General features: G+C 37.2%; 12 protein-coding genes and 1 non-coding gene across 27 annotated transcripts; 7 read left to right on the forward strand and 6 right to left on the reverse strand.

Annotated features, from left to right (window-relative positions):
* The first annotated feature begins 14958 nt into the window (after positions 1 to 14958).
* On the forward strand, positions 14959 to 30545 carry LOC121296311 (cadherin-5-like). 5 transcript variants are annotated; one of them, XM_041221713.1, is made up of 14 exons: positions 14959 to 15137; positions 15276 to 15324; positions 19943 to 20008; positions 20547 to 20777; positions 21007 to 21292; positions 22131 to 22250; positions 22751 to 22915; positions 23760 to 23947; positions 24118 to 24371; positions 25208 to 25341; positions 26382 to 26494; positions 26621 to 26729; positions 27212 to 27451; positions 28027 to 30545. In XM_041221713.1, the coding sequence occupies exons 4-14, from the start codon at positions 20580 to 20582 to the stop codon at positions 28521 to 28523; spliced, it is 2304 nt and encodes a 767-aa protein (XP_041077647.1). In that variant the 5' UTR covers positions 14959 to 15137; positions 15276 to 15324; positions 19943 to 20008; positions 20547 to 20579; the 3' UTR covers positions 28524 to 30545. The 5 variants fall into 5 exon arrangements, with proteins under 5 accessions (XP_041077647.1, XP_041077648.1, XP_041077649.1 ...); XM_041221714.1 differs by lacking the exon at positions 19943 to 20008; XM_041221715.1 differs by lacking the exon at positions 19943 to 20008 and having other exon boundaries at positions 20550 to 20777.
* Positions 30546 to 43578: 13033 nt separating this feature from the next.
* LOC121296323 (protein BEAN1-like) lies at positions 43579 to 83351 on the forward strand. Of its 2 annotated transcripts, none has more exons than XM_041221743.1 (6): positions 43579 to 44174; positions 44988 to 45062; positions 46164 to 46298; positions 65661 to 65870; positions 67693 to 67834; positions 80419 to 83351. In XM_041221743.1, exons 1-6 carry the CDS (start codon positions 44147 to 44149, stop codon positions 80783 to 80785), a joined length of 957 nt encoding a protein of 318 aa, XP_041077677.1. In that variant the 5' UTR covers positions 43579 to 44146; the 3' UTR covers positions 80786 to 83351. The 2 variants fall into 2 exon arrangements, with proteins under 2 accessions (XP_041077677.1, XP_041077678.1); XM_041221744.1 differs by having other exon boundaries at positions 43580 to 44174; positions 65664 to 65870.
* A 7994-nt stretch (positions 83352 to 91345) lies between these two features.
* Positions 91346 to 95421, forward strand: LOC121296313. 3 transcript variants are annotated; one of them, XM_041221726.1, is made up of 3 exons: positions 91346 to 92179; positions 93230 to 94605; positions 94910 to 95421. In XM_041221726.1, exons 1-3 carry the CDS (start codon positions 91850 to 91852, stop codon positions 95088 to 95090), a joined length of 1887 nt encoding a protein of 628 aa, XP_041077660.1. In that variant the 5' UTR covers positions 91346 to 91849; the 3' UTR covers positions 95091 to 95421. The 3 variants fall into 3 exon arrangements, with proteins under 3 accessions (XP_041077660.1, XP_041077661.1, XP_041077662.1); XM_041221727.1 differs by having other exon boundaries at positions 91348 to 92179; positions 94887 to 94925; XM_041221728.1 differs by having other exon boundaries at positions 91490 to 92179; positions 93230 to 94648; positions 94910 to 94925.
* A 248-nt stretch (positions 95422 to 95669) lies between these two features.
* On the reverse strand, positions 95670 to 102385 carry tk2 (thymidine kinase 2). Of its 2 annotated transcripts, XM_041221747.1 has the most exons (10): positions 102112 to 102385; positions 101621 to 101658; positions 101189 to 101263; positions 100714 to 100767; positions 100026 to 100115; positions 99428 to 99501; positions 98935 to 99023; positions 98458 to 98537; positions 98272 to 98352; positions 95670 to 97865 (listed from the first exon to the last, which is right to left on the reverse strand). In XM_041221747.1, the coding sequence occupies exons 1-10, from the start codon at positions 102281 to 102283 to the stop codon at positions 97755 to 97757; spliced, it is 864 nt and encodes a 287-aa protein (XP_041077681.1). In that variant the 5' UTR covers positions 102284 to 102385; the 3' UTR covers positions 95670 to 97754. The 2 variants fall into 2 exon arrangements, with proteins under 2 accessions (XP_041077681.1, XP_041077682.1); XM_041221748.1 differs by lacking the exon at positions 101189 to 101263.
* A 2337-nt stretch (positions 102386 to 104722) lies between these two features.
* On the forward strand, positions 104723 to 112413 carry LOC121296330 (CKLF-like MARVEL transmembrane domain-containing protein 3). Of its 2 annotated transcripts, none has more exons than XM_041221755.1 (5): positions 104723 to 104957; positions 109707 to 109862; positions 110032 to 110127; positions 110423 to 110531; positions 110909 to 112413. In XM_041221755.1, exons 1-5 carry the CDS (start codon positions 104841 to 104843, stop codon positions 110932 to 110934), a joined length of 504 nt encoding a protein of 167 aa, XP_041077689.1. In that variant the 5' UTR covers positions 104723 to 104840; the 3' UTR covers positions 110935 to 112413. The 2 variants fall into 2 exon arrangements, with proteins under 2 accessions (XP_041077689.1, XP_041077690.1); XM_041221756.1 differs by having other exon boundaries at positions 110912 to 112413.
* Positions 112414 to 113122: 709 nt separating this feature from the next.
* LOC121296328 (CKLF-like MARVEL transmembrane domain-containing protein 4) lies at positions 113123 to 139288 on the reverse strand. Its single transcript, XM_041221752.1, has 4 exons — positions 138248 to 139288; positions 122846 to 123022; positions 117449 to 117547; positions 113123 to 115973 (listed from the first exon to the last, which is right to left on the reverse strand). The coding sequence occupies exons 1-4, from the start codon at positions 138431 to 138433 to the stop codon at positions 115797 to 115799; spliced, it is 639 nt and encodes a 212-aa protein (XP_041077686.1). The 5' UTR covers positions 138434 to 139288; the 3' UTR covers positions 113123 to 115796.
* Positions 139289 to 140889: 1601 nt separating this feature from the next.
* Positions 140890 to 160825, reverse strand: LOC121296319 (cytoplasmic dynein 1 light intermediate chain 2-like). Of its 2 annotated transcripts, none has more exons than XM_041221736.1 (13): positions 160695 to 160825; positions 159902 to 159975; positions 159222 to 159338; positions 156165 to 156395; positions 150122 to 150291; positions 148653 to 148746; positions 148395 to 148530; positions 148149 to 148260; positions 147987 to 148046; positions 147473 to 147514; positions 146384 to 146501; positions 145226 to 145342; positions 140890 to 144409 (listed from the first exon to the last, which is right to left on the reverse strand). In XM_041221736.1, exons 1-13 carry the CDS (start codon positions 160787 to 160789, stop codon positions 144393 to 144395), a joined length of 1383 nt encoding a protein of 460 aa, XP_041077670.1. In that variant the 5' UTR covers positions 160790 to 160825; the 3' UTR covers positions 140890 to 144392. The 2 variants fall into 2 exon arrangements, with proteins under 2 accessions (XP_041077670.1, XP_041077669.1); XM_041221735.1 differs by having other exon boundaries at positions 140890 to 144414; positions 160695 to 160822.
* LOC121296751 lies at positions 149598 to 149730 on the reverse strand. The gene has a single exon (XR_005947094.1). It is a non-coding gene; the product is annotated as a small nucleolar RNA SNORA84 (small nucleolar RNA).
* Positions 160826 to 163942: 3117 nt separating the features above from the next.
* LOC121296305 (mucin-2-like) lies at positions 163943 to 176745 on the forward strand. 4 transcript variants are annotated; one of them, XM_041221698.1, is made up of 4 exons: positions 163943 to 164037; positions 166376 to 166382; positions 167633 to 174225; positions 174316 to 176745. In XM_041221698.1, exons 3-4 carry the CDS (start codon positions 167644 to 167646, stop codon positions 176140 to 176142), a joined length of 8409 nt encoding a protein of 2802 aa, XP_041077632.1. In that variant the 5' UTR covers positions 163943 to 164037; positions 166376 to 166382; positions 167633 to 167643; the 3' UTR covers positions 176143 to 176745. The 4 variants fall into 4 exon arrangements, with proteins under 4 accessions (XP_041077632.1, XP_041077633.1, XP_041077634.1 ...); XM_041221699.1 differs by having other exon boundaries at positions 167633 to 173085; positions 173476 to 176745; XM_041221700.1 differs by having other exon boundaries at positions 167633 to 173085; positions 174346 to 176745.
* An 889-nt stretch (positions 176746 to 177634) lies between these two features.
* Positions 177635 to 194197, reverse strand: terb1 (telomere repeat binding bouquet formation protein 1). Its single transcript, XM_041222457.1, has 19 exons — positions 194089 to 194197; positions 192770 to 192898; positions 192338 to 192466; positions 192096 to 192156; positions 191573 to 191688; positions 191015 to 191137; positions 190362 to 190514; positions 189885 to 190016; positions 188851 to 188976; positions 188380 to 188534; positions 187561 to 187911; positions 186236 to 186552; positions 184430 to 184506; positions 183274 to 183372; positions 182459 to 182641; positions 180999 to 181082; positions 180608 to 180724; positions 178592 to 178686; positions 177635 to 178322 (listed from the first exon to the last, which is right to left on the reverse strand). The coding sequence occupies exons 1-19, from the start codon at positions 194195 to 194197 to the stop codon at positions 178068 to 178070; spliced, it is 2811 nt and encodes a 936-aa protein (XP_041078391.1). The 3' UTR covers positions 177635 to 178067.
* A 2379-nt stretch (positions 194198 to 196576) lies between these two features.
* LOC121296320 (NEDD8-activating enzyme E1 regulatory subunit-like) lies at positions 196577 to 206221 on the reverse strand. Of its 2 annotated transcripts, XM_041221737.1 has the most exons (15): positions 206079 to 206221; positions 205520 to 205623; positions 205082 to 205133; positions 204246 to 204276; positions 204076 to 204147; positions 203804 to 203883; positions 203484 to 203593; positions 203111 to 203220; positions 202575 to 202637; positions 202291 to 202353; positions 201811 to 201885; positions 201616 to 201675; positions 200246 to 200358; positions 199944 to 199993; positions 196577 to 199421 (listed from the first exon to the last, which is right to left on the reverse strand). In XM_041221737.1, the coding sequence occupies exons 1-14, from the start codon at positions 206204 to 206206 to the stop codon at positions 199984 to 199986; spliced, it is 1071 nt and encodes a 356-aa protein (XP_041077671.1). In that variant the 5' UTR covers positions 206207 to 206221; the 3' UTR covers positions 196577 to 199421; positions 199944 to 199983. The 2 variants fall into 2 exon arrangements, with proteins under 2 accessions (XP_041077671.1, XP_041077672.1); XM_041221738.1 differs by lacking the exon at positions 201811 to 201885 and having other exon boundaries at positions 196578 to 199421.
* Positions 206222 to 209278: 3057 nt separating this feature from the next.
* Positions 209279 to 216787, forward strand: LOC121296326 (carbonic anhydrase 7-like). The gene is made up of 7 exons (XM_041221749.1): positions 209279 to 209382; positions 210578 to 210775; positions 212469 to 212587; positions 212974 to 213069; positions 213579 to 213641; positions 213937 to 214092; positions 215220 to 216787. The coding sequence occupies exons 1-7, from the start codon at positions 209346 to 209348 to the stop codon at positions 215337 to 215339; spliced, it is 789 nt and encodes a 262-aa protein (XP_041077683.1). The 5' UTR covers positions 209279 to 209345; the 3' UTR covers positions 215340 to 216787.
* Positions 216788 to 224405: 7618 nt separating this feature from the next.
* LOC121296317 (pyruvate dehydrogenase [acetyl-transferring]-phosphatase 2, mitochondrial-like) lies at positions 224406 to 227944 on the forward strand. Its single transcript, XM_041221733.1, has 2 exons — positions 224406 to 224447; positions 225763 to 227944. The coding sequence occupies exon 2, from the start codon at positions 225835 to 225837 to the stop codon at positions 227461 to 227463; it is 1629 nt and encodes a 542-aa protein (XP_041077667.1). The 5' UTR covers positions 224406 to 224447; positions 225763 to 225834; the 3' UTR covers positions 227464 to 227944.
* Positions 227945 to 244569: the final 16625 nt, after the last annotated feature.

Raw genomic sequence — 244569 nt, forward strand, 5'->3', positions numbered from 1 at the left:
TTGAGTAACTATTTCCAGTGTTTGTCCAGTGTTTATTGGACATACACTAATTAAATATATTTTATATCGGTTGTGTTTTATCAGATAAAACCAAAAATCAGAAGTCCGACCTATATTACAACTTTGGTTTGTCCAGAGACAAATTTGTAAGAAACAGTAAAGCCCATGGAGGAACCACACTATGGTTGGCTAGGCTTTGTACTTCTCTCAAAAGTGTTTTATAGATGGGAGCTGAGGGATGCTGCCTAAATTAGCCCTTGTTTTACTGTTTCATCCATCACGCTGTATTTCTCATTGATTCTTGATAACAGAAAGGGAACTAACATGCTGCAAGCATTCGTCTCTCCATCTTGTCACCAGGACACTAGACCCAAAGAGCAGCAGCTTCTTTAATGAGGTTAGAAGCAGGCTGGTTTGATTTCTATTGCTCTGCAGGTGTTTGCCCTGAGGATTGTGCATTCTGTAATGATCTACTTGTTTCACCCCCCGTCTGTAGGAATGCTTTGAATCAGATGTATTGGCTCACAGCAGCCACTGAGCTATGGTTTAGCGCTTCAATCCCCAGCACATTGCCTGTCCTGGAAGGAAAATGCCTCAATGTTCATAACACAAATAATAAGGACCCTGGTTGATTCATTATCAACGGCTCAAAAACGACTCATGCTCTTTGATGTTAAGGTCATTGTTTATTACATTTCTAGATATGATGTAGCTGTGATGGAGGAGTGCAAGAACACATAAACACTTTGTAGAAGTTTAAAGGTACTGTTTTAACTCCATAGTAAACAGATCATACCTAGCTGGTCTCGGCTTCACACCCACTATCTGACTCTTTGTTTATGGGTAAGTTGCATGTGAAACATGAACTGAAATTAACTGCAAACACTACACTAGATGTTGTTTACATTCTCTTGAGTGCTAAAAAATACATTTTTATTATGGTATTGCTTACGTTACTACACAATCTGCTGGTTTCACAAACTGAGGTTTTCACGTTTTAAAAAAGGGCTGAATAACACATTTTTAAAAAAAGTGGTAATCTAGCAATTTTGTTCAGAACATATTAGCAAGTATACAACAAGTGCTGAGAGAAATATTTTTATATTTGATGCGGCTACACAAGTTTTTTTTTTTTTGTATTTGTAGAGAGGAGCCCTCATAAATGAGTAAATTCATATATGCTGTGCCTCAGCTAGGCTTAGTTACATTACTTTCTCTCTAACAGGATATATATATATATATATATATGTAAGCAATAACACTCGACCGTGCCTCGTGCTTCACAATGCACTAGGGGCATGTTGCATCAGTACAACCCATGCCTTCAAGTGGGTTATTGCACTTATAAAATGGCTTAATTATTATTTTACAAAAATAAAACAAAAAAAGGCTAGATTTTAAACTTCAAATTATGTTTTAGTATTGTAAATGATGCTATAATTGTTCATGTTGTTACTTATATTATAAAAACACCACTAAATAAGTTTTATTACATAAGATGTGAGCAACTTCCTAAAACTGAAATTACATGCTGTGTAGTTGCACAGTTGTTAACAGTCATATGTGTAATTACTGTGTTGTTACAGTTATCTCTCTTAGCCTTTGAAAACCCCCTGCCAAATTCTGCAGGTCATCTACATTTTGTCATATGCTTACCTATAGTCACAAAGGCTATGTGCCATCACTTTATTCACTCAATCAAAAAGAGTCAGGGAACATTACAGGGTGATACTAGAAAGCAATTTCTACATGGAAGTAAGCATAATCCCTGGTCAACTTGGTGCTGAGTGGAAACCCAGTGCCATTAAGCACACATTTTCCTCAGTATGATGCCATTTCATTTTATGTGTTCAGTTTTTAAGTGTCTAGGATATATTATCTCAAAGTGCTTTTCCAATAACAATAATGAAAACTAGGGCACTTTAAAAGCACCCTTCCCGTAAGCATTAGCTGAAGTTAATAACAGTAACCTAGAAAAATATATACACATATCTCATTCATAAATTACATTAAAAAATAATACTTTAGGTTTCAGGGGAGTAAGGGCACTTTACGACCGTACAGAAACATCAGATAAACAAAGAGGAGTAAACTGTGAATGTCTGTATTGTTTAAACCTTAAATTGAATAATGTTGCGATAGAGAATGTGCTAAAATGGATATTGAGAACTCTTGAGATTTGTAAGAAACCTTTGACAGAGGCACAAGTTTTTTAATCAGCACCTTTCATCATCTAGGTTGAAGCTAGAGAAGGGAATGCCTGCATATTTACATTTTGTACAGATTTGTACATTTCAATTTCATACTAGCGTACAAATGCATTCTAAATCTACGTATCCAAGTTTTGAAAATCTGTTCCTTATTTTTAGCAATTGCTGACTACTTTCATCAGGACTGATCTCAGTGTCTCTTCTTTAGCTTTTCAACAGTCTTTGTCTTCTAACCAGTGTGGTCAAATAATGCTATATGCCACATGGTACATCTATAGTCTATGTGAGGCCTATCTGTATTGTATTATCCATTGAAGGATTATTATAGACCATACGGGCACAACTGACACAACACATGTCAACAATTGAGTCTGCGTTATTTTCCTACATTTTGTTCAACTTGACACTTAGATGGCAAAAGATGTAATAAAAAACTGGGCCACCTAAAATGTCTTTAGTCGTCATTTTTCATTTTGACACATACACAGTCCACAAACACAGACCCTCTTGAGGATTCTGTGTTTTTACCTTTGAAACGAGACAATGATCTTGAGCTTTTCAAAAGGAATTGATATGTTGTAGCTGAGCACTTATTGGTTTTGTGTTTTATAGTTGTATTAATATGTGACTGGACTAAGCAGCTTTTCCTTACTTTTCCAGCAATGAAGGATTTGTTATCAGTTGCCACTTGCTAAGCTTACTTATTTTTTATTTTTTACAGACACTATAAGTAGTGCTCCTGGACTACTTAGGGCTAGGGTTAGGGTTAGGGTTATATTGTGCAAAAAGATTAACGTTGTAACTATGCATAACAACATTGTGATTATGTGTAAGTACACATGTATTTACTAAGTAACTACTACATAAATACAGATAAATTACAGGCATAATGTATAGTGTTACCTAGACCCCGTGGTGTTCTCTTCTATACAACTATAAGACTTTGGTCTTCCTCGTATTGATTTTGGAGGATATCATTAAGGCCTGGTTTTTATAACAGTTTACAAAAAAAATGACTACAATTTTTATTTTAGAATAAAAAATGTCATAAGGTTTGTTTTTTGTGCAAGTTTAAAAATGAATGATACAATAATATTTCTTCACGTCTCATAACTCAGGGCCGAACACAAAACGTTCTTTTTTTCTACTCTCCTCCTCTTCCTCATCTAACATTGCTGTTCAAGCAGCAGCAGCAGCCTTCTTTCTCAGCATGTTTACGTCTTGTGACAAAAGCATGCATTGTTACTGTTTTGCATTACATTGCTGTCTGTGAGCTGCCAGCTTTATCGACCAGCTTGTCTCTCGTGTGACCACCGCAAAATGCAAGGCAACACAACAAATGTGTTCCTCTTGTTGCCGTCAACAAATGTCGCCCAGGTGGCCATGCCTTTAGGGAGCATTGGTTGTTCATTAATGAACGTCATGGTTTGCTAGAAGCTAAAAGGAAGCGTAAGAATAGGTCGGGCGACATGGTTGATGAATGTGGTTTAGCTGTGCTATAGTCAAGTTAGGAAAGAGTAGGTAGGACTGGTATTTACAACAAGTACATACAATATGAAAGGTTTGCTTAGTAACTATTACCTTAGTAATCAGACATGTTATTTAATATTAGATTATTTAATATTGTTTGGGGAGATTAGCATCAGTTGTAATTAAGATAGGATTAATGAATTACTGGTTTAAATTTTAGACCTATTCCCAGACACCTTTCCAGCTTTTATTAGGCTTATTAGACAGCAGCAGGAGCTAAATGTATTGCTCTAAATTAAGCATACCCAAAGGGAAGAGAGATCAAAACCTGTTAACATGCAATTATATTATTCTATATTCAATTGTGTCTCCTCTTATGTGGAGGTATGTGTGGGTGGAGATGAGGGGTCCCACGAGAATGTCCAGGTAGTTAATTGGGATAAGTTTGCTTTGATGCCATTAAGACATTCACTCATCCAGTTTCTAAGTTAATATTTTTGTGGTAATGTTTATTACAAACCACCATTACTGTACGCATAGAATCTTTTCATTTGCAACCAAGTAGATTTTTTCTTAAACTGTTTTGCTTTATTGAAATAAACAAAGGAGTTTTGTGATAAATCAAACATGTTTTGGGGTGATTATGTTCAAATATATTGCTGTTTAGATGAATAGATGCCACTGAGTTTCCAGTTCCCCTCAATTAATTTTGTTCTGCTACATTAGAGACAACAAAATGAATCTTCAACAGGAACATTTATTAAAATGGATATATGTAATTGACAGCCACTTGCACTAAATTGCCTTCAAGTAGAATAAATGCATGTTGATCGCAGTTTTTTAATGAAAACTCCTGGTTTGTCTATCATTGCCCAAAATTTTAGGGAACATTTTCAGACTAAAAGCCTCAAGTTATGTATTTAGGAAGATAAAATTGCAAAGCAATATAAAGAATTTGGTGGAGTTTGATTCATCGTAATGTGTGTCTCCTAAGCAGGTGCATTCAATTCAATACACTCAACTGTGCACTCGAGTGGTCTGTTATAAGAGAATCGTAACATTTTTAAAAGGTTCAAGTCTTGTAGAAGACTGTAAAATTGTATTTGCCAGTAAATTAAAACGTCTAAGGATATATTCAATGTGATTTGTCTGACATTTAAATGGTAGATTTAAAGGTTAACGGGAGGCACAAACTGAACAGGATACAACTGTTGATCAAACTATTTGATTATACCTGAATGACTAAAATGGGCTTCATAGATAAAAGAGAAGTAATCATGTAAATATTTTTGTTGTACAAAAGTCCCCATTAAGTGTTACTGAAGAATATAGACAATAACAAGAGAAAGAAAAAGCAACTACAATTTTAACAATATAACTCAAAACAACACAGGTAATCCAGTCAGCTGCCAAACACTATTCACTATTCACTTTCACTATTCACTATTTTTGGCAGGTTGTTTTTCTGAGGTTGATTTTGTAAAACATAATTATTCCATGAAACTATGCATGTTTTATTATCACAATAACCTGAATAACAATAAACATTCCCCAAAGATAAAGAGATACAGTAAAAACAAAAATAAATAAATAACTGGGCGCCCTATTCAGGGAGCCCTGAAGACAATGTTTTGTACCTTTACCCTTGGCAACGGGCCTGTGAAGAAGGAGGTGATGGGCAACACTTTGGAAATGCACTCAGCACTTTTTTAAAATTGTGATTCTTTGTTTAGAAAAGGCCCTGGACTGAAAAGCACAAGGGGTGTCCTGTAATGGCCACCATATACAACGATTCCTTTAGAACGGATAAATCTGCTTCGATTTTCTAAGCAGGATTTTATGAGTTGGGTATAAAATGCTACACTCGGTTTAAACCCAAAGAAAAGCAGAAAAATTTTATATCAATATTTTTAAATTAAAAAAAATGCTCTTAATTTTATTTATCACTTTAACAGTGCATTCACGTCACATTCCGTAGTCTTAAATATTTTTATAGTAAAAAACAAACAAAAAACAAAAGCATTTTATTGAAAGTATGTGTCTAAACAATTAAGCAAAAGTGAACTATTTTAGCCTTGCAGTAAAGTTGATCAAATGTGACCACATTTGAAAATAAGTACCATTTGAGTACTGCTGTTATGCATATTGTAATGACTAAAATATGACACAAGATGGCACTGATGTCCTCTTAAAATAGTGTGTTTCTACTTTGCAAAATCTCATTATTATTGTAACACCAGGTGGCTGTAAAAACCAACTGTTGCAGGACACTAATAACATGACCAAATACAGTACACATTGCTGAAACTGCTTAGAATTGCTTACAACTGAGGAAACTACACCAAATCCATTCAGAAACTAAAAGTGAAATGTGCAAACCTACCTTTAGTTACTTAAAAACACATTAGATACCCAATAAAATGTAACACATGTTTATATTAATGCAAATGAACTTACTTCTATCAAAGTCAAAAGTCCTTTTATTTTTTAAAGTGACCATTCCAGAAAATAGGCTAACCTTTTCAGTTCCTGCTTGTGAAATGCACATTGAGATTGTCATTGCAAATCATACAGTGCATACTGTTGGTGATGGTTTGGCAGGTATATGGTTAAAACTCCTTTTACCCCGAATAAAAGTTGCGTCCTTAGTTCCCACTGCCAATCAATGTAGTCAACTGAGGTCCACCTACATGGACAGGAGGTATTGAAAAGCTGCAGAAAGCTCCTGGGCATGCAGGTGAAAGTGCTGTGTGTTAAAATAACAGACAGACTGTTCAATTAACTCTGGTTCTTATTTAGCCCCAATTGACCATCAGCTTTTCTGTCACAACCATACAAAACTTGACCATAATAGCAACATAATTGCACAGCAAAGAAATCTGGTACATTGCATAATAGAAAACTTCTAAAAGGGATGTAACGGTAAATAGCATTTATACTCCATGGAGACTTTTAAACAAAGGAATATTGGGAGTTTTATTTGGTACATCTATTTGGTACCCAGTTCCAAAATGAGTAAAGTAAGCGTTGTAGCCCCCCACATGAAGCTTTAGTGCCCATGTCTTGAAGCTAATTTAAATTACCGTGGATGCTTCTGTGAGCAGGACAATTTATTTGTATTACTGAAGGCAGTTTTATTTGCTGTGCATGCATTGAAATGAGTTTTGTTTTTTCTGATTGCTTATCCATGCATTGATTGAATTCAAGTGTAAAAGCTTTATTCATAGTCATGTGTATTATTATTATAGTAACTGCCTATAGTTAACCAGCATACTAAATGAGAATTGTACATATGTTTTCTGGGGGGCTGAAAGCAGGCCTCCTACTCTGTTGCAACTGATATTCAATTTACTGTTACTGGGTTACTGAAAGAGACCTGACACCGTTCTGTATTACTCGCCTCCTGTCACCAACAAGTTTCCTTTGGAGTACAAACGCCAGACAAACTAACATATTTTCTTGCTTCAATGACACTAAAATAATGAATGCTGCATTCCTCCATATAACACTGATGCTATAAAAGATTGAAACTCCCACACCTAACACTACGCATGCCTTGTATTGAGTCAATCGCACCTCTACATCACCTGCCTTTTAATTACTTCACAGTGAAGAAGCAACCAATTTATTGACAATTACGAAATGTACTTAAAATAGTGGGAAAAAAAAAAAAAAACATTTACTCAATAGAAATGGCATAACATAAAAAACAAATAAAATTAAAAATGTGTTTGGGGCCTGAATTTGTAAAAACCCTTAACCTTGGAGAATGCTTTAGTTAGACGTCCTCAAAACAGAGGGGTTTTACCTACAGTATCTGTAAGTGGTTTGTGGTTTGTGGTTGTAATTCCATAGAGCGAATCTGATGAAACAGAAAAAGCACTTAAACTTCACACTCATGATTTATACAGTCGTTTAATCTGATCACTTCGATTGGATCAGAAGCACCACTCAATCTAAAAAAAAAAAACACTGAGGCAGATACAGTAAATTTGGTTAAAAGTGTTAAGCAGGAGTCGATCCTAAAGCAATCAGTTGATAGAAAAAGATAAAGAGATAAACCAAAATGTAATCTCCCAATTCACATTCACTCATTTTTAATATTATTTCCATAAAAGAAAATGAAGGAGAAATAATCCTTCCTAAGTGGGTATTAAAATGAAGTCAAGCCAGGCAGACCTGTTTCAATCTCCATATAAAAATATATTGTATATTAGGTATCTTGGACAACAGCTTTTTTAATTTGATTTAATATCAGGGCACATTTCAAGTTGTAACATTCATGGATTATTGGTGTTATTGAAGTATTTATAGTTTACATACTGGTGTTTTACAGTTATAAAGCTGAAAATCCTGGCCATGCCATTGATACATTAACATAAATAAATACATTAATATGATAGATAGATAGATAGATAGATAGATAGATAGATAGATAGATAGATAGATAGATAGATAGATGAGCCCTTTTCATGGGTGAATGAACTGCAGTGTACACTGTAAGGCTTTGCTCGGCATTTTTCATTTCCTTCTTCTGAATAATACTCAGTTACCCCCAGGTTTTGATTTGTTTTGGTATTGCTATTTATGTTTTGGGTTTTTTTGCTGTTTTTTTTTTTTTGTTTGTTTGTTTTGTTTTTGTTTTTTTAAGTTTCAAGGGAGATCTCAAAAACATATCAAGTTACTAGATGTGTTCTTCATATCACAGATTTGTGTACCAAATGCCAAAATGAATATAATACCCCTCCTGTTGTGAAATGTGTGAATTTTAAGGGAGTGCCATGGAGCTTGTATTTACAGCTGACATGATTCAAAATAATGTGTCTATTTTCAAAGAAAGCTATTTTTCTTCTTTGCATAGTGTGAACAATGTCTATGAGTTTTAAACAGAAGCATCAGTGTGTCAATATCTATTTCTTTGGAAGCTGAGAGAAACACAAGGGAAACACCCAATGGAACCACTATAAAAGTGTACGCTGCAGAATCAAACCATGCTTAGTGTATATTTTGAGGAGAAGCTTCTATTTTATGCAAAGAAAACACCAGCAATTTTCAGCGAAAAACTTTTTTGTCAAGATTGAATTTGGAGATTTTGCTGGAAAGCTTTTATTTTTCCTTCTCGCAAGCTAAATCTTCACTTTCACCCTAACCCTTGCAAGCCCTAACCAAGACTGGGTTACAGAACACTTACTCTACACCTTTAAAGACCAAAAGAAACATATAGGGACCATTGAGAGTAAGTATATTTATTTTATTTTGGAACACGCCTCCTGACCTTCCTTTCTTCTGAGCTGTAGTGGGGTATTGCTGTGGTGAGGGAACATCACTTCACATTCTAAAGTGGGGAGAAATACAACCGAAAACTAAATGTTATTCATGAACATTGCCCTCCAGCAAATTATATTGTAATATTGTGAATATTAGCGCATGACCATGTGCAAAAGATACTTTCTTCCAGTATTTTTTTTTCTTTTTTGTCCACAGATCAACATGCATGCTTCCATTAGTGCAAAGGCCCTGTATTATATAAGTTAATACGCTCTGTGTAGGGTGTCTGTTATTGTAAAAGTGATGTCATCTTAAGCATTTCATGGCCAGCTATTGTCCTCCTACTTTTAATAGAATGTGTCAATAGAACTCTTTTTATAAGCTCCAGTGGTATGCTTTTCTGTTAAGATTTTATTTTCACATCACAATCATCTACTTTAGCCATGGCTTATGCACAGAAATCCTTGGAAAATTAAAATCTTTTAATGATATCAGAGTTCAGCACAGTGCACTCACATACACGTTTACAGCGGATAAGACAAGAACCCTCCTTATGTTATACTTTACAGTGCAATCATTTTCCAGATATTCATCTTTGTGTTTCTCTGCTAATAACAGGCTTAGTTAGAAAGAAAGTATTTTTTCCAATGGAAAATGCATTTGGCCCCAACTGTTCTACCTCCCTTTTAAAACATCAGCTGCTGTCAAGTACAAGTGTTTCCTTTCTATTGAAATGAATTGCATTTGTCAAATGAATTGGGTGACCAGCTGAATTGGGTGACAAGAAAGAATTTTAAAATCAGGACTGTCTGCCTGCAGTATTAATGAGCACAGTCCTTCTGAAAGTGAAAGAAGTCTATTTCACACCCAAGAGTTTTGCACATGTAAGTTATGTTGTTCAAATAATTAAGCACATAATGTAGTTTTTGGTTTTAGTTCCAGAACTTTAATTGAAATTCAAACAACATTCAAGTTACTGAGCTTTTAAAAAGATAATTTTATAGGGACCATTTCATAAATATCCCATAAAACCAAATCTAATATATAATAAACGTAAGCCAAAATGTGTGTCTAAAAGTATTATGTTAGAATGTAGGAATGTTTAAAATTATGGATGCTATAACCAAAATGTAACGCATCACTGTAATTTATATAGTGAATTGAGTTGGCTGAGCCTGGATAATTGTAGGATTTTGCATTTTGTGCATATGGGTGACAGCAAAACCAGTCCTCAATAAATTATACATTTAGGTCCTATGATTCTGTTTTTAAGACTATTAAATAATGACTATTAATCAAATTCAGATGAAATAAACTTCTATTAATGACTCATTTATTTAAATTTAATTACTCAGTATGGATTCATCATAGGCAATGCGTCATTTTAAAACATTACACTTGCATCAGCATTTGAAGTGGTGTTTTACACCTTCCTTAGATTGAAGTAGCACACTCCTTCCCTGGGATCCTTAGCTGCCATGTGTTTCCTGCCAAGGAAATCCCCTAGATTCAGAAACAGCTGCTTTTTATGACAGGGGGGCTGAAGAAAGGAAGCTGATGAAAAATGGCAGGGAGGTTGTAATGTGTTATGTGGGAGCTAAAGATCCAATGCCACCTAAAAAGACACAAAACATTTGGGGTCTGTTTTGATGAAAACAACTTGAAACCCTAACATAGTGCAGGCCAATTTCAACCAAATGTGTCCTGTATTTAGTGATGTTAAGAAGGAGAAAAGAGGGAAAACACCAGTGGATTTATTAGAGTTAAAGGAAGCTACTCCACATTTCTATAGTAGTAGGTTGTAGCAATTGTACAAAATAATCCTAAAATCGTGTCTTTTACCAACTCCTTTCCTCTCCACTAGCCGTCTCATCTTTTGCTGTTTCAGCCTTCATCATATCTTTCCAGAGATTTTTTTCACATTTGTAAATACTGTTGTTTATTCATCACAAGCTCTTGACAGTCCCTTATAAAACAACTCTCTATACCCTTATAGCTGAAAAAAATCTAACCTCCCAAAATGAGGTGTAAACAAATTTGTGAAAGGCAGTTTTGGTTCAGCTTTCGTTTAGAAAGGGCATGTATTAAGCTCTGCTTCTGCAGATTTTTCAGGGTGTGTCTGTTGGAGTGGAAAGCCAGTTTCAAGGAAGGTAGGCTTGTGTGCTTGTATGTACTTGTAACTGCACAGTCAACAAAAAACAGCTTTCTGATGATGTTGAGTAAAGAGGTTTCATTATGTATAGTATGACAGCTATATTTATTTTTTTCAGCCCATTCCCTCATTTATATTCCAGACACAGGATGTGAACATCAGATTAGTTGTAGTTGATTATAGTTGTAGCTACTACACAATCTCAGTTTGTGTTAAGGAAGGAAGAGACTGCGTAAAGGAAATGACTGATAGGGCTGGAAGTGTTTGATTAAGAATCCTTAGATAACACTGGTCAACCAGCTTGTTCTGTAAATATTAGCTTATAGTGACTATACTGATTCAGGATCTGGGCAGCAATGACTCTAAGAATACTGTTTATTGTCATGTTGTGACACAGCAAGACCTATTGTTAATGTTAAATATAACAAAGGTGCATTATATATATATATATATATATATATATATATATATATATATATATATATATATATATATATATATATATATATATATATATATATATCTATATTTGTTATAAAAATAGAAGCCCTTTCCTACCTAATTCGAAATTCCCAATTTCAATGTATTCCACCACTGCATTCTGCTTACTATTAGGCAAAGTAAAGATCAAAGGATAACTGTTCCCATTGTCAGGCCTCTCTTTTCACTTGTCAAACCTAAGTAATGGACGCTACCAAGTGACTGAGCCCTAGAAGCAAGAGGCCAGGCTGGACAGTGTCATACTTGAATTGTTGGGCACCTGATCAGCCGTGGATTCTCGAGTGCAAGGAGGCAACTATCCGGACTTTTGTTCCTCTATGGCAACATAAAGCCCAATGTTCCCTGTGGGTACCCAGCCAAGACTGCGGACTTGCCCAGAGTGGGATTTGAACCAAGCTCATATGGCTTGCCCTCCACTCCTAACAGCAGTGCTTTTACTGGTGCAGATCCTATGCCACCTAATGCCACCTAATGCCACACGTATCTTAATAATAATAATGAACCCTAGACAATGTATAAAATATACATAACAAATTGAATAAATTGTACTTTGAGTCAATTTAATTAATCTAACCCTAAATTGTATTCATCTTAACGTAAATGTTTATTTAATTGCTCTAAAAGCGATTGGCCAAGCTCTTAAACCTGCTCACACACTGGACACCTTTTACTGTACTGATGTCAATAAAGAGGTACTATGATCTGTCAGCTGACTTAAAGTTTACATCATTTTATTAACAGTAAACTGTTGTTGTAATATTAGTTTGCAAGAAGTGAAACAATGATTTATTTATTTATTTATTAAGTGTGTTAACGAGATAAGATGGAGCAGAGAAGCAAGTCTGTTGTCTTTTTTTTTTTTTTTTTTTTTATTATTTTTTCTTAAAATAAATACATTGCTGCATTCAGCCTCTCTGTGGATTGCATCCTAACAGGATACCATCAGGAGAGTGAAAAAAAAAAAAAACCTCCAATCAACTTCCTCTCTGTTATTTTCTGTTCCAGGGAGAACAATGTTTACAAAAAATGGACGTGTTTACTGATTTAGGTTACCATAGGCCTGAAAGATTAGACTACTCTTTAGCATGAGTTTGTAGCTTGTGTCCTGGAGATAATTTATTTTAATAGTTGGATTAGAAATATGAAAAAAATAAAATACAGTGTTTGTTTGATTATTTATTAATAAATAATCTGATCTGTTCATCAGAAAGTGGCTCATTCAATCAAACATCCATAAAATATATTCATAATAATGAACAGTATATTAAAAAAAAAAAAAAAAACCCTTACCCTTTTTACAATAAATTGCAATTTCATGTAAACCCATATAAAAGTACAATACGCTTCAATCTCTAATGTATAATATTCATGATGTACAAAAATAAAACGTGTCTATAGTTTTGCATTATTCAGTATTAGGAAGCAACAGCTGAGAGTGTAAAAGTACTGATATGTATCAGGTTTGTTTCTTCAGCACACAGCCTTGACATTTATTTCTTAGACTGTAATTACAGTGACAGTAGGACGGTACTTTTATACAATTTGAAAAATGTTCTTTGTCTTTTTCTGTAGAAGACTGACCTGGGTATAACTTAATCATGTTTGGTTCCAATTATGCATGGTGTGACTTGACAGGTATTTTGACATTCTTACATTTTATTTATTTAGTTTTCATGAACAGGCAACCACACAGCTTACAGGAAACCTTTAATGGATACCACAAGGGAAAGAACACCATTGTTTTAAAAACATTTTCAACTTTAAGGGGCACATCTTTAATTACTGTTAACAACTAGATTCCAAACATGTTGTTGTTTTTGTTTTTTTATTGTTTAGTTATTTATACACTAATAAAACAGGTCAGCTAAAGATATTTGGCAAACATCAGATCCTGAACCCTGCTTTATCAATATCAAGTAGATTGTGTTATTGATATAGTGGTAATTTAGTCGAAAGACTCTTTTAAATATGTTACTATGGACATTGTTTGCTAAAAAGATCAGGTTTTATTTTATTACACATTTTTATTTAGTGGCACATATATATATATATATATATATATATATATATATATATATATTATATATATATATATATATATATATATATATATATGAATATGACTATTGTGTTTTACTGACTGTTGACTGACAAACATTGGTTAACCAGCTGTTTGTTTGTACAAATTTCAAATAAATTAGTTAACATAAAAAATTATTATTTATACCAATCTAGACTAAGTACTACAATTTGGAGTTGGTAAAGTTATTTACTACTCAAATTCTTACGAATCCAATAATCCAGAATGCTTAGGGTCTCCATCATAATGGGGACTATTAGGCGTTTCAATTTGCGATTGTCAGTTCCATTCCAACCAAAGCCAAAACACTGCCATCCATCCTGTAATTGGAGGTTCATGTGTTTAAATTACAGTGGTGCTTGCCCAGTTGCTGGTAGACATCTAATATAAAGTGTTCAAATTGCACTTGCATTGCTGAGAAGAACTATGATGGGGTTTGCAATATTTTTACTCTGTGGAGTGGTTCTGATTCTTTAAAAATGAATTGAACAATTCAAACAGTGGCTCTGACCTATTTTTTAAAGTTCAACGTTTGACAGACTAAAGAGCTTTGCTTTACTATAGCTGTAGCCAGCATCCTTGTCTCTCGCTTTTCTGAAGTAGCCTACTTGTTATAATGTAATATAAAAACCTCAGTGACTACTTACTGGTCAGTGGTGAAAAACCATAGTTGTGAATTGTAACACACATATACTGTTTTCTAAATTTTACTATAAATGTTTTTTTTTTTTTTTTTTTGAGTCAGTAAAACCAATTCGTGAACTAACAGTCATGAGGGGGAATTTAGTCCCAGTGATATTAAAAGCAACAAGCTATAGAGTATTCTCAGTGGACTAATCTGTATAACTGCCTTCAGATAAATATGATGAGCTTGTGAAGGAGCTTGACTGGGACTATATACTCTTAGAGGCAGAGAAGACCAAGTCTCCAAATTACAGTTCATACTTGGGAATCAACAGCTAGATTGAGAAAATGCATTCATCTCACTTACCAGCGTATACAAGATTTATTTGTCAAATTCCTGAAAATTATAATACCCCTATGGAGAAATGCCAAGGGATTAACTTCTGTAAGATGTATATCATAATCTCTATCTCATAGGTATTAATAATGAATCTCTGGTTTTCTTTCTTTTTTTCAACATGAAAGCTGAAATGTAATGATGCCAACGACACTCAGCATGTGAATGAACCTGGAATGCCTCTTAGTATTGAACTGCAGATTCAACAGCCAACCACAAGGTTCTTTAGCTCCTGTGGATTTTTTACATCGTAACAATACAGGTTCATCGATGTAGTCCCAGATGGAGAAGTCAGTTTACTAACAAATCGGCTGAATCTATCTGGTTTCCTCCACTCTCGTCAGCAGCTACTGACTCTACCAAAGACTGGAACAATAGCAGGAAGGCTGCCAGTGGGAAACAGGCTGATCTCTAACAAGGACAAGCAGTAGATTGGTAGGGAAGTCCAAAACTCCAGTGTTATCAGCTAAGCCAGAGAGTTTACATTTGTGTGGTGGTGCTGCTGCATTGTCTTTCTGTTTCTGAATACAGTATTGACTATTTATTTATTTTATTTTGTTTATATTATTTTAGTGTGACTGTGATGGCACTAGAATAAAAACAACCTGCATTTCAGCCTCAGGTAAGAAAATGATTTGTGTTTAATATTATTACATATAATAATAATTTCTTGGTTAGAAACCTAAACTTTTTTTCTAGTACCTGTCAACCTGTCTGTCTGCTCATCTGTTTATTGCTGTGATGTAGTATTCTCTACAACTCTCTCATTTTCAAGGTTCTCTACTTTCTAGAGTAATGTGCTGTGTGTAAGAGATTGGCATCTAAGGGAAAAAATGCTATCTTAGCCTTGTGGTAATCTTTTATTCTTAGTCTGTCCATCTGTCATACTTCAGTGTGGACAACAAAGACAGCTTTACAGGACTTTACACAAAGAAACATCTAATAATAAACTAAAAAGAAAGAGAAAGAATGAACACGTTTAGTTTGTCATAAATTATCAAATATTGTGGCAGGTGGTCTACCACAAGTCTTGAGCATAACCACAATGGACTATGCACAGCTAGACAGTCATTTAAAATTGAAATCAAGTAAGTGCTAGATAAAAGTCCCTAGATAAATACAATATTTCTTAAATAAATATTTGTTTGTGTGTATACACCTGTATTGCCAAGAAGATAGAACTAAAAAATCTATTTCTTTCAATTTACTCAACTAAAACCAAGGTGTGGACTTGAAGGAATCTAAGTCACTATTTAGAAGCAGCACTGGAATACCCATTTGTCATTACTAAATTCCATTATAAGTTCATAAAAGGAGCTATGTTGCTTTTGTCCAAAAAACTCATAGGTTTTGGAGGTGTATGTTACCGGATATCATTTTTATTAAGTATTGTATGAAAGTTGTATTATGATTGTGTGAGATTTCTGTTGTACAGGATGCCCCTGTAAATTAGATAAAGCATTTCAAGGATTTTAACTTGGAAATTGAATAAATAAATACATGCATAGAATATAATACTACATATCTGTATGTTTGATCATATGAATAAAGGAATGCATCCTAAATAAGGGAGTAAAATATAATAACACTCACCTGTGCTGTTCTTCACCTCACACTGTGTTCCCTGAAGAAATTGCTTTAAGTGGATTTTATCTTTTGTATCAGCAAAGCATAGCAATGTTACATCAGAGCTGCTTTGAAAGACTGGATGAGGATTTCTGTGAGGAAAGTAAAATTATTAAGTATTTTTTAAATCTTTAAACCACACAGAAATTAATTTGCAGGGTGTGATTTGATTAATAGAATAAAAGTTTGTTTCATGCTTTAAATGCATATTGCCGGAACTGGTCTACTTTAAAAACGTGTCATGGAGATTGAAAGGGAAGTTTTGCCAATGGCTAAATAAAAGTGAAATGGCTAGTTGCATTTAATTCAAGCACATCTGGATACACTTGACTAACCAGCTCTGAAAAGCCCAGCCGGTATAAATAAGTCAAATTGTATCACTCAGCTGCATTTGCCATCAACTCACTGACAAAGTAAAAGAATTCCCCGTGAAAATTGATCAAAATACTGATTTACACCAAGAAACAATTAATCCCCAATGCTTTACATTCAGCAAATACATGTGTCTAAATAATGACTTTGTTTTGGCACAATTCAAGGCTGTGTGCTTATTCCATTGTACCGTAGTTAACTTCACCAGCTTTACACAGTTGCTCGCATTCACAGTGAGTGACTGAGTTTTCACATGGATTTTATTTTAGATAAGCTTTATTTGTGTAAATAAACACCTATATATAAAATGAACAGTGCAAATAAATAGCCATATTCATAGCTCTTACCCTAACATGCATTAAAATTATTGCTATTAACCATTATTTGTTATTGTCCATCAATTTAAAGCATGACCCAAATAGTGTACTAGGGAACGCTGTTGGGTTCCATAGATTACTTAGAGGACATTTGGATACAGTAAATACATGTTGCGAATTAACATGACAGGTAATTTCTTTACTGCTATGAACATAATCTCTCATTGTCTTTAACTATTTTAAAACTGTTATTTTTGGCTGAGACATATGACTGGTCTACTTGAGAATTGATGCTGACACTTGAGTGGGCAGAGGTTTATAGATCAAAGAGAAACATGTTTTATGATTACAAAAATAATAGCTCCAACAAAAGACCATTGTATCTGTCCATATATAGAAATATTAATGTTATTTTAGATAATCACATCTGCTGAGGTTAGGGCAGCTCAGAAAACATCTCGTAGCTCTCAGTATGTTCTTTTCCCAGCATGACACGTGCTGACAGTTACAAGAAGTGATGCGGGCAGTTGCTTAATAACTCAAAAGAAACTAATGAAATTTAGTATCAAAACTGTGACATATACTGTAAATCTACAAACACAGTTTTTTTTTTTTTTTTTTTTTTTTTTTTTTTTTAAATGAACCACAAGAAAAAAAAAGATCAGAAAGGAAGTACTAGGGAATAACAGGATATGAAAGCAATTTGTTGCTGATTTGAAGTAATGGTAAGTGTTAAAATGCTTAAAAAGGTTTCCATCCTATTTTGTTGATTGCACGGGAAAAAAGAAACTCAAGTGCACTTTAAGTTTACTTCAGTTTGCCTTATTGAGATCCCTTCAGTTCAATTGTGGGTTCATGCTTGCTCCTAGTGTGAATGTTACTGTTAAATAGAACATTTTAAAGTGTTATCATCTTATTTGCATTGGCTGGCATATACTGTAGCTACCAACCTACTAGACAGAGTAAGAGAAGAGAAGAGAAAATTGAACGATCCCATATCAATGACAATGGCTGTCAAATAACTGGGGTAGACAAGATGCATTTTTCATGTTAGAAACAGATCTGACAAAATGGAAAACAACTGTGTTGATGGTCAGGGTCACGGGCTGCAGCAATTTCAAAGTGCAGTTTGCAAGTTAATCCAACGCTGGGCTGTACCTCCAAATGAGATCTCCAGATAAAACAGGTTAGGGAATTGAATGGCAGGAAGGGTGTGTTTAAATACCAGAATTAAAGCAATGATGACTTTTAAACACACAGATTATGAAAATAAACACCCCGTCTCACTATTTTGGATTTGGATTTCCTCTGCGTCTGATACAGTGTACAGAGGGAGATCTGCATAGTTTTTACATACAGATACAGACAGATATGTATCTCTTTCTCACGTGTCCCTTAGTTGCAGTAGTTCATTAATTTGCTTAGTTTTCTAGACTTTATTTTCACACTGACCCGTTTATCCCGCCATACTTCCTAAGGATACTTCCGAAGCATACCTATCCTGGAAAAAGACTTATGCTGTCGTATTATATCACATCAAAGGAACTGAGCAAAACAGTGACAACAAGCAGTTGACTTTAACATAATTCGCCATTAACATGGCAAAATAAGCAATACATGTTGTTGTATAAATCGAAAAATTACAATAATGTTTATTAACACAATGTATTCTAATCAGTGCAGAATACAATGCTGTATATATATATATATATATATATATATATATATATATATATATATATATATATATATCTGTACATATACATTGCAATAATGTAAACCAGAGGAGAGTTATAAACTTGCACATTACAGTCTTCTTTATGCTATTTTGTGCTATTCATCATACTTTATACCTGGAACATTTCAATACTGTATCTCAATATACTTACTTACCAAAGACGGATAAACGCAAGTGATCTTAACCAGAATGTGATAATAACCAAAGTCTGGAGCCTCTATTGATTCCAATTATTTTCTGCCTAGGACCATTCAGTTTGGTGGTGGTAAGTAGGAGATATTTATAGGGATGATCTTAAGTGTGTTTGACTGTACAGCTATAGCCAAATTCACCCTTTAGAATTAACACATTTTGCTTCATAAAGTCAAAAGAAACTGGACAATATGTTCTACGTAAAACTTTTTTTAAAGTCCTACATAAGAGATAGTGGGTTTTTTTGTTTTAATTATTTTTACTTGGCACTAGAACACTTCCATACAGTAGACTTTTGCAATAACATTATGTAATTTCTTTGATTAAATAAAAGCTCTAAATTATATTCATATAGTTTTTTAATTTTTTTTTTTATTATTTTGTCTCAATCCTAAAATTCTAGATGACACAAATATTATGTCTTCTTGTTGTTTGAAAATTCTATCATATTTTCATCTGGACTTATCATTAGAAAACAAATGCTTGAGCACAACAGGGTCAGGGGAGGAGAAATGGCTGATGCTCAGGAAAGGCCCCATTCAGTTGTGCACAGGTCCAGATTTTCTTCCTGTTGTTTCATTATTGTGGATTGGAAAGTTGCTGCTGGGAATAAAAATGACTATAAGCTTGGAAATTGGACCTGAAAACAATACTTCTGAGTAAAGCACTTCTTGAATGTCTGAAGCTCAGATTAAGCTATTAGGGAACATTTCATAGCTATAATCTACAGCGTCTTAATAACTAGTGGGCATAGTGAATCTAAAACACTCACCACAGATTTGGGATGGTACAATCCTGACAAAGCTTGTTATCAGAAAGGATATTTTGTATTAAAATGAATGTCTTGTTTATCTTTTTCTTAATAATGCACTGAAGCACTGGTGAAAGTGTTATGTGTAGTACTATTCTCATGTGTGTCATCATTTACATATTGGTCTTTGTAATTGAAACACACATAGGTATGTGCAATTAAGATTTACTTGTTCTTTTACAAGATGTACACATGATGGAGCAACTGATCAAGGTCTTCACACCAAAATGTATTTTGCAACATATTTTGGGTAAGAAAAATACGCTTGACTCCTTAAATGAACTTTGTTTTTTGTTACTGGTTTTGAAATATAAAGAGTTGGCATTTCCTTTCACAGTGGACGGTCCAAATTGCATTTGGTGTTACTACAGTACCTTAATAAATCAGGGCCATTGTACCATGCTGACTATTTACGAAGCTAGTCTGAGACAACTGATCGTCGTTGAAACACCAGTATGGGACAGAATCTGCATTAAAAGCACCTTATTTAAAAGTACCACCAAAGCAGCACCACTAACAAGAGAGTGGAACTCACCACAGTTGGAGTTTGAGTTCTAACTCCACTGGACCATCTACACCCCCTTCCCATAGCAATACCTCTGTTCCTTGGGATTCCAGTCCAAATACTGACCTGGTCCAAACCTACCCAGCTTCTGGCGTCCGTTAGGCTCCAAACGCATTGCTTTATGGCTGCAGAATTGTACACTAAAGAAAGGCTTCCCATAATGACCAACAGTATGTGTTTTTAAAATAAATACATGTTTTTTTTGTTTGTTTGTTTTTTTAAGCAGGATACAAGGCCCTCTTCATTACAGTCAAGGATGGATGTTTTACTGTGGATGTTTTGTTCTATCATTAGCCAAATTCTTGCGACCCATGGTATAGAGAATTCAAGGACAGTTTTGATGACATATGATAACAGCAGATCTGTTCTGCACAGACACAAAAGAGATTGGAGATGGAATACCTTTTATATGGATGAAGAAAAAAAACCAACTCTACCACATTTAATTGGAAAGGTAATGGATATTCTTCACACACTACAATAAATGCAAAGTCTAAGCTTTGGAGGATAGCTACCAAATGTTATTTTTGTTACATAAAACGTGTTTCTCATTAAAGAAAAATGAATCATTAGAATATTCTTCAATTATAGGTACTTGTTTTCCAAATAATATAAAGTGTTACTGATTATTTCTTTAACCGTTCAAAATAGATGGAAAAACTGAAAAATGTGTCTCTTTTTAGCTGTCGTCCACGAAGGTCAATGGAAGTGCAAGGTTTGTTATAGAGGGAGAAGGAGCTAATACCATTTTTAAAGTGGATGATGTTGGTGATATTTATGCCTGGAAGACACTGGATCGTGAAGAAAAGTCCATCTATCACCTCCGAGCTCAAATCTTTGACAAAATAACCAACAAACAGTTGGAACCAACATCAGAGTTTGAGATCAAGCTCAATGACGTCAACGACAATGCTCCTAGATTCACACACAGTATATATAATGGCTCTGTTAAAGAGATGTCTAAACCAGGTAGGAACGACTGAAACAGGCCACTGCTAGCACTGGGACAACTTTGCAACATATTTTATTGTCTAGTAGTAATTTGTCTTCTGAGCGTAGCTTTATTTCAGTAAGATCCACTCCTATTACTTGTTTCATAATAAAATATAGCTCCCCACGCAAACATTAAATCTGATTTGTGCAACCTACTGACGTCCTTCCTCTCCATGCTTTTGTAATTGCCAATTAAACATGGAGCCTTAAAAACCTGAACTGTACTAACTTAACCTGCGGAGAAGGGAAGTTTCATTTTGTTAATTATAAGTAAGTTATCATGTCCATTGTCTCTTTATTATTTCAAGTCAGAAATGAACAATACTTGGTAACACATTAAATAATAGCTACAAGTCAACTGTTTAAACAAAGATTACTTTAGAAGTTGAAGACCATTTTCAGTTGAGGTTGCCTAGGAAGTGGCATACAAACATTACTACTCTGTGACATTGAAAATCACATTGTGGGAAATTACAGAGACTGTACAATGCTCAACACTCTATGGGTTACACAATGGCTTCCCTGGGTCTCAGCTCACTGCATGGGCTGGCTGTCCTCTTGCTAGGTAGCAACAGCAGGCTGACTGGTTTTTGGTTAAATGTAGGCTCAGGCTCCTTTTACAAGCCAACCTTGGCTGTATGCAAAATGTCTTAGCACTGTACTATACCCAAACCCCAGGGGAACTAGAATGTGCTTGATGCTGTGGCTAAAAATCAGCTGTAATGGCCACTCTTAAATCAGCTTCAACAGCATTGCTAATGGAATCCCAATGGAGTGTAATCCACTGGAGTGTATGTACTTGCCTTTTCTACAGGAACCACCGTGTTACAAGTAATAGCTGTCGATCCAGATGACTCCTCGGTGTCAGGACATGCCAGGGTCACATACAGTATCATTAAAGGCGGAGAAAACTTCCATATTGATTTAGACACAGGTATGCAAGATCAACTGATTAAGAATTATAAATGAATTAGTTCCTGGCTTCCAATTGTGCATTCATGTATTTAATTCAAACAAAATGGAGGTAGCTGAATTGTCATTTTATGTACTGAATTGAACCTGTATTGTGTGTGCATTCTTTGATTATATGTGAGTCAAGACCCACAATGGTGAATTTTCATACGTATTTCTCAATGTTTTATATGCTTTCCTTTTGCTATACTTCTACCGTGTTATACTGTAGAAAACAAAATGATTTATAGTAAGGACATATTTAATTCCAGAATCCAAAACTGAAAAACCGATTGGCTTGCTAAAAAGCAGTAGGGTCAAGGCTAACTACACTTTTATTAATTAAAAACCTGTGGGGCACAGGACAATTGTATGTACTGTTAATGTTTTGTTTTGTTTTTTGCTGCACACCTAAAGGACAAAGGTTGTGGAAAAGCAATTGGGAGAATAATAATTCATTGTGGCTTTTCTTCACTGTTTTAGGAATAATTACATCATCCAATATATTGGACAGAGAACAACAGAAAACCTATGAATTGGTTGTGAAAGCTAAGGATATGCCAGGTTATGAAGGAGGCTTTTCAAGCACTGCATCTGTAATAATTACCCTGGAAGACATAAATGACAATGCGGCTACATTTACAAAGAGTAAGAGATGTTGCTTCAGTTACAAAATCCCCAGTTGCATTCCAGGACGCCCATTTTGACAGAAACTCTTTTGTGTTCACCTAGTGGATGCCAAAAAAAAAAAAAAAAATGAACACAGAATTTATCTCAACTTATATTAATATAGAATTACTTAATGAAAAAAAAATCACAGTACCCAGAATACCACAGAAAAGTTCCATAGCTTGGGATTTAATCATTGTGTTATTGCCAGCTCCTAACAAATTCAGAATACCGCAGTTCATATAAACAAATCATGCAATATTTGATTGATGTACAGAATAATGACAATAATGCACACTAGGCTTTGACACAGTAGCAGGAGCACACTGGAGCTATTTGCAGTTCATCTTTACACTAGATTAAAATCAGGGAGCCTCTTGGTTTCTGGTATTTGTACACATGTGTACACATGTGCAGAGTAAATGAAATTTTGCACTGTCCAATGATAAAGTACTCAAGGGTTTTTTTTTGTTTGTTTTTTTTTTGTTTTTTTTTGTAGTACTGTAATACAAAAAAAAAAAATACAATTCAATAACAAACATTTTGACTTTATCAATGTCATTCTCAATGTTTTAATTTTAAGAAAGACTTATAGTCGGAATGTTTGTCATTACATTTTGAAAGTTTCTATTAGTATTACTTCAATGTATTTTTTATTTTTCACTGCTTTGTTGTTTTGGACTAGATGCCCATTGTGAAGGCAACAAGAAATAGCAGCTGACGAACAGCATTGTGGAAATTATTACATTTTAAGCAAATCTAAGAAATGAATAATATTCAACCATCTGCCTAAATGGTTAATTAAATGTGTTTATGTTTGCAGAACACTACACAATTTCTGTGCTAGAAGATAAACCTATTAGATCTGAGGCTGGGATGCTCCAAATTGAAGATAAAGATGAGCCACAGAACACAAATCCAATGTTCAGTTTTGTGAAACGAGATTTTAGGGATCTCTTTGATGTTGTTTCAGACAACATCACAAAAAATGCGATCATTGTTTTAAAACAGGTAGGTAAACTCGTACTTTTTCTCCAATGAAAACATTCTCAAATCTAGGATCAAATTATGTGTCAGATAAATAGAACATGTGTAAGGCAATGAAAGCCATCATCTTTAGCAATGTTTGTCTGTGAAAGCTAATATACACATTCTTATATACATTTTTTTTTTTTTTTTAGCCCCTTGACTATGAGAAAGTTAAGATGTACACTATGGAAGTTGAAGTGACTGAAATCACTACAGTCCCCCCTGGTAAAAGGGAGGTACAGGGTAACACCAGGGCGATGGTGTTTCTCAATGTTTTAGATGTTGACGAGCCTCCTGTTTTCCAGCGTCCTTCTTACTTCTTCAGTATTTTTGAGAACGCCTCCCTTGGCACTCATGTTGGCACTGTTTCTGCGGAGGATCCAGATGAAGCCCAGAAAATTGTAAGGTACTGACAATATAAATATGAACACAATGATGACGTTAGTCTTTACTGGCTGGGTTTTTCTTTTCCATTAGGGTTATGTTGCCTTGAGGCTCCAAGCTACATTAGAATACCCATTATGGTATCCCAGCAATTTATTCACATAAAAAAGTCAAGCTGCCAAAAAAAGACATAGCAACTGAAAAATACTGGTAACTTACCTTAGATTGACATATTATAAAATGATGGTTCTGTACACCACAATGTTTTCATTTAGATTTTGGCAAATTAATAAATTCAGTGTGTATATGTACAACATCTGGGAGAAAGCATATCACTGTATAATTTGTTAATTTGCTCTAAAACTTCTCTCAGTTAAGTTTTGAGGATCCTATTTCTAAGGCTTGCTAACCAATGCTTTGAGTTGAATTTCATTCACTCTTTCTACCCTTGTTTGCCCCCCCCCCCTTCCACTTTTATAGTACTGAGAATTTTGTAGTACTTTTTTTTTGCTTTATTTTTTTTACATTAAATCAGGATTTTCAAATATTTCAAATACAAGCCTATAGATACACTGCTGCAACTGGTACAGAAGTAACCTTGAACTCATTAAGTGATGAGGAAACTGGCAGCAACAACAACTTTACATCTGGAGCATTGTCTTTAAAATATCAGCAGGTTGCAAACTGACATATAAAACACAAGTATAGAACCCAGCGAAGAACCAGTAATAATGCTGCTAGTGGTTTGCACTCCTTGTGTGTCTCTTGTATCAGCTGAACTGACTGTAATGTTTAAGCACCATAGAACTACAGTACTTAGTAAAGACCCACACCATTCTAAAACTTATTTGTTTTCAGATACTCCATCAATGGGGGAAATGTAGTCACAATTAACAAAGACTCTGGATCTATTAAAACAAGTAATAACCTGGACCGGGAGATGAATGCCTGGCACAACATCACTATCACTGCAGTAGAAGATGGTCCTGGAGGTAAGGATGACCTTCTTAAGTAAAGCCATTCTTGTTCTACAAGCTTATAGCTGTGTTCCCTAATGTAACTCATGAGTTTCTGAAAGTAAAACAAATATTTGATGAGTGTCTTGAATATTTGATAACCCTGCATAAGCTTCAGAGCGCAATGAATTAATACATTCCCGCAAGAACATTCTCAAATGGCAATTATTTAACAACATTTGCTAAAAATAGTACATTTTACTCAGGGTTTTGATAAAACTGCTCACAATTAAAAAGAATACTGTTGTCTATTGCTTGTACCGTTGTCTATTGCTTGTATTGGACCTGCTCTTTCCATATTGTTGACTAATGAGACAGGCAGCACAAAGCATATGTAGCTCAAAGCTTTGCTCCTGTGGTTTATAAGCTACACAGCTTGATTAAATAAGGGATTTGTGAAAACGAAACAGTGCAGCTTTATTACAGGACCATAGATAAGATGCCAGGTTTTTTTTTATTCTTGTTTAGGATGATCTGTCATCTATAGTAGATTAGGAAATTTGAAAGACAGTAACACAAAATAATAACAAAGGTATGCTGGCTACACCACCTGGAAACAGGGTAGCTGACTATAAAGAGAACATTAATATTACATTATCCTCCACACTGATATTAAATAGTAATGAAATGTCATGCCACAAATTACACATGTATGTAATTGTAAAACATCCAATTGTTGCTGGTGAATATATTTATTCATTGTTATGTGTGTAACTAGAGTTGGTTAAGATGAACCCATCCTAGCAGCTTTTGACAACATTAATACATTACAAAGTGCAAACACCATCAACTGGAAACTCAAAAGTATATACATTAGTTCCATCTTCTGGGCATTCTATGCATTACATATTTTTGTCACTACCACTGACTGAACTGATCTGAAGTAGATAATGTGGGACATCAAATTGTCTGCATTCTTGTCTGTATAACCCTTCAGGCATTACTAACTTCCAGTTACTGTTTTGTGTAATAGTACTTATGAACACTTTTAAATGTACTTTGTATCTCTTCGACAGGTAAAGAATCCACAGTTTCTATGTTCTTGAAGGTTCTTGATATAAATGACAATTCTCCAATATTGGATTATGAAAATGACCTCTTTGTATGTGCAAATGCCAGACCTGGAAAGGTAATTAGTTTATTTATTTTAGATGATCACACTTACAATTTGTATAATGTTTATTAAATGTAACCACCTACAGGTTGATTGTGGGCAATGTAATAATAACGTCTTTTATAAAAAAAATCTTTACAGGTAATAAAGACAATTGCCGCCAGTGACAAAGACGAAATGACTACTGGACAAAAAATAAGCTTCTATTTAGATCATGCCCACAGCAACTTCTCACTTGTGGACAATCATGGTAAATGCCTTTTTTTCTTTAATAAAACAAATATAATGACATTTAAAAATAAAGAAAAGGTAGCTATACCAGAACTTACAGTAGACCAGGCAGTTCTTTAGCACAAAAAGGCCCAAGGTTGACCAAGTTAAACCAAAAATGACACTCTGCAACAGTCTGTCATTTATGTTTGTTCTGAAAAACACATATATTGTAAGCTGACTGCACTGAGATTATTTCATTATATGCACATGTGCCTGAAGCCATGCTTCAAATCCCCAAAGGTAGGAGATAGTGTTTAACAATGCTGCTACATCTGTAGCCAGTCTTTGAAACCAGCCTAGGGCTGTTGTTCACAACAAAATATTGAAATATTTATTAAGTACAAGATAGCAAAATCCAAAAGAATTTGATTAAATGTACCTTAAAGGAATGTGTTGTTCTGTGGCTGGTACTAGGGTTGTTATTTTACTTTTTTATTTTTTTATTTTTTTCATTTTCAGACAATACAGCAAACATAACTTTAAAACAAGGGGGCTTCAACCCAGATGAAAAGAAAACATATTTCCTTCCTGTCGTTATCTCTGACAATGGTAGGCCTCAGCTCATAAGCACCTACACCCTGAATATCGTGGTCTGTGGATGTGACGCGAATGAGATCTATTCCTGTACGGGAGACTATGCAAAGACCGGAGTTAGCGGCCACGCCCTTGCAGTCATTCTACTCTGCATCGTCGTCTTAGGTGAGCTAATGCCTGCTGTTGACTCATATATCTATATTTGGTTTAGGTCCCGTTGAGATATCACATCCCTTCTTTTCCTATCACTGCTTGTCTTAGTTTTTTGATTGTTTGTTTGTTTATATATGATGGTATATCCTCCTCTCGAAGCGTAGGGTGGAAGTGTAAATTCCATGCTCATTTAATCCATGGGCTCTCTGTGTGATTCTCAAATCTCCCATCTTGTGTGGTGATGTGGACTCCAGTCCACTGAGGAGGTACAAGTTGATACCACTAAATTCATCTTATGAAGCCTACCTAATCTCTTGGTTGTTAATTCATTGCTATTTAGAGTAGAAAAAGGCAAGTTTATTTCCAGTAAAACATCTCAAAGCATTTCTTATTATACCTTATACTAAGCACAAAATATCAGCTGCAACTGGCAAAAACATTAGGGAAATATGCTGTTATAGTAGGTATTATTTATCATCAATAGCCTGGAATATGCACTTACTTGCTTTCTCCATTGTTACAGATTTGAATGTGTTTCTATAACAATTTTAATGTATTAAATATTTTATTTTATTGTTACCTTGCAGTCATTACATTGCTAATTGCCATGAGAAGAAATATCAAGAAAGACTCACTTGCCACTTTGGGAAAGAGCTCCGGAGAAATCCACGAGCAGCTTGTGTCGTATGATGAAGAAGGGGGCGGAGAAATGGACACTAACGGTTACGATGTCTCTGTGCTCAACTCAGCACGGCACAACAGCATGAGGCCTAGACCAGAGGCACAGCCTGGGCCTTGCCTTTACGCAACGGTCCAGAAGCCTGCAGCAAAGGGGGAAATGGCCGTCATGATTGAAGTGAAGAAGGACGAAGCTGACCACGACCGAGATGGGATCCCCTACGACACGCTGCACATCTACGGATATGAAGGCTCAGAGTCTCTGGCCGGGAGTCTGAGCTCCCTAGAATCTGCTTCATCCGACTCAGACCTGGACTACGACTTCTTAAATGACTGGGGGCCTCGCTTTAACACATTAGCCGAACTCTATGGTGTAGAAGGCGTTGAGAACGGCTATGAATATTAATTCTTCAACAATTATTATTATTTTAATTTCCTTTTATTTTTGAGGAGGGGTTATTTTACCAAAGTAGGTAAATAACAAGGGTGCTTAAACAGATCACATTAAGTTACCGAGCAATGCTTTTTTTTTTTATATTCAATGGAATGGCAAGAAGAAAAATATTGTTGGTTGCAAACTGACAGTAAACATTGGTGGCATTCAGCTGTTGGCATGTCAGGAAAAACTGACAATACAGTGCAGATTTTGGACAGGAAGCAATTCAAATAGCTTTTGCATGCCTTTGATGGCAATTACAATGTATTTGACAGCTTATTGACATAGATACTGTGGGAGGCTATAACAGATATACTGCCTACAAGGACAAGCATAAAAAAAAACATTGCAAGCAATTCCGGAAATATTGGACAGCTTCACATGGTCTATACAAGGCCATAGTTGACAGAAATACAGCCTTTACAAATTTAACCTTTAAACCTACATGGCAAAATGCTATAGACAATTTCTGCATACACCATCATAATATAAACTTGAAATAATCATGTTTTGGTTTTCAAATTATAACAAAAAGAAAATATTTACTTTGTATATGTTAATCATGTCTGTCCATATCTACCTACATCCATTAAACATTAATTTTCTACCATACACAGAGTTTTACGTAAAGTTTTCTGTCCAGAATTACATGTGTGCAAATGTATAGCGATGCTGGATTCACTTAATGGAAGTTTATTGTTTGTTTGCCTGTTTAACACCTTTGAATCTACTGCCTAAACTATGCAAAAGAAAAATAAAGCACTGGAATGAACTTCCTGCACTTCTGTTTCACCGGAAACACGATTCCTGTGCTGTCATTGTAAAGTTTTTATAGCACATCGTTAGGCTCTTCCTGTTTCCAAGGAAAGAAATAATAAATAACGGGAATAATAAATAATGTGCTTTTGATCATACTGCCTGTACCTAAAGGCCAGGATCTATTCCAACAGCAGCCTAGTCTAATTAAATAACAGGTTGTTCCACATACATTTTCAGTTGTTTTTCAAATTCAAATGTAATTCGACCCACCTGCTCATCCACTTCATAGCAGCAGGTTGTTCTCAAATTACACTCGAAGTCTGTCTCAACTTAATTTCCAGCTGTGTCCTGTGGCCCTGGTTTCTGTGCTGTGCTTCAAATGTTTTGTAGCATAAAGTTTTAAAAACTTAAATCAAGTCTCCCTGATTATTCTGTATGGTAAATAAATAATTCTAAATGTATTTCTTCACCTATCTTCATTGCCCCTGGATCAGTCTGTCTACACTGACCTCTCTAAGGCTATCAAACATTCACAAAAAATTAAGAAAAAAAAAATGCAAATATAATTGTGCGCTGCAAACTTGATTTAATTACTAAAATGGGCTTCAATGAAAAAGTCCTTCAAGTCTCATGGTTTTATTTGGGCTTTTAATGAGAACATATAACTGTGTTACTGTAAACAGCAAGTGTGAAACTATTTAACCACATTATTTAATGTGTTTTATATTATATATGGGTTTATGGTTGATCATTTTATAATACTTTTTTAAGTTCGGTTTTATAATGTTTTGTTTAATAAGCCATTGTATATGTAAACAATTTATATTATTTTCTACTAACATTAAAACGTGTAAGCACCTATTAATTGAACTACTGCTGTGACATGTCTACTGCCAATGTCAGGTCATGTACCTGTAACTGTTTTTTTTTTTTTTTTTTTTTTATTAAATCTGAGTCCCATCACTGTACATAGAAAAAGTGTATTTGGCTCAATATCCCTAATGCTGGTACTAGACATTTGTTCCACCAGATGTCGCTATTTGACAGAAATGGTCAACTACATTCCAAGGGTGTGTGCCTTATATGACGGAAGCTCCAATTTGTGGTGATTTTTTTAAAATGAAAGTGAGTGTAAAATTATTAACCTGGATTACCAATGTACTGTTTTGTTTTTTTGTTTTCTTTAATATGTATATGTATCTATTTTATCAATAAACAGAGAGTCAATCACAATTTAAATAAAATAGATAAGACAAAAATTGCCACAAGTTATTTAAAAAAAAAAAAGTTTTGTTTTCAAACTTCAAACCATATCATCATATCATATTTTCCTTAATAAAACCTGAAAATGAAAATACTCACAAGTAACATAAAAAAGTGGCATCGATATTCCTTCGTAAAATCAAGGTACAGATGCAACCCATGCTTCACAGTGAATGTACAGTACTACAGGGCTCATGTGCCAGTAAAGGGCTCGGTGGAAAGCAGCTGCCAGGTCCTTCAACACTGCCATTGCTCTGATACCATCTGCTCAGGTGACAGTTCCCTGGCTGACAAGCAAGGCACAGTTTCATTTTTGTAGGTCACCGAATAATCAAGAAGGGGTGCTGCTTCCAGCAACATAGGGAGAGATAGAATGAGTTATGTGTTTCTATTTTAAGATCCGATATTACACTAGACATTACAACTCTTTAGTACTTTAACGTAAGAGTGTTGGCTTCAAAACTGAAGATAAGTCCAATGAAACATATTGTTAAAGCTGGAGTTTGTGTTTTCTATTACATATCAAAGAGACCACGGTCACCAGAAGCTGGAACTAATATCCTTACAGACCACAAATTATTTTTAACAAACTTTAAAAACGCACACAAAATTACAAAACATAGAAATAAAATACAAATTCCATATCATGATCGACATATCACAATAAAACCTTCACATTGTTGTTATGCCTTTAAAAGGCACTTCTGCTTAAACATTGTCCTTATATACTGTAAGATTTTGCTAGCATTCCCACAACAGATAAACCAAAATATGGCCATTGTAAATAGTTTTTTTTTTTTTTACAAAATATAACTTTGGCAATTCCACTAACTTATTTAATCTATGCCTAGACCAGCAGCTAACAAACAAACATCAAAAGACCTTGACAACTTGAGTGTGCTTCGAATAATGTAAGGAGGGGCATGTTATCTCTAACTGGACAACTGAACTTAAAAGATAATAAAGGTGTGACTGATCTGCTGATTAAATAGCCTATATGTCATAGGGGGTGGGCAGCCATCACAGTATCCAGAACTTAAAAGAGTCTAATTTTATTTAAGTGATCTGAAACTATTTCCATCTGCTGATTTGACACTGTTGATTAGGAAACCCAAAGAAAAACAGATAACTGTGTGGTGATAACCACATTACTTCAACTCTCTGGAACTAAAAAAGAGGGAATCGTTAAGATCTAAATTGGTAAATATCCTGCAGCGATTTTCTGTTCTAATCACTCTGCATTGCCACTTTAAAAAAGAGACTAACAGCAACTAAATATCGTAAAACTTTTTTTAAAAATTGCCTTTGCCTTTGCACTTTATAATAATGAGCAACGGCATTGCTGTTTTCTTTTTGTTAGTAATAGAGTGCCATTATTACAGGAGTCTCTCTTTATCCTCTTCTTAATGATTGTCTCGAAGGTGAGAAATCAGTTCTCGGTTACAGAGATTTCTCTTTGGAGGAAGGTCTTCCGTATTTATTATTGGTTGATGGCTTGTGACAGAAATGACTCATGAAGTATTTCTGTCCTGAACTTTTTTATTTTTGTCAGGACAGATCAAATATATTAATTATTACATGAAAAAACTCTCCTTTGGTGTACAACAACCCAAACTCTGTTTAATGGTGAGCATTAATTTACAGCTGATGTTTGTGTTTACAGTAGTTCTCTGGAAGCTAAAAGATTAGCGCTTTTACATAGAGTTCTAGTGCCACTGTAACCTGCCATTACCACCCCCTGCCTCACAGACATTTAAATTTTTAATTTCTATATCAATAGTTCTTATAAATTACATCATACAAAGGGCCTGAGCCAATGAAAAAGCAGATTTGCATCACCAAAGTAATCAGTGACAGTAGGAGGACAGCTTTAGACAGAGGGAAAATGTCTTCCAGAGTACAAGCTGTCTTGTGGGTTTCATTATTGCAATTATATATATATATATATAATATATATATATATATATATATATATATATATATATATATATATATATATATATATATATATATATATATATATATATATATAATTCTGTAACTTCAACTGCCAGTACACAATCCTTTGCATATTATGTTTTGTTGATAACATTCTATGTGATGTATATAAAGCGACCGATTGGTACTCATAATGTGTTAATGGTTAAAACCAGCCATTTTATTAAAGGCAATGGACATACGTACCTGTCTTATGTGCATTTTATTTAGAAATAGCAATAGATTAATAGATCCTGTAAACTGGCTTAGTGTTGGCCCTTAGTGGCACAGTTTGGATTAAATGCACACTATTTCACTTCAAATGTACACAGTTGTGACACAAAGTAAAATGAAGCTTATTCTGGAACCCTGTTATAAATAACCAAAAGCAGGGTTTAATCAAGTAACATGGAAAAGAGCAAACTGTAATAAAAAGATTGCAATGTTGATTAAAAGGATATTGCTGATGGAGCTGAGGTGCAATGAGCCAGCATGAACACTGGGAGGCGCTCATTTCTAATGAAAAATCTGCACCTTCTCCCATAAGGCCTTTACATCTTGTACAAAGTGAACATATACTATATCCCTGCACGTAGACCACTGGCTTAACTGCATTTTACATAAAGATAAGATAACAAATTGGAGTAATATTACTTTCCAGTTTTTGAAAGCCTGTTATTTGCCAATCATTTCTGACTTCAGAGACATTGTTTTGTTTTAGGTATCCTAGTCATTTAAATGTTATCGCATTTATATTGCGTTTAACTTAATTTCCCACATGTTAGATTAAAAAAACTAAATCCCAAAACAGAACACATTATATCATAGCAAATAAACCACACAGAACAAAAGCTGGACACATTTTATTGTAAGTGTCTCCTTTTTTAGTTTATTAACTGTTAACAGCTAGCTTACCAACACATGTTGTTATTGTTTTGTTAAAGGTTCGTAACATTGTATCTAGTAACACATTTATACCAACTTATAAAAAATAAAATAAAAAACACCTGCTAAAACTGTTGAGCAAACATCAAGTCCCTACTTCAGGATTGCAAACTCCAAGTCAATCATATCTTTGAAATGGGGTAGAATCTGTAGGAACTTGTAAAGTGCAATGCAGCTCATCCTTTGAAAGTAATGGACCAAATCATATTAACCTTACAATTATTTTAAAGTGTCTGTATTGTTCTCCTCGAAGATTTATTACAGGTTTTTGATTAATATATATATATATATTATATATATATAATATATATATATATATATATATATGTATATATAATATATATATATATATTGGGAGTATCAAAAAACAGAAAACAACAATTTAGTATTTTAGTGTAGTAGAGGTTATGAACTAACCTGTATTGTAATTGGTGTATCCACAAGTGTACCTGGATATAAACAGAATAAATAATGTGAATAAGCTTAGTATGACAGTGGCATTTTAATTAGTGGGGCATACAGTGTAGTCTCTGATTAAATACAAAGGTCAGAATTGAGACTTTCTCAATAAAAATATTAATATGATTTTCACAGGGCATAGTAGTGATTAATCATCATGATCCTGGCAAAAATACAATAAAGAATGAAAGGAATCCTAGTATTAAAATGTTTTCCTGATGAGATTCAAATGGGAATCTGTTCAGATTCTGTATCAAAATGTCACTGAGGTTGTATAAAGTTTCAGTCCCGAAGGTTTTAAAAGCAGTTTACTTCCTTTTATTAGCTTGATTTGATTGATCTGCTCTCCTTGCTGTTCAGCGTCCCATTCTGATATATTTCTATCACAGTTCTTCATTTTGAAAAGCCTCTGAATTACCATCTCCTTCTTGTTAGTACCCCTTGCTGTGTAGTGATGCTTTACTTGAAACTGTGCAACAAGTGAATGATACAGATTTCAATATTTCCTTTGACACTGAAACTCTAGCACATAGCACATAGAGTACTGTATGACGGGACTATAATGCCTGTGAGCCAACATGAGAGAAAGGGTTGCTCCATAAACCTGCAGTTACAAAAAAAAAACTATGATCATTGAAAAGCTGAACATCATAATAGGGAGGAGGGAGTAAAAAGGCATATACACTTAGAATGTATCATTTAAAAACCTTAGCACAATTTTAAGTACAGTTGCAGTACTATAAATATAGCCCACAACTATGTAGATATTTTTTTCGGAAAGTTCCAGCAAACTGTACAGACATGTATTTATCAGAGCTGTATTTGATAGGTAAACCCTGCTCATAAAACATTGCACTATAAAATCAGTCCTTAGACTTTTTAACTACGAGAGGCCATTTATTTTCACAGATGTTATTCTGCCGCCCCCCCCACACTCTAACTCCCCCCACTAATGACCTTTCAGGATGCAAGGTATTAGAGAGTCTAGCACATCAAAATCACACCATAGATTGATCTTTCCCAGAAGGACACTTTCTTGCAATCCACATGCATATATCACTGCAGTGAACTTTCAGAGCCCTCTAATTGATCCTGACTGTAACAAAACCCACACAATGCTCTCCCTTCAGTTCTCTTTCACAAACTCCACGTTCCATTGGCTGGAAATGCCAACACTTGCCCTAGGACTTTATTACAAATTAGACTTTTATTGTGAGTAATATCCCAGTTTAACCTTGCGGAACAAATAAATGCTTCAATGTACATGGAACCATCTTCCTCCAGAATAGAATCTGAGAGTCTGTGCAACAGCACATTGCAGAAGCAGGCTTTATACTTATTATTATTATTATTATTACTATTATTATTATATTATTATTACTATTATTATTATTATTATTATTATTATTATTACTATTATTTGCAATGATTCCAATTACAGAGTTTGGACTTTGAAACACATTTGACAACTGAAGATTTCAACTCCATAACAATCGGGAGGGGAGTGAAAAATAGCTAATTAAAGGTAAGAAACGGATATTTAAAAGTATATGAGAGAGAAAATGACCTTTTATTGTAGGTATTCATATTGGACTCTGTTTTGACTAATTGCTTCATCAGTGTATGTGTGGCCCAACACTGCTGAAGGCATGATGCACAGTGTTTGTGTACTTAGTTTATTAAAATGTGTACTTCAGAGCTTATTAAATAGTATTAATACACAATAATATAGTCTCGATTATTAATTTTTTTCCATATCCTTAAAAATGAGTGAAAACCCAGGGTGTATTTTTAAACTGAACTATGACTTCATACAAGTACAGTTTGAAACATTTGAAATACATGGTGACAGGAATAACCCAAATCACCAGATCAATGAGACAAGCGTGTATAAAGTCTTTATTTCTAAGTCTGTTTAACATGTTAACTATGGCCTGCAGCATTTTATATTTCCATTTGTATGTAATCTCTCCTCGACTGTGCCCGGTTTAAGTTTGACACCTAACTCTTTAACAGGGCCAGTCCATGAGTTGAGCATGAATCACACAAACTCAAGGCAGCCTTACTTAAAACATCACACCTGCCGCAACTGCTGTGCCTGTGATTCAGCCTGACTCATTCCATTAACAACAGCAGAACCAGGTAACAAATAAGAGATGACAGGTGCTCTTTAGATTTTCAATTCCTCTTCGAACAAAGGTGGTGTGGGCTTATTTCAGAACTATTTGATCCTGAAATAGTTCTGCTGACACACCTTGCTGTGGAATAATTTACCTAGACCATTTTTAATATTTTATTTATTTATTGTACTGTTTTAATGTTGGTAATCATGTCAATATATTTAAATAGTTGATACTGTACATTAGATCTGAAAGGTCTAAACATTTTAGTTTCAGTCTTCTCTATGTTAATAAGTTGGCTGCATCATAATATACTGGTACTGCACAGGTAGTAAGCTTGAGATTCAACGCATTTCTATAACTGGGGTTTATGATTTAAAACTACAGATAGTTTAGTAGTTGTGGCTGTGTTTTAATGCTGTCATCTTTTGTTTTTGTTCTTAATATTGTAATTGCATATAATTAAAGCCGGGCTTCTGAATATAATGTTAAGGTAAAGTTGACATCATATTGAGCATCTGCATTTTTTTTTGGTCTGAGAAGTGCACCGTTCAAATCCAGAGCTTCTTTGCAATAGTAAAAACAGAATGGAAATCCTATTCTAATATTGTCATGGAACAGGGAAGAAATGCTGTATGTTTATACCAGCTTGTGTTCTATATGAGCATAATTTGGATCTTTCATTTAATATCAAAGAAACTACAAAATGATACCACAAAAGTTTACCGGAAGCGTCACATTTTTCAATTTGTGTCAGTTTTTTGTTAAGTATATGAAAAACTATAGAGTAGTATGTAATTAATGTTAACGTAACATTATATGGCAGGCTTCATTCGACTTTATGGAGCAAAATGTGTTAATTCTATAGGGTGATGCAAAACCTTTGGCCATAGCTGTAAGTAGCGAGCCCATATTCACACTTATCACTCAATCAAGGCTGTCACAGTGTCCCTGCACACTCACAAAGTGCTATCACAGCCAGGAGATGGCTGAGAAGATGATAAATAGGTCTTCCTATGAAACATAGGGCCTTGCTGGCTTTCTCCAGCCTGGGACGCAAAGTGTCTGCATAGAAATTGAAGAGATCTGCATTACTCCTCATCACTGCATACATCCACTTTCATCCACAAGCTTCCGGATGTGAGCCTCATTAAAAATGTAGTCGTTCTCTAAGGATTTTGGATCTGTAAGGAGTTTGAATCATGGGTCTGTGAATTAAATATGATTTCTTAAACTTCCTAGGCAAAGGTTCCTCATCTCATAGATTGGAGGTAGAGATTTGTTTTGGAGATGTTTTTTAAGGATGACGTTTTCTCATCTTCATCAGCCATGTTAACGCTCCCAGTAGTGTTATTGTGCACTTATTGAGCTCCAGTGTCATTTAGTCGCAATGAAAATAATCATTTGCACTGTCAAAGCATTACACACCTGCTTTAAAGTACTAACCTGGGCATAACATTGTACGTAGCTACTTAGTAATTAGAATTGAATTAAAACGCTATGTGGTATCTGCCTCTCACAATACCTCTCAATTGCCATGTTGTTGGTTCTGTGCCTGTGGGACTTCCGTTTCAAGGTCTTTTTTGTCTTTCCTGAAGCCCTGTGTGGATTGAACACTGCCTTGTGTATTACAGACAGCCAGAAGAGAAACTACACAATACACTGTAATGCTGGAAAATCTGGTGGTGTGTTGTTGCTAAAGGGAAATGTGTGGGAGAGGAAAGGAATGCATACAGGGTACTGAGAAAAGATTGATTTTCTAGAATAATGGAACAGAAACAATCTCATAGCGCAAATCTAAAAAAGAACTACACTGAAATGGATTGTGTGGTTACATAGCTTTTGCATTGTAATTACACAAACACATTTGTAGTGTACAGTAATTACAATTACAAATGGAGTTAGCGCATTTATTTTTGTAATTAAATATAGTATTGCATTGTTAACGCACAACCTTTTCATTAACTGGGCAACAACACCAGTGTCCCAGGTATGATGACATCATAAATGTTATATGGGTTCAGTTAACTATTAAGAACATTACATGCTATTGATGTATAATACTGAACTCTGGCTAATAGTGATGTTCTGATTAAAACTACAATACCCTTTTGAGTCTATCTGCTTTGTAGGAGGAGGAAATGGTATGATTTATTTCCTTGTCTGTCTGATTTGAGAACAAGTGACACATTTTATCTGGTAGGTCACTTCCTCCTTCCACAAACTAGACACATATAGCATTTCACAGCACACGCCAGACTTCTCACTGATCTTTAGGACTTTAAAATGGGTACGGCAGTGCTGAAAGAAACATTTATTTTGTCACTCCAGATTTGGGTCATAGTTCTATGCAGATGCCAGAGGGTGATAGCAATCCGCTATGCCACCCATTTTCATCCACCACCTGCCAGAGTTAAATTAAATTAAACAGAGTGGCTACAATTTAAGATTTAAAAAAAAAAAAGAAAAAAATTGCAAATCAATGTTCTGCTTGCTTGCTTTCTTAATGCCTCTAAGTGACTTTGCGTTCCACTTCAAAGTGGAAATCCAAAGGCCATCAGAGGCAAGTGCTTTGTTGCTTCACTGCTCCTGCCTTTCATACTTCCTGGGTAAGAAACCTTTGCCATGTCTGAGTGTCCTGTAACCAGTGACAGTTGGAGTGACACAACTGTCATTGTGATATTAGGGTCTCAGTCATGTGTTGGCTCAGGACACTGTCAGTGTGACACATTCACTGATTAGAAAATAGTGAACCGTCTTGGTTACAAAAGACACAGGGATCAGTGGAGAGACCTTATATATTTCCTATAGCTAAACTAAAATATATCAGTGTACAGGAAAAGTGTTTCACTTAAAGAGCAACAATGACATTATTATGGAACGCTGTTACAAGGATCTCTAGCGAAGCACTTTAAAATTACTAGCTGTCGGAATACGTACAAGTGTATTTTTCAGAATGCATTCTCATAGCACATGAAAAACGCTGAGAGTATTTAACAAATCACAAATATCCGATCATCTATTGAACAAGACAAACACCTCCAGGCATGCTTATAGCTGGGTATTTTGAAGCAGAAGAACTATAAAATACTCTTGGAAAAAAGGAATAAATAATCATGTAAAAAAAAAACATTATTTAACTGACACAATGCAGAGAGTAACTTTTACCCATACAGCGGATCTAATTGCATTACAATTTGATCCCAATCAATAAATAAGAATGTTGTAAGAGGGAGATATCATTCTGCTCACTACCAGAACAGGACAGAATTTCACTGGGCAAAACTGACCTTTATTATATTATTACCATTAGCATTTATGGTCAACATATACTATATCGCAAACAATATAAATAAATGCATTAAACTTAAGAGTCTTCCAGTCTAACAGCCACCTTCTCGTATACAGTTCATTTTGGAAAACAGAAGGACAGAGTGACAGCCATTAAAGTCGAGAACTTCAAATCCCCCTGGTAAAAAGAAGTGGTTGCTAAGTGATGATGAGCAATGGCCATTTCCTGTTACTCAGGGCTACCCTGCAATCAGGTCAATCTCTGCACATTACCTGTGCAGCAGATGTGATGTCAGTCACAAATCACCACAGTAGCAGCTACAGTATCAATCTCAGTTAAAAGAAAAATTATAGTTCAATTGGAGAACCACTTTAATGCCCCCACTATGGTTTCAAAGGGATCTTCTTAAATGTTAATATTGATTTCTTTCTCAGTATAGTTCAGCGGCTACAGAAGAATAATCTGTTATAGTTATACATTTTATGAGATCAATATATAAGTCTTATTTATGTTTATTAGTCAGTTTCAATACTGACAAATATAACTAAATGTATCTTTTGCTTTAGTTGCTTGATGACTTTTTTTGACTACACCAAATACAAAAAATAAAAGAAACATTTATTAACAAAGCCTTGTATTGTGGTTGATAACCTAATAATTTAGGGTTACCCAACGGTGTAAAATTAAAAATCCAGCTATGGTTTATGCCAGCAGGGTATGAACCCCTCAGTGTTTATAAATCACGTGGTCTTGCTGAACTTACAACAGGAGCTAATTATAAAGCCTTATCCACCTTAAAACCAAAGGCTTCTTTATTATTTAACCATCTTAAACAGTGTCATTTTAGAGGAATTGTGTCACTGTCTAGATCAACCTGATGCACCCCAGGAGCCTTAGTCTGAGCTACGGTTTTCCCAGACTGGCAGTGTCTTGCTTTATTTACCAGTGTTGTTTATTTTCTGAAAACAACTTTTTAAACAAAAAAGGAAAATGCACGCACCAATAATTGCCGGTACAGTTTTGATCGATGTGTCGCTCAGCGCCCTGCAGATCAACATGTACTGTCTTCCCTGGATGTCAAAACAGAGAGCACAGATCTGTTTACCAGTTGTGAGAGTTTAACACTGGGCTGGCAGCCTTGCATTTGAAAAAGGGCAATTAGACACACTTCACAGAAGTAGGAGAACCGGGAAAGGACTAGCCACTGTAACCCATGCTTAGTCCATTAATACAAAGTCCTCATTCACAGTTCAGGTTTGTAAATCGCGGTTGTGATCAGAAATGCGAATTACAACTGACTGACAGCAATGGAAAGCCCAGACAAAATGCCCCATGCTGCGTTTGAACAGCTATTTAACCATGATACAAGCCAAACGGTATTCACAAAATACTTGTAAACATTGCAATTGTGTAAACTTCTCCATGTTGTTTCAAAGATCCATAAATTATAAACTACCACTGAGCAGCTGACAGGTCTGTATCATTTATGTCTGGTTTGTTCTTGTATTGCATTCCCTCAATCAATGTCATTCCGGTCCATTAAACAACCTACCTTCATTTTGCACAAAAAAACCCCTACATGTTTTTTTTTTTTTTTTTTTTTTTTTTTCTTGGCATACTTGCCACGCCTGCATCGATATACAATTGCCTACAGCTGACCACACTCAGGTTTTAAATTGATATCCAGTATTTTTTTTTCTTCAGCAGGCCCAGTTGCCAAAGGTGGTTTTGTAAATGTAGTGGCCAGCTAGGGTATTAAGCTATCCATTAAAATCCCAGCCACAGTGTACAGTGTGTTTGCTCTTTGCCAGTAATACGTTACAGTCAGTGTTGTTTCATGATGTTGAGTAGCTGTGGAGGCATTTATAAATTAAACATGAAGTATGCATGCTGTTTACATGTATTTTTGATAAGCACTAATGTGTACCTGGAGAGAAGCACACTAATTCATATGAAATCCTATCCCCAGCCTTTTAAAAAAAATTTACCCACGATTGCACTGTAGACTCATTTAACTTCTCAAGTCGTCCAAATTACAGACAACATGCAATACAAGTATTCTGATCTTACATGTACCGGTACTGTAAATTACAAGTACAAGTTTGTTGTAGTAAAGATTGGAATTTGTTTTTAAAATCACTAACAGTCTTTGCATGTTTCACATCACTGGGAAATCTGTTACCATATAGGTGCCATTGTGAAACCATATCAGGATCATGCACTGTAAAATGTATTTACCAAATCCATTCTGCTGCCTTTAGAGTAATGTACTGATAATATAATAGTATTCCAATGGTATTTCCAAACGTTCTATAATTGTGGAGCCCTTTGTGTTGTTTTAGCCTGCGATTCTAGCCACTCTTATGAATGAAAGCAGTGACTTGGATGAGACAATGAAAACAGTTTCTAGCTGTGCTTTTGGGGTAAGAGGAAACACCTCAGATTTCAATACTTGTTCTTGCACATAAACTCAGCACTCAGAGGCTTCATCAATCAGGCATGAAAAACTCCCTTGACAAGAAGAGTTCAGCAGATATGCTCAAGGTCACACTCTCTTGGTCTCTGAGCAACACAAAGCAGTGTGAATAGACCGCTAAAGGAACAGCCAGATCGGAACATTGACCACTGGCGAGCTCCCTGTCTTCTGTGCTGTACAACCACTCAATTAAGCGCTTTAAACTAAATTATCGACCTTCATAGAACAGTGGCCTTGAGAAGTTGTTGAACATTATTGATTTTGCATGTTTCTAATTCTGCCCATGTCAAATGCAATGGATTAAATTAAAGATACAAGAATGTTTTTTATTAATTTAGGAAAGAGGTGGTTATATAAATGGATAGAAATAACAAAAACATATACAGTAAATGGCACACAATATGTAGTTTCTACATACAGGTTTTAACCCATAATACAACCCATAAAGCACTTGTCCTGCTTCTCAATCTTTCCCAATAATTAGGCTGTTCAATAATTAATGCTGGAATCATGATGGCTAAAGCTTTCTATTAATAAGTGCAGGCACAACTGTAAAGAAAAGGAAACCAGAACTATTTTCTAGAAATGTGTAGCTTTTTCATTCAGTGTTTTTGTACAAGAGCATTTAGGAGTCATTCCAATACAGATTTTAAACAACGGCGTGTATTAAACTGTTACAAACAATACTCGGTCACAAACACCAGTGACCTTTAAATCACAAAAAAAAAAAAAAAAAAAAAAAAAAAAACCTGCATTCATCTTCATAACCGTGATACAAAAAAATGTGCATTAACTCTATGACGGTATTACTTGAATAGACTCCGTTAACTCATATAATTGTTTTTTTAGTTTATAAAAAACGGAGCTAAAACTCAATACTGCAGCAGAAGTTTAGTACGTTTGGATTTTAACCTGCTGTTGGGTCTCTTGTAAGAGATGAATGATGAGTCCGGTTTGCTCAGACTAAAGGATCCCCACTGGCACTCAGAATTATACAGAATTGTCAACTCTGTGCAGGTACAGTAAGCTGTAACCCAAGGGTTGATGAAACCAGAGCTAGTGACTAAATGCTATTGCCAACCAGTTATTGAATATATTCTTATCCCAGGTGTCTTATGTGTTTTGTTTATTTATGGGATGGCATGCCTTTCAGCTCTGGAAGTCTGCAAAATCTATTTATAAAAGCGCCAACTCCGTTAACAAAAAAAAAAAAAAACATTCTGGAATACAGGACTTAAACAATACATAACCAGCTACATATCACAAACAGCTCAAAATAAAGAACACGCAACGTGGCTATTATATTGCTAGTTTATTTTGTTTGCTAGGGTATTACATAATAATATAAATGTTTGTACCTAATCCCGTACGTTTATCAGAGTGCATGAATCGAGAATAAAGAACAATACGGTTTTTTTTTGTTTTGTTTTGTTTTTTGTTGTTTGTTTTTTTTAGTTTCACTGGCAATTGTTAATGTAATCTATGCAAAATGGAACACTAGTTCGCATATGAAAGTTTTGAAACGCTCACCAAGAGCGCTCAAAACACGCAGAACTGATTTATTGACCTGTTTATATTTGTTGAGGCTAAGTAAAACTTAAAGGAACCCGATAAGATTATGTCAGAAGGAGGCGTTTACATGCATTTTCTACACACCTATTCCACCCGCGACGTGTATACTCGTTTTTTTTTTTTGTTGTTGTTGTTGTTGTTGTTGTTTTGTTGTGTTTTCTTCAAACAGATTTTAATCGTGTCCTTATCACTGCATCTGCAAAACAAATGGTAGTGATGACATACGACCAGATTTTGAGAGGCCCTACGTATATTATTTACAGAAGTGAATACGGTGCTTTGAGTCATTCTCCCAAACTGGCTGCAGATAAGGACAAACGGCAGGAAGCACTGTGCTCTGGCTGTGGCGCTTCTAAGATCAATGTTCTTTCCTAGCTCATGGAGGCAAGAAAATAGAACGTGCAAATGTACAGAAGAAAAGACTAGGACTCGTCATTTCGAGGATACGCTTTGCCTAAGTGGAAACAAAAAAAAAAATACAGTTTACGATTAAACTGATTTATTTGCAATTTGCAGATGGAATCTGAGCATGAATCTGAACAGGGTCAAGACGAGCATTTAGGTAGCAGCAGCAGCGGCAAGACACGGCGTTGGTGATGGTTTCAGTACACAATCATTACCAAAACGGGAATTCTTCAGAGAAAATTACATGGGCAAAAACACTTGGTTCTTTTTTTCTGTCAGTTGCCGCTTGTGAAACCTGATAGACCGAAGTTGTTTTCTGAAGTTTATGGAGATAATATTTTACCTGTGCTCAGGTATGTGGAAAGTAACTGATCTTAATTATATAACCTGCATCTTATAAAAATGTATTTTTTTATTTATTTATTTTTTTAAATCTTAGATTTACTGCGATGCTATTTTTATAGTTACAGATGTATTGTCACAACAATGTACATTCTATACTTATGGTAATTTTATCCAAAAGCTATTTCAGAATAGTACTGTAATTTACATATATGTTCCTTTCTTTGCATTTCTTGTTTCAATATGCTATACCAGTATGTTAGTTATATCTAAATTGTTGCAGAACGTAATATGATATGATTCTTATGCTGCTGAAGTACGGCAGGCTATATATTGTTTGTGACCTTCTATAAAATTGAGATAACAGTTCTATAGATTCGCTACTGGTAATACATGATCCAGAGATGTACTGTCGTCATATACTGTTCATAAACTACAAAAAAACAAAACAAAACAAAACCTACATGTTGGTAAGGGTGTGCATAGGCGTGTGTGTTTGTGTATGATTCCAACATTGGTAATTATTGTTGTGCTGTGTTGTTAATCTAGTACAAGTAACTGTAGATTTTACACCTTACCAATTACCACCACTGTACACACCTTCACAGGTGAATAACCTACAGACGTGCCTGTTAATGCCATGTAAATAAAAGGCACCACAAGTTGTACACAGTATATGTATTCTACAATTGTGCCTGGAATTAAATGTTGTCACATGAGCTCTAGTGCTGTCAGTGGGGGAAGAGGGAGAGCTCTGGTCAGAACAGAACAAAGTTGACAGCAACATAAAATGTGATTAATGGTCTTTTGCTCCTTTTTTCCAGCTCTCTTTCTCTCTATCCCTCCAGTCGCTGGCAACTCATTCCGAAACGGAGTTGGCAGCAACTACTCCAGCGCCTGTAAGTAATCCCTGTCATCTCCATAATGCTGAAACGTGAGTTAATGGGCCACTGCTTTGGAAATTTGTGGAGCATCAATGCATGGAAGGATGCTTGTCGCCTCTTGTCTGTCTTTTCCAGGAACAACGAAAGAAAACGGCTGCACATGCAGAATTAGCTAAAAAACAAGAGCACATAAATCCCAGAACTATGAGACTATCATTAGTGCTTCATCTTGATTGGAGCTTAGTTTCAAATGGGATATGAAAATCTATTAAGCAGTGTGCTTTGAGGTTAAAAATCAGTGGGTTGCTTCCAGATACTGCCAACAGAAAGCTGTGTTTGCTTGTACATGTACATATCCTTTGTTATTTCCTGGTTATGCGGGTATAGTGGAGGCAGTATGTCACAGTTTTGCCTTGAAAACTGCTTGTGTTGAAGCTTGCTAAGGACGTTCGTTTATCTTCTTGCAGTGGCTGTAGGGCATGGTTATCAACTTTTTTATGTTACTGATAGCTCTAATTTAGTATTTACAGTCAAGCACTTTTATATAGTTCTGGTATGTTAAAAAATATGTTAGATCCCATCAGTTGGTAATGCTTTAAGTTACAAGGCACGTAAACTACATCAGTGACAAGCAGTGCTTGTTTTAAATGTGATATACTGTGTATTGTACGTCCAATATCCACTTAAGTGTGGAATAACTTTTATAAATGTCATAATTCTCATTCAGCAGCGGTCCTTTTGAACCGATGCATATTAATTTGTTTTGCATTCACTGGTAGTTTGTTGAAATGTGGGTCTTTACACATAATGAACAGTATAGCCATCCGTTATTATGTTGCTTTTTTTTTCTTGCCTGTTATTCAAACACTAGTTTTTTCAATGTTTTTTGTTGTTACATTGATTGCATTTGTATATTGGCATAAAGATGCAGTAGCTTTGGGGAGTTCAGAACTTGTGATCATCACTCACATCATCTTCAGTACTGAAAACACATGGCCCCTGATATTGGAGAGTCCGGTTGACACAATAGTCTCAGCTGATGTGCTGTTAGCCCTCCCTGGCTTGTGTAACCAGAGTGGCTGTGTCTATCATGTTTTTTTTTTGTTGTGCCCCCAGATGAGAAGAACATCCTCCCATGCCGAAAGGAGGAGCTGCAGTGTGGTAAGGGGCTCTGCCTCGTTAACTGGCTGAAATGTCACAATAAGAAGGACTGTGGCAGGGAGTTGATGTCGATCAAATTGGTCTGCTCAGGTAAGCGCTGCTTCACTTCCTATGCAATAACCTGTGCTATAAATAAATTAATTTTGGTCACCTTGTATAGATATTTGAAATGGTTTAATAAAAATGTAATTATTTACACATTTTGTGGGGTTGTTACAATGCAACTACATTTGTAACAAGACGACAATCTTCCCAAATGAACACTTTAGCAGCTGCCTTTACACATTGTTGTCTAGTTACAATGTAATTACTCTATGTGCAATTAGAGTGTAATTACATGAAATGGAAATGTTATAATATTATCATTTGAATGTATTTTACTGTAACACTGTCGTCATTTGCTTATCTGGGTATAATCAACTTTTTAAATAAATGTCAGCTGTACGTTTGTGGGGGTGAATAACAAAAGTGCTGCTGCTTTCTTTCGCACTTCCTATTTTTAAGATGTTAGTTGGGGATGACAAGTGTTTTTACCTGACAACAATCACATGTTGTAAAAATGCTGACCTTTTCACCCTCTCTAAGCAAAAGCAAGACAATGACAGTGGCAGCAGAGGCACAATTAATTAATTTATTTTAAATATTTAGCCAGTTGGGTCTGGGGCTGTGAGCTTCACAGGGTATGAAATTACCGTTACTATGACTACTACCATATATACCCCAATGAATTGAATTGGAAACAGGATGTTACCCAAAGTAACAAGTGCTTTACTGTTTTCTGAATTAAAAGGCGCATCGTTTAAAACACTACTTATTAGTCTAGGCAAGCTTTTTTTTTTTTTTTTACTTGGTTTTAAGATTTTCTTTTCAAATTCATCTTGTATTTATGTAAAGTAAAAAGGATTTATTTTTGGTGCAGGCCTAATAAAACAAAGCTGTAGGCTGCAACCTTTTTAAAATAACTTAAGCTACCCAGGGCAATGTTTTGCTGCCATCTGCATCTGGGATTGAGTTGAAAGCTATCTCAATTGACAGCAGATATCAAAGTTACTTGAGCGTGTATTGTCATAGTGAGAGTTTGGAATAAGGACTAAGAGAGGAAACCTAATAAGCATCCGGTTCAAAGGACGGTGCAGACAGATTTTTAACCGTGGAATTCAGAAGAAAAAAAAAATTAATCAGGGGGCTGTGAATTGATTATATATCTTGCAGATGGAACTGACGGCTCTAGTATTATAGTTGAAAGGTAGAAACACACCATGGCATGCAAGTTATTTGCTATCAGAAACTATAAAACCAATTCTACACCTACTCTGTATCAATTTGATCTGTGTAGCATTGTCAACAGTAAAAGGTACATAAAGACACTCCATTGGAAGACTGGATACTAGCCTGAAGCTCAGTTCTATACACCGTGCATCTTTACCCATATCGGCACAAACTAACCCTTATGTTACAGTTTCACCATCAGAATCAGGTCAATTTGTTCAGTGATTGATGTGTTTCAAACACCTACCCAAGACTACCTTTTCCTCCAGTTACAATGTTGGTTTGCCCAGTGCTAATGCAATTTGACCTTTCAGTAAATTGATTACAGAAGGAGGCTAGCCGGCACAGTTGTGACAGCGTTGCAGACCACAAATGTCAGGTTGTACATCTCTCTATGCTGAACTAGCCTCAGTGTTAAACTAGCCCAGATAGTACGAGAAGTGTGAACACGTTAAATTTTACAGACAGCTTCTATACTGACAGAACTAAAGCACAAATTGATAATATACTATTGTCAGATCTTACGGTATAGTCCAAAACTATATTTATCTCTGAGATTCAATAAAAACAGATTTTTATGACATTTTGGTGATGTTTAATTACATTTTACAGAGTGACTGTTTATAGTACATGTGTTTATAATGAAGAGTTTGTGAAATGTTAACACAAGTTTTTCATTTCTGCTGCCACATGGATTTGTTCAGGGGATGTCCTCTTATGACAGGATGTTTGATTGAATTGCACTTTAGAAACAGGAAAATAATATGCCTAATAAATCATGACTGTTTTTTATTGCTATCTATTGATTTCTCACTTAGTGGCTTGTTTTACTGTACATGTTTGCATTAGCTTATATACACACACATTCCGATTTGTGAAGTAGCAACTGATTTCTGATCAAGGGAAACTGACAAATCCTCAGGTTCACGTTCATTTAGCTATTCAACTTTTTGATGGAACAGGAAGCAGACATGTGGTGCGGTTATGAAAGACTCTTGCCTCTTCCTCCTGTCGTCATGTTTGAATGGAACTGAGCTTTTTCTCAGCTTTCCGCATTAAGCTTCTAAAATGGGGGTGAGCTCGGATAGGATTAAATCTCCCTTTAATGACAAACGCAATTTAATAACAATAAAACAAACGGTCACTTCCAAAAACAAAATTTAAAAAACAAAAAAAAAAAAAAAAAAAAAAAAAAAAAAAAATAAAAAAAATAAAAAAAAAAAAAAAAAAAAAATAAAAAGAAAAAAAAAAAAAAAAAAAAAAAAAAAAAAAAAAAAAAAAATTAAAAAAATAATAAAAAAAAAAAATAAAAATAAAATTTTAAAAAAAAAAAAAAAAATAAAAAAAAAGAAAAATAAAAAAAAAAAAAAAAAAAAAAAAAAAAAAAAAAAAAAAAAAAAAAAAAAAAAAAAAAAAAAAAAAAACAATTTAAAAAACAAACAAACAAAAAAAAAAAACATTAGGTTGTTGAACTTGGTGTCCACTGGCACTGAGTCAGTGCTTGTCAGAGATATTTCACAAACATGTTTATCATGTCTCCATCGTAGTCACTGTCATTCTGTAGCAGCTCCAGACAGTGGCTGGTTTGGCTGGGCATTTGATGCCAGTTTCACTTGTTTAAAAGAGACTAGGAACTTTGTCAGTTCCATGTGTGTATTTTGTATATACAGTGAAAGTACTCCCACCACTGTTGCTGAATCAGAGAATATAGCAGTGTGCTTGAGAGAGACTGCTACTATCACAGTACAGCAATGTGTACAAATATGTGGGTTTGTGTATTAACCTACAATGCAGACGATCAATCAACAAGTGCATAACAAATATAAAAACATGGAGATTGTATTTAAGTATGTCACAGTATGTGTACCCAGAAGGCAGCCACAGTAAAGAAGTACAAGTGAAATACTATTTAAATAATATATTTATACTGTAAGTACCATAAAATGTTAATTTACTGTAATTATCTATAAATATCAATCATCTGCAGAACATGAAAAACATATTTGATGCTAGATAGCTTAAAACTTTTTGCATAATAAAATGTATGTAGGGTTCATTGTTTTTGATGTTTATTTTTGAGGATCAAGGACAAAACTCATAATGCTGATATAAGCAGGGAAAGTAAAGGAAAGTTTATTGTTCTTTTACCAAATCCAAGTTCCTGCACGCCACGCTAACCTTGTTGATGGTGACTTTTTCCCAGCTGTTTCAAGGTGTGCTGTGTCTAACCTGACAGAGGCACCAGCTAGCGAGACCTTTCCATTAGTCATAGTCTTCTGGTTCTCTCTACGGCCTCCAGTGTTAAACCCGCTGAGCCGATGCCAGTGTGAGGCTCATTTGTGACAGACACACTCCAGTGGTCCTGAGATTGAATCTCATCACAGCCTTTCTGCTAAATGCAACTGTTTGATCAAACTTTATCACTGCCTAGATGATGTGTACTTGCTTGTCTAAAGGTAACACTTTACATAGTGTTTGTAGTTACTTAGTAAATACATGTGTACCTACACATAATTACAATGTTACTATGTATAGTTTCAGTGTACTTGATGTGTAAATCTTTTTGCACGATATAACTCTAACCATAACCTTCACCCTTTTCTGATACAATTGTGTACTTACATGTTTTTTGTATTGAGTACGTTGTAATTATGCATAATAACATTGTAATTATGTGTTAGTATACATGTACATACAGAGACACAATCTAAAATGTTACCAAAACAAAATGTATGACTAACAACCCAGGCTATAGTTAACTATGCTGTAGGAGTCACCTGCATCTGTCCAATAACTCAGGGAGTTAGATGTGCAGTCCAATAGCCCACAGTGGAAAAGAGACAGTTGGCGTCCATAATTTTTGCTCATTGAAACAAATGAATTTTACTGACCCTTCAGCACTGGCGAAAATCGCAGAACCAGCCTGATAACACAATCACTGTAAACATCTGTTTCAGAAAAACTGACAAGAACCCTGTTGCTATGCAAACATTATGACCGTCCTTATTTCCTCACCACCCTCCAGGACACAGATTTTCACAGCATATTGATATGATCAGAAAAAAAACAAAACATGCAGGTAGGCGAGCATTATAGTTGATATTAACCACAGACTCAATTAAATAAGCAACAAGAGGCTTTCATTTAGCCTGGTTGTGTTTTAGAAGGCTGATTTGAGCGTTTAGATTAACTTATTTTTTAATATATCTGTCATATGAAATGAACACAATACTCCCTTTAATGACCTTGTATAGATTTGGCAGCAACAGAGATTCCAGAAATAACTGTCAACAGGTTTTTCATGCCAAAGACCCAGCACCAGCAGCATGGCTAGAATTCAGAATAAAACAAGGATTTTACGACTGAGCTTAAAATGCACCTTATATCCATCTTTTGTTTTAGAATCATGTTGCACATATTTGATTGCAGTCCTCACATCCTGGCTTTCAAACAAGTCTTCTGTCTAAATACCCACGTGGCCTCAAAAGGGTAGTTACTAGTCACCAAAGTTGGGAATGAGTCGAGTCGAATCATTGGTGAGTAAAGACTCGAGTCAAGTCGAGTCTTTGACATGCCAAGCTCAAGTCGAGTCGAGTCACTAAACTGCTCGAGTCGAGTCAAGTCGCCAATCTGGCTCGAGTCACTTTGAGTCATTAGTTCTGACAGTTTAAGACATATTCATTTAATCAGATTAGTTTACAGGGGATTAGCAATCTATACATAAAAAAAAGACTGTTAAAAATACAAAATTAGGATGCACAGTAATGTGGTTCTACTTGACCTACTTATGTTCACCATTAAAAGTCCATGGTTTCTGCATTGTTTTTTCATCTTTCCATTTTAGTGAATTTGATTCATTGATCTATTTGTAAGCACTGTTTGCCACTGTATAAAGATCCCTTCCTCTGTGCTCAACTGGGTTGGGTGTTTAGTAATGAATGATACCACAAAACAAAGAACATAAGAACAGAAACATTTTCCATACATTCGTTACCTTTATTTGTGTGCTAACAAAACCTGAAAAATAACTCCTAAAAAATCAGTGCTTTTTCTGCTGTGTTGTTTAATTTGCCCTGGCATTACTTATTTATTTTTTAAATATCAAATGTCAACTACCTACTCATTTTGGAAAAATATTGCTGTTGCATTTTGTTTTTAATTAATTCAGATTCTCATTTTAGCCGTTGAAAAAAACTAAAAACCTACCAGTATAAATTAGTGGCAGCTACCGATGCTATGTTTTGAATGCAGTTTATTCATATTGTCACTTTAGTGCTGGCAGGATGCAGCCTGCTTGTTTCTCTCCTGGTCGACTGTATATTTATTAAAAGTAAATTCCACCACCGCAGGTACTTTTAGTGTGCTCTCCATGTAGTTCTTTTGTTTTTTTCGTGTCTGTGACAAAACTCAAAAATCACTATTTTCCTCAGGATTTTCTGTGATCAGAAATCTGTCTTTTCTTCCCATCTACACATTTTCATTCCCGGGCTCCCTGCTGCTTGTGGAATTATGATCACAGAAACAGTGCTATAGGCTAGAAATATGATTTCTATTTCCTTAGCAATGGTCTTAACAACCATGGCAGGAACCTGTTTATGTGCAAAATGACAAGGTGATCTTGTGTGTTAGAGAGGGGTTGCATGTATTGAAAATGAAATAAGTTTATTATTGGTTTTATCATAAAGACTCCAGTCAGATGAAGACTTTTTTGCGTGGCTCGTCTTTTGAGCAGGAAGTCAAGTCGAGTCTTTGCTTGCAGGGTCTCGAGTCAAGTCGAGTCGTTTGTTGGTAATGACTCTAGTCGAGTTATGAAAAATTGCAACTTGATTCCAAGTCGAGTCGAGTCATTGACTCGAGTCATTACAACTCTGGTTTTAAGCATGTCTTCTGTCTAAATACAGTTAGTACAACAGAGTGTAACCATTCATCTGTCCCCTTGCAACACTCTGTCCCTAGTGGAGGTTATAAATACATTAGTAAGAAATATGGCACAGAACAAATGCAGTATTTCTTTCATCCTCAAGGGGCAGAATGGTGCACATGTACCATATGGAAATAAAAACGGGAAGTAATGGCCATAAGTTACAGGTTTTCCAAGAGTTTCTATCCCTCTCAACATTGCTTCATCCCACTCAAGGAAAACGTATGCAGGAGGTTCTTATTAAAATGTAGGACATAAAAATGTTTAACTCAAGTTCCTTGTCACTGAAAACAGTTAAAGACTTTACAGGTGGTAGAATTGAAATGGCAGATGTCAAGCGAATTCTCCCGGTGCCTCTTAGAAGAAAAGCTATTTTCTTTGTAATTACTACAGGGCTTCCCTAATAGGATCTATTAATTGCTACGGCAAGCAGCTGGGGGAATAGAGGGAAGGAGCTAGCAGGGAGGGGTAACTTTGTCCTTCACTGATATTATTGAGATACTGTATTAGGTGAAACTGGTTCTGCAAGGGTGGTTAATTGTGCACAGACTGGCCAGAGGTGTGTCTTGTTTAGTGTCGAAGGTTCCTGTAATTCGGGCTACTGCATCAATGTATTTTGTCACAATACTCATAACCCGCTCACAAAGGGGAGTTTTTCAAATGCTGCTATTCCAGGAATGCCTAGGAGTCTGTCTCGAAGCACGTGTTGAACAATGCAGCCACTGCACTGAGGGGCAGCCTCCTTGCACAGGAATCCATCTTTGTCTTATTATTGTTGTGTGAAGTTTCTCTCTTGCTTTTCTTGACTTGGATTAAAGGAGCTCTTGCTCCTTATTCCAAAAAATGCAACATTAGATAGTATAGAACTGCTGTAATGCTTATTGTTAGGCATGAAGGTTCTACATTTCCTTTCCACATTACGTTTGTTAAGAAAATTTACAAATAAACACACATTACCAGGATAAAAGGGGTTAATGGCTTCTATTCTACAAACAGTTTACCCCAAGGTGCCATTCCATGCTGGAGGAATTGTAAATCCCAACAGACCAGATAGTTATGACGCAAGGAGTTTTATCAGGATAGGCTTAAAGAGATTACCCCTCGAGTGCAAGCCCTCAATATTATACCTCTTAGTTCACTGTGCAAGAGGTGACACTTACGGTAGGATCAGAGCCAGCTAATCCAGTGGAAAAAGCCTCTTGTATTGCTTCTGTGAAACCTGCTAATACCAGAAGGTCTTGTTTATGTTAGCCCCAGCTTAATCCCATAATCAATGCATGGATTTATGTTTCATTTAATACCTTATACCCCATTAATCAACAAAAACAAAAGCATAACTTGAACCATAGCTGCAGAAGTTGTTGGTTCATTAAATGTACTTTTAAAAATTAATTTATAATCTTTTTTTTTTTGTCTAACTTTTCCAAATGCATATTGGTTAGGATCAGGGTCACTTTTCGAAGAGATAAATCCTTAGTTGATGATTTGAAGGCCATTTTAGTAATAAGGGCCCTAGGGACTTCATTTGTTAAGTACTTTGACATTGAAATGTTGTGTCCAAGTAGCTAGAACAGTGATCATTTTAACTACTGCATGGGCATAGGGATGGGCATGTTGTGTTTTCTTTGTTTGTAACATTGAAATCTGACCTTTTAAAATTCTAAATGTATGACTAATATTTTCTTGTAGTTCATCTGAAACTTTTTGCTGGGACCTTACAGGTCTGTATAGAAGATCCTCTCCACTTGTTTCTTTGTATTGAATGCGTTGAAAGAAGTTCTCAAGTGAATAGTAAGAGCTCCACCCATTTTTAAAGCCCTAATTACAGTCTGTCCTTGAAGCTTCCACTGAAGGTTACACCTGAGCAATTACTTGGTGTAATTTTCAATAAAGAAGAAGAATTTCAGACTGCACGCCTCAGCTAATTTTTGTGCTGGTGCAGGATATTCTTGGAGATTCGTGTCATTGCAAATGCCAGAAGCAGGCCCTTAAAAATTCTTATAAATCTTGCAAACCAGCAGCTAGATTTAGCTGGCCACTGTGAGGTTTAAATTTGTTCAATCTGGTGTCGTTAGAGGTTTAATTATTCATGCTGCAGCTAGGGGGGTTGCTAATTTGCCTCGCGATTGATCTTCTAAATTGGCTTCTTAAGTAATTTGCACCTTTTCCATGCCTTTGGGGAGCAGCGATAAGAGTGAAAGCTTTTTCTGTGGGCGACCTCGAAGTCACCACTAATTAGAGCTGAACAGGTATTATTTGACACTCTTCCTTCATTTTTTTGACAGTGCCCTCTATAGAAAATATTTTAGAGAAACAGAAGTGAAAAACACTTACAATGGAAAAACCATATGCAGCTAAAAAACTTTTTGAGAAAATGTGGCATATAAGGGTGGGGGGTACTCGAGGGGTAGCGCTGTATTTTTTCCATATATAGATTTTTTTTTTCTGGCTATGGTCAGAATGTCCCAGTAAAACCATAATAGAAGAATAAAAAACTCCTGTCATGATTTTATACAAAGATAGAATTTAAAGTTAGATTCACTATAAAAAATAGAGACCATTGACCATTAGACAGCTTGAGTGAAAAAGTAAATGTGACCAGACTGAGACTTTAGATGTAGGCATGTCTCACTGACGCGGGCTCAGTGGCAAAGGGCACGATTTGCTCTAAACTCTACAAAGAAAGCATGTTGACTGATCTCTGACCCAGTCAATAGCTGCCCTTTCGAGTTTAAATGTGAGTTTAAATGCAGCCATAAATAATGTATCACCTGTCAAAGTTAAAGGAAATCTGCTAGCACTTTCTTGCAATTCTCAGTACAAAAGGTGTATAAGATTTATGTCTTTAGTTAGTGCAAATATTGTTTATCTATTTTGACAGTACCTTACCATTGAGGTGCCTTGGCATGAAAAAGCACTCTAAAAATGTATTTTATAATGGTTGTTTTTGTAAACTGCAGCTAAATCTTTTAATAGCTATGCAAAAGTGGGTTGATATATATTTTTCTTAAAATAGACAAACGTAACCATCTAGTCCTTGCAGACGCTGCAAGAGCTGGTGAAAACCCCATTCATAGTTATGTGCATCTATTGCATGCAAAATCACAGAGCTTTAAATGTTAGCACAAAAAGGGTTTTTAAGGCAGATTCCAATAAGCTGTGACTGGTTTATCTGTAAACATTTTAATTCTTCGCGTCCCGAATGTTCTGGATTACCAGCAGCAGTTTTTATTAGTAGTATTTTTTTATTTTTTTTTTATTAGTGGAGCACTAATTAAAAGGTACTTCTGGGACTAGTGACAATTTGCTGTACTATATGCAGATTAAGTTTAAATGGATCATCTTGAAATGTGTATTTTGTTGAATTGTTTTTTACTTCAAATAATCAGTTTTATTTTTAAACATAACAGAAACATACAGAAATATGGGACATAGTTTTCCAAAGTTTTGTTTTCCTGTTGGTTTTATGTCTGTTGGTTCCCAGCAAGAACTGCCAATAAGAATTTATGGTTAAGGTTATGGTTGAGAGTTATGGTAATACATTGAAAGGAGAGGTGGTTAAGATGCTTTCCTGCAGTGTGCGTGGTCACCAGTTATTGGTTAATATCAATTGATTACCGAGTTGTTTACAAAGAAAACTTTAGAAAGAAAACATATTGCGTAGGTTTAAAAAAAAGGAAAGCGCAGTTAGCATGCTATATTGATCTGTGCCGTTTGAGTATGTTTTCTGTTTTTAGTCAGAGAGAGAAAGAGAGATTTTGAAAAAGGTCATTTGATGTTGTGTTCAGATGAGCAGTCCGCTATCTGTCCTGGTAGATCTCGTACCTGCCTGATAGCAGAGATCAGATGGTGCTTGGGGGTGACCTTGAGCTGCTGAATCGTCTTAATGTAAAATTGATTTCGGAGGGTAACTTGGGAGCTTGCATGCAGTGCCACCGGATTACTGAGTGCCAGTCGCATTTAAACCACATAAAAATGGGAATGTCTCTAAAAATGTGGATTATGCGGTTCTTAAAGCAGAAATAAGACAGCCATGGTGTCTTCAGTCCAAATCAAATGCAGCAGGTATGTTTTATACAGGCAAAGCAGAAATTAGAACACTGAATTAGCAGCAACACATTCACGTAACAGTGTTTGCTCACACAAAAATGTACACTGAAGCACATCATATATTATAGAGACGCATTATTCAATATTGCCTTTGCATAGACTGTAACCTAGTATAATGATAACCCCTGCAGTATAACTGGGCTAATCTGAATGTTTTAAAAACTGAGAAGAAAACACAATTGTCTGTTTTGTTTCCCAAACTGTATCAGAATTTGATGTAATTTCCAACTGTTACCAAGTAGTCGCAGTAGGTTATTTATTTTATTTTTTTATTTAAAATATTGTAGTGGTGGTAAAAATCCAAGCATACAATTTTTATCTTTTAAAACAAACAGCTCTTTTATTATCTGATGGAATAAACAGCACACTCCCAAGCTGGCACGCAAGCCACTTATGTAGCCCCAGACCCTTCAAAGGTACCACATTAGTGCAGGTAAGACAGTAGTCACGTTCGGATCTAGTCCCCGCAGTGCTTTGCCCACACGGCATGGACAGCACAGGGGCAGAGTGGAGAAGCACAGCAACAACAGATCCTGCTGCCAGCCTTCTCTACAATATTTAACCTGGAAAAGTAGTTCCCAATTACTTACCAAGCCATGTTAAAATGATACAAATTATTGATATACAGTGTATGTTTCCAAATGATTACTCAGTAACCTCTTAGCAATTTGCACCTTGTAACTGAAAGCATAAGGACCTCGAAGATCAGGTAAACTGCGATAAAAGTAGTTCTTAGCTGCAAGTAAAAATTGAGCAATGCATCTGCTGGTGTTTAACAGCTGTGCCAGCATTGTGTCAAGTTTGTAAATATTTCACATGAAGCTCTTCTCAGCTACAACAAGTTTATGACTCTGAATTTATGGGCTTTTACAACTGCTTGCCACTTAGGTGTCATTAAGTAGTGGATTCATCTGACCTATTAATGGATGAGATCGTAAATTACTCAGGTTAGCTGAAGGAGAACCTTTTTTTCGTTTTTTTTTTTCTCGTTTTGTTCATAAGCCATTGAATATAATGAAAGCCCTTTGTATTTTTGCGTGCATACCTGTTAATTGTGGGACACCTAATGCATGAAGCTTAGTCAAGATTCAAGACAAACATATATAGTATACCCTCTCACTGTCAAATTCTAGACTGACTAAACTCTCCATGTCCTGGTTTTTATCAGAATGTTGACAGTATCAGAATCTGTGTTTATAGTTGATTTGTCTGTCTCTCAGTCTGGCTGTATCTTTCTAGAGAACATATTGTTCTGATTGAGGACATTCTTCAGCACAAAGTAATGAGAGCATTCCGATCTAGAGGTACAGTATATTAAGAGTTCCGCCTGTCTATCTGTCATACTTACTTACATGGTATATGTTGGCTGTAGGTCAGACGATTTATTTTGTTATAATACTGACACTGTTTTGTATTTACAGCTGTCGCAGGAGATTTATGTTTGGTTTAAAATTTATATCACATAATTAGAAATAATTAAAAATAATGGGTCATGATTAAATACTTGGATAATGTTTTTTTTTTTTTTCTTTTATTGCATTAGCAAGTAAAGCTGGGATATAAAAGAGTGATTAATTGAAGTTTGTGTTCTGCACATTAGTGAGCACAGGAGTAAAAACAAGTGTTAAATATCCTTTGATATCCTTAGTTGATTACAATTCCCAACAAGAATGAGCAGCTGTTATAATTCCAGATCATGAATTTGCTGGTGTACAATCATTATTATGCGGCATTGTCAGAACAGAAACTATAAGCAGACCAGTAGCCCGGCATATGAAAGGGGTTCATAAAAAGAGAAATTATCTTGGCACAATAGGAGGGCATTGTTATTTTATTGCTACTTTTTCTATTATACTTGGACCTTGCAGTGCTCCCAAAACAAGCAGACATGACATCCCATAATGAGACACTGCTGACACATTCCACAATTTCCTAGCAACCACAGCACATATGCCATTTGCGTAATCATTTGTCTTCTTAAATGTCTTAGAGTGTAGGGAAAAGCAGTATTATTAAATTATTTATGTACAAAAGTATTTTAATAGACAATTACTGGAAAACTGTGATAGGGTTAGGGTTAGGGTTAGGGTTAGGGTTCAGAGGACTAGGTTTCCTTAGGCCTGTCAACTCTCCTGTATTCACCAGGAGTCTCCCGTATTTTGGACCCTTCTCCCGGACATCTCCCTTATTCTACTGTTAAACCCCCTTATGTCAGCAAACCTTTAATGTCTACAAAATACATGGCCGGTGTGTGATTACTGTAATCCCCTTCTGTACTTGGCAGGGTATAGGACCCAGGGGAGTCCTGTGGCAGGCATTCGTTCAGTGCGCGAGGCAAGTTCACGTACTTTTTGATTGTGTATTTTCAAACGTTGACAGGTATGAGATTTCAGTTTACTAAAGCTCCTGTATTTTGAAAACTCAATGTTGACAGGTATGCCTTATACCCCAGTACTGCAAGTTGTTTTTGTGCTTCAGAGCTAAGAGGCTTTGAGGACAGACTGGTCTTACTAGGTAGAAGAGAAGATAAAGAAAGCAATGGTGAAAATTCATGATGACACCTTGGGAACACACTCTGCTCTGTGACAGTGTTTATCCTGAGGCATGTTCTACTCTTGCATGCTGGAAGATTGTTTCAGAGGGTTGCTGGAAACAATTGGGTTTCAACACTGTATTTGAATGCGTATTAGTGCTAAATTGATCCAGTAATATTAAGATAATTGGTTTTGGTAATGTATGTGGGCAAAGCTTAGTTTAGGGATCTGTTATCATGTGCAATCTATAAACATGTATAGATTATTATTAAAAATATGAACAACGAGTTATAATGCACTTTGGCAAATGTGCTGCTGTAACATTTTGATTATATATATATATATATATATATATATATATATATATATATATATATATATATATATATATATAGATATATAGATCTATAGAGATATAGATATATATATAGATATATATAGATATGTCGCAATAGATCCCTAAACTAAAGTGTTATTGGTGCAATATTATGTAATGTACTAAAAACCTGGCCTGTCACATGATTAGATTAGAATGAGGTGGTCAGAAAATGGATGTTAATTGGCATTTTCTGTAGCACTATCACATTACTTTACAGATGTAAATCAGAAGTGAACAGTGATTCATACTGTGAAGGATTAGGTGTTGTTTTCTTTTGTTACCAGTGTTTTGTTTATACTGGTGGTACACAAGCAGGTGTTCAATGCTTCATGAGCTGGGTGTCAGGAGAAGCCAGCTGCGGATTCAGCACACGCACAATTAGCACGGCTAATTACATTTTTATTTTTTTATTTATTTATTTTTTTTATGAAAAAGCTCTAAAGAGGATAACTCCAGTGTTTAGAATGGATTCAGCACTGCAGATATTTGTACTTTATTCAATATTATGTGGCAAGGATAAATAATAAGTGTTTTTAATACCGATTTCGTAGCAAGGATAGTTTTGCTTTTAAATTTCAAAGCCGTGGACATAATAAGATTGTGTTCCAGAAGGAAATTTGATACCCACACTCAGGATAATGATGGCTTATAGAGCATCAATTTCCATTGATATATAAAGAAGAGTGTTTAGTGATGAATTAACAGCAGGGCTAATAGTGTTTCATGCCACTTCTTGTAGAGTAAATAGTAATAACCTGTCGGAGGAAACTGGCAGAAAGTTTAATGCTGAGACATTTTAGCAAAGACATGAATGACATATACTGGAGGAACAGCAAGGCTGGCTGTATTTAAAGCCAAGAGTGGAAAAACAAAAACAAAAAAATAGTGAACTGATATAAGAAGGAATTGGGTTTTTAACCCCAATCTGTAAACAATTGCATGAATGTACATTGTTTGTGTCAAAACCATAGACTGTAAAAGTGTAAGTCATTGTTTATATAGTTTAGATACTGTACTTTACATTGAAAATGTGAGACATGTAATATATGTGAGCTGCAGTGTACATTGAATAGAAATAAAAGTTTTACAAAATAAAAATATATATATTTTTACTTCAGCTCTGGGAATGGAATAGGAATTGCTTATAAAATGATTGTAAGCTATTTACTGTGATTATTTTGTTGGTTCTATGTACTCTATTGTATTATGAATCAGACTTGGCATTTATTTCAATGATCTAAACAGGGGCAGATTTTATTATTGATGCCCTTTAACTCAATATTAATCTTGTTGTTTTTTTTTTTCCTCCCTCAAAGGATATTACAATATCTAGCACCAGCACAAGTACCAGCCTAAAACCACTATTGGTCATTGCTCACTATAGTATAGACTATAATATATACTGGCACCTGGATTCCCTTATTAACAGACTTGTGTAATTTCCTTAAATATGATGTTACAAATCTATAATGTTAATCCCAAATTTATGAACATGTAAGAGGTGTTTCATAAAAGCAAAAATCTTCATAACTTCGGGACAAAACAGTGAAACTTTTGCAAAAGCCTGTTAATAATATGAATAATCTTATAATATTCTACATGCATTAGACATGTACAATGCAATGTATATAACATTTTCAAACGAAAGTGTTATCACAATCTAATAGGACTAGTTGTCATGTCATATGGAATGTGCCACAAATAGCCAATTTGTTTCCTTTATCGCTAACTTCATAAGAACGACGCCACAGAAAGGCACAGTGCAGGCATTACAAGATTACAAGTAAACAAAAGCCGCACTGCACACAGGTCTGCCCCTGTGAGGACTTGCAGCTGACTTGACCAGAGCAGAGCGTCTCAAGGTCACTGGCTGTCTTTAATAGCGTGCTCCTGAGTTCACTAAAAGACATCCGTATTGACTGTTTCTGATGCGGCAGAAGAGGAAGCACAATATTTAACTGCTCAGTGTGTCAGCTGACATTTCCTCATTCTAGGAATTCCTCCCTAAAGATGACTTCACAGCATACAATATGCTCAAATATATCTGACATCTAAATTGGCATACCTTAACATCAAACTTGCACGGCACTGCTCACGACAAATAAAGGTTAGTATATAAAGTGAGAAAATGAGGGTTGTTAAGGTTAACATACCCCAGTATTTGGGGCAAAGATGAATGGCTCCTGAATTTGTGTGATGTAGTTGCGAATGGTCAACCATGCCTTCTTTGAAGGCAGAAGCATATTGATGTCACAATTGAAAAAATTGCAAAAACCTCAATACAGTACAAAATTGCTAAGAGGACAAATTGAAAAGATCGGTTACTGGCCACCAGTTACCTTGGTATGCAGATCACAGGAATGAGCTGTCAAGAGCAGGAGGTTTAATGATGTGCCACTAGTAAACTCACTGAAACAATAACAAGTCCCCTACAACTGCAATTTGGAGAAACTTTATGCTAAAGATATCTTTCAGTGCAAGTACATATTATCTTAAGCTATCTTGTCTTGAAGTGGTTTTAATGGTAGTAATAGTTTTATGTGTGAAACCTATCAGCACAGTATTGATGGTTCTTTGTTAGAACAGGAATCTGTTGTCAGTGACAGCATCGTGACAGGGACATCAAACTTAAAAATGTGAGAAAGCAAAATATCAAGAAAGCGTGCCAGCAAAATACTTTACTAGAAACATGAATATAAAGAACTATGCAAGTGTCAACTGGTAAATAAAATAAACAGGTAACAATTATTTATTCTAGCAATATTATGCACTTTCAGTGTGTTGTGATGGGTGTCACAATGTATTTTTATAACTCAGTCACTGTACTACATCTGAGGGAAAAGAAAACAATACAAAATAGGCCATTGACTGCTGAGAAATAAACACATAAAGAAATAAAACAGCAGGGCCCATCAGTTTTCTCTCAGTTAACTCTGCCGGATGTTCAAGGCTGGAGAGACAGAGAAGAAACTGCCAGAAGGTTACAAAACTAAGAAGCAGCAGTCGCTTGTTGAAGATGAAATGCATTAAGCTGAGCACTCCCAATTTGAAAACATTAGCATAAACTTTACATAAAGTCTTAGTAAACCTTTAAACGGTGGTGCTTCGAGGCTGGAGGGTGGACATCCCTTCCTCGAGGATTACCATAATGTCATTACATAAGCACTGCTTACTGTAGCAAAAGACTTTATTTTGAATGCAATATGTGAAAAATCCCTCATAGGCAGCACAGACCGAATTCTATGAAATTTAAAATGTCATACTTTATGTGCAGATTTTTCTCCTGAGGCTCAGTGTGTTGTATCAATGTGTTACATTTTTTTGATTCTAACATGTTTGGAAACACCCAGATACTGTACGTGCACTCTGAATTTTTATGGGTGGATCTGGTTTTGCAACCTGATTTATGTTTGCTCAATTTCAAAGTATTTTTTTTTTTTAGGGGCTCACAAAATGCCTTCATTTTGCCAGGAGTTTGCCACTTAATGAGATTGTTTTCAGTGTGTGCATTGAATAATAAAACATTTCAGAAATGACGGAAAGTGGCGAATCTTGGTGTATAATTACCAGGTTTTATGGTGTTTTCCATGCTTTCGTCTCATAAACTGTTGTTAATGATTGTTTCACCCCAGGAAGAGTGGGGACACTGCACCATTAAAGCTGCACCTCTAGAGCTGGGTTTATTTATTTATTTCTGTTTTTGTAGTTTTTTTATTTGTTTGTTTAATTTCTCATCCAAAAACTAAAAGAACAAAGCCTGTTACCTTTTTTTCCATGCAAATCTCTGTAACAAGCAATAAAACGTCCCCAGTTGTGCATCTCATTATCTGCATTTTCATGGAAGTGTGAAAACTTGTTTACTAAAGAATATCATATCTTAATCAGGGTTTGGGGCCATGCAGATTCCATAGGGATTCCAGAAATTATGCACAGCATCTGAAAATCATCAATGTGGGGGAAAAACACACACATAACATACTGATGAATAAACACCTAGGATTGCATGGCCGTGACGAACTGCTGAGAGATGGGGAATATAGGACGTAGAAAAATACTTATAATTAAAAATAATAATTATAATATTATTAATTATTAATATTATTATATTATATTATATTATAAGATTATATTATTATTATTATTAGTAGTAGTAGTAGTATTTATTTTTTTGATAACATGTTCATTTTAAAATCAATAATTAATCTATAAATGTGTTATATGGGATGTTATAAGCAATATTTGATGGTTAATAATAGTAATAAAAGGTTAAATCAATATTGTAAGAAATGTGTGTACCTAAGGTACTTCCTAATGTGACGTGAAGCTTAGTTAATTATTAAAAACATTAATTACATTAAAATGGCATTTTAATAAAGGTAATCAGTGTAAATAATTATTAAAGTGTTTGAATTATGTGCTTTCAATACAGGCACTAAAACAGCCACAATTTAAATCGATTCCTCCTGGTTTTGTCATCCTACCGTGCACCTTCACACACACCCTCCAGCAAATGCTGCCTTTGTGGAAGCTCATTCCAACAGAGAAATGAATAATGGAGCTAAACAAGCCTGATCTCAGGAGGCCTGCAGTGTGTCAGCTGATCTTTTTGTTTGTACAAGGCAGCAGCAGCAAGGTGTCATATTCTAGATGCCAGCACGAGGCTGCATTCCACAAAGTGATGCCAATTTCAGGAAAGGGGGGGTCTTTTAGACTCGATTTAATGCTGAGCCATAGACACTCCTTTGCCGACTCATTAGTTAACTGTATTGGCAGTCTTCAGCTAATGCTTGACTGCTCAGTCATCTGAGCTGATAGAGATAATAGGTCTTCCTCAGGTAGGCTTTGTTCCTGTGCAAAAGAGATTATAAGAGAAATTTGCCCAGTGCAGGGGAGTGCTGTACATTCACTGTGCTTGACGATAGGGTATCTGATCTAAAAGGAATAAGAGGGATATTAGGCATCAGTGAGCGTGTGGGGATGAAATCCATTCCTACCAGGATTTTGTTATTATAATTTTTTTTTTACGTAATCTGAGCTTTATAGAGTGCTGTATTTTTCGATAAAGCTCAGGTAATATTATCCTTTTCTCCAGGTTAGAAGGTGGTGTCTGCTGTAGTATTTTGTTTGCAGATGTGTAGTAAAGACACTTATGATCATAAACCACTCAATTTACCCAGGATCTATAATATAAAAAAATACAGACAAAATACAAGCTAACAGATCTGGAATCCAAGTTTTAATTTTTCAAGTTTTTTAAACTTCTTGCAGGGGCACAATATCCCAGTGAAAAGTTTACTAGGAATATTAATAATAGAACACGTTACAGTAGACCAGTTTACGGCAGGAGTTTGCATTAGCGAGTCATGCCTTGGAGGACAGCAAAACTGTCATTTAGGATTAAAAGATTAACATCAATTATGGTCAGCCGGAATATTTGATTAGCTTTATTATGTCACTAATTCAAGAGCTGGTAAGGCATGAAAGCTGGAGAATCACATTTGCATTTTAACTCTGTTTTCATGTTAATGTTTTTGATGTAATTTGGGTCTTTTGTTTCCTGTCTTTTACACATGCCCCCCCCCCCCAGAATTAATCGTTGTATACAGTGCATTCAAATGCAATTCTAGGAGTATACTTTAGGTGAAGGGGATTTCTAAAAACATTAAACATTTGTAGTTTTGTTCTTATAAGAGCTACATATGTATTTCTTTGGCAGGTGACAGTGATACTATAATCTTAAGTATATTGCATTAGAATGTTAACAGCCAATCAGAAATTCCTTTTTAGCCGTTTTATTATATTTATTGTATGAAGTATAATGTACACTATGCACTATGATCGTAGATACTGTGCTGCTGGTGTTTTTTTAAGTATTTATCAAGTTAGATGTATTGAAAATGCTCTAAAATGTTTGAATCCAAGCAAGTCAACAAATAAACAAACATCTTTTGGAGAAATGTGTCTGGTAGCAAACGTAAATCCATACTACCTTTTACAAAAAATGCATACAGTTTTATTTTTCATTCAGATATTTGCATACTGACTGTAAACCTAATACAGTTATTTAGTAAGAACTAGCCAGTCTGTTTGTGATCTAAACTGTTTGTACACTGGAAGACCTATAATGAAAAGAGCTCATGTCATGAGAACTAAAAACATTCAATGGATAGATGAAAATATCTCTCTCTCTCTCTCTCTCTCTCTCTCTCTCTCTCTCTCTCACCATCACTATGGATAAGAAGTGAGCTCGAACCAGAGCGGTCCGGTCAATGAGTACCCCAACTACAGGGAGGGCGGCAGCGAGGCCAGCCTGCTGGTGTCGCCCCTGGTGGTTGCGGGCATCGTCATCGGCCTGGTGCTCTTCCTGTCTTGCGTCACCATCATCATTGGCAGCCTATGCAAAGACAGCCGGCTCCACAACCCCCACCTGCACACAGAGGCCAACTACGGTGAGCTTAACGTGCTAAACACTGCATGTGGCACCAGAATACAGAACATTTGCAGCACCATGACGTTATTTGTAGTGTATTATGGCTTCCCTTATTAAAGTTTACCACAATAATTTAGTATTTACCCATGTGTTCCTGTGGCTAATCATGGTTTGTTGTTACTGTATACTTATACCATCATACTACAGTAAACTGTTTAATGGGTAGTACTAATAGAGAATGCAAGGTGTCTGTTTAATGTAAGAATGTCCAAAATTCAGTACAGTTAACATATATTGTTACTAATAACCAGAAAATTAAATTGCACTTAAACCAACTTCCAGAGTAATCAGCTCCACAAAAAAAGCATTTTCTCAAAGAACACACATTTAAGATGCACAACAGTTTAGAAAATTCTTATATCTCTGAATCCAGTTCCCAGAAAACTTTTGCTTCCAAGCACTTAAGATATGGACAAAACAGCTACAAGGGTGTCTTAAACTAGAAGGGGGTGCCTTTATTTTCATCATAAAGTCAGGCAACAAATTCGGCATGTGTGTCTCTCATTGATCTGATAGCTGTTAAAGCTTTGCGCAGTGTGTGTGTGGCTGTAAACTTGAAGCGCAGTGTCATTAAACTGTTGTCAGGCTATTACATTTGATCTGGCACATTAAATTATAGCCATAAATTTAACAAGCTCTAGGGTACAGCAACAGAAGCTGGGAGAGGGGGGGAGTGGGGGAGAGACATGTCTGCAGAAACTGAAGAGCCTCCAAAGAAACCCCCTTCGCTCTAATCGCAGTGTAAGTAGCCAAACCCTTGAATTACAAATATTGTGATAGCTGTCACATCTCAGGCAGGGGATTTTGTCTCGCCAAGTTGGAATATTATACAAAATTTAAAGTAAACATCCGAAGCAGCCAAGATGTGCAGCCAAAAATGTGTTGCACAGAACTAAGACCATTAGCCAGAATGACTCTGTTTAATTCAATTTAAAGCCATACTGGAAATCCTTCCTCACCATGCATAATGAGGCCACCAATCAGCAACTCTGCTTCAACAGCACCACATCTCACTCAGTTCATCAGTCAGTGGCAGGTCATGTGCCGCAAGGTCACACAGATCGATGACAGCGGCTGGTAAACTGTAGTCAGTTGGTGCCAGCAACAACAAAGTCATGTGCAGCTGGGGCCAAAAGTTTTGCATCACTCTTTAGAATTTACAAATTTTGCATCATAATGTCGAACGAAACCTGGTGAATAATGTTGCGTTAACATATTGCTATACACATACCACTTTGTAATTTTCTGTATACTTTGTAATTTTCTGTAGACAAAAAATGGGAAAATGTGACATTTTGAAATCTAACATGAAATATTGTACTACTATTATAGTTTCCAGTAAACTTTATGTGATAGCATTGTGCACTTTCTTTGATTGTGTGATGTTAAATACAATCTCTAAATTATGTTTGTATAGTTTTTTTTTTTTTTTTATATGTCTTAATGGGCAATCAGAACAATTGATTGAACTTAACAAATCTACAGTGTGTTTAGAAGACATACAAGCTCTATGTGTTTGTGGGAAGTGATATATTGTTACAGGAGATGCAATGCAATGAAATCAAATTAGCTTTATACAGCCTGCTTTTAATCTAGTAAGCATCCGGAAATGGTGCCTAACACCCCTAAGGCTTTGTTCTATTTTAGCAGACAAGGGATTAGTCAGATATCATGCAGTTATTAAATGCAAACACTGTATCTTCTATAAAAGCTGTTGCAGCAGCAGTGGTTGTGTGTTCCACACCTCCCTTTATCCTGTTAAATGTCTGCTTGTTCTACAGCTCCTGATGGCTTTTCCTACGGAAGCTCTATCGGGGAGCTGAGGTCAGCCTGCATTGAGGAATTCCCACCAGCCTTTGATTTCGACTCCTACGTGGAGACGTTGTCCCAAGTCAACGTGATGTACCCTGACTCTCCACCCCTGTGAGTAACCCTACTCAGTGATCCTTACTGTGCAACTGTCTTCACCTTCTCCTCCCAGATAGGAAGTGCTAAAAAGAAATGTTCCTGTCATAAAGCCTTATACGCAGCTAATCCACTGATAATGAGGTTGTGCATTATTGGTTGTGGTCTGATATTTTGGGAATTATTACAATTACTAACAGTTTAGTTTTCTGTCCTGTTTAGAAATTACACCAAAAGTTGCATGCTTTTCATTAGATATATTAGGGGAAGGGGCCATGCAAGGAATGTACAGCTTTTAATTACTTGAATCAGGGAGAAAAGTGCCCCAAGAACTAGGAAACATCAACTACTTATGATAACTAGAAATCTCGTTATTGTGAACCCCTTCCTTGAGCTTACTGTTTTCTGTGAACAGTAGGCATGGACTCCAGAAGGTGCTAGAGAAGGTGTCTCGAGGGATGTAAATCCATTCAGCCATTAATATTCCCCATAATTGGTGCACAGAGGTTGGCATTTAAGTTCTTTCAACTGATGCACAGATGGATTGAGATCCGAAGATTGTGATGGCCACAGAAGAAACCTGAAGTCTCAGAAGAACGTGTCCCGCACCATGAAGAGCAATGCCAAATCCAATCAAGTAGACAGGTCCTAATAAAGTAGTTAGGCAGTGTACAGTACACGGTTGAAGCTCCACAGTGGGGGGGGGGGGGGGGGGGGGGGGGGGGGGACGACAAGAAGAATAAGAATGCTGACACAAACATGTTTCCTCCATTGATGGGGCTGACGAAATAATTGGGAGACCAGTGAAAATGGTACTAAAGCTAATTGAAGTCAGTAAGCTCTTTTTTTTTTTTTTTTAAGGCAGTAAAGCACACAATCCAGTCCTCTTTGCAGCAGAGTTGTGATATCCTTTCTCCTTTCTTCCATTATCAGCGATAATTTAGTGTGTTTCCTATGGCCTCACAGGCAGCTCTTGTGTATGAAGGACTGATGCCAATCTAAATAAGACTGTTTGCAATCACTTATTATCACTGAGATTGGAACGAGAAATGACCAGATTGGACAGGCTAATGCAATGATTCATAGTGACCTCTCCATGGCATTGTATGAATCCATCATCCACTGATAATGAAGTTGGTGCATTGTGGAATGGCTAGGGGATTGACAGTAGCGGGATGTAGAGATTATATTGCATTATTTTGATAAATATACCAAAAATTTGGTAGTCAGACTCACAAAGTGATGCATCTGCTGAAGCAAAGTACTGTAAAAAAAAAAATGAAGGAAGTTGATTATAATCTTTTAAGCAAGAGTACAAAGTTAAATGTGTTAGCCTGTACCATAAAATAGCCCCAACATAAACCTTGTTAAAAGTCAGTTCAATTCTCCTGTAAGGTCGTTAAACTTTGAATATAGATGGATACTCTGTTGACATTTGTTTGCTATGGAACACACTCCACCAAGAACCAAAAAACCTGTTGAAATTCAAGCTGGGTACTTGAACACTTTTGATTGAATATTCTACCATTTGCCTATGTCATTTCCAAGTTAGTGCAAGTGCAAGTTAGGCACGGCCTTACCATTAACTTGTCAAGTTATTTTTTTTCCTAAACGAATACAGTGAAACTGCTCTGAATTAATATCATCCTTCAAAATGCCCGACCTCCGCAGCTCCGCTAGCGCTATTCGCTGCCTTGGACTGGGGTCTATCAGTGACTAGGCTGAGAGCGTTGCAACTCCCTTGAGATTTCAAGCAAGCGCAGTGTATCTAGTAAGGCACCGGGAGGGGTCGGCCTTACCCACGCAAGCAACTATAATGGGCTCCAATGGGACGGTTTCCATGACAACTGTTGGCTTGGTAAGGCACTGACGGAGAAGTGACTTACGAGGAAGCTAGCTAGCTTCAGAACGAGCAGAGCAGAGGTCGTAAGGCAGTGTGTTGTTTTGTGCATGTGTTTTGTTGTTTGTATTTTGTTCATTGAGTAGCTAATAAATTTGAACTAATTCACTATTATGTGTGCAGTCTTCAGTTCATTTTGTTAGGTGACCGGCTGGCTTAGCTAGTTAAACAGAGTTAATCAGGGCTGCTGACAGCTAGCTAGTAGCTGGCTAGCTACACAATCGTGATTCGTTTTACTGTCACATTTCTGGAAGCGAGCAGCAGAGGAGTTATAGTGCTGACGATCGCCCGTGGACGGTTATTTCTTCAATTTGTTTGAGCCGTTATAGCCTTAGGCTATTTCTACACTAAAGTCTGTTTCATTAGGCTGAGCCCGCCAAATGAACTAAATCTGTCATTTGTAAGGATAACTGCTGATACAGATGTGTTTCATATCCTCATATTTTGAATGAAATATGAATGTGAATTTTGAATGAAAAATGCTCTGTCCATCTAAATATATTTGCTGGCATAACAAATGCACAAAAATGCGCATTCATTTCCAAAAATTCCAGATTGTTGTATCACATCAACATCAGAGTCTACTGTTTGTTTTATATATAATATATGGTGCTGAGGGTGTTGAAAGGGTGGTACTTCAAACAAAGTAGTACAGTCTGCTTTTGAACATGTCAAATAGCTGATTTTAATTTAAACACTCTCTATCCAACCGTGCACAAATTCAGACCTGTGCTTGTACAGCAATGTTTTTATTCTGTTCACTAAACAAGTGTCAGTAAGCAGTGTTGGGGAGATTAAGTGCTGAGTTTAATTAATTCTATCATAGGCACGTCAGATTAATTGTTCAAACACTCTATTTGTTTTTATAAGTCAGAGTTACGAGAAAATAATTAGTGGTTGAGAAATAGACTCTGGTTTAACTCTTTCAGCCCGCTAAATTAATATTTTGCAGTTACATGTCTAGATATTGATAAGCTTAGCCCTACAAGCCCTACACTGTCTTATATACAAAAAAAAGAAAGAAAATAGGGCTCACTGGGGAAGCTTATAAAATACTTTTCTTCTTCAAGTAGAAGTGATTAGCTGTAGATCTGGTGAACCACTTCATGAGAATATTCAGGATACTACAAGTGCCCACTGTTCACGTCACGTTTCCAAAGACATCTGGAAACATGACGTTACCCCAATCCTGTGTTGTTTTTGTTTTCATGAGACCTTAGGCCGCTGTAACAGCCTGCTACTTTCCTATTAAAGTGAGATCTTCAAGGGCTCAGAATCACACACACACAGTCAGATATAATTTGGTCAGCAACAGATTTAAACTAAATGACAAGACAGCCTTTTTGGAGAGTGAAGGTTGCATGTCATATTACGCACATTATACCCTGAATCACTTGATTAGCCACGGTTAAACTGCAGCTGTTCTGATTATCATTAGCAACAAATGACACCCCTGGATGGTATTGTTGATTTAGTTCGAAGTCGCCTGGCCTAATGTAAGCGTATCTACATAGGTTAAGGAGAGATTTAATTGATTCATCTACTCTGAAATTGGCACAACTGACTAGAGTCAGAACAATTTAAAGATAAAATTGTTCCCCCCATTTTACAGCCAACTAAATGTTCAGTTCCTTTGCATGATATTGCCTAACTTGACCAGTAGGTCAGGAAAAAAAAAAAACATTACAGTATATGCTGGGACATTGGTCACTGTTACTAGGTAATAACACATTTACCCCCAGCACACTAACCCTGTTCTCCTATTACTACTCTCAAGACCACAAACTCTCACGAACTCTTCTGTGAAGAGTGGCATTTCTCACTGTGCTTCGTTGCTACGGAGCCTGACCTCCCTTTGTAGGGTTTATTTTTTTTCCAGGAATCTCTTGCTGTGAGCTGCTAGAAGCAGTGATGGCCCTGAGTGGATTGCATGAGACCTTAGCTACCGGCTCGCTGTTTTTTAACCTTCAGCTCTGCTCCACAAACCTCAGCTCTGTCACTCTGCGAAACAAGCAGGCCCCACAGGAAACAAGATGAGAGATTGGATAATGGATTGTTGGTCAGTCTGGATAGACAAATAGAGTACAGTATGAAGCACCTTGACTAGCTTGATAAGTGGAGCGGATGGAGACTGTGATAGAACTGGGGTGAGTCACAGTTCATTCATATCTTTAATTCAGATCAAGTTAAACAACCAGCACGAATACAGTTGGTTCATTTTCTACCATGTGCCACAATTTGTCATATTTTTACATTAACAACAAATGTTGGTGTCTGTTATAGACATTGCTATACTAAGGTTTTGATTTCAGGAAGAATTCAGAGACCCCCCAATTTTAGATTGATTTGACCGGTGTTGCTGCATTACCAAGTACAGTCCCAATGTACAGTACATGGTGGGTTGCTGTACAGTTTTGGTCAGCTTGTCTCGAAGTTACCTCAAATGCATAACATTTGCTTTCATAAAATGGCCTTCCAGAAGAATTAATGGCAGCCTAATGAAGCTGTCACGTTGATTTTACGTGAGGGCTGGAGATTATTGACAAGTATGAACATAAATGAGACAGAACGGTGCCCGACCGCCCTTCATGGCTTGTTTCACTGAGTCACAATATTATTTACATTTATATGACAGTTCCATTACGATGCCGGACCCTTTCACACAGCCATGAAGAGAGCTTCTAAAGAGGGTGAAATTGCTTTCCTCAGCGCCCTGGCTGCACATCTGAAAAAAGCATTCCTTGTCATATTTATAAGAAAATTATGAAGAATATGCATTATTACTCCAAGTCCTAAAGGCTGTTAGTGCCACTGAAAACTCAGTTTTCGGAGACACCCAGCTGCTCTATTTAAATTTAGACAGACAGTAAAGCTATTTTGGGAACAGTGGGTCTGATCAGATTAAGTCGTATTTTGCTCTAGGAAGTGCATTCAAATCTTTTTTAAATCTACAAGTATTTTTAATGCAGACCAGACAGTGTCAGCACATGGTCAACTATTGTAATGACTGCAGGGATGTTGAAGACAATGTTACAATTCAAATATTGGGAAAACACTCAGGTTAATAACAAGGCTTTAAAAAAGAAATGCTTACTGTACCTCTCATCAGTATTAAGCTTTCTTGCAAGTTGCTTAACATTTTCAGTAGTTGGCCCTAGCTTGCAACCACACTGTAGACTCCCTGTGCAACAAGAAGTAATACCCCAGCTGAAACATGATACTCACTGCTGTACTTTTAGGTAGTCAGGAGAGATCCTAAACTTGCTGCAGTGGGATTGAATCTACAGTGTGGTGGCAGGAATGGGATCTAGCCAAATCAAAGTGAAAATAAAGCTTATCTGCAGAAGATGATCAGAGACACTGGGAATGCTGTTATGCTAAGGAGAGGTAGTAAGGTGTTTTCTTTAGTACCCCAAACTTTAAGTTATGATATGTCTTGATGCACTGAATCCAAAGAAACATATGTTAACTGTAACTGTAACTGTACTTTAGTTAAGAAAATATATTTGACCTAATTTCTTTAGCAGAGCTCAGCATTTACAAAATACAAAAATCCTAAATCACACAACCTAAATACGTAGAAAACAACTTTAATCCTGTGGCCAAATCAATGCTACAGATAACACCCTAGAGACATAGCAGTGGGTACACATCTGTATTCTATGATTCTCTCAATAAAGTACTCATTACAGGTGCCTTATACATAATAAGCCATTTCAATGCAATATTATATTTAATAGACTCTTAGCTATCATAAAAACCCTTAATAACACAATTATAGTTGTTGTAATACTCGATTTTTAAACTGGTGAAGACACGACCGCATTGTGTACAGAGTCATACTGTCAGGGGAAGCACCCTGGCTGTGCTAGTTTGCTGATCCACAGGGAGTGTTCCTCTGGCTCTTCAGCAGGTTAGGTAGGCAAAATGAATCACCTCACCACCCAACATTGACTTCTGCTGACCAGGTGACCTGTGAACTCATGCGAACACCTGCAGGGCTGGCCCTAGTTAGGTAGCATGCAGTCACCCACTGTCAAGTACTTGGGTGTAAAGAGGAGATTGGCTTGGCGGTGGGATTGGAGAACACCGCTAAGCCAATATTTATTGCATTTATTTAACAGTTAGTTCCTGTGGGCTGTGTGACAGTGATCTAATTGTTCACCGTTTACCTCTTGATCCCTCAGGGAATCCTTCTGGAATCATTAACAAAGTCCCTTTTGTCAAGAAACTAAACAAACAGAAAATTCAACAGAAAAGCAACGGATGCCAATTTTGGAGTTAACAGATGTTTAAAATTGCCTGACAGCAAAGAATACTTTTGAGATAGCATACCTGCAGGTTTTCACTGCAAGATACATTTCCTAGATCCTAAAACCTGTTTTTGATTTTCTAGTGTAGCTCCTGGCATACAGTACAGAATTAAGTAAACTGGGTTATTTTAAATGGTCAAAGTGAATCCTGCTTTTCTTGTAATTGTTTGCTAAAACCAGATGGGATTGCAAAATTAAAAGATTCACACAATTGGAATTTTGTCTGTCATATTTACAATGGAAGTTATTTCACCTTTAAGAAACTACCATTGGGTATATTTACAGAAATTCACTTCTCTATTAGCACATTCTTTCCATGTGTATTGAATCCTATTGTATGTAGGTCCACTTCTGCAATTTTGCTTATTTTAAGGTCATTATTCCAACTTTTAATCATTTTTTTTTAAAGTGAGCACCATTTCTAAATATTTTTCAGATTTTACTCAAAGCCTTCACTAGTGTTTTCTACTATTATAACAACCTTGAATTGCATAAAGAAGGAAAAACATTGAGTGAAATAGCTTGCATCACTCGATTTTCAAGGTGTGGTATCTGAAGCATAATCAACAAGTACAGAAAAACATCAACCGTAATTGACAAACCCAGGACTGGAAGACCCAAAAAGCTGTCGAACAAGAGTGAGCAATACTTGAAGATAATATCCTTAAGGAATAGAAAGAAGACAAGCGTTGAATTGACAAAGGACTGGCAGAAGGCACAGGGGTCGTTGTCTATCCATCAGCAGTCAAAAACACCTGTGATCTTTGTTCCATAGTTCAATTTCTGTGTTCTTGTACATATTTTAGCCATTTAGTCTAGTTCCCCTTTAGGTATTCTTACTGCAACACATCCTTTAAGTCCTGACTTCAAGAATGACCTTGGCCTGTTGATTTGATGGACAACGACAAATGTGTATCCTTGCTTGAGGGTCTTGGTCATCCTCTTCACTTGGGCTACTGGACATTTAAAAAAAAATTGCGCTTTTGTCTTCCTTCTTTTTTTCGGTTTCAAAATACCCTGCATTCACTATCGCAGACGCACTGCTGCTCTTAAAGGGAATGTTGAATCCTTATTGGTTGTAACCTCGCTCCCCCACTGTGCATGATTCGCTATTTGATGTGCGTTAGCCCACGCATGAGACCCGACTTCTAAATCACATTTTCGTGTGCTATCGCAGAGGTTCGCTAATGTTGTCATTTTTGCCTTAATGATAGCGGCTGTGCACATATTTGCTAAATAGGGCCCAGTGTCTTTACTTCAGTCACTTCACAGAGATTAATATATATATGGTTTTACAGTACTGCATGGTTTGAGTGTTCAGAGAGGTTAGCTTCATTTTAAGACATGTTGGTGGATCTACACTAAGTGCCACCGTCATTTACATTGCTAAATATTACCCTCTCTGGCATGTACTGTGCCAGACAGAAATACACCAAAGTCACGTGCACTGTTAGATGTTCACTGAGTTTCATAAGCTTGGTTCTGACAGTTTAGTTATCTTACTGTTGAGATCAAAAGAATGGAACCCTTTATGTGTTCCGCATTTTAGACTAAAACAGAAATGTGAGGATCCAGAACTCTGCCTATACTGCGCTATAAAGAGCTACATTGTATGCTATTATAACTGGTGTTTTAACACATGGGAAGCCCTAAACAGCTTGTACTGTAATGTGTTTGCTATGCTTCGATTTGGATGCATAGGGGTTTTTACAACAGTCCTCAGTTCTGCAGACCAGTTTGCTAAATGATTTGATTAAAGGCTAGATTCAAAGCGATGAATGAAAAAAGCATCAGTGTCCAACAAATGATTCTTAGGGATCAATGGCCTCTGGGAATATCGTAGGCTCCCTATTCTTTGAGACAGACAAGAAGGAGGCACTCATAGGGTAGAGTTCTTGTTTAAGACACTATGTATGGTGTTTGGTGTTCAGAAAATAGGTAGGTGCGCAGGGGCAGATGGATAGCAGTCACAAAGGAGATGTGAAAGTGCGAGGGCTGCCACAGCCACAGATGGTGCGGAAAGCCTGTCCCTTATTACATATAAATCAGTGGTCATCTGTGAAGTACATGTGAACGCCTCTTTCACAGAGCCCCTGCTCCCACCACCTCGGACACCTGCAGAATGAGCAATGAGCTGCACTCAGTATCTCACACTACTGCCAACCTGCCTGACATGCTGCTCCCTGTCCTTTCTAGCTTAGCACTGATGTATCTTCTATAGGAGAAGGCATTTAGGACATGCAGAGCCTATTATATTTACTGTATATTAACTGTAAAGACAGGTACAGAAATCTGTCAAAATTTGATCTAAAGACTCTGGGAGTTTTCTCTATATATTCTACATTTTCATAATATTCAATTTCTTAACTGTTTAAAATACTATTATCTGTATGTTATTCTGTGTAGTTGTTTCTGCTTAGATGGCTATTTGCCAGGTTTACTAACTATCCAGTAAAAAATGCTTCTGAAAAGACTCCTCAATGTTGATTTTTTTTTTTTTTTGTTTGTTTGTTTGTTTTTTTATGTCATATTGTGTGAAGCAGTATGCACTGTAGCCTTTGTTACAGTGACAAGAGAGATACCTCTAAAACGGGGACAATGTCACTCCCCTTGTTAAAACAGCCAAGGAAATGCAAAACTATTTGAAAGCAATTGCATCCTAGCATAGTTGTAGAGATCAGATATATTTTTTGTAAAATAAAAATGCATGTTTATTTGAGACTTTAATGTCACTGAAACTCTCTCGGTAGTTCAGCAAGTACTTTCTGTAATACAAAAAAAGGTGTATAGGCAGTTGCTTTGGGCTTGAAGTACAAATCCTCTCCAGCCACCACCCTCCTCCAGACACTAAGAGGGTCATCATTTATGAATAAGATGCTCCTTGAGGTTGCCACGACAACAAAGCTATCTTATTATTCATTCCAATGAGATCTGACAAAATCATACAGAGTCATTTGTTTTTTGTTGTAAGAGGCACACATTGAGACACACACAACATTAGCTTATATAACAGAAAAGAGACAGCTGGAGCTGCTTAATAAATGTGCAACTTGATTACGATAGAATATTACCGAAATCCAGATTGTAAAGAACTGTAAGGGTACAATAAATGTAAGATAAGGAGATAGGCATGTGCCTCTATAGTGGAACACCTGGTACAGAAGTTACACCTCATTGGTTATTTCTAAAATAAATACATTTACATAATTATTACAAAGAACCGCACTGTAGAGGAAACCTCACTTAGAGTAATATATATATATATATAATATATATATATATATATATATATACTAGCGGAAGAGAGAGAGAAGAGAGAGAGAGAGAGAGAGAGAGAGAGAGATAGATAGATAGACAGATAGATAGATAGATAGATCATTGCATTATTATTATACAACATACATTACTGTTGCTATAGTTCAATAGTTGAAGCAGTTTATATTCTGTATGTGTCTAGTGCTATTTATGCAGACATGTCAAGTCTCACTTATTTTAGGAACTCAATTTTAGTACTATTATTCCTGTATTGTTGAAGTATCTCCAAATCTCATTCATTTGGATGACCCTGGTATCTCTGATTCATATAAAAGTGCTTTTCACTACAGCACCATCTGCTGGATTCATAAGTATTTTTTTTTTTTTTTTTTTTACACATCTACAAATCCAATTAACCAAGGAAACATTCTACATTTTGACCTGTAACTTTAGCAAAATCATGCTTAACCTTCTGCATGTGCAAAATCATAAGCAGTCCGGGGACATTACAGATTTGTGCACTATATGTGCATCTGTATGATAGATGTGCATTGATCCTGATGCTAGATTATAGCACTGGGTTGACTGTTGGATGCACTGAGATCGCCTTAATTTATGAGCCGCTGTAGCATTTTCCCTGTCATTCAGCGTCTTTTTGAGGGGAACATTGACATGTGACCCAATATGACCATAAGTCAATTGTGGAAAAATTAACAAAGCCTTGTATCTCAGAAACAATCTGAGGTAGTGACGTGTAGATGACCATAACATGGACCTGTGGCTTTTGCAGTTTAAGTTTGATAGAGATAAAAGTACGCTTTTGAGTTACTGTCACAGCTTTATTCTTTGAATAACTCCCATTTTACTTCATTAAATGTATTGCAGTAAGTTGCATCCAACTAGTTTCACTGTACATGGATTTAAAGTTCCATGCAGTAACGTTACACTGCACTGCACAGTGCAACAATGTTGAGCTATGCTGTGTGTAGCTCACTTGATCCATGCAACTTGATGTATCTGGCTTGTCTAAGGGCCTAGATTAATTAGCCCATTGTTAACGATGCCTGAGTTTAATCATAGAAACACATTTCCTGGCAGCAGTAACTGGAGGAAAAGAGTTTGAGCACAATGTGTTGGATCATGCAGGGCTTTTTAAAGGAAAATAGTAGAGAAACCCTGCAGTGAAATGTCATTTTATAAAAGCTGGCCCTGTCATTGCTGCATCCATTTGAATGATACAAAGGATAGTGAAGTACCCTTTGAAGTGTTCTATATAAAAAGTACTGGCAATTAATCCAGAATCTCTTCATCTTGCAACACTGTGCAGATTTTGTGTGTTTCTGCTACAAATGGAACATATGAACCATTGCTATTTAATACTTTGATATGGATAACAGCCAAGAATTAGCCTGATCCCAACTATTTCACTTACAGAGATAAGAAAGATATACTTTAATTCAAACAGCAAGCTTTCTTACAGGGGTCAGCCATCAAGGTACCTCTAACAGAACTGCATGCATACAGTACTTTACCGAAATTAATTTGGCCTTTTTAAATTATTCAGTAATCAATTAGAGGTTGGGTTTTTTTGTGAAGGGCAATTGAAAATCACCGTTCATTTGGATTAGGTTATGTCATTTAAGTGAACAGTAAAATGAGAATACTTTTTCAGGTGGTTATTGGTCAGCTGGTTAAAGAAAAGGGCTTGTAACCAGGAGGTCCCCGGTTCAAATTCCAGCTCACTCTGTGACCACTGTGTGACCCTGAGCAAGTCACTGAAACTCCTTGTGCTCCGTCTTTCAGCTGAGACATTGTTGTTTGCAGCTGATGCATAGTTCACACGTCCTAGTCTCTGTAAGTTGCCTTGGATAAAAGCATTTGCTAAAATAAAAAAAATAATAATACTATGCAATACATTTCACTCTACAGGAGTTACTATTCCCTTACCAAAAAAAAAAAAAAAAAACTTGTAGGTCTTTACTGCAAATAAAAATGTTTATTTATTAATAATTAGATCACATTGTTTGAGCTGAAAAAGCACTAATTTAACCCAAAACATGAGCTAATTAGAGAATTAGATATTCTGGGTTGGACTGGATTTGGTTACTACTGGTTGGAGTGGAAAAGAAGAGCTATTCCAGGTTTTACTAGTTTGATACACCTGGCAAGCTTGTACCACATTTCCACCTCCACCATGAAACCAGTGTGTAAAACTCAATCTCATCTCATTCCAATATCAATCTGGGGCTGCCGGCTGTTCTGCAGTCTACAATCTGCAACTGGATGGAAAACAAAAGTCAATGATCACCTTTTTGTATTCCTGCTTTCAATATGACCTTAATGAAAATGAAGAATTTCCCAGACTTTATAATATACTTACAGCTCTCATTTTATGTCTTCGTATGTCGCAGTGCGACATTTCAAACCCGCCTCTGGCGTCTTTTATATTGGATGCTCATTTGGTAACTTCGACCATGAGTGCGAGTTGCAGAGATCGAGTTCTGCCATCCCACAATCCTAACTGTGGCTGACAGAGTCCACATTAAAATTGCTGCTGATGGAAATTAATGGGTCTAATTTAAAATCAGTGCCAGTGGTACACACATTCATGAATAGATTCAGCTAGACTATAATCTGCAATTGCTCTCCAAAACAGGGTCAGGGTTAGGGTTAGAGTTAGGGTTTCCTATTTGTCCCCATGCATACTGGAGATAGCCATGATAGTCTTCCTTCTAGAGATGGGATAATTGTATAGGATGTGCCCATTACTGCTCGGCATGCATTGCTACTGACCTGCTATCGCACTGCAAACAGAGAAACACAAGAATAGGTTGCTTAAGAGAGAGAGAGAGAGAGAGAGAGAGAGAGAGAGAGAGGCTGTATCATTAATAAAGATCTAATTCTGTACTGCTCAGCCCGACTTTTCTCCTCATTAAATCTCCTGGTGCTTCACCCTCAGGTGACACTAAATGAAACAGCACCTGCAAGTGCTCTTTTATTTTCCTAGCAGGACAATCTTATTAATTCCTGAATAGACTGTGACTTATGTGTAAAGTTCATCTTTTGTATATTTTGTGTTCCTGGAATTGAAAATGGCTTTGTTTTTTTGTTTGTTTTTTTTTATCTGCTTTCAGCTACGAGGAATGCGTGGGGCCCGGTGCGACGCAGATATACATCCCCACAGATGACCCTCCCCCTTACTCTCTGAATGACCCCTGTCAAGGGAGCGAGACCCAGCCACCGCATACCAGCTTGGAAATGGAGGAGCTGATGGAGGAGGCCTCATGGGTGACAGGAAGTGCCTCCAGGTATCCAGTCAGACTGCAGGAAATCAGGCAGCAGCCAATCTCCTCCATCTCACTCCCCCTGGAGGAAGCACCTCCTTACGAGGTTGTCGTCTCCAACCAGAACCTGCCCCTCCCTATGATCCCACTGGACCTGCTCAAGCAAACAGCCCCCAAGTACCATCAACAGCAACCCATTATCCACAGGATCCTGTAAATACTATACCGCAAGACACTCCTACAGCAAGGTTTGTTTTGTTTGCTTTAGCCTTATGTATCCCTGTATCAAGCCTATTTTCTGATACTGCACGACAATATGCTCTGCTACACTGCTCTCTCATGAATTGGTGCAGTCAACAATCAGGACGAGGAAGATAGATGCTGAGGGCTTTTCAGATTGCTGACATTTTATTATTGTTGGGTGGTTCTGTATACAGTTTTCTAAATGGTTACGAGATTGAAGTGACTCAGCATAATTTTCTCTGATCTGCTTTTGCTGCATCTGACCCGATCCAGAACCTTTGTTGTATTCAGCGGCCTGGCAATCTCTGACACTTTTAAGAGATTCCCGAAGGAGGCCGTGTGTTTTTCAACACAAAAGCGACTGTTTCAGAGTGGTGAGAAGCACAGTGAAGGAAGTCTGGACTGGTTCCAGCTAAATACAAGAAAACTTCAACTGGGTAAACTGCTCCCATATCGGCTATGCTTATTGCTGTATATATAGCATACGAAATTGTCTTGGAAATTATCCCCAAATCTGCAGTAGCAAAACAATTCGATAAGACCAAAGAATATTCGATTTATAAGATCAGACGGGCTGAGTTTTGATACCAATATTGAGACTACCATATAATAGTTATAGTCTATTGCTTACTGTATAATACCTCTAAAAGTCTGAACTCATTGCATGACAAGGTATTTTAGAGGTATTTTCCTCAGTGCCCAGTTTTTTGAAGGATTTAATGTTGCAAAGTTTCACAAAGTTGACAAGTATAACAGTTAAAAAAAACAATCTTAATTGATGTATGGCATTAGCACTAATGTACTTTAACATTCTTGGTAGATTGTTAGGACATTTTACTGTAAGATAGATTCATTTAAATAATAGAGAAAGTGTGTCAAAATCAATATGGAAGGTACAACAGTTAGGAAAAGATGATGCCCATATGCAAAAATAACTGTAAGAGTTTTGCAGTGTAATTGCAGGGCATGTTGTTTACTCTGTAGGTCAATATAGAATCTGTTTATTTCCTGAAATTCTTATACATCTTAAACTGCAGTTGAAGGAGTGGAGCTAAACCACATTCTAACTGCATCTCACAATTCTTAACTGCACTGCCTCTGCAGTGTAGCTAATAACCAGTAGAAAGATACTAAAGAGTAGCAAAGGATATTACCCTCAGTGAGGGTCCCTTAGCAATTCAGCAAACACCCGGGACTAGCGTTGTTCTAGACATTCGTAATAACAAAGTTCTGTTGTACAAATCTTGTGGATGTTGCGTGTTATTAAAGGTATTGTGATTATGACCTCCTCAACTCCCCATCACCCCTGTTATAAATCATTCCACTTCCTTCGACAGCTCCCCATAGAGGTTATATAAACCATGAATAGATATTTATTAGTCAGGCCAGAAATTAAACTGTTATCAAATCTACGTGGTGTAAACATTTCGTTTAGGTGGTACAAACTATGTGTTTGAAATGGTCTGCTACCAACAGCACACCTGCTTAGTATTGTATTTACCAGCATAACCGAATCTGGAGTCTTTGTCTTTTCTGCACGCCTGATGTACAGTGCTGTATCAATACAACCTGGTTTGTGTGTTTAGTATAGAGGGGAGTTATGCTGTATCATTTGAGTGCAGTGACACCCAGTGGCAGCAGCTGCATCACCACCTATTGAAAAGTAACTGCATTGTAGTGTACAGTGAATATGTATTAAATTGAGACTGATACCTGTACAGCACTGTAGCTGCATGTTTTCACTGTAACTACAATGATTCTGAAATGTAAGAGGTGCTGGGACAAATGTTGTTTTTGAATATTCTTTCTAGATCAATTCTACCCCCATTTTTTTTGTAATCTCCATGAAACTCACATTTAGACATCATAATGGCATAATAGCAATGGTATACCTGATAAGTGGTTTGCAGTTACTTGATTGAGAGTACATAGCTGGAATTTACTGGGCTTGACCTGTTAGCACAGACATTCATTGGTTAATGTTTGCTACACACAGACCGAGCATTGCAAATGTTCTCTTAACTAGACCATTAAAGGAGTTCACACCTTGTCACCTGGGAGTAGTATAATAATTCTAAGAACTTATTTCAAGATTTCAACATGTTTGTCCAAGATTTTTTGTTTCTTGTAGTATTACTACAGTAAAATGTACCGGTATATTTTTGCTACTGTCAGGTTAAATTAACATGGTCATGTCAAGCAACTTTTCAAAAGTTCAAATATTCAAATAGTTGTCCCAGCACCAAATTGTAACTGCTGTTTAACATCACTTGTTATAGTGCTGTCTGCAATTGAAACAAATGTAAGTTGCAGTCCAGTTATTGGAAGATTATACCAGCTTCACTGCAGTTTATTTTCTTGTGGGTTTACATTGTTACATATCCCAGCACATGCCAAGGACAAAAGGAAGGAATGTACACTCCATGTATTGTATGTCTCTATTTCTATGGTCAATTATTGTTATTAGTAATAATGATGCTTGTTTCCTATTACTGGAATCGTACGTGTATTTTCATGGTTTGTATTAGAGCTTTCTTATACTCTGGAAAATAAATATTTAAAACTTGGTGGGTTTGTTTCAATATGTTCTTGACAGTGGTGTAGTGGTAAATAAAAAAAATGGGTAAACTGCCCTGTTTGGTAGAGTTGAACAGATAGATTGACGAGATAAACATGAACAGACACACTGTCATTGGCCCTCAGCCAACCAGAGCCACACATAGTCCTTTACCCTTTCCGGTGCTTTTCACATGAACAGTCACAGAGCAAACAGTGCACTTCATGTGAACAGTATTGTAAGCGTCAATTTTGATTTAGTTCCATAGGCGGGAAGCATTGCACTTGCCCCAGTCAATTTTAACGAGCTTTTTTGAATCATCAAAAAATCAGCGATTTGTAATCTCAAGGAATGTCTGGGAAGATAGGGAATGAGAAAGTAAGGAAGGCCAGAGACCATGAAGGACCTCGTAGGTAGTAATTGTGTGCAGACACAGCACACTAATTCACTAGCTTTTCAGACAGTTTGAATCTGGTTACCTGTTTCAATTCACAATTTCTTCATTAATTGCACAACTTTCATTTGTGGGGGGGGGGGGGGGGTGTACTGTATTATGGAGTTGTGAGATGTTTTCAAGGAGATCACTCTCGGCGGCTAGCATGCGACTGTTAATCGTATGGAACAGATGGTTGCTGCTGGGACAGCTCCCTTAATTGCCCCCTTTGCCCAGTGTCTGACTTCTATTAGAGCGTGGCAGAAGGAGTCTAATTGCATCCAGCACCACAGCCTGCAGTAAATTAGGCATGCAGCGATCATTAGAATACAAATGTATTGGTTTACTAACGATAAATTGTCTTCCTTGAATTATATTGATTGCCCGCCACACTGCCCCACAGATTTGTGCTGTTCGGGTGCTTGTGATGCAGAATACCAACCATGATCAGTCAACCGCCGACGCTGCCTAATAAGTGCTTTTGACTGGAAAAGTATCTCTAACATGAAGTTCGTAATTACTTACACCCATATTGCTGGTCCCTGCAGAAATACATTCCATAACTATTACAATAGATCTGATGCTTTTTCCTTGTTTTTATTTGCTTTGTCAGTTTAATTGCCTGTCTTTTCCCTTTTTAATCTCCTCCCCTTGGTGTCTCCTGAATTGTATTGAGGATGTAGTTCTCTACATGTTCCTGTGGCTATGTTATTTCCAAAATATCATTAAAAAAAAAACAGAGCAATCAGCCCTTATGCAATCTTCTTACAATAGCAAAATAGGTGAAAGAACAAATTATGTAGTAAATGAGAAACTGTTTAAAGTGTATCCTATTGCTTTGACTCTGAATGCCTTGCTGCTGAAACAATTGTAAAGTCATCTCATCACATAGCACAGTGATTGCTTAATCATTTGATTACTCTAGAAGACCAAATAATTGCCATAGTTTACTTAAACATCATTGCCCATCACATCCACCCAACAATACTGCACTTGCACTCTGATGGCGAGGGCTAGTTTCAAGACTCTAATGCACCTGCCCACTGTGCCAGAATTGTGTGCAAACAGTTTGAGGAGAGTGATAGAGAGTTCAGGTGTCTTCCCTGGCCACCACAATCCTCAGATCTCAATGCAATTCAGCATATTTGAGACTGACGCATCACCCCTATCATCTGCCAACCTCTCTGCACCTATCTCCCGAAATGTTAATGGTTGCATTGATTTAAATCCCTCAAGACACCATCCAGAACCTTGTGGAGTCTCTGTCACTTGTATCAAGGCTTTGATGGAGGCCCAACATGTACAGGTCCTAATAAAGGCCTGGCAGTGTAGATTTCCCATTAAGTGAGATTCTTTCTTAGCCTAGAATTTAAAACAAGCATTGTGACAACCTCTGCATTCAAGGTAATTTTTACATATTTAAATGTACAGTTTGTAGTGATTTAAAGACCAGTGCACTGAAGTTAAACAAAGACAGTGTGGAACGCCATTATTTTCTCCAATCAATCTTTCCAAAGAACAAGGAATTGTCCCCCAGATTTTGTGTTTCAATCATGTTTTAAATCATTCTCAGGAGCCGCTGAAAAAAATGAACGCTTTGCTTAGACCGGACACTATATCTATCACTCTAACGGGGCAGGCGAAAAACAGAGCAGTTGCAATATATCAGAAAGATACCCGTCTCAGAGTGGGAGATAGAGATTAATTATCTGCTGTGTGAGACAGCTTGTATTGAGTGAGAGGGTGTGATAAGAACAGCACATGCACAGTTTAAATGAAGAGAAGAAGGAAGAGAGGACAACAGTTGTCTAATTAAACTGGCTGAAGTTTCTGTTGAAATTTGGAGGGGCAAATTTACTTTTTTTGTACTGTGTAAAGCTACAAATAAAGGATATTTGTATTCAAGTTGCTACCATATTCAAGTATACATTTATTAAAGCTCTATTCAATTAGCCCAGTGAAGGATCTAAATACTGATGTTGTTTGACTCTTTTGTGAAAACATCTTACACATCTTGCTTGGAAATACTATTTTCAAAAAGCCATTTTAAATTTGGAGCAGCCACTTGCTGCTCAGGCCCTTTTGCTCCTTTGACTCTCTTTGTACTTTTGCACCAGTTGCTAATGGACTATTTTCATTCTGAAAGAGGAGCAAATGAGTATGTTTAGCTCCACTGTTTTGCACCTATTATAAATGAAGAGCAAACTATAAAACAGGATTATCAATGTAAATCAGTTTGGACTGTCCACCATGGCTTTCTATTCAATTGATAAATAAAAAACTGCACTTTTTAAATGTATGAATTTAATACAGCTATTAGCTACTACAGAATTTTAAAGGGAAGCTGGGCTGTTTTGTTAAAACATGGAAACCTTGCCAGTACTTAACTTTTCATTTATACCTGTGTTTTTTTAATGATAATTAATAAAAGAAAGACAGCATTTTGCTTAAACCCCATGTATTGTCCCACAGGAATGAATACATGAATATTTGATTGTGTGCTCCAGAGCAAAACCAAGCAGGGATATATTGAAAACAGTCAATGTTTGCACAAGAGCAAGTGAGGAGAATGCATGCAAAAAATCTTTTTTGTCTTTATCGTAACATGTCTTGGTTTGTCCTATTTATAATATTTGAACAGTGGCTGTATTTACATACAACACCACTTGTAGAGCTACTGAATTTACCCGTGAGGGCCAAAACATTTACCTGATTTTACGTCCAGTGTACTAAGCCCCAGTCTTGCGGTTTCGTTGACTAATTTGCTTTTATTTTGGAATCCCTTACAAATCTACAGTATTCTGATTATAATGAATATTAAGTGAAACCACTATCCAACAGAGCCAGGCTTGTCTGTAAGTGGGGTTATTGAGCTTTTAACCATGTCTTACCAATAGGGGTCACAATCTGTAATGACAGGGCATCACAAAACACTGCCTGTTACATTTAGCAGCCTTTCAGTGTGATTATTTAATACTGCAGTATGAAAGCACTTGATAAATAAATGTTGGTGTGACAACCTTGGTGCCCAGGCTGGATTTTCTTAAGACACTTTTCTAAACTAGAATACAAGCAGCTGTGCCTACTTGAGAAGCAGTCTGGCTGTCTTATGGACTACACTTTGTTAAATGAATGATTGTTTAGCAATTACTTTGGGTGATTATGAATGAGATATATATGTTGTTCTAAAAAATACTGCAAATCACACTGTTTTTGGAATAGATTACCTACTAATAGTCTAGATTCTCCTTGTGGGCTTTGCTTCATGTTGAGTGTTACTTATTTTGGAAACCTAAATGATATGAGTGCAAAGCTTAACATTTTCAATTAATCCTCCGTGGTTTCCTGGGTTCTAAATAACTCTACTAAGATTGACAAATGCTCTCCCATTATCTATAGTTTAACATCATCCTGGGACGACAGTACAAGACAGAGAGAGAAAGTAGGCCAGGGCAGGTCCAGGAATGAGTTATTAGATTAATCAATTTGAGTTAACAAGGCACAGTAATGGAAGCCTTAGTTTAAAATAGAGCAAGCTGTTGATCGATGTTAAGTTCATTCTGCGCAGATAGCTGCTTCGGGATGAGTCATGGCAAAAATTAGAACATTTTAATTGGCAAGATCCTTTAAAATACTGCTCTTAGTCACATTCATGTGAGGTACAGCTTTTATAGCACCTGTCTGCACATTTAAACTATTCCACATGTTTCATGAGAATTGATTCACATTAGAGCTTCAATCCTTGTTCCATGATCTCCTTCTTATACAACTATAATTGCTGCTGAAACTTAAAAGTTATGACATTTTCTTCACAGCACAGTGACATGCATGGTGCATTAAAGTTTCAATATCTTCCAGTATACTACAGTAAACTGTAGTGTTTTGGATGGTACAGTATTCAGCCCCCATGCACAAAGCCAAGACTACTGAGAAAACTGAAGCACCAAATTAACAGTTTGGAAAAAGTGGGCTAGTCAACTCACTCTGAACCATGCATGAAGTGATACAAATTTAAATCATTATTGACTTTCCTATAGCTGCTAAACATGTATGGACACATTTTAATGAAGCATATTCATCACTGGTAATGTAATGACCAATGTCAGATAATATTTAATATTGACCCCCATATAAAAAGGTGCTGATCATTCCAAACAAGCTGCAGTCTAACAACTAAAAAGAAAAGTTTCAACAAAACTATATTTAAAAACAAAATCAGGAGTTAACTGAAATGCATTATTATTTTCAAATCACAATTTAAATATGCTGTACAAACTTTCCCTTGCAATACAGGAACCAGTTTTAATGTTTAAGAGTGAAACTACTACTGTGTTTAAAAACAAGAACAGTGCAGGAAAACAAAACTATGTAATAACGAATACAGCTAAGTGAGAAACACACTGCAACTTGGCTTCCCATATTGTTCATCCGCTGCATGAATTTTATTCATGTAGTGATTTGGGATACCAATTACAACAGTAATCAGAATTAGCTATTCAAATATGAAATAGAAGTCTCCAACAGTCATTGTTTCCTTACTCACTGTAATATGATTACTAACAAGTAATGTGACACAACTATTTCTTTGTTCAATTGCTGTGTGTGTTTTTTTTTTTTATCTTGAAGGTAATGCCCTCTGCACTGATACACTACACCTGTTAAGTTAACATTTTCTCTAAGTCTTCCTTTACCTTGCTATGTGCCTGTCCACAGTGACTGCACTGGTGAGACTTGCTCATTCCATTCAAGTCACGCAAGTATATGATAAGGTATCTGTTGTTTACGAATGTTAAGTTTTCTATACCAAGCTGTACAGTCGTGGGACAAAACACACTGATATGCATGCAGCAGAAAGATATTTTTAACAGTAATGCCAACGTTGTAGCATCTGCTGTTTGCGGTGTTTGCATTTGAAGTGTTCAGGTACAGGCTGTTGCACTGGAGATAAGGCTCTGGGAAATATGAAGAATAAACAGGCTTCTAAATGAATGGAAACACTATTGACACAGGAAAGCAATAGATCTGAGTATTATACAAAATGCCAAGCAGCTCGTCAGCCAAGAACAAGATAATTGATGTTACTCCAGCACATTAGTGCCGGTTACTACAAACTTTTTTTTTCTATGTATTTCTCATTTCCCTATACTACACTGCACAGAGCCATCTGTTGTCTATACAAGTTTAACGCTTGAGAACCACATTCTCTTTCTTACCAGCCCTGAATGGTTTATTTTGCATCTAAGAACATCAGCAACACAGTGTTGTATTCAGTACCCACCTCTATATAAGGGTGTCGCTCACAGGCAGGGGCTGCATTGAAAAGATTTTTTGGCGGGTGGAACTAATTTTCATCCAAAGAAAGATGCCCCTCCCACAGTGCACTGCCAAACTGGTCGCCAAAAGAAATGCTGTGACAACCAGAACAACACAAAGGCATTGAAACTAGTGTTCTCTGCTTAAGAGATTAAAAAAAAAAAAAAAACAAAGAGACTCTGATTCTCAGGTTAGTGGGTTCAAGCATTTTCAAAGACTTTGCCCTTTTTGATGCTCAGTTTTACAAAACGGGACAAGGCGTGTGGTCTTTAGCATAAAAATAATAACAGCAAAAGGTTGATGTTAGATCTTACTTGCAATGCGAGTCTGTCGCATGGAGTAATGGTGCTGTGTGATAATGTGCTAGTATGCTATGTTGTTTCTCCTTGGGGGATTCTGTTCAAATCCAGCTGATCCATGTCTTTATTTTCAAAGAATTGGTTAACTTCCTATGTAATCTATGAAAAAGCAAGCTTCCCCACAAATGTGAGATGACACAGTGGGCTTATTTGCTAACATGCTGTGTTATTCCTCCTTGGAGCACTGGATTCAAATCCAGATTAATTCCTTCCTTTATTTGCAAAGACTTGGTTCATTTACCTTATATTTAATGAAAATGCAAACTCTTCCATGGACGTGAGATTACACAGTGAGCTGATTCACAAATATGCTGTGCTGTTCTCTTTGGGGAATATGGTTTAAATGCAGCTATTTCCTTTTATTTTGAAATAATTTTATAATTTTTTATAAAGCCAATGAAAAAGAAGACGGTTCCATGAAAGTGAAATAGCAAAGTGGGCTGATTCACTAGCATGCCATGTTCTCCTTGGAAAACTGGGTTTACATGCAGCTGATTCCTCCATTTTTTTTTTTTTTTAAAGACAGTTAATTTACCTTATAGTCAATGAAAAATGAAGTTCTTCCATGGAAGTCAGATGGCACAGTGGGCTAATTAATTGGCATGCTGTGCTAGTTTCCTTGGAGTACTAGGTTCTCATCCTGCTGATTTCCTCTCCCTGAAAACAGCAGCTCAAATCCAACTCCTGGAGGTGAGTTTTTGAGATAAGTGATGATGTTGGATCTAACTAATGATGTTGGTTGTGTTTCCACAGATGAAGGAGAAGAAGACCTGCCATGTGGTGGTAGGTAGGAGAGGGGGGGGGGTCAGCCTTCTCTCAGGCAGCAACAGTCCCACCTTCCATGCGGAGTGACAGTCCTTTCTAAATAGGCAAAGTTAGCAATGCTATTAAGGTGTCAACATGCCTTAGCATTAATACCAACCACTTTGGCATTGGTGACTAAAGCATGAAAAAAAAAGACTTGATTTATTGGCTTTGCATGGGTGAGCTCTAGTAATGCTTTCCTTTTCTTTCTGCAGAAGTGGAACTGGAGGGAGACAAAGTGGATTAATAAAAGGTGTCTCAAGATTCAGGGAAATGGAAGATTTTCATGGAAAGCTACTTGTTTAGAGGAAGGAAAATGTGTCCATAGCTTAGTATTTGTTGAGAAAGGGTATATCAAAGGGGTTTGTCTTATGAAACATATACAATGTTCCAGTCCAAACTATTGAAGAATAACCAGTAAATATTTAGCGTTATTGTGAAATGGCGCCCCTAGTGGTAAGGATCTTGGGCTGTTACATCATTTGCTCAGTGGGTGTAGTGCTGGTAATAAACAAGGATGTCCATAGGTTTTATTCTTTAAACACTGGTGGCACACTTATATTCTTTTACACAACGACAAACAGGGGGGTAGAGGGGAGAGGGATGAAGGGGGAGAGGGCATTATTCAGGAAGGACAGCTCATATACACTCCACAGCCTCAGGGTGAAGCCTGCTCAATGTCATCCAGGCTCAACAAGGGCAGGCTCCATTCCCAGTCATGAGAGAGGCAGGTGGAGAGACACGTCGCAACTACACACTGGTCTACACCTGCATGTCAGTGTCTGTGTGCTGTATCTGTGTGTCTGTGATGCAGTTGGTATTGTGTGTCTGTGTTTGTGTACTGTTAGCACCGATTTGAATATTCATGACTTCCACTGCGCGCCTGTCCTAAAAAAAAAAAAAAAAAAAAGTAGTATCTTTCTGTATATTTATCAGGGGCGGCTCCAGAAATAATTACTACAGAGGGCTTGTGGAGCCAAGGAGGCAATTTGGGGTTAATAAACTGAGGCAACCCAGAGCAACATAATGTTTTTTTTTTTTTTTTAGCAGTTGTTATCTCTGAAGTCATTATCATGACTGCGCTAATATAAATACTTTGCGAATGTCGCTGATCCTGGGTTCTTGTGAGTCAAGAACTTTAATCAGCACATGGTAAGTTATGCCACACAAGGCACAAACGAGAAATAAAAAGACAGCATTTGTTTTCCAAGTTAATTTATTATTTATTAGTTATGGCAGAACCGCCGCTGAATTAATTACGAAGTTTCACTTACATAGTTAATGAAACGAATTTTGTTCACTTTCTGTTTCAAATTGCCAAACAGTTTGGTGCAAAGTGTAGCTGGGTCCATTTTTGACTGACACTGCATAAGACCTACCGAATTTCCTTTTAAGTATCAGATACACCGTCTAAACCAATCAGAGCTTCAACACACACACACACACGGGCTGCCAATGCAATGTCCATGTTGATGACAAATAAGTTAAGCGCTTTAACTATTACTTCCGTATTGACGTTTGTAAAGCAGAACAAAAACAAGACAATTAACCCAGAACCCGACATTTACAAACATGAAGGACTGTAAAAGTACAGTAACAAGCAACGAAGTCTACGTGGACTATTTGAACTACTATGAAAGTGCCTGGCCCGGAGGTAAACGTCTAGTCTGCAAGGACAGAAACGTGACAGAAAAGGCAAAGCAGTTCCTCAAGTCCGAGTCCAGCACAGGAGAGAGGTTCACCGTTTTTGGTTTTTATAAAATTACTGAAGAGTGCGTCAAAGCGAGTAAAGGGGGGTGTCGGGATGTGCTCAACGGGCTGATAAAAGCCACTGAAGTCCTAGAAATGATTTGTGTCAATCTGTTTCTGTTCCCTTGGAGAAAAGAGATCAGATCGCTTAAGGTAATGCTAGCATTGCACTGTCAGATATTGTATTGCAAACATTAGCCATATCTGTGTCTGATAAATACACTACTATGTGATTTTGTCTGGTAAACACACTTTGGTGTTTATTCATAACAGATGTTGAATGTAATTTATATATATATATATATATATATATATATATATATATATATATATATATATATATATATATATATATATATATATATATATATATATATATAAATTATTCAAAAACGAGTAACGGGTTATGATGAAGTTCAAAGATTAACCTATTTATAAATTAACTTAAATTTTTAAATTAGACGAATATTATATGGAAATGCACATTCATTTTAATATACAGTATGTATAACTCAACCATGTAGGTTAGTTGTTCTTGTCTATACATTTCCATATAGATGTCATACTGTTGTATAAATACAGTTATATATAATTGATTAAAGGTTTCCATATGTTGTTTAGCTTCGCCTGTCCTCAAACAGTGAAGGGTTGTGAAAGCATGCACTAAGTATAGCACAGCGATCAAGGAACATTTTAGGTAACCTGACACCCTACAGGTGTTGAGCTCCCAGAACTAAAACAGGGGTATATGGAAAGGGCATGACTCAGAACACAATCTGTGGGCTCTTCATTTCCTCTTTCTGTGCCCTGCAGCTGTTCAAACAGATCTGCAGTTTTAAACTGGTTGGTGCAGTATGTGTGCAACGCATTGCATTCCACACTAATGTAAAGTAATGCTTCACAAGGGTTGGAAATTATGCTCCATTCGCTTAAACACTTAAATGAGATAACATACATTTTCTGAGCATTTAAGAACCATTCCATGGATGCAAAGTAGCAATGTAATACTTTTGTTCATGTAGGACAGAGGAAGGGCAAGGTTTTGGTAAAATGGCACTCTTATGAGCCGGGAGAGACAATGCCTAGAGTTTGAAGGTGTAGGACCGTGGCGGTCCTCATTTCAGTAGCTTGTAAATCACATTGTAAGATCAATTAGAAGCCATAGAACTTAGCAACCTAATTGTTCCTCTTCTTTTTATTCAGACCTTTACCGGGCCCTTTGTGTACTTCATTCAGCCTGTGCTGCCGCAAGACGTCATCACCAAAGTCCTAGAGTGGATAGGGTACAAGCCAGAAACGGAGACTGAATACAGACTGAGCAAGGACAATGACTATACAAGGGCCAAACAAATCGGGTTCGAGCTGTTTCTGGCCAGGCAAGAATGTGAGTGCATGCTGGAAGCCATGGCTGACATGAAAGACTCTGAATGCTTGGAAGTCCTTCAAAAACGATCTCCAGAGCTTGGTGGGTATACTGAGCGCTCTGAAAGTTTAAAAGATGGGTCACAGCAAGGAAAGCTGGCCCTGCTTATGGAAGAACAAGCACCAGTGGAATCTGTTTTTCCTCCTGAAACTGCATTAACACAAGGTGATCAGGTGTCTTTTGAAACAGTGAGTGCTTTTGAGGATTCAGATAAAGTGCCACAGAAAGCAGAGTTAACCTCTCCTCTGCTTGTTTTAGACCAATCCAAAGCAGATAGATCTACAGAAGTGAAAAGCACAGTTTCCACTTCTATTGGTGATGACAACTCCATCACAGATATCTATGCTGCCTATCCTGACCTTGCTATTGGCCAGAAACCCATCTTCAGAGAAGCTCAGAAGTTAAAGATCTCTGCACATGATGGTAACAGTTCAGAGAATCCCAGAAAGCCTGACTTGGCCATGGAAGCTTCCCAAGCAGACTTCAATAGAATTGACGATCAGAGTGGCTCCCTAGCCATTACCATGTTCTCTGATTCTGAATTTCAATATTCTAACGAGAAGGAAGCAGGAGCAGAGACAGCTGCCAGCCCTACATATTTCAAAGACCCAAAAGGATCAGGTTTGTTCCACAGTTCTTACAAAGAGGTTCATTGCAAAGCGGTTTCTGAAAAGCAGTCAAACGTGGATGAGTTCGCTTCAATGCTTACCAACATGAGGATTAAGGAGTGTAATGAGGAAGACCTGAAACACCCCATTGAAGAGACATCCCAGCATGAAAACAGTGCCTTCAGTGAATCTGTCTTTATTAATGTAAAGCATCCTGGTTCACCCAAGGACTTGACACGCCAGATTGTTTGTAATCCCTCCCCAGTTTTGATATGCCAACTGCCTGACTACAGAAGCCGTGTGGAGTTAGTCTCTAATGGGAGGCAAACATTCTCAAATGCTGATGCTCTAGGACGCATCACAGAGCCACCTCAGTCTTTCTATATCCCACCCAAAAGCCTTGAAAACCAACACCCCATTGAAGATTCAGCTGACTGCAATTCCAACAACTTCTTTCAGTCAGAATGCAACTACGGCGAGAACTGTCATCCACCACTTGTTACCAGAGAGCCACAGCAACCAGACCATGACGACAGCTATGTTTTCTTGTAAAAAAAAAAAAAATCTTTGGCCATATATTCATGACAAAATGTTTGTAATTTTTACCATAGTCTAATAACTGAAAATGTGTATTTACTGCCTAATTTTCAGAAAAAGCAATTCTGAACATTTGGAAAAATGTAACCTGGAGGCTTGTTTAAATATATAAATATTTACATATACAAGAAAACATTGTAATTCATAAAGAAACAAAAGAAAATGTTATTTTTATTTATTTATTTTTAACTTAGTGGTCACCAATTATTTTTATTATTTTCTCCCAATTTAGAATATCCAATTATTATTTTTAAGCTCTGCTCACCGCTACCACCCCTGCGCTGACCGGAACGGCGAAGACGAACACACGCTGTACTCCAAAGCATGTGCCGTCAGCCGACCACTTCTTTTCACACTGCGACCCACCATGCATCCACCTTGGAGCTATGGCGTCGGAGGACAGTGCAACTGGATGCGCCACTCGGGAGCGCCCTAGAACATGTTATTTTAACAAAACCGTTTCTGATAAAAGCTTTTAAAATTATAAGTTTGTATTTATTGATCATCTGTATATTATGATTTGAATACTGAAATACTAAATAGTAGAGAATTATAATTTGATCCTGTTTTTATTACATGATGTTTTAGTGTATCAGTTCATATCAGGGTTTACAGGTGTGGTTTTATTTATCTGTGGCAATAATGCAGACCAAGGGCTGTAGGGTAACAAAGAAGCAAATGTGATAAGCTTCAGGCAGATGCTTTGTTTGAAGTTAAGCGCCCTGGCGTAATTAAACTGGATGAAATCTTTTCAATAAATATCTTAAAAACAGAATGTCTGGTCCCTACTCCCATTATTTTAATTAATCATCTAATATAATTTATTAACACCTGCTGTTTTCGCTTTCCATTTATAACATTTTAGGGTTTAAACAAGTCCACTATTATCAAATGTGACATTATTCACTGGAACACAAAAGGTAATAGATGAGAGGGGGGGGGGGGGGGATTGATTTTAACCTTTTGGATGGTATCCCAGCAATGAAAAATAAGCATATAAAAGTGTTTTTGACCAATTACTTTATTAACTTTTTACCAACTTTAAAAACAAAAACTGGAGTAAGTTAACATAATAACTTAACATATTCAGGTATATAAAGCTGTAAACACACTAAAGACAAAAGCAATAACGTTTGCAAAATGCATACAAGAACAGTTGAGCTGGAGACATGCTTGCAATAGATGCCCACATTTTGGGCCTGTTCGGAATTTTCTTGTTTTTGTGAAAATGACAGCGGTTGTCTCAACAGCACCCACGTGAGGTTACCATCCACACGTTAATACAGACAGACTGGTACCAACATATCGCCACACCCAGACAATATCTCTCAGTAACATCAGCTTCTTAGCCATGATTATTTACACATGGATAAGCACATCTAAATATCAAACATGTGATGTATTTAACCCTTGGAGACTAACCAACATTATTATATAGTATGTACAGTAGTATAAATTCGAAGAAAAAAGCAGTAATGAAATCTGATTTAAATGAAACATATTAAAGCATACACTTGACAGTCAGAATTTTTAAAACCAGTTTAAAAATAATAAATACATCACTGAAATATCTGTTCTTATCTTGGTATTTTCTACCTTATTTTTTAATGCAAGTGTTACTTGACTGAATGTTTTAGGATAGACTATCACTACCCGTGATTCATAGTTTAGACAAAATATAACATTTTGTGCATTCTTTGACCCATCATAACGCTGTTTAGAATGTATTCACTCTACAGTATCAATCTGGTCCACAAAACACGGAAGATACATAGTTTACATCTATTGCCATAGATTTATGAAGTTATTCTTCATAAATCACAATAAATAAGTCTAAACCAACACCAAAAGGTGCACTATCTGTGTACAACAGTACAGTAAACATTAGTTAGTCAAGAAAGTACCACATCAAAAAAAGTTTTCACAAATCTTACTTGTTTTGCACATCCATTGACTAAACAGGTCTCAAATGTGCAGTTTTGAAAGAAACACATACTTTAATATGAAAACAATATCTGGTACTACTTTAGGTTGAAGGAAGCTCTCCGTTTCTAAGGCTTATTCTTGGGGTTACCTGTCTGCATTTCCGCTTCCCGAGTCATGTCACCTCAGACGCATCTTCTGGGTCAAAGCACATTACTGGCTGAAATCATGTCAGTCAGCAGAAGAAGCAGCTGGTTGGTTAGGCAGTGCAGTACCAGACATCATTTTTTTACTAAACCATGTGTTTCTTTCAAAACTGCACGAGACCTACATAATGAAAACGTATGGACCTAGTATGTTAGCTACAATTACTTTAACAGTAAAACTCAAAATAAAAGACTTCTTGAGATTCCCCACTAAGATAACATTAAGATAAAATGCTAGCCAGATGCCTAAACGTTTTAAATTAACTAAGACAGACAGATCTCCCTGAGACCAAGAAATGTCATATTCCTATCAAGCTATTTTCCTAAACACAACACAGTGGTCTTTTTAAAAGAAACGGCACGTCTCGATGCCAAAAATTGCACCCAACACATGTTACTACTGCATTCCTGCTCCAACAGCTGTGAATAAGGGCAGAGTAGCTGAACCGGTGCCCCTGTAAACAGGTTCTATCAGTGCACTGGCGCTGTCTGACTGGGAACACAACTGCAGAATGCTTCCATTGCCCCGTCTTAACACACTTAGATGCTTTCTTGAGCTCTGTTCTCCTCAGTAAAACATACTCAACTAAACGTCAATTGTCAGGCAGTCCCCATCCATGGCACATTTACGCAATTGATACATAAGCAGTTTACAATCATGATTTTATAATTTGCCCATAACATACCCATGTTTTGCTCAGCTAGCTAAGTTGCCATCTGAGTAAGGCCTTTGTGCTTTAGGTCCTGTGAGCTGGTTCTGCCTAGCTTGACAATGCTTACACATACAATTCTCATTTTGTCCTGAAAGAACCTGTGGAGGTGGGAAGATTCTCGTTAGAATGGTTTCCAGAGCATGATTTTGGACAGTGGGAAAAAAAATAGCATATAAAAAGGACATTAGCTCTCCATAAAACCCTTGTCCACCACTATGTATATTTCTGCTGAAGCTACGCAGTGCTGTGGGACCCAGCCTATTGCAGGTTATGTCCTTTGAACTGTCCGTTGCCGGATGTCAGTATCCGATATCTGTTCTCCTCATACTGTTTCAGCATTGTCTGGAGGTCATGATCTGCTGGAATAACCTACAAAATAAATACAAATGTTACTAAAGAGGTCCAAAATATGGTACCCGGTAGCACATCGGGTAGAATTATTGAGCTACAGCAACTCCTACTGGACAGGCAGAGCCTTCACAGGTTGGGACTTGCCTCCAGGGTTTGGTGGCTCATAAGTGGGGTGCAGTGGTGTGCCGGGGTGAGGCAAAATCCAAGCTGGGTTAATTCAAATTGAAAAATGGGTAAAACATTTAGTTTTACAAATTATTAAAAAAATAAATTTAAAAAAAAGGGGCCCCCATGAATAAATGATAAAACCATTGCGGGGAGGTATCTGAAATGTAAAGGATTTTCTTTGACAAGACATCCAGTACTGTTCACAGATCAAATAATAAACACAACATGCTGTAAATAATATCGCTTGGTGACTTACGAGGACAGGAGCCGGGGCTTTATACAGCGTCTGTTTGATTAGCCAGTCTTCGTACCGCTGATGGACGGCTTCCAAATATTCCTTTTAGAAAAATAAAAATTAAGACCAATGAGAAGGGTATTGATCAGGCCGGACCGGCAGTGAGGATACGTCACTTCAGTCTCAGGCTTTTTGTGTCTTACTTACCAAAGGAATAACTTTCTCCTCTTCTCTGCACCTCATCTTCAGTCTCTCATAGCACTTCTGGGGAGACGTCTGGAGATACACTGCTCAGCATAAGAAAAATGAGACCACTGAGTTTTAGTTTTTAGATTGACTCAAAGAACAGAGCAAAAATGTACTAAAAAAAAAAAAAAAAAAAAAAAAAAAAAGGTCTCTTCTGAGTATGCCCACTACAACATTAAACTTTCAACAAGGAGATGCAGCTGGTATATATTCAAAAACAAGTATTGCAACTGTATAACAAATTATATATGCTGTAGTATTTATTTTTTTATAAAAGGGCAAATAAAAAAAAAGAACATGTTTTACAGTCACTCTGTAGTTACATACTCTGAGTTGCATACAGTTGTATGTGTATGTTATGCCATAAGCTATCAGTGTAGATGTACTGCAAATGAAAAGATGTGTGTGAAGTGTATAACAAGCTGTGAGGGCACTCACCAATGAGATCCAAAGGAATGTCAATGTTTTTCACAATCCACTCAAACCACTCAGTCAAAACAGCAAAGTCTACCTCAGGCATTTTCCCACTGCAACACAAGAATATTTCAGTATTCATGCTGTTTTAATGGCGCATTTCCTAGTGTGAAAGCAAGTAAATACATGATTATTAGTTACAGAGCACCCCCTAGTGGACACATTAAAAAAAAAGGATCTAGATTTTTTAAGGAAAATGCACTCGAATGAAGGGAGTTTATTAAAGATGATAAACATTTTGTAAATGAGAAGAATAAATGTATAATTCATCTGTGAAATGGGTTAATAAAAGTATTACATTTTAAAATATATTTGGTGAAAGACATCCAAAAATAGATGTAATCAGATATAAGCCAAACTTTAAAATAAATAAATAAATAAATAAATAAAATAAAAAATATATACATATATAAATTAAAAAGTATGGAAGTTGCACAAACAAAACAGTGTGTCATACCTTTTGAAGAGATTTTCTACAAATATGTACTTGGCACTGTAGATTGACCGCTCCATCATTCGAATCGGAGCCATCTGAAGAATAGAAAAGGATTACATAGAGGTTTTAAAAGCTCTGCAATGAGTACAGGGGTCATCGTATGGAGGTTCAGAAAAAAAGTGATTCATTATGATAAAATTCAAACTTAAGCATGCACACCTATGGAAATGGAAATACATGGATTTCTAAAATGTGTATAGAAAAACAAAATCTGAAAGTAACTGAAGAATTTAAGGAAGTTACCATTTAGAGTACAGACAGACAGACAGACAGACAGACAGTGTATAAAGATTTAAGTGACGACCCTAAAAATATTAAAGGCTTCAACTGTTATTGAAAATAAGATAGAGAGTCCAGAAGACACTAGGTAAAAGATACCACAGGCAATGCTACTGTTGAAATTAACACTCATATAACGCCATTTAAAAAAAAAAAAAAAAAAAAATCTTAGCTGTGTATTTTAACCAAGTTACTAACCAGTGTGTATTTCAGTAGTTAGTGCTTATATGGGTAACAAGTTAAACACATCTTCTTTATGGTTGAAAGTGTGTACACCTACTATGGGCGAGATGTGCTGGTCGAGCATGGTCAGCTGCACGTAGGTCTGCAGGGTCAGTCCCCAGCGTGGAGGGTCCTGGTACATTAATCCCTGGTGAAGCAAGATAGGGAATAATGTGAATACTGATGGCAGGTCAGACAGAAATAGGTGAGACACAATTCCTAGCAGCTCTGGTTCCATTTCATTCTCATCGATTGAAGGTTTCAATTTGACTCACAACACAGCTCCCAAACAAGAGTCAAACGTTTTGATTACATTTAAAATGATTGTGTCGTTAGCCTCCAATAGAAGAAGTTATTTACACAAGTAGCTGTGCTGCACAATACTGTGCATCATGAACCAGATAAAGTGCTTGATTATACCAGGTAAACAATTTTTGGTTAAATAATTTTATTTTGGTTAAATAATTTATTTAACTTCACTAACCCCCCCCAAAAAAAATGATGGGAGACAAATGTTTTGAGTAAGTGTGAATATTTATGCTTCTAGTGGTTTTGTTAATAAAAGCTAACCCCATGTTTCACAGAAAATTATTATAGCATGTTACAATACAGTAATTGAGTTAGTCAAGATTACAGCTCAGGGTATACATGTTGGTAGTGACACTGTATATATATTAATCACATTAACATGACCATCAGGTGAAAAGTGATTTCTAAGTGCAAATTGTAGCGGTAAATGTGCTTACAAGTGGATTGTGTCCTCTGATGTTCCTCCATTTAGAAATTGGTTCTGTCAACACCTAAAGGAAAACACTTTTTTTACTGTATTGTTTAACTACTGTATATCTGAGGGTGCCTTTTTAATGCTGGTCACAGGTTCAGATACATTGGGGCAATTTGCAAAGGAGAAAAACAGCTGTTAGTTTTACAAAACTAGAATCAAACCACTAAGTAAAAATAGAACTGTGGGTCTCTGTAAGAACAATTTTGTTAATGTGGAATTTCCTTGAAGATTCATTAAAAAAGTAAATAAATGTTTCGACAGTGTGTCCTATTATTCTCAGTGAAACTATAGGGGTAAAATGACCTTCAGTTAACATTCATTCCTATAGTGGGGACTGTGCCTCACACAAACTTTTGCTTTTCCTACAGCCAGACTGGGTTCTGTGTACTGACCCCAGGAAACGTTTGAATCTAAGCCAAACAAGATAAAAACATTACCTCAATATCGCAGGTTTTGCTAAAGTATTCCAAGCAGGTGGTCTTTCCACTAGCAATGTTCCCTTCTATGCACACCTGCAATGAATCACATTCTTTTCATGCAATGCCTGAAACAGCCGGCATGATAATAGACCCTATTACAGTAATTACTTTACATTTACTTTGAATCGCTAGTCATCCATATGAAATGCAGTATCTTCACTTTAACAGTAACATTTCCATACTTTGAACATGTCTGAATCCAGTACTATACTCTCTGTGACATGTTGTTTATTGCAGTTTCCACATCCCAGATGCATCTCTAACACCACTTAATTAAAATTGTCTATTTCAGTGGTAATACCCAGTTGTAATTCCCCTTTTCAAAACAATGTTTTAGTACAATCATGCATGTACATTGATAGCTTTTATTCAAGATTGTAATTTACTTACAACTGACTTTCTCTCATCTCCGTTCCGCATCAGTTTACCTGTCGTGAAAGACAACATTGTTAATTACCTACTAATCCACAATGTAACTGACATGTCTAAATTCTGCAGCTGATAGCCCAGGTGTGGTTTCCCTAAGTAACCCAGTGGGTAAACTCTTCAGTAGGTTGACAGTACTGTGGGCGCTCAGTTGACAGGTGCTTCTGAATCCAAGACTGCACAAATGTGTGATATTTCCCAAAAAACGAAAAGCAATCACTTTGAATACTGAGGACTTACTGCTGACATGTACTGTTGGCTACTACATGGTTCTATATGAATTCTATCTGACGGCAGGCAAGCCTAGCATCTGATATTACTGATATTGTTGTAGTGTTACCCAACCTGTAACATTGTACATTGTATTAAATGATACTACACAAGCTATAATGACATAGGGTGCGCTTTAAAATAAAGTAGATGTAATATAAATTCATTTTATTTGTTGCACCTACTTGTATAAGGCGTTCCAGTGCTGTATAATCGTCTCGTCTGTTTCACTTGCTGGGAATGACACATGTGTTTTGGTTGAGAAAGCCTGGGACTGCTTTGAGCAAGCAATCGTTCTAATGAACGATGGACCAGATGCGCCCACTTTAATCTAATTAACATTTTAGAAAAGGACATGGTCCCAGACTTGTTAGACTGTTTTAAAAAGGGTACTATTTAACCACCTGACCTCTGCATCGGCCATTGCTGACGTCGACTTAGCTTACTTCCTCCTGTCACAGAAACGTTTCCTTTCGCAAGCGAACAGGGGGTTGTATCAAGCAGTGGCGCGATATTCTCTTAAAAAGACACACACCAGTTTAAAGAGCTCCAATATCTGTTCAGATAAAATGTAAAGTAAGGTATAACCCTTCCAGCAATTAAAATCAGAGATCACCACAAATCGTATTAATATGAAGCACATACTGTAGATGCTTTATACTATCGTCATATGCTGTAGTACTTCATTTATATAACACACGATTGTATTGATGGCCTGCTGCCTCTCACTCTGTTATTATCAAATTCAATAAAACATCTCCATGCTACAAGTCAGTTTCAGCCATGATATGTAAGAAAATCAAACAGACATTGTATTACACAAAGAATAGTTTCAAAAGCAATCACTCGTTTTTTCAGTGAAATTGTAGCACTCAGGAAGCAGAAATAGCAAACCACCCCTTGCTACTGAAAGAAAGAAAGAAAGAAAGATAGAAATGCATTTGGTCATATACAACAACTGAATGGTTATAAATTCATCATGGAAATAGACACATTTTTTCTCAAGTCAGCGAAGGGTGCTCTAGATTGCAGAGGTGGTAAGAACAACTAATGCAATTTCTCTAGATGACAATGTAGAGCCTTTTTTAGTTCTGACGTTTTCCAGTTGGGGAATACCGGTTAAGTACATGGGTTTTGTGTTCACTTGTCCAGATAAAAGATGCTATTTTATTTAATGTGCTGCTCAAAAAAAATAACGAATCTGTGTAACTGTGAAAATAAGAAGACAATTCACACACTTAACTAAATTAACAATTTGATGTTGACGTTTTTCTAATTCACTGTTTTGTAACATATATCACTGTGAACCAGCTCTAATACTGAAACACAAGCAGATACATGTTTCTGTAAATGAGGAGTTCATAAAGGCATAGGCACACCAGACAGTAGACTGCCATAAGAATTCATCAATACACTAATGCTTTGTGCATATAGGTAAGCTCTCACACATTTTCACACATAATGCAGGGTGAAGGTGCACAAAGAGTACTGCCCTAAAAGTTATTATTTTGGCAAAAGTTCAATCTTATCTGATGACATTGAATCACAGCGTTTCTGAAATTTCAGAAGGCAATAAAAGTGGTGGGAGTGCACGTTGACATGGCATGGCAGCTCATTAGTACTAAGGGAAAACGCACCCAAAAAAGTTACAAAACCAGAAATCAAACAACTAATATTTAAATTGAATTTTAAGAACATATGTGCTTAAGTGTAGACTGTCATGCAGAGAGAGCTATTGCATTTAGACCAAATATCTGCACTTTGATTTCAAAACTGGGAAGGGTAGGTGAAACTGAATCTGTGGGAGGATCATCAATTCGACCTGGTTTGGGGATGTTGCTTCCCTCTGGTGGTAATAAATAAATAAATAAATAAATAAATAAATAAGATTTCCTCCTACAGATTCTGCAGAGGGGAATTAAACCACCCGCCTTACAGTACGTGTAATCTGAGATTTGGGGATGGATTCTAGGACTGAATTATAAATATAATATGTTTAAATATAAATACAAAATTTAAAAGGCTATTAATAATATATATATATATATATATATATATATATATATATATATATATATATATATATATATATATATAATCTATATATATATAAAGTAACAACCTTTGGAAGATTAAAACGTCATTTTAATAGCTGTTTAATGCAGTATTCGAATGCACTACCTGCAGAGAACCCATGTGCATGTTTTGCTATTATTAGCATCCTTGTCAGAGTGAGTAGTTTTTTTTTTTTTTTCAGTGTCATCTTTTACCACAGGGAAAACGTGTCACCCCAATTACCTCTTCCCAGACAGACCACACAGGAAACCCGTTTACATTAATGCTTTATATGTGCGCTGTGTAGTCCAAGCTCATTCAATTCCAGCAACCTATGAAGTATGCGTGAAAGTGAGGTTACTCAGTAAAATAAGTGTTGCTGCTTACATTACAAACTTTGAAAAGATGAACTTTTAAATACTTTCCGTTTCTTTCTAGTGCACCTTGCTACTGAACTAAGTATACTTGTTGATTTAATTAGTTGTCAGTATAGCTAATTTGTAAGTCTTGTGCCACGTACTGTAGTCTACTTACGCATGCATTAACAGATGTGTGCCGCGTGTTGTGCAGAAATGTAACAGAGCTATGCGACTGATAAATACACCAAAGCCCCAGGCTAGTTTACAAAAGAAAAAAAAAACGTGCACTACTCTTCAAAGAGAGACACTTCGCTTGCATCATTTGCAATCTAACTGTCAACAGATTTGCAGAATGCAGATGGTGAGCTTTTTTACGTTTCCGCAGTGTCATGATTTCCGTTTCCCCTCTTAAATTCAGTGCTAACAGGACCATTGCAGGATTGTAAATCTTTTTTTTTTTTTTAGGCGTATAAAGACTGGTTTAGTTTTAGGTCGCTGCTATGGGGGATATGGAATCACCCGACACGACACCAACACGCCAGTCTGGAATAAGGACTCTCCTCCCCGACAAAGCTTTTGTCACCTCGCGGAAAGGACAGCTGCTTATTGCTGAAGTGGTAATAGCCATTGTTTTTCATCTTAAATTTGTAGATATTATCTGTGATTAGTACTCCCTTTGTTTTTGACTCTTTGGAGTGCTTGTTTAAAAAGCAATATGATCGGCTTAAATAAGTCCATGTTTAGCTAACTAACTAATGTTTCCAATAAACTTTGTGAGAGAACAAACGAAATACTGTATAAAAGTTTGAATTTCTAAATGAACTTTTAATAAACAATATGATTGTTATTATATTAGCACGGTCGGTAAAAAATATTATTATTATTATTATTATTATTATTATTATTATTATTATTATTATTATTATTATTATTATTTACCCGTAAATCTTAAAACATATTTAAAAGTGTAATGTCAGCAAGTCAATCAGTTGGCTAGGCACCTACTTCCATGCTGAAGTACAATAAAAAGGTAGTTTTATTACTTTCCCCGCCGAATTGAGAGAATATCAATCACATTTCCAAGCATGCGACTTGCCTCTATTCAGGGGAGGGGTGAACTAGACAGGGCAGGGCGACTGAATGGAAACCGTACTTTTTAAACTCGGGGGGGGGGGCATTTCAAGTAAACTAAGTGCAAATTGCGCTAACTCAAACTGTAGTATAATATATGCTAGAAGCCCACTGTTCACATCAATTAGACATATGCATAGTACTTTTACCAAGTGCTTTGAATTTAGAAAGTAATACAATTTAAAAGTAACTTGGATAACATTGATCATTATACTGTACACTGATTACAAAGTTGTACTGCATTAGTTAACATTTAAGGAGAAAAATCTGAGGAAACTATCTATCTATCTATCTATCTATCTATATATATATATATATATATATATATATATATATATATATATATATATATATAGTCACACACACACACAGCTATATTGATATGCACATGGTTTTATTGTTTCACTTTTTTTTTTTTTTTTTTTTTTTTTTTAGATGACCCTGATTTAGTGGACCTTTGAACAGACCATGTTCTATTTAATAAACCACATACCTTTTAATTATAAACATAGGCCTGCTCTGTATATCAAACCTTTCAGAGTTCTAAAAAAGTTCTGCTTCCTGTTTAAGTTTCTTGTGCTTCTCTTTAGTTCAGGGTCTACGAACTCATCTCTAGCACTAAGACAGCCAGGATTTAACCAAGAGTAGGAGGTCTTCCAGCTGTTTCATGTCTGTGAGGAAGTGTCCATTGCAGTTTGATGCCAGTTTTCCATTTCAAACAGTGCTACCTGGTGGCTAAATTGTGTAACATCAGGTGGACTAAGAACAACTGTTAATAGAAATATATGCACAATGATGTTACATGGGGGAATTTTAAAGGGCAGGAAAAAGTGCAGGTGGTTAATTTATCTATTCAAAATGAATGCTTTATGTTTCTTCGACTGAGTGTATGTCATTTAACATTCTAGACACAGTGTCTAAATGAACATTATTTAAATATCCTCATATTCATATCAAACCACCTGTCTCTCTACCTTAACCAACTCTTACAAATAATATGTCCTCCATCTTTTGAAGGAGACGTGTTCATTTTTTTTTTGGTTTGCATGTGCAGCGTGCACGGGGGTAGGCAGCTGCAGGGCTGGTAGGTGACGTAATCATACACAGAGACATGAGCCCAAATTACGCTCCTTGCAAAGGAGCCTGCTCTTTTGTCCAGTGCCCTCTGCCTGTGTGTGGATTGCCTCACCCTGTGTGATGCGCCTGCCTGCGAGAACTGAGATTTGCTGCACATGTATGCAATACTGGTATACTGTAATCATATGCCTCAGACAATGGTGCCATTTGTAGTGATGGCTTCACATGTCTTTTATAAAAAAAAAAAAAAAGCCTTTCATTATAGAAGAAACCACAAAGCATGAGGTAAAAAAAAAAAAAAAAAAAACATCACAGTGCTGGGAAAACATGTTCTAAAACAAGAGAGTCAGTGTCTAGCACATCAGTAACAGCTGAAAAAAAACGTAGTCCTTGGGAATAAGAATGCTGCTTTAATTGCTGGAACAGTCAGTTTTAACCCCGGTGGCCCCATTGAGAATAATAGGCAACTGTGAACATTTTTGTTAGCATTTTTAACAGCAAAAAACATACCTTTTGCTACATGGCTAAGCAGTGTATTTTCATACAGTATGTTAATGTAACAGAATATTTCTTGTCCTTTAAACCAGTAACTGCACTAGTTTTGTACAGTTGTCTAAACAGCTTTTGTTTCCGTACCCAAAGACTATGTAGCATTAATTGTATTATTTCTGAGATCAAATGCATAGCACGTTTGCTGGTCATTTATTGTAAACTATTGGTGCATATACATCATCTCTAGGTAAGAAATTCTTGCAAAAAAAAAGTTAGCTGTTCAACTGAAGCTTTATGTGTCAAAGTGTTCAAGCGTTTATGATGAAAAGCTTGAAGAATGGCCTTACTAGTCCACAATGCATGGATCTCATTTCAGTGGAAATAGGCGAGTGTGACTGGGGCTGCTCCGGTGCATCTCGTGCCTCTCACAGTAATCAGTAATCCATCATTGCTCGTGTGCAATGGGAGCTGTGCTGTCTGTAGGTCGTTTCCTTTAAACATTGCAATTCCAGGAATGCCCGGGAGGCTTTCTTGATGGACGCGTTGGTTAATGCAGTCACCGCATTGAAGGACATGGTGGTTACATGCGCAGCACCCTATCCTGTGAAATCACTTTCTTAGTGTTTAAAAAAAGTGTGACTCATTAAGTCACTCTTTTCGAACATGCTTGATGCCTTCCATGGACCCTACCTTTCAAAATGGAAGCATAATTGTAAACACTTCTGTGTTTTCTGAACACGTCTATATCCACAACAGCTTGCTGTCTGGGTGAAGTCATTAGGTTACACATTATCTGCCAAAACCTCTCTTGCTGAAGCTGAGAACGTGCACAGCGGTATGTTCCATGAGTCAAGATTTACAATAGGCAGTTAACTGCTCTGCACTGAAATGTTTCCATTGGGTGAGGCCCATCTCGTTTATGCTTGTGGATAGCAGCTTGTGGGGCTTCTATCTTGAATACGGATCAAACATTTACTAGGAATCGTGATGAGGAAATGGAAACTTGTAGTACTGTTTAAGTAACCGAGCATTCTGATAGCTTAGATATTAACAGTGGCTTGCCAGAACATTTGACACATTTCACTTCTGCAAAAGCAATCTGCACTGTGACTTTGCACCTTTCTTGCAGTGTTTTCATGCTAGCAGGTTCTTTCACATTCAGAAGCGGATGACGACTTTAGTGCTGCACTCAAGTTGTTTTATCTTGCTTTGCCTTCAGTTTCAGTAACGCTTTGCAAAGAGAGGAAGCAGTTACTTGTGTGAGTTTTGGATGATATGACTTTACCATTCTTTAGCACTATCATTGTGTGGAATTCTAGAATTTTGTTTCAGAAGACAAATTTTTATTTGAGATTTTATAAACAGACATGTTATTTGACTATTATTTCAACACTGAAGACCTGTTAAGCAGGCCACGTCTGCCCTCAGAGTATTTCTGTATGTCACTTACCTGTTTCTTTAGGTAAAGCAGTGTTTAAAATTAGTTAATGCTAAAAGTGCATTCCACAACAAAACAATTTAAATTAATTGAATTTAGACAGAAGACATGAGGGAAGAAAATGACCATTGTGTAGCTCAATAAACTATCCCTCCATTCATCCTTAATTAACTGGACCATATGTGAAAAGAAAAGCAAGATACAATTGTAAAGACTGGTTAACTGTGACATTATATTAGCTAACAGTATTAAACCCAAGTTTCCACATAATTTAAAAACAAAACCTTTGGTTAGAGAGCTTGGGAATAATATAATTGTTTTTGAGGCTTACACTACACCTCACAGACTGTTGGGGGTTACCTAGAAGCATCCCAAAAAATAAAATAATGTTTTAGTTTTGAAGGTCGCCTTTCTGAGTAGTCTAGCTAAAGGAAGTGTTGCAAGACGCAGGAGATGAGATTGCAGCATTGTAAGCTGTGTGAGGGATAGTTTTTGTTCAATATGAAAACCTAAAATAGCTGTTAATCACCCCTCTTTTCAACCTACGTTTCCTATTTTGTCCTTTTTTTTTTTTTTTTTTTTTTTACATATCCTAAAACTATTATCTGTCAGTTAAAACACTCACGCTATCCAGTAGACTTTGAAACATATCTAAAGGTACAAGACTATGGATCATCTCAGACAGCCTTGAAAGAGTCCTTGTTGATTTTTAAATAAATAAATCATTAAGCCTCAAGTAAAACCAGTTAACCTAACCACAAAGTTACAGAATAGCCTGTTGGTAATTTCTCACTTCCTGTGCCCACGGGATGAACCGCACCAATGGCATTAGTTAAACCTCCTAGTGGGTTTATTAGAGCTTGAGTTCACTTCTATATGAACATGTATGCTAGTAACATACATAGCTATTAATATAATAAAAAATGTGATCACCAGCATTATGCCCATGGTAGAAACATAAGTAAGATGGTGAGACTCCAAACCAAGTCTCATCACAAGCGAATAAGCAATCCTTCCACTATATGACTCAGCTGGAAACCTTACAATCCTGTTCCTTGGAGGTAAAATGAATTGACTGGTTTGATCGACTCAGTGAAGGCAAACAGTACTGGAGGAGGAAAAGAAGCTGCTGTTTTTTTGTAAACTAGCATTTTCTAAGACAGCTGCGCTCATCGATATGTATATCATGCTTGCTGAGATAATTTATCAGTTTGTCCTCCTCTCCCAGGCTCTGTCCTTCATCTGCTTCATCTGCTTCGTGGCATCCATCGCAGCAGCTTTTGTGACGGCGCCCCTCGTTGAGTTCCTCTTGGCTTTTTTCCTGCTCTTCGCCTACTCCAGCAAGTTCAATGAGCGATTCAAGGGCTTCCATTGGCCACTAATGGTAAGTGCAGCCAATAGGATGTCAATGCAATAGCCACCTACAGTCAGCAAATGTGCCCAATGTGTGTTAAATCGTACTTCAGTATAAAAAAACAATTTTTATAGTCTGTATAGGACACTGCCCCTTTTTAACTGATTTTATTTTTAGCATACCTTTTCATTTTCCCCAGGATTTCCTGCGCTGCGTCAGCGCCTCTGTTATCTACTTCATTATTTCAATAATCTCTGTTTCAAGATACATTGACTCAGCATCCAAAGCAGCAGGGGTGAGTACACGTTGATATTAAATAAAGTTGGATTCTTTTTGCTGCTATGACTTCACAAAGCCCTTCTTGTAAGTCCTTATTAAATGAAGAAGAAACTGTGTGATTCTGGGTTTTAGGTATCCTACATTTGAAATACTACTGCATAAAACCACGCAGTTCAAGTGTCATGTTTGAACATTTACTTTAAGACTGATTTTTAAAAGACCCTTATTTCTGCATCATGTTTCCCAGGCTGTGTCTTGTGCATCCAGGTGGTATTCTTATCAGAGTCTAGCTGTGACTTTTCTATTTACAGGTGTTTGGGTTCATAGCCACCATAGTGTTTGCATTGGACTTCTATGTCATCTTTAACGATCTGGCTAATTTTCTGAAGCAAGGCGAGACGATGGAACAGCCTACCACAGGTAGGAAAGATTTCCTGTCAGGGCTGTAGTAAGGAATATAGATACTGTCACAGCTACAAGCACACAGGGTCGGATTCACTAAGCACTGAATGTTCATTTAAAGATGCACCTAAAGTTATCATTAACTTTATACGATACTGTATACACATGCCTATATAACATAGTCTTGTGATGTAAATACTGTGCATTGAAACCGACAACTGTAAAAGAAATGGATTCATCTTTTCCAGTTCTTGGTACTGGATGTAGTATGTCATTTCTTGCCAGATGTTAATATGGTAGTCAAAATGATAACAGATAGATTCGATTTGTGCTGCATGTAGTTTGTCAGCTGGTGGATCTGTTTATTTACTGCTGTTCTTGTTTTGTATTGCCAGAAGACTCCAACTCTGATTCTGACTAAAACAAACTTAGGATTGCCTGGACTTCTGCCCTGATGAGGAAATGGCATGAAGGCTGCCATTCAAGCTTTCTTCATACTTTACAGTGTACATGACAACACATGCAATGTTCATCGAGAAATGAGAAAGCTAGCCAATTACAGTACGGTATAGACACTTTATATGCTAGTCTGCTTCATGATGCTGGTGCTGTGGAACAACACCTCACTGCAGAGCAAAAGAAAACCTGGCAGATGGAAAACGCCACACCATGAGCTGTAGCCAGCAATATCCATTACTTATCTCAATGGGGGGTTCCATACTTTAAAAGAGCACAACAGATTCCACAGGGACAATCAAGGCCTTTTGATGGATAGCACCCTTCAGTTTGAATTGTGATGGGGTGTTATATGACAGTTTTTAATGGCTTTTATAGCTTACTTATATTAATGATGACAATCCTTCCTTTTAAAGTTGTTTGACCATTCAGAACTGTGAATTGGCAACAGTGTTCGTATTAATAATCCATTTTAAGTATTTGAAATGACTGATTAGCCTACACACAAAGTCTTATTTTATACAATTATATAATTTTGTAATTTTTAACGCCTTGTCAAAATGAATGAAGAATGATATAATCATATAAGTGATATTGCTGTAGTAAAATATACAATTTATATTGACATTTTAGTATTTGTTACACAACTACGAAACACGCATATTTCAGACATTCGAAAACTGAAACTTGTTTGCTTGTTACCTAGTAGTGTTTGTGTTGTGTTAGTGTTACATTCATTGATTTCAATCTTCAGTTTCCTTGTAACTTGAAATAACGAGTCGATGGCTGTGTGCCTGACAATTCCACTTCAGCCAGCACTGATTGTTAATAACAAATACAACTGAGGTTCTCCAGTGAGCAAATATTCCAGAGTGACATCAGCTATTGGGCCATTCAATGGATATGGTACAAAACAGTTTTAATAGAATGGTCATGATATGTGTATTCCATATGATATCAAGCTAGTTGTGTACTTCTGTTTAGTATTTTTTGATATATGCATTTTTATTGGGAGACATACCACTAGTGTTATTATTAATACAGCACTTTAAAAATAAAAAAAGCTGCAGCTGATTTGGGGAGTTTTGGCATAAAACCATTTTATGTTATATTTTTGTGCTTGTTTTTACAGCTGATCAGCATCTCCCATCTTCTAAAGAATGTAGACGTCCTCTTGATTTCATTCAGTCTTTGGGTAACAGCAGAGGCTTGTACATTGAGGTTTATTTGCCAAGTTAGTTTAGAGGCTGTCAAACTGAATTAGTAGCAGAATAGAAAATGTAGGCCATTTTGTGTGGACTGTTCCTTTGTGACCCCTCGGAATAGAATCTGCAGTTCTATATTTGTATGCCCAGGTAAAATGTTCTTTAATGATTTTTATGTTTCAATGTTACCGTCTTCAAAATGAGTTTATATTGGAAATAAAATGTAGCATTGCTAGGCACTGCATTAGTTTCTTGTATTATTTTTTAAAAGGGAACATTTACTCAGGTTGCTTATATTATAACTTACAGTGCGCTCCAAAATTGCTCTTGCAATATCTGATAGCATCAACTAAATCAAGGGAAAGTTTGACACAGCAGTCTGTATGCTGTTAGCATGGCAGACTTCCAGCTGTCAGAATGTTTAGGGGGGTTGGTTTGTTCACTTCGGTATCTCAATATCCTTTTTCTAGGTTTCACATTTTGCCTTTTATTTTATTAATGTAATTCTAACAATAGCAAAATTAAGCAACAGTAGCATTACGCAATATTTAAATGGCTGTGGCAGGAGGTTGAAAATGTAGTTAATGGATTGAAAATGTAATTAATGGATATATTGAAAAAACTAGTGGAAAGATCCAGACTGCTGCATTTTGATGCTTACTGGAACCTTCCAGTTGTGTTTTATTGGTTAAAATATCCTTAAGGTAAAGCGACACTCCAGCACTTTAAATAGTAACTTTGGAGATGCGTAAGTCCAGATTTTAAAAAAATAAACCCAAGTGTAACTTTTAAACTAAAATCATGCATATGATAAATAAAAGCAACACTGTATCAATGTTGTTTTGCCAGTTTGCAAAACATCTGTGTACTAAGCTGGCTACTTACCCAGTCTATCCATGCTGCTGTGAAAGCAACTGATAAACGATTCTGCAGAATACAACACTGGGACAAGGATACATTTATTGAAAGACAATGAAGCATCACAAACAAAGGAAATGTAACCAGTGATCAGTAACATTAAAACTTCTATAAATACAAAAATCCAGATATCAGCACTGTTTCGGAGAAAGAAAAGGTTCAGACTGAAATTCACTATGAGAGAAACATTCCCACATTATACTGGAACTAATGTACATGAAAAACAATCTATTTGGCAAGTTGTTATGCCCATGTCTCTACACCCTGAACAAGCACTGCGGAAATGTACAGTTCTCTGCCATAGCAACCTCATGCCACAGAATTACATGGAAAAGACAGCACAATGAAAGCTTTTCTATGTAAACTTTACAAAATTCTAAAACAAGCTGTAGCCTCGTCCATACAAAACTGGCTGAAAAGTGATAGAAGTATATTTTAATGAAAAAATGAAGTGAAAAAAAAGATAGGAGACTGTGTGTAGACATGGTACAGTTTAACATTTTAATGCCAAGGATAAAAATGCTATTTAGATAAATACCTGTGTATTACACAGTACACACTGCATACAACTATTGAACAGCTCCTCCTTGTGGTAGTGAATGGAATCACATTTTCTTCCAATAGCTGCCCTATTCATAAATTGGCAGCAGACACTATAGCAAGATCAAGGTCTTGGTTGGTTCCTCTGTCCACCATAGTACAAATAAGCTAGTAAAGATAGCTTATCAAATGCACCAATATAAAATAGTAGCCTGTACAGGGTTGAACAAAAAGCAGGCAATAACAATGACCAGGTGTACAACAGGTTACGTTCATAATGTTCAATACACAACATCCTACAGGAGTGTTCAATGAACTTCAAGCAGGTGTGGTGTGTGTGTGTGTGGTGTGTGTGTGTGTGTGTGTGTGTGTGTGTGTGTGTGTGTGTGTGTGTGTGTGTGTGTGTGTGTGTGTGTGTGTGTGTGTGTGTGTGTGTGTGTGTGTGTGTGTATTTAGTCCATCACCTTACCATTAACATTGCAAAACTTAAAATAAACTACTCTAATTCAAGGGCTCTATCATACAAGTTGTTTACTTCTAGTTTTGCAGTTCCATTGGCCAATGACACATAACTGCTTAACATTATTAAACCACTCAACACAGGCAAAGCTACTTCTGAAAAAATTTTGTTTGTTGTATATTCAATGCAATATAATTTAATAAAAACAAAAAGAAATAAATAGATTTAAAATACTGATGATTACAAAAAAAAAAAAAAAAAAAAACTGATGGTGTTTTAAGTAAACAGAGAACTACATCAAAATACCTAGAAACATGGTTACATTGATTCATGAACTGGATCTGGTACCAACATCCACAGTGCTTCGAAACTGAAATGCAAGGTACCCTACGTGAAGCAAGAAACGTTTTTTGAAATCCTTCAAACAGATTTTGGACTAAAATAATTTCAATGATTAAGAATACGCAGACCAATAAATACAATGACACTGCAACTAATTTACTGTAGATTCCTGCAGCCTTAACAGAATCAATATATACAAATACGCATTGCGTCCAAAGCACACACTGTATCACAGGGAAACAAAAGAAAACTGACTCATTCTCAACCAAACTACACCAACTACTACCACTAACAATCATTGCATCCAAAGCACACACTATCACAGGGAAACGAGGAAAAGAACACAACACACTATCGATATTTTCTACAACATGGTTTTGGTGACAGCAAGTTGTTAAAAAACCTTCAAAAGCCAGAAAAGTTCAATGTAAAATCATTAGCACAACCAATGTAAAGGCCATCATATAAAGTCCTTATAAAACTATGTAAAGGCTGGTGGAAAACTATTGTCACCATTTTGTTAAAAAAAAACAAAAAAAAAACGAAGAAAGCCTTAATGTTAATGTTTAAAGGGTTATATTACATAATGCCTCAAAACCTATTATATTTGGAGCACAGTTATGTGTGCACTGGAAAGTACTGCAGATTTTAAAAATACACCTAACTGCACTATAGTAAATACAACTTAGAGTTTGAGTTATTAAAATCTTCACTAACCAACAGGTCCTTAAAAAGTCCTTCATATTTAGAAATCCATTTTAAAAACTAACAGAAAGGAAGTACTGTGAGATGGTCCCTTCAGAGCATTTTCACTGCAACTACAAAATCTCTCATTTTCTGTGTCACTACAGCAGCTTCTGTAGAATTTGTATTACTTAATTAAAAACATGTTACTGCCTAACACTGTCCTGTAGTGGCTGGCAACCTTGACTGTTCGCAGTATCCAGGCAACAATACATTAACACCTTGTCTCCCATGAATTCAGGCATAACGCATAAAAACATTATTTAATAAATAAGGTTAGACATCTTTCTTGATAGCATGAGCTGTAAAACAGACTCAGCAAAGGCTTTTATTTTAGTCATAAAAAAGCATGCGTACTGAATTCTTAAAGGCAAGGGTCTCCCAGTGTGAATTGCACACAAAGACACATAGCAAGTAGTGTTTAGGAGAAACAAATACCATGCAAAAACAAAACAAATGGGATTGATTTTCTAGGGTTTGTACTAAGGAAAGAAACATACATTTAATTTTGTTCGACCGTAATGGAAACTTGTGGTTCCTGGTAGGTGTGTGGCTTAGTTCTAGCTTCTGACACAAGAGAGAACTATGGAGTGAGGTGCTGAAGGTGGTTGTTAACACTCATGCTTCGAGACGCTGGAGCTCTGGCCGGGGTTCCACCTCCCCTCGCGACTCTGTCCGGGCGCGCGTGTAGTCGCTGGTCTGCACAGTGCTCGGTCGCTGACCACTTTGCCGCCACTTCTTCACAGCCAGGAATGTGTTGAAAGCATAGACTGCAGTAACCAGGAAACCAAATACCTAGCAAGAAGGGGAGACACTGGTGTTATTACAGTCAGACGCCAAGGTTTAGATGTACTGAAAAGATTGAGCTAGACAAAGATAAGGGGGTGTTACAACAATAAACTCAAATTCAGAGAATCTGGGCTACAAACAACAATCACATCCAACAGAAACCTACAGCACTACATCCCCACACAGAGTCCATGACCTCAGCCACAAGGAATCCTTTAGAAGCCCTTTGACTTAAAGCAAACAGGAACCCCTGACCGTTTAATTTGTATTTCCTCTTGAGAACACAGTGCATCAAACACGACTCAGTAGAACCGCTGACAATGCTAAATAAAGAACATTAGTGAAGCTGTACTTACTGTTCGATAAAGTGTCATGGTAATTCACACCCAGGATGTTTTTTCCTCCCTTTTCTAATCAACATCATACATCAATCTCCTAAAGATTAACACTGGGCTCAATATATACTGGAAGAAGTGGCAATGCAAGTTTTGTCCCCCTTAGGGGTAATCAACTAATGGAACAAGTAATCAATATTTATAATGTGTGTTCAAAATGTAAAATTCTCTGCTATAGCAGTGCCAGATGAGTGATCAAATGTCTGTCCAAAGTAACATTAAGAAAATGACTCAAATTCTGGATTAAGATATACCATGGTATGTTGAAATGATATGTTGCAGATCAAATAGATGTTCTGAATTACTTCACAATAGATGTGTCATTCCATAACACCTAGATCTGACAAGTTATAAAACCTTTCAGAATTTAAAGGATATTAGTTTAAACCCATGTTTTTGTTTGTGATAATTAATCTTCTTACTCTTAAACTGATTTGAGAAAATATTTGAATGTTACACTGGGAAAAAAAAGTTTGTTCCCCTGTAGAAGAAAATGACCTCATCTCCAATCCAACCTTGCACCTTGTACACTGCAGTACAGCTGTTCTGTCACAAGAGGGCAGAATATGCCCTTGAGAAAAGGAATTCTTATCCCAGTGTTATATCTGTAAGTCATTTTGAAGTGATTTCATTTATAAAGATTAGCTGTAAATAAAGATGTACCACATGTTGTTTTTAATAGTGTTTTTTTTTTTTTTTTTTGGTAAGCATAAGCTTAACTAATTAAGATCATAACAAATTGTCGCACCTTTAAAAAAAAACATACCTTCTGTATCTCAGGACTGCTCAGATGATGCACTGGCTAATTACATTTCCTCCTCGTGCAAAAATAAAGGCGTCTGACAAGCAATGATCAATCAGTAATGGAGAATTTCGAGAGCTGTTTCTTTTAGAGTGCTTCAAGCAGTTCTGGGTATTTTTCAAGAGAGCTGCGCTTGTTGTATGAAAGAACTTGAACAGAACATTCCAAAGCTTTGGAGTGAATTAACTGTGAGACTTACTGCAAGGTCAGCGATTTTAACGACTGCTTTCCTAAAAGGACCAGGTACAGGGTCATTAATCAGGAGGGGGGGGGTGGAGTCTTACCACTGCAGCAATCTCAGCACCTGTACGATGGTTCAGAGCTGCCAGCACTATCGATGCCAGGAAGAAGAAAAAGGTACTGACTCCAGTGTTCACCAGATCCTACGGACACAAACAGTGACAGTATTTAACTCACATCATTCTATTGCCAATGAGAAATTGCACATTACAGTTCTCTGCTAAAATTAACTACCCTTTTTTTTTTTTTACCAAGGTATTATTGCCTGTATTTTTGCATGGTTATACGTGCATTTACCGTGTTTAATATACTTTCCCATACCTTGCTGGTCTATACTGTGCTTACCAATGCTTTACCATGCTTTTATTATGGTAATCTTTTTAAGGGTAAAAACTGGACAGGTAGTTCCAAAGATATACCCTACATAATATCAGCCACAGTGTAAACCGTGAAATACTAAGAAACCTAATACCTTTCAATGAGCCACACAACTTCACATGGAAGGAACACATCAAATGGACTATGGTTTATTATATTGAACGATAAAAGAGTAATTCATTATTGACTGCATCACTATTCTCAAATCCCATATTACTCTACAGTATTACCTTTACTCTATGTATTTGTATTTACGCTGTTTAACTCTTCTAAAGGAATGTTGTCTCTATGCAGAGGTAACAATTCCATAAAATTCAATTTTTCATTCACTTTCGTTTAGGAACCAGACTAGGTGGAAGCTAGGTGAGACTGGAGGGCACAGAGAGAGAGAGAGAGAGATGAAGTGAACCACGTGTAAGAGAGGCAGGGAACTTTCCTATGAACACAAACAATGAGTCAAGCCCTCAGACTCAAATGTTTGTGTTTATTTTAGAATTACACCGTGAATAACTTTGAAGCACCTCAAGTTAAGTATTTGAAGGTTAATAGGTACAATAACAAACACAAATTATAGCACACAACACACACACACACACACATTATATTTAAACCGAAACTGTGATGTAGTATTGACACACTTAAAATAATACTCACACATATACCATGAGACAAATATTTATTTATTTATTTATTTATTTTTAATTGACTTGACAAACTGTTGAGCCAAGCTTGTAGCTGACAAGCTTTTTTTTTTTTTTTTTTTTTGCAGGAGCTGCTCTGCCAAATCAAACTTGTGCCAAGTGGATAAACCTGCATGCAGCTTTGTGAGCCAGACTCTGGGGCACTGTGAAACCTATTGGCGACACCTAAATTACCAACAGGTTATTTAAAGGTCTGCAGCCACAATCTTCAATCTGCAATCGTTGCACCCCACACAAGCCTCCTTTTAGAATAACTGAATTCTGTCTCAATTTAAAGCAGCTGGGGGAGAACTGGTTACAGTCATAAAGAATTTGAAATGAAAGACACTGATGCTTTGCGACCCTGGTAACTTGAGTATATGAGGTACTCCACTGGGGGGGTTTAAACAGAATTTAAAATAAGAATACCAGACAAAAAATAACAAACTTTCTGTATACATAAAAGGTATGTTTAGGGACAAAAAAAAATTAATGTTTTAAAAAAGGCATGGAGCCACTTGTGTAACTAATAACAACCTCAGGTGTGTCTAATTAAGCTCACAGTAAAACCCTGGATGGATCAAACTGCTATGCAGTTGACATTTTATTTCCCTCCATGGAATTAGAGGGTTAGGTGGCATTGTTAGTTCATGCACATGACTTACAACTCTGGAGGCCAGTTCAAAGATTTGGGGGAGTTTCTCTGAGCTGACTCTTGGTGGTCCAGTGGTTAGAGAAAAGGGCGTGATATCAGGAGGACCCTGATTCTAATCCCCCCTCAGCCACTGTGTGTGTCCCCGAGTAATTCACTTAACCTACCTCTGCTCTGTCCTTCAGACGTAAAACCAAGGTCCTACTGTAAGTGACTCTGCAGCAGTTGCAATGCATAGTTCACCCCCTAATCTCTGTAAGCCGCTTTGGGTAAAAGCACATGCTAAATGAGTAAACAACAACAATAATCTAGATTAGACGGGTTTGCCTAATACACTAAATCACAACACTCACAAGTGATAATGCTCCGAGATAGATTCATATCCAAGGGTGTTTCTGTGGTGTTATGGGGTGCTGAACAGAATCTTTGCTGGTCCTTGCTTTATCCCCCACCATTATGAAGCGGTATACTTAACAGGTTCCTCTGTATAGCAGAGCACTGTACTGATATGAAACACATGGTAATCTGTAATTTCATTACAAATGTACTTAACTCAGGCAGCTCAGGTTAGTTGTGTTTATCCTTATAGAAGTTTACTGTGGTACATTTGCATGACCAATTTGCAGTTTCCATGCTTATGCTGTTTTTTATTTTTTTATTTGAATGCTGTCTCTTTGCTGTTCTATGCTTTTAATATGATATTCCACAGTAAACTTGTATAAGTCATAGCAAAGCTATCAGAGCTAGAATGTAATAGTACTGCTGGAGCTTTCAGTCTTTAACCAAAACAAATGCTTTATGGATCAACGTGTGGTCTCTGGCTGTAGGCAATTATGAATTAATGACTGCCCTCTAACCTAACTGAAGTCTAATAAGCAACACACAATAAGGCATGACTATCATGTGATTGCAGTCATAAGTCATAGCCCATGCCTCTCATGATATCCCACCCTCTCACTGCTGTTAATATGAAATATAGTCTTTGTAAAATAATATAGTTACAACACTATATGTTACAGAAAGAGCACTCTAATGAAACGGTTTCCTTTTGCGTGGCTTTGTCTCCTCTTGACTTGATTTCGGCAATGCCTTGCTTGCTGATGCCTCAAAACATGCTCTGAATAGGCTACAGTATGTTCAGAACTTGGCTGCTCAAGTTTTAACTAGATCTAAATCATTTCAACATATAACACCTGTTTTGGCATCCCTGCTAGCGGTTAAGTTCAGGATTGATTTTAAAATATTACTCTTAACATATAACGCCTTGAATGGTTTGACACCAATTTACATCCCCGATATGTTAATTGAACAGACTCCTGTGTGATCTGCTGATGTTGGGCTCTTAAGAATCCCAAAAACCAGGCTCCGGTCTATGGGAGATAGGGCTTTCTGTTGCTATGCACCTAAGTTATGGAATGCTCTTCCACAGATAAGGATTCAAAGAATGTGGGTATTTTTAAAAGACACCTAAAAACACTGTTTTCAGCCTGTGTAAGGAACTGGATTTTATGAGTTTGCACAGTACTTTTTTACTTTTTAACATCTATAGCCTGTTGTGATTATTTTTAATTATGTATTATTATTATTATTATTGGACTGTAAAGCACTTTGAGAGGTGTCAAATGAATTGCGCTATATAAACTAAAGATGATTATTATTATTATTATTATTATTATTAGATATTAGATATAAGCATTCTATGGTTCCTGAATGCTTTCCCTGGAACATTTGTTTAGGTTAAAGACCCATTGTTGTCTATATAAAACAAAGGGGTCTCAATATGGAGATGAATCCACATTTGCCATAAAAAGTCATTTGAAGTCCAGTAAATTAAAAAAAACTCTGTTCTGCAGTTGCATTACAAACAAAACATTTCAGCATCTGCTAATACTTTACACAAATAGCCAAAGAGCACTTGAAAAAAATCAAAACAACCTAGTATTTACATAACCAAATTGCCATTATTTCTCATCTGAATGGAATTGCTGTTTTGCAAAAAAAAAAAAAAGCAGCACAGTACACTATTATTTTAAAGAACTTGAACTCTAATTCAATTCTGATATTTAGCACAGGGATTAAAAAAAAAGATGAATTTGCATATGGTGCTTGCGAAACAGTTAATTAGCACCTTGTTAATTGTTTGCGGGAGAGTGATTAAACAACACTGATAAATACTTATTACAGTGTAAATGAAATAATGGCACAAACACCATGTGATTCAGCTGCTGTGCAGCCCTCAGCCTGCTCATCTCATTACAGCAGGACAGGCGGCAGTGGCAGAAATTCACATCTGTTAGAGTGGTTAGGAGGGATACAGCTGGAATGCCGTCTTGTCCTCAGTTGTACATTGATCCATGGTTGCGGATCAAGTCCACCTAGCAATTCTGCACTTCTTCCCTAATGTAATTTCCAAGGTAACACACACATCAACTGTGCAAAAACTGTGCGCCAATGGTTTTGAGGAGCATGACAAGCACCTTCCGTGGCAGATTTCAAACCAACACATTTGTCAACAAGATTGCCTACCTCTCTGCACCAATCCAGCATCTTGGAATCTCTGCCACATCATGTCAAGGTTGTGATCAAGGAACACGTGGCCCAAACTATTATTAGTGCATGTGGCCAGGCAGTGCATATGTAACTCCCTTTTTTGAAACTTTACATATCCCATAAACTGGAATATTTCATTTAAACACAACTTAATAAGGGAAAGGAATTCTAGCACAGTGTCCTGGACTGAACCATTTTCAACTTGAGACAGGGCTTTTCAAGAAAATATATTTTTATTTACAACTGGCACAAAAGATCCAATATCCATATTGCATGTAAGCTCTTCCCCTTCAATTGTGCAAAACCTTCCATATTGGGAGTTACCAAATTATACACAGGTTTACCAAGACGGTCCCAGTCCATACCAAATCCTGATGTGTCCAAAGTAATGGTTCAATAAAAATAAGTAAGTGCTCCGAGTTGCGTCATCTATTCAATGTGGGCAGCCGTGATGCTGACACAGTCTTTGTCCTTCATCCAGCAGACTGAATCCAAAGACATAAACACAATAATCAAAAAAGTCTTAAAATGAGCTGCCTAGACACAGCATTCCATCCCAGACCAAATGCAGAGTTATACTTAGCCCTCTGGGCCAGCTAAAGGCAGCTTAAACAAGCAGCAGCAATATATATTTGTACAGGAACTAGGCGTCAGTGTTTATGCAAACTTCAGACCAACCACAGGCTAAAAATTTGATTATTTAAATGAACCATGTCAACTTCATTTAAAATGTGCTCTATGGACAGGAAAAGGAAACAGAAAGTGTTTATTCTGTGCCCTTCACAGCACAGTTTATAAAAAAAAAATTTAAAAAATAAAAGATCGCAATCATGGGTCAGGACTTTGGGGGAAAATGTAAATTAAAAGACAGTAATTGTTCTAACACAATAAAGTCATTTCTTTTCTACTTGCAAATGCTTTGAAATGTCTATTTGCTTAAAATATAGTATTGTGATAATATTAGAAAAAATTATCCCCAAACTGGCTTGTTTTGTCAAACGCTGTCACCTTAATGGTATTTCTGCAAAATGGATTAACATTCCTAAAAAAAAAAAAAAACATAATTTATCACAGCGAGACGAGGATTTCCCCTTGAAAAAGCTTACGACTTGGGAGGACTGGCAATGAGATGAGGACAGTGCAGCCATTCCCTGGTTAAATAAATAATGCATATATCTTACTGTGAGGCTCCAGTTGATCTGGGGTACTTTAGTGTGCAGGTTGAGACTGAAGACCAGCAGTAACGCTCCGGTGATGACAAAGGCACTGCAGCTGACAAACTCAAAGAAGTACAGCCCTCCACAAGGAGAGCACTCCATGATGGTCTCTATGCAAATAAAGGCAATCAATGCCAAAACCTGTAGGAAGAAGAAGTAGTGCATTAGCCTTCATGCAACTTAATGCTTTAGATATTGTAGCATTCTAGGTTAATGCAGGCAGGCACATCACACAGGGAGAGGCAATCCACACACAGGCGGAGGGCGGGTGTGAACCCGGGACCTCTCGCACTGAAGCATAGCGCCGACAACGATGTACAAAAGAGCCTGCTCCTTTGCAAGGAGCGTATATCGGGCGTATGTCTCTGTATGTGATTACGTCACCTACCAGCCCTGCTGCTGCCTTCCCCCGTGCAGACTACATTATAAAACGACATGGCTGACGAATTCCAGTTCATCTGCATCCTGATACTAAAATGACAAAGAGCCATCAATCTTGGTAACCAGGCTCCTGCTAAATCTGCAAGAGAATATTCACATTTAATATTGTTTAGTTCTAATCCCTTAGTTACAAAAGTCTGTTTCTAACACTCCCCCCAACCCCCGTTAATCTTTTGACATGTTATTCTTGTTTGATTCTGGATTGAAAAAACTTAAACAACGACAGAAGATGCTGGCAGCTCAAAAGTGCAATGTTTCTTTATTTCAGCATAGTAAATTAAGCTCCATGTGGAAGACAGGGATCAGCAAATAACTGAATACCCAATGCCTTTGTTGTGTGCTATTAACATTTTTATTCTCACAGTTTTCTTTCACCATTTCGCAAAAAATATTAAAATAAAATGCAAAAGCATTTCAAACAAATTGGTCCAGGCAAGCCTGCCAGTTTCGGAAGGTGAGCTGTGTTATGTTCCCCCATGCCCAAGAAGAAATCTGATCTTAGTTTAAAAAATAAATAAATATTGCAGAGAAAACAGCCCTTCGCCTCAGGTCTGGATATGGGGCAAAGGGAATTTAGTTGTACAGTAACTGAATAAATTAACCTTCAAACTGGGATAGATTTCAGATTATTCTGCCAAGTCAGTGTATTTTATGTTCTCCAGGTTGGGCTTTGAGACCTCAAGCACCTAAACAACCAATACGCTATTTGTTGGTCTTCCAACACCAGACCTCTCCCGCCCTTAATACATTTTAGAAAGCTGAAGCTCCCTTCACCCAAGTCTAACCCCACCGCTAAAGGAAAACGGCTGTCTATAAAGAACATCATCCCAAGTCTGTAATGCATGGTGAGAACTGGTGAACCGAAAAAACAAAAGAAAGAGCTGCAGAGAGTGAAAGCAGTGTTCCAAAGCTGTGCTGTTAAAATAACGAGCGGCGTGATATGAAAACACTGTAAAGCATCCCCTCTTAGGCAGGATTGTTGATAGTCAATGCATGGCAAACGTGACAGCCAGAGTGCCACACTGGCTGAGGCATCATGGGGAGACACCACGGCTGGCGAGGAATCACAGGACATATGGAATATCTAGTTCCCCCTGTCTTGTTTGAATTACATTTTTTTCAACATTTACCTATACCAGATGCTACCATTTGTTCACAGCTCTGACAATGAATTAGCACACAGCCTCTCAATATTTGGCACATTGTCCTGTCAGGCAGATGGTATATTAACCTTTTTTTTTTTTTTTTTTTTTTTTTTATGGATGGTATAAAATGATACATTTTGATTAATAACTGTTTGCAGTTTGGAAAAATGAACTTTGGTCTGGACTTCCTTTGTGAAATATTGTATTTTGTAGTGAATGACAGAAATGTCTAAATCTAGATTTTAAAACAAAATTAATACTTTACTAATCCTATACAAGTAACCGACTCGAATATTTGATGTGGTCGTTTTGAGAACCCCTGACACCTTCCCATAACCTCCCAGGGGGTCCCAAACACCAGTTTAAGAGCCACTGCTCTAGATATTATATACCCCTGAAATCTTGAAACACATGCAAAAATACATTAATGTTATAAAATTCACAGTCAGTTGCATCTAGGTGCAACTAAATTATTGTGCAGCATTTTCCTGCTATTTTTATGATGCTAAAGTTTCTTTATCCAATTCAGAAAAAATGGGGAAACTTTGCACTTGCTTTAAAAAAAAACATTTTAAAGAAGTTTCCAACTTCTGATTTTTTTTTTTTTTTTTTTATAAATATAGATATTGACTAGTCATAACAGCTTCCTTTTTTGTGTGTAGTTACAGTATAAAAATAGCCATACATTGTTGGAGCAAAATGAAATTAGCAGAGCAATAAAGATGTCGAAGACTGTTCAGCAATGCAAATTCAATTTGCTAGGTGACATCAAAAGGGGCTTTTTAGATTATTTAAGGGTTGAAAAGCTCAGCTAAGGACATTCCCCATAGCAACATCAACTGGAAATGCAAATGTGTTTCTCTTTTAACTGAGACCTGTAGATCCAGGTAAGCGATATAATGCTAATTCTGGCAGCCCCCTACCACTGTATCACACTAATAACCCAGTAGGACTAACACAATTAGGTCTGCTGTAAGGTGTTGAATCAAACAGATTTAAGGATTTATGTTCCAATTAAATAGCTGGATAAGAAAACACAGTGGCACTCTGGCCCTTTTCGTCTGGAACCTGGGTTCAAATTCAGTACAAACTTAGCACTCAATTTTTAAAAAAAAATTTTTTTGGATTGAGGCGATATTTTTACTGCATAAAACTATTAACTGCTAGTTTTATTAATCTCCAAAAATGCCTGCTTGTACTTTCACTGGTTTTAAAATTGTGCCTATGGAGCCTACATGTGCAGAACGAGTTACTGTTGCCAAACTGTGACAAGCACAACCAGAGAGAATTTCAGTTTAGTGTGCACTGCTGTTGGCTTCATATTGTGCAACAGCATTTATATATTTTTTCTCAGGAGATTCTTCCTTTTGGATTGAGGTCTGGAAAATCAATTTTAGCTCTGTGAAAAAGAGGCTGGAAACTCAAGCATGGGCAGTGACAGTGCTAACTGACTGCATGCATCCCCAGGGAATTACACAGCTCATCCACTTTAATTTGGCTGCATCACAGCGCTCATGTGCAACATATTAAAATATTAAAAGCTACTTGTCTGGACCAATAGTTGTGGTAGGGAAGTTTATTACGTACAGAGTGATTAGGAAGTAAGTTTACTACATCAATGCACCATGATTTGATGTGGTAAACTTACTTTCTAACCATCCTGTATATATAGATAGATAGATAGATAGAGGGTGATTAGAAAGTAAGTTTACCACATCAAATCATGGTGTGTTGATGTGGTCAACTTACTTTCTAATCACTCTGTATATAATAATTGTAGCAGGGCAAATCTCTGCCTGAAAAAAATTGCTGGTGGTTGGCAGGGATAGGGTTAATTTCTAATGTAAATGCAGGTGTGTGGCAGTGTTTGCACAGCCACAGGTGTAATTATTTGATCTAATTTCATGGGTGTCACCCACCTGTAATTAGCAGGCAGGTACAGAACAGGAACCAAATGTTTGCAGTGGGCAATCTGTGTGAAGGCAAGAGGCTGTCAGGGTATGAAAATCTGCCTGCCTGCCTGGCTCCTGGAAAAAAAAAGGTACTGTGTGAAACCTTTGTGTTTGTGTGTTCGTGTGTAACAGAGTTTTTTTTTTTTTTTTTTTTTAGAAAAAAATAAAATCATATATATTATAGTTTAGTACTCCATGTGGGAGTTAGGTTTTGTTTTAGCGGCTTAAAAAGGGCAAATGAACAAGTGAAATGCTTCACACACACATTATATACAGTGGCTTGCAAAAGTATTGACCCCCCTTGGCATTTTTCCTATTTTGTTGCCTTACAACCTGGAATTAAAATGAATTTTTATTTGGATTTCATGTAATGGACATACACAAAATAGTCCAAATTGGTGAAGTGAAATAAATAACGGAAAAGTGGTGCATGCATATGTATTCACCCCCTTTGGTATTAAGCCTCTAAATAAGATCTGGTGCAACCAGTTACCTTCAGAAGTCACATAATTTGTTAAATAAAGTCCACCTGTGTGCAATCTAAGTGTCACATGATCTCAGTATATATACACCTGTTCTGAAAGGCCCCAGAGTCTGCAACACCACTAAGCAAGGGGCACCACCAAGCAAGCGGCACCATGAAGACCAAGGAGCTCTCCAAACAGGTCAGGGACAAAGTTGTGGAGAAGTACAGTTCAGGGTTGGGTTATAAAAAAATATCCGAAACTTTGAACATCCCACGGAGTACCATTAAAGCCATTATTAAAAAATGGAAAGAATATGGCACCACAACAAACCTGGCAAGAGAGAGCCGCCCACCAAAACTCACGGACCAGGCAAGGAGGGCATTAATCAGAGAGGCAACAAAGAGACCAAAGATAACCCTGAAGGAGCTGCAAAGGAGCATCTGTCCATAGGACCACTTTAAGCCATACACTCCACAGAGCTGGGCTTTACGGAAGTGTGACCAGAAAAAAACCATTGCTTAAAGAAAAAAATAAGTAAACACATTCGGTGTTCGCCAAAAGGCATGTGGGAGACTCCCCAAACATATGGAAGAAGGTACTCTGGTCAGATGAGACTAAAATTGAGCTTTTTGGCCATCAAGGAAAACGCTATGTCTGGCGCAAACCCAACACCTCTCATCACCCCGAGAACACCATCCCCACAGTGAAGCATGGTGGTGGCAGCATCATGCTGTGGGGATGTTTTTCATCGGCAGGGACTGGGAAACTGGTCAGAATTGAAGGAATGATGGATGGCTCTAAATACAGGGAAATTCTTGAGGGAAACCTGTTTCAGTCTTCCAGAGATTTGAGACTGGGACGGAGGTGCCAAGCTTATAGATACATACCCCAAGAGACTTGCAGCTGAAATTGCTGCAAAACGTGGCTTTACAAAGTATTGACTTTGGGGGGGTGAATACTTATGCACGCTCAAGTTTTCAGTTTTTTTGTCTTATTTCTTAATTTTTTCACAATAAAAAATATTTTGCATCTTCAAAGTGGTAGGCATGTTGTGTAAATCAAATGATACAAACCCCCAAAAAATCCATTTCAATTCCAGCTTGTAAGGCAACAAAATAGGAAAAATGCCAAGGGGGGTCAATACTTTCGCAAGCCACTGTATGTATATATATATATATATATATATATATACATACACACACACACACTGAACAATATACAATTAAGACATTTATCATATAAGGTTTATGATAATACAGTGTACTGTGTACAAAAACCTAATAGTCTTTAATCTTTGTCTATCTGTCACACTCCATAACTGCCATTTCATCATTTTATACTGTCCTTCCTTTCTTTCCTATAGACAGTTTGCCTAGCATATGTGTATAATCCAATAAACTGTTGCTTTTATTCACATTCTGAACTTTACTATACAAGCCAAGTATTTACCCTGTAAGGATGCTAACCAATCTGTGGGCATCTGCAGTTTGCAAAGGGTCATGGGGTTGAGTGTGGGGTCCTTATGTAGTTCGATCACAAGGTCTGAGGTCCATTGAATAAAGGACTTTCAAGAATCAATTACTTTTGTATAACCTAGGGGCAAGCAACTTCATGTCCACCTAATGTTTCAATTAATTGTACTAGAAGACTTGACAGAAACGGGGCTCCCATCCCACTGGAAATAAGCTATTCCATTTCAAATGGGAAACATTTACAATGAAATAAAATAAGGGAGATTTTCTATTTCCACTGTCCACAAGCGCAAAGCTGATTTCAGCCATGAAATAAACAAGAGGCTCAAAAGTCATCTCAACACGAACATTAATACTGGTAATGTTCGATACCAGTATTCATTGATATTGCTAATGTAGGATGCCAGTATTCATTGATACTGGTAATGTAGGATGCCAGTATTCAATGATATTTCTAATGTACAATTACATTATTCATTCATACCGGTAATGTACAATATCAGCATTCATTTTGCACTGGTTAAAAGAGGTTTGAAATTCCACTATTATTATTTATTAACCAGAATCAAAAAAATATGTTTTATAACAATGTTGGCTGGAGTGTATGAATAAATCTAAATCTTAATGTGTGCTTTATATTACTTTGGAATGCAGGTATGGTTCCCTTCATGCTTTCAAGGTCATCTGACCCTCAAAAAACAATACCCGGTAAACCAGGACCAATAGCTTCAGCTTGGCTAGGCGCGTGCTACAGTATGCAAGCTATAATTCTGTATGGCTGTACCACCCCAGGGCTTGTTACTCACTGTGGCTACACTCAGTAGTGAATAAGTTTATTTTCTATAATATTTATATATATATATAATATATATATATATATATATATTTTTTTAAATCATACATTTATTGGATAATATTTCTTACTACTGTGTGCCCCACGTGTTGTAACATTTAAGGAGACAAATCTGTACTTGTACACTTAACACACACACACACACACACACACACACACACGCAAATGGCTTTGCGAGTGCCTGGTGTAACAGGATGCATAGCTGCTACTGAGTGATGTTTCTGGGGCTCACCAATGACTAAGCCTAGACAAACAAAGCAGCCAAGTTTTCAACATCAGGCAATCTAACATTCATTAGTGTTGTTTCTAGACTAGCCGAACATGAGGTGCAAGAGTCACATCAGCCAGGAGAAAGTAGTTGCCTTTCACCACTTGCTGTCCGTCAGAGTCCGTCAGAGACACCAGGCAGAACAGGTGTTCTGCTGGCAGGGAAAGGAAAAATGGTGAACTTGTTTGTAATTGGATAAGCAATGATTACATGTCACAGCTGCCCAAGTCCCATTCATTCCAAGGTGTAAGAGCTGCCTGTAATTCAACACACATGAAACACACTCCCTTCTTCTTAGCCATCTGCTCTAAAGTGAGAGAGCAGCCTGGGAATCCCTGGGTTCTGACTATACCGAATATAAAAGGCCTTATTCACTGGGGCACTATTTTGCTGTTACACATTGTCATTGTTTCGAGTCTAAGCTGGTTCAGACCCATCACCTAATAAGTGACTCATTTTCCATTCCAAACCCATTGTCATAAGTCAATAGGTGATCTATTTAATATATATTGTACCCTATATAAAAACATTTAAAAAAACGGTTTTAACCACTTTCCTGTTAAAACGTTTCTCTCACAATTCAAAGAAGATAGATGTAATTATTTTAATTTTTGCTTAATGCTAAACAGCTAGGAAGGCAAGAAAGTAAGCTTTTTTTTAGGCCCGAAGCAGAAATGCACTCTTTGTAATCTTTAATTTAGGCCTCAGCGTTCACCAGGCACCTGTAACCATGACACCGGAGAGCAGCTCTGAAGCATTCTCGGTTTCAGGCTGTGCAGAGGCAGAGAATTGGGCTCTCTCCGTTTCCCTGCTGAGTGCTGAGCAACAAAAAGGTTACCTTTTCCACCAGCTCTGCACGAGTGCTTGCACACACACACACAGGAATATCTTCTTCAACTAATTCAGACACTTTAGCTAAGACATTTTAATGTACTGCATGCCTTGATCCCAATTATAGTCAAGGCATCTACCCACATCACACACCATAGTTCACTAATCTGATTTTTCCTTTAAAATCAGCAGGACTTTTTCTCTACACCGGAAAGTCAACCAGGATCAAATTCTTCACCAAGAATAAACCAGGGGCTGCTTTTCCTATGTGAAAAAGCGCCTACTACACAAATGTTCCTTAGTAAACTGAAAGTAACTGAACGATTCATTTTAACCTTTCAGGCCATTAACAGATCTATCATACAGGACTTTCTACAGCTCACTGTACTGCACTGTAATACAAGATGCATTTAATTAAGCAAGTTGAAGGAAACAGCTGTGTATTTTTCTTTTTATATACATATTTTTAATTTAGTGCTCATGAAATGTAAGGGACAATGTACTGTCTACAGCTGAGCAAAGAGCCATGAGCACCCTTATAGTAAATGCATAGTAAAATGTAATAAAGCATAGTAAAGCATAGGTAAACACTGTAAATAAGTAAGGTATGGTAAAGTTTATTAAATATGGCAAACCCAGGAAAACTATGATTTACTATGCAGTGAGATCATGTGAAAAGCATGATAAAACTGCATGACAAACCCCATGTAAATATTATCTAAGGGTACTTCCTCACAGCTCTCCACCTCCTGCCACTCAGTTCTGAGATTCCCTCAGCACAGACGGTGGCAAACTAAGTCGTGGTTTTCATATGTCCACCAAACTCACTGAACTTGAGACCTGAGTCGGATTCTAACTGTGACCATCAGAGGATGCAAGGAAAAAACTGTAAATTAACCCACTATAGCACCTACCCCCCTTACCCCAGTCATTAAATTAGCTCCAGACAAATTTACAAATACAATACAGATAAAACAAGAGTCACACCTTTTGAAACATCTGATATATCAGTGTGACCTGGGTGCATCTATAGCCTGATTCGCATTTGAAGGGATGTATGGAAAGACATATCACTCAAGGGACAAAATGGTTATTCTAGCCTTTGGAAAAAAAGGTGCATCGAAATTTGTTATCTACACCTGGTTCACTGTTTACAAGTCATGCACAACATTGCGTTTCATTTTGAATTTACAGACTTAATAAAAACTAATCCAAGTATGGGAGGTTACTAGCCGTCCTCCACTTTTGACCAACTCTGAGGACACCTAATTTTTAGCCCCATGCGGATCATGCTTGTAATTGCCAAATGTGTGCCTGGCTCCTGATTTTTTATTACTAGTTTCTACTTTGTTAAAATTCTGAAATCCCCCACCCACCAAATGTGTTGTTCAGGAACTAAATCCTCATGACAGGTGAACAGAGACTAAACCAGTACTCTTCATGCAGGTCCTCATAGAGCTACAACACAACTGTTCTGACACTAAGAGAGTGAAGCAAAGAACAGCTGCTTATTGCAAAACTGGAACAGTGTACAATCACCTGGCTAGGCATCCAATCTGCTTTATTATAAATAACCAGAGGAGTTCATAGAAGAGTTGTGCCAACTGACCTAGATTACCTTAACAGAAGGAACTTTAAATCCTGCCTCTGAATCTTTTACAGGCTAACTGTCACATGCCTTGGCTGAATTTTCTTTTCAAATCATTTTTTTTTGTTTGTTTTTTTTTTTTTTTTTTTTAATTGGATCAGTTAAGACTGGCAGGGTTACCTTGGAAACCCCAGTTAGACAGCACACACAACTAGGCCCACATCTGTCCATTGCACCTAATTTTACTTTATATAGAAAGAATAGCGAGTGAACTGAACTATCTGTCCCCTCCAGTACATACAAGGGCCACATTACTCTGATGTTAAGCTAAACTGGACAGTGACTTAGCCAACTGTGTCGAAATGCATAGTGATACGTGATTTCAACAGCCGAAGACATACTTAACTTAAACCATCAACCATAGGCCAGATCTGAACCCAGGCATACAAAAACCGTTAACTCTAAATCTAGAACTGTAACGTTTTAGATTGACACGTGTATTAATGGCAGTGGACATCCAAGCTACATTCTGATAAAAAAAAAAACATTTAGAGAAAAGAAAAAGCTGAAAACCTTTCAGCAGCCACTTCCTGTTTATCTTGAAGGAACAAAGTAGTGTTTATTGTTTGGGTAAAATGACTTCACTATCCATGACTCAGTCGCTGTCACCAGAGTGGCCAGCAGGCCCCTATGTGGAACATGCCCACAGCGTTCTTTCAGAGGTCACTCAATGAAACCCATGCTCCCATCACCCAGACCACAAGGGTACGTGACTTGGATCATGCTGGCTGTCAATGTGTTTGTTTCATCCTTGAACTATCATGTCCACAGAATAATTACTTCAGTCTCAATGGCTATATGCATTAGAAAGTAAATAGTGAATACTTTAAATGATTATCCTGGACTTCCACCTAGTTAGCAGTTCTGGTTTTGTTTTGGTTTTTAATATGCTTTTTGGGGTTACGCAGAGAATCTTATTTATACTCCTAATAAAACCTCAAGCTGAAATTCAACTTCCATTAAATTTCAATTAATAATTAATAGAAAAAAAACAAGCTTCATTTAATGCAAATAATTCTTCCACACTAACAGCTAGTAAAGATTAATTTGCACATAAAACCTGTATAACTTGAACTAGAACAATACAGTACCACTTACGTCACTAAATCACTTCCTTTGTTTCATAGTTTATATTACTGGTTGAACATTTGCCTCAAAACAGATCATATTTATGTGAAGAGATGTATATCACAGAGCTTCCTTAATGAAAAACCTGACACAGATGCATCCCCAAAGAGGTTTTTTTTTTATTTCCTTTCCTAGACATCTGTTCTTAGGTGTCCCACCTAAAATCTGCATCCAAACAGCTTTTTACAATTTCTTTGTCTGTATAAGAAACCACAGAATGACGATTAAACGGCTTATTTGGGTTCAAAGTAAGCGAGCAGTCTGCTTTAGAAAATGTGTGGTATAAATGTAAAACCCTTATCATTTGACTAGAATATCGTACCTCCTGATAAAGTGTTAGGGGCTTTCCTGTCAGCAAACCAGCAAGATTAAAACCTCATTTAAAAAACATTTGCCATTGACAAATTGAGTCTTAACCTAACAAATAACTTGGCATTTACATTTTCCACTTTTAGGTTTTAAAATGTTCTTAGAGGTATCAGCATTAAACCTTGGTGTCTAGCAGAACAATTTCAAAATTTATATTAACCCTGTAGATTTTTATAACAGCCACTGGCACCTGTACCCCTTCTAACAATAGTTTTATTAATCATTACATGAGGTAGATGAGCATCTAAACTCCATAGCTCATTCCTTATTGTCATTTTCACAGACATTTGGTCAAAGCTACACAGAACAATGGGCCAAAATGGGTTAAAAGGGAATTAGGATTGGACTGTTTCTGTTATGCAAACATATGTAAACTAGGGGATAGTGGTCTTTTTCAAAATACAAATTTGTATACAAATATTTTACAGCAACTGTTGCATTCCTCGGATTTCCACTTTTCTTTCTCGGGCCAATTGGAAATGATGTGTGAATTTAAGAATCAATCTATTAAACAGAAGACCAAAAAGTCCCCCACTAAGAAATCCAGCAGGCAACCTCCAGAGAACTAAGCCACTGCTGCCCACTGTCAGTCTGCTGTTTCTCAGGACAACTGCAGCATGTCGTCATTTCAGAAGAATTGAAAGAGGCAGTTTACACTGAAGATCGTTATGCTGTTTATTTTCTTAAACTTGGTTTCTTTCAGTATCACATAGTGATTGAGTGTTTGAAGCTGTGGGTGGCCTATGCAAACAAAGGAACCTTCAGAAATAGCTACCAGTGGGGCCTTGACCCTATCTTAGCAGTAACTTTCACATTAATTTGTCTTTTTTTTATTGATTTGATATTAAAGCTTATACTGACCAGGCTAACCTCGGCTAACACGCTGTCAATCACACCAGGAATCGCATCTGCAGTCTTGATTAAAGCATAAGCTTGTGAATTTGTCTTTACATTAATAGTATAGTGAACTGATCTAAATTAGCGAAACACAGCAGGGTTTAAAATCAATACCAATACAAAAATCTCAGAGGAAGATTAACCAACTGGTATTATTACAATAGATCTGCTCATCTTGAAAATGCTCCAAGGGGTCTTGATAAAATATGCCAAGGTCTTTCAGCATTTATCATTGCTGAAACTGCATTAAATGATTGGGCTTTGAAGCTGATGAAAGGAAACTAAAATAGGAACTGTGTAAATGATGTGAAACACTCCCAGAAACCAATGTTAATTTGGAAACAAACTTGGGATATGCAATGCAAACACACTCATAAGAAAAAAATGTGTGTGTGTGTGTGTATATATATATATATATATATATAGGTCACCCAGCAGACCTCACTGGGGTCAAGTTGATAGGATCTTTTCTGATGTATTGTGCATATCCTTGCAACGTGCAATACAGTGTACATCCACTCACAAGTCAGCAGATTAAACCGATATTGGCCAATTCTATTAGTCAGGATCAGCCCCACAGAGCTACATGGTACTGGGGCTGCAGGAAAGAATGGCAGTCTCCTTGACATACCAGTGGGGGGGGGGGGGGCATTTCCTCTCAAGGTGACTAGTTTTACTGGAACTAAAATACTCTGAGTTTATCAACAACTTAATGTTCATACATATGTCAATAGCAGAAAGGAAATGCAAACATTGGAAGTGAAGTTTAAACTTCAAGGTGAATGCTGACTGTAAGTGCTGTTGTATTTTATACACATGCCCGCATGTTCGTTAGAGTTGTGTCAACTCTTCTCTTACACCGTAACTGAAAGCTGTTTAGTAAATACAGAGCCGGTTTATCCATGCTCCAAAAATTCAAATTTCTCTGTGTAAATACTGGTGCCCGTCTCTAAAATCTGTTATCCTGCCACCTTCTTTGTTAGCCTTTAAACAAAAAAGCACAATGTCATCATGGAAGATCTTTCAGGATATACTGTACTGCTATATTTATATATATAGGTACACTCACAAAGAAACTTTATAGCATCAAGGGTCCAGGTGCATGCTGTATGGTCTCTAGAGCTAACAGTCATTAGTTTTATCACCATCATATAAATTCTCACATACTTCAAAACCAGCTGTGTAATAGATTAAATGACAGCTAATTACCTCATTAATTACCACTGTATTTACTGGGACTTAGCTGGTTGTTATAAAGTGTGACAGTTTCTTCATGTAAAAGCACTGTGATTGGGTTTTACAAAGAACCACCACTTTACAATGAGTTTCTCGTGTTCAAACTCAAAGTTTTAAAACTGATGTCAGCAACAAGGCGTCTTATCCTAATAAGTGAATGGTACAACAAGCCCATGCCATGCATGACAAAGACATGTTAGTCAGAATTCCAAAATAGGCTAGATGGCTCGTGAAGTGGCTGGAAACCAGATTGCTGGGATCTCTAAACTTCCCCCAACTTGATTCCAACCTTATCACAAACACCTTTACAGACAGAGCCCTGATCTAAAGCTAACACTCCTACTTCAGTTATACCATGCCTTGCTTTTTGGGGCACTTCCTTCGTGTAAAGATACCTGGGTGGTTCCATCACACTGCTCACTGCCATACTTGGTCTACTGTAGTCTTTTCATACAGTGCATCGGGTTTACTTGCAAGCTAACTCATGTTGCATGGTGTTGCAGATAACTCAGTAACTGTCCACTGTCACAGCATTGTATCCAACTGTATGCCACTATAGAGACTCTGAGCTTTCTCTGAAGCACAAACTGGTTTCCATGAATAATATACAGAGCCACTCAAAGCTATGTATATTGGGTTCTATTAGATATCTAGACTTAGATGCTTCATATTTGTAACTCAATTTCCTATGAGTGTGAAGAAGCTGTCCAGAGTCAAGACTTGAGGAATCAACAAATGCAAGGATTAGAGTCCCAAAGAGTGGTCATAAACAGCAAGTCCTCGATGGAACTTTTTTTTAATGTGATTTTCACAACCGAGTATGCGGCAGAGCCGCTAAAAAATAACAATTACCAGGAATCCAAGGAACCCCATTGTTGTGGAATAACACGGAAAAACGAAGCTTTTATTTACAGGTGATTTTTTAGTTTTTACACTTGGGGAGCGACAAAACTTTTTTTTTTTTTCTTTTTCTTTTGGTTTGTTTCATAATAACCAAATCAATACACGTGCAATGTATAAACATTAACACAGGCGACATTGCTTTAAGTTTACGAAAACATACCGGTCTAATAAAACTGCTTCCGGTATTCAAGTTCCGTTTACTTCAGTATTCAGAGCTGTTCAAAGATGCCAAAAACAATAAAAAAAATCACCCCTAAAGATTGGGTCAACGAGTTTGGCAAGGGCGTATTTCACGTCGATGGTAAACGAGCTGTGTTGTACCTCATGCAGTAAGGCTGTAGATTACACTCGCGTAGAACACATGGGAAGCGCTAAAAATTATATATATATATATTATATAATATATATATATGTGTATGGTATATGTATATATATATATATATATATATTATATATATATATATATATAATATATATATATAATATATATATATCTATATATTATAGATTATATATATATATATATATATTACGTAAACGTAAACAAGACGAGGCCGAAAAAGCAGTTGAAATAACATGATATTTCATTTTATTTATTTACAACAGAGGGAACTATTTGTAATATTTAAAGTAAAAAGTTTGTCTGCTTTATTGATGACACTGGTAAGCTTGTAACTTGCTTAGAATTTCAAAGTGTAGCCGTTTTTGTTTTTTTAGCAGACACATTTATCCAAAGCAACTTACCCACGTTACACTGTAATACAAGGTTACAGTTCAAGAATAATTAAAGTTATAAACTAAAATACAACATAGAGACACAACAAGTGTAACAAGAACAATAATTACTTCCTGTGTTAACTGTTACCCTAGTAGCTGCTGCTTATGTGTCTTACAATGTTGCAGGGAAAAAGAGACTCATTTTACCCTTTTATTTTACTCGCGGAATAACGCGGATTGTTCTTTTTTAAGGGAGATTTTTTTGTTTGTTTTTTGTTTTGCAGAAAACTAGGATCCCTGATCATTACTGGAACGCATGCGTGTCCAACGTGACAGGATAATGAATGCTTATTTGCATGCTGTGAGCTTATGCTAAAAGAATTGCATTTAAAGTGCGTATAATTTACACAGTCTATTCGGGGACCGCATTTAAATAGTTTGCGTTTAATTTTAATACAAGAGTCAACTATTTATGTACATAGAAAGGAGACATTTTCTCTCCATGCAGGAGTTAATGGAACTAATAGCGACAGCATATGCCTGAAATAATTAGCATTCTCACATGACAACATCTGCTATTTGCTGTCGTATCCACTTATTTCACAACAGGTGTAGACACTAACACTTCAATACAGTATAACGTAAACATATAGTCTGTCTGTGTGTGTTTTGAACTGGGCTGATCGTAACCGTACTTCGAGTCGACTAATAAATAAATAAAAATAACCACACTGTAAAAATGAAAAGTGTTTAATAGTGTGTAAACTTAACCCTTTCACTACAGATTTCATTTTATCTACTATACACGTGAATGTTTATATTGATTTTTTTTTTTTTGTGTGATCTTAAAATGTGTTTATAATCTGTTTCATAATATGTGTTTAATTCCAGAACATGTTTTTTGTTTGTTTGTTTTTTATTTACACGATGTATAAACTAGTACAATTTGAACGTGAAATGCTAAATATTTGTAGCATCAGTGAAAATGAATGAATCATTTAAGAGTATACTGCTGCATGCATGCGTGAATTGCACTTACCACTTGTATGACTTTTAAGATGCCAAAGTTTGACTTCAGGTACTCCGTGTCCCACCGCATCCCGCCCAGCCCATGTCTTTGAATGACCGGCTCGGTAGTCGGTTGATATGGACTACTAGCCCCAGAAATCATTGAAGTATTGGGGGCCTCGCCATCAAACCCTTCCCCATCCACGTTACCCCGCATGGTTTCCTTGTCAAAGGTGCCCAAACAGTCGTTTTACAAATAATTAAACTTTGAGGCGGTTTAGGTTTGGAAACATACAACAGCCGCTGTTGTAACTCTCCCTCCGAGAAACCTACGTTTCCGCACCGTGAAAACAAAGGTGTTCGGTATATTCACTATCAACACATCTAACGCGCTTGAATCGTTGTGTACGGTAATCCCTTCAGAATTTTTTTTTTTTCTTCTTCTTTGTATTATGAGTAAAAATCGTGTTTGTTTATTCAAACATTCCAGTCTGCGTTATTGTAAAGAACGCGAAAAGTGTGTATATAACGACACATAAACACATGGAACACTTGTAGATTCGATCAAATTCAACACATGCAGCAACATCCAAACCCTTGCAGCGAATTCACAAGCACAAAATTAACAGGCTCATATTTTTATATTTCTTCTATTCGTGTTGCTTTAAAAACCAGTCTCATTGCCTCCCCTATCTCTGAAAAACGACCGACAATCGCGTTTTCCTTTTTGTTGTTCTGCTTTCCAGCACGCCGTTTTCTTCCAGTCCACACAACTCGTCTCTTTCGTTCTCGCAGTGTGCATGTGCAAATTGTAATGTTCCTATTGCAATTGTGAGCTTGTCTATCTTCCACCCTGCAAACTGCTCTTCTCCACCAAAGTCCTCTTGCAATTTACAACCCACAAATCCAGAAATAACTTAAATAAACCCTCGGATTACCAGAGTTTAGTGCGCCAGTATATTAAATTGTCTATTGTTTTGGCATGCAGAACTAGATATTTACTAGGAGCACTGCAAAAGGAAAACAGCCTGCTGTTCCACACACCTCCTTCTCCCCTCAGGCAGCCACTCGCCATCACACACCATACTCCCTCTCTGAGGCTGTGACGTAATACACAGGTGTGCACTTACGAGGTAACCTCCAATCTCCGTCTTTGTCCAAAGTAGAGTTACTAAGAAACGAGTACCTTTGTTGCAAATGCATGCAAATAAAATAATTTCTCATTTTTTCTAAAAAAATGCACTTAGAAAAACGTGTATGTATTGATTACAGTTTATACAAAGCCTTGAAATGGTGACACTATTTCATAACAAAAGGGTTAAGGTCATAGCAAAAGGATTGCCAAAAGTAGGCTTAATGGCAACTGATACCTTGTACATAGAGTATGAAGTTGATGCTATAAATTGAATTGAATACATATATATAGTTCGCTTGACATTAACTAGTATACTATGTATAAAATAAGAATACAACCACGTAAGCTTTGTAAAAAGTTTTAGTAATACCATTGTGAAACAAGACAATTGGACTTCTCTCACATAGAGAGTTTCCAAGATTGAAAGCAGAGAAGCCTGTAATTCAAACAGCCACTTAAGAGGAATCTTAAGAGAATGATGAATCAGATCTTAAGCTTTGTAAAGTGTTAGTAATACTGTACCATTGTGAAATAAGACAATGTGACTTCTCCGTCTCACATGGGGAGTTTCGAAGATTGAAAACAGAGAAGCCTGTATTTCAAACAGCCGCTTTGATACCTTGATAAGCTGGTTCTCCCTGTTAGCCCTGTGAAGAGAAGGATCAGAGCCTAAATCGAATGCGTTAACCTGCTCCTGGCTGGTCACATGAAAAAGGCATTCACAGCAGAACAGCAGACCCAAATACATATATAAAAGCACTGATATATATATTATATAATATATATATATATCTATATATATATATATATATACACACAATTTCAAAATGAGTGAAAGGAGATTCAAGACAGACATCACGGTCAAGGCAAGCCACTCACTTGTATAACTGATTCAGGTAAAACTTGTGTAATTTTGCCTCAGTAGTCCTGCTCCAAGTCCCCAATTCTTCACAGAAAATAAAGACCCGATATAAAAAGGCATATTTTTGAAAATACTTTTGGTATGCAAGTATCATTGCTCTCTTAAAAAAAAAAAAAAAAAAAAAAAAAAAAATTTAAAAAAAGATCCTTTGTTAAAAAAAAGTTATTAGAATACAACATATTTATTTTAAATCAAACCAAAACAAACAAGGTTTAAGAGAATGTGACCTAAAATCAACCTGCTCCGTACCCATAAAAATAACTATTGTTATTGATTTATTTACTGAAAACACACTACAAAACAGAGGGGAGACTCTCTTACTACAGTGGAATGCCTAAAATTTTGTTTATTTTGCAAACATCTTCATCTATATTTTGTTTAACGGACCATTAAGTATGCCACCAATTGCATCGTTGTGTCCCAATGCCTATTCATTCTACCAACGATCGGAATTGTGAATCATCTACCTGCATTTTGCCATGCAGAAAAATGTGCTCAATCGCTGGCAAAAACTCGTTGTGCCAAGTCCACAAAAGGTAGTCATGATAGTGCCATCTAGCAAGAGCCAGAGATAAATATATTTCTTGTAACACAAGACAAAGACAACACCACAGAGCACGGTTCTGAAGTTTATTGAAGCCAGCACTTAAGTCACGTGTTCTCGTGTTTGTCGGCACTAGAAGCGAGATTCCACATGACTTAAACTGGTTAAAGCCATACAAATCAGACTTTTAATATGTTCAGGGTTACACTTGCAGTCATAAACGCAATAGAAAAAAAACAAGCAAAGAAAAAAAAATCCTGCATATATATACATATATCAAAAAGACTAAGCTAAGCTTTCTTTCCTTTGTATTCTTTAATCTTTTTGTGTTTTTTTACAAGCATGTATATTTTGTTAGGGTTATGATGTACAGAGCAGTCACTTTTAACTTAAATACAATTCTATACAAAAAGTCTATTATTTTGTACAGTGCCAATTAAAAAAAAAAAGTGCAAATTTGAATTCAAGCAGCATGAAAGTTGTTTTTATTTGATGTTTATGCCAAATACACAGCTTCCTTTATTATAGCCAGATCTTCATAATAGTAATCATCTTTAACTGGGAAAGATTATACTGTTCTTAAATAATAATAATAAAAAAATGAATTTAAAACTTATAGGCATCTATAATTTACAGGGCTAAGCAGAACTACTGTCTGCTATATAATTACAACCCTGTAGATAAAATGACAAATGTCCTAAATTAACTCGGAAAGTTAAAAGGCCTTAAATATATATATATATATTTTTTTTTTTTGCACTTTGATTTCTAATGCTTCCAAACACCGGTAACCAAACTGTGCAGTGTTCCAAAGCTGGTGGACTTTGGTAATGCATTATGGACTGATAAATAAAATATTAAGTTTTAACCACTGAGTAACTAGGAGCATCCACTCATTAAGGGGTTAAAAAATGATGGGACAGCAGGACAACTCATTTCTTAATCTCCCTCCCCTTCGTATAGAACTATAACATGTGATCCCTTGGAATAGGAAAAAGGAAAAAAAAAAGAACAAATATTTCTAGGATTCCTTGGGACATGTGGAAATGAGCATATGATTAACAAGACACATTCCAGTTTTTGTTCGGTTACAAATTAAAGTCAGTTTTAACAAAATAACCTCTTATACACATCCGACTGAATACACAGATTGGCAAATGCCAGGATATTCTTGATAAATATTAAATTAAATAAATGTAAACAATTATATGGGGTAACATTACAAGTGCTGGCTTGACAAATCAGGAGACTGCTCATTTAAAATGCAAGATAATACTCCTAGTTTTCTTGAGTACTGTGTTTTGACTTAAAGCAACAGCTTTTACACATTAGGCTAAGTTATGCCCAGCATCAGCGGTATACATTACTGCTTACATTTGCAAATATAGATCCAGACATTTCTCTTTTAGTACAACAAAATCGTTCATGCAACAGAAAGCAGACTCTGCACAACTTGACTTGTGGTTTTCCCTTAAGAGCAACATTATTACACAGTGAATTCAACACTAGTAGTGTTTATACATTAAATGCATGTGCCATTTCAGTAAAGATAGAAATCGGCTATGGAATGATGGCTACTCCAGATCTTGACCAGGGATAATTTCTATTTGATGAAACGACGGGCCATTTCCACTCGGATGTCTTTGGTTCCAGGTTCCAAGTATCATTTTTAAGGAACTATTTCCTTTTATTGAATAGCATTCAGCTGCTTTACTCAAGAATCCAGACTGTGCAAGCGTGGATGTACAACATAGGGCAGTTTGTGAAATACTTAACTATTTTTGCATCTAGTTACATTACAAGGAGAATTTGCCTATAGTGATTTTTCAGATGCCATGATTTTGTTTTGTGCAACCTATACACACATATACCCAAAGAGAAATTGGTAAGAAAACAGTCTGACACCTTCACAACAAGCTTATTTTTGTAATCCTAAACATTCTGATATTTTACATAGTGTCAGTAAAGCATATTACTTGGAATCCATAGCAAAAAAATAAAACAGTTAGTTAGATTCACGCATGTTGAGATTTACACCTGTCTAACCCAAGTGAGAAAGTGGGGAGGTTTAAGAAGTGCCAAAAGTTGTATGGGGAACTTCTGTTTAACCAGTTTTAATTGACCTTAACACTGGACAAAAATGTAGTCACCTCTGGTGATACCAATCTATAGCCAAAAAAATGAAAGGACAGGTTTTGCATGTACACCAGACTCATCTAAAAATGCAAATGTTAGAAACGAATGGCACACTACCATTACATGAATTGTCAGACAACGGAATTGTATGAAAAAATACATATTTAATAACGACTAAAAGTTCAAATGTTACTTTACAAGGAAAATATAAACCTCCCAAATTTTCATGGGCCTAAATATTCTGTTCTTTCCACTGTCACTGACCTAAATCCTATTAGGTCAAGCTATGTTTCATCTAGTTCTATTCCAGCTAACTGTTTCACCACTCAACCTAGAATACCTGGCTAATACTCTAAAGAACTGAAGACCCGGTCAGCCCACATAAACTAAACCTGCAGTCACTCAAACAGTGCTTTCACAGGTGAATGATCTCCTCCAATTGTTTTATGGTTAACTCTTCACTACATTTAAAAGAAATGACAATTGAAAAGCCATTAAAATGATAGCCAACTTTTATAAAATAAAAAAAATAAAATGCAGTGGATTGGTATACAAAACAAAATAAATAAGGAAAAAATATCCAGTTAAATAAAAAAAGACAATTTATACTACAGTGCACATTTGAGTCAATCACCTACTATGACACTTACAGTAAACTTTGCCAGGCACTTGTAGCTATAGCAGGTAATAGATTCCTCCTGTCAAAAGCAGACTGAATGTCCTTCATACAATCTAATCGTTATAAACATTACAATGCATTTTTTTCTTTAATATATTGCTCATGATTTGTGTTAATTGTTTTTTATTCTGAAGAAAATTAAGCTTATGTTAAGTTGTAATATCTTAATTATATTTACAGAAACCTGCTCTTTTAGTACAGCACAACCTCATATGCCATCAATCTGTTTGCCACATTAGTGTCATGAAGTTACTAGAGATTAATAGTGTAACTATATTCAACTTTCTTTTCCTTTAAAACATTTTAATGAAAAACAAATATTTTAGGCCAGTTTTCCTTTTTTTTTTTTTTTTTTTTTTTTTAAATGTGTTTTCCTCAACAAGGGCCATTGGACCAACAAAACTGCACCAGTTTTCTGGTCATGGAGGATAGAAAGAGCTTTCAGACAAAGGATTTCGCTACCTTTCAGTAAGTACACATGTTGCATTACTTGGTACACCTTAAATATAGGGTCTTTTAAAAACATTAACCCCCTGCCATACTCTCCAGGGAAAAAAAAAAAAAAAAAAAAAAAAAAAAAAACCATCTGCCATTAGACAAAATCCTTGTCTGTTTTGGACTTGTATACAGTTACAATTTGGTCGTATTTTTTAGTGGACAATGCGGCAGGTACTCTCAGTCCTCATTCTCTGTGGGGGAAGTGTCGTTGGCCGACATGGAGTCTGGTTTGCGAGTCATTCTATCCAATTCCGCCTGTACATCAGTCAAAACTGGCTTCTGCCCTTAAAAAAGAAACAAGAAAAAGAACAAAGTAATTTTATGTAGCTGCCAAGGATTGGCACAAACTAAAGCCTGTCATTTTCTCAGCCCTGTCAGTTTCAAGCTCCAACTATAGACCTAGGCAGTTCATTAGCGCAATGATTTCAGTATAGTATGGTGGGTATCGTTTTTTTAAACTAATTTCAATACAAAAAGAGCAATGCAGGTCAAAATACCCATATAGGGAGAGAGGGAGTCTGGACAGTTGCTTAAGCTATCAGTACTAAAACTATTTCATGGTCATATGTGGCACACTAAAAAGGAATTCCGCAAGCATCTGTTTTGCAGCTCAAAGTACTGTGCATGTTAAAAATGTCAACTGCTAAAGTGAACATAGATTAAGTCTCAATGAGGTTCCCAAGTCAAATGAAAGAAAATAAATAACGCAGCCCAAATTACACACCCATTTAAAATACTGAAAACAAAAAGTGGGTCTGTAGTCAAATGTATTAAAGTGAAATTAATGCAATAAATAGGTATTTCGATGTACTGTAATTCAAACCAAGTGATTTTACACACATCCTTTAAATCAAGATGTGGCCGCCACAGCTGGGATTGTCCAAACCCTTTTTTTATTATTTTTTTTATTTCACCAGCTGCTTTTGTCATTTTTCACATCTTTCGAAATCAGGGTTGGATCACCGCCCTCTGACTTCATCCAAAGATCTTTCTGGCAGTGTGGTAAACGCTACCAGTAAATCTGCAGTCTAGTACCAAGTCCAAAGGAAACAGCAAGCATCCATTAGTAATATGAGAGCAAGTTCTACCCCATACCTGCTTTCTTGGCAGAGCTCTGCACACCTCCAGCACTGGGGCTCCCAGGAGAGCCTGTCTTTTTACTCAATAAGCTGTTGAAGAAGCTAGCCAGCACACCTTCGTTCGCTGCAGCACCTGCAAAACAACCAGCACTTTAAAGAAACAAACAAACAAAAAAAAGACAGGGCTGGCAGGTAACAAGTCAGCAATAAAAAGACAGAAATGCCAAATCAATAAAAAGGAGGAGGTACATCGAAAAGAAAATTACATGAACAAGGTCAGTCAATAGTAACATTAGCCCTTTGCGGTCCTATGTCAGTCGCACCAGATCCGACGTTACAATTTTCCCTTTTCCAGTCGGATGTCAGAACCTGTCCGACATCAAAAAGACGTAAAGCACAGGTCTCTAGTCATTTTTTTCTCTGGAAAAAGCAGAGAAAACCTTTCAATGGCCGAGTGAGACCAATAGGAGCCGGAAAAAAAGGGCATATCTGATTACATAGATATAAATGGAGATAAACAAAGGAGATAGCTGCTTCTGCATCCAGTGCACAAAGCATATCAGACATTTGCAAAGCTTTTTGAGATGTTATAGTAATAAAATAATGATTGATGACATTATTGAGGAGTTTTGTGATAAAACGAGTGATCAGGAGAGGATTTATCAGTATGCACATCTATAAAGAGGAATGTGAAAAATACAGCGAACAAGGGGTGGGGCTTGGCTGGAGATGCAGTACCGAGTGTGCTTTTGTGATTCAGCGCCTTTCAAACCCGTTTTACTCTGCAAAGGGTTAAGTAACTAAACAAAAAGTGCCAGTAACACTGCCACCATGTGGCCCTTAATTTAAAAACAAAAAATGTACCAAACACATTCTTATAGCTTCCCATCTCTGTTAACTGGATTAACCTTATAAAACTGTCAGTAATTATTTTGCAAACTCCTCACCTCCCGAAATCAAGCTTATAAAAACAAGACAAAAATCTTAAGGGGATTATAAAAGCTGCAGACTTCCTTGGAATGTTTCAAACACAACTATGAAAAGGTTTTATGCCAAAAGTATTATTTCTTTGCTGTAATTTTGAAACTTGATATTGCCATTTGTCTATTTATAGGCAAAGTCATATGTTCGAGAGACACAAGCCTATTAACGTGAACTAATGGCGAATACCTACCTTTCATATTTGGATCTGGTTTTTTCACGGCCGTCATTGGAGAGACACTGGCTACGTTGGCAGGTCCAGAGCGGCTTGAGGGCCGAGGAGAGCCAGTTGGAGCTCTTGCCGGAGATTCCTTTGTGAATAGAAAACAAACATTTGGGTTTGAACTACATACAGATGGCATACAAAAAAAAGATTAATGCTGCCAAGCATGCTTTTGTTGTTTGTATATGTGCACCCTTGTTGGCAAAAGCATGCATGCAAAAGTCATTGATGCAATACAGCATGATGCTTAAAAACAAACACATTTAAAAGACAAGATATACATGCCCTGTCGCCAAACTCCTTATGAGTGAAAGAGAACCCTTGCCTTTACAATTAATACATTTCAAAAAGAATACACCTAGATGCAGCACAACAGTTTTAGACGCACGTGGACAGAAGTCGTAGATAAAGCAATTGATGCACTCAAACACACAAAAACATATTTAAGCAGATGTATGCAAGCAGATCTTAAAAGCATAGCAACAAAATCATTTCACTGTTTGGAGGAAAGGCTGGAAACTGTTTCCAGTGATTTTCAATAGACATAAAACTAATGTATGCTTGGAGTAACAGACAGATCCACTCCATGTTTATATGTTGGTCTAAAATACCGCCACCGTGACAGTTGATTTGAAAACGAATTTATGAAAAAAATCATACATTTAAAACAGTGAACAGCAGTCTCAGTGCATTTCTGTCTAAAAATATGCAAACTGCCAGAGAGGATCCTATTTACAGAGAAGTCTCTCTCTCTCTCTCTCTGGATGCAGACTTTGCTGTGGACAAACAGAGGAGACTGCAAAGAGCTTTCAAAAGGTGAAGAAATATTTTAGAAATAAAACTGTTAAAGTCGGAGAATGTATTTTAAAACCTTAGGTTACCACCAACTTCAGCCTATGTGTGATGGAAGTGGATAATGATTCTACAAGAAACTACAATACTGTTATGGGTGGTCTCTGAATCACATGGAAAAATACTATATATTTCACCAAGCATTCTACCAGTATGTTATTGCAATAACACACACTAAAAACAAAAATAGGATAATACAGTACTTACATTTGCTCTTGTTGGTGTGGCAGGCTGCTTGGCTAACAAGGACTATGGAAAAAAGGAAGAAAAACAAAATTAACTATCCATTTCCAAGAGAACCAAACCAAGCTTCTATCGTAACCCCTGGAAAACAAGACATCTGCAAGAAACAGACAATGCATTATAGTCTATTTTAAAATAGAGCTTTCACAAATTGACATTATATTTAAAAAACTGAAAAATAGTACTCCGACAATAAGTGCACCAGCCTGTCTACCAGCTACACACGGTAACTTGCTTGTATCTGGGGTGTAAACTATACTTTCCCTAAAGCTGCAATTATAATTTACCATTTGACGTTTGATCTTACAAATCATGCATTTTTACTGTCACACGCAGCCAATTATTTACAGAGGTTGTCAAATGTATTTGTTTTACTCTGCCATACATATTTCTTTGGCATTCACCAATATCATTAAGCTTGGAAACACTGGAGTCAGATACAGTATCCAGTCTGCCCCCAGTTAAACCTCTACTTTACCTGTTGCTTCATAAGGAAAACCTGCTCATCTTCTGCAGCAACTTCTTTATCATGCACCAGCTATGCGATAAAAAAAAAAAAAGTAAAGGGGTAGAAGTTAGCATTTTTCATACCATTACAAATATGACAAAAAATACTTGTTTGCTTCTCAAATGCATTTACCTTTCTTACAGGAGGTTTCACAATAAAGTCTTCAAAAACATCTTCAGGTTTCACCGTTGTGAAATTTTCATGCAAGATAGCTATTTTCTTCTCATTGTCCCATCCAGATGGGCTAGAGATGATAAAACAAAATACCTTAATTCAATTCATAAGACACGCAACTTAATGGAAAAAATCTGTAATTTGCTGGACGCTGTGCATACTGGACACAGCCAGGGTTCTATTGCAGAGACCAATGCTACTTACATGAAAACTGCATCTTTCTCTACCACTAAGGCAGGTGTGGTAAACTGGAAATCATACATTTTGTGAACAATGTATTTATAAAGTAGGTCTAGATTCTTTTCTTCTTTAACTGAAGTGTAAATCAAAGCAGCTCCATCTGAGGTGATTTATTTAAGGAAAAAAAATGTTTCTATGAAAAAGAAAAAAAAAGAAGATCTAAAAAAGAAAATAGATTTGCTGTAAAATCCAAAGGCCATTTAGGGAATGTGAAAAGGATACACTGTAAGCAGAACCGTCGGAGGTGGGACTGGATGAAGTCAAAGTGCTCCTCTCTGTAGTCATGTTCCTTTTCCAGCACGCTGACAGCATCACACTAAAGGGAGATCACAGGCACTTCATTAGAGGCACTTCACCTGTCAAACAGATACCTAAACCTCAACTGGATCAAGGGTAGCATATACTTAAACACCCTTCCCAGTTTTAAATGGAAATGCACTTGCATGAAAATACCACAAGGTGGCATAGCGTAAACAGGAAAGGTCTTGTTTAACTCTGGAAATGCAATCATACACCCTGCAATTCAGTAAACCAATTTAATAACAAAAAAGGGTTGACAGCAGACACTTATATACAGATATAATATCTGTAAATAAGTTGTGCATGAGTACTAAAATCCAGTTACATCTTACAGATCCTGTGCTGTGTCAAGGAGCATAATACACCAGAGGCGACACACATCCCTTGTACCCCTGCAAATACAAAATTAGAGGCGAGCCAACCCATCAAGGCATGCACATGTAAAAATGTAAGCAAAACACAAACTGAGAAGTTCTTTGATAAATCACCCCAGGTTCTAATGTTATTCCCAGGTTTTATCAATTGTTTAAGCGGTTCTCTAGGTGCAAGTAAAAATGACAGACAAATGACAAAGAAATTTCCTAACCAAGTTTTTGTTCAGAAGCCATCTGTTGAATCAATTTTATGGCACCACATGAACCATAAGTGACCCAAGATTTATTATAAAATAAAAAGCATTATAAGAAGTTTCATTCATGGACTACAAATCTACCTCTTAAGCACAGGCGAACCTGACAACCCAAGTCTCAAGATGATCTGGCAGCATAAAAGCAACAGAAGAGGACACTTAGCTAGGGCAACCCTTTTTCCAGATCACATTAAATAATTCTATCTTACCTTTCTTCATCGTGACAGCAAATGTAAAATATTTGTTTCTGTATCCGGGCTACGGAAGCTGCTAAATAACAGATTCCATGCATACAATTACAGAGTTAATTTTTGCCCTTTTGAAAAACCAGCAGTAATGCACAAAGTTTGCATTCTCCAGGAACCACAGGGCACAAAAACTTTTGTTTATATATATTTCTTGGACAGATGTTTCCCTCAACTTAAAATAAATTGGAATACTTAACCACAAAACGCATTTTCAACAGTTATGTCTTCTACAAACTGTCTACAAAGGCTGTAAACCTGTTTAATAGAATAAACATTTACATATTTTACAAGATCCTGAAAGAAAAGCACTCATTACAGATAAATATTTAGTAAACACACAAGGCTTCTTGTTACAGAAGTGTTTTTTTTTTGGTTTAAAACAGAAATAATCTTTACAGCCTATTGAATGAGCTGCTTTCTTTAGTCAACCTAAGTAACAGTATAAATATCACTACTAAAAGGAGGGTAGCAGATCATACAACCCTTAGTCTCAAGATATTGTTAATTCAACCTACCTTTGTGCAAACTACTAGCACTGGAATGCCCAGGTTGTGCGTGAGTACGTTCTCTCCGAGTGGCAAGACAACTTCCTCCTCTTCTGTCCCCGATACTGGGGGCCCTCGTCTCTGTGGAGACCCCTGCGACGCTTCCTCTGGCTCTACATACTCTTGGAAGTGCTTCACCACTGTGAGGACAACAATGAACAATTAGACACCACAGCTACAAACATTCCCCACACAAGCACTGTCGGACACTGCTACTAATTCTGGAACTCACACTGTTAATATTGTAATTATTAATAACGCGTTCATAAAAATATTTTATTTTGTAGCTGCAGTGACATGGGCTTCTACCATGAGAAAAAATGTCATACAGATTTCAAAGAATCAGGACCTGCACGATACTCCCGATGGCAGAAAAAAACTGCCTAATTATTTTTCACTACAATGGCAAGGAAACTCAGAGCTAAAGAGTTACAAGAACTAAAGTCATCCATGTGTTAACTTCAGTAGGCTGCTCAAAAGACTTACAGCCAGATTGGATTACGGTTTACGAAAGGCTTTATTTATTTATTCATGACCAGACAGAGGAAACTATGAGGCTAGATTTTTTTTTTAATTCCAGGACGAAACTATGAAGAGTTAAAGCCTTACCACATCTACACTTTTTTTCTGCGTGAGTGGGGACCTAAAATGTATACTCAGTATAAATCGTGTTAATCACCAGACATGCCAGCTGTTGGTTAACCTCACCCTATAATCATAACTTTACAGATCAAACAAAAGTAATGTTGAAGCCTAAGGCTTCAAGTCTGCAAGCTGTCACACTGAACTGGTCGGTCAAAATGACAAAAAACTAGACTGGGAATGGTGGTGGTTGTTGTTAAGTGGACAAACCATCACTGATGGACTAGGTTAAAGCCAATGATTCTAGGACACTGGATTACAGAAACACCTGCAACATTACATTGGGTTAGTATTGAAAATCAGCTTTACATTTTTACTTCCAATATAGAGGTACTCCCCCAAGGACTGGTACACACTGCTTTCCAGTCGGCTTCAGGTTATTTATTTTTGACCTATAAATTCTTTGCTCAAATACACTTTGCCGTAAACTCATCTGTCTCACAGCATCGACAACAAATATATTCCCAGGAGCCCAATTATCTGATCTTCCAGAACAGTTATGGTTTCAGGCTGAACTCTTTGCAGTTTAAGAAAGGAACTTCAACCAATATCCTCTATGTTCTTAATCAACCAACCCCTCTATACGCAAGCAAAAGTTGTTCTAGAAATTCTCTTCAAGGGGAATGTTCTTCTCAAGGGGAGTGCTTCCTTTGCTTGAAATCAGAAGGGGTTTAAATTAAACCAGTATACTGTGTGTAATTGTGTACACACACATTACATTTACCATAATATTTATATATATATATATATATATATATATATATATATATATATATATATATATATATATATATATATATATATATACACACACACACACACACACACATATATAGTTTACATAATATAGTTCTTGGTGCATCCTTCGGATAAGATGTAAAAGCGATGTCCTATTGTTAGTGACTCTGCAGCAGCAGCTGATGCAGAGTTCACCCCCTAGTCGAAGTCGTTTTGGATAAAAGGGACTGCTACATGACTAATTATCAAGAGATATTATAAAATGTAGTCTTTACTGTACTTTGTAGAAAAAAGGTGATAGTGAACTTTTGGAGACAGTGTTAACTTTGGTGTAAGCCCAACATTGTAACTGGAAAATACAAGAGTAATTAAAAAATTAAAAAATAAATACCACTAATGAAATAATAGATGTGACCTCTCAAACTCTTATCCAGGGTGTATGATCCTACCTTCAGCCTGTCATTCAAAAAATTAGTCTACATCTGGAGAATAAACTCAGAGCTAAGCTAGTACGTTTAACACATGGCATGTATGGGGTACTCGGGCTCCACGATTTGTCTTTTCACTGCAAACTGGACTACATGCATTCATAATATGGTAATTTTCTTTAATTTATACATCTATACATAATTTGTTTGTTATAAATGAGAATTGACATGAGAAATTGCTGTTCCAATTCTACATAAAAGGGTTATTGCTCCCTTGTTACACAGGCCTACTGTATTAATTCAAAGGCCATCCAAAAAACAACAAATCTAAAATCTGGCGCAAACTTTTTAAAATGTCAGTGGAAAATAAATATTTTAAGCCCAAAGCATAATCATTTTGGTACAATGATGCTAAAACTCCACTTGAAAGTAGCTCATACATTTATTGTCATTGTGTGTCAGCGAGTCTGTGACCGTTTTGCTAAACATTAAAGAACAGTGTACTCTCACTCTGAAGTGGTGCCAGGGAAACTTCACTGGTACAGGGCAGCATAACTGCAGTACTAACATGTTCCAACATGTTCTGGTTTGTGTGTCCGTGGTTTACGTTTTTTGCTGCTGCACAAAATCTTCCTTGGGGATATTATCAGTTAGCCAGTCTAACGCAACAGCCATCATTTACATTCGTAGAAGTCAGCTGCAGCACACATGTTCAAAGTCTGTAATGACCTATTTATTTTTTAAAGGAAGGAAACAGTTGCTCCATGGTTATCTGTGGCTTGACTTTTGGAGGTATGAACTTGGAAATACAAAAACACAGGTTTTAAGAACATTTAAGAAACGGCTGTTCTGTCCATGAAGGTTAGTTTCTTCCTAGCTCACCATTTGACCCAACTAAGGGAATATAACTTATTAGGACAGAATTTTTTTTTTTTTTTTTTTTTTTTGTTAAATGATCCCAAAGTTTAAGATATAACTGCAGTGCTTCACCTGGTAGACTATTCCATGTATGTTACTCCTTCTGTTCCGGTAGGATATGAAACAACCCTAATGTGCATTATTATTATTATTATTATTATTATTATTATTATTATTATTAGTAGTAGTAGTAGTAGTAGTAGTATTATTATTATCATCATCATCATCATCTTAAAACAACAAATCTAAGAACGTTTTTTTGTTTTATTACAAAAAACACCACCCCGTGAAATAGGCAATATATTATTTTTATATATCTATATTACATCACATGACTGCTTCAGGCATGGCATTAACATGACCCGTAAATCTTATTTACAATTCACATTTGGTCATGGAGGGGTACAATTGCCCCAACCTTTGGAACTACCTGACAGCAAATACATTGTCAAGTAAGTTTACTTAACCAAATTAAATTTAATACGGAATATTGTCAAATGCAATTACTATACACACAATTTCATGTGCTCCCTTTATTGATCTCATAACAAAGAAATGCTAATGCCTATAACATTTTTTATTCCGATTCCTGTCAAATAAACCTACATTATCATGCAAATCTGTCTATTCCCCATGCTCAATTAGTAGCTGTTTATTTGACTAATTATATACAAATAATTAAAAAAATAAACACCTACTTACTGTTTTAAATAGACCGACTATCCCAAATTATCACATAGTAGGTTTATTTAAATCTGAAAGTACTGAAACCACCTTGTGCTCAACTAAGTAATGGAACTATTGCAATTCCTTGTTAATGTACTTTGTTTCATCCTTAAGTTCCGCAAGAATGCAACCATATCTGTCATCTAAGCATTTGATATGCCATCAGTATGGTTAACCAGGTTATGTTTCATCGGTGCAAATGAAGCGATACAAAATTATCCTCATCTGTCTTCAGTTTTTGACTGAGATTTCGATAACTAACAAATCACACACCTAGAAAGGTGATTTAAAAAAAAGGAAAGTGACGTTTCGCACATTATCGCTGAATCAACCACATCCAAGCTGTTTTGAAAATGAAAGCCAATTACAGCACAGTATTGCTACATTTAAAAGTTTCATGCAAACATGTCACACTAACTCGTTTCTTCATAAACGTGTATGCTCCCACCCTGCCTTTTCAATGCTTTTTTAAATAGTTAATTTCTTCAAAATTGTACTGAAAGTTATAAAAGAATAAGGGATATCAACCAAAGCTAAAGCACATGTTTCACTAGTTAAACAGAAGTACACAATGTAGTTATAATCCTGTTATAAAAAAGTTATAGATAAATTAATGCACCTCAAGACTATTTCATCTATTCGTACTGATAAAACAAGGAAGGTACCAAAAAAATGCTACTGCATAAAAAAATTTGACGCAAACAAAGAGTTTTGGGTAACAAATTGTGACCAAATATGTTAACTTGAGCATTGAGTGTGTGTATTGTGTATTTTACACACACACACATTTTTTTTATTTTTATATATATATATATATATATATATATATATATATATATATATATATATATATATATATATATATATATATAGACACAGACAGACACACACACACCATTATAAAAAGCTCCCTTTTCATAACAGTTGCAATAGCGGTTCCCAGCATACAGACTGCACCAGAAGCAGCGTGGTAGTAAGGGGAGATTTTTTTTTTCCTTTCTGTGTAAAGGCTTACACAGTTAACCAGAGCTCATTTTGCAAACAAAGCCATTATGTTCATTTTAACATTCAACAAATCAGCAGCATGTAATTCAACAGAAGAATGAATTGATCCAAGACCAGTGGCTTATGATCTCATCGCCTGAATATGCAGTGAGGTAATCGCTGGTCTCAAGCAAAAACTACCGACATCCCTCTGGCAGAACTGTATACTGTGCTGCTTACAGAAGGTTTGGTGCCCCAGAGGATGAGACTATACTGTTAAATTTAGATGCTTGGCTTCTGTTTTTTGCGAGCAGTCATTTTAGAGGAAAAATTCTCAGCCTAGTTTCAAACTCTGTCCCTGTTTGATTGCAGGCTCTGCCTAACTTACACCTCTATTGCATCTCAGGAAGTGAAATAAAATCCTACGTGCTTTAATTTGGAAGCTCAAACTACAATTAAATCACAAGTGCTGTAGCACAAAATTAAAATAAAAAAAAAAAAAAAAAAAAGGAAGTGCTGCCAGATTTTTTTTAGGCACAGGCGGAGATGAGATTTGTTATGACTAGTTTGGTAATTATTCAGATTAGTTCAGAGCAGACGTAGGAGGAGGCTGACTCCTGATCAACACTGCGAGAGGGGAAAAAAAGAAAAAAAAAAGCCACAACCGGTTGCTGGACAAGTGGATTTCCCTCTCTCTGGAGTGCGATTTTCATAATTTAATACACTGTAGATATTTGTCTCAATCCATCATAAAGTGCACTTCAACTTTCGGTTCCTCGTGTTTTATGTCACCATACAAGTGACGGCTGTTCTGACTAAAGTACTAAAGTCTTAACAAAATTTAAACACAGCAAACCTCAAGTCACCTTTGGCTTGCATGGAACTACATGAGAAACATGTCCTTTTAATCTTTCAATCTTCTGAAATCCTAAATGCATTTTAGTAGATCTGAAAAGGCTACACCAAACTTAAAAAAAATATGAATCAATCAACTTTCAAAAGCAATTCAATTTGCAGGGCATTCACGCCACTGGAAGCAAATAATGTTTGCAAAAAAAAAAAAAAAAAATTGAAGTAGAAACCCCCAAAATAGCTTCACTACCACTGAAATAACTATACGGTGCTGACACAGTTTTAACTGTTACAGCTCCTTCTTGACATTGAAAAAAGACTGTCAAAACATTGAGGCTTGTTTACTGTACAATAATTCCACAATCTTCCCACAAGTGCATGCAAACAATAACACACTGTATAGACATTAAATACGCAGCACAACCACCACATGAATCAATCATAAAATAAGTTATAACAATTATCTACCCCAGCCCTTTGGCAATACAAGTTAGAAAATACAGCACCTGATCAAACCCCATTTCTTAAGGCATTCAAACTAAAGTTAAAACATAAGCAGCTGTACAGAAGTTGTTTGATAAAGAAATTCAATTGAATTCTTAGTTCCGAGAAGGTTGTGCATTTCATAACAAATCAAGTGGATATTTTAGGATGTAGACAAAGTTGCTATTAGACCTATTAGCTGGACATGTTATACTATGACTCTAGCTGCAGTCTATACTCACATCCCTGCTCCAGCTGCCTCATCTCCTCTGGCTGGATCTTGAGTTTATCAATGTGTTCACGCAGGACACTGGCCCACTTCTGTAACGACTCCATGATAGTCCACGGCCGCGACATGTCTGCCACGAAAACGGCCAGGGTGTCCATCAGTGACTCGGCAGAGGCGGCAAACTTTAGCAAACCTTTGTGATAGAGGTCACCGTCCAGGATCCACACATTACACCGGGTCTGATCTGTGCAGAGTACAGCAGCAATTAATGCCAGTGCAAAGAAATAAAACAGGCACACAATGGTTTACAAATTTAAGATCAAATACATTTTGAAGGACTTCAAGCAGTACTTCCCTAATGTATTTTATTCACCATTAACCTTGCTCTGTATGGGGAGGAGGGCATCTTTCATGCAGGATTAGTAGCTTGTGCAACCTGACTTTCTTATAAGAAACTTGAGCCTATAGAACTTTTGATGCTCTACATTTGTTAACCTTGCATATTAAAACAGAAATGCAAATGTGAGACTTCCTCAAACAAAAACAGAATATAAATGGTTTTCACTATCATTATTTAATCTAGGAACAAACTGCTGTATGCAAGATGATTCAAACTGAAGACAGATCAATTTATCAGTCCGCATAATAAATGGCACACAAAATACAAAGCTTGTGTGCCACATAGAAAAGCGTAACACAGTTAAACACTAAATCTAGTAAAACAATAGTTTTACTGAAAGATAACAGACATAAGTGGGATCTTGAGAGCATCCACACTTAAATTATTTTACAATTAATGCGTGGCCCTTGTGGCAGATATCCCAAGGTCAACACTGCTTGTTGAGAATAAAGCAGTACTCGGCCTGCAGATCAAGTGTCCTGGGAAGATTTGCATCATTTTCTGCCTGTGATGTGCTTGGCCTGGTTTAGTCAGTCAATTTTATCTTTATATAGTCAACAGAAAAAAATAAATTCAAAACCAAAGCAGGCATTAATGGCTATGTGTCTGTGTGTGCGAGAGCCTTTGAAACCTTTGATTACCTGTGGCACTGCTCGTGTAACACTGCCTTATTAGTGGTCTAATCTGGGGAATGTCTGATGGAAGCAGGTAACAAAGCCCTAGACTGTGGTCTGTTCGGACCAAATGGTGGCAATCTGACACTACTAGTCTTCCCTACAAGAACAACGTGACTGTGGAATTTTAGCCCACTTAATCACAATAGAAAAAAAACAAACAAACAAAAAAAACATCATGTCAAAATTACTAATTGGTATAAACTTAGAAAAACACGTTTAGGCCCCTAAAACATATTCAATTTATATTTAAGTTTCAAGCCAACACAGAAGGATTACTGCGAAATATATTTGTGGTATCTAATAAATCTTTTTATTCTACTTAACCCTACTTAAGCAAAGAACACACTTCCCTCAAAAGATACACTACTATAAAAAATTTTTAAAAAAAAAACTAGAATAGCAATTAACACCAAGTCAGATAACTTCAACAAATTAAAATTAATACTTTAAATATTAAAAACAAAATATGCAGAAACCAATTTGACAGTTTTGCTTAAACCATTGCATAGATTCACTACAAACCATATTGGACTTTGTACTACAGTCCAATTAAACTGTTACATATGTGGGACAATATAGATAAAGCAATGTAAAGTGAAAACACACACACATAGCCTTGGCATTCTGATTTGTATTTACAGGTCTGAATAAAAATCAATCTACATTAAGGCAATGAATGAAACATGAAAAGCAGTTGACATGTTAAAGGTTCCCTGCTAGGGTGCCAAGTCCAAAAACCATTCCAACTTTCACTTAAAGTTCCTAACCCATACTTTTATATAAAAACAAGAATCCTAGACGAGTCCATGATACCCAGTTCCAGGGACGACCACCATATGCAAACTCAAGTTTAACCTGAAGCCCAATACTAGCAAGGTTTTAACTTTGATCATAGACTGCCGAGGGTCTTTCAGAGCACATGTATTCCACTACACTTCATGGAAAATCCCAATAATGACAAACTGTACCAATTTCAGTTTTTACCATGCTGAATTCTCCACATCAGTACAGACGACATCAACTGCTTTACATACAAAAAAACCCAAACACTAAAAGGTTGGTAATGATTACAAAAAACATTGTCAGATTTTTTAAACTACTATTTAAGTAGTAGCTATAGGACTGCGAGCATCTGTATGTTGGTTATATCGGCACTCGCAGTGTGGAAACAGACTTCGGATTTTAGCCTCAGTCCGTGGACTTCTACTTGTGTTGATATTACCCACATTGCCAGACATTCGCCGTCCTATAACAAGCTGATCATGTAATGATAATTTATAAGTGCCTTGCAATACTGAAATTCAAATAATGCAGCAAGGCAGGTTTTATGCTATCTGTTGAATGGTTTTATAAAACATTTGGGTTTTTAATAAAGGTACAAAACAGAAACTGTACTAGAATGTAAATACTGACTATACCTCTTTAGCCAGTTCTTTCTGGTTTTACATTATTAAAACACACTTGTATGTTTCAAACCATGTTAGACAAAACCTCAGCTTTCCTAAACCTGTTTTATACAATAGTCTTCACTAAAAGTGGATGAAAAAAGGCAGCTTTAAAAAGGTCTTTACTCAGCAGAACCATTAAGATTTCATGGGGTACAAGTCATAAAAGAACATCTGTGTCAGAACACAATGACAACCCATGGTGTTTGATATTTCCCACATGCTAACTGCTTTCAAAAATGCTGACTGTTAGTTGAATAAATGGTTCTCTTCGGGAATTTAAATTTATTAATCCAAATGATTAAAAAGAGTTTTATTATGGCAAATCCAGGTCGGCATGGTAGTTAGAGACAGAGTTCTGCCACTTGGTTTATAAATTTTTAATATGGTTAATTGTTTTCTGCTACCAAGTCCATTACTGACCAGACTGTGGCCCATGATTTAGATAACAGTAAGCATGGCGGCTACAATATATAACCAACTACTGCACAAAGCAGTTAATTTGCCAAATAACTACAAATAAAAGCATTATAACTCCTGCAACTTACCATCTCTGTCTTCGTCATGAACGCTCAAATACAAAAACTCAAGTCCCCTCCCATTTTTGTTGTGTTCAGCTCCTTGGAGTTTTGCCATAATTGTTGTTTTTCCTGAGCCATCTTCTCCTGCAAAATGCATTACATATAAACCTCAATCAGGGAAAAAGAGACTGCTTGGAGGAGGGCAGGGACTGATGTACATTAATGGAGCTTTAAGGGAGATCCATACCTGGCTGTGACTGAAGCACATAATACAATTCAACAATCACTAAACAAACAAAACAAAAAAGCCCCTCACACTCCAACAAAAACAAACACACATTCATTTTGTAGCTTACCAAGTATAATTGTATCAATCTGTCGCTTAAAAAACGTTAGCTTCACATTTCAATGACCTTTTATTAATTATCGAATCACAATTTGTAGCTGAATTTGTTCCACTGCTACACAAGTTAACGGTTGTTTTCATTGATACAACATCAATGGGTGTGACAGCATATACCATTACCTAATTAGAAAAATAGTACTGAATCAAATGAACTGTTTATTAAATCTCAACTTGATACAAAACATATCGTTTTCAGTGACTAACTGTGGGGCAAGTGAAAGCACACTTTACATAACGTAATGTAAGTATGCTCCTTACACTGATTTAACACACCCGTGCAAACCGAAGACATGTCACTTACCAAAAACCAAGATGTTCTTTCCTGAAGGTAGCTTGGACAATGAACGGGTGGATACTTCGCTCAGAATGGAGGACCTATAGAAAAACCACCAACACATTAATTATGTATCAATGTTTATTCTAGGTTCACGCAACCTCATATGTCTTGTAAGAATAGAGCTTTCTCTCAATGCTACAAGATCAACTCTAACGAAATAAATAATTTGCATAACATAACAAATCCCGTTTCCACAAAGTTAGATTCAAATGCCACTATCCCTAGCAAGCAGTTCTAGCAATATGAACACACTCAAATGCCAGAGGGCTTGGATGCCCCTCTGCTGTCACAATCAGAAATCCCAAGAGAAGGGCATCATTACAGCGTTGTTTTTTTTTTTTTTTTTTGAGGCAGTAAACTCATGCGTCCGTTTTGTCTGTTTTATTTTTTTAACTTCAAAATGTTTTTTTAAAAAGGGAATGCATTTGTTTGAGATTAATAAATTAATTTTAACGTTTGTTCTTTAGCGACCCTGCTTCGCTGGCAGGAACCTACGCAGAACGTAACCTCCCAAACAAAACCAAAACATGAATGAATGACTTGCACTGTTTTTATTTAAACAGAGAAATGATAAAACAGGTTTTTAAATCACAAATAATACACCAAACCACTGCCTTACTCTGATTTGAACATCACCGCCCGGTGTTTTGAACAGACTGCACCAGGGAATGACAAAGCAAATAGACACCAACAGCTTAAAAAATAAACGTTTCAGATTTTTTATTTTATTTAAATTGGAGGGGGTATTCAGACTTGCCATAGATTCTGTCCCTCTTCATCTTCAATTGTGTTTTCAAGGGTGTCTGGCGCCCCGGCAGCGCCCAAGAGCTTCTTCTCCTGCACGGGAGCCATCTTGTTTATTCAGCCACAAAGAGAGAGGCATCACCTGGGCGCCTCAGGACCCCGGAACAGTATAGCTCAACGCTTCAAGTTGAACCCTCCTGGCATTCAAGTGTCGTGTTTTGTAACAAATAGAAAGGGATTGCTGACTTAAAGTCATCCTGTTGTTAAAAATAAACAGTTTGACTTGTTGCCATTCTAATCAGGCAGTATGGTGGCCAGCTCTGTTGGTCCACGAATCCTCCTCTGTGCATGATGTCATCTTCCTGAGGAGCCACATGGAGCAATTCCTAACTGGCGGAATCGCTGCAGATTGCTAGTGTCGAATAGGTATATACTGTGCTGATAGTATTGTAACTACACATGTAATTGAATGCATAATGCCAGATCAGATTTCATCCCATGGTGCTGTTATTTTTATATTTTAAACCGTATGTGAACGTTGGGCATTACTATTGTTTTTTAAATGCTAAATTTGTTTGGCGGTCTACAGCCCGCAATATAGCAGCCACACCCTATACATCAGAACGGAGGACTCGAGAAGGAAATTCAACACAATTGCTGACTTCTGCAGAAAAGGGTTTGCTGAGGGTTTTGTGTACAATGTCGACATCTACCGATGAGATTTATTATTCATTTAAAGGCAGGCCTTTGCATTCGTCGGTTTTTGGCAAGCGGAACGGTTCATTGTTTGGTTTTAACCTAATTCAGTATAGACAGCAAGTTTAAAGTATAACATTTCCTTCGTCTCTGTGTGAAATTAGGGGCAAATCATTTAGCAGTCCAAGACTTTCTGCATAATAACCGAGTTTGACCCCTGAGCTGAAAAAGCAAGGCCCAGTCTTGCACACCTGTCCCTCTTCAAATTCCCTATGTTTCACTGAGATTCTACATATTCACAACTAGGTTGACTGGGGCATCTACAAAATAGCTTTTAAATGCTGCTCAGATGAAAGAAAAAAAAAGCAATACAATGGTAAATTTTAAACTATACTGAATCCAGCCAAGGTCGTAGTAATCCCCAAAATGAATGACTTTTGGTGGTTAGGGGTTGGGAAATATAAAATGTGCAATATAAAATGATCTCAACTGTGTCATAGTCGGCACTAATGTGCAACTTCAAAAGCCCAACAACAGCCCCAAAAATGATCAAGGGAATCAAAACCATCCTTTTAGCAATTACAGTTCGCCACGTGCGGATCAGCTCAAAGACAATGCATCACACCTGTACCACATGCTGCTTTCTGGATCCAGAGAGACGAGCAGCAGAAGTGTCCTTTGTTCTGAGCCCAGGGGGGTCTTACATTTGGCCGTGGGTTGCCATGGCTACAGATTTAAGGTAGAAAACCAAAAATCCCTTGAGCCCTTGAAGTCACAAAACCTTGACTCATGCACATGGCCCTGAAACCTAAGCTTCCTTATCTCAAAGTGCTTTACTCAACTGGCTCACTATTTGTTGAAACATGCAGGGGGCGCAGTAACTGCATCATATTTCATATGGTCCGGCAGACACCACACGTACATTTACCCATCTATGTGGCTACATTCAGTTACAGGTACAGTGCTTCTGTGTCTACTATTTTCTAGTGCTAAAGCCTTGTGGCCCAAGGCTCATGCGCTTGCTTTGGCCATAAAGAAAGTCGTTGTCTGAGCTCTAGGATTTAACATTTGCATTACCTGTGCCATGAACTGGACCTGAGGAATATGAGGGTGTGCTGTCATTGCAATCCCAGGACCGTGTAAACTGCAGATTGAAGTAGTGCATGGATCGCACCTTCATTCAGACATTTATGTGACTCTTGAAAAGTAAAAGGACCACATGTTGTTCTAAACGTTACATTGCCCATGCATTGTTTGATGTGGTAAATCTGCTTATCATACACATCAGCAGTTTTTATGTCCCTTTACATGTAATGCGATGCTCAATAATTCACCTGCTTTGACAAAAAGATAAAAGTGAACTGTTCAGATTAACATGTCTCATGTGGGTAGACTTTACCGTAATTTATAAACATCCTTTACGAATGAGTTGCAATACCTTTCTTGAGGTTTTTAAATTACACATAAATCATAGACATCATGTTGAGTGCTACAATTCTGACTACTACCCGGTTGTGAGTTGTGATTGCAGTGTGTTTGTTTGTGCATGTCTGTGTGTGTTTATGACAGAGAGAAATCTGTGTCTCATGCTGTGTTTCAGATTAAGCAATACATCAGTTATATACATACACACACACACACACACACACTGAGTGTACAAAACATTAAGAACACCTGCTCTTTCCATGAAATAGACTGACAAGGTGAATCCAGGTGAAAGCTATGATCCCTTATTGATGTAACCTGTTAAATCCACAAACAGTGTAGATGAAAGGGAAACATTGCAGGCTGGTAGTGGTGGTTTGATGGTGTGGGGTGTGTTTTCATGGCACACATTGGGCCCCTTGATAAAAGTGGAGCAATGTTTGAATGCCACAGGATATCTGAACATCATTGCTAATCAGGTGCATCCCTTCATGGCAGCAGTGTATCCATCTGCTAATGGATTTTTTCAGCAGGATAATGCTTCTACGAACATGACAGTGAATTCAGCTTAATGCAGTGGCCTGCCCAGTCACCAGATCTCAATCCAATTGAGCATCTGTGGGATGAGATGGAATGAGTTATTCAGAGTAGAGATCACTACCAGCCAACTTGACACAACTGTGGGAAGCATTGCAGTCAAGATGGGCCAGCATCCCTCTGGAACGCTTTTGACACCTTGTAGAGTCCATGCCCGACGAATTGAGGTTGTTCTGAGGGCAAAAAATGGGTGCAACTCAATATTAGGAAGGTGTTCCTATTGTTTTTTCATATTGATACAAGGGTAGTTCTCGAGCTACCGATCGTTGACAAATTATGCAAAAGTCTTGGGATTGAAAACAAGTAAAACATTTGTTATGGCAGTTGCTTAAGAAAAAAAAAACTTTTGGAAATAAGGGTCATTCTTCTCCATCAGAATAAAGCCCATTTAATCTAGAGCAATATGCACCAAGAGAGGGAGAGAGAGAGAGCTAGGAAGAGATTTTGATACCCACAGATATGTCTAGGAAACAGTAAGCAAAAAGAAAGGGAAGTTTTACAAAAAAAACGCACAGTCCCAGATTGTACCTCAGGGTGTGAGTGAAAGGACTGGGTGCAGTTGTCAGTCAGCTTGAAACTGGAGCTCAGACTGTGCTAGGATTTACTGTGAAGCAGTTCAAGCTTTAGATCCACCAAACCCTGTTTTTCCAACAGTGTAGTCAGTAAGGTAAAGAAAAAAAAATTTTTGGAAATAAGGGTCATATAAAAATCAGTAATAAAAGACATTAATCTAAAGTAGCAAGAACCAAGAGAGGGAAGAGAGAGAGAGTAGGAAAAGTGAGAGGAGAGGAGGATGTTTTGTATTAGACAGTATGTCAACCCCAGGACACAGTAAGCAAACTCAAATATACAAAAAAAAACCGCACCAGTCCCAGATGTACTATAGTTTATATAAAGAAACGCCTCTCGGACTATTGGATTTATGTGACTATTTAGATCCCACCTTAGGGGCGTTTGTTTTTCGCACAGTAAAGGCAGGTATTATCAATCTTATATATCATGAAGCAGTTCAGCTTAGATCCACAACAACCAAAGCAGTATAGATATATATTCCATATATATATATTAAAAGAAGGTTCCTTATCCAAGGAGAGCATATATTTTAAAATGTGTTATTCTGTATTGATTGCTGTTTTAACTGAAAGAAAGCCCAGTATTTAGGGTTGGTTCATCTCTCTTGTACTCCGTCCATCAATGTGCACTTCGTTTTTAGTTAAGGGCAGGTCACATTTCTCTGATCAGCATTACTGTAGGTCGGTCAACAGCAACTCGCAGTATTTATTATTTTACCTGTTCGTTTGCTAGGGTTTAATGTAATGAGTTAGCTTTAGTTGGTCTTTCAACTTGGGTGAAACTTTTTTAAAATTATTTTTTTAATCGAAAATCTAAATATTCGCCAGATTTGTGATTTTCAGATTTTAATTAATTATTTTTACTTTGTGAGAAATTGTCCTGTCTTTAAAAATAGAACGCTGTAGACTACCGATTTTGCTTGATTTATGGCATGTGGCCTGAAAGTAAATGTGTTTGTAATATACACAGTTAATTAATTAATTGCACAATTATGCCAGATAAAACATAATTGAGCACTTCCAACACACCGGTTGCTAAAAAAAGGGGGGAGGGTTGAAATAGAGAGCTGTGAACAGCATAGTAAAGCTTTGCAATAAGCGAGGGTAATAATTTAATTACGAAGCCATTTGAAATACCCAACATCTTGCATCAAAATTCCGAGTGATGTTTTCTTAGTAAATCTCGGTGCTTCAGAATGCATCTGCTGGTCAATACTTCTTTGTAATCCTCACAAAAGGAATGTTTTTTTGCTGTGTAATAAATGTGGTGGGGCGGTGCAGCAGACGGAGAGAATGAATCACTGTTGTAATTATGCTCGGAGCATTTGGGTGTTTCTCCCTTTTCTTTGAATTTATTAATTCCCAACATTACTACCGCACGTAAACATTCTCCAGAACACCGACCTGAGAAAGTGAGCACCGTAAAACCCTATCAGTAACGTTGGGCACTTGTTTTAGAAATATAACAAGAATCACTCTGTGGTGGTGGGGTGTTTTTAATAGCACAGTATTTCTCCGTTTGCTTATGGTTTTACCAAGAGGGTATCTCTGTAGAATTTACAAGATAATCCTAAAAAGCCCACAGACAGATAGGCTCTCATTTAAAGAACAAGCAGGACGTCCATTAGCCAAACATTAAAGACCATTCGGTAGATATAATCTTCGTAAATTATTGGTGTCTGATTTAGTGATCGTGTTTAAACGATTACAATGTGACACAACTTGCAGATCCGAAATCTATTACGCTCAAATAATGTTTTTATTTTCCAGTTTATAGCAGATAAGTGTTATTTAAACTTGCGCATATGACAGATTGATTTAATTATATAATTTCGAGACTAATCTTAATTGGAATTAATTTGTGTCATAGGACTGAATAAAAAAAAGACACCGTTTCTTCGAAAGATTTAAGATGTTGTTCTGCAGTCATTAAAACGTTTTCAGTGAAATGCAAGGTGAACACAGGCACAGCAGTGCGCACAGTACTAAGGACAGCTCCCATTACAGAACGCAGTCTTACTGTGAAAATATTTTATAATCTGCGAGGCTTTATTTTTTTATTTTATTTTTTTGATTATACAGAAAATACATATTTTTATTTGAATTTTGAAATAAATAATTTATTTATTTTGTTGTCCTATTTTTAAAATATTTTAACATCCATAAATGTCACTGAGTCACAACTGTGATATATCACTGCAAGATTCATGTGCTCAAACATAGTTCAGCTGATGGTATATGGGATCAATTGTAACACGTATTACAACTGGCCCCAACCCAGGGAGCCATGAATAAACATCATGTTCCAGCAAGAAACAACAAAACTAAGAGCAATCAGTTGTGTCAATTATAAGTTCAGAGATCAGGGATGAGAATGATAATAGCCTGGATCCATAAACTGGATAACAAAGGTGTACAGTACATTACAAAAAGAGAATGGGGGGGGGGGGGGGGGGGGGGGGGGGGGGGGGGATACTCTACTAGGTCAAAATTCGATTTTTGTAGTTAAAATCTCAGGGCTTTGGCACACACAGCTCTTCATCCACAGACAGAGACTTGAACTGAGCACGTGGCCAGTGAGTGGCACTCTAGCTTGCTTCTGATTGGACAAATTCAAGGTGTTACAACCGTCTGGTGTTACAACTCTCCCCTGTCGCCCCTATAGTTATAAATGAAAAAATAGAAATACATGTGTTTATTACTGTATGTCCAATTTTGAGATGTATTATATAATCCACATTTATTCCCGTAATCCTTATGTTTTTTTTTTATATTCTAAACTCAAACCTAATGCAGGTCACCCAATATGCCCACCCCCTCCCAGAAGTCCATAAAAAGCAGTGCATATATATGCTGGACGTATACCTTGTATAGCAGGTGGAAGGGGTAGTTGTTTTTGAACACGTATGCTATAATAACGCTCCAGATGGCACCTTGTGATTTACCAGTTTTGGCAGGTTCCACCCCATATTAGTCTTTTTTTATGGCCTATTGGAATTGGTAATATATAAAGCGTTTTATGCTTTAAAAAATTACCAGATACCAAAAATGGATTTTTGCAATTGTGGTATGCAATTAAAATTGCTTCAAGTTTTGTTATTAGTGACCCAATACTTTTTCTCTCAGTCTTTGTCTAGATGAAACACTTTTTTTTTTAATCTCAACATTCAAAATGTTCCATTAGGTCAGTTAATAGCTGAATTTTACAATTAACAACAGACTTTCTTCCTCACAACCTCACAATTCATTGAGGTCAGATTTCAGTAGTTTTCGTGCTGCATGAATCTGCCTTTTTGCTGTTCCAATGCACTTGTTCTCTCAAGCTTTACAAGTGTGATGACAGTGCAGTGAAGGAAAGTAGAGCAGAATTTATTCTGTGAAAAGCATCAGACAGTAACTTTATTATTCCTCTGTCTCCTGAGTACAGGTGTGTCAACCATGGCAGAGGTATTGTTTGACTAGGTTTGAATTGAATAAGTTCTCCTATATGAATGAGGTCATGGTTATGATATGATTAGTTAAACTGGAATGGTTCTGAACAAGTTCCAATGATAAATTGGTATATAACAATATTGTATATAATAATGACTTGGAAGTGTAAAGGCTATATACAGTAATCTTGCAAGAAATAATTCTTATTATTTTTCTTAATTAATACCTACAGATAACACCATGGGAGGCAAGCAGAGCAGGAAGGAGGATGAGTATAACTTCAGCGACCCAAACAACAGAGAGGAAAGCCAAGAAGAGAAGCAACATGAGTCCCAGAATGAAGACAAAGCTAGTGAGTCAGGTCTTGCTTCTGCAGGGGCTGCAATGGAGCAGATTGTACAAGTTGATGGCACTCCGCCTTCTAAGGACACTTTAAAAGAAAAAGTGGAGGAGAAGTCTGACAAACCTGTAAGTCAAGAAGCTAAAGGAACTCCAGAACAAAAAGCAGTCAAAGAAAGCAAGCCATCTACCAGTGACACAAAACCCAGTGAACCTAGAGCAGAAAAAGAGCGAAATGTAAACAAGGAAAATACTTCAGGGGAAAAGCCAAATAAATCATCCAGTCAAGAAGCAGAAACAGCTGCCCCAATCACAGAAAAGCCTGTGGTTGAACACACTGAGGTAAAAGAAATAAACCCCATTTCCCGGACTACAGCTAAAGTGAAGCCTCAAAGCAACTCCACCAACAGCACCAAAGAGAAAACAACTACAATTTTCAGCTCAAAGGTTGAATGCTCTGTTACTGAGCATGCTGATAAGACCTCAACAGACTGCAGCCCAGCACTGAAAATGGGGCAGGTGCCTGTCCCAGTCAAAGAAGTGGAACCAAAGCCTGCTCCAGAGAAAGCAGTGGAGCCAGAGCATGCCCCAGTGAAAGTTCAGGTGCCGACACCTACCAGAGTGAAAGCTGAGGTTACTGAACCTAACTCAATGAAAGCTGAGGGACCTGCTCCTACCACAGTGAATGCTGAAGTGCCTGCTCCTACACCAGTGAAAGCTGAAGTGCCTGCACCTACCCAAGTGAAAGCTGAGGTTCCTGCACCCATACCAGTGCAAGCTGAGGTTCCTGCACCTACCCCAGTGAAATTTGAAGTCCCTGCTCCTACCCCAGGCAAGGCTGAGATTCCTGCACACAAACCAGTGAAATTTGAGGTTCCTGCACCCAAACCAGCGCAAGCTGAGGTTCCTGCGCCCAAACCAGTGCAAGCTGAGGATCCTGCACCCAAACCAATGACAGCTGAGAAGCCTGCACCTACCGCAGTAAAAGATGAGATGCCTGCACTCAAACCAGTGCAAACTGAGGTTCCTGCACCCAAACCAGTGAAAGTTGAGGTTCCTGCTCCCAAACCAGTGAAAGTTGAGGGTTCTCCACCCAAACCAGTGACAGCTGAAAAGCCTGACCCTACTGCAGTGAAGGATAATGTTCCTGCTCCCAAAACAGTGAAAGCTGAGTTGCCTGCACCTACCCCAGTGAAAGCTGAGGATCCTGCACCCAAATTAGTGAAAGCTGAGGACCCTGCACCCAAATCAGTGATAGCTGAGGTGCCTGCACCTACCCCAGTGAAAGCTGAGGTGGCAGCACCTACCCCAGTGAAAGCTGAGGTGCCTGCTCATACCCAAGTCAAGGCTCAGATTCCTGCACTCAAACCAGTGAAATCTGAGGTTCCTGCACCAAAACCAGTGCAAGCTGAGGTTCCTGCGCCCAAACCAGTGCAAGCTGAGGTGCCTGCTCCTACCCCAGTGAAAGATGAGATACCTGTGCTCAAACCAATGAAATCTGAGGTTCCTGCACCCAAACCAATGCAAACTGAGATGTCTGCTCCTACCCCAGGGAAAGCTAAGGTGACTGCTCCTACCCCAGTGAAAGCTGAGGATCCTGCTCCCAAACCAGTGAAACCTGAGGATCCCGTACCCAAACCAAAGAAAGCTGAGGTGCCTGCACCTACCCCAGTGAAAGCTGAGGTGCCTGCACCTACCCCAGTGAAAGCTGAGGTTCCTGCGCCCAAACCAGTAAAAGCTGAGGATCCTGCACCCAAACCAGTGATAGCTGAGAAGCCTGCACCTACCACAGTGAAAGATGAGATTCCTGCACTCAAACCAGTGCAAGCGGAGGTTCCTGCGCCTACCCTAGTGAAATTTGAGGTGTCTGCTCCTACCCCAGTGAAAGCTCATGTGCCTGCTCCCAAACCAGTGAAAGTTGAGGATCCTGCACCCAAACCAGTGACAGCTGAGAAGCCTGCACCTACTGCAGTGAAAGATGAGATTCCTGCTCCCAAATCAGTGAAAACTGAGGATCCTGCACCCAAACCAGTGACAGCTGAGAAGCCTGCACATACCACAGTGAAAGATGAGATGCCTGTGCTCAAACCAGTGAAATCTGAGGTTCCTGCGCCCAAAGCAGTGCAAGCTGAGGTTCCAGTGCCCAAAGCAGTGCAAGCTGAGGTTTCTGCTCCTACCCCAGTGAAAGCACATGTGCCTGCACCTAAACCAGTGCAAGCTGAGGTTCCTGCACTCAAACCAGTGCAAACTGAGATGTCTACTCCTAACCCAGTGAAAGCTGAGATTCCTGCTCCCAAATCAGTGAAAGCTGAGGATCCTGCACCCAAAGCAGTGAAAACTGAGGTGCCTGCACCTACCCCAGTGAAAGCTGAGGTTTCTGCTCCCAAACCATTGAAAGTTGAGGATTCTGCACCCAAACCAGTGACAGCTGAGAAGCCTGCACCTACCATAGTGAAAGATGAGATTCCTGTGCTCAAATCAGTGCAAGCTGAGGTTCCTGCACCCAAAACAGAGAAAGCTGAGGTGCCTGAACCTACCCCAGTGAAAGCTGAGGTGCCTGCACCTACCCCAGTGAAAGCAGAGGTTCCTGCTCCCAAAGCACTGAACGTTGAGGATCCTGCACCAAAACCAGTGACAGCTGAGAAGCCTGCACCTAAAGCAGTGAAAGATGAGATGCCTGCTCTCAAACCAGTGCTAGCTGAGGTTCCTGCACCCAAATCAATGCAAGCTGAGGTGTCTGCTCCTACCCCAGTGAAAGCTAATGTGCCTGCTCCCAAACCAGTGAAAGTTGAGGATCCTGCACCCAAACCAGTGACAGCTGAGAAGCCTGTACCTACCGCAATGAAAGATGAGATTCCTCCTCCCAAATCAGTGAAAGCTGAGGATCCTGCACCCAAACCAGTGACAGCTGAGAAGACTGCACCTACCACAGTGAAAGATGAGATGCCTGTGCTCAAACCAGTGAAATCTGAGGTTCCTGCACCTAAACCAGTGCAAGCTGAGGTTCCTGCACCCAAACCAGTGCAAACTGAGATGTCTACTCCTACCCCAGTGAAAGCTGAGATTCCTGCTCCCAAATCAGTGAAAGCTGAGGATCCTGCACCCAAACCAGAGAAAGCTGAGGTGCCTGCACCAACCCCAGTGAAAGCTGAGGTTTCTGCTCCCAAACCCTTGAAAGTTGAGGATTCTGCACCCAAACCAGTGAAAGCTGAGAAGCCTGCACCTAAAGCAGTGAAAGATGAGATGCCTGCGCTCAAACCAGTGCAAGCTGAGGTTCCTGCACCCAAATCAATGCAAGCTGAGGTGTCTGCTCCTACCCCAGTGAAAGCTAAGGTGCCTGCTCCAAAACCAGTGAAAGTTGAGGATTCTGCACCCAAACCAGTGACAGCTGAGAAGCCTGCACATACCACAGTGAAATATGAGATTCCTGCGCTCAAACCAGTGGAACCTGAGATTCCTGAGCTCAAACCAGTGCAAGCTGAGGTTCTTCAACCTACCCCAGTGAAAGCTGAGGTGCCTGCTCCTACCCCACTCAAGGCTGAGAATTCTGCACGCATACCAGTTAAATCTGAGGTTCCTGCACCCAAACCAGTGCAAGCTGAGGTTCCTGCACCCAAACCAGTGCAAGCTGAGGTGCCTGCACCTACCCCACTGAAAGCTGAGGTGCCTGCTCCCAAATCAGTGAAAGTTGAGGATCCTGCACCCAAACCAATGACAGCTGAGAAGCCTGCACCTACCGCAGTGAAAGATGAGATACTTTTGCTCAAACCAGTAAAAGCTGAGGTTCCTGCACCCAAACCAGTGCAAGCTGAGGTTCCTGCACCCAAAACAATGCAAGCTGAGGTGTCTGCTCCTACCCCAGTGAAACCTAAGGTGTCTGCTCCTATCCAAGTGAAAGCTGAAGTTCCTGCTCCTAAACCAGTGAAGGATGAGGTTCCTGCTCCCAAACAAGTAACAGCTGAGAAGCCTGACCCTACTGCAGTGAAAGATGATGTTCCTGCTCCCAAACCAGAGAAAGCTGAGGTACCTGCACCTACCCCACTGAAAGCTGAGAATCCTGCACCCAAACCAGTGAAAACTGAGGTGCCTGCACCTACCCCAATGAAAGCTGAGGTGCCTGCACCTACCCCAGTGAAAGCTGAGGTTCCTGCTCCCAAACTAGTGAAAGTTGAGGATCCTGCATCCAAACCAGTGACAGCTGAGAAGCCTACACCTACCCCAGTGAAAGATGAAATGCCTGTGCTCAAACCAGTGAAATCTGAGGTTCCTGCACCCAAACCCATGCAAGCTGAGGTTCCTGCATCCAAACCAGTGACAGCTGAGAAGCCTGCACCTACCCCAGTGAAAGCTGAGGTGCCTGCTCCTACCCCAGTGAAAGATGAGGTTCCTGCTCCCAAATCAATGCAAGCTGAGGTTTCTGCACCCAAACCAGTGCAAGCTGAGGTGAGGGCTCCTACCCCAGTGAAAGATGAGGTTCCTGCTCCCAAACCAGTGACAGCTGAGGTGCCTACACCTACCCCAGTGAAGGTTGAGGCTCCTGCTCCCAAATCAGAGAAAGCTGAAGTGCCTGCACCTACCCCAGTGAAAGCTGAGGTTCCTACATCCAAACCAGTAAAATCTGAGGTTCCTTCTCCCAAACCAGTGAAATCTGAGGTTCCTGCTCCCAAACCAGTGACAGCTGAGAAGCCTGCACCTACTGCAGTGAAAGATGAAATGCCTGCGCTGAAACCAGTGAAAGATGAGGTTCCTGCTCCCAACCCAGTGACAGCTGAGGTGCCTGCTCCTACCCCAGTGAAAGCTGAGGTTCCGGCTCCCAGACCAGTGAAAGCTGTCATTCCTGCACCCAAACCATTGACAGTTGAGAAGTGTGCACCTACCACAGTGAAAGATGAGATTCCTGTGCTCAAACCAGTGAAACCTGAGATTCCTGCACTCAAACCAGTGAAATCTGAGGTTCCTGCACCCAAGCCAGTGCAATCTGAGGTTCCGGCACCCAAACCAGTGCAAGCTGAGGTAACTCCACCTACTCCAGTGCAATCTGAGGTTCCGGAACCCAAACCAGTGCAAGCTGAGGTAACTGCACCTACTCCAGTGCAATCTGAGGTTCCTGCTCCCAAACCAGTGACAGCTGAGAAGCCTACACCTAACACAGTGAAAGATGAAATGCCTGTGCTCAAACCAGTGAAATCTGAGGTTCCTGCACCCAATCCCATGCAAGCTGAGGTTCCTGCATCCAAACCAGTGACAGCTGAGAAGCCTGCACCTACCCCAGTGAAAGCTGAGGTGCCTGCTCCTACCCCAGTGAAAGATGAGGTTCCTGCTCCCAAACCAGTGACAGCTGAGGTGCATGCACCCAAAACAATGCAAGCTGAGGTGTCTGCTCCTACCCCAGTGAAACCTAAGGTGTCTGCTCCTATCCAAGTGAAAGCTGAAGTTCCTGCTCCTAAACCAGTGAAATCTGAGGTTCCTGCACCCAAACCCATGCAAGCTGAGGTTCCTGCATCCAAACCAGTGACAGCTGAGAAGCCTGCACCTACCCCAGTGAAAGCTGAGGTGCCTGCTCCTACCCCAGTGAAAGATGAGGTTCCTGCTCCCAAATCAATGCAAGCTGAGGTTTCTGCACCCAAACCAGTGCAAGCTGAGGTGAGGGCTCCTACCCCAGTGAAAGCTGAGGTGCCTGCTCCTACCCCAGTGAAAGATGAGGTTCCTGCTCCCAAACCAGTGACAGCTGAGGTGCCTACACCTACCCCAGTGAAGGTTGAGGTTCCTGCTCCCAAATCAGAGAAAGCTGAAGTGCCTGCACCTACCCCAGTGAAAGCTGAGGTTCCTACATCCAAACCAGTGAAATCTGAGGTTCCTTCTCCCAAACCAGTGAAATCTGAGGTTCCTGCTCCCAAACCAGTGACAGCTGTGAAGCCTGCACCTACTGCAGTGAAAGATGAAATGCCTGCGCTGAAACCAGTGAAAGATGAGGTTCCTGCTCCCAAACCAGTGACAGCTGAGGTGCCTGCTCCTACCCCAGTGAAAGCTGAGGTTCCGGCTCCCAAACCAGTGAAAGCTGTCATTCCTGCACCCAAACCAGTGACAGTTGAGAAGTCTGCACCTACCACAGTGAAAGATGAGATTCCTGTGCTCAAACCAGTGAAACCTGAGATTCCTGCACTCAAACCAGTGAAATCTGAGGTTCCTGCACCCAAGCCAGTGCAATCTGAGGTTCCGGCACCCAAACCAGTGCAAGCTGAGGTAACTGCACCTACTCCAGTGAAAGCTGAGGTTCCTGCTCCCAAACCAGTGACAGCTGAGAAGCCTACACCTAACACAGTGAAAGATGAAATGCCTGTGCTCAAACCAGTGAAATCTGAGGTTCCTGCACCCAATCCCATGCAAGCTGAGGTTCCTGCATCCAAACCAGTGACAGCTGAGAAGCCTGCACCTACCCCAGTGAAAGCTGAGGTGCCTGCTCCTACCCCAGTGAAAGATGAGGTTCCTGCTCCAAAATCAATGCAAGCTGAGGTTTCTGCACCCAAACCAGTGCAAGCTGAGGTGAGGGCTCCTACCCCAGTGAAAGATGAGGTTCCTGCTCCCAAACCAGTGACAGCTGAGGTGCCTACACCTACCCCAGTGAAGGTTGAGGCTCCTGCTCCCAAATCAGAGAAAACTGAAGTGCCTGCACCTACCCCAGTGAAAGCTGAGGTTCCTGCATCCAAACCAGTAAAATCTGAGGTTCCTTCTCCCAAACCAGTGAAATCTGAGGTTCCTGCTCCCAAACCAATGACAGCTGAGAAGCCTGCACCTACTGCAGTGAAAGATGAAATGCCTGCGCTGAAACCAGTGAAAGATGAGGTTCCTGCTCCCAACCCAGTGACAGCTGAGGTGCCTGCTCCTACCCCAGTGAAAGCTGAGGTTCCGGCTCCCAGACCAGTGAAAGCTGTCATTCCTGCACCCAAACCAGTGACAGTTGAGAAGTCTGCACCTACCACAGTGAAAGATGAGATTCCTGTGCTCAAACCAGTGAAACCTGAGATTCCTGCACTCAAACCAGTGAAATCTGAGGTTCCTGCACCCAAACCAGTGCAATCTGAGGTTCCGGCACCCAAACCAGTGCAAGCTGAGGTAACTCCACCTACTCCAGTGAAAGCTGAGGTTCCTGCACCCAAACCAGTGACAGCTGAGAAATCTGTACCTACCGCAGTGAAAGATCAGATGCCTGTGCTCAAACCAGTGAAATCTGAGGTTTCTGCACCCAAACCAATGCAAGCTGAGGTGCCTGCTCCTACCCCAATGAAAGCTGAGGTGCCTGCTCCTACCCCAGTGAAAGCTGAGGATCCTGCACCCAAACCAGTGTCAGCGGAGAAGCCTGCCCCTACCTTAGTGAAAGATGAGGTTCCTGCTCCCAAACCAATGCAAGCTGAGGTTCCTGCACCCAAACCAGTGCAAGCTGAGGCGCCTGCACCTACCCCGGTGAAAGCTGAGGTGCCTGCTCCTACCCCACTGAAAGCTGAGGTTCTTGATCCCAAACCAGTGAAAGCTGACTTTCCTGCACCCAAACCAGTGAAATCTGCAGTTCCTGCACCCAATCCAGAGAAAGCTGAGGTGCCTGCCCCCAAACCAGTGAAAGATGAGGATCCTGCACCCAAATTAGTGAAAGTTGAGGTGCCTGTGTCTATGCCTGCCCCCGTGAAATTTGAGGTGCCTGCTCCCAAACCAGTGAAAGATGAGGTTCCTGCTCCCAAACCAATGAAAGCTGAGGTGCCTGCACCTACCCCAGTGAAAGCTGAAGATCCTGCACCCAAACTAGTGACAGCTGAGAAGCCTGCACCTACTACAGTGAAAGATGAGGACGCTGCTCCTAAACCAGTGAAAGCTGAGGATCCTGCCCCCAAACCAGTGGAAATTGAGGATCCTGCACCCAAATTAGTGAAAGTTGAGGTGCCTGTGTCTATGCCTGCCCCTGTGAAATTTGAGATGCCTGCACCTACCCCAGTGAAAGCTGAGGTTCCTGCGCCCAAACCAGTAAAACCTGAGGATCCTGCACCCAAACCAGTGATAGCTGAGAAGCTTGCACCTACCACAGTGAAAGATGGGGTGCCTGCTCCCAAACCAGTAAAATCTGAGGTTCCTGCACCCAACCCTGTGAAAGTTGAGGTGCCTGCACTTACCCCAGTGAAATTAGAGAATCCTGCACCTATCCCTCTGAAAGATGAGGTTCCTGTGCCCAAACCAGTGAAAGCTGAGGATCCTGCGCCCAAATCAGTGAAAGCCGAGGATCATTCGCCCAAACCAGTGAAAGCGGAGGTGCCTGCACCTACCCCAGTGAAAGTTGAGAAGCCTGCACCTGCCCTAGTCAAGGCAAAACCTGAGGATATTGCTGTACAAGAAAGCATGAAGAAACCTAAGTAGAACAGACTTCTGTCCTCAGTCAGGAAAGTGTCCTTCTAGCCTTTCCTTCTCCACCACCATCAAAGGCAGTACCTTCAGATTAAATCTTAAAGCAGCAGCCAGAAAATACAGAAATCAAAGAAAGATCTGGTGAAAAAGCAGAGCGCACTTGTAACAAAGACCAATAACTATCCACTGAATCCCCTAACGGTACTGGTCATACCAGTGTTGAATCCCAGGCAGAAGAAACTTTGAACTCCCAAACCACTGCGACTGAAAAAGACAAACATTTAACCCAAGGTGAAGAAAATAACAAAGATGACTGCTCATTCAGAGCCAGAAAAAGATACAACAGTGCCCACAGATGACCTGAAGGTTGGCAAGAGAGGACAAAATATTTTCAGAGAATGAGACCAAATTAATCCTGGAGCTATGATGTATGAATGTGTGAGGTTTATTTGTGAAGAAAAAATTCTTCTTAATATTAATAATATCAAATAGGATTGATTTAATTGGTAATGTATTTAAATAGTATCAAAACAATGTCATTTAGACTTTTATATAACCTTAAAAGTTAACTTGGTTAAAAGAAAAAATAAAATATTTTTTAAAAACTTTTTTTCAGTGTGAAAAAAACACACACATATTAGCATTGTTTAACTTGGGGGGGGGGGGGGGGGGGGGGGTGGGGCTGGTGAAAAAAATAAAGATTGTTATACGCAAAAATGTTTTCTGTGGTTATTTTTATGCAAGTGTTGATAGATTTACCAATTACATTTAGACCTCAAATGTATTACTATGCACCAGGTAATAAATTGAAATTTTGACTGATTTTAACCACAATGTCCATTTTCATTTGTTTGACCATTTCTTAATTAGTGGTGCTAACCAAGGTTTATTTTCATTTTATTTATTTTCATTATCTTACCTCTTATTTAGCACTAGCAATCGTATGAAAGCTTGTTAGCACTCATTTAAGATATTGTTCACTAGACAGGCAGCTGTGTGGTAATATGCTGCAGAACCAGTCTGGCACAACCCATCTTGCTTAAGGAGTTGTCGTTGAGCAGATTCGTGGTTTGAAACAAAACTTTGAGGCCAACAATAAGGCTTGGCCCTGTTTCCTGGCCCTCAGTCCATATATATATAGATATAATATAGATATATAATATATATATAAAATATACATACACACACACATACACACAGTCATGTCTTTTTGCAGTATGCAATAAAACAAAATAGACGTGGTATAGATATAAAAAAAAAAGCTCATCTGTGATTGAAAGTGAGATGACATTTGAAAACCATTAAACACGGCAACTAACACGCTACCTGAATATTTCCAATTACATTAGAACCAAGATAGTTTTACGGCTAAGTTTTTACAGACGAGCAGACCTTTCACGGTGAACGATTTGCAGTATCCCGCTTCAAGAATTTTGTGCATCACATATCAATAAATGATTCAGAATTTTATTCAATCTTTAAATTATCACATAAAGCAGCTTAACTGACATGTAACTTTTTTTATATAGTTTACACATTTTTACAGGGAATGAGAAACTTATGTATCTGTGGCTAAATTACACAATGCAAAGTTCCACTTCTGCAATATAAAAAAAAAAAAAACAGCAGGGTAGCATAGTATTTAAATGAACATTGGAATCAAGAATAGATTTCCATTAACAAGTGGCTTATTCTAGCTAAGTACAGTATTGAGTCAAACTATATAGAAAGTAAAAACAAAAACTCTGCCAGAGTTGGTATGTCAGGCTTGGAGCTCTTGCAAAAAATAAGGTTAAAATGTCATCTCAGTGTTGCAGGGTTGTTCCTATACTTTATAAAAATGATGAAAAAGCACATGTAGAATGCACAATACTGAGAGAAATGTACCTACAGGATTGTAAAACACCAATACCCTTGACATCTAACTATAAAATGCTTTATTTTTTAAAGAATTGTGAAGCACCTGCAAGTTTTCTGTACTTTTTTGCCAAGTCTACATTGGTTCTTCCCGTTTGAAAGGGGTAAGACCACAAGATTGAATTCCAGCAAGTGCCAAGTTTCTTCACTCCGTCGAGCAGATACTCCACTTCCTCCCTGCTGAAGTCTTTCCTTTCTCTCCTCTTTGGTTTCTGGTTCTGAGTTTTCCTTTCCTTTCTCTCCTCTTTGGTTTCTGGTTCTGAGTCTTCAGCATCCTGACAAGACAGCACACATCATAATATATTGCATAAGAGCCAGACAAAATGTACAGTTTCATCTCAGCTAAGAATCATGCTTTTTTTTATAAATAAAAAAAGTGTGACTGTACACAGTACCTACTGTAGCATGCTGATGTAGAAAAATAATAAAGTTTCTCTTAAACCATAAACTTGATGGTCTGCATTACCTAAGGAATGTATTAGATTTAGTCAATATTCCTCTTGTCTGGTCAAATTAAGCAAAGCAATTAATGAAACTTATTTACATTAAAGGAGAAAACATCTTTTTTTTCTGCCTCTTCTCTTTCTTGGTAATTATCAACGCTTGAGCAGTCCCTGTGGTCTGTCCTGCGACATACACCTGAAGAGAAAGATAATTAGTAAAGTTTTGTTAATTCACAGTAGCAACATCAATAGCTGCATGGGAAAAATAGCTGTATGTTCACAACTGCTCAGTCCACAAATACAGCAGCAGGCAAAAGAAACCTAGAAAGAACAACAATGAACATCCCTTAATTTAATACATTAGTTTTGTCTTTTGTAATTGTAGAAATCTGTTTTGAAAACAATGTAATCCCTCATTCTTCCCCTTATCCAATTATTTAAATTTATAAGCAGAAGTTATTGAAGAATGGCAATTCCAGATGTGTATTTATACCTACAGTGCCCATATTTTTCTTTTTATATATATATAATATCTCACACACACTTTTACAGAATAATGCTTTGTCTTTTTAACATTACGTTTTACCTTCAAATACTAAGAATGTATCGATTCCAAAATACAAACCATCAGCATACAGTTACCAGGGACAGGTAACCTTTGATCTTCTATTTGCTTAATTATTGCAGTATATGCTGAGACAAGGTCTTAATGTACTTAGTCATGTATTATAACCAATGAAACCTGTAATGCAATATTATTTCTAAGTATATTATACAAGTACTGTATACATTTTTTGTCAACACAATATTTCTCTTCAATCTTGCACCGCACACAAAAAAAGTAATTTTTTTGACAGGGTCTTTTGATGGAAAAACAAAACCCACTAGTTTTCAAAGAGCTCAAAAGTAATTGCATTAACACAAAGTATTTCATTTGTAAAATGAAAGGCATTTTATTAATGGCAGATGTCAAGAATAGCAAATATGTTTTTTTTTTCCAGTAGCAGCATGATACAAGTGTACTTTTCCAACATTCTCATGAATATAAAACACTTGATGGGTTTAAAAATAAAATGTACCAAATATGGACACATGTTATTATTCTCACAGATGGCAGCAGAGCTGTTTTTGTTACATTTTACATAAGGAGAGAGACCAATGTCAAATTGTGGCTTCACACATGTTAATTTAGGTATCTATTCATCTATACCTATCCCCTCATAATCTTAATTATGTGTGCCCTTACGGAGAGTTAGATGAGTTGAGACAAATGTGTACTTTTAATTCAGTGGTTGTTCTGTCTTTTTTACATATGATTTAAAGATTACACCCTCAAAATGGAGCATGGCATTCTTTAATTAACCAGAGCATGGCATTCTTTAATTAACCACATTATATATTAATATATATATATATATTATATATATATATATATATATATATATATATATATATATATATATATATATATATATATATATATATATATATATATATATATTATATATAATATATTATATATATATAGTCATACATTGCGCAGGGTCAATCTGTGCTAACACTCAGAGGTTTGAATTTATTATAAAGGGCTGAAAACTATATACTGACACAATAAAAAAAAAAGGATCTTGCTCAGTTCTTAGTTCTCAGCACAGCAAGAGTGACATTTCTAAATCCGGATCTACTTATGAGACTTGTTACAGTGAATTATTTAGAAAATTAAACAGGATCTCTCTCTCTCTCTCTCTCTCTCTCTCTCTCTCTCTCTCTCTCTCTCTCTCTCTCTCTCTCACCAAGAAAAACACTTTGCATGGGCAATAATGAGTTGCAGAATTCAGTATCTACACCTAAATATATTCCTAAACATGTGCCCCTGCCCACAACAACAAATACAAATTACATGGAACACCAAAATGTTTCTTTCCAGATCAAAAAGAACAAAACAAATGCAAAAGGAAGGATGAGTAAACATGTTATTTATGCTAGCAGTAATTATTCAATTTTGATTCATTAGATAATATGATTCAATTAGATGATGTGATAAATGTGTGGGGTTTGTCCATCCTCCCGAACCCAAGTTGTAAACAATGTGACATTTAGGATTTTTTATACTTAACCACTTGACTTGGGAGTTGCTGCTGTAGGTTTCAAAGGTGATGAAATGCCATTCTGTGATCTGCTAGGTACCTCCAATTTGCTAATCTGAGGTTTCCTTACTGGAGTCAAAATAAATCCTGAAAAAGCACATACAAAATTACAAAAGTATCCCTAGCAAAAGGACCTCAATATAAATGTATACTTTACATCAGGAATGTCTAATCCTGGTCCTGGAGGGCCAATGTCCCTCCTGGTTTTTGTTCCAACTGTGTCCTAAATTACTTAATTAGAATAATAATTGGTCCAATTAAGTAATTTAGGGCACAGTTCAAACAAAAACCAGGAGGGACACTGGCTCTGTAGGACCAGGATTGGACACCCCTGCTTTACATAATCTGTATTTATACTAACTCTCAGCTCTTTGGTATGAATCGTATGTGCGGCTAGTGGAATTCTTGAACAACGATCCTTTTCGTACTGGCGTCAGCAGGATATCTGAAATATACATCCATATAAATAAGGTTAAGTAGTGTAATAGTGCAAGTAAAGATTTTTTCAAATGCTTACATTTCACTGAAAAGAGATATTTGACATGTTTATAAATTACAGACCTGTAGTATGCACAGTAACCCAAGTATAACTGAACTGAATCACATCAGTGTTTTGGAAACAAGCCAAGGGTGCTACAAACACCAGGACCTGCAATCACAGTGGTGAGGAGTCTCTGAAGAATTGCATTAATGGCTTTTCTGTGTTCAGGCAGCACTCAACAGCAAAATGGCCTCATACATTATTTACCCCTCAAATTTCACACAAGGGCCTTTTTTGTGGATTTACACTGCAGTAAGCATAAGTTAGTAAATATAGCCCCCTTAAATTTTACATTGAAACTAACAGGCCCTAACAGTGGATGTTGATATACTTTCAGTCTGCTGCACTGCTTAATATTTATGACACAGTATAGAAACAAACACAACTGCAAAGCCCTGATAGGCCTATGCCCCGTGCAATGCTAGTCAGTACAGCACCAGAGACAGTAAAATGTTTTGCAGAGCTTCAAAAAGTGATGACTCTTTTTGTGTGTTCCGTTTTGTTAGTGTGTGGTACAGGTAAACAGCTTAGCTGTCCTGTTTTAGTTAGGTTCCTGTGTGTGTTAGTTAGTGCTCGTAAGAGCTAGGTGTTTGTTTTGTGTTTGTTTATTTTGGTTTTTGTGTTTATTAAAAATAGCGCGTCAGCATGCTTAAAACTTCCATTTCTGTGTCCTGCTTAAAAGGGGCAACGAACTGTGGTGAGGTGCAATCTTTCTACTTATATATATACACATACACACATCCCTTCCCCGCTTCCTATACATGATGTCAACTTGCATTTTATGTTGCAAATATGGGCCAGTTTTAAAGCAAAAGTTCAGTTTGCCCAATTTTGTCAGATGCTATGAAGCTATCAAAAAATTACTAAGTAGCTACATGTTAAAATGGTATTCAGATAAAATGTGGGCAAATCTTCCACTCTCTTCTTGCGATTTGCGATTGTCTCAAATACAGTGTTTATTTCTTTCTCAATTATTTCCAAAAGGTATCCTTTAAGCTTTTACTGATAGGACTGTCAAACCTTCACATGATCCGTCTATTTAGCTTGACGTTCCCCACTGGATATTACTCCAAAGCAGATGACCTTCAAATAAATGTTACTACTCAGCGGAACCAACACCAGCATGAATAATTATTTCACAAAATTCCCCAAGCATGCTTAAAAAGGACTGCAACATACTGAGGCAACGAGAGCTCACATGACAGTCCCCAAATCCAGAGCCAGTAGCAGGACAAACATTGCCATACCACCATAACACGGGTGAAATAAAAAGCATTTACCTAAATTCCTACTTCTGCTGAAAGCCAGGCTGTTTCTCTTATAATTTAGGGACTTCATAACCTCCATTTTATACCTGTCCTCGGTTTCCAGGAGTACCCTGTGCCTGTCACATTTGTAAGGGCAAGAACGGAGGATATGGCACAAATTCCTACTGTTCACAGGGGACACACCTGTCACACATCCTGATAAAGAGCAATGAGAATTAGCAGCCTCTCCTTCACCTGTGTAAGTCAAGATACCTATTAATTATGCGTCACCAATAAATATAAATGGGCTGGATACATTTACAGATTTCTTAAATTACTACCATCTGATTACTTATGCAAGAAATACCAAATGAGAGAGAGTCCTAAAACCAGGACTGGGTACTGAGAATGTCAACACACAGGGGGATATAATAGTTAAATGGCAACTTGCAGCATAATCACATCAGTGTACCATTCTGAACCAGAACATTTTTAATCGTCTTCAATGGGCATCCGGCATCCTGGCAGACAATAGGATTTATTATCCTCAGTCTGCTGCCTTGGCATTTAGGTCCAATCAATCTGCCAGTAGGATAAAATCATCAACATATGCTGGTTTAGACGTTAAGTACTGTTTTTTTTTTTTGGCATTTTTACAAAAAATACCTTAGATTGTTTGTGTGCCAATGATTTGGCACAAATACTGAAGTAATGAACCAAAGAAAGAGGGTAACTGCTTACCCCTATTGACTAGAAGATAAGGATAAGTCTTTTGTAGCAGAGAAATCCATCATTTAAGTCTGAGCATCCATATACAATGGTTTTTTCCCTTCACTTAATTAAATTACCTGAACACCTAAAGGCCTTTTGTTTAACTGATGAAGCCGGCGTGTTCAGGATGTTGTTGATTTCATAATCAAGGATCTCGGAACACACTGCCATGTCATCTGCAAGACAACAAGAGTCAGTATTTCAGTATTACTTATCACAAGGGGGGGTGGAACATTTAAACTGGTAAAAAATGAGGACAAAATAAAACATTTTAACTCTTAACTTGAAATGTTAACAAGCTACATGATTATATATGGAGACAGAATTAAATTATTGGGAAATACCTTTACTGGTGCTACAATTAAGGCTGTTACCCACCAGACACTATGCAGCAAGCAAAACTGTGCAGCGACGCGACAAAATCAATAGAACACACCACAAGCGACGTGACAGGCAATGCGAGATGGCACCAGGGCAGCACTGGAGTGACACGAAATAAATAGGATTGATTTGTATTTTTTGCATATTTGTCGCACATCAGCTAGGGCATTGAGCAATCGGAGCACAGCTTTAATGCACGTGGTACAGCAGGGTGAAGCAGCATCCAGAATGATGGAGGAAACAATACTACTTGCCACAACTATAAAGATACAGACAATATATGGGAGTCCATTTCGAAATAACTGGATAAGCCTGGTATACATGATTTATTGCCATATGTTGAAATACCGTCAGAGAAGACTCAGTTTCCACATCATGTTGACGAATATGTACCAGTCTTGATCATAGTTTTGTCATAGCAATTTGTAACAGTTGTATAGATCTGGAAGTTTTCAAACCTGTTGCTTCACCTCTGTGTCACTTATGGTGTGTATGGTTATGTCGCTGTGAAAGTATCTCGTCGCCAATTTAAAAAAAAAAATAAATAAATAAATAAACTGGTGTGTGGAGATCTTTACACTGGTAGAAGTGGCATATAATGAAGACATTTTTCTTTATTGTTTTCGCCAATTCTACTGTTTGGTATTTTGTATGTTTTATGTTAAACAGCGTATGTGCACTGCATTATTTACAAGTACAAGAAAAATAATGGGTTGTCTAGAAAAAACTCATAAAAGATCAATGTGGATCTTATTTTCATTTCAGGGTTGAGAAATAATGCAATTGGGAACCAGTATAAACCATACACATTTACTGTACAATATATAGGGTTATTGTTTAGGGTTTAAGTACCTCTTTTAGATGCAGCTAAATGAGCCTGTTTTTTCTTGTTCGTGTTAACTGGGGCTGGACATTTGAAAACAACTGGCCTAAAAAGATAAGAAATACATTACATAGCAGTGTAAATTATTATTTGACAATAAATCTAAAGATGCTGCAGTATATTAGATTTCAATTGGAATCTAATAGAGACTATCAGGGTTTTGTGTCATGCCAATGACTAAATAATTTGGATCTTTAGGCAACCAAAGCAAAACAAATAGAACAGCATAACATTAATAATTACATATCATACTTGAAGGGCTCAAGGTTAAAGATACAGGAGATCACCTCATTCTTTACTCAGTCAGATCTTCTGTCTTCAGATAACAGAAACAGCCTAAATGCGGTGGAACCGTCTTATTTTAGTACCGCAATTGCCTTTTCACAATTGCCCTTTCTTTAAAATGCACTAATTCAGATGGATTACTTGCAAACTTGATTGGGTTGTTCCACCTCTTATCTCTCCACTTCTGCTGCTGAGAAATACCTGCTTAGACATGCTGATGGACTACAATATAGCTGCAAGCTAACACTGCAATTTTAGTTCCCTCAATTAGTACCATGCTTTTTTACATACATCAAGCTATGTAACTTTGATGCAGGCACATGATATAATTATTGTTTCAGTTCAAGTGCATGTACAACAAACCAAAGTGGACTACCTAACCTGAGTGACATTATATTTAATAATCAAGCAGCAACGCCTGGCTAGAGGGAATATTTACACATGGCCAGCAATAACGACTGTAATCATTCTAGAGGTTCCAGGTAATGTTGTTTTATTATTTCATTTATGCAACGCTTTGAATATGAAAGTTTACAGTCTATCTATCTGTGCATCTGTAAGAAAATGTTGATTTCAGTGCCGTCAGCGCAGGTAAAGCAGCCTACTCAGGTTGAACTTTAGTAACAAAACTGAGATGTGCTGTATTGAACTGAACCATGGCACATAAAATGCATCCAACTCAGTTGGTGATGCAGGTTAGAACTATGTGCTTAGCAGTATATTTGCATTGATGAACTATATTTACAGGGTTTGGGTTGGATTAGTGCTCTTTCTGTGTACAGTCACCACTCACATATCCTATAAAATTTTGACTTCAGTGACGGTTAAACGTGTGCGACGCATATCTGATTATTTAATTTTGGTCCATTCTAACCCATTTCTGGGATCACTAAAAAGGTACAATATCAAAAATAGATAACTGAAAGGACTGTATATAGGCCTTATACTACGATCATACTATCCTGCAGAGGCGACGCGTGAGAGTTGAAAGTGTTTGTCATTCTACAGTATTATGTAGCATCAGATGGGTGTTGTTTTAAAAGAGAACTAAACGTGTGTAGAAGAAGTTGGTCATACGATTTATATGTGCATTAAAAACAATCTTAAATAACTAACTTGTTCGAAATATATGCAACTGTTAATGCTAATTCACAACAGGTGGCTCTGACCATGGGAATTATTTAAACATCTGGCAAAGGGTCCGTACTTTTACTTTTTTTGAAGCCATGAAATTAATATTTGTGAAACATAGTGTAGTTTTTAGCTGCCACAAGGAAGAAAAGCTTCTCTCAGGCGATGCTGTTGTGCACAGTGATTAACACAGTTGAAGTTGCACTCAGTAGGGGAAAAAAGTGAAACAGTGCCAAGACAAACAATAAAGCTTGCCGTTGGTGCTAGGGAAATAATATTGTCAAATAGGGGGGGCACGCACCACCCCCACGCATCGCCTCTGCTGCTCTAGGTTATAAACCTCAGCACAAATACAGCACCTTTCTGCTACTGTATCAGGGAGGCTCAATTCTCCATCATTCGCTCTCTTTCCCTTGGCTCTTTCCGAAGACAGGCTCCAAGACCGGCCTGCTGCAGGCAGTGAAATGGAAGGGTTCCTGCTTCTCTTCAAGGTGTTATGCGTGGTACCCTGATGACCTGCAGGCTCTCTAAGGCAGGCAGCTCCAGCACATGGCTCATCATTCACTCCTCTGGTGTGTGCAGTCTTTGCTTGCTGCTGCTGCACAGGTACTGCATGTTGTTCAATTGTGCCTTGGAGTTCATTGTTAACACTGAATATTTGCCTCTTTACTCGGTCCTGAATATACAGTATCAAAAAATATAATTTGATTTCAGTGATTTTTTTTGGATTACTGGTATTATTTATATTAAAAGCAGTAGGAAGCCATGAAGTGGGTAGGTCAAGGACACTAAAAACAAAGAGCCTTTAACAAGAGCTAATGGAATGTACAACATTGGGTTTTTTTAGGTTTGAGTTATTGTCCGACAGCAAATGTGATTAAAACTGTGAAAATGGGTTAAAGGCAAGAGTTTGGTCATGAGAATCACCTGACCAGTTGAACGCGCAAGGTGGTGCTTTCTGTAAATACTCTATGTGATTCTGTTGTAAAGGCCATGGAAAGCTCAGTGCTTGCATTGCTCAAAACTTTGCCTTGATACAGTACTTCTATAACTACAGTATATGCTCGACATTACACCCTGTCTCCACTGTCCGTCCATATTCATATTAGCGCCCAGTTTTATTGGCCAAAGGCTAATAAGCGTTTACTCTCTCTCCCTTTCAAACTAAACAGGTAAAACAGGTGAATGTCATCTGCAAACTTTGTTGTGAAGTTCACTGTGAAGCACACAGCTCCACCTTTAGTAAATGTACACAAGCTGAGTCAGCCACAAAGTAGGATTTATCATGAAGTTTGGGTGTAGTCGTGATCCTGTCTCTTCAGGAATTACGGCTAAAGAAAAATAGTTACAGACGCATTTTTGGAACACAGGTTAACTTTGTATTGGGCAATTGTTGAGTAGCTTCACAACACACATATACAATGAAGCAAAATCAGAAAATAATTTAAAGCAAATACCAAACTAATGTTCTGCAAAAACCTAGTTGTGCTGCATTGATTATATAGTGGCCAATTAGCGCCTACTCTCAGAGACTCTTATCCAAATAACCGCCTAGGTAATTTGAAAATAAGCGCCCTGGCGCAATATCGAGCTTATACTGTAGGATAGTAATTATTAATATTATTATTATTATTATTAATGCTGACAAGTTTTAAAAACTGGTTTGTCTCAAATGTCTCCTTACCGCAAGGGCATCGTATCTGGTTCTGTCTGTCTGTTCATCAGTCTCTCTCCTGCTTCCCCGAAACGTCCCTTTGTCTTCCAATATAGCTTGACTTGGGGTGTGTTCTGCATTCGCTATCCTTGTTCTGTCAACCTGAAACAGAAGGTCTCTCTTAGCTCCCCCTCCTTTTACCTTTCTGACAGGTGGCTCATCAGAGGACTCGCCACAAGAACTTTTAGAGAAGTCCTTCCTTATCCCTTCCATCATTTGGGTCAGTCTTTTGTTTACAAAGGAATTGGCCCTGCTGTGGGCATCTGCTTGAAAACTCTCTCTTGTATTACTAGGTTCTTCTTCAAAGCTTCTGTACATTTCCTGTCCAAAACAAAAGGAAAGTATCTTAAAGAACAACTTTTACTAGTATAATATCAGTTATCTTCACTGTTAGATTTGCTTTGTATAGCTTTCGTTTAAAGCACCCCTGTGGCCTACAGCTCGGTAAGAAGTCCAGCTGGTGCACTGGCTTGAAACCATTAACCTGTCCCCCAACAATATTCTTCCCCAGTACATGTAAGAAATACCCTATTTGTTATGTGGTATTGTTTACTTCCAAAACTGATACATACCAGTATTCACATACAATGATTATGTATAGGATCAATGACATGTAACATTAAATACAGAAGTGTATTTTTGTAGGGCAAGTTTGAGTTGGAAATGTTTCGTAGATATTTGTGTTGCTGTTACACCACGATTTCCATTTTTGGATAACCAACTATTAACAATCGGCAGAATGTTTAACTGTTTGGTTTTGTTAACATGTGCTAGCCTCTAACATCTTACCTTAGTATGCTGCTTCTCTATCAAATCAATTTTCTTTAGCATTTCTTTTGCTGACCTCCAGTAGCTTTCCAAATTAGTGTGGGATGTGCCTTGCGTTGTGGGTGTATTTCTCTTATCCCTTGAATGGTCACTCAGACCAAGTGACAGTTTTTCAGCTTCAAGATAAAAAAAAAAATTACTCTGTTGCATATGATATGCTTAAGCTATGACGCAGTATATTATTGTATAAGAAATGAGCAGTTTAATTACCAAATCACACCACAATGCCCTGGTATGCATTTAAAATGATCTAGATTCTAGACACTATACTGTAGAATCACTTGTGAAACTAGCCACATGTGTTAATCACACACTATTTACATTCCATCACACCTTCTCACAGGACACTTCATGTCCATGCTTATTTTCTTTAAAGATGATTCATTATTAATTACAATTTTCTTTTTAAAACAACATTTAAATTATACTTACTGATTTGTTTGCAGCTTTGTAGCACAAAAGTGGCAGCTTTGTTTAATTCTTCATCTGGAGATTGTGAGAGAAACTGAATCATCTGTGGAAGACCACCATTCTCTAGTAATTGAAACTGGTGCGTCTCTTAAAAAAATAATTAGCAAGTGAATACTGGGACAATTCGAGAACAAAACAATGCATATTTAGAAATGGCAAATTAAAAACCTACTGGAAAATGAAAATGAGTGTTAGCCACAGTTTAATGTACTTAACAAATTACTGAATTGAGGTGTCAGTATAACACCACAATAGCTTAACCCAGCAGCTCTTCAAAAATACTTTTTTTAAACCAACGAACCATGAAGCAGGCAGTTACAACACTTAATTTTTTAATGAGCCACAGTTGTATTCACTTAATAGAAAGACTGGTAATTAAAACACAACCAAAAACATGATAACACCAGTCAGCAGATAACATAATAGCTCACTGCGAGAAAATTGGATTTACTAGTGATGTCAAAAACATATAATAGGTGTTTAGAGCTTAAAAATTATTATTTTACTTAATGATTAGGTACACTTTAACTATAGCCCATAGGGGACATAATTATCTGTTAATCAATTGTTTGCTTGTTCTGATTAATCAATTAAAATAACACATCAAGATTAAAAGCCCTACTACACAAATTTAGCTTGCAAATTAACTACATTTGCTTTCTAATGTAAACAGACAACTTTTTTTTTTACTAGTTGGAGAAAGTCTACAAACCCAGTCATTCAGCATAACAGTAAAACAAATAAAAAATGTAAACTAGTTAGAATGTGTGTGTTTAAAGGTGAAAGAGCATAAAACAAATAAAATAAAATAAGAGACTATCAATAATCCTCTAAATTATGTTAGAATTGTATTGACCCGTCTCTACATACTAGATCTCGGCTAGAATTAGACTAATCAGGATTGGTCTAGGCATTTTCCGACCTTGAGTTCACTGTAGTTAATTTAATTTGCACCCCATATACAGCAGAGGTTAAAGAACCAGAGTGAAACCCACCACAGGCCTCTGTGCAATATCCTATAGCGAGTATGATGCATAACCTGCCACCTGAATCCAGCCAACTGCATGACAGCAATGTCAGAAGCTTTGGAACAATATGATATTTCCAGAGACCAGTTGCGAGGGGAACTGTGAAAAAAGAAAGGGAAACAGATTGTTTTTTTTTCTTTGGCTTTAGCTTGTAGTAGCTGTAATCTAAAATACAATTGCATGTTCTGTTTTAAAACATTTTACATTTTGTTACAGCAGCTAGAAACCTATATATCTTTCTGGAACATTTTCTATCACTGTGTCAAACCTAGCTTTATACAACTGGTATTAATTTTTCACAATCAGGTTTATGACGACCTACTTTTGTATGTCTGGCCTCAAACTAATTTTCATTGTATTGACACCTGCAATGTGGTATTTATATTGTGTATGCATGTTACTGACATAGCTTATTTGTTTTATAGTTCTGTTTGCCAAACTCACCATTATCAGCAATACAGGCACACAGGGTCTTTGTCACCACCACTGCAAGCTCGACAGACAACGGGTTTCTGCTGGATTCATCAACCAGTTTAACAAAAACCTGAGCCAGGGTATCCAAACCACAGACTGTAGCAAAGCAGTCCTGAGAATAGGCTGCAGTGGTGGGCAGGGAAGGGAGAGGGGTAAAGAAGAGATGGATTTAAAAAAAAAAGATTCCACTCTGCTGTACTTTCCTTCCTGTTTTCTAATAAGATATTACTGTGCATTTTACAGATTTACTGTTGTTTTGGTGTTAGGAACTGAGACTGATCCATAAAATTGGATATTTTGTCAAACAAGCTTTGTCCTGGGAGACAAACAATCAGTGCTGAATAGATATCACACAGCTGGGGTATTTTTTGATAAGGCCTGACTATTGATCAGAGAATGAAAAAAAAAAGCAAACACACAGACAACAAAGCTTAGTTGCTTAGTGCTTGAAGATCACATGAATATAAAATACTGATTTCTGAACATGTATGATTCTTTAACTACAGGTCATAAAAAGCAGAACTAGTTCTAGCACCTGCTGAATTTGAATAGGAACCATTCCAGGTGATTACTGCAAGTACAGACATAGGCATGCATTGTGCGCCATACTGCTGCATACTTACAATTATTTGCAACTGTCAGTCCGACAAATGAACAAATAGGCTGTGTTATTTCTTTCCGAATGCATTTCTGCAGCCATTCTTTTAAAAATGGAAAGGCAGTTGTGCATATCCGTTGATTCTCTTCTGTAGGGGATAAACACAATGAGGAATTACAGTAAGGTGAATTGTAAAGTACTAAAAAGGTGTCACACTTCATAACTAACCAATTTTTTGCAGAATTTACATAAGAAGAAACCCAGATCAAAGAGGCATTCAAGCCCCTAAATATGTGTGTTCAAAGTCACCATTCCTTAACTTGGAAATATGTACTTTTACAGCCAGTATATGTTTAAAATGTATCTCTGGAGTGGTGGAAATAAAACAATAAAAGCTCAAATAATAAGCTCAAATAAAAGATGTCTAGCCATAGACCACATTTTGACTTATATTCATTTTTAAAAGTAGTAACATCTATAACTGAATGGTTGCCTTGCTTTTTTCAAATAATTTAAAAGTCACAGCCATATCCACTTTGTTTACACCTATGCAATAATTTGGATTTTAAGAATCTCAGTGTACCATTTTGGGGGTTGTTGACACACGCACAAAGAGCACTTGAGACAGATGACCACAGCTGATAGCCCTGGGTAATATTTTCATTTCTCCTGTTCTCATCTGAGAATGGAAAACTGGTTCTAGAAAACAGCAGTCAAAACATGTTTACAAACCACATTAATTTCATATTTACAGAGGGAGATCAAAGTTTGAAATGTAGATACAGTGCCTATCCTGGTTAAATAAATACATTTGAAAAGTGCCAGACTTGCCAAACCATTATGTCATGCATCTTGAAAATGGAAAACATCCCAGAAAACAGGTTGGTCAGAAGCTACTTGGAGAAAACAACAGTTGCAGTGAATTGTGACATCTGAAAAGGAGCCTGTCACAGCAGTGAGTGAGCTGTATCAACCACAGCAGTGCACAAGGGGTTACCTTTTATTAGCATGTACAGAGTTTGTGAACATGTTTCTAATGAACTGGCCACATCCTGTGGGAAAACAGACCTCATTGCTTCTTATTTCCCATTTGTAGCATTTCTCACCTGAGTAAGTCAAGAAGAATATCAATGCACCCTGTTGTTTTAACAAGTGATTGTCCATATTCTGAAAGAAAAAACAACTGAGTTAAAATCCATCTATAAAAAAGGAAAAAGTTTAGCACAAAATATATCCATCCTAAATAAACTCCCAAGTAGGAATTTTCTTTATGGAAAAACTTGGGTAGCATTGGCGAGTTTTAATGAATAATACTACATATCTAAGTAAACAATGGAAAGTTACTTACTGTTATTGGAGACCAGTACCAACACCACATACACTGCCACCCTTTTCAAATTCAATGGCGAATTCTGTGAAAGTGACATGCCTACTTCTGTAAACAATTCTGAACTGCACAATACCTGCTGGCAAAAGACTACACAAAAGAGGAAAGAATGTTTTATCAAATGTTTGCCATTTCCATGTTTCTACTCAAGATGTTTTTTAAAGGAATATGTTCATATGTTAGTCTATACGTTTTGTTTTTTTCTTGGACAAATAGTGCCACCTCTGTAATTTATTAGGAATTAAAACACTTTGTCAAGACTGGGATTTCTTTTTTAACTGAAAAATGTTACGCCATGTATGCTAACCATAAACAACTCATAAAATGTCACCCAGTATGCACATTTACAAATAATACAAGATTCAAAATTCCTTCTATAATATGAATTCATACTATTACTCTCAGCTAACGCTCCTAACGTGAAGAGGGCTGTCTCCTTCACTTCAGAATGCTGACTGGACTGGGCGAGGTTATAAACAAACAGCAGGCCACCGATCTCCCGAAAGTAATCACTGATATCACCTGTGAGAGTGGAACTGAAGTCAATTGTCTGTTTCCAGCTTTCCAGGATTTCAGTAAAGAGCCTATCCATTGCTAACCAAACTAATATTTCATATGTCATTTAAAACAAGTTTTAGGCACATTTGAACAGCATAAGAGGTGCCACATGTTTTACTATTGAATACTAGTCCCATTCATAAAAGCGCAATATCTGGTGTGGAATAGGTACAGTTGTTTTCAATTTCCAAACTGTTTCTATGCTGCAAAGCCCTTGATGAAGGCTGCTGTGGTAGTGTTATCCCACCAGAGCAGCACCAACATTCCTCATATTCTCACAGAACAGGCATACAAAGGTTATACACTCTGCTCCAGCATCAGTCTTGTGATTGAATCTTCCGAAGTCTGAGCTCTCTTCTTTATACTGTATACCTGTCCTTAATCAAGTCTTTTATGAAGGTTTACTGCGGTATAGCATAGCAAAGTTTAGTAAAGCACAGTTATAAAAATGGAAAGCATGGCAAAATTGATAAGTGCATAATTATTGTGGTGTACTAAGTAAAAACTGATATCATTTGGTGGCTTTCTCCAACCAATGTGTAAAGTTTTGTCAACTTATTTTCTATCAAAAAACTTCAACCACACCAAATTATAAAATCTTCATCTTCAATGCTTGTCACTTCCTTTGGAATGACTAAACAGCATATCCCTAAAGGCTCTGCATTACTGACAATGAGAGGGCACACCCTGTACTGTGTATGACTTTCTGAAAAACACCCATGTGACTTCATTAGTTTCTGTCACAAAATGAATGTTTGTGTATCTAAGTAACTAATAAAAAACAATATGTTTAGTTAAAAAAAAAACATGACAAACTTTTTTTTTTTAAGTTTAGACTACTTTGCGCTGCTGTGGAAGAAAAACTATGGACTGTAGCAATTGGCAGCCAAATTCTAGGTATCTGAAGGCACTGTAGTCAACACTTATAAGTGTTGCTTTAACTGCTGAATATTGACAATATCCTCTAAATGGATACTGTCCTTCAATTCGGGTAATAGGACAGATTTTTTTTCTACAGCACCAGCACCACAATTTTAACTTTTTAGATTCAGAAAAACACAGCCCCAAATCAACAAGGTGCAGAGCATGGACACTTGGGCTATTTAAAAAAGAAAGTTTTGACATGGAGAAGAGTGACATGGAGACAAGCAAACCGTTTTGTTGACAGATGGAACAGATGGTGACCAGGGCTTGTTTTTGGGATGCTGGGGAATCCATTTGATACTTAAGACATCCCAGAAGCAAATTCAAGTCAGTCTTCATTGCTGAAAATGAGAAATTTCTTTATTATTATTTTTTTTTTTTAATCAACATTGGGTCTATTTATTGCAAGTATTTTTACAAATGCTAAAAGCTTTTTCCTCAGATAAAAATAAAATGTTTAAAAAGCTTTAGTTCAATTGGACTCAAATCAAAATTGTAACCACTAGTAAACACATATCATACAGTTCCATTTGAAATGTCTATCAGGTGATCTTAATGGAATCTGTTTAAAACTAACGTATTCAGATTAAACCAAAACAAGCTTACCACAATATTGCCTGTTCCTATCCTTGTCTGACAAATCCATTTTTTGTCAGTGAAATCCCACTCTATAAAAAACACTTTATACACCTAAATCAAAGTGAAAAAAAAAAAAGTTTTAAGAGATATTGATGTAGTACAACCATTTACTATTAGTGTTTTATTGTGACTTAAATGTCCCATATTTAAACTTTAAAATGAATCAATTTTAAAAAACGACGGGGATAACAGAGTAGAAATTATTGGAAGGCTTTGCCACGGTTCTTAAGTTACCAGGACAACGACCAATGTCTAATGTATTTCTCTCCCCCTATCATGTAACTGACCTGCAAGCTGTCATTATATCCAAATCTTATCCTTCACCATACAGCAGTTCTTTACTCCAGGGAGGGGATGGGGGTGGCTGTGTCAGCTTTGATTCCCCTTGCTCTTGGCCTTTTGAGCTGACTAGGGTTGTTAAGCAAAGGCTAAAGCTATTGGTCCTGGAGAGCTACTGTGGCTGCTTGTTTTCGTTTCAACCAATCTCTCAGTTAGTTAATTGAACCAATTATTGGCTTAATTAGTCAAGATTAACAGGTGTTCCAGATCTTTAGCCTCTGATGATGTAAAGACACCTATAAAATCTGCTGGATAAGGTCTTTCTAGGACCAGGGTTGGAGACCCCTGGTCTACGGTATTAGCAATGGTCCTTTTCAATTCCCAATTTGGTCAATTTTGGCTAATTGATATCTAAACAACTCCTATCCAATCTTATTGTCCTTAATTCAGTTTAACAGGTCTAATTTAGTCAATTGACCGCAATAATTATTTGATTGGCTCGAGGCTTACAGGTTTTGATTTTCAATAAAACGATATTAAAACATATTATTTTGTTTTGGTGAGCTTTTTTTTTTTAAAATAATACTACAGAAACAGTTTGATCTTGAAGTAGACATGGTATAAACAGTAAGCCCACTTCTACAGATTCATAAATAGCAGAAGAGCTGTGTGTATTTAGAGTGCCCTGGGTCCAAGACCCGTAGGCTCTCGTTACAGGTTAAAAAGAATATTTACTGATTGAGATTCATAGGCCTACTGCGTGTAGTTTTGGAACTTTTTATTTACATCATTTTTCCGGCAAACAAACGTGTACTTCAAATAATGCCGGGCAATTTTCGTTTTTATGTTACTTGTTTGTTATGTTCCGTTGTGATATTTCATTTTGTACTGTGTTTGTCATCTGACTTCGTCAGTTTTCAACTTTTTAATGGGGATTCGAAACTGTCAAAACTACAAACTCACCTTCGATTTTATTACATTTTAAATTACAATATTATATATATTATATATATAATATATATATATATATATATATATATATATATATATATATATATATAGATATATAGATATATATTTTCTTTTTTTAATGTGTAAAATAAATAACTCACTTGACAGATACACAACGTCTGCGAAAGGCCACTTCCCGCCTACTTTAGTGTCTGCGAGACAGATAACGTCACGAGGAAGTTCTTCAACGTAGTGTTGAATTCATCTCAATACTAGTAGCCTACGTTTATTATATAGATTAATGACCTGTCTGTACATATAGATAATAAATAAATACAGTAATACATATAATACAATATTGGCTATGGTAAACAATGTTATCTAACAAAGCCTTTTGTTTTAAAATATATGGAACGTGACTAACATTTTGAAATATTTTAAATTATGAAGTATATATATATATATATATATATATATATATATATATATATATATATATATATATATATATATATTATATATATATATATAAAATTATACATCACACGTTGAACTATACGTAAAATTTTTTTTTTATTTTGCAAAAAAAGAAAAAACTTTTCTAAAATTAGCTTTAATATATATATATATTAAAAAAAAACGTTTTCTTTTGTTTTTAAGCTTAATTTCGAAAAGGTTAATTTGAGTTTGCCTGGTCTTGAACCCTGCTACTAACAAAACAAACTACAAATGAAATAATACAAAGACATGGTTTATTACATATGGAAAGCTAACAATAAAATATAATTAAAAACAAATCTAAGTTGTCAACAATTCATACCAGAGGTTTTTTTTTTTTTTTTTAAATCTATTGAAAAGGTTAATTCCTGCCAATCGAGTTTGCCAGGGCATGAGAAACCTGCTACTAACAAAACAAACTACAAGTGAAATAACACAAAGACAAGCTTTATTACACATGGAAAGCTGCCAATTGAATTAAAAAAAAAAAAAAAAAATCTTGCCAACAATTCATATAGATTGCCTGGGCATTTTAAGATTTCAGTCCCCCCAACATATTGTCATTCAGGCTGTTTTGTGAAAAAATGCAGAGCAATGGAACAAGTCAAGTGGAGGCAACAACCTGTGGGCAAATGTTCTCGAGGACTATATCCATAGTGCTTTTGAGCTATGATTCAAACCGATAACTGAATCAAACTGAGGGCCTAAGCATTTTGATCTAGCTACACACAACAGATCTTAACTGTAGGTATCAACTTTCATTTCGGTTTGTTTACTTCCACAGCAGCAGTATGGCCAGCCGATATGGGAAACACCTTCAGATCTGATATTTAGCTTATGAGCTAACAAGAGTACAGACTCATTTAAAATTTCAAGAGGAGGCAACACCTTTAATCGGTATGTTGCATTGTGGCCTTTCAAGTTTCAACGTTGATTCATTGCTGCTCAATGCCTCAAAGGTCTTAAGAAACCTGTGAAAAGAGTAATTGTATAATAATATGTGACATTGTTTACGTGCAGGTTTTGAACTTTCCAATATGCAAAAAATAGTTTGCCAAGAGATATTTCCAGGATGGTAAATCATTCTGCAGTTAACGGAGTTAAGGTTGGTAATCTTTGGCACATATGTGGATAGTTCCCCATAGTTTTAAAAATAGGTTTTGCTTATTTATGAAGGTTCATATGGCATAAGCCTATGAAAAAAAGGCATGTTAGGTTTCCTTCAAATTATTGTGAGTATTGCCATACCACCATTAAAAAAAAAAAAAAAAGATCCCTTTTTAATGTTTTCGGAGTTCTTATTTTCTCCTGTAATATACGGCATTAAAGTTCTTTTTTGGACGAGTGTTGATATTTGAAATGTTACATAAACCACAGGCGAGGTTCTGTGCCCTGCAGCTTCGCCAAACCTACGTAAAATCTGTACAGATCACAAAAGGGACTGTCAATCACCAGTTGTGCAATGAATAATTGTGGTTTATTTTGTTTTTTTCTCACAAACTGGGAGATAATAACCAAATTTTAAAAACATTCCTCATCTTTAACCCATTTCCCCTCCCAGACTAGAAAAGGTTTTGTGTGTTACAGGTAATAGGGTCAGGCAGGGTGCTATTACCTGTAGCACAGGAAGTGCCTTACAGCATTGTGACCGGACAAATTATTTTTTTTTTTGTACCAGAGTATCAGGAGAAAATAAAGCCTGGAAAACAAGCATCTCAACAGCACAACGAGTGACTGTGCGCATATTATTTTGTAAACGATATGCAAGACGCGTAATGCAGTATACTCCTAATGTGGACACAGAGACAAAGCCTTTTGTCCATTTTAAGCAGCAGTCCACAATAAACAAGTGCTAGAAAAAAAAAAGACATTTATGAAAAGCAATGTCAAATTGAAATACAACAACACACAGAAAAGCGTTGTCTTTTTTTAATCTGTTATAAACACATATTGCAATAATTCTCAGCTGGGCTGTCAGAACACAGAACTGTATATTTACTACTACTTTAGCTACAGAACTATGCCACATGTACAAGATTTGGTCCTTTAACTTTTTCAAATGAAGCAAATTACACATCACAGCACAGTACTGTACTTGCTATGATTTGTGTCTTCTGACAAGTCTAATCCTATCCCCTCTGCTGATAAGTATTGCTTTCTCATTACGTTTTATCTGGTTCTATTTCGCCTCTGTGCTCCAATGAAAATTGCAAACTTGATCACGCCCAAAAAGGTAGAGCTGGATTGGCTATCGTTTGTCAGGCATACAATGAGGTATTCAAATTCTGTTACTACGCCCACCCCCACAAACAACAAAAACAAGCTTACAAAACAGATCAGGACATGGGAGGCACAGGGCTTAATGTCTTCTGGGTGTGAGGAGTAAGGATGAAACAGCTGTTAAATGTTGGAAATCAAACCTTGTGGTTCTAAACTAAGCACTTTACCAACTAATAAAAAAATGGCACCCATTAACCCAGGGAGAAAAAAAAAAAGATTTTTATCCTGAAACAGGGCAAGATCAAAAATCTATTGAAACTTAACCTACAAGGAAAGCGAATAACTTCACTTGCAGAATTGCTTGTATTACATCAGGTTTTCAGTGCAACTGTTACAAACGGCAACATAGATAGGCAGCAGGACATACAACTATTATAGCAAACTTCATTCCAAGATTTGATTAAAGTAGTGTAAGGTGAATGCTCTGCTGGCAGATAAATTTGCCACTCTGTAGTGGGTTTTACTTTTTTATAAGTCAACAGGCCAAAAATAATTAATTATATATATTATAGTTATAGTTTAATGTACTGCTGTCACAGATGGATTACACAGCAAACAAAAAGTATTGAACATCATTTTTTATTTTTTTTATTCTAAGATTTGATGTCCAGGAAATTATTGAAAAAGCTAAAAAAAAAAAAATCCAAGTAAAAAACACACAGGCACAAAGAGCCACAAGGATAACTTATTATGTTTGTTTTTCTTTTTTTTTTTTTTTTTTTTTATAGCAACACTAAACAGGTATGTTCCAATATCTTACAGGAGGTTATACAACGTGTACAGTGTTTTAGTGCAGCAGCTTCGCTATACAACTGGAACGTGGCAGATGCCTGTGCCATTGCATTGTAAATAAAAGTGTTATTGAAGGGTACAAACTGATGAGTAATTATTTTGATGGCTTCCTGGGCAGCAGATCCTGTGAAAATAAAAATTACGATCATTAATCCACTATTTTATGCATGCAAATCTACACAGAAAAATGCTGATAAAACGAAAAAATTCAAACAAAAGATTAACATGCAAAAGAGAAAAACATGCTGGTTTACACACAAGCTCCTTAAGAAAAGTATTATATAAGATTATATACTGGGACGCTGTATTAAATATAACCCTTCTTTCTTTGCATTAGGAAAATGATGAGAAAATATCAGCACTGGACCACAATTTACTTTCGTGCCAAATCTCCTTAGACTGAGCTAGTTACCTCCTCACACCTAAATGTACTGTAACACCTTAAATGCTCTATTACATCAACTTGATTCAAAACTGACATCTGGTGGCTGAAGGACTAAATAGCAGGCATGCACTTAAGTATTTCAAACACAAGACGAAAAGCCGTCTTGTACTACTGATTTTAAATCAATTTACTGAATCCCTTAATCTAAAATGTTTGTCATTCCAGTTTGCCAAACTTTTGTTCTGCTGATTAGAATATTACCTCCCACAAATGATGCAACTGTGTGTGGTTCCACAGCACCTTAACGACAGCTGCAATAAAAGGAAGAAAATAATCATTTATAGCACAGGACTGCCCCCTGGAGAAAGAACAGGGTATTACAATAACACAGAAACACTGGTCCTTGGAATAATATGCTTGTGTATGGGCTGATTATTAGTGGTAATCAGTAAAGAAGTATCACTGTGAAACACCTTGAATCGTTTTCCAACTGAAAATGTAACTTAGTAAATGAAAATACTGTAAAAGCATGCATTTCAGGTTCCTTTGTAAAGGGAACTTACAATTCATGGATGTAATCGTCTTTTACATTTACAACAAGGCCATTCTCTTGAAGAAGACTGTTCACACAAGACTTGAGCTTCCCAATGTCTTCTTCAACTTGGTTTATAAACACCTTGAGAAATAAAATGTTACAAAAATGTAAATGCTGCCTACTTTTTTGGGGGAAAAAAAAGCAGTGGGTAATAAATACAGTAACAAAAAAAAAAAAAACAACTATATAGTTTTCTATGTGGTAAGCAAATGGAAATGTGCTTTCAAAACCAGTGAAACTTACATTGCAAATGAAAGTGTGCAAAAGACTAGTTGTATGGCATAATTTTATTCCCTTTAAATAAAGGAAATCCAGCCTTGCCATGTTAAAATATAGCTGGGCCCGTTACCTCAATATTGACTTTTTTTTAGCAAAGTTTGAAAATCTGCCAAGATGGCAGGAAACTTTTTTTTTTTTTTTTTTTTACCTGGGTAGCGACCATGCTGCTGGTAAAACTTGTCCACAGCCACCATATCACTGTCTGGATTGTCCATACAAGAAGATAAAAAATAAGAGAATTAAAGTTCCATTTGCCATGGATAGTGGTTTCAACTCTGAACAGTCCACGTTTTTAGTTTTTGAGTAAGAGTTATATAAATGATCTGCTTATCAGTCTTTTGTTTGAGATTACACTATTGAGGTTTAACAATTTATTTGCATATGATTTTAAGGTATTATATATGTATTGTAAGCGCCTTGGATAATAAATAAATTGTAACAACAATGTATTGAATGAAAAAATCACCGTGTGAACCCTTTTGTCCCCCTTTAATAGAAGATGTTGCATTTCAAAAGAGTTTTAACCTGGTAAAAGTATAAAACGAGGAGGTCTGGGCAAAGCAAAGGAAACAAAAGAGACCATTTGCCATGGAAGTGGTTTCAACTCTGAACAGTCCACGTTTTTAGTTTTTGAGTAAGAGTTATATAAATGATCTGCTTATCAGTCTTTTGTTTGAGATTACACTATTGAGGTTTAACAATTTATTTGCATATGATTTTAAGGTATTATATATGTATTGTAAGCGCATAATATATTGTAACAACAATATTGAATATCATATGTCTATATATATCCCCCTATATATAATATATATATATATAGATATTAACCTGGTAAAATATAGCTATTTAAATCTATCTATCTATATCTATCTATCTATATCTATCTATCTATCTATCTATCTATCTATCTATATATATACACCTATTTATCTACATAAATATTTTACCACTATCACAATCACTTTAAAGAATTGTTAGTTCATGTTTACAGCAATTTCTTAGCTCTTGCTCAATATTGCTATGCATTTGGGAGTTGGAGCAATACTTTATCACCACCTGGGCTTTGATGTTTTTACTGTTCTCATCCTGCAAGAGTTCGTCAACTCCACTTGAAATCTAAAAAAGAAAAAAATGAAAAAACTGTAAGCAATGCTACAGGCTGTGGATGACAGTGATGTGGGAACCAAATACCAACATTTAATTCTCATAGCACTTCCGATTCATTAAATACATACAGAAGTGTTCTCCCACATTTGTAGGGTTCAAAGCAGTGTTGACATTTTTTATGGCTTCATCAAAATTCTCCACTCTCATTTTTACGAATTCCTATTTCATTATTAAAAATAAAATAAAAATAAATTACAAGAGGCTTCATAAAAATGCTTCTTTACAAACGCTGAACAAGTATTTACATTAACTATACTGCCCTATATTACATTACAGAGGGGCATGTCCACAACCGGGACCTGTGAACTGGTCTGTTGTGAGTGTTTGTTTGTTTTTTTCCTAGTCTTCTTTAGAAAGAGTTAAGCTATGACTGCAAGTACTTAATCCCACCAATAAAAATGCATTTGACGGTTGATGAGCTGTGCTAGATACCCTGAGATATCAGTTCTATGCCCACTGTTTAATCTACTTACCAGGCCAACTTGAATAACTCAAGATGAACTGCGATGGCACGAAAACCATTGCTAAAACAGCTACTGTACAAATGGCACTGAGAAATTGTACCTTGTCAAATAAGTTCTCGAAAAGCTTCTTTTTCTGTATAGCTCTTAGGCATCTGCTATTGTGCTGCAATAGCAAACAGAACAAACATGACATTACTACTTAGACAAATGCAGTTTAATATATAATAACATATGTACCAGTTAGCTGGTTCTACTACTGTCTCAATTTAACACGCCTGACTTCTTAATTACATAAACTCATGAAAGGCTTGTGACAACAGCTTCCTCATTTTAATAAATAATGACAAAACTCAATGTTTCCAAGCACTTCAGGGCTCAGTTTACCTCACTGCGCCATTTTTCCAGATACTTCGCCATCACGATGATCCAAGGCGTATGGCTATGATCCTGCAGATTTCAAATTTTAAGAGAAAATTATATTTATATAGAAGGCGGCAAGAGTGTTTAGTAGATAGACTATTTGTAAAGGGTTCATATTAGTATGTATTCTTAAAACATTTACAAACTTGTTACCTGCAACCCAATTTAGTCTTGCGTTTAGTCAGTGTTCAACTTTCATGAATGACTGAAGCAAAGTTATTGTCACTTTTTTTTTTTAATTAATGCAGCAAAACCTCTCATCTGAAAGTATCGGTTTCCAGTCACTGAGTACAACAGACTAGAATAAGAAAGGATGACATGATATACCATATCTGACTGGAGGATGGGGAGGTGAGAGGCAAAAGAGCCTCAGACATGGACAATTATTCCACCTGCCCAATGCTATTGTAAGACCAAAACAAAAGAGAACCCAACCTGGAATTATGCACTGTATAAAGCACTAGTATAGACAATGTCATTGAGGGTTTTTTCAAACATACCCTTTTTTCCATATTTTCCAAGGCATATGACTGAATGTGCTTTTTGAGTTCTGGAAATGGATGATCCAGCCTTAGATTCTCAAGTGCATTGTCTGGGTGGGATTCTACGACTGATTAAGGGTAAAGAACAAAAAAAAAAAAAAAAAAAAATCATAACATTGTTTATGAAACTTGCAGACATTCATATTACTTTTTTTTTTTTTTAGGAAAATACAAACTCACGAGAGTACACATGGTTCCATTTTTATTCCGCTTCATCTCTGACGATGCTAATCGAATACAAATACAAGAAACACTCTATTGCTTATTACATTTTCCTAAAATTCCTTTTCCCAGCTACAACTTCATAGGACAGGGACCCAAGGTTACTAACCTGTGTGCTCTTTCACCACCAGTCTCATATACCCAATGAGCCCATACGTCCTGCAGACCAGAAGTGGCACTCCAGCACCCCACAAAAAAGCAGCTAAACACAATATTGTACTGCAGACGCAAATAAGAAAGAAGTTACCTCGAAAGCAATTGCAATTATCACTAAAGTTTGACCATCAACAAATTCACTATTGTCAAAGTCGCCACCACCAACATTTCACTGTTATCCCAGTAGTTTTTTTTGACAGAAAAGGGCCTTGATAAGAGTGAATTAATATTAACAGTAAGAAGACAAAGAATAAATAGAATGATTTTGCATACCTTTCAGGTAAGTGAACTGCAATCACCAAGCTAAACCTACAGAAAAAGTCAGGGTCGTTGTCCAAGAGCTTATCCGGACTCTATAAGCAATCAAACATGACAAAACTTATGCCTCCAGGTAAACTGAGAAGCTGCAATGACATTTAATATGAGATTTATATGAAATAGTCTTCAATACTATGTCTTACTTTAAACTTGGTGTATACTGGGTATGTATTTACATGTACCAGTAAGTTTAAGATACCATGTGATGACCCTTTTGAAATACTAACCTCCTCCACAAAATTTCCAGACACATCGTTGTTGAGCTCCTGTAATAGTTCTGTGGCAGCCTGAGCCCGATTCTAAGGGGAAAATTAAAATACATTAATTTTTAAACAACTACATGCAATTCAATGTCTGAAATATTGATGAAGGAGATGCATAATTTACCAGGGCTTACCCTGCCAATGCTGCTCTTAGTAAGAAAGAAGCTGCAGACAAAAATTGACATAAAGCAAGTCAGTGAGTGATCAGCTACGCATCTATACCCTTATCTCCAGCTCACTATACAACAAAATGTGTTATATAGGCACCCAACAAGAACATGCAAGGATATCAAAATCTTTATGCTAAGGTTACTTAGACAAGTAGTAAGGTCCAGTCCCTGGGTATGACCTTCTCTTATGGTTTCATAGATTCAGTGACATTTTGCTTGTGGGAAGGAGGTGTGGTGCCGTTATTGGTTTTGTAGGGTGTTATATATACGTATGAGCTCAACATGCAGCCTACAGCACTCAGTATTCCCAGGTGCTCTCCCATCCAAGTACTAACCAAGCCCAACACTGCTTTGCTTAAGCATTGCATGGTAAGTTCGATTTGAAGAGCCTTTTGCCATCAGAGACATTGCCCAGGGGTCACTACAAGGAAGTAGCTCTTCTTGACCCCCTGTAGGGTGTTGTTGCCAAAGGAAAGAACGGGGCTGGATCATAAAGTAACATGTATTTATTTACGTGAATAAAAATCTAGCTAAATGTCACTGTTTCGTTGTATAACAAGTCATTTAAGACATTTTGCAAAACTGTGTAAATAGTTAGTATTTCTGTCCCTGCAGCACAAATGTTAATCCAACCAATTTATACATTTTCCAGCACTTGCTGGCCATTGTCCCCCTGTAATCTTCATTGCAATGAAAAGATTTACAATGGCAATAAATAAATAATTAAAATTTAATAAATAAATAAACAAAAACAGCACAACGGGTGGTTTCCAGCTATATAATTAATAAGGAAAGCTCACTTATTTCCAGCATCGTCTCCACTGACTTTATGACCATCCACAATGGTGAATGCTCCAATACGGAAGTAGTGAAAAATAAATAAAAAATACAGTTAAAATACCTCATCAGCTGTCATTGAACTATTTCTAGATGACAAAAGTCTTTATTTAGTAATGAAACACCAACATAAATGATCCAGCACTTTACAAAAAGCACATGGCATGTACATTACCTACCGCTGAAGCAGGTATGACAGCAAACTGCAAACCACTAAGCTTTTAGAGATCAGTACCTGTTATGCTCCATTATGTTTAGTATACAGAGCACTTTCAAAAGGGGGCACATTTATCTGTATTCCCTGGAGGAAGCCCAGACATTGGTTCTGAATACTGGTATGTACAAGTCTAGATGTTAACCTTTCAACTACTGGTTTGTTGTGTACTGCAGAAGACATTTACCTGGAAGTACCAGATTCTTCAGTATTTCTGTCCCTGTTGCACAAGCGTTGATCAGACAAACGTGGGCATTTTCCAGCGCATCCTGGCCATGATCACCCCATAATCTTCATCATGCAGAGGAAAATATTAACACCAATTAATCAACAGCGCAGTGTGGTTAGCTATAAATTAGTATTAACTGCACATATAGTTGCTGGACTTCTTTCATGCAAGAAACTATTTGAATAAAGCCCCACATTTATTAAAACTGAATAGAGTTCACACATAATTTATAAGACATTTTCCTCCAATAACGTAATACTTTTTTGCATTATTGTATTTCATTTTTCAAGGGGAAAAAAATCACAAGCATAAAAAAACCACAGTATTTCACTACGGTATCAATTTTTTTAAATATCAATTACCTTCTGGTTTAAAAGCACCAAGGGTCTACCCGTAGAAATGGGCAACAACATTTGCACCGCTGGTATAATAAAAAGCACTGCAAAAACGAATCTCAAAAATCATGAGCGGTTTAAAAACCCGGTTTGTTGTTCTGTATCTGTCGTGCTTTCCGTACCTGAGCTGTCTGTCGTATTTCTGCTTTTTAGTTGATTTTCCTTTGTCGACGCTTGCCATAGCTACGCTACCCGATTTAAACTCGTTCCTCTTCCTCTTGCACAAGGCTCGAGCAGATTCGCCAAACATCTCCTGGACTTTGTTGGAAAGTAAATGTGCAACCGTGTACATAGATTGCACTTTCGGGCGTCAAAAAAAAAAGAGAAAATGATGGAGGATAGAGAATTGTCTTTCCAAATTAAAGTTGTATTGACATTTTATATCCAAAATTCAAGTTCTTAGTCACCCCTAATATATTTACTTCTTTCAGATATATTCTTGTATAGTCTCTACGAATAAGTAAAACTGCATGCGCTAAAAAAATAAAAATAAAAAAATTTAAGGATAATTGTGTTTTATAACATAACTCGACTTATCTTTTACTTCAGTGCGCTTTAACTCAATTATTATAATAAATGTAATATGGTGGTGTTTTTTTTTTTTTTTTTTTTTACATTGCATTGTTTAACTCTACTGTACTGTAGCTAATCGTTTAAATAAAGTATACAATTTCACCTTTTATCTAATATACCGTTTGGTACACCTGCGTCATAATCCAAAACAATACCCTTTGCTATTTATATTTTATTTTCATGAGAATATTATCCTCCCACCACTAAGAGACCGTGGGAAAACAACACACAAGTAAAGGAAGGTGGTGATTTATCGATATAGTATATTCAAAGAAAGTTCAGTAATATATTAAATTACCATTCAGCAAAAATGCAGACAATAATTTACAGCAGAGTTAAACAGAGACGAGTAGAAAGTGACGCTTTAGAACTCCAGAATGAAATGAATGTATATAAATTACTGGTATTTAAAATCATTTGGTGTTGATTAAACAGCAGTGGTTCTTAACAGAACAGCATATAACCTATCCCATAAACGCACTAATGATTTGCATAACGTGGTCTGGGAGGGTTGATAAATACACATTTCAGTAGGCGCGATCGAGATGACGATGGAGGTTTTCTAAGCAAAGTTGCATCATTTGGGGAAGAATTAGGTGCTTCTTCCCCAGGGCTACATATTTTGCAAATGGATCATAGTACTGGTGTTTGAAAGTTTACCTGTATACAATCAGCACAATAATCCCCACGGGAAAGGCATCGGAATGTTTTTATTTTTATTTTTATTTTTTTCAGGCTTCACTGTAGTTTATTTGATAATGTGTCATTATCACGTGTTATTATTATTAGTGTATGATTTATTTATTTTTATTAATGTCGTGTGTGTTTTTAACTAGATCTTTTAAGTATATGCTGTGCTTAATATAGACAGCCGGTGTTATAAGGGCAAAAAATATACGATACCCCATCCAATTTTACTGGATAATTGGACAATTAAAAACAAATATTAAACACGGTTTTATAAACATGACAATAGGGCATGTCGCACCCCCCAGCCCCCTAGTTCCAGAGCCCCTGATTATACAGATTGGCCATTGGCATGCTCTTAAAATAACACTATTTATTCTTCCTGTTTCTGTTTTCTAACTAAATGACAGTTCTATGTAGGATTTGTTTCCATTTCCATATTACTGTGACCTTGCTTAGCTCTTATCATATCTCTTATTTATAAACTGCTATGTATAGGCTGCCTAGGGGCGCGTATAAATAGGTGTCCATGGATTACTTGTAAATGTATTATCTTTTATTATTGTGATTTTATAGTTACATTTAGATAACCGCGAGAACGGAATGTTTGTTATTCTTTTTTTTTTTTTTTATCAGTGAGGTGATGGGAATGATTTAAAAAAAAATGTTTGGAGCACTCGATCAAATGCAATTGCGAAGTTTTTTAGGCTATCGACGTGTGATGCATTTTGAGATAAAAGCTGGACCTGGTCAATTTGTAACAAGACATTGGTGACTTATTTATTGATTGACTGACTGACTCACATTTACACAAAAGAACGGCTTAAAACACCGTGCACAGTACTGTACTGGCTTTCTGATTGAGCTCGCTATGTTCACAGTATAGCTTTTATTTAAACAGCAGTGTCTTCAAATAACTGAAATATTCATTTGTATCTGGTTACTGTATTTTTCAAAAGTGTAGCCTTCAGTACACACTGTCAGGAAAGCCGCGTCTTTCGTTGACTTTTTCATTATTACACTCCAATACAAAACCATTGAAATGCGACATTTTTTAGCAGAGAAGTTTGAAACATTGTAGAAAAAATAAACTGTGCATGAGCAAATCAACTCGCATGCGCCCTGACTCCAAATGCGATGTTTCTTCCGATGACCTATAGCATAACACCGGTCGCACTGAGCCTATATCTGACTGTAATCAATATATTTAATAGGCAAGTCATCATTACAAGGGTTATCACGATGTTCAAATATATTAATAACAAAATCCTTCAACAAGTGATATCCCAATATTTCTAACATCATTTGGATTAACAACTATAGGTAGAGTTAAAAGAGCCCATTTTGTTGTTTAAAGTGTATTACAATAATATGTTCCCATCTGTGGCGGCTGACAAAGATGGCCTTATTTCAAGACAAAAACAAAAACAAAAACAAAAAACAAAGAACTAAATCATATTGTCTAAAGCCATTGCACATGTATACAACAGTCAGCGCTGGTGAAAGCTGTAGCGTGGTGCTGTTTGTTTTAACCTGCCAGGCAATACATGAATGAATCTTCAGCCTCAGGCTATGCTGGGCATGCAGATTCAGGAATGTGTACCACTGAACCAACACCAACCGTGGTAACTCTAACAGAGCAACACACTCTACTACTAGCTACTAGAAAGTTAAAGGCAAACGGTTTTGGTTGAACTGTTTAAAATGTACTGTATATATAAAATGAAGAATAAAAAGTAAATTATATAACTCGCTATTTTTATAATTAGCTACAAGGCTTCGTCTAGTTAATTATTAAAATAGCGAGTTATCAATTACATTACTTCTTCATTAAGTATTTCTAGTGATTGACGTATGTTGTAATGGAACCTATATTGAGCAGCTTCCTTGTTTTTCTAAAAATGCAAATTGTACAAGCAGCTCGATTCGCCTTGCTTTTTATGAATAACTGATCCTTTCCGCTCCAAAAGAGGCGGTGTTTAATGAATAGTGTAGCACCCATTCGCCAGCTATTTCTCTCGTCTCAGAATTCAGAAGGGCAGTGCCTTAGCCTTTATAAAAGAGAACCCGAGATAAGACACGTTAGCTGCATCGTATAACGGCGCCAGAAACATTACGTGGTCGTCAGAATGACTGGAAACAACTGGGGATACGGAGACGAAAATGGTAAGGCAATCGCAGCAGATGTTGCTTTTATGTGCAGAATAACTATGTAGCTGGTGAGCATTTTTATGAATGGGCTCATGCAGTTGATATTTTCCGTACTGCCGGTTGATACGGGAAAAGCGCTCATTAACACCAGCAACAGAGCACGACCTCACCGCGGAGCTGGCAAGCGGGATGCAATTCCAGCAGCACCTCGCACAGTTGTTGTCTTCTCTCGCTCGCTTCTCAGCAGAGGAAAAAAATAAATAAAAACGCTCAACAATTATAAATAATATTGCTTGGGGTAGTGTGTGATATGAGAATGTAATGCCTATTCTCGGTGTGTGGTGCTTGGATAAATCCCACTCGTCAGGTTTGCATTACATTCTCACATCACAAGCTACCGCTTGCGTTATTCTCTATTATACAGTTAGTGAATTTGAATAAATGACAATTTCATATCTCTTCTCTTATATACATGAACCGCGATACCTGTAAAAAAAGAGAAGACTAGCAAAACGTATTTAATAAAGTGGTCATTGTGTTAAAATGCACTCAATTTTCTGGAAAACTAGAAATTTCCACAAGTATGCATTTGTATTGTTAATGCAATAACTTTGGACTTGTGAAGCTTCTGTTGGTTCTCTTCTGGGCAGCAGTGCTAAAAAAGGGTTAATTCTAGATTAGTCCAGTTCTTGCTAAAGCTAGGGAGTCATTTTCAGTCACATCATATACAATAAAATGAGGGAGGCTGAAATGTTTCTGAGGGTTGGTTTTTTTTTTTTTTTTTTTTTTTTTTTATTTAAATTTGTATATTTTAAGAAATGGTGTACATTTCCCAGGAGGCACAAGGAGGTCCAGTTACTTATTTCTAATGAAAATTAGCCAGTGGTCTAGCAGGGGTTCATAATGGGGCACACCAAGTTTTCAATCTGAGAAATTCAGTTTGGAGATCATTAAACTATTTTTAAGGTTCTTGGTTTTTCAAAGTACATCTGAGTCATAGAGAATAATAGCATCAAAAAAGTATTCCTAAATAAAAGATTACTTAAAACAGTCTTTTAGATTTTGTGAAAAGGTCTCTGCTTATGAAGAAATTACTGAAACCGTGAAGCAATAGATACAAAACAATAACATTCTTTTCAATGGTTTTGTGATTCATTACAGATGTTCCCAAAAAACAATTAAATGTTGTTTTCAAAAAAATCTCTCTAAGGTCCTGATGAATGGCACAAGGATTATCCCATTGCCCAGGGAAGCCGTCAGTCTCCAATAGACATTGTCCCTTCCCAGGCTGTATATGAGGCCAGCCTCTCCTCTCTGAACATCTCCTACAACGGCTGCACATCTATCAGCATTTCCAACAATGGGCACTCTGTCGGGGTAGAGTTCGCTGACTTTGACGACAATGCAGGTGAGTGTTATCTAACCATCTGAATTGGGTGTAAACATGGATCGCAATTGATTCCTGCAGTCTCTCTATTCCATTGAGGCAACTTGAATATGACCGTTTCCAAAAGATTTGGTTTGAATGCCATGTGGAATAAAATTAGCACGTCATTTCTACAATGTAAATGTTTGTTTGAGGATCTGAAAAAACACACTATCTTTGCACGGAATGTAATGTCTAAATAGCACAGAACTCCATTCGGCCTGACTCCGCCTGTGATGTCTCTGTTTTAATCTATGACACTGACAATAGGTCTTTAACCAGGTGCTGGGTGTTGGATGCAGAGGAAGGAGAATTTGCCTAGGCCCTGACACAAAGGGCAGTTTTCATGGTCTTGGTTGTTTAAATCTCTTTGTCAAAACCTGTGGCTTTCTGATGGTTCCACTGCTTACCAAAACCAAATGAGTTATCCCAGAGTGGTGGAGTGTTGGGGCCGTGAGGGCAGGTCACAACTTTACAAGCAGACCATATTGCAAGGTCCATCGTCTGTCATGTTCACACAAGGGTTCTCACAAACTCTCTTAAATGACTAAAGCTATGTGTCTTAAAAGAATTCGTCTCCAACCCGCAACTGCCAAAGTGGTACAATATATCAAGATGATGTCTGTGATGTTTATTGTGAAACTTAAATGTAAATTTACATATATATATACACACACACACACACACACACACACACACACACACACACACACACACACACACACTTTCTTATATAGTGCCTTTAATTTTCTATTGTCCTGAGCTGTACAAACAAAATGTAGGCGATTGTGATTTAACATTGAATCCCTTTTTATACAACTGCATGTTCTGTATCTGAAGTAACTTTAATGCAATTAACAGACATGGTATTTTGTCTAATTTGGCACTAGTCCAATAGCCCAATTGCAGGATTAGAAAAAAAAAAACCTCTTCCTTGAACCTAGCTTTCCTTTAATCCTTAACAGCAACATGTCAAACCAGTATGAGAATGGATTATGCTCAACCTGCAGTGCAGAGCAAAGTGGAGACTGTTGAGGGTTTTATTATTCCTCGTACCCTTACTCACTTTCATTTATTATTATTTAGGTCCCACATGTGCAGTGTTAAAAGAAACACATGTTATTTCAAACTTAAATAGGAAAAAACAAGACCTGGACATGTAATAAGTGGTATAATGGAATGCAAATGGTCTAGTCTTCCCAGAAGGTCCTCGTTCTTGGGTGATAGAGATGCTTCCGTACTTTTTCCTAGGAAAATATTTACAAAACATGCTCCCGGGAGGGAGTAAAGGTTACACATCAAATCTATCTGAGTGTTTGGGGGCGAACAATGAAGTTATTGAGAAATGTCTTTGTTGCGTTTGATTGCAACACAAGTAAACATGAAATTCTTCCACTGAGAAGTGTATTTATAAATAGAAACTCCCAATGTGACACCAGAGTGACTGAATGTACTGGTGTTAGTTGGAAATCTAACCTGCAGGGGTTAGATTCATAAGTAATTCGGGGGTTGGGGTTTGACTGGATAGTTTTTGAAGTATTTCCATTAACTCTTCATGTTAACTTTTAATAACATGTTTGCATAGTATGCAGTTCCATTCAGTGGATGGAGATTGTTATTGCAAAAATTATCTTCAGCTTAGAAGTCTCTAATGAAAGTCTTTGTGCTTGGGCAGTGATCCAAGATGGGCCCCTGGAAGTCCCCTATAGGTTGAAACAGTTCCATTTCCACTGGGGAGGGAAGAACAGTCATGGCTCAGAGCACACCGTCAATGGGAAGTCCTACGTGTCTGAGGTAGGAGCAGAATTTTGGACTGATCGACGGGATGAAGCTCTGGGTCAGCAGAGAGATTGCCAGGCTTATGTCTATTTAAATACACCCATATCCTCCCATGTGACATTAAACCACCTATTCATTTGCAACTTCTTTCTCCCTGAGAACATTGTTTACTAAAGTGGCAATATTTGGGAGAAAGAAGTAATTGTTTTGGAATAAGAGTGTCATGAATGGCCTTCATGAATAGATTCCAAGATTTTTGTCCAATCCTTACTTATTTTTATAGCCCCTGAGAATGTGTGTAAATGCAGAGTGCACTAGTCTTTGTGAAAGATAATGAGTTGAAAGGTGGAAAGCTGTGGGGCTGAACGTTGCATTTCCCTTTTCTCCGGTCTCGTCTGCAGCTTCATCTGGTCCACTGGAACGCTACAAAGTACAAGACCATCCAGGACGCCTCAGCGGCCCCCGATGGCTTGGCTGTCCTCGGCATCTTCATTGAGGTGAGAGAAGGGGTTGGCGGCATTTGCATTTCCCCATGGCTTTATAAAAACAAGTTGACTACACTTTATTAGCTTCAGTACTATGTTCACTGCAATTGACCCTTTGCTGTCGAAGTAATTTGAGAAGCCTTCAAAAGGTACTGTAGCAAAGAGCAGTGCTTTTTATCATGCTGGACAAACTCTTTCTAGTTAAAACTCCACTTAAAACATGCAATGCCAGCTGCCTTTACTGAAACTGTAGAACAGGTGAATGATGGGGAATATTTTCTCTGCTCCATAAAAGCGGTAGTAAGATGTAGCTGACCTTTACTGAAGGCAATTCTCAGATTTCCAAAGCAGTAATTGCAGGTTGGCTACCCAGAGTTTTAATGTGTAGGGTTTCAGTTTTGATATCTCAGAGCAACTGAAATCAAATTAATTTGGTATATTCATGAGCTTGCACTAGAAGAATCTTTCAAAAGGCCAGTACCATCATAATTAACATTTGTTTTTCTCCAAATCTTCTTTAGATTGGGGATGAGCACCCAGGTTTGCACAAACTAACAGATGCCCTATACATGGTCAAGTTTAAGGTAACTTTGCTTCTCTCATTTAATGATTTCCAAAAATCTAATGTGAATAAAATAAAATAAAAAAATCCCTATTTGCAGTTTGAGGTATGAACTTGAAAATAATAATTAACTTCTAACCCTCCCTTAAACATCTGAACAAGGTTTCGTGAACTGCAAACTTAAATGAATTTAATTGGGCTTTAAAACAAACATTCTTTAAATATTAGGAACATAGTATAATATATATATATTCTGGGAATAGGTATTCATCTTCCTTTTTGCACCTATGGTAATTCTTGTTTTTTTTGGCTATTAGGAAACAAAGGCAGACTTTAAGGGCTTCAACCCCAAGTGCCTCCTCCCCAGTAACCTGAGTTACTGGACATACCCCGGTTCCCTCACCACGCCCCCCCTGCTCGAGAGCGTCACATGGATTGTCCTCAAGGAGCCAATTAAGGTTTCAGAGAAACAGGTGGGCCCTTCCAAGTGTGCAAACCCAGTCTCCCTACCCCTTTATCATATAGTATATCACTAAACAATACTGTGGATATTGATACAGGCTGGTCAATGAGACTGTCCTTGTATAAATCCTGTTTTTTGTTTTTAATTCCTTAAGCTGTGCTGAGATGGTTCAACATGATGGTTCGGCACGAAATCCATGCTTGTTGAGGGAATCGTCAGAACAAAACTTAAATAGTTATTTATACTATTAACACTGCAAAACTGTCACAATATACAAACCATGAATAGGTTATCAGCCGTGAAGGAAAGTCTGGTTATCGCTTCTGATTTCACACACCCAGTCATCACGTCCCTCAGTCTGTGCTTACTTTCAGTGGTCAGTATATTATAGCTAAAATGCCAGCCACTTTTCTCTCTGTTACACTGTAAGATGAACAATATATGTTAGACATGTTATGGGAGTGCATTAATGAATGAGAATTCAGCTGACTCCTTTAACATTAGATTTCTCATATTGTATGTTAAATCAGCCCTGAACCATTTTATACACTTCATTAACAGCCTGTGGAGGTAAGCAGTATTAAATGTTGATGGAGATGTTTTTTCTTTAAGCAAGTATCCTGTCAGTTTTTCTACATTTCATGCTAATTTTCTGAAAGTGGGGAGGCAGCCTTTGTGCAGATGTTCCAGTTTGGTAAACGTCGATCGACAGGAAATGGTGTGCATTTTTCTTAGACAAATTGAAACAATTGAATGGTTTTGTAGTCCTGTTGGCTGCCAAAAAAGTAATGTTCACTTTAAAGCATTATTTTTGTCTTTGGACAGGGCTCAGGTGAATACAACACTCTGTGTTACTCAAGATACTTCTTGCTAGTTGTGTAATTGACCGCTGTCTATGAGAAATCAATTTGCTGAGGAGGATTTATGGCAGCTGCAGTGTCTTAAAATAAAGCCTCTGTGGAGGGTCACTAATCAAATTGTATGGGAATCTGCCACCGAAATCTGCCTGCATTGCTTTTTAAACCTTAAAAACTACAATTATTTCTACAGTAATCAGGGATGCATTGGAAAGACAGCCACAGTTGCTTTTTCCTATTCAGTTTGATGCATATTCTTTTTTTTTCTGCCCCTCAACAGATGGAGAAGTTCCGAATGCTTCTGTTCACGGGTGAAGAGGAGGACCGACGCTGCATGGTAAATAACTTCCGCCCCCCACAGCCCCTGAAGGGCAGGAAAGTCCGAGCCTCCTTCAAGTAATAAAACTCTTTGATTGTGACACGGGGACCCCAATAAGACACTGCTCACAGCCCCAGAACCACCAGCACTCTGCATTCTCATCACCTCCAGCTGAGCCTCCCACTGCAGCCAATAGAAGAAATGCCTCCTGTACTAAGCTGCATTTCCAACAAAAACGGTTCCCATGTGCAGCAATGGAGCCAGTGTGGTCAAGAAGAGGGATGTGTCTAAATTCAGCCAGGTCGTTTTGTTTATTTTTCATCTGTATTGTATCGAGGCGCACTTTATAAACACAACACAATTATGTGCAGATGTTACGCACTGAAATATGAGTAGTGGAGTTGGGAACAACCACATTAATCTAATCTCGAAAATCTGGGCTATTTTGCAATTTATTACAGGACATAATTCTCTTCCAAGAAATGCAGAATCTCCTTCCCTCTCATTCTTTGAATTTTATGCCTTGCACAAACCCCCCATTGCAGAACCTGATCACATGATGTTCTATTTAGTTAATATATGAACAGGCTGATTTTTTTTTTTTTATCAGCTTTTACTCCAGTGCAAAACACTGAATAACCTGTAACAACTTTCTTTGTATCATGTGAGTGGATACTGAGGATGTAGTCAGTGGTTCTGCTTCCTTTCCTCGCAACATAACATGGCTTTGATTGTTAAAGTTTGTCAAACAGACATTTAGTGATAAACTTCAGCAACAAAAGCATCATTTGAAATGTTAGTCTATGTTTTAATTTCTTAAAGTAGTCAGTTGATTATAAGAGCCTTAGTAGTTGTAGTCAATGATGCCTACATATGCAGAACATTTTGTATCTGGATTTGACATACTTACCAGCAATGAATTGACTTTGCATGCACCAGTACTTAGTTGGAATCATTAGTAGCTAAGATTACAAGAGAAAAGTTACAGTGACAGCTGCATGGGTCAAATTCTACATCTAGGGAGAATTTGCATTGCCACAAATGACAAAGGGAACATGCTCAAACTAATGACCTGAAACCATGAATTATTTTCTGTTTCCATTGCCAGTCTTGATGTGCATGCATTTCATATAGTGGTTTTTAGAATGGTCAAGGAGTTTAAACTGTATATCAGGTAAAAGGTATTGTTTTTACAGGAAATGTGATGTATCAGTATGTACTGCCATATGTAGTGTACAGAACTAGAAATAATAATCGTGTTACATGCTCTATGTGTAATGCAATGTCATTATGTGTAACCTTCTATATAAGTTAATGGTTTATAAGAAGCATGATGCAATTATAGCTAGAACTGGGTCAAACAATTCCCAGTTGTCAATGATCAACTTGTCATTTGTGCAAGTGTCTTAAGTGCAAGATTAGGGTTTACATAAAACTGTTTTATGGAAAGGTGTGAATGTATTTAACTATGAAATTTAATAGTTTTAATCTTGAAGTCCAGTTCTAATAAAGTTATTGAGTGAATGAGAGCTTTGCCTATGCATTTTATTTTATGTACAATCCTTACAATTCATGTGTGGTTTGATCAGCAGTGTAATTATGTGTGGACTTAATCAGTTTTTTTACTGATAACGATCCTCTAACAATTGTATTATTATATATTAAAAGTATACATACCTATATCATAAGCTTTGCTGATAATCCATATGTTGTGCATTGCCCACCTCTGTTGTCATGCAAGAAGTTGGAACACATTGATCTCAAAATGTAAAATGTTAATTCTACAAAGTGTCCAATGCTAGCAAACCACCACGATTAACAGACAGGTATATGTAACTGTAATGGAACCAACGTCAACCCTAATCTAACCACGTTTCTTTACAGAGCCTGGCCACAATTATAGGAATAAAGACAGCACTAAGATGTGCAGAGTTGCTGGTGAATGCTTTTAATTGGACCTTTTTAGTTTTCTTTTGCACACTTTGCTGCTAGTGATTGAAAAATCAGCAAGAATGTATGTTGTGGTGGGCATCACCCCCTACTAATCTCAGGTTCTTTCTACTTATATCATCCAGCTCAGATTAGCAACAGGCTTTATTGTAATTTAACATGCAAACAACTCACTGAGTTAATCTAGAAGGGGGTTACTGATGCAACATAGTTTGGGTTTCTATGTATAATCAGTTGTAAATATTTCAGTTGGAATTAAAACTGACTTGATTCGGGGGCTCTGTCACACCGAAGATCTTTTGAAATCCTTTTTCCAGATCACCAAATGCAGAACCTGCAAGGGGTGATTAATCTCCTTAAAGGCTTGCCCCAGAAACAAGCTAACAAAGAGGAAGAGGTGCCAGCAGCGCTGCATCTCTTGCCTTAATCATGCCCCAGTTCTGTCTTGCAGGCTATTAATACCTGGTTCTAGATCATTTTCGTAGCATTCCTTCTTACTGAGGACACACTTTTAGAGCATGTGAAGCAGGGGAATTAGTTTGGCTAAACACTGCCAAAAAAATGATTTTCTTATTCATTTGGGAATCTCGCTTGAAGTGAAAGTGCTTGGCTAAGCAGTTCCTCCTGGCACAGTTATGTTAAACACGTGAGTCTCTGAAGGAGAGAACTGCTCTACTCCATGTTAACAACTTCATCCTATCTCAGTTTCCAATTAGCAGATTCAGTCTGTTGTGAAAATGTAACACAGAATACAGTACAGGGGAAATAGAACTTTATTCCCTTTTGTGACCCTGTGCACTACACTACAACCATGAATAGTGCTGTACTTTTATTTTTGCTCAGTAGAACAGTGTTCTTCAAAACTGCAGGAAAAAAGAATAAAACAGATTTTAAAAGAGAGTGAATTATCTCAAGCTAATGGTATAATAATAGTGTTACTAACTTGAATGTCTGTTTTAATTGAATTGCATATTGAGTTTTCGTAAAAGTGGGGTTTATTGTTTGTTTGTTTTGTTTTTGTTTTTTACTCGTTGAAGACCGTTATCTTTTTAAATGTTGTTTTTACTTTCTGTGTAACAACAATAGCTGTAGGATTTCATATATAACTGTAATTTAAAGCAGCGAGTTTATTTGGCTCAGTGTAATACAGGCTCCAAAGAGGGGGGAGGGGGGAGGGGGACGACACTGTGTTTCTAAAACTAAAACGACCTATAAATTACAGATCAAATACAACCATGGAAGGAATTTACAAAGGTTCCACGTAAATTGCGTGCTTGTGTCGCCACCTTGTGGGGAAATATGTAGCAAATCGGATTTATACAGAGTGGGCAACCAAGTTAGATGTTGATAGATGCAGCTATTGTATCACAATCAGTGTGGTTAATATTTTGATGCTAAAAAATAAAGTAAGGTCATGAAGATGTACCAGTTGGTGTGGGTTCATATTAATGTCTACAGCAAACTCAAAGAAAGTAAGTACTGTTCTGATCAATAGCATTTCAACCTGCAGTATAAGCAGCCGACCAACATTAGGTTTTCCTCAGTATAAACGGATAGGATTTGGATACAGATTATTATGCGGTGTAAGGTGCAGCTATTGAAAACAGAGCATTGAAAAAGGACCAAAAAGAAAGTACGCAGAAAGAGTACACAGAACTGCAAACACAAGTCAAAAAGGAAGTTAGAAAGGCCAAGAGAGAAATAGAAATAAACATTGCTAAGGGAGCTAAAACCAATTCCAAAATGTTTTTCCAATATTACAACAGCAAGAGAACATTCAAAGAGGAGATTAAATGTTTAAGAGATACAAATGGCAAAATCGTAGAGGAAGAAAAAAAAATAGCAAATATGTTAAATGATTACTTTTCACAAGTTTTTACAAAGGAAGATACTGACAACATGCCCCACATGTCATCCAGTTCCTATCCAGTTTTAAATAACTTTAGCATAACTGAGGCAGAAGTGTTAAAGGGACTAGGAGCTCTTAAAATAAACAAATCCCCTGGGCCGGATGAGATCCTCCCAGTAGTACTCAAAGAAATGAAAGAAGTAATTTACAAACCGCTAACCAAGATCATGCAGCAGTCTCTTGACACAGGGGTGGTACCGACAGACTGGAAAATTGCAAACGTAATACCGATCCACAAAAAGGGAAACAAAACTGAACCAGGTAACTACAGACCAGTAAGCCTGACTTCTATTATATGCAAACTTATGGAGACTATAATAAGATCCAAAATGGAAAATTACCTATATGGTAACAGGGTACTGGGAGACAGTCAACATGGTTTTAGGAAAGGGAGATCGTGCCTAACTAACTTGCTTGATTTTTTTGAGGATGCAACATCGATAATGGATAATTGCAAAGCATATGACATGGTTTATTTAGATTTCCAGAAAGCTTTTGACAAAGTCCCACACAAAAGATTAATTCTCAAACTGAATGCAGTTGGGATTCAAGGAAACACATGTACATGGATTAGGGAGTGGTTAACATGTAGAAAACAGAAAGTACTGATTAGAGGAAAAACCTCAGAATGGAGTGTGGTAACCAGCGGTGTACCACAGGGATCAGTATTAGGTCCTCTGCTATTCCTAATCTACATTAATGATTTAGATTCTTGTATAGTAAGCAAACTTGTTAAATTTGCAGACGACACAAAAGTAGGAGGAGTGGCAAACACTGTTGCAGCAGCAAAGGTCATTCAAAATGATCTAGACAAGATTCAGAACTGGGCAGACACATGGCAAATGACATTTAATAAAGAAAAGTGTAAGGTACTGCACGCAGGAAATAAAAATGTACATTATAAATATCATATGGGAGATATTGAAATTGGAGAAGGAATCTATGAAAAAGACCTAGGAGTTTTTGTTGACTCAGAAATGTCTTCATCTAGACAATGTGGGGAAGCTATAAAAAAGGCTAACAAGATGCTCGGATACATTGTGAAAAGTGTTGAATTTAAATCAAGGGAAGTAATGTTAAAACTGTACAATGCACTAGTAAGACCTCATCTTGAATATTGTGTTCAGTTCTGGTCACCTCGCTATAAAAAAGATATTGCTGCTCTAGAAAGAGTGCAAAGAAGAGCGACCAGAATTATTCCGGGCTTAAAAGGCATGTCATATGCAGACAGGCTAAAAGAATTGAATCTGTTCAGTCTTGAACAAAGAAGACTACGTGGCGACCTAATTCAAGCATTCAAAATTCTAAAAGGTATTGACAGTGTCGACCCAAGGGACTTTTTCAGCCTGAAAAAAGAAACAAGGACCAGGGGTCACAAATGGAGTTTAGAAAAAGGGGCATTCAGAACAGAAAATAGGAGACACTTTTTTATACAGAGAATTGTGAGGGTCTGGAATCAACTCCCCAGTAATGTTGTTGAAGCTGACACCCTGGGATCCTTCAAGAAGCTGCTTGATGAGATTTTGGGATCAATAAGCTACTAACAACCAAACGAACAAGATGGGCCGAATGGCCTCCTCTCGTTTGTAAACTTTCTTATGTTCTTATGTTCTTATGTTCTTTCTCTTTCAGTAAGCGGACACAATAATTCCACTGAAAGGTTTGGCCAGGCAGTCGTTTTAAAATGACTAAACTCCTCGTGATTTGGGGAACATGCGCACAGCAGTGCCTACTGCTCTGCACCGGGCCTGGCAAACAGCCAAAGAAGATATTCCGTGAGCAGCGGCGGTGCAAAGTCTACACTCTCTTTCTAAGCTGCAGGCTCACACAGTCGGTGCTGACAGCTGTTTCTTGATGTCAGAACGAAGCCTAATTGATGTCATTCACGACCACCTTTATTCCAGAAGGGTTGACGAGGGGCAAATACCTGCTACGTGTGAGATTCAGCTCAATGCAGCCTTGTTGATAACGATATGAATAACAACAACACTGAGGATTGTTTACTTACCAAATAACTTTGTTTAAGATCAATGAACGTGGAGGTATTCAACAACAAAATCGTCATGATCTGTGAATGCACGAACCGTTGTTGGTGTGTTGTGGGTTGGATTTAGTTGTTAAGTGTAACTATATGGAATACAAACCCCAAACTCCACGACCACGAGTCATTTATTAATATTGTTACATCAGCGTGTTTATTATGTATTCTGTAATATGGTAGAGACAGTTATAAACTGCAATAATAACTGTAATATGAGTCATACAGTTTTAAAATGTATTGTTTACATAGTTCAGCCCACCCCCCCTAAAATCAAGCAGAGATTGATAATTGCATACACACTGTGTCCATTAAGCCAGACTTAGAGGTCATTTATGTGATTCATTACGCATGGATTGACTGAGATTGTCCTGTTACAGTACTTTATTTATTTAACCAGCCCTGGGATACCATGAGAAGTGGATAACTGAGTGTTCTTTCTGCAACTTTTCACATGGCCTTCTTTGCCATAACAACAAGCGTTGCACAATAATGCTGAATGTGCTGCACCCAACTAAGCATTATTGATAGAGAGGTGCATCAAATCACATCGGATGAAACTGAGCACACCGTGTGCCGACACATTATGTGCATAATGCCCAACCATTTTCAATTTACCTTTGGACATCCTGACATGTATCTAGCTGAGTAACAAGATTTGGACCATTAGGATTGTGCTTGTGAAGCACTTTATTCCTCTACAGGGATAAACAGAGGTACTGTAATTAATTCACTTTGTCTTGTCAAGTTAAGCACTCAATACCAAGCAAAACAACTTATTGGATGCACTAGTACAATAATAGATGGGCTTGAGTGAGTTACAAGAAAATAATTCCAGCTAGGGTTTCTGTGACATCATAGATTACGAGACCAAAGGGTATTATTACTATTACAGGAGGGATTACAGTATAGTGCTGTCCTCTGCAGTAGCCTGTAATTATAGAGTAAATAGGGTTTTATAGGGAAATCTTTTACACTGGTATTTATGGTATATATATATATATATATATATATATATATATATATATATATATATATATATATATATACTGTAATCCCTATTATGTGCTGATATTTCTGATTACATGCGTGATCTGGCGTAAATGGAATGAACATTTAAAAAAAAACGTGCTATGTCACGGAACCTTGGTGGCTTTTTACTATCTGATTATGTACAGTAACTTGTACTTTATTATCTCTCTCTCTCTCTCTCTCATATATATATATATATATATATATATATATATATATATATATATGTGTGTGTGTGTGTGTGTGTGTAGTACTGGTATGGTATTTTAGGTAATAATTATTCTATACCACATTTTTTGGAACAACATGTGCGAACAAACTTTTAAGATTAACCTGTGTGATAACATTAGTACTTAATGGATTTGTATTGGTTTTCCAATACATGAATGTTGATATGAGACAAAATCCAAACTATATTTGTCTTCTTGAAAAATGCCTGTGGAATACCATTACCAGACAGCCAATGTATTCAGTATGCCCACACAGGATTATTAATATGTACGACAGGTTGGATAGTCACATGACATTTCATTTCTCTAAGGTAATACTTTTCTACCAAGAGGTTATTGCTACAATTATAAGAGAAAGAATAAAGTGGTAACATGTAGACTTTTTAAAATTTAATTTACCCATTAAAAAGTGAGCTGTTGTGTCACTGAGGGTTGCATTTCAGTGTTGTAAGGGCTAGCTACTAAAAAAAAAAGAAAAAAAAAAACTGCTGGTACTGGCAACAGTGTTTCTATTGGAAATGTTTTAGAGAGTTTTTTTTCATTTGTAGTCAAAAGTTTACACACCCCAATGGAAATGTATAACTTCTTGAAATTTCTCTTTCTTTTGTAGCTTTTGTGATGAGGAAAGTTACAAGAAAACTCAAAAAATACTAATTCAAAAGTATTCATGCCCTGACAAGGAAAATTAAACTAATAGCTAGTTGAGGCACATTAAGCAATAATATCCTGTTTTAAACTATTAGGCTATTTGTCAGTGAGCTTTTGGCATGACTTTTTAATGATTTTTGATAATTCTTCAATGCAAAGTTGTTTCAGTTCATTCAGATTCCAAGGACTTCTCTTGTGCACAGCCTTATTCAACTAATACCAAAGATTTTCAATCAGATTTAGATCTGGACAGACCGGGCCGTTCCAGAACCTTGATTTTATTCTTCTTTAACCCATTCAGAATTAGATTTTAATGTGTGCTTTGGATCATTGTCATGTCGGAGCGTCCAGTTGCACTTTAAACGAAGTTTTGTAGCGGAGGGTTTCGGATGATTAGCCACTATCTTTTGGTGTGCTATGGAATCAATTTTTACCATGTATTGGAACTACATTTCCTGTCCCATTAGAGGAAAAACAGCCCCATGGAAGGATATTACTACCTCGATGCTTGACAGTAGGTATGGTGTTCTTTTCTTTGTACGCCTCACCAGACTTTCCCCAAACATAATGACTATCAGCATGACCAAATAGCTTGATAGCTGTTTTGAAATAGCTTGGACCATTGAAACATTCACCATGCAATACTCGACCTATGGTTGAAATGGAAACCCCAGTCTCACTTACAGTCAATTCACTTTGAATATCTTTCATTTACTTGACTTCGTGAAAGACCCTTCTTGACGAGTCGATGAACATACAGATTGATATTAGCTTCTAGAATCCTCTGCTTTTTTTTTTTCCTCTGATTTTCTCGGCTCTGACTTGTTTATTTGATTTGTCCATCTTTCTAACAGGGAGTGTCTACCTTATCTATTTGAATAATCTACACGTACACAATAGCGAAAGCAAAAAAAGAAAAAAAAAATGACGTCTTATATAGAAGAGCATTATATCCTGTTTATATCATCTTCTCCTCATGCATGAGATTCCTAAAGAGATTTTTTTTTTTTATAAAGGAAATGAGAAATGCTTAAACTATGTCGTTTTTTAAAAAGTCTGCCTTAATAATTTCATTTTCACTTATGCTATAATCTTTAAGTTTTTGACGTATCACACCAGCTCAGATGTCTGGTTTCCAATACTTCATTGCAAAAGTTCTGTAACACACGGTTACACTTGTTTCGGAGAAATGAACAAAATTTTACATCTGACACTGTTTGCGACCAATCACAGGGAAAGGCAACAGAGCATACTGTATTAACCAATTGGGGTAAAGTCGGTGGGTGGGGCTTTTTGGTGCGTCACAAATTGTGCGGGAGGAAGTGGTTCAATGGAAAATAGGAAGAATTGTTGACTGTGGACAAGAGTGGACGTAGAAGCAGGTGGGGAGGTTTTCATTACATCAAATAAGTGGGGGGGAAAATTAGTTATGAGTGTTTATGAAATTGCAAGGATTGCATTTAGATAATGAAATGCAACATAACTGTCTATTAAAATACGATTTCTTGTTTTTGTTCTGTAACTTGTAAGACTTGATTTACTTTACTGGTTTCGTTAAATTTTCTACCGATCCTTTTCTGCCTGTGAAAAGTGTTAAACTAATTCTGTGATTATTTGACCGCTTAGATAGTAGTACATTGTTTTTCGGTACAGTACTATTTCTTTGTGCATAATCTAGAAAGTACATAACCGAACTTTCAGCCGCCGGTCATACATAAAATGTACACCAGGTTTATAACTTAACATATGCGTATCTTATATTTAATGTTAAATTAACATCTGTTAAGTGGAAATTCAATTTATATTGCATAACGTATTATTCTACACTTTGGAACTTATAAAGTTTGCTACGTTATTTTAGACCGTGTACCATTCAGAGGTGTCAAAAAAGTGTTGACACGCCGTGAAATCAGATTCTTAATCGATAGCTGGATTTGTACTAGCTGATCAAAAACTTAAATATCCACGAGCTAACAACATTACATTTACTTCCTTTCGTCCAAAAACAATTAATGTAAACGCCTCTAAATGTTGTCAAAGCCCTACTTTACATAAAAAATAATTGAATGTATACAGCGGGGTGCAAAATTAATTTATTTTTGACATTTGCCGTTTTTTTGTGTTTATTTTATAGAGAGCCTGCTATTGATGGCTTTAGGCTTTGTAGTGAATAGGAGTTTATCAATACAACTTTTGTATTTGCATAAAGGTGATTTGAGCAAAATACAGTGCGTTCTTCTTGTGTCTGAACTGCTAGTAGTTTAGTTTTACAGCTGCAATAACTTTTAAGTTGATCAGACCTATGTTAATCATTAATTAGACAAATACACACGTATAGGTGTGTTTTATTTATTTTTTTAATTGATTTCTTAACTGGTTTTAATATCAGAATTTTTTTTTTTTTGTGGCACGGAAATACAAACTACACCGCTCGCTGTAGCTTTGTTACATAACCCAGGGTTAATGAGAGACTAAGGTTTCAGAGCTTTCAAAAGGAGCTTTAAACAGATAATAAGAAATCCAGATGTTGCAGTGTTTTTACAGACATGTAGTCTGTCTGGGCTTAACCCTGCATGTCATTGAATGTGGAAGAGGGAATAAAGCATCTTATGAAAAGGAGCATAATAAAAACTGGACTAGAAAGCTTGAAAAAAATCCAAATGGCTTGAGGAGTAATCTTTTTTCTTTTTCATTTAGGTCTGCTGATATAAAAAAAATCCAAACTGTCAAGGAATTCACTCTGCTGTCAGCACAGGTGACATTTCAAAGATGTTAAGCACTGTGTCTTGCTGGATTTTGCACTGTGTAAAGAATGAAGTTGTTTGCATGCGAGGCCAGCACAGAATGTACACCAGGTGTCTCAGCCCAAACAACAACAGCAGCAGCAGCAGCAGTAGCAGTGTGAAACGGAAGAGAACGAAGCTGCTCAGCTCTTCCTCACAAATCGGTCTCAGCGGGACCAATAACAGCGTCTTCAGCATGCAGAACGTATTCAGACACTCGTCGCTTCAGTTCCAGCTCACTGCAGTGCAGATCAACAGGATTCTCCGAGCTAATGAGCAGTCGGTCAAGATCCCGGAATTTGACGGCAAGAACCTCAACCCCGTGCTCAAGTTCGAGAGCAACCAGCTTCCAGCCAACTCCCCAAACGAAGACCGCAGGAGCGCAGCCACCTGCCTGCAGACCAAAGGAATGATGTTTGGGGTGTTTGACGGGCATGCAGGGTATGCCTGTGCCCAAGCAGTGAGCGAGCGTCTCTTTTATTACATCGCTGTGGCCCTCATGTCTCAGAAGAATCTGGAGGAGATTGAATTCGCCATGGAGCACGTGAAACCAGTGCTGCCCATCCTGCAGTGGTACAAGCCCCCCAACCATTATATCTACAGGGAGTCTGCTTCTCTCTACCTGGACCACCTTCGGGTTTTCTGGCAGGAGCTGATAGACCATGACAATGCAGAGGGCATGAGCACGGGTGATTCCCTGGCTTATGCCTTCAAGAGACTGGACTCTGATATCTCCCTGGAAGCCCAGGTTCCCCTGGACAACGACATCATGAGGAACATGGCCATTCAGGTGGCGTTTGCTGGCTCCACAGCCTGTGTGGCCCATGTGGACAATATTGACTTACACGTGGCCAACTCGGGGGACTGTCGGGCAGTCCTGGGGGTGCAGGAAGAGGACGGGAGTTGGTCTTCTCTGCCTCTCACACATGATCACAATGCACTCAACCCATCAGAGCTGGCACGAGTCAGATCTGAACACCCTAAATTGGAGGAAAACACAGTTGTAACCGGGAACAGATTACTGGGTCTCCTAATGCCTTTTCGGGCTTTCGGGGATGTGTGTTTCAAATGGAGCAAGGAACTTCAGCAGAGCATCTTAGAGAATGGTTTTGACTTGGAAACCCTGGACATCTACCACTACGCCCCGCCTAACTACCTCACACCGCCCTACCTGACTGTGGATCCAGAGCTGACCTACCACAAGCTCAGGCCCCAGGATAAGTTCCTCATCCTGGCTACTGATGGTCTTTGGGACATGCTGAGCAATGATGAAGCAGTAAGACTGGTGGCAGAGCATTTAACCGGCATCCACTTAGAGGAGCCTGTGGCTGCCAGTGAGAGGCAGGTCAAGCTTGGGCAGATGCATAGCCTGCTGCTGAAGCGGAGAGCCAGGGCAGTGCCCTCACGTGATCCTAACGTGGCAACACACCTGATCCGCCACTCCATTGGTACCAATGAGTACGGGGAGATTGAGCAAGTGCAACTGGCTGCCATGATGAGTCTCCCTGAGGACCTGACCAGGATGTACCGGGATGACATCACTGTCACTGTGGTCTATTTCAACTCGGACCTAATCAAAGCACACTATAAGGAGAACAATTTACGTTTCTTGTAGCACACTGCAAGAATGTGTTCCGATGTTGACAGTGGACTGCAATTTAATATGTATTAACTGTCCCCTGACAAGCAGCATTGTGTGTATTCAGGGATGCCCCCTATTAACAGGGATTTTAAAAAATGAAGACACGTTTGAGTGTAAGTCAGGATGGGGAGAATTCATCCATTCAAAGATTATGACATTTAATGTTAACACTCCCTGAATGGGGGGGGGGGGGGGGGGGGGCATCAGCACTGCTACAGAGCGACAATCTTGCCACTGGTACGCACCGACAGTTCTTTTATGACGATATGATTCCTCAAAACACAATGCTCCCTCAATCGCACCATCATAATGTATCAATCTCTTTGTACCACTGAATCAGAGAAATTATAAATTATAATGCAGGGCCCTGGATTGTGACTAAAATGATTACAAATGCAACAACAACAAAAAAACATTTTGACAAAAATGTTGCATCTCCCTTTAAAAGCAAATGTCAATATTTATATATATATATATATATATATATATATATATAATATATATATATATATATATATAAGGCGTTTATACAACAGAGTGGTCTCTTAACTTATAGATTGAAGTCATCTGATGTCTTGCAACAGTTGTGATGGTAACCAAACGTGTGAGTACTGCTGTGTAAAACAAAAGTAGCATAAAATGAACAGTTGCATTTAAAACGCGTAGAACAAGAACATACAACACATTAACCACAACACTACAAATACACTTAAGGTTTGTGTATTGCACATGTGCCATTAACAAAATGCCCTGGAAACTTAAAGAAAAATAATTAATGAAGGGCTGTAATGCAGCAAAAAGGGCAATCGTTAAACAAACAAGGAAGTGAAAAGGTTACCGTACCAAGCTGAGAAAAGTTATCTTTATGAACTCCAATAAACCAATGTTATCTTTTGTCAAATCGTAGTGTCTAAGTAAAGTTTTGAGTCAACACGCCTGTTGCGTCTTGCATCCCAGATATAATAGACTTAGTTACATCGTTTACTGTCAGCAGTATGATTGAAATGCACAAGATTCCAGATGAGCTGATAATATCTCTTCAGTCAAAGAAGCAGGCACAGTAATTTAAGAGCACCATTACCATTATGTAAAACACTATGTAGTGTGAGTTTTGTACTAAAGCAGGGTCAGCTGTTGCAGGGAAAACAAAGTTTATTTCTTACACTGACCATTTGAAAAAATGTGACAGCAGAACACACAGAAATCCTCTGGACTGTAATTAGGAAGTGTACTATGCACTGCAGCTTACTTGATCAGGATGTCACTAACGCTGACCATGGCAGCTGCAGCATGCTGTCTTCATATTACTGTACAACTCTACACAATTAAAAGTGAGGTCACCAATTCCATACACAACACTTGCAAAATATAAACATGCAGAGTTCATGAATAGATTAACCATTCAGCAGAAGTAACCAAGTACAGACACAAACCTGGTTGTAATGGGGTAGGTCTTGATTTTGCAACAGCAGTTTAAGATTGCACATAGTTACTGGTAGACCTGGTGGTCCCTGCTGGAAACACTGGTACTTTAGATGAAAAGTTTGAAAACCACTGTTTTTAAAATGTCACTGTCCTCAGCAGCTGTCTCTTTCCTTGCCCTTTTAAAAGTTGCTTCAGATCTACAGTACCCGTCATTTTCCTTTGAGAAGTTTGCCATTCTTTAAGTTTAACTACTTACACCTGCGCTTGATTAGACAAACCTTAAAGAGAAAAAGCTCTGTTGTTGCAACTTAGGTGCACAGTAAAATCTGGCATTGGTTGAATTGCAATGCAATGGGAGTCTCATTTCAATCCCTGTTAAAAATATGTTGACTTTCCGGTCATTGATTTTTGAAGTTAGTAATATTACAGATGCTATTAATAATCTCTCTTTTAGAAGCCCCAAAAACTCTGATTGTGCCAATCTTACGCTGATTTAATGGTTCCCTGTGTGCAGCTGTACACTATCTGTTAAAAGTTAATTGTATTGTAGCTTAAGATGTTTCCAGTTCTTATGTTGTCCCCAGCATTTCAGCCCTTTTGTCTGATTTTGTAAAATTGTTAATGGAGTATTATAACGAATATATAGTATTCACAATATTATGTGAATTGTGTATATATACCTTGTTTTATAAATGATTTAAACTAATGCTCCCATGTTTGTTTTGTATTCTCTTCAAATATCTAGCAAGACATAAGTAAACCTGTTGCAGTAAGTCGCCACTTGGCGGAGCTGTTGTGAAGGAAATGCTGTCAGTGTAATAAAAGAAATCGCAGCAGTGACACATTCTGTTATAGATAGGGTTATAGATATGTCAGTTAAATACCACCCAATAAAGAGTTATGTGTCAGATAACAGATGGGATATCCGAATGCTCCATTGTCAAATTCAAATAGTCTTTACTCAAGTGCAAATTGCAAATATTTTTGGCACTGGGAAATTCATATGTTAATACTGTACAGCAAGAGCTGTAACAAATACATTGCACTTAAATACAGACAAATTGAGCAATAGTATACTGAATCAAAAATAAAGAAATGCAAATAAATAAAATAATACAAAAAACGAAAATCTGTGGGATAACAAATACAAAAATGTCAAGTGCTGAAGCGAACCAGTTCCATTGCTTATTGGCATATTATGATTTCGGGGTCGGCTGCGCGTAATATTTGGGTAACCTCTGGCAGCAGCATCCTGAGGAGGCACTGCTGTGAGTTATTTACGGTTTTCCATTTTTGCAGACTGTTGTAACTGAAGAGCCTCATTGATTATCTAGCTGGCAAGGCTTTTCCATTATTGTGTCTGCTTGGATCAGAGGAACACTAAACCTAACTTCACCTGTGCCGAAAGCATCTCTGCTGCAGCCTGGCTTTTCCATTGTTTTATTTTAGGGTCTCATGAAAAATAAACAAATGTGATGTGTTTGTTTTCCAAGGGTTCAGCATCAGCAGCACTCAATTAATGCTGTGTGTGACCGATTTTTTTTTTTTTTTGTTGAGTCAAAGCAATCTCACTTCTTAGAGTTACAGTAGACCTTATTTTGGCTATCAATTTCTGCATCTGCGAAACTGGCTTCTTTAAATTGCATCTGGGAGCCTCTGAAAACACAGGATATTGGAGCATGTAGGTCGTTAATGACACCAAACCATCACATCATGGATCCTGTAACGTAAAATGCATTCCGATTCCAAAAATACCTTTGGCTGTTTCGCTGTTTTTGAGGTTGTAATGAGGATGTTGCAAAAACAGGCAATGATATTTAATCCATTATATTCAGCAGAAAGAAAAAAAAAAACAAGCAACAGAATTAATGTCTGAGTTTTAAAAATACAACACAATTGTTGTCTTATTGGCACCGTTAATTTCTGGTATAACAAAAAATAAAACACAGAAACCAATAAGATTCATAAGACACAGAACAGCTTGCGAGAACAGTCCCTACAGAAGGATACTGTGTGTCTTAGTGAGGATTCATTTTTCATTTTGAATATGGTCTCTACAGTCCAGGATATGTTCCTATCATGTGGTTTAACTGAACCACATAAACCTTCAAAATGTCCTAAATCAGTTACATATTTAATTATACCTATTACATGTGGAATGGTCCTTTAGGGATAGAATTGCTCTTCCGTGATTCAGGCACTAATCCAGTAAATATCCAGTATACTTTTCCTTTTGTATTAATGCTGTGCGTTCTCTTTCAGAAGTGTATTCATGCATGCTCCACTTTGCTTTGCTGTGCACAGTACTGAAAAGATTCAAAGCATGTCGACGTTTGCTTAAAGGCAGTGGCTAATGCATTTCCTAGTCTTTTAATAATGTAGCAGTACCACAAGCAGAAATAATAGAAATATAATAATATTGGCTGGCTGGCTGAATAAAAACAACTACATGAATATTGAAATACACTGTTTTTAATTATAGGAATACCAGCACTGGGATGTCATAATAAAAGTGCCCTGGGGTGGAATGTGATAGAATCAGGGGCTAAATGCTACAAAATGTGAGGTACTGTATGGGCATTCCTTAGCACACAGTTTTGAGGGTATCAAAGTAGGTTATGGGGACCAACGTTGGCATGGGAAGGCCTGCTCTTAGTAAGGCCAATAAAGCTGTATTTTCAGAGATGCTTTTGCAAATTTACACATAGCATTCACTATTATAAAGCCTCATAACACTCAGCCACACAAGCAGCTCTTACTTCAAGCCTGATTTGACAACCCCCTGCCATTTGTTATATAAGTGTGTGTGTGTGTGTGTGTGTAAACAAGACATGAAGGAAATAACCCTTTCAATATCAAGTTGAAGAATACATCGGTAGTTACTTGACTGAATCACTTACATATTAAACAGGTCCTAATATAATACAGTGAATCACTTACATATCAGAACTGTGTGTATAACTCGTACAGCTGCTGCATGACTTTTCAATTCTAAAATTCGAACTGACTTGATCAGTGTGAGACCAGTTGCCATGGTGCGCTGTATCCTTGGTTACAAACAAATATCCAAATACTTTGAGAGCATGCTCTAAGTGTGCACGGGGCAATACGTTCATGGAGTATTCTGTTTATATAACAAGTACAATTTACGGAAAGAAAGCCTGTTTAAACCTAAATTAAACATCTGAATTCAGGGAATGACTTTCCTTCGATCAAGCGCACCGCCTCTGCAGCTGCTGCGAAAGCTATGTGTCATTCTGTCATTAGGTTTGATAGATTCCAGTAATATCTTGTAAGAAAAGGTTATTCTGCTTGTTGCGTTGAATATGAAAAGTCTTACAACACTTGCTGTAAAGTAAAATGGATCCAGTTACTACCTGTTGAGCATGACATCATGCTCTATTAAATGATGAAAATTTAATTGTTTTTAAAAAAGAAAGACACAAAAACAGAGGGGATGTATTCACAGATGAACCAATTCTAAAACCTTATCCATATTGTCTGTGTGAATTGTCTTCATCATGAAACTGTATCTGTTTCAGTGAAAGAGAGAAATTAACATTCCTGGTTATGTCTTTCCCTCCAATGTGTTCCAGACAAGAGAGCTGGCAAATTGGGATGCGTATCAACACATTTGGTATGGTTCAATGAGTTTTGAAAGACAGTGAAAGTAAATGGGTCCACTGCAGTAAACTTGCGGGGAGATTAACCCACCTTTTAGCTCAGACTGGTCAGTACTCCCTTTGCTCTTGATAGTACCCTCTTTTTTCTGGCTTGCTCTATATTCTATACCTCTCAGTCTACCACAGTATTTTCTACTTTATATCTAATTATATGGCCATGTTTCCCATGATAATTCCCATTAACTTCAATTCCTTTATATCATTAATAAGTTAATCTTTCCGGTGATACTGTGCAGTATGATGGGTAAATTGAGCAGTTCGTCACGCATGCTTGTTGTCCCTTATGTGACCACTCATATATCTTAATTAAGGAAAGGTGTGAGTGGATGGATGAATAGGGTTGCAGACTTGAAAACAGCTTTTGATTCACCGGCGATTGTTTCCTTACATAGCAACTAATGTGGAATAACACTGGCCTTTTGGGAATCCCCTGCCTGGCTAATGGGGGAGTCATGTGACCGACCTCCAGGGTAAACTTACATTAGCTCAGCTAGCTGACTGACTGTGCACAGGTGGCATTTACAGTAACATGAGTTATTAGTTACTGAAGTAAACTGATTCATTAAATGAGTTGCCTATTAGTGTCTGCCAATGCAGCGATGACAAAGTGTTTAAAAAAAAAAAAATCCTAATGGAGTCTAGCTAGTTTATAATAGCCCAGCTAAGTCAGTGCTACTTAACTGGATGAAGCAAGGTCATTAGTTTAAACAGACAGCCTAGGAACTCTAGCTTAAGGTACCCTTAGTAACAAAAAAACAACCCCAGAGCATTTACAGCAATGGCAGCACAATGGGTATGGGAGAAATTTTTCAGCGACACTGATACAGTAACATTCTGGTAATGGTCTGCTTATATTTCAGTATTACTACTGCTGTACCATTCTACTGTAGCTGTGATATAACTACCCCTCATATAGAACAAATGCATTATCACTGTACAGAGAGATTTCAAGGACTCCACCTGTCCCTGTGAAAGTGCTGGGTTTTTTTAATCGTTATTTTAAAGAAGGGAACTTTTTTTTAGCATTAAATGTTATATAACAATAAAAGTTATAGGATTCTACTGCAGGGCCCTGCAGCGTGACTGATAATCAGTCTGTTTATCTTCCAGATCACTTGCTAGAACTGTTGAATGTTTCCATTAAGAACTGGCAGATGACTGGATCTAAAGTTAAAAGTGAACTTCAGGAACTGAGATAAAATATTTTCCAGCAGTTTTCATATAAAACGTCAGGCTCAGCTGCAAGGCTTCTCGCGCTATCTCTGAACCGCGGCCATCAACACGTCAGAGGGAGCTATATTCAGCAGGGTGTCACCCATGTGGTAGGGGGGGGCCATCAAAAATTTCCAGATCTACAGGTCAAAAATAACAAGCACTCTCTTTTAATAATCAAACATCGGCTATAAGAAGAAGCCATTGACCTATGGTTGCGCAGTATCATGTGGGATTTATTTCGGGACCCGTGTTGACAGCATCACTTAACTCCTCACCAGTCACTGCTCCACAAGGCATGCTCATATGTCTATCTGAGGTATGAATGCAGGATATTAAGAAAATATTGGCACACGCTTTAAGTGTTACTGTGTATGGCACTGGGGAGATGCTATTAATAAATATTGCCACTTAAGCATTCTATTTTTAACCAAAGTGTTTATAATTAGCACAGCTTACAAGGTGAGATTTATAATTTTAGTATTCTAATTTTCTATCCATATCTTACATCAGGAACAAGTGAATACGCTTCTAACAACTGATGGTAAATTGTTGCCCACTGAGCCCCTTGCTTATATATCTTCAATACCCACTAGCGCAATGGTGCTACATGTAATGTTTATTTTCTACTACAGTGCTGTAATTCTGCAATAATTACTGCCAAGATTGCTTACAAATTGAATGAGAAACCATGCTTGGTTTTGTCTTACAGTAGGGGGTTCGGTGGTTATTTAAAGAGAGAACTGGGATTTAAATCAGTGGTGTAATTGCATGTTGCTTGCCCAGCCTATTGTATTATATACTGTAAATGTGCCTTGTTTCATTAGTGAGTTCATTCTGGAACAAGCTGAACCAGAGCCAATATTGAACCATCATCGTTTTTCATGTGTGCAATTGAAACAGTGCGGCATACATTAAGGGAGTGTTTTTTATTATTATTATTTTTGTGTCTAATTTGTGTTGCAGATATAGTCATCCAGAATCATTATGCAGGTATGAGAAGGACAATTGGTGGTGACCCCAAGAAACACATAAGTAGGTTGCACAGTAGAAACAAGGTATTTGTTCCTCCCTTAAAGTAAAGGTGATTAGAAAGTAAGTACACCTCTGGACGAACATCCACTCAGGTTTCTCAGCTGTTCTTTTTAGAAAGGTTTTTGCCGCTGTAAACCCTATCCCAGTTTCCAGGGAATGTGTTTGATAAGGCGCTGTGTGAGTATCTATTCTGCAGCTCCGCTAATGTGAGAATACAGCGACAGCCAGTGCCAGGGTATAGCAAGAACAACACCTCTAAATGTATAACACTGATGACAGCAGGTCACAGAGTTAATTAAAACATTTTTAAACGCATGTCCTGCAGCTGTAATAGGAAATTCCTGCACCCCGGCTGGTAAAAACATACAGTAGGGCCCCTTTATTAACACCTGTCTACACGCCGTGGTGTTGAGCTTGTTCTTCGGGTATACCCTGGGCCCCTTCATTACTCTGGAAAGCCGAACGACGGCTCTAGTTTACTTAAGCATCATGTGGATCAAGTACTGATGATAGTTATTACTAAACCTGATATTAAATACAGGACCTAATAAAGCGTCCCGCATTGTATGTGGCTCAGCAATCTAAACCATGTCTCATATCAGAGCTGCATATTGAAAATTGATTCCTTCCTCTGGCTCTGTATTACAACAATCTAGCTAAAATACGCTAAAATGCAGCCTACCTGTATCTTGGTGTGCATATTTTATATGTGACTGCTTTTGCGAACCTTCTAGTATGTCTGTCTGTAATACATTTTTTCTTTCTTGGTGGGTGATGTAAATAACCTGACCTTTTAATGAAAGATTAGCCCAAAATGTTGGGGCTGGAGATAGACTGATGGTAGTTTCTCTTCGCTCAGTGCACTGTAATGCTGTAGAGGCGAAAGGTGAAATGAAAATAGAGTGTATAGTGCTAGAGACATGGGCTCCGTTTTCCGGTTGCTGGTGGTTATATAAGGTTTGAAACCAGCAATGTCTATGGAAAAACCCATTGAGATCTTTTTTTAATGGTCTTGGACTCATATTTATCATGTGTTTTATTGGAGTTCTGTTATTGCCGTATATTTGGAGAACATACTGCAATAAAAACAAAATGAAAGAAGACAAAGAAAACAGTACACCAATAAAAGCAAGTACTGTACAAACGTTACAGCTTTAATTGTTTAACCCATCATCACAGACCGAGCATGTAGTGTGTGTTGGAGCTGCTGTCATTTCACAGGCCAGATTAGAAGGCACAGGATATGGATCCAGGGAGTGGCTACAGGGCTGTGGATGGCGTGGGCTGTCTGACGTGTGAAGTGATTTTCTTTTAGTCTCTGTGAGATGTGTTGGTTTGATACAAAGGTATCTGATGAGTAAAAATAAGGGAAGATAGCTGAAGTGTTTACTATTGCATTAAGGCAGGCTTCTCAAACCCGGTTCTGGGGACCCCCTGTGGCTGCTGGTTTTCATTCCAACCGAGCTCTCAATTACTTAACTAGACCCTTAATTGAACTGATAATTTACTTAATTGGACCTTTTTACTTGTTTTCAGCACTTAAACAGTTGCAGTTCAAGTTACTTATCAAATGTTACAGATAACTTGAAATATGCAACTGTTCAAGAGCTGAAAACAAGTAAAAAGGTCTAATTAAGCAAATTATCAGTTCAATTAAGGGTCTAGTTAAGTAATTAAGAGCTCGGTTGGAATGTAAACCAGCAGCCACAAGGGGTCCCCAGGACCGAGTTTGAGAAGCCCTGCATTAGGGCCTGTCTGAGCAAAGCAACAAATATTACAGTATACTAGAACTGGCTGAGTTTGAAATGAGCTGTTATCATGTGGTTACATTATCAGTAAAGGGTACCCCTGGGAATTCTATTTTGTTATTGCTTAATCTGTTGCAGTGGTACTCAACTCTGGCCCTTGAGATCTATTCCAGTCCTGGTCTTTATTCCAACCAGGTCCTAAATTAGTTAATTGCCTCTTAGCAGCTTCAGTTAACTACATTAGAACCTGCTTGGAGTAAAAACCTGGACTGGATTGGATCTCGATGGCCAGAGTTGAGTACCACTGATTGTTGGCTGGTCTTTGGAATAAATATTCCACTGATCAACATTTTGAAAATAAAGGATAGATTGTCAATGCTATCGTATCCTATGTGTTCTATTCTATAATTCTATCTATTGATTTCACTGTTCAACTCCATACACTATTTAGCCTTAGAAATAAGTTAAAATATACTGTATTATTTATAATAATTACATTTTTTGTTTTAACATAATGATTAATTTACTTTAGGTCTGAAAATGTTATTTAAAAAAAAGATTAAGATAACCGATTATTAATACAATTGTATGAAAATAAAACAAAAAAATTTTAAATGATAAAGTCCTAGTTTAATTACACAAAACCCCCTTGCAATTCCTCCAATCCTCCGACTCTTTATTAGGATCTACATCCCTCAGTGAGCTCTAGGTATAAACCAAAGGCTACACAGCTGGCACTGTTTAGAACATAAGAACATAAGAACATAAGAAAGTTTACAAACGAGAGGAGGCCATTCGGCCCATCTTGTTCGTTTGGTTGTTAGTAGCTTATTGATCCCAAAATCTCATCAAGCAGCTTCTTGAAGGATCCCAGGGTGTCAGCTTCAACAACATTACTGGGGAGTTGATTCCAGACCCTCACAATTGTCTGTGTAAAAAAGTGTCTCCTATTTTCTGTTCTGAATGCCCCTTTTTCTAATTCACTGTTTAATTCACTGAGATTTATTAGTTTGAGGAGGGACAAAGAAAAATCTCATCTCTCAATGCACTTTTTAAAAAAAATGTATAGTCTTTCCTATACACGCTGAGCTGTTAATTTTTATTCCAGGGAAAAAAAAATAGAACCCCACAAATAACCTCAGTGATGGAGACGTAATGCTTTCCATAACTCTTCACTCATCTCACTCTGATGCAACTCCCATTTAAAGCACAAAAACAACTTGACCCTGTCCTCCAGAGGGTTCATTTGGTCCCTGGAATCCAGTAAGCAATGTTCAATTAAGCCCTATTGTTAGAATGATGAGTTTGCCCTTTCTACATTTATCTCCCTTAATGGAACAATAACCAAGGCAAAAAAAAAAAAAAAAAGTTTTACTTGCATCTTTAGCATTGACATGACAACAGTCTTACCAGTACATTATCTTCTTGTTGTAGTGGTTTTATTTTTTAAATTGACAATTACTGATACACTTTTAATATTGGTTATGTTTAATCATGTTGGATGATGCAAAATGGTAACCAGTTGCATAATTACAGCCTAGCTTCGCAGTCCTCTCTCTCAAACTGCACGAAATTACAACTCCAATACCAATCAGGGTCGAGGTCAATTCCTATTTTTCAATTCCAATTCTATTTCTGATTTTTTTAAAATAAATTTCCAATGCAAATTCCAATTCCTTCAAATGAATTCATTAGAACTGAGATTTTTGAGCCAAATAATGATTGTGACTGTTCAACTGCTTTCATTCAAAGCCAGTTTTCATTGGCTAACGGTGACTTCAATTTAAGTTATTTGTTGCCACTGTGAGAGGCTTGTTTTAACAAACCTCAGTAGTCTCCACATATGGGAACACCTCCTAAGAGAACACTTCGGCTAAGGGAACAACCTTGTGGTGAAACGGAGATCTCCCATTGTAAATGCTCTGCTTAAAGGAAAAGGAACTTCGCTTAAAAGAACACCTTTTTTTGCTAACCGATTCAAAACTGATACAGTACTGTTTTGTAAATGTATGCCCACGCATCATGGCATGAGTGATACATTCGTATTCATATCGTGATTTGCCTTGGCATGTTGTTCCGGTGGTCAACTCTGTCTTAGAGAACACTTCGGCTAAGAGAACACTTTGGTTGTTTCCCTAGGGGTGTTCTCTTATCCGGATACTACTGTACTGCAAAAAAGAAATACCAGGAATTGACCCCAACCATGATAAAAATAAGATACCCTACACACAGCATATTCTTTTATAGCATAGTTATGAATAAAAAAGGCAGCATTCTATACTGTTGTATTGTGTTATGATACACTTCTAAAATGTGCAGTTATACCTTCTTCTTTTAGCAACACCTCTTCTATGGTTTAATTATTTTACCAGGTTATTGATGAACACTTCCCGGGTACTGGTGACTATATTTGGTCATGGGAGCTGTTTAGGGGAAAGCAATGTTTTTAACAAAACAAAATGAGTAATCACCAACTGCACACACCAACGCCTTCTTCTTTGTCCAGACAAGTGTGATTATCTTTGCCCAGATCCCACTGCCAGTCTGCTGGATTGTGCTGCCCTGACCTCCTACGGTTCTCTGTTTCTAAAAAATGGAATTTAGATGACAGACGCTAATCTGATTATTCAAGCGTTCCTGTGAGGGGGGACTTAGGTCAGCCAGGATGTCCTTGGCTCACCATGCACCAGTGACCCCTGTAGTCTGTCTGGGTGCCTGTACCTCTAAGGTGGCTGCATGGTGAGTCTGTAGTGGTGAGTCGTGCTTAAATAATAATTGGACATTCTAAATTGGGACAAAATAATAAAAAATAATTGGCGACTAGTAAGTTAAAAAAAAAAAAAAAAAAAAAGATGATCAATTATGAACCAAAGAAATCTTAAAGAAATAGTCAGGGTTGAGCAGCCGATGTGTATATTGGAGCAGCATTTCCATTGATGTTTGGCTAGCAGGTGGTTCCAAGGACAGTTCTGGCCAACATAACTAGTTCACTACCTGAATTCAGAGTTTAGGTTATTTTATGAGTAACAGATTTCCAATGTCAAAGTTCTCCTTCCCTCCCATTCTCCAGTTGCTTGGTCTTGATATGGATCGATTGCTTATCTTCTGGAACATGTGAACAATGTCCTGGTTGCAGAGGTAATGGTGCAGACAGACCCTACAATCAAGCCCCTTTTAATAAACTCAGTACGTGCTTCTGCTCATCTTACTAAGAACTAGGTTGCATACGTTTTGTTTACCTCTTATGCCTCCTATATTTCCTAAGTTATTTACAGTTAAAGTGCTTTGTTGAATTTTGTTTGTGAGAGTGCAAAACGTAGTACAGTGATCAAAGAGTTAAGATGGAATGATCATAGCTGAACATGCATGAAAGTCTTTGGGTGTTCCAGTAATAGAAGCCATGCCTCCCAGTTACTGGCACTTCTGTGTAGCAAGGAGGGTTTTCTACATTTTTTAATATTAATACCAAACTAAACAACAAGGCAAGTAGTTAAACAAGCTTGTTATTTCATCCAGACTGCAGGTTCGGGAACACATCTCAGCTAGTCCCCTGTACATCACTGTCACTAACTGGAAGCTGCGTCGAGCATTTCTGGGCACTACAACAGCATGCTCCTGGAGTCATGACCCTCCACTACTTGATGACTGCTGAGATTGAAAATGGCCTCATCCTCATGTGTTCCTGCATTATTTCTGTAGTTTTCCTAATACAGTGGCCACTCTCTGTGCAACCCCCTTCTTCCCCACTGTACTGCATGTTTCATGTTGGCTGGTTTTATCATGCACAGGGCTTTATACTTATCTCACGGTATTCATTCTATTAAACTGCTTCTCTTAAGAGTGTTCGGCCAGGTGAATGCAGGGGCCTTATCATGGGGTCAGAAAAGCAAGGATTATCCAAATATTTTCTCTGCTGACTTTATGAAATGTATGATGCTGCATTTCCAAAAAGAAAAGCAATCCTAAATGACTTGCACTGTGGGCAGGGTGTGGCATTCCATGACACACACATTTACACGCATTTACTATCCATATTAGTATTCCTCATACACACTCGTTTATATCTTGAATATTAACATGCTCAGAAGAGTTCAATAATGAGAGACTGGAATATATTGTCAAATGTATTACAGCCATGACACCCACTTAAAAATATATTTTAAATATACATAGTAAAATATATATCAGATTGAAATTTATATTTTGCAGAATTTGATTTTTAATTTGCATGGTTGGATATTATTAATAATACCTATAACTATAACTATACCTGTTATCTGAAATAGTTGTCTGTACTGTAAGAGGAAATAAAAACAAAAATGAAAAATGTAGATGTTGTACCCTGAATAAAAATACAAACTCTATTTTTAGCTCTAGCATTACCTTATTTCAAATTGCAGGCAATAACATGCTGTTCCAAAACCCCAATTAATACATTGGGAAAATGTATGTGCTCTAGCCTCTTACCTTTAGCTATAGCCATTAGGTTGAAAATATTTCTGTTGCTTAGCAAAATAAATATGAAGTAGGCCTTAAGTGCTTCTTAAACAGCCTGTTTATACACCCACAAAGCTGCATGGATTTTTTTTTTTTTTAATATTCATTCCTCAAATTACCTAATTTCAGAAAACAGTCATTTCAGAAAGCAGAGAGGAATATAGATTTGTTCAATTTTAATGGGCTTTTTAAAAAAAAGAAAATTACAATTAGAAATGACATTAATTATGTTCTAATAATACAGGATATGCAGGAGATGAGGTACATGTTTAGAGCCAAGATCAGACATCACCAATAGCCTAAAATGCAGGGCAACCACATGATATTTCCTCAGCATAGTCAGAGAGCACATATTCTGTGAACTTCTGTTTGGCAATAGAGGGTTTTTTTTTTTTTCTGTAATATTATCACTGTAAGTAGTGAAATAGTACTATTAATTTTTCAGACAGTCTATGAATTCCAGGCTGTGACACACATCTCATCTTGTTCTCAAACACATTGCAGCACTGTCATTACTGGAAGTTGCGTTGAGCAAAGAGTATTTCTGGGCGTATTGACTGCATGCTCCTGGAGTCGCAACCCCTGCTACTTGATGACAGGTCAGATTGAAATGGTTCTGTGCCTCAATCAGCTCTGACTTAACATATACGCAGAAGTGTGGTTTACAGCAGTAGAAACCTATCAGTTGTAGCACTGTGGTACTGTATGGTAAATGCATGGCTGATCACAAGCAACCATAATACAACTTAAATAGTCCAATCAAAATTTTTAAAAATCCTTTATTTCACCTGTGCACCTTTTCTTTTATTGAAGATCTTTTGGTTCTTTGCTTGAACTGTATTTTATTCTTCAATGTGAAAGCCGTCACTATAGAGACAGCATTGCTGCTGCTTACTTGAACCTATTCCCTGCATGCGCTGGAGTTTAGGCTCTATAAAGTTGTAGTGTAAAAAAAAGCAAGTGAAGATCAAAAAGATTCTCTGCATGCTAAAGGGGGACCAGCACAAATGTTAATAAAGATATTAGAGAATGGATTTTACAGCATTGGATATGCATGGCACAGCATGCAAAATTACCACAGTAAAGCAAACACATTAGTTTGTGTACCCCTTTTTGGGTTTCTACACTATGGAAATAAGAGGCACAAAGGAAGGTTGAAGTTTTGTTTTCCACCTCTGTGGCTCTGATCTAAGTTGGCATTGATTTTCATTGCTCTTGCCAAGTACCATTCAACAATGCCAGCAGGACAAGGTTGGGCATCTCCGCTACCCATGCCAGGAGTAATGGAATGAAACTGATCTCCAGTCTGTGATGAATCACATTCTCAGAAAGCCTGTTGACCCATATTAAATTAATTACAGTAAACAAAAATACCCCCTTGTTTGTAAATGTTTCTCAGTCCAGTGTACAAAAAAATAATAAAATAAAAAGCACTCAAATTCAAGAACTTCATATTTCATTGAGTTTTGGAATATTTACTTTCTTACATGTTTTATATCCTGTTATGCGTGTCATGTATAATTTTCTATAGCAGTTTCTGCTTAGACTGCTATTAACCAGACTTAACAACTAATGATCAGTTGATATAAACCATAACAGGCATCTGTACCTTTTAAATATTAAAAAGTAGGACCACAGTTGTCATTTTACATGCTGTTAATAACAAAGTTCCGCTGTAGATACTCTGTTGGCTTTGCCAAAGTCCCCTTCTTTTATTTTTTAACAACTTATTTCTTGTTAAAAACAACCACTGTTTGAATCAACTGAAGAGACCTCTATGTAAAATATTTTGAGAACCACAAGGGCTGCTTCTGAAAAGGCTCCTGTTTTGCGGGTTCCCCTAAGATCAGGTGGCATTGTAACAAGACGATGTGTTCAAATTAGAAGTGTGCTGGTCACAGGAAGAGGGCGGGTGTCTCCTCTACCGTCAGTACATTTGTAGCTTTTCTGCTGGAACACACAAACAAACAAGACAGAGAAGCCCTTGAATTTACTGTCACCCACAACCTAGTGTAAGCTTTACAACTTTGCTCAGTGCATCAATCTTTTTTTCCTCTTGGAACAGAAACAGTTGATCAGTGAGAATACCAACTGATCCCTTGCACATGGTCCATCAAAGTTTTAATATCAGTAACAAAAACAAGTTAGTATTTTGTTATTGTGCAGGAATAGTAATATTTCAAGTGCCCTTCACAACAAAATGGTATTCAGAACAAAGTGTGTTGCCATGTGCCCTGTTCAAAACAGTCACTCTCTCTCAGGTACACAGTCACAAACAGAATTTGTTTTATTTTATTACATTATTTTTTTTTACCATTGATGAATAAAAGTTAGCAATTTATTCAAAAATGAATTAAAGAACAAGTATATTAAAACATAAATACTAACACTGTCATATTGTTTCTGTTGTAAAGGGGTGAACGCTAATGAAATCGTTTCATACATCTTATATGCCTTGCAATGATAGATGCCATTTGCATGTGTAGTTTCTTTTAGCAAACATGATGTAAAAATATATGGCTGGTACCAAATTAGGTTTGTGGTCCTTACTTTCAGGTAGTCTTGCACTTCCTGGGAGTGAAAGTGGGAGGTAATATTATTGTGTTCAAAGTGATTATGATTTACTTGTAGATGTGCATTCATTTGCAAGTTATTGGTTAAGCTGTAATCTTCGGTGGACTAAAAAAAGCCCTTGTTGACTTATTGAAGCTAGATCCTCAATGAAAGATCACTGGTCTGCAAGCAGACTTTAGACCCAGGCATGGAATTCGCTTGCCTTTATTATGCATTGCTTATTGACCTGGGGTCCGTCTCTGCTGACACCACTCATGGTCGACTAGTTGAGAATGACTGAGTAACCTGAGGGCAATGCAGATGAAAAACAACATACAGTAATAAAGAGAATGGGGACTGAACATTTACAGAACACATTAATGAAGTTGTATCTGCGAAAGAACTTGCAGTTACCACAGAGACTGTTTTGTGTGGGTAGTTGTTTGATCAGAAAGGGAGCACCTGTTTGTTTGTTGGTCTTCAGTAGTTTTGTATCATTTATGATGTGATACAGCCGCCTGAATTTGCTTTGCACCAGTATAGAACAGCACCTGTTGAGATATGCTGTGTATATAGTAGACAATCATATTGATTTCTCTTTGTATTAGATAATTTGCATCAGGTGGCTTTTATCATAGTTTGTATCACATGGAAGTTATTTAATTATTCCTACTTACTCTATATACTATGCAAATATTGAGTTGTTTTTCAACCCACAAGAGGTCAGAACAATTATCCACGAGTTGACCTTGAGTGGGATGGAAATCAGCTTACAGCTAATTTTATATTGTTTACAATACATAGTTATGTATTTAATCATAGTTTTATCAGCTTGTTTTGTATGGCACCCTATAATTATGTTATATATACACTGCTGTGCAAAAGTCTTAGACATGTTGAATTTTTCTACTCTGATGCATTATGAG

This window comes from Polyodon spathula, chromosome 21, assembly GCF_017654505.1.
Source record: "Polyodon spathula isolate WHYD16114869_AA chromosome 21, ASM1765450v1, whole genome shotgun sequence".
NCBI lineage: Eukaryota > Metazoa > Chordata > Actinopteri > Acipenseriformes > Polyodontidae > Polyodon > Polyodon spathula.

Bases quoted from the DNA above. Each gene is read 5' to 3' on its own strand.
- LOC121296311 (XM_041221713.1), top strand. From the start codon at position 20,580: ATGGATGTTTTACTGTGGATGTTTTGTTCTATCATTAGCCAAATTCTT. The intron at 23,948-24,117 runs GTAGGTAAACTC...TTTTTTTTTTAG, and splicing joins CGATCATTGTTTTAAAACAG to CCCCTTGACTATGAGAAAGT. The intron at 26,730-27,211 runs GTAAATGCCTTT...TTTCATTTTCAG, and splicing joins CTCACTTGTGGACAATCATG to ACAATACAGCAAACATAACT.
- LOC121296323 (XM_041221743.1), top strand. From the start codon at position 44,147: ATGGAGATAATATTTTACCTGTGCTCAG. The intron at 44,175-44,987 runs GTATGTGGAAAG...CCTTTTTTCCAG, and splicing joins AATATTTTACCTGTGCTCAG to CTCTCTTTCTCTCTATCCCT. The intron at 65,871-67,692 runs GTGAGCTTAACG...CTTGTTCTACAG, and splicing joins GCACACAGAGGCCAACTACG to CTCCTGATGGCTTTTCCTAC.
- LOC121296313 (XM_041221726.1), top strand. From the start codon at position 91,850: ATGAAGGACTGTAAAAGTACAGTAACAAGCAACGAAGTCTACGTGGAC. The intron at 92,180-93,229 runs GTAATGCTAGCA...CTTTTTATTCAG, and splicing joins AAGAGATCAGATCGCTTAAG to ACCTTTACCGGGCCCTTTGT. The intron at 94,606-94,909 runs GTAAAAAAAAAA...ATTATTTTTAAG, and splicing joins GACGACAGCTATGTTTTCTT to CTCTGCTCACCGCTACCACC.
- tk2 (XM_041221747.1), bottom strand. From the start codon at position 102,283: ATGTCCTTTTCTAAAATGTTAATTAGATTAAAGTGGGCGCATCTGGTC. The intron at 101,659-102,111 runs GTAGGTGCAACA...CTTTCACGACAG, and splicing joins CACTGGAACGCCTTATACAA to GTAAACTGATGCGGAACGGA. The intron at 98,353-98,457 runs GTAAGTAAGACA...TTTTTCTAAAAG, and splicing joins AGGAGAAAGTTATTCCTTTG to GAATATTTGGAAGCCGTCCA.
- LOC121296330 (XM_041221755.1), top strand. From the start codon at position 104,841: ATGGGGGATATGGAATCACCCGACACGACACCAACACGCCAGTCTGGA. The intron at 110,128-110,422 runs GTGAGTACACGT...TTCTATTTACAG, and splicing joins CAGCATCCAAAGCAGCAGGG to GTGTTTGGGTTCATAGCCAC. The intron at 110,532-110,908 runs GTAGGAAAGATT...TTGTATTGCCAG, and splicing joins GATGGAACAGCCTACCACAG to AAGACTCCAACTCTGATTCT.
- LOC121296328 (XM_041221752.1), bottom strand. From the start codon at position 138,433: ATGCGGGGTAACGTGGATGGGGAAGGGTTTGATGGCGAGGCCCCCAAT. The intron at 123,023-138,247 runs GTAAGTGCAATT...TTCTTCCTACAG, and splicing joins TCTTAAAAGTCATACAAGTG to GTTTTGGCATTGATTGCCTT. The intron at 117,548-122,845 runs GTAAGATATATG...TTGTGTCCGTAG, and splicing joins AGATCAACTGGAGCCTCACA to GATCTGGTGAACACTGGAGT.
- LOC121296319 (XM_041221735.1), bottom strand. From the start codon at position 160,789: ATGGCTCCCGTGCAGGAGAAGAAGCTCTTGGGCGCTGCCGGGGCGCCA. The intron at 156,396-159,221 runs GTAAGTTGCAGG...TACTCTGCACAG, and splicing joins TCATGACGAAGACAGAGATG to ATCAGACCCGGTGTAATGTG. The intron at 145,343-146,383 runs GTAGGTATTCGC...GTTGTTTTGCAG, and splicing joins ACCAGATCCAAATATGAAAG to GTGCTGCAGCGAACGAAGGT.
- LOC121296305 (XM_041221697.1), top strand. From the start codon at position 167,644: ATGGGAGGCAAGCAGAGCAGGAAGGAGGATGAGTATAACTTCAGCGAC.
- terb1 (XM_041222457.1), bottom strand. From the start codon at position 194,197: ATGAAGACTGACTTGAATTTGCTTCTGGGATGTCTTAAGTATCAAATG. The intron at 182,642-183,273 runs GTAATTTAATTA...GCTCTTTATCAG, and splicing joins AAAGGCCTTTAGGTGTTCAG to GATGTGTGACAGGTGTGTCC. The intron at 180,725-180,998 runs GTTAGTATAAAT...GTGCTTTTTCAG, and splicing joins TTCATACCAAAGAGCTGAGA to GATTTATTTTGACTCCAGTA.
- LOC121296320 (XM_041221737.1), bottom strand. From the start codon at position 206,206: ATGTTTGGCGAATCTGCTCGAGCCTTGTGCAAGAGGAAGAGGAACGAG. The intron at 203,884-204,075 runs GTTAGTATTTCA...GATTGCTTATAG, and splicing joins CTGGAAATTTTGTGGAGGAG to AGTCCGGATAAGCTCTTGGA. The intron at 203,594-203,803 runs GTATGCAAAATC...TTGCGTCTGCAG, and splicing joins GCAGTTCACTTACCTGAAAG to TACAATATTGTGTTTAGCTG.
- LOC121296326 (XM_041221749.1), top strand. From the start codon at position 209,346: ATGACTGGAAACAACTGGGGATACGGAGACGAAAATG. The intron at 209,383-210,577 runs GTAAGGCAATCG...AATCTCTCTAAG, and splicing joins GGGATACGGAGACGAAAATG to GTCCTGATGAATGGCACAAG. The intron at 212,588-212,973 runs GTAGGAGCAGAA...TCTCGTCTGCAG, and splicing joins GGAAGTCCTACGTGTCTGAG to CTTCATCTGGTCCACTGGAA.
- LOC121296317 (XM_041221733.1), top strand. From the start codon at position 225,835: ATGTTAAGCACTGTGTCTTGCTGGATTTTGCACTGTGTAAAGAATGAA.